We start from the raw sequence: 252,003 nt of genomic DNA, 5'->3' as shown, positions 1-252,003 counted from the left end.
GAAACCAGTTGAACAATGACAGGTTTTAAAACCGTGACATTGAAAATGCATGCAACCAGCGGACACTAGCAACACGAACCATTGGTGGTGTGTTGTAGGACCGGTATTGCACATGTGATAACAAGGGGTGCCGTTATCAGCTCCACCCCTATGAACACAATCAACTGAGTCCATGAGAGATACATGTACCATACAGCGGGTTACGCCCACGGCTATGAGCAAGTTTGAGTGTGCACCATGGTTAACTAAAGGTTGACCATTTTTTACTTGAACCCAGGCTGGTCACCCATTGGTTGACTACTGTGGTATATAGCCTGTTCCATGCTAACATGTGTAAAGTGCAGAGGGCAACCAGTGACAGAAACTATAGCGAAAACACAGAAGGTAATGGAAGTGTTGATTACCGATGGTTCTAGTGAGTTTGTCACTGCGCATTTACATTGCTGGTCAGTAGTCCTAAACGTGTGCACTCGAACTTGCTCTATGAGTCATACAGGTCAACTGTCTGCCTCCGTTGGGCCTACTTTAACACCTGATTTGAACATCAGGACCCATCCTACGCAGGCAGTATTTCTTTTTGTTTTTAAGCTAACTCCGAACAATGCACAATAGACTGTGCAAGTCTGTCAAATATTCAAACATTGTAGGGAATATTACTGTTGGGTTTTATGAGAACAGTTCCTAAAGTGCGAACACTCGCAAGACTCAGCACAGTCTATAAACCCTTCTCAGATGTTGTCATTATTTTATCGCTTGCCGTTGTGGAGTACATGCATGCGGAATTCGCGAACGCATGTTACAGTGCAAACATGTGCTTAAGAACGCAAACTGGACAGCACTACGCATATCCTACATGTGCATAGTACTCTAGAATGGCAGATCTTCCGCATTGCGTTAGTAACATGAGAAGGGTCAATGGAAAATCAACTAACAACTATTAAAGTGGCAGAACAATTTCAATGCAACCAGTTATCAACTCTCAATTTCAGCAATATCTCCCAAAAAAAGATTGGTTAATGGAGAAAATAACCATGAACTAATGAATCTCCACAATACACCTTTAAAATGTGAGCTATTATTTTGTACCCACCGCATGACGAGAAATTTCTATTTATTGATTAAAGGATTTGCTTTCATAGTTTTTTGAGTTTCTAGGAAGCTATCTCGTGGTGCTTCCCGATATTAATTATAATATAAGACAGTGTAAAACTAGGAGTCTTTAAGTTTGTAAGTTCTTTCCTTTTGGCTCGTTTTATGCCTATATTTATGTGTGAGTTAATGCAATTCAATTTGAATACCCGAAAGAAAATGCAACTTTTCAAAAAACAGTTGTTGCTACAACGAGAATAAAAGGGGATTTCTTCTGAATAAAAAAATGAACTTCTAAAATCCTTCTAAAATCAAATTCTGAAAAGAATGTGCTGCCAATCAAGTTCAAATCGACTTATTTTGAAGGAGGGGGGCGGCATTAAGGATTTTATTTAAACAGACATTGAAAGATATAAAATCAGTGTGACAACTACCTTTCAAATCTCTTAATATGAGATGTGGGACTTGATGAACTTTTCTGATGTGATGTTAAAGATGCAAATCAAAATGAAACCATTGTCATAAATGTTGTCCCCCACTCTCTCTCTCTATTTCTTGATTTCTCTACCATGAAATAGAAGAAATGGTCCCTCCTACACACTGCTCTGATTTTACGTAAATTCCAATTTTATGTTATGAATTGGTTTGATCTTTTTTTGAGAGTCAGGGTTTTTACATTCACCTACCATTGCCATCATGGCTTAAAGAAAACAGAATTGAGTGTTAATGTATTCGTAAAATTTCTATGACATTATTGTTTGTTACTTGTATATGAAATTCTAATCCGAGATTGCGTCTTAGTTAATTTTTACCCATAATGACCAAAGAGTATATTCTGTTTCCATCCTGATTTCATAAAACTGCTAAGCAGAAGCAGGAAACATCGCTAAGCGAAGGGGAACCAGTGGCAGGTTATGTTATGTAACATGCGGGGTGATAACGTACTTTCTGCTAAGCGAGATTTTTTTCCTGAACTTAGCAATGGCTTGTGCTGTATACATGATGATGGAATTGGGTTGTCTGCTGAACTTGTCGGTCTTAAACAACAGCACTGCTTTCCACTGAGAAAATGCAAAGAGATTTAGACAATGCAAAAGCTTTTTAGTCAACACTTCTCGTTCAACACCCGCAGTTATGTTGTCTAGATACACTTTGCTTCTTGTACAGTTCAGTATGTTTAAAACCTTTTACGAAGTTACGTCTTTTATTTTCTTTCATTTTATGACCGGCTAACTGGTTGAGCCTTATTACATTTCTGATTATTTATTAACCATTTGTTACTATCATAATAACCATTAAAAATCATGTATATGATTAGCTTTTCTGTAAATATTATCTACTTAGCTTTGTAACTGTATTCCTTCATCATACTTGTTTTTAAATAATCACCGAATCGCAACTTTTAAACCCGATCATGAAATTTTAACTCTTGTTTTGAAAAGGATGATGACATTTTTCCTGAAGTCATCCTTGGAGACATTTGTTTTTAATCCAATTTTTATTTAAATAACTCCCTATCTCACTGGAAATTTGGTTTTAAGTGAATAGGTTTTAAGGGCCACGAATAGCCACCATTTTTAGGGCGTATTGATTATGCATAGTATTATTTTGATAAGAACTGCCCAAATTTGCAAATGAAATAAAGGTCTTTTATGCCAGTGAATCAAATCAAATGTTTTTTATGATAAAAACAATTCAAAATGTTGTATTGACGCAACGTTACAGGGGGAAACAAAAACTGTAAATCGACAATGTTTTTTCTATGTGATAATCTGTGATTTTAACTTTAGTAATAAAAACAGTGTATACGAAAGAATGAAATCATTTGAGTCTTCTGATTTCTTTAATTATTGTATGCCTTAAAATGTCTGGATACAATATTTGATATCCAGAGTTGATTTGGTATTATTATTGGAAGTTTCACATGCTTGGATAATTGTCAATCTCTCCTAAAAATGTTAAGAATGATTTAAGCTTAATTTTGTTTTGGTTAGCTACTTTGTGTGCTGAAGCAGCTCTATGAAATTGAGCCCAGCTTAAGGCCTGTAAGCACATAAACTTGCTAAGCACTGAAAAGTATTGCTTTACAGAAACCGGTTACCAGCTAAAATTACATTTCGTTTACATTGTTGTTCCTGGTGCCCCACTCAATTTTTACTAAGCAAATACATTTGTCAAGCAGGTTTGTTCTATTAGCAGCTTCAATTGGACCCTGGAAGGGGAGGGGTGTCCCACCAATTTGTATATTCCAAAGTTCAAGTAAAATGTTCTTAAAACTTTCCACAAAATAATGTTTTTTTCTAGACAACTTATGCGGAAAAAAAACTGTGCAAAAGTTAGCACTTTTTGGTCTTGGGCAGTTTGTAAAAAACGACGATAACACAAAAGGCATATGCAAAACAGACAACAAATTAATACGAAAGACATGCAAAACAGACGATGAACTTTGACCTTCGACAGGTACATGCAAAACAGACGATGAAATACTAGAGGCATATGCAAAATAGATGACCTTTGCAAAACATGTACAATAAATATTTAACATAAAATCTCAATAACATCAGTTATTTTAATGTATGGCACATTGCGCGGTTCTGATTGGCGCCTTCGAAATTAAAGATTCAAACACGTGTGGAGAAAAGAAAATGGCGACGCGTATTTTGCGACAGGTAAGAACTCTCAGGAAATACTTATTTTTCTTAAAGAAACAACTCATGAAAAAGTAAAAAAACATATTTAAGTTATCCTTTGGTGTATATAGGGGATAGTTTTGCGGGAAACAATACATAACTGTGCCTTATTTAATGTGATATTTCGAGGAAGAAAAATCAGTTGTGAATTTTGTTTTCGTGTTGCAAGTCTGATGCCGGGCGCCATGTTGTTTGTACACGAGGCTAGGCCTACCGCGCATACACGACATGAGTCACATTTAAAGAACTGGCGAGCTATATTTCTGCTCGACACATTGTCCCAACTTCCGAGTATCTATAAATAGTACAAATTGTGCATTCTGACCAATGTATTCCCCAAAGTCACAGTGAGATTTGGAAATGGGGTAAGGTTTCTCAATTTTAATTGTAAAAGGGAAATTTAACATATTAAATTGAGGGCAGTTTTCTTGTAAATGTGGAAACCAAAGTCAGGGGAGAAAACTTTGCATCTAATTATTCATTATTTGTCTTGTGAATCAGTACACATTGAAAAGGAGGGAGTGGGGTAACCCAGGGCCCAATTTCATAGAGCTGCTAAGCACACAAAAATTGCTTAGCTAGCATGACAGTTCTTCCTTGATACAAACGAGATTACCTACCAAATTTCCATTTTTTGCATATTGCTTATTACTGTTACTCGGCTGTTTGCTTATCCTGAAAATCATTTGGAATTTTGGTTGGTGAAATCTTGCAAAAATTTCATGGGAAGTAAATTTTTGTGCTTAGCAGCTCTATGAAATTGGGCCCAGGTTGGACTTCTTCACTGCATACGGAGACTGACGTCCTACTATAAGGGATGGGGTGGGGTTGGGGGGGGGGCATGCTGTGTCCAACTGCTACTTTTCTTCCTTGTCGAGTTGAATTTAAATTGAATTAATTCAACTCAAAAATTATATCTTTACTTGCCAGGTACCAATCATAAAGCTGTTAAGCAGAAAATGCTGCTTGAGATTTTTTTTTCTAAGTAAAAATTTAGTTGGGCACCAGTCACAACAATGTAGTTCATTAGGAATTTTATTGAAAGATATGTGACAAAGGTATGCAATAAAATCCAAGTCATTGCAAATAAATTTGCAGATGTATGCGCACATAATTTGCGAATTGTTTCACGATATCGCTTATGTGTGTGCACATATTCGCAATAAACTTCATGATATCACACATGTGTGCACACATATTTTGCCCCATTGCACACATGTGCAATGCGAGTTGTTTAATGACATGTCATTGCATACGTGTGCATGTGCACACATTCAGGATAATTTTTGCGACATCGCATACGTGTGTTCACATAATTGCAAATTGTTTCATGACATCGCTTACATAGCACACAAAATCGCAATAAATTTTGCGATATTACATACATACTAGGCGCACCAGCTGCGAGATGCGATGTCCCTTCAGGGCCACTGTGCTTAGCAAGTTTTGTGCTTACAGACTTCATGAAATAGGCCCCAGGAAGGCTAACAGCCTATACAGAGGAACAGGGAATTTACGAAGTGTTGAACTTAGTGAAAATTAAACCTTTTTCGGGCCTCAAATGGTCTAAGGTATGTGTGCGCGTGAGATTTACGGCTGCAAGATAAATGTCCACTTGAAAATCTCCTTTACAATCGTTTTAGCTTCCAATGCCTTAAAGGCAGTGGACACGATTGGTAATTACTCAAAATTCTTATCATCATAAAACCTTTCTTAATTACGAGTAATGGGGAGAGGTTGATGGTATAAAACATTGTGAGAAACGGCTCCCTCTGAAGTGCCATAGTTTTCAAGAAAGAAGTACTTTTCCACGAATTTGATTTTGAGACCTCAGGTTTAGAACTCGAGGTCTCGAAATCAACCATTTAAACGCACACAACTTCGTGTGACAAGGGTGTTTTTTATTTCATTCATATCTCGCAACTTCGACGACCAATTGAGCTCAAATTTTCACAGGTTTGTTATTTTATGCATATGTTTAGATACACCAAGTCAGAAGACTGGTCTTTGACAATTACCAATAGTGTCCAGGGCCTTTAAAGGCACTGGACATTATTGGTAATTACTCAAAACAATTATTGGCATAAAACCTCTCTTGGTTACGAGTAATGGAGAGAGGTTGAAAGTATAAAACAGAGAAACAGCTCCCTCTGAAGTACTGTATTTTTTTAGAAAGAAGCAATTTCTCACTAAAATATTTGAAATTGGTTCTGAGACCCACAAAATTAGATTTTGAGGTCTCAAAATTAAGCATCTGAAAGCATACAACTTTTGCAACAAGGGCGTTTTTTCTTCCATTATTCTCTTGCAACTTCCGACAACCAATTGAGCTCAAATTTTCACAGGTTTGTTATTATATGCATATATTGAGATACACCAAGTGAGAAGACTGTTCTTTAACAATTACCAATAGTGTTCAGTGTCTTTAAGAGGAATATTTTTTTTTTAAAGAGAAATAAAGTCCAACATCCATTAAAAAGTCGAAGGCAGATATGGTTCGATGGCAGGTTGGGGGGTGGGGTAGGTGTGCAGGGTTGCAGGGGCAGGTTTATGGTTCTAGCATCATTAAATCCTCAACCATTTTTCTTGTGCTAAGAATATACTGTAGGGGATAACTAAGGCAAGCATTGTGCTTACAAGTTGTGTATTTTTTATCACCTAGGAGCGGGGATGTTCTGATAAATGGATGACCAACGCACTGCAGAATCAAAGATGGTTTGACATCATAAACATTGTTTGACAATCTTAAAGGAGCAGTGGTGTTCTGATATTAATTGGATGACTGACTCACTGCAGAATCTATGATCGATGGTTGTCATCATAACATTGTTTGACTATCTTCAAGGAGCAGTGATATTCGAATAAGGATGACCAACCCACTGCAGAATCAAAGATGGTTTGACCATCTTAAAGGAGCAGTGCTATTCTGATAATTGGATGACAAACCCACTGTAGAATCACAGATGGTTTTTCATGAGAGGAATTGTTTGACTATCTTCAAGGAGCAGTGATATTCGGATAAGGATGACTTATCCACTACAGAATCAAAGATGCTTTGACCATCTTAAAGGAGCAGTGCTGTTCTGATAATTGGATTACAAACCCAATGTAGAATCACAGATGGTTTTTCATGAGAGGAATTGTTTGGCTATCTTCAAGGAGCAGTGATATTCGGATAAGGATGACTTACCCACTACAGAATCAAAGATGAGGAGCAGTGCTGTTCTGAAATTGAAAAGGATGACCAACTGACTCTTTCGGGAACTGCAGAATCAAAGATGGTTGTCATAATTTTTTGACCTCAATCATGGAAGCAGGTTAGTTTTTCAAGCTATTTCTTTTTCAAGTGCATCATTCTAATGTATCAGACTACAATTTTCTGGCTCAATTACACAAAGCTATTGAGCAGAAAATGTTCCTATACAATAATATTTTAATAATGACATAATAACCCGTTTTTATATAGCGCTTTTCACACCCGGAGGGCGTCCCAAAGCGCTTCACATTATTACCCCTGGTCACTGGGCCTTAAATCACTCCTTAAACCATCTCAGCTCCCTGATGGGGAGTATGCAGCCTGTGCAACATTAATATGCGCTACTCGGCTAAATCAATCACAAGAACCATCTCTGCCCTCACAGGTACCCATTTACCCCTGGGTAGAGAGAAGCAATTATAGTTAAGTGTCTTGCTCAGGGACACAAGTGTCACGACCGGGATTCGAACCCACACTCTGCTGAACAGAAGCACCAGAGCTTGAGTTCGGTGCTCTTATCCGCTTGGCCACGACACCCTCTGCTAAGCAAAAATGAGCAGGATACCAATCACAGGTAAAACTGTTATGCAGAAATATTTGAGTGCTAAGCAAGTTTTTCTGCTTACATACTTTACGAAATTGGGCCATGGTATTTTGGGCTGGTAACCATATCCTGGCTAATGTGGTTAGCTCTTTTTGTGCTGAATCAGCTCTATTAATTGGGCATGGCCAGCTTATAGTCATCAGAGTTTGGGTTCGAATCCTGGCTGTGACACTTGTGTCTTTGAGCAAGGCACATCACTAAAATTGCTCTTTGGCGTTTCCTCCTTGCATAACTGAGGAAAACCTAGAAGTAGGCATTTCAGTGGCATTTCAAAATTTTTCGGACAACTTGCGCTGAACACTCTTCTTGTCCATCTTTGTCTTTGGAGGGGAGATACATGTACCTCCATGCCTATTTTTGCCTATAGACAATGTGACCTGTGACATCACATGCAGCCCTGATACTTCGGCTTTTAAGGGGCACGGCAGTTTTGCCTTGACTTTTTGTAAAAATTTAGGGCACCAAGGCAATTTTCAAAAATTTGGAAGGGCATCATGGCAATCATAAAAAGTTGCGAAGGGCACGACGGCAGTTTGAAAAAAAACCTCCGAGTTGACTATAAAAAATAGTTCTTCAAATTTTTCCATTTTCTAACTGTTACCCAATGAAAAAAGAAAGCATTCATCTAATTCAACAAAATAAAGAACAACTACTTACAATACACAATTCCTAAATAATTTTTGTTCATACATAATCCTACTATTGGTCATGCACGTTGTGTAGTTTTTCGTAGAGACGCTAAAATTCCCACGTAACTGCTCCATTTTGACACGATGTTGACAGAATAAATGCATGCGGTGCGCGACGACTATGCTGTACATGATGGTACATCACATGTACCAAGCATGGGGAAAACCACTATCCCAGCATGCAAAGGCACGTCGAGTCTTTTTCTCAAGGCGTTTAGCGTTGGTTCGCGTAATTTTACCACTAGAGGGCGTTTACTCTCACGCTATCGCTCTGTTCCGAAACGCCCTCTAGCGTTCGATGTTTCGAGTATTTTTTTGTCGCACGCAAAGAACAACGACTAACGGGCCTGAAATCTGCTGTTGTGCCTTACGTGCGTGAAATTGGGGTATATTTCGTTGCGTGAAATTTACACAGACATCGGGACTTTTTGGCTTATTTTCGAACTTTGACAACGTTGAATATAATTTTTTTTCGGGAGGAAGGGCACGGCGGCAATGATGAGAAAAGGGCACGGCAATCATTGCCGTGAAAAATTGGTTTTTTGAAGGGCATTGCGGCAATCGGTAGGGGCAACGACGGCAATTGCCGTCGTGAAGTATCAGGGGCTGCACACACAGAGCCTGGACTTCCTGCAGGCATGATTCGTACACAGCTCAATGGAAGAAAACATAAAATCTTATATTTCATGGAGATTGCACTGCCTTAGGCCAAAAAAAAAATATGTTGGATGGCCCTTTCACCCGATTCTTTGCTTGGGTCGGTTGGTCGGAATATTTTTTTTTATTTTATTTTTTTTTAGATGTCAATTAATGCCCAAAACTGCATAAACATTTCATGCAAGATCTGGTAGTCAAACTAGCAAGGTATTTCATCTTATACATCTTGCTTCAAGTGCTCTTTTTGCGTCTTTATTTTGGCAAAATCTTTCAAAAACTAGTTCCCGAGAGTCATTTCATTCATTATGTTTTCCGTCCATTCAATAAACGAGCGATACCATATAAGGGCATTATTGGCAACAGCGCCCTCTGTTGTTCAATGGATTGTTAGACTGGTTCCTAATCTTGACGTTGGATAAACGGGCGTGCGATTTGATATGTGTGAGGGGGAAATCGATCTTCGTTGCGCTTTTGGGTGAACGTTGTTGCACCATGGTTGCACTGGATAATTGTTGTCAACCAGAAGTAGTCAGCCAAAAACAAATATTTGTGTCAAATCTATCATTTTGTGAGCATAAAATATTCATGAAATCAAATTCTGAAGTAAAAAAAAAAAGGGAAACCCCCCCCCCCCCCCAAAAAAAAAAAAAAAAAAAAACGCGACCAAGATTTTCCTCATTTTACGGTCGGTCACGATAGGGCAATCCAACATATCTTTTTTTAGGCCTTTTATTCTTATCAAGAGGGCACATCTCAAAACTTGTCCAGCTTTTACTTTCATAACTCTTAGTTGTAGGTGGAAATTATGACACAAAATGTCAACTTTCCCTTAGGACCAGTGTAGTATCTTGCCTGCCAGAATACTCAAAGAATGTACAAGGTCACACTTATTGTAATAAAGGTTCACATGGTCTATAGTTTCTCATGTTATTATTTCATGATAACTATAATTTGTATTTACTCTTTCATTTTGGTTGCAGGATTGAGTCTTCTGAGTGTTTGAGAGAGGAACTTCACACCCTTCTGAGATGCCACCATGGCCTGGCTATTTTGCAAAACCCATTTTAAGTTGAGAGCGAACCATGATGGAAGGTCAATCTTCAATACGAATCTAACGGGTGAGTTCACAATCTAATGAGTATTTGGCTTTATAGCGATAACAATCATTAAACGTGTTCAAATGAAAACACTGTCCAAGACAAAACGCAAACCGACCTGGTCATTAAGGTACAGCATTGACTAGTGGTCTGACAAGTTCAGGTCATGCAGAGATGATGACAATTTTTTGTCTGAATGAAGACTTTTTGAAGTAAACCTAAAATGTTGTATTCCACCTTCTCAAATTGAAACAGGTCAATCTATTTCTCTAGTATTGAGGATACTATTCATCAAATCTACTTGAAATCTACTCCAGGGGTTTCAAATGTGAAAATCCCACCGTTTTAAGATCCAGGTCCCAGTTTAAGAATTTCTTTTCATCAATGATTCTCATCCCTGCATGCATATGGTTGGGGTATTTTAATGAAGTGAAGAGTTACTATCAATACCCCAAAGACAAAGAAACTTACTTGAGAAAGTTCTAGAAAATGACACCAGAAGGTATAACCTTAATCACCATTCTCAGACATCCTGGGAACAAAAGAACAGTCAACATTTGTGTGGTTAGCAATCATGTTTATTGCAATTTTCAAAACCTTCAACGCAGTTTGTGTGTGTCCCCCCCCCCCCAAATGCATATTTCAGGGGGTGGGGGAAGCAGAAAGGGTTTTCACCGCAACATTCAAGCAACGTATACTGGATGAAGAACCGGCATACAATGTGTGTGCTGATTCGTTTGCATGAACGAGTCATTGAAAAGTCTTTGTTCAATTTTATTTGTTTGTGCTGTTGTGCATTGTTGTCAAATAACCTGTTTATGTATTGCAGCCAATTTTTCTACCATGTACATGTAATGGGTGAGTTTTTGAAGGGCTAGTTGAAAATTATAGTATTTGGTTTATTAATTATTGATGAACTTGTGCTTGGCTCAGTCCAAGGTAAACTATTGATCTACTCCTATAGAAATACAAGTTGACAGTACTAACTTATAAAGGTTTTTATTCATAAAATAGGCCTTATTTGATATTTTGTGTCCATAAGTAGCAATCTAATAGTTTTGAAAAACCTTATGAGCTTAGAGGAATACACCATGAACTAAAGTTATCATAGAATCATTGATCTAAGTTGAGGCAAGCTTTGTATTTGAATTGACTATTTCAGCCATAGGAATGGTGAAAGCAATTATATCTTACAACTGGCTCTATTGTGATTTTCACAGTCCAATTTTTGAAACAAAGGAGTCATATCAAGAGTCAGCTATTTTAAAATGGCGTACATGACTTGAACTTATATTAGGCAAGTGTCCTAGGGTTTCGAGTAGCTTTATAGGGAACAAGTTTGTTAGGGTACTGGTAAAGTTGAGGATGGATTCATTTTGGCATTTTGACCTATATTGACTTGTCAAGTTATTCATTCATTTGTGATCTGTTCTTTGAAAACAAATTTCCCCCTGGTGACTAAGGGTCACATAACAGGAAAATAATATACAAAGAATACAAGATTCAACAAAAAGATCAAATTACACAATTACAAAATAGAGACATCAAAATTGATTGGTTAGGTCTTGTCCCCCAATAAGAGACAACACTGTCTCAACTGTTGCTCCTACTTTACAAACAGAGTCAAGACAAACAAAATCCTCCTTGGTCTGAACATCTTTCTCAACCTCTTTTGGAATACTCTTATAAAAAATGTCATTTCTAAGACAATGTAAGTGAGTTGTTAGGGGAGGGGGAGCTTGGTTTGGCTTGCTTTGTCTTCCTTGATGAAAATCCAGTCCCCCTTTTTATAAAGTGATTGGACTCAGCATTATAGTTATTTTGTTCGGTTCGCAAAACATTCTTTTTGTTTTCTTTTTAGTTTCTTGGCCATTAAAGGCAGCATAAAATGAAACGGTCGAATTACAAGAAAATTGTCTCGTTTGAAATGCACCCATTTCAAACAAATTAGCAACCGGCAATATTCAAGCAAGGCATGATGGCTCACTCGGTTAAAGGACTATTCGTGGCACTTCATGAGAGTTTACAAAAATTACGCACAAAAAAAAAAAGCCGGTTTTCTATTGTAATACGTTGAGGAGATGCATATAGACACTCTATAGAAATGTGCAACATAGCAACAACTTGTATGCATTTTCCAGAATTTTCTTTTAACATTGAAGTTTATTTTAATGAGGCGGAGGGTGAGGGGTGCAGTGAGCACTGTCTACTGGTATACACACAACTAAGTAATAACAGTGGCTTCGTATAGAGCGCTCATATCTGTCTTTCAATAACACTGTTAAGGTGCGTCAACATTCAGTATTTTCCTGCAAGTTAAAAATGTTTACCATTGAATCTTTTCTTTATGACGGGAAGGGGGGGGTGGTTGTGCATGCTGTGAGCAATGTCTAGTGGTATACACACAACTAAATAACAATAGTGGCTTCTTAGAAAGTGTTCATGTCCGTCACTCAGTGATGCTCACGGTGCTTCACCATTCAGTATTTTCCTGCAAGGTATTGAAATTAAACATTTGAAATTCTCCATAAAAAGTTTTACCATTGTAACTATTCTTTATTGAGGGAAGAGGATTGGATGCTGTGAGTAATTTCTACTGGTATACACACAACTAAATAATAATAGTGGCTTCTTAGAAAGCGCTCATGTCCGTCACTCAGTGATGCTCAAAGTCCTTCAACATTCAATACTTTCCTGCAACGTATTGAAATTAAACATTTGAAATTCTCCATAAAATTTTTACCATTGAATCTGTTCTTTGTGGCGGGAAGAGGATGGGGTGTTTTGAGTAATGTCTACTGGTATACACACAACTAAAAAATAATAATCATAATAATAATGAACCATTTTTGTAGAGCGCATATCACAATCACAGAGAAGTCCCTATGTGCTTTGAGATGAAAACAAAAGAGAAGTAAAAGTTAATAGAGATGTGAAGTAAATACAAAAACAAAATTTAGTTGATACAGAAAGAAGTACTGAAGGCTATTGCAAAACTAAATGCGTTTTTAACTTTTTAAATAATAGTGGATTCTTAAATAGCGCTCATATCTGTCATTCAATAATGCTCAAGGCATTTCAACCATTCAGTATTTTCCTGCAAGATTTGGGTGCTGTGAGCAATGTCTACTGGTATACACACAAGTAAATAACAATAGTGGCTTCTTAGAAAGCGCTCATGTCCGTCACTCAGTGATGCTCAAGGTGCTTCAACATTCAATACTTTCCTGCAATGTATTGAAATTAAACATTTGAAATTCTCCATAAAAAGTTTTACCATTGTAACTATTCTTTATTGCGAGAAGAGGGTTGGTGCTTTGAGCAATGTCTGGTGATGACTGATACACACAACTTAAGATTAATAAAAGTGGCTTCTTAGAAAGTGCTCATATCCGCCACTCAGTGATGCTCAAGGTGCTTCCAACATTCAGTAGTTTCTTGCAAGGTATTTAAATTGAAATTCTCCATAAAATGTTTTACCATTGAATCTTTCGTTTATGATGCGAAAGGGGTTTGGGGTTGGGTGCAGTGAGCAGTGTCTACTGGTATACACAAAACTTAATAATAAATACATATGAATTTTACGTGCACAAAAATGTATTACTCAAATTTCCCACACAAAATGAATGCTCCACGTACAAAGTATGCTCTCACACAGCGCGCGCGGCCAATACTCAGTTCAGAGCACAGTCACAAACAAGGTCAATACGAAACTTGTGTGTGATCAATAGGCAGGCGCACGCGGTTGTACGTTTCTAAAATAAGTTTTGATTGGCCAAGAAAAAGTCATCGTCAAAGTGCCGGTGGTTAATGTTGACCAATCGCAATGAGTTTTGGAAAAGTATTAGGCAAGGCTTGGGAATTTTGTATACTGCGCGAACGGAACATTTCGTCGCAATGGTTGCTGAGTTATGAGAGAACACGCAGTATGATTGTGTCACTTTCCAGACACATTTTTTAACTTTGCGCGCAGGAGTATGGGCCAGGGAAAACGGTTTTTCTTTTATACTTTTGCGAAATGCCGGGGACAAATACATTTTAAAAAACAAACAATTTATATGAGAGAATAGTATACAAATCAAACTGTCTGAAGGAGAACGAACGAAAATGATAGCATAAGTGGTTGATCTGTTATGATAAGATCATTTTTTTTAATGGCCTTTATTTCCCTTTTTTGTCGTTTTGCGCTCGCGCGCTGTGTGTGTGGTCGAGCATTTCGTTAAGTTCCTCACGGGAATTCATATGCAATAGCGGCTTCTTATATACCAATCGTATCCGTCACTCAGCGACGCTCAAGGCGCTTCCAACATTCAGTATTTTTCTGCAATGAATTGAAATTCTCCATAAAAAAGTTTTACCATTGAATCTGTTCTTTATAACTGGAAGGGGGTGGGGTGCTGTGAGTAATGTCTACTGGTATACACACAATTAAAAAGTTATAGTGGCTTTTTAGAAAGCGCCCATGTCTGTCACTTAAAAACACTATATAGGCACTTCAACATTCAGTATTTTCCTGCAAGTTTTTAAACTGGAATTCTCCATAAAAAGTTTTGACCATTGAATCTTTTCTTTATGATGAGGGGGGGGGGGTTGCTATGAGCAGTGTCTATTGGTATACACACAACTTAGGTAATGTAATGTCCGCATGTCTTTTTTTACTGAAGATGTTGCCAGGCAGTAACAGTGCTTTTCCTTTCTTCTTTTAGAAGCATTACACGTCATTCATTTCCCATCAAATCCAGTGTGGAATGAGGCCGGTCCTCTGTAAAGTACAAGCTTTGCCTAAAGCCATGCTCCCTAGAGAGAAATGCCCACAGAAAATCAATGTGCTCTCTCTTGCTCAGAGTTTAAATGGACAAGAGGGTGAGCCTAAAGGTCGCAACCCCAAACTTGTTATAGTAAATATGCAAATCAAAAAGTTTGATTAGACAGTTGAACACTGAGGGCACACTTGGGTTTCCTACACCAGTGCTTCTATGTTTTCTATACTTCCTCCTAGATCTATTAAAATGTTTGGACATTGTGCGTTTAACCATTACATGTCAGTACTCGAACATACCTATCCAATTTGACTCATATTTCAACGGGCATCTTTTCTCTATCCATCTCAACTTCTGTCTTTCTTGCCCACAACATAGCTGGGATGGAAGGGGGGGTCGTTGGGGGGCGTTGAGCAAAGTCTACTAGTATCAGACAACTTAAGTACTACCTAATGTCCACAGATCACTCGCGACTCTGTATTTTTTGAGTGAAGATGTTACATTGGTAGTGAGAGTGCTTCTTCTTTCTTCTGTTAGGATTTTGAAGCACTACACTCCTATTGACCCATTTCACCTGACGTCATCATCAGAAAAATCTTGAGTGCGCCATACTGGTGGGCAATTTCACTGTGCGTTTTATATATAACTCAATGCTGCGCGTTATGCAGTGAAATGTGAAATTTTAGGCAACGCGGCGTTAATACACGTAAACCTAACTGCCCACCAACATGGTGAGCGTGGCATCAGTCGCCGCGTGTGATGCGCGTGCAAGGGGTCAATACTTCTTTCTTGATTTGTTAGAATGTTTGGGCACTGCTGTTATATCTGTATTAAACCCATCCAAGTTTGATTCATAGTTCAACAAACAACTTTTCTCTTTCCATCTTATCTTCTGTCTTCCTTGCCACACAACACACTCTCTTATCAACCTGTGTGATCTATACAAAATATCCAAGGACTAAGAACTTAAATATATTCTACAGCTCTGATATTTCATTCAACCTGTTTTATGCTCAAGAAGTTTTGTCAGCATTATGTTGAATTTCAAACCGTTACAACTAGTTAAGTTTCACTAACACTGCGAACATCACACCTCTCTTTGAGTTGTGACATTGTGACAATGTGTGCGTTTTCCTCTACCTTTTTTCTCTCTTATTTGGCCTAGGTCAGAAACTTATCTAAATCTAGTGGCGTAATGAAAACCTGGGTCATACTAGACTTAATGTCAATTGCCAGCTTCAGCTGATCACACATAATTATTACAACTACCTTCCAGCATATGAAATAGTTGCAATTAGGCCAACATGGGGGCCCCCTCAACTAGATTAAATCTATTGAAAGATTTTATACCTGTTCAATGTGGGTACACTAGCTGTACCCTTTCACCAATACAAAAATAAATATACATGTTGAGTTTTTCCCCCAGTTTCTCTCTCCCCTGGTGAAGATTTACGATTTCCTGTTTGCAAAGGTTTGTGGATTGGTAGCATTTAGCATTTAATTAGGGTTTCTGTCACGAAAAGACTTTGAACTTTTGCTCTCAATTCTGCACCAGAGATGATGTAGTTGATTGCCAGAGAGGCAAACAACTGAAGTTTACTTTTTTTATCTCACACTTTTATGGTAAAAATAGTTTGTTGAGTCAAATGATTATTCAGTCTAACTGTGTTCATTGCCCGATTGTTTTCAAATCTACAAGGTTAAAGACTTGGTAAAGTGAGGATAAAGTGAGGAAGGAAAGAGAAGTGGGCATGAATTACATGCAAAGAATAGTACAAAAAAATTGAATCAAAAGTGCTCTTTTTAAATTTGGGGTTGGTTTTTTTTATTTTTTTTTTTTTTGGGGGGGGGCAAAAACTCTTATTTCAGTGACCTTTGCAGGCTATAGTTGATGATTTATATCCTGGGAACTAGAGGATTGGAATAAATGCAATCCAGTGATTTACCAGCTCTTTAATTTTGTCGGAATCAATTACATAAATTTACCGCATAAATCAGAAGTCAGATGCTTTTTAAGGAGATAATTATCAGACAATCAATGCAGATACTGGACTTGGGTTCTTGTGGTGCGGGTCATCGGAATAATGAGTTCAAATTTCGCATACAGTTTATAGTACTTTTCGTACTAACCTTAGAATTTTATAGTAAAATCTCCTTTAATTGCTTCTTTATTGACTGGAAGGTCTCGGGCACATTGACATTAATGTGAATTGTTCTGAAAGTTGGAGTTGGAGTCAACTTTAATGTTTAGGACAATCAGAAGGGGCAACCTTTCCTTGTAATTGCCGAATGCATCAATCTTTGTCTCAGTAGTTAATAGTCATAGAAACTTAAGTGAAGACACCAATATGCTTGTTGCATTGCTATTTTGTGGACTCAGGCACGTTGACATGTATACATTTTATCATTTCATCCTTGCAATCGAGTGAATTAGTCTGAAAGTTGGAGTTGGAGTCAACTTCAATGTTTAGGATAAACAGCAGGGGCAAACTTTCCCTGTGATTGCAAAATGAATCAATCTTGGTCTCAGTATTTGGTCATAGAATCTTAAGTGCTTGGTCCATTGCTTCTTTTATTGACTGAAAGGTCACATACACATTGACGATGTAACCTCTGAAAACCACTCAAAAACCATAACATGATTTGCGCGCATATCGCTGGGCAAAACCTTTGTGTTTTGGCAGCCAGCTAGAAAGTACAGGCAATCTTACCATGACTACGCATCTTTTTGCCCGGCGATACATGACGTGTACGGTGTTTTGTCAACAGAGGGCGGTTTGAATGTAAACATAGGTCACATTGTCTATATATCTCATTGCAATCATGTGAATTATTCTAAAAGTTGGGGTTGTAGTCAACTTCAATGTTTGGGATAAACATACAATCCATAAAACCTGCACTATGACAAGCTTGTTGTCATGAGCCGACGGTACAATACTTTAAGGTTTCTAGCTTAAGGCTTCTGTTGTGGCATTTACAGTACTGTCAAGATGAATTGTTTTGTACATGGGGATTTAGCGTGATTGTTAAATCTTGTAGTGAATTAGTACAAGTTTGATATCGGGGCTTGTAGATGCATTGATCTTAAAACGACTTCCGTATCTGTGTAAAGAGCCAGAAAAACCATAATTGAGTAAACTTACTTGTGGATATCCTCTAGTCCTACACCTACAAAACATCCGGACCATGCAATTGGGAGACATGCTCTCTTTATCATTAGTGAACTATTAGTTGAGGAATTGATGCATCAACACTCACAAGCTGTATGGTATTTATAGACAAAAGTACACTTGAATTCATGTGGTGATGATCTTCGGAGTAACAAGTTCATATTCGACTTCAAATACTCTCTGTTACAGTGGAGATAATAAGAGATGGTCAACAACTGGACGGTCTTGAGATTAGTCTTTGTTCAAGAATTCTCCTGACTTAAAAACAGTCATCATCATGCAGGACTGACATCAGATTTAAGAAGTTGGCCAGTAACTGGACATAGATTCTTGTGATGAAGATCTTGATAGTAGTTGGTTTGAAATGCAACTGAGATAATAAGCATCTTACAGGATTAAAAGGAGAGGAGTGGTCAGGAAAACTGGACTTTAATTCTTGAGGCGATGGTCTTGAGTGTTGTGGTCCGACCCTTGATTGCAAGTACTCAATATCATAAAGGAGACATTGGGGCAGTCAATAACTGGACTTGGACTCTTTTGGCGAGGGTCTTAAGAGTAGTAAGTTCGAATCCTGACTTCAGACAGTTCACTTGAAAAGGAGATCATTATAATCAACAGCAAAAGTTGTTTGCGTGTAAGACACCTGGGTGCAGTAACATTTTGTCAATGTGCATCATCTCAAATTTCTATCAAGTCTCACAAATGTATGGATTAAAATTATTCTAAGTCTCTTCTGATAACTGAATTGCATAATTTTTAAAGTGTCTCTCTCAAAAATGGATCATTGCTCATGCACAACTTTAAAAGTAGGTTGACACTTACAGAGAGTTGTTTTGTTAAAGAAGATGGACTTGGGTGTAGCACACAGGAACAAAATAATATGTACACCCGTTTTGTTTCCTTGTTTCATTAATGGGGTGTAGGGGTGTTTCGTACCTAATATAAATGTTTGACTGTACTGCACATGCCATAACATGCCATCAAATATTGTTGAGATTTATTTATAAAATGTAATGTATTGCAGAAGTTGATCTCTAAAGCAAGTAAGCCCAGTGTTCCTCAAACTGGTTCCTGAATTCTCATTGCAATGTGTCCAACTAAAGTCTCCAAAGGAAAATAGTCACAGTTTATCACAAACTTTTTCCCGATTGGCCTAAATACTTTCTAACTACAAATGATGCTCTTAATTTTTAATTTTCCGGAAATGAAATCTCTTTCATGCTGTGTGGTTAACGTTCTACATGTCCAAGCCAAATTCGAAAGAGACAGAAAATGAACAAATTTATCTACAATTTTAGCCCTTATTTAGAGCATATAATTCAAAAGTAAAGCCAGTTGGAATGTAGTAGTTAACCCGCAGCTTGTTGATAATTGATATATTTTGAGTGCTATCCTGGTCACATGCTGCTTTAGGGACTTTGTAAGGGTAGCGGGTAGCAGGAGCTACTTCAGGATTGACACTCCTGCCCACGCAATGTTACAGGTCCACTTTCCCTCGGTGGTTCCACCTGGTTTGGGCCCTATACCCGGGGTTAAGGGTTGTTTGCGGTAACTAAGAACGGAACAGTGAAAACGTCTGGCTTTTTCGAATAAGGAGATGACAAATTATTGTTGAAATGGCAGATTGGATTTACAACAGTCAATGTAGAGTAATGCCGAGACATGAAGAACTAGAATATAAACAAACTGCCATCTGCCTCAACTGCCGCAAAGTTACACCTTGAAATGAGACGGCTAACATTGCCTCCGGAATAAGTAAGCTTGTCGAACCCAGACAAGTCTTGCCAACATCGTTACAATATGGAGGACATGTGTGCAGCAGTTGCAATGGAAAACACGTAAACCAATGGAGGATGTTTGATTGATAACATCCAGATCCTTACAACCTATCAGACCTGCCCTGACTGCAATGCACTGACTTAAAGAAAAGTTAGTCAGAAAAATACTTCAACGGAATGTGATCACCTCCAACGAAATCAACTGAACTGGTATTAAAAACCACTGTAGATCCTTCAAATTGAATGACTGCAAGTAGATTCTGTTTAAGGAATGGAATCACATTCAAAATAACTGTTATCACTTATCACTGGAGATCATTCAAACTGTGAGACTACAATAAGATTCTACTTAAGGAGTTGTCACTATACGAAAATGCTTACTTCAATGGAGGATGTATGTATCCATTGATAACAGCAGATTGATGGCATTAGAGCATTTTGCCATTCCTTCCCTCCCTCAATGCAGACTAATGTGATAGGAGATCCTTCAAAATGTGAAACTGCAAGTGTATACGGTTCAAGGAATGGAATCGCATTCAACATTGACAACTGTTATCACAAACTACAGGAGACCTTCGAGAACGGAAGACTGCAATTTGATGTCAAGGAATGAAGGAATTATTCTAAACAACAACAGTTCTATGACAACAGCAGACCCTTCACAATGAGTCTGTGATGTGATGCTAGCATGGAATGGAGTCACATTTTAAAAACATTGGCAGAGCTGATGGTGTCCAGATTCTTAAAAACGTTTTGCCAGAATTGTTATCAATAGTGAATGGAGATGAAGGAATGCTCAACATCACACCCAAGACAGCGTTGCATTCCATCCATCCATTCCAATTAAATATTGTAACATGCATGTGACTGGGATAGCTGTTAATTTTTATGTAAAGACATACTTTAATTTATTAAATACATTTAATGGGAAAGTAAAACACAAAGGAAACCACTAGACTGATTTGTGTAGTCACAGCATCATAAGAATTGTGTTTTTTTTTCGCAGTGCTCCTCATTTATAATTTTAATACAATTTTTAAAAATTTCCCTAAAAATTAACACAACTGAAGATGATATTCAGGATCACATGTGGGTTTGTACACCCAGATTAGTTTTACTTTCCCATTAAATGACATTTTTCATAACTAGGAACCTTCAGGCTCTTATTAAGATTCACAGGTGGACTGAATAATATGGTATTAGACAAATTATATACATTTTTCCCCAGTTTGTTTTGGAGTTGTTGTTTTGGTGGGGCTTTTTTTCAATGACTATTTAATTGCTCAAAATTTTGTATTTTTTTAAATTCATAAACATATATATTTCTTTTTTGAAGCATTTTTTTTTAATAGCTTCAATCCTACTCAATGTTCATTGTCCTTTTAATGATAGAACTATTTTTTTAAATTTCTAAAGTGGATTCATGCGAAACCTTATAAATGGTTCTCCTTGAGTAAACTTACAGCGATTAAATCCAAAATAGATGATCGGTTAGAACCATTTCACCCATAAATTATTACTTTCAAACTCTTATTTGTTTTGCCTTTCATGTCTCAATGACCCAGGTTGGAAATCCACATGGTTTTATGATAATCCATTTTGATAGTCTACTTTCATAATCTACTAACCCCTTTCCGAAGATCTTGATTTCCCCTCTAAATCTTCCTTCCACTGCAACTTAATTTGTTTCTTTTACAAGCGCCTTTTCCAGAGCACCTTTCTCTTCCAACACATATCAAAACTCAAAATCAAATGTAGAGACATGGGAAGGAGGCTGGTCCAGTGGTTAGACTGCAGGACCTGCAATCACAAGGTTGTTGGTTCGAATCCCCCAGCTTACCGCTGATTTCACAATGACAAGAATAAGTATTGTCATCGAATTACTGAATCACAATTTTTTGGTTTGTGCAATTCATAACCAAATACTTTTTTTGAGAAAGATTGGCTGTTGCCAGCTTGGCGTTTATATCTCTGTGTGGAAGTTTGCCGAGTTCCTTTGACAGGAAAATCATCTAAACAAACAAACAAACAAACAAACAAACAACAATCTACTTTTGACAATCTACTCTGATTTAATTTCAAATCACTTTCCAAAGATCTTAATTTTCCTCTTAATCTTTCTTCCTCTTCAACGCTAGAATGTGTGCAACACAAATCAAAACTTAAAATTAAATGTAGAGACCTGGGAAGGAGGCTGGTCCTCCTTAAAAGGGACGAGGATAAGCAAAATCAACATCTAAAATATTAGTAGATCTCCCGCACTTGAACTGGTTTTATTCCTTCAATCAAATAGTACACCTTTACTGCTCATCAATCTTAGACCGCTCTCTTGCCCAACCACCAATTAACCTACAAAATACCGTCCTTGGTCGGAGTGGATTCGCATACCAAGATGGCCAAAACTAGAGAAATAAAGACCTTGTGTGTATACCAATCTTAGACCACTCTCTCTCACCCCACCACCAATTTACCTTCAAAATTCTGTCCTGCGTCAGAATGGAGTCGCATACCAAGATGGCCAAAACTAGAGAGATCAAGACCTTGTGTGTATACCAATCTTAGACCACTCTCTCACCCAACCACCAACATAGCTTCAAAATTCTGTCCTGGGTCGGAATGGAGTCGCATACCAAGATGGCCAAAGCTATAAGACATAAAGACCTTGTGTGTATACCCGTTAGGACATAATGGTTAGAAAGTAACAAGTCATAATGAAAATGATTTATTTTATTATTGCAAGGGAAATTTGAAATTAAGACACTGTTTGTGAAAATAGCCTATAGTCTTGCCTGTCAAGTCCAAATTTTTCTTGTCCTTTCAATTAAAGACCTTGTGTGTATACCAGTTTGGATGTTTAAGTTAGAAAGTAAAGTCCTTATATGAAAATTAAGTCATTTGATTATTGGGAAGGAGCTTTAAATTTAAAACACTGTTTTGAATCACAAAATGAAGACAAATTAAAATCTTCCTTAAATTGCAATTTTGCTAGCCCTTTTAAATAAGACATTGTGTGTATACCAGTTGGGACAGAAACAATTAAGAAAGTAAAGTCCTCATGAAAATGAAGTTATTTGATTATCACAAGGGAGCTTTCAATTTACGATTCTGTTTGAGTCCCATATTTAAGAACAATGAAATTATTAGCCAAAGCTGAGCACAATGACTATCTCTGACTGTGTCATTTGATTATCACAAGGGAGCTTTGAAAACTGTGTGGTTGTGGTCTTAATTTTTAATTTTACAACTATTTCTCTGAAGGGATTAAAACCAGTCACAATAGTTAAAGCCATTGGACCCTTTCGGTACAGAAAAAAAAGTAAAAGTTCACAGATTTACAAATAACTTACAGGGTTTACAGAAGGTGGTGGTGAAAGACTTCTCTTGAAATATTAGTCCATGAAATGCTTTACTTTTGAGAAAACAGTAAAACAATATCAATTCTCGATATCGAGAATTATGGATTTATTTTAAACACATGTCATGACACGGCGATCGTGCAGAAATAAGGGTGGGTTTTCCCGTTATTTTCTCCCGACTACGATGACCGATTGAGCCTAAATTTTCACAGGTTTGTTATTTTATATAGAGGTTGTGATACACAAAGTGTGGGCCTTGGACAATACTGTTTACCGAAAAGTTCCAATGGCTTTAAGACACTGAAATGATCACAAAATTAAAATGAACCAAAAATGAACACATTCACTATGAAGGGAGTGCCATCCATCCTCAATGCCTGTACACTTTCTTTTGGTACTTCATAAATAGTTTTCTAGAAGATTCTAACCGTAACAAACTGCCTCAACTTGGTCAATGATAGACTAGTATTAGACAATGTATGCTTGATATGATTTTAGAATTTTTCAGAATCTTTTAAACAAACTACCCTTTCCATCTGTCCTCAAATTCAGAACACTTTCTTTGGGTAGATCAGATTGAGTTTTCAAGAAGATCACAACTATACAATAAACTGCCTCAACTTGGTCAATGATTACAGTAGTTTATATAATATGAATGCTTTAAGATGTGGTTTTAGAATTTGAAATTCTGCAACAAATCTCCATTAAACTGCCCTGAGTTAATTATTAGATTAGGCCTAGTAGGATAAAAGATGTATGTTTGATTTGATTTTAGAACTTGAACTTCTTCAAATATTCTTCAATTAACTGAACTTAGTTAGTGATTAGAGTAGTGTACAGACAATGCATGCTTGATGTGATTCTAGAATTTGAACTTCTTCTGGAAATGGTTTCATATTTTGTAAACGTTTGCGATCGTATCGGATTTGAATTGGCCAAGGCAGGGTACAGGATATGATATTCAAACTGAACCAAGATTATGTCAATCTGAACATGAATTAAAAGTAGAGTTCAATTTGGTTGGACTGTTGAGAGAACAATCTGATATCAATGATTATATAATGTCAAAGACAAATCATTTTGATCTAAAGGCAAAGTGAAAACCTTTTCAAATTTAAAATGCAAAAATGATTGTTTCCAAACAACAAGAATCTGGGAAATTTCCTCCCAATTCCTCAGTACTAACAACAGCTACTGTACAACTTGCTGCAAGAAATAGTATGGGCCTATGCTCATTATGTGGTTACAAACTGATTTTAGAAAAATTTGAAAACTGGATATTCAAAAACAAGAATTAAACAATCGCGACTTCATCCTGTACCCTGTCTTTCAAAACTTCATCAACTTGAAATCTAACATGTTCATCTAATTTTGTTTGCAGTATAGCTTTTGATGCAAGGAGATAAATCAGCTGTGGATGGAACAATTATTGATGTCTTGTCGCCTCACCTGTCTGGATCTTCAGTGAGATTTGCAAGACAGCCTCCTCTAGAGTCTACACTAAACATCAAGGCGGAAGGAGCTTGATGCAGAATGGTAAAGAAATAGCAAATCCATGTCAATAGGAGGAGACTTTATGCCCTTCTTTGCACAAATTGAAATACTGTCATATTAAACTCAGTGCAATGGAATTTCCTTGTACCAAGCAATCATATGTTCACAGTCACACTTATAGACAGTAACGCTTGAACCACAGTTTGCCAGCAAGGAATGTTATTGTCTACGGGTCTCAATGTCTCTCGTGTACTCTCATTGACGTGGATTTGCTTAGTTAGTTTCGATTCACCGTAACCTTCTTTAGAAAGATGGGGGTTGGAACATGTTACATTCATAATGCCAGGCACATGACAGAAAAGGCCTTTGGGTAAAGTAGAATAGTTTGCCAAAGCTCAGATACACTATTGTAAACATTAGCGGAATTCCAAAGAACTTTATGAGAAGACAATCTTCTTCGAGACATTTACTAAGTGTTGGATGTTATCATCTTGTAAACAAGGTGCAACAGCCTCTAGTGACAAATGCTAAAATCTTGTAATTTCTGTTCTGGCCAAACAGAAGTTATATAGAAAAATGTTTTCCTTAGTGGAATTGTAATAAGTGTATAGCAGAGCAAAGGGCATCTGTCTGAACAACCCCATTTCTGAGTTGGTAATTAAATGTGAACTTGGTGAAAAAAGGCTTCGATATTTTTCTCCATGTGCCTGGTTATAAAGCCAAAGCGCAGCATTCAGTTCTTTATTTCTCGCAAAGAAAAACTTGTAAGTTTTGTCAAAAATCTAATTGGTGACTATCCTTAGAAAACACTCAGCAGTGTAAAGACTGTGAATTTCAAATGGTATAAACCTGACTGAATAATGACACACAATCGTACATCCATGCTGTTTGACTTTTCCACAATGTTTGGTAACTTGTCCTTGCACACAATCAGCTTGCTCTAAACTGTTTCAACTTCAAGGGTAGAAATAACCCTTCGACAACTGCAGACCAGACTGAATGGTGATTTAAATGATACAATCTTTTGCTGGTATTATTCCAATAAAATATTTGGAATAAAGGTGTCCTCTCATCAAAGCATGTTTGAATTTCAAAGGGTAGGAGTAACCCTTTAACAACTGCAAACCAAACTGAATGATGGAACAAAACCATATATCCATTGCTGTCTGATTACTCCAACAAAATGTTTGGAAACTTGTCCTCGCATACATGCAGTTTGCTCGAAACTGTTTCAATGCAGTCCAACAAAACATGCTCAGAAATGTAGACATGAATTTAGAATATCTGACTCTGTCAGTTGTCCAACTCGGTACCGGTACAATTTAGTGCGAAAGGTAATCTTTTTCAAAGTAAGGCTGCTGTGCTTTGGCTTTATATGAAAAACAAATTAATAAAATTGTGTAGGGATTGTTAAGATTTATGCTTAATCAAAAAATAAATGATAGTTTGCTTGATTTAGGCTAATATTAAATATTATGTTAGCAATGTTATTGTTTGATATGAAAATGTACACTGGCACATCATATTTACTTTGTACGTTCTAATTATAACGTTTCTGGTTAAGTGTGGAGTTGTAGGCCCCCTAAAGATGCAGTCTGGTATAGCAACAACTTAATGGGTTTTCAGACACCCTGGATCACAATAATTTCAAAGCACACTGCAGTTGGGCATGAATTCCAAGTACTGTGCATTTATAGTGCCAACAGAGCATGAACTCGCAAGAGCAACTAACAGCTCAAGTTATGTAACCAAAGTTGAACCAATTGTCCCTAAATTACAAGCAAGGAATAACAGTTGGTGCGCCCATTGGATGTAGAGCACCACATCAGTCTAAAACTCAAGTCCGAAGCACTTCAACAAAAAGTAATGCGCTCTGATAAAACACACTAGAGCTGTGCAAAGTGTATGACCCAAGGTCATAGTGCATCACAGGACTGGACCACTCTGAGCCAAAAACAAGCCTCAATCAGGACTTGTGCTTAGCTAATTGCTTACATTACAAGCAGCCATCATAAAGCTATCGAACTCTCCTTTCTAAGGAGTAAATGCATTCTTCAAAAGATGCATATCTTTGATTGAAGAATTATAAAGATGTTACAAGACAACACAGATGTTGCAATTTTACTGCAATAGCTCCATTGACTGCAATATTTTTCCTCCCTGTCATTGAGCAAAGTCAATGATGACACTGACGATATCCTAAATAAATTAGTTTTATAAATTGAAGGTACACACACTTCTAATTACCTACACAGCTTTGGTAAATGCTACAAATTTACTTGCACTTAAAAAAAACAGTGCATATAAAAAGAGTCTGGTGCCAAGACTTCAAAACATGCAGAGTATCTCGTTTAGTAGTTAATAGTTAACTTACTAGTTCATCAATCATTGCAGAAACGATGGTAGTGTGTGTACCTTTAGTTACAAATGAGGAATATGATGTGCCAGTGTACATAGTGTTCATGAAATAATAAAAAAAATGAGTCTGTTGTTGTGTTTATTTTGTTGTCTGTTATGTGTTAGGAAGCATCTGCTTTCTATTTCAATCTTGTTGCAGCACTGACCTTTATCACGCAAACGCCATCTTGTTTTTTAGTATTGCTTTTTTTTCTTTCAACAAACCAAGGCGCAGCTAGAACAGAGTCTAACCATTCACATAACTTGATCTGTCATGAAGGAACATGGAATGATATATGGTAGCATTGAAATATTGCTTGTCCTGTTACAGCGATATTGCTATCAAAACTTACATCTGTGGCCAATCAAAATTATTAGCCATTTCTAATCACAAATGTGATTGGCAGAGCAGCATTGCCAGTGGCATGTACAGACTGCTCTTGATGTTGATTAAGTCAACCTTTCTGAGGCCAAGTTGTTGTTTCAAATTCAAGGCACATTTGAACTGTGCAATCTGTTTGTACACAGATGATGAAACATTGCCACATCAGATCACCTGAGCATTGAACAAAAAGTTCAATATCAAACCAACATAAATAATAAGGTTATTTTCTTTAGGGCAAAGCAACGTCCATAAAGATAAGTAAGTTTTATTCAGAAGGCATCATTGAAGTGTTCAATCTTTGTTTACACAGACATGCAATGAAACAATGCCAAGTCAAGTCATCAGAGCAATGACCTGAAAGTTCAACATCAGATCATTAATGAAGCAACTTCAATCAGACAGTTGTTTCAATTACGAGGCACAACCAGTGTCCTTACAATGGACACAGCAAACTGTCTGACATGTTCAGTCGACTGGTTCCATCGGAACCACTCCATACTCAAAAGATAGATTTTCGCCACTTGGTGATCTCACAACTATCCTTACTTTATTTAGTGTCATCTGTTTGTATTCAGATGATGCCAAATCTAGTCGCCTGAGCAAGAAACAAACGCAAAGTTTTAGTGTCACTTAGTAGTACGCAATAACAAACTTTTTTACCAAAACAAGTTGCTTTGCCCAACAAGATGGCGTGATAAAGGTCTGAAATACTTCTGGTAATGTGGTGAGTACAAGGGAAGGTACAATGTAAACAAACTACGACCCAAAAAGGTCACAAGGTTCAGTAACCTTAATTGAAGGAAACAATTCTCTGCTAAAACTACAAAGAGTTGTTGGACAACATCTTTTTGTAACACATGAAAATCAGCATGTGTGTACTCTAACTCTGAAAAATATGTCCAACAGTTTGTTAGCATTTAAACGCAAGAAAAACTTGCATTTTTCATCTATAACAGTTGTCTAACAGTTTCAAATAATTGAGCACTTTAATGCAAGAAAAACTTGCGTTTTCATCTCTTAAAGATGGCCGACAATTTAAACCAAATTTGTTGTGCTATTTGAGCAAGAAAAACTTACATTTTTTCCATCTCTAAAAGAGTTGCACATTTAAAAAAAAAGAAGAGCATTTGAACGCTAAAAAAACTTGCGTTTTTCATATCCGAAAGATGGCTGCCAATTTCACACTGGTGGCGCATTTTAACGCTAACAAAACTTGCGTTTTTATCTCCGAAAGATGGCTGCCAATTTCACACTGGTGACGCATTTTAACGCTAACAAAACTTGCGTTTTTATCTCCGAAAGATGGCTGCCAATTTCACACTGTTGGCGCATTTTAACGTAAATAAAACTTACGTTTTTTAGCTCTAAAGAGATGTTTAAAAAGGTCACAAGAAACTGTTACAATTTCTATGAAACTTGTTTGACAACTTAAACTCATTGAAATAGTACCTTCCCTTTAAATCCACATACCAAATAGTGCTGCAACTTGTATTGAAATAGAAAGCAGATGCTTATGGGGGGGCCTAGGGACTTTACATATGGGGAGGGAGGGTAAGGACATAGAGGGCAGTACCACTTAGAGGGCAACAGAGTCTGAAATAAAGACTAAGTATACACCAGAGTTCATGACTCTTGTATTTATTCACATGTGTTCATGAATATTCATATTAAAATTTAAATTTGACCTTTGAACTTTGACCTTTTAAAAAAAAAATAAAAAAGGGGAGTAGCACCCCAGTGAATGCAAGCCCCCCCTGATGCTCACACAAGTGTTCCCCGCCCACAGGTGTCGGCAGACTTAGTCAGTGAGTGCCCTCTATCAACACCAACCAGTGAGTTGCTTACAGTAATATGTTCAGCAAGTCCCAAGACTAAGTCTGTGTGGCCAAGGCCCTTCTGTTGACCATAACAGGGAAGGATCTAATGAACTCTAATAATCAGTTAACTTAACCATAGAGTCGGATGTAGTCTATCTGCGACTCCCGACATTGCCCATGGAGAGAACGCCATCAACGCCCTACTCTGAAATCATCCACTGTAACATTAAAGGAGTTGCGTCATGGGTTAAGATCAAATCATGTAAAATATAAACAAATGGGCATCATTTTTGCGAGTTTTCTCTAAGCATCTTGCGATTTTTAGAACACTATCCTACAACAATACCAATCATGTTCTAAATGTCTCTAATTAAATTCTCTGCTTGCTCTTTGATACTAGACTCTTGGGGGGGGGGGGGGGCGTTAAATGTAAAATAAAGCTACCATTTTACGTTGTGAGAGTACACGATACCTAATTTAAAATTGTTAACGACCAAAAGTTCTAATTTCACAGTAGTTTTAAAGCCGTGCACTTTAAACCGATCCTGGTTTCTGTGCATGTAAAAGCGTACAAGTATTTCTTATGCATCATAAACAATTCTGTTTTTTAAGTTGATGAGCACAAACATCTACTATTAAGTGTGTAAAATTATTTTATCTAATTAATCTTGAGATTTGTCCACAAATTATTCGCAACTGTGAAAAAATCGAAGGAGAAATGGTTCTTTAAATTAAAGAGTGTTTGGTATTTTTCAATGAGGCATATTAAACTCCTTCAAAAGTACGCTTACTTTTGTAGGGAGTTGAGGTAATTTTAGTTAGCTACAGTTCCAAAATAGGTTATTTAACTATGTCTTAATAGTCTTTGGTATTTGTCTACGTGGCATACACTCCTCCAAAAGTATGCTTACTTTTGAAGGGAGTCAACGAATGTATAGTATTTTAGTTTTGTGATGAACTCCACTAGAAACTTTAAGGTAATTGTGGTTAGCTACAGTTAAAGAATAGGCCTTTGCCATGCATTGGATTTAATTTCATTAGATACTGGTTTGTTTTCAATCTAGAAAGATGTTTTGTTGAGTCAAATTGTTACCATTAAGATCAAAACATTTACAAAATTTCAAGTTTCAAAATTGTGTATATCCTATTCCGAGGCAATTATTTAGATTGTTGACGGGATAGTGTTAGAGATTTGGCATTTAAAAACTGTGCTAAATTTAAGTCTTTTCACTTTATATTTGAACTGATAATGTGTGTGTGTGTGTGTGTAAAACGCAAGAGTTAAATACCTGTACTGATTTAACTTGTAGCTAGATTGGGGTCCCACATATTATCAAGAGTTTGGGGCGATGCCAAACTCTTCTGCTACTCGAAAACAATGTACGGCACTCAAATCTATTTGTGTTCAATGTGTTTACTGCAAACACACAAACGTCCAAAGTGTTTATCGCAAAATATGCAAACCTTAGCTGAAGGTTTGGTAGTATTTTGTTACAGTTTTCTGCATCAGTTTATGAATCTTCATAGTTGAAAGGTAGACCAAGAAGCTATTTTACGCTAACTTTTTCAACATTTTTGTGTATGTTATATACCAACATGCATGTTACACTGCTATGTAACGCATGTTGAGAATGTTGATCAACAGACCAAGATCAAGTCTTGATGTTTAGTAAATGACTAACTCAAATTCTACAACAGATCACAATTTACGCTTTGATTTATGCCTTATCACAAATTTTCTCCATTTGGACGTCACTTGATCGAGTTTCCTTTTCATTTGCATGCCCTTACATGATTTTGAGTAGCACATCTGTAATATTTTCCTGGTGTGCCAGTATTTGGCACCATACTCTATTTGTGGCTGTATTGATTGGCGACATGGTGGCAATCTTATGGCGGATCCAATGGAGATTCAACACCTCAGTTGAATCTCCCACATTCAATGTCCGGGGCACTACATGCCGGAAAGTCCTGCCTCTTTCAAATAGGCCTATACCTATTTTTTATAAGTATGGGGGGGGGGTTACAATATTTTCCCATCAATCTCACAATTTTTCCCGTTCAGATTTGTTTGCTAGTTCACTAGGAACAAGAACAACTGATTCCAAATGCTTGTTTCGTTTTGCAACTACTCATACAAGTTTTCTCTCTTGATATTTGCAGTTCTAGTTTTATGGTCACAATCTGTACTGTGTATTGGAATACATCATACAGATTAACCAAGATGACAAGCTGGTGTCTTGCACAAACTTGTCCAAACACTGCACATTAACCACTGTTAATTAAAGTTATAGTTTTGTTTACTACTATAATATCGTCACATCAGTGCAAAAACATTGTATCTCCTAACAAATACCCAGCATTAACAATCATGCAAGTTTGAACGCTTCAAAGCGTTGTAACTCACTTAAAATAACCCAGATGTACCCACAAAACCAATAGGTGCCAAGATACAACAACATTTTTCATAGAGTGTTATTGAGCGAGATATGAATTTGCATAATGGAGATATGACGTTGTTGCACTGACAAGGATGTTCTACTACTTTGCAAATTTCTGTAAAACTCTGTGAACAGAATCACTTTTTAATTGGTTTGTATTTGGTGATCTTTTTGCACTACATGATCATTTGTTGAGTTTAACTATTTGTGTTTATATTATACAACATGCATCAGTAGTTGCATCACTAATTCCCTTTTTCAGATCTGCTAAACATCTCCCCCCCCCCCCTTCTTTTTTCTGACAGGACCTCCGGCAAAAATAACCCCCTCTATTTTCCAGATCCTGGATCCGCCCCTTTTTAGTCTGCCCCTCGGTAGTCAGGGATACTAATGGTGCCTTTGATCGATACAGGGTTTGCCAGTCCTGCCTCTTTTCGTCCATGGTAAGATTAATTGATGTTTTATGAATTCATGCACTGTACACATTACTATACATCCTCATGTGTATCGGAGTATGCTGTATGCATAACCACTATACACTAAGCTCACATGCAAACCTATTAAGCAGGCCCTGGGGAAAAGCTACACTACAACAAAGTTTCTACACTATTTGTTGATCTATGTTCAACAAAAAGACCTATTATCCTATATTAGAAATAAAAGCTTCTTCTTTGATTTGTTTTTCCCTGAGGTGCTTAATTCATAATTAATGTAAATGGGTACACATTACATACAAGTTGGGGCCAATGGTCGTACAACAGGTATGATGATTGCCCCTCTGGTGGAGAGGTTACTGTTTTCAGCAAAATGGCTGACCTAAATGGTATAGACTTTTCATGCTACTTTGTACAAACTTTGCTGATTATTCCAAGGCCAAGAAATTCGAAATCAGATTAAAGTGGAATGAATATCATGTCTGTACAATTTCTTTTGAGAGCCATTTTCCATATGAATTATGTAAACTACTCCTCAGTCACAGGATCAATGTAACATTATTAAATACAACTTCTACCTTTCCATTCATCTGGCTAAATAAGTGATTCCTGCCTAAAAATAATTGTAGAATTCCCCAGGACCTGCTCAAGTTCCAATGGTACGCTATCTCTACATATACTTGGTTTCAATCTACAGCAAAGCAACTAAAACTGCATCTCGCTAACCATAGACTTTGACTGCTTCCTACATGCTCATTACAAAGGATGGTCTGCCTATCCTAAACTACTCATGTAAACTGCAGTCTTTTGGGATGACTGTGTTTACGATCATTGTGTCTCACTGTGTTTACGAGAAGATTATTAACTACTTCTACTCTTTAATACTCTTCTACTTTTGTGTCCCAGGCACACTTGAAATACATTGACCCTTATTGTGTTGTGACGTTTGCCTACCTAGAACGACGATAGAATAACTGACACTTTGAAATATCTTGGTATGGCGAGGATAGTATGCTTCATTATTTTCTTTTTTGAAAAAGAACTACTAATGTTTATTGGTGACTGTAGTCAGGGAAAATTTTTCCTGATCTGTGCTTTAAATTATGCAACATTTTGGAAGTACTCTGAACATGTACAATATCTAAACCTCTAATGCATCAAACTTGGAATTGTTTGTTGGTTTGTTTTTTTGTTTGTTTAGATGATCTTTCCAGCAAGGGAACTCAGCAAAGTTCCCATAAAGGGATATAAGTGCCAATCAGCTGGCAACAGCCAATCTCTCTCATACAAACATTGGCTTAATGTCTATGATTATGAGTTGATCCATTTTGGTTCAGTTGGTACATGTATAGACAACACTCTACTTATTCTAGTCATTGTGAACTCGGAGGTTAGCTGGTAGGATTCGAACCTACAACCGGATTGCAAGTCCACCAGTCAAACTTACTGACTGTGGTGACCTAATGTTTTCAGTAACTAACAAGTATCAAGTTGTAAATCCTCAGAATTGGACCCAACCTGATGAATGTCTCCAAGTGAGCTATACTTCTACATCTCATCTACCCTGTTAACTTCAAACTACCATCCACAACCTGCTTGATGACAACTTCTGCCAAAATGTGCAGAACTAACAGAGAGTCAGAGGCTACATGTTACTGAAGGTGAGTCCTACACAGAAAGTATTAAGTACCATCATCTACCATGTTTAACTGGCTGTTACTTTCCTATGTTCAGCATTGAATCTAATTGTTACTGACCTGATTACTAACGAATAGCACTGTCTGTCCTATTACTGAATACGACAAGAGGCTAGTTATGGATATCACTGTATGTTTAAAGGCTGTATACACCATTGGTATTTGATTCACCATCAACATCTCATAATCCCTCGTTGTTTATTTTGATTTTTATAGGATTTTTATATTTGTGCGCAACATTGCTCAGTATCCAATTTATTTCTGTGTTTGAAATGTTGCAACTCCAACAACAAGGACATATTTTCCCAGTTGAGTTTGAGAAACTACTATAAGAAACCCAACATTTTCAAGATTGTTTTCCAGTATTACACACCAGTTATACTGAAGCTTTTGCAGGCTGCCTTTCTAATGATTTTTTTAATTATTTCTATTTGATCGAGCAATTATGCTATGGCATCAAATACTTCACCATTTAAAACCTATTTATGATGATTCTTTTTTCATTTTGCAGGCTGCCTTTTAATGCGTGCTTCGACTATTTCTATTTGATACAAACATTTAACATGTACTATTTTATCAGTAATCTTTCTCTCTTAAAAACTGTTGTGGCGTTACTGGCAAAGACTGATTTTGCAAAGACCAATGGTGTATACAGCCCTAAAATGCATGGAGCTTAGTTGATAGTCTTCAATCAAAGGATATTGACCTATCGCCATTTATCTATGCGTCTTCATTATGACCAACCTGATCTAAGACAGAGGGACATTCCCAAGTCTAGACCATGTGACTCAAGTTTACATTTCATAGGCCCTCTATTACAACTCTTGTTATAGACCTTATGCACAAGACGTCATATGAGTATGGCACCCTCGGCCCATTCTGTGTGCCGCACCTACAGAGATGTGCGTTTTCCATTGTTTTACCTCTAAGATGTGATGTCGTTAATGCATATAAGGTCGTTGGTGAGCAAGAGTTGTTTTCTTACAAAGAAGTTGCACAGTTTGAGCTTTTCAATTTGTGTGTCAGTTATAAACACTTTAATTCGACTGTGAAACAGTTTGAAGCAAACATCTCACATGGTGCGTTCCGGTAAACTCACATTTGTTGATGACCCGGCCATCTTTTGTGAACATGTGGTGTAGAAGATCATGTCATCTATGATCTATGCTTTTGCTTAGACATGTTAATTCATGTAGCAAATACACTCATGGATCACTGTGTACTCCCTAAACTCCCATGTAGTTAAGTGGGCATATGTACATGTTTAAATGCTCAATATTGTGCAAGCTACTTCAGACAACTCAGATCTGTTGACGGACATCAACATACGTCACCATTGAATCTGTGTGCAACATAAGACGCACATTGTTTCCCTAGGAATATGGTCAAGACGCAAATGCCGATAGGTCAATACCAACCTTGTTCCAGTTGAAATCCTCCTTACTTTATAAACATGGGACACTTGAAAATGTGGTTTGCAAGTTCATTTTGTCAGATTTTACCTCAAATATGCATACATGGGATTTTTGGAATGCCTGTATGATATTCCACGATGGTAGACCAAGTAACCTGTTGATATATTGACTAGCGTTGGGAAGTAAACCAACTGTATTTGCAATCTCTTCTCTAGAGTTCTTCACCCAAACAATAATGGGCTAAATTTGTGAGTTATGATCTTATGCGCAGTGCACATACACAGTCCCAATCTACACTTGCACCAGTAGTGTGGTGGCATAAGAAAGTAGATTGACTCACACACACATAGAGGAAATCCAAATCTTTCTGTGCAAACCACTCTAGTTAAGATGGGCTGTTACAGGGAACAAGGTTGGAACAATACCAAGCAGGGTTTTTATGATGTCCTGAAAGTCCTTCACCTCTAAAGGCTTTGTTGGGAGAGTTAACCCTAGCTGTGTCCCCGTCATAATAAGATTGACCCAATGTTTTAACTGAGTATTGGCTTGGCCAATCAAACCAGCCCTTTTAATAAATAAATGTTATTGGTCACAACAAAATTACCTCCGCTAAAGTTCATTCTGTGAAACATTTGTGAAGTCAACTTTGAAGTCAAGCGTGCCTTGACTGAAGACATTGTTTTTAGAATTTTGATTTGGTATTTCAAAACAAGTGGTAACTTCAGCTTAAAATGCATGGTATTCCAAATGTTTGATACAGACCACTGCTAGGGTTGTACATATAAATATGCGTACAATTAAGCAGGAGAATTTTTTTTGATGCTCAATGTTGTCACAATCATGGCAATATCACTATTTCTACAGCACAATGATATTACTTTGGGTGAAAGTGAAATCTAATGTAAATTAAAATCTTAGCCATGAATGTCGTACTCAAATACGTCACTTCATCAGCCTTTTGTTTTGTCATTCCAGGTTGAAATTTAAGTTAGTGGCTACTGAGTAACTGCAACTTCAGGGGGAGTATGAGCAGCTTGGACAGATATGAGAATTCATGGAGATTCAAGAATTGATGTTGCTGCAATGACCAGGGGGTAAGGCACTTACAGCATCATATCATAATTGAGATAACGTTTCAGTCTTGAAACCTACAGAGTGACAATCTATCTGTATATCCATGTCTTGATTATCTCTATACTGGTAATGGAAAAACATATTTTGAGTTTCTAAAAAAAAACTAAAAGGGAAGTTTGTTTTCACGTCAACTGTAAAAACAAATGGTGAAGGACTTCCAGGACATCTTTATAAAAATGACTGTGTCATTTTTTAGGTCCAACATTTTTCCATTTTGGAAAACATGAGGCCTTGCCTTAGCTATAAATCTAAACCAAATTTATCCTCCTGGATAGTGTTTTGGTCATTAATTTTTATCATTTCTAAAGACCAACAAATTTAATTGAACACTCAACCAGCCCTCGTCAGAAATTCAAGGCATGGCAGGATAGGATTGATTGTACATGTAGTTGGGTACATGCACTTCAGTTTCCCTGAGAGTGAACGATGTATCTGTTCATGGTTTGACTTCACTGGCAAGCTACAGGGATTTTGTTTGCATAATTTTGAGCTTGAATTAGTTTTGAACACTTAAGAAAAGGTGCATTCTATTCACCCGGTGTGATTTAAGAAGGGATGTGCCTGCTGCAGCCCATGATTTCTTGTTGGGACTGACATCTCCCTCTAATAATAACAAACCAGCATCTGCCATGATGGTTTTTATTTCATCATTGTTTCTTTATGCAAGCATACTTTCATTTCACAGAACTATCAGCTGCAGTAACCAACTTTGGAACTCTTAAAGGTAGCCGTTTCCTACGGCAGCCATTTTGACTTCTCCAAAACACAATTACATGTGATACAAAAGGAGGATTTTGTCCGATGCCCTAAAAGATTTGATTCATAACCTAACGATATGTTCATGCCTTGATTCCATCTTAGAGGTTATTACATTCTGGCTGTAACAACCCTCTGGTCTTTTTATACAATCTCATTATCCTAAGACCCTTAATGCTTGGTATTGCCTCTGATTGAAGACTATCTGTTATGCATACTACTCCTAGATACACATTATTGAGGATGTATAGTTACAGTACATGAATTCAAACTTCAATTAAAATTACCATGGACCTATCTAACAGGACTGGGCTCCCTGTATCGGACACCACAGTTTCCATGGCTACGGGGGGACAGACCTCCACCACATCGCCCCATTTACAGCCCTAGTTATAGTATGGTGCTCTCAATCTGCACACCAGGTCGTTTTTTGTTACAGATGTTCGAAGAGTTTGGCATCCTATTTTATCCCCTATGTGGGACCCTGTGTTGCAGTCTAGCCGGAAAGGTCAATATTCAAATCCAGCACTGGTAATTTATTACTTTTTAATTTAAGTAATATCGCTGTTTAAATTATTGTTTTATGACTGCAACACTCTATTGAACAATTTTTTGTTATAGCTACAAGTTAAATACAGTGGCCACTGAAAAAAAATCTCTTTTTAAAGATTAGTTTTTACTCTTGGTTTTCTAACACACAACTTCATGACAACTATAAACGAGACTGATGTCTAACATAGACTGGTGCCTCATAAACTAGTGTTCTCTACACTGGTCAATTGTGAGTCTGGGTGTCAGACAATTTTGACCTTTTCAAACTCTGTTCAGTGGAACAGTGTAAGAAACCTTCATCAGGTATTTTACATAAGCTAATGCTTTTGGCAGAAGCTTTTTGAGTGAAAAGATTTAGCACAAGATAGTCGGTTTTAAATTCACCAACTTGTTTTGGTTTACTCTCCTGTGAACGTTCATCTTCACAATTGTGGGGGAATATGCACATTTTGACTTGAATATTTTTTTATATCCCGTATTATTTGTGAACTATTTGAACATCATCAAGATATTCAAAATCTAACTGGTATGTGTATAATTGCCTCCTATTAGGATTTGTTTTTGAAGTTCGATTTCAATATTTTAGATATTTTTTCTGCAACATCTTTTGTGCCGAGTTGATCAAATGGCAACAATTTTGACTTATTTAGAGGTGGATTAGCACTCTAGAACTCCAGAGGCGTTTGTATTGTTGTTTTACGTTGCAACTTTGTGCATCATAGTTTCATTTTTTATATGTAAAAGTTAACATTATTTTCAGTTTGATATTTTGCTGGGTGGCTGGCAAGTGCCTATTCCTTTCAATTATCATTACATGATCAAAAGTGATTCTTATCTTTTGTTTCCCAAAAGTAATTTGATTGTCTGATTTGATTTTATGTACTAGCTAAGCCTTAAATTTCCTATTTATATTTCAGAATTTAATCTAGATAATATTTTTGAATGTAGTTTGTTACTATTTGTTCTCATGAAGTAAAATTTTGTTCTGTATTTGAATCGTTTTTTTCTCTAGAGGAACATTTTCTGAATAGTTTAATTAATTCACGCACTTGTTTAGATTTTCAGAACTACATAGGGTAAAAACTTGGATCTCATTTTCTGAGATCAAAATTGACTTTGGAGTTGAATTTATAATGCAGAGCAGAGAGTACAAGATGGAGACATTATCTACATGATTGGCAAGCTGAGGTAGTGACTGTTATCACACAGATGTCAGATGAACTCTAAATGTGCACCATAGGTTCATATTTCACAGTCATGGATCGGAGACTCATGAGACAACTCCGAGTCCAGAAATCACAGTGATAATTTCAGAGTAGGTGTTGAAGGTGTTCTGTCCATGTACAATGCCTGGAGTTGAAGATAGAAGACATCGTCCGCTATGGAAAGAACTGGTTATTAAAGTTCAAAAGACCCTACCATGTTGTAGCCAACTTTGGGTCCTTGATTCATCCAGACTACAGGATCGGGAAAGATGACACATCACAAACAGCCAAACGCCAGTTAAATGGAGATAGAGGGCAACTCACCGACCAGCCTGCCGACACCTGCGGGCGGGGAACACTCGTGCGAGCACCAGGATGGCTTGCATGCACCGGGGTGCCAAAAGGGGAGGGGATACATTCATGAGCTGTTGGTAGAACACATTTAAATGTTTCATTAGTAACACTGCATTGGATTTTACTGAAAAATTCTAAAAAGTTGAATGTAGCATCAGAAAATTGAAGAGTAAAAGGAAGATCCAGAAAAAAAAACAGTTTTGGCAATCATTTTGGAGAGTTAAAGGAAGATCCAGAATGAAAAAAAAAGTTTTGGCAATCATTTTGGAGAGTAAAAGGAAGATCCAGAATTAAAAAAAAAGATTTGGCAATCATTTTGGAGAGTAAAAGGAAGATCCAGAATAAAAAAAAAAGTTTTGGCAATCATTTTGAAATGCAGCAAATATGAAACACTATTAGGGTACAAGACTGGTTAACACAAGAACTGCCACGATAGGAACACTTTTGATAACAAACTTGGTTATCTTCAACCAAGTGTCTGCCCTGCTTAGTCAAAGGTGAGGAGGCCCTCCTTGCTAGTACTAGTCTTTTAACAATATCCCAACCTCATTGCAAAGATTGGCCATATTGGAAATACAAATCAATAAAAGTGTGTGTCAGTTATGGGTTTTTCCCTTGACCAGCAAGTAGCAGTTTGGATGTGTGTATTGAAAAGACATGCAAGTGTGTGAGTGCTGCATTCTTGTCAAGTGACAACCATTGTTTTTTTTCCCAACTGGAATCAGCATAAATTATGGTACCGAAGTAAGTGATTCAAGGTTTTAGGTTTTTCTCACAATCTTACAAATTTGTTTAAAAAAACTAAGGGAAAAACTGCAAGTTGATTTCTTGTACTTTTCATGCTGACCTGTCATCTGACAAAGTCAGCAGAGTAGTTGAAGAATATTACTGCATTGTTTAGAATCATACTGGAACACTGTCACATCAGCAGATATAACTAGTGTGCCTGAATTGAAAATACTCTGTGGTTTTAGAAATGTGGAACGGAGTTCATGTATCGCCAATCTTGTACCCAGCTACCAACATGCGTTCTGTGTGTTTCCCCTATGGGTTATTATTTTAAACACATAAACCATTAACTACAGGTACAGCATTGGTTACGATACTAATACTAATATTGGAATTCAAGAAAATTAAACAATTGGTTTTCATGGAATAAGTACTTTTAAAAGACGTTTCCTGAAAATCGCACAGAGAGATCGGCCAACCCTTGTGTTGAAGGGAATGGTGTTCAAAATTGTTGAGCATGAAATTTAAAAAGATCTAATGTTGTCTGGTTAAAGTGTCAGTTTTAAAGATATTGGTTTTAAAAAGGTAGCCTAAACTTTGTAAATTGGTAATAAGGAAATCAGTTATAAGTTTGTTTATATTTTTTGGGTAATTTTTCCCAAAGTGTTACTATGCCTGTTGATTGGTATCGGGTTTGGGTAACTTTTCCAAAAGTATTCTGCCTTCAAATATCAAACTCACAAACATTTGTTAGTTTTCATTTTGGAGAACATCCTCATCAATTACAGACTGAACTTTGTATTATTTGTAGTAACATTTTTAAGAAATCCTAACTAACCAAAGTAACCAATGCTGTACCTTTAATCTTACAGACCACATGTTTACGAAAAGAATAATTCTGAGCATTGCAAGGCATTTCCCGGCAGGCAAGACATTGCAAGTGTTACATTTCATTCAAAAGCAAGAATTCTATGAAAGACCACAGCTGAAGAAAATTGTTAGTTGCTCCCCCTTTTCCCCAAATGAAAATGTTACACAAATTGTACACCATCATAATTACAAGATTTTGTGGTTTTCCCCCTATTCAGCTGTGTATTCATTTTGTGCCTGCTATGGATCCCATTTGTAAACAGGTGGTCTCAATAATATAGTTAAAGACCTGGACACTATTGGTCATTGTCAAAGACCAATCTTCTCACTCGGTGTATCTCAACATATGCATAAAATAACAAACTTGTGAAAATTTGAGCTCAATCGGCCGTCGAAGTTGCGAGATAATAATGAAAGAAAAAAACACCCATGTCACACGAAGTTGTGTGCTTTCAGATGCTTGATTTCGAGACCTCAAATTCTAAATCTGAGGTCTCGAAATCAAATTCGTGGAAAATTACTTCTTTCTCGAATCTCAAAATGTTGTATACTATCAGTAGCTCCCCATTACTCGTTACCAAGTACGGTTTTATGCTTATAATTATTTTGAGTAATTACCAATAGTGTCCAGTGCCTTTAAAAGCCCCTCACAAGAATTGCTTGTATAAATTGACTATTTTTTTTTTTTCAATCATCTTACTAATGTACCACTTTTGGGATATGTGGAATTGTTTTTAAGTGTTTGGCTCAGAAAACTTCAGTACAAATTGACTTTTTGTCAATCATTTTATTTTTGTGCTACCTTTTTAAAAGTAGAATTGTATAAGTAAAGATTTTGCTTGTTCTTATCACTTCGGTATATTGTTTTGACCTTTTGTCAACTTTCACATACTGTGCTACATTTAAAAAAAGTAGTATTGTTTGAGCACATGTATTGCTAAGTTTGCATATTTCAGAAATGTATATTATTTCTGACTGGTTTATAAGGTTGTGGTTGATCAACAATTTAAATTCATTTTGAACTTGCTGGAAATTGGTTGATTTTTTAAAGGAGATTGCAGTTAAACTGCCATACTTCCCAATGAAAATGTATATCATTTGATTGACTATTCATAATTCAGGATATTTTTTCCTGCATGCCATCTCCTTTACAAATTTAACCAGTATTTTTTTGTGAGGGGCTGTTTAAGTCAATAAGAAGTAATTAATTCAAATTGATCCTGTTTGATTCCTCCAGATGAATGTCCATTTTCCACTTCACTATGACCCCAGGTGACCTCATGTCACACTGGGGTTGAAAGGTTATCGATGAATGTTCTCCATCTCCCCACAAAGAGCAAAGTTTATTATATCTTGTCATCATGGTGTCACTTAAGTGTTCCATTAATTGATGATATTATACTTGGCTTATACTTGGCTTCAAGAAAGCCAAGAAGTCAATTACTGATTGTTAATATAGAAATGTTCTATACTTTTAGCACTGTTTGATGCAAAATGATGAACACTGGCTGGATTTCCAAGAGTCTTAGCAGAAACCACCTCCTCTGTCAAATGCCATCTCAGTTTGATGACCAAAATTCTCAATTCAGTGTTTGTCTGCAGTGTCAAGAAATGTTTCAGCATGAAGTGATTTAGATGCAGGTCTAAAACCGATCGACAGTTTGTCTTGAACAGCATTGTGTCTCAAAATCTTGTATCAATGGCTTGATAGAAGTCTTTGCAGTCTCTGTAGAAATGGTGTCTCTGTAGAAGTGGTGTCTCTGTAGAAATGGTGTCTCTGTAGCATTGCATCTCAGTTCTTTGTTGTCATGATGGGTGGGTAGGTCACTCATGCCTCATGAAGTCATGACACCTTGTCACCCATTTCCCGAGTTGTTACATGCACTAGTTCATGGTGAGTTTTAACAACGATGGGCAAAAGATCATCGAAGAGCATCGGTTGGTTGTCCTGTAGTCGCCTTTTTCCACTGAGTTGTAATATGCAGCAGTTCAGTGTCAGTTTCAATGTCATCGTAGAGCTCCAGCTAAGGTTGTGTTGGAATCTTCATGCTAAACACAAGAAAGACGATATGGTTAACCTTTTACGTGATGTTCATGTAAGGACACTTGGTATAACTTGACATTAGTTGGGCTCAAACGTGCTGAGACTCAACGGCAAAAATGTAGATCCTATTATGCTTACAGTGAAAATAATTGTTTTGTTAAAATGTTAAGGATCTGACATCTGTTAACTAAAGCCCAGTTCATACCTCATGCGATTGTGATATGAATTTCGCAGTGAATGTTTTGCAGGAGTTGAGCACAAGTCAACAGTTGCAAATTATTTCTTGTAAATTTGTGACGTCAAATTTTGTATCGCTTCGCATTCGCATTCGCATTCGCAGAAAGTATGAACCGGGCTTTAGTGTAACCTGAAGACAAGCTTTATAAATACTTACATGTACATGATGTACTTAATGATTTCTTTTCGCCACCAGAGCATTAGATCCAGCATTCGTTCAGGAAGGACGATGGACTGTTGATGGAGTCTGAAAGGTACACAAGGGAGAACAAAATTAAGCAGATTGACTTGGTGGCGACTTTCTTGGTACCAAGTTCTTTAGGTGGGCAGCTTGCTACCCGGCGAGTTTGCTAGTGGTGGGTTTCTAAGTGGTTTTTACTGTAGTTATATGCCACGTATTGTTTTGTTGCTGTGTGCAGGTTCTGATATTGTACAAGGAAAATGGTGTAATGTTTCATTATATGCTGATTTTTTGTATAAGTTGGTTGTCCTTTTATTTGGATGCTAGAATTTTTTTTAAAGGTTTTCAGGTAGATTGTTTTTTAATTTTACGAGTAAACAAGACATACATGAGTAATTTGGTAATTTGTTTGGACATAATAGGCACACGGTCTATTGAAATCAACTTGAAATCTTTAAAGTTCTTGTGCAGTTGGGGGGGGGGGGGGTAAAACAATTTCTGAAATAATATATGTAAGTTAACAAACCTGACATTTCCAACATCAGATATGCCAGAAAATTCGAAAAATTATTGGTAACAAAACATAATGACCAGTTCGTAAATTGTCATAAGGGGAAGTATTGACGACGCAAAACTATCACATAGCCTATCTCCATGCATAGGGCCTACCACGAAAATTATGGATAGGTCACTGCACTACGCGCCAGTCGAATTGGTCACAAATCTTGTCCGGAAACTGGAAACCAACAAATAGTCTCGTTTTTACAGAAAAATAAGTATTTACGAAGTTAAAATAACGTCAAATTTGTCTTTAACTGATAAAGAACCCACTCCGTTGTTTGAAAAACCTCAATTAATTATAATACATGGACAAAATAATGAGTTAAAACTTACCGACTGAAAAGAGCCTCGTGTTGAAATTAACGTTTTTACTTAGACTGGTGCCTTTCAAGGCGCTTAAATAAATCGTGTAGTTTTATAATAAAAATTTGTTTAAGTAATCAGGGTTCCATACTTAAAAAATAAAATGAAGAAAAAAAGAATAGCACGAGGAGTAACACTCATAGGATTCGAACTGGGGACCCTTGACTTACGTATAGGAAATCTTTCCGCCACGCCACCTGAACCGTGATTGAGAGAGAGAAGATTTTGTTGCACTAGGCCTATATTGTTTTATAAATTTAAAACAATTTACGAATTCGACTTGGAATTGTAAAGTTTACAAAAAATTACCTTTAAATAGGTCGCAATTTAGTTGGGAACCTAAAATTTCTATTAAGATCGAGAGAAAAAAAAAGAGAAAAAAATTAAACCAGATAAAAATCTGCTCCTGAACTTAGGTCTATTGACTTGGAGTTCATAATTCATCCTCCACGCCATTTTGTTTGGGTTGGAAACTGTAAAATTTTTAGATTAATGATATAAGAAAACCCCCAACAATAAGAAGAAGAAAAAGTAAGACAGGAACGGCCTTTAAAGGCTTCGAACCAGGGTCACTTAGACTCCAGCATGAAATCGTGGCACCATGCCACAGAGCCGTGCTTGAAGGCAACAACTTTTTTTTGCCGTTTTATCATACCACACATTTACAAAATTTAAAGAATCGACCCTTTATCAACTTATTTCACATGAAACTTCAGTTTCTGGAAGATATTTAACAGAAATATAAATGATTAAACTATATTTAGGAAGAGGAAAAATAAAATCCAAAAATAAATATTAACTAGCCTACTCCAGAACCCAGGGTGCTTGGCCTCGAGTTCCTAGCTCTTCCACTGTGCCATTTTCCCAGTTGCATAAAAATCCCAAAATTCAGGTAGATAAACGAAAGTATCAGTTATACATCACAAAAGTAAAAATTTGTAATAGGTGGAAATTTGCATTTGGGATAACAAATTATAAAGTTTACAAAAAATGAGCTTTAAATAGGTCGCAATTTAGTTGGGAACCTAAAATTTCTATTAAGATCGAGAAAAAAGAAAAGAAAAAAAATAAACCAGATAAAATCTGCTCCTGAAATTAGGTCTATTGGCTTGGAGTTCATAATTCATCCTCCACGCCATTTTGTTTGGGTTGAAAACTGTAAAAATTTTAGATTGATGATATAAGAAAACCCCCAACAATAAGAAGAAGAAAAAGTAAGACAGGAACGGCCTTTAAAGGCTTCGAACTAGGGTCACTTAGACTCCAGCATGAAATCGTGGCACCATGCCACAGAGCCGTGCTTGAAGGCAAACACTTCTTTTTGGCGTTTTATCATACCACACATTTACAAAATTTAAAGAATCGACCCTTTATCAACTTATTTCACATGAAACTTCAGTTTCTGGAAGATATTTAACAGAAATATAAATGATTAAACTATATCTAGGAAGAGGAAAAATAAAATCAAAAAATAAATATTAACTAGCCTACTCCAGAACCCAGGGTGCTTGGCCTCGAGTCCCTAGCTCTTCCACTGTGCCATTTTCCCAGTTGCATAACAATCCCAAAATTCAGGTAGATAAACGAAAGTATCAGTTATACATCACAAAAGTAAAAATTTGTAATAGGTGGAAATTTGCATTTGGGATAACAAATTATAAAGTTTACAAAAAATGAGCTTTAAATAGGTCGCAATTTAGTTGGGAACCTAAAATTTCTATTAAGATCGAGAAAAAAGAAAAGAAAAAAAATAAACCAGATAAAATCTGCTCCTGAACTTAGGTCTATTGGCTTGGAGTTCATAATTCATCCTCCACGCCATTTTGTTTGGGTTGAAAACTGTAAAAATTTTAGATTGATGATATAAGAAAACCCCCAACAATAAGAAGAAGAAAAAGTAAGACAGGAACGGCCTTTAAAGGCTTCGAACTAGGGTCACTTAGACTCCAGCATGAAATCGTGGCACCATGCCACAGAGCCGTGCTTGAAGGCAAACACTTCTTTTTGGCGTTTTATCATACCACACATTTACAAAATTTAAAGAATCGACCCTTTATCAATTTATTTCACATGAAACTTCAGTTTCTGGAAGATATTTAACAGAAATATAAATGATTAAACTATATTTAGGAAGAGGAAAAATAAAATCCAAAAATAAATATTAACTAGCCTACTCCAGAACCCAGGGTGCTTGGCCTTGAGTCCCTAGCTCTTCCACTGTGCCATTTTCCCAGTTGCGTAAAAATCCCAAAATTCATATAGATAAACGAAAGAATCAGTTATACATCACAAAAGTAAAAATTTGTAGTAGATGGAAATTTGCATTTGGGATAACAAATTATAAAGTTTACAAAAAATGAGCTTTAAATAGGTCGCAATTTAGTTGGGAACCTAAAATTTCTATTAAGATCGAGAAAAAAAAAAGAGAAAAAAATTAAACCAGATAAAAATCTGCTCCTGCACTTAGGTCTATTGGCTTGGTGTTCATAATTCATCCTCCACGCCATTTTGTTTGGGTTGAAAACTGTAAAAATTTTAGATTGATGATATAAGAAAACCCCCAACAATAAGAAGAAGAAAAAGTAAGACAGGAACGGCCTTTAAAGGCTTCGAACTAGGGTCACTTAGACTCCAGCATGAAATCGTGGCACCATGCCACAGAGCCGTGCTTGAAGGCAACAACTTTTTTTTGGCGTTTTATCATACCACACATTTACAAAATTTAAAGAATCGACCCTTTATCAACTTATTTCACATGAAACTTCAGTTTCTGGAAGATATTTAACAGAACTATAAATGATTAAACTATATTTAGGAAGAGGAAAAATAAAATCCAAAAATAAATATTAACTAGCCTACTCCAGAACCCAGGGTGCTTGGCCTCGAGTTCCTAGCTCTTCCACTGTGCTATTTTCCCAGTTGCATAAAAATCCCAAAATTCAGATATATAAACGAAAGTATCAGTTATACATCACAAAAGTAAAATTTGTAATAGATGGAAATTTGCATTTGGGATAACAAATACAAAATTGATTCTTACCCGTATACACACCATATTTTAGTAGTTCAGCACAAAAATTAGTAGTTTAAACTAGATTTCTGATTCAAAAGAAGAATTTTGAATAAATTTTCAAATTAAAGAAAAATTATATGGGTAAGGGTTAGGGTTAACGGTTGGAACTGGGGGTCCTACCTGCCAACCTCAAAATTATCAATATTAATATAATAATATTTTTGAGGTTGGCAGGTAGGACCCCCAGTTCCAACCGTTAATCCTAACCCTTACCATGAAATTTTTCTTTAATTTCAAAATTTATTCCAAACGGTTATAGCCAAATTCCACATTGCCTCAGTCTCAGCATAACCTTTTTATTGGAGAAATTACAGAAACCAAAACCACATCGGAAAAAAAAATTGAAATACACATACGTTTTAATAGTCAAAGTTTTTATTTTATTTGACCATAGTTCATGGTGCTTTTAACCATTCACACTTTGTTAAAATGTTAATTTTGAATTTTTACCCAAATACACCATGTTTTAGTACTTCAGCCCAAAAATAACTAGTTTAAAACTAGATTTCTGATTAAAATAAAGCATTTTGTGGTTGGCAGGTAGGATCTTCAGTTTAAAGCATTAACCCTAACCCTTATCCAGAAAAAGAAAAACAAATAGTTTCAAAATTTAATTCAAACGGTTCCAGCCCAACTCCATATTGCCACAGTCTACATAACCTTTTTATTAGAGCAATATTACAGAAACCAAACACCACATAGAAATAAATAGAAATACACAATCGTTTTAATAAGTAAAGGTTTTTATCTTATTTGACCATAGTTCATGGTGCTTTAAACCAGAATTCCCACTTTGTTAAAATGTAAATTTTTGATTTTATCCAAATACACCATGTTTTAGTAGCTCAGCCCAAAACTAAAAAGTTTAATTTAGGTTTCTAATTAAAAATCAAGCATTTTGTAGTTGATAATAACATTGATAATTTTGAGGTTGGCAGGTAGTATCCTCAGTTCCAAACGTTAACCCTAACTAACCCTTACCCAGATAAAAAACATAATCTTTTTATTAGAGCAATATTACAGAAACAAAACCACATAGAAATAAATAGAAATACACAATCGTTTTAATAAGTAAAGGTTTTTGTTTTATTTGACCATGGTCCTATAAGCCCTATTCTCACTTAGTTTGCTTGAAGATTATGTTTAGTTAATTAAACAGTTACACCCATATGTTCCGACACCCCAATGTATTTTTCTAACCCTAACCCCTTAAACGCTAACCCTAAACATCTTGGGTTTTCGGAACCTAGCAGTCACCAATTCGCTAACCACATAATCATTAACATAATCGAAATTATACAAAGTTTTTGTACTGACCAACCAGAGCCTCAAATTGATCAAATTAGTTCTTTATTTGTCCTAAGAATTAAGCACAAAAAACTGTGTTTAAACAAATAAGAACTGTATTAATCATCGGGGTTAGAACCTAAAATAAATGTTTAAATTCAACAGTCTTAGGATGGGGCCATCAAATTATATTCCAGTCACCTAAAAATAACGAAACAGAAAATAATAGAAAACAGCATATGTTAAACGGTTACACCTCTACTTATATAGGCACCCGTTTGTTTCTCCACATCTATGTTCCGACACACCAAAACCCTCACCCCAACTAAAACCCTAACCCCAAAGCCCTAGAGTTAAGGGGGGGGGGGGGGGTTCCGATGAAGGGTTGTTTAAACAGGTTCAAATTGGTTTAAAACAGCCGTATTTTGTTATTGCTTCAAGAAATAGTTGTACCTTATTCAATGTGTATTTAATCAATTATTTATTATAGACCATACCAAGACCAGGCCCAAGAGAAATAAGTCCACCTAAGATCAAGTCCCGTAAATACAGCTTTTTAAAAGTAGCCCCTGCCTACCCCCCCCCCCCCCCGCCCCAACCCATGCGCACTGTTGCAATTTCAATATTTGTCAGGATAACATGTTAGAACCAATGACGACTTGAAAATAAAACCGAAAAGAAATATTTTGTTTTGTCAAATACAAATTTAACCATTACATCAGAGGTTCTTAAAACCTGTCCAAGACGATGGGAATGAAGATAATATGCAATCTCCACTAACTTGGTATCACCTAAGTATTAATTAAAGTGTGTATTAATCATAAGTACGTTTTCTTAAACCTAAACCCGAGAGATTGGCTACAACGCGTAATTGCACCAAACCGAAAAGACATTCAACATACAGACCTATAGAGGCAAGCATGAGAAACAATTGGGAGGGGGGGGGTGCCCTTTCGCACGAAAACTTAACTCTGGATTTTTGTGCTAGTGCTACCCACAGAGGATTTCTTCAGAAAAGGGAATAACTGAACAAAAGAAGTTTTAAGCCGTAACTGCCCGCAAGGGTATGTATTTTTGGTGTTGCGGGGGGGGGGGGGGGGGCATTAACCTTGGGTCTAAAAAGTCCCAAGTCCTTCCAAAAGCATTTTCTCGTGACTTTGTTTTGTGCATGTGCCGTTTAGCAATAAATGTTAGCTCACATAAACGGTGTACATAGAGCCGCTTAGACCAATCTTTATATGCCACCCAAATATTTGTATAAAAGAAAGAGAGTCGAACCAAAGATCATATTTGATTATTAGATACTCTAATCGATTCTCCAGCCTTGAATGAAAACGATCATTTCCCTCAGACTTGACTGAAAAGTTGTATGCATCAAATTCTAAAATCTCACTCGCTCCTAACTGCAGCTGAATAAATAATAGTCTTCAAAGGTACATCTTTTCCCCACAAATGTTCACCCTCCAAGCAACTTTGGCTGCAACAGTTTTATCAAATATAGGTCCGTGGAAATAACTTGATGTATCAACTTGAAAGAATCCTTAAATAACAGCAATTGCATGAAATTAAAGAAAGAAACACCTAACATAATGAAATCCTTTAGATGGGGGGGGGGGGGGTCTTGCAAAGAGTGGCAGCCCCTCCCACCACTCGGGACATTTCAGATCAATTATTGAAAGCAACATTTACTTTTCTTTTGGAACATAGACTCTGTTTCTGCACTTGGAAGCCTTCATTCCACTAATTTCAATATTAAACACATAGAAACTGTAAGAGGTTGGTTTAAGTGGCTCAGGTATTTGTCCCGAGTGGTGGGAGGGGCTGTCACTCTTTGCAAGACCCCCCCCCCCACCCTCCTCCCCCCTAGTCTAAAGGATTTCAGTTCATTATTTTTTTTCCCTTTAAGTTTCATGCAATTGCTGAAGCCTTCATTCCACTAAACACATAGAAACTTTAAGATGTTGGTTTTAGCATGGAGGAAAGTTTTAGTGGCTCAGGTGTTTGCAGATAATTAATGTTTTCTATTTAATCAATTGATTGTAGACCCTAATAACTGGTAAAATATGGTTTAATTGAATTTCCTTTCTAGAACTCGAAGAATTGAAGAGTGAAAAGAATTGAAGAGTGAAGTAATAACAGTCTGAAGTTTGGGCTAGGTTTCATAGAGCTGCTCAAGCACAAAAGGTAGCTTAGCACAACAAAATTATGCTTACCAGAATAAGGTTACCAGCCAAACTGTAATGTCACATGTACAATTGTAACTGCCTACTCATTTCTGCTTAGCAGAAAATTGTAAGAATTCTTGTTTCTTAAACAACTCTATGAAATTTGGCCATGGTGCGTATATAAGACATTCTAGGCCTATACAAATTGGCTGCAACAGCCCCGGCTACGGCTGTTGCTATGGACACCCTGTACTTCTCAATGCATGGTGCGTGCAAATCTAGCCATAGCCGAAGCTGTAGCCACCATTCGGATACAGCCTTAAGCCCGGTTCATACTTCCTGCGAATGCGAAGCGAGTTTGACGTCACAACCCTCCTTTCGCACCGATATTCGCAAGTGAGTTGAGCAGAGTTGAACTGCTGCGAATTTTTCGATGCGAATTTGTGACGTCAACATTCGTATCGCATTCGCAATCGCAGGAAGTATGAACCGAGCTTAAAATCAAAACAACAACAACTAATTAAGGTAACGGACCATACACAATGTGTTCTTGAAAGAAATTTTTTAATGCTCTACCGTGCTAGCAAACACTTTGCTAATTAAATTTGAAAATAAGTGCAGCAATATCTAAATAAATAGTACTAACTTAACAGTTTTAATATGAATGCAGAGTCATAATTTAACTTGATGGAGCCAACAGTAAACGACTTCAACAGATATATAATGCTTTGGCAATTCCAATCTGCCCCTCCTATCCCTTCAAAAGGGCTGTAGAAGGACAACTAATACAAATAAAACTAATGAGTAAAATAATAAAATTTAACAAAATATAATTAAAAATAAACAATACAGACAAGCCCCCCTCCCCCCCTCCAAAAAAAAAGGATGATGTGCAAACCCTTAAAGTGTAAACCAACAGCAATGTATATAGATAGTCTGACAATTCTTCAAAAGCTTTTAAATACAATTGAAAGAAAAAGAAGAGTTTTAGATTTAGATTTTGTTTCTCCACACTACAATCAAAATTATTACTGAACCTCAGATTAATGCTAAGACAATATTTCACAATCCAAGATATTTAAAATGAAGTAACACTTCAAAAAAAATACTAATAGACTCCTTGCAAATGACGTCACACTCTTTAAAAAAAAGTGCCCTCACCGAGGCCAAAGGAGGCATATCAGTAGACATGCGCAAACTTCAGCTTAAGCATCTCGTATTATGTACAGGGCCTATGCAGTACCCTTAAAATGCCATATGAACACCCTCCCCCAGTATTGTGAAATGTCGTTATTGTTTTGGCATTGAACCCCTTGCCTATCCATTGAAGGATCAACCAATATAATTTTTATTTTGGTTAAAGTGGATAGTGTAAGAATCAGATTTGCAGTGTTTTCTAATAACCAATACTACATGAAGCATGCAAGTAATAAGACAAATTAAATACATTTATATTTCATAATTAGACAGATCTTACTTTAAAATCTAACACATCTAATTTAAACCAAATCTCAAGCCCTATTTACACTATATATCTTATTCCCCATGGCATACAGCCCTGGCGAAACCCGTGTTTTTTTACCCTCTGGTTGCTCTCCTGTGCACTTTTACACTGTCCCCGCCTAGGTCCCTATTGCACAGGGTTTAGGTTGCATGCTTTAAAGGCACTGTACCATTTGGTAATTGTCAAAGACCAGTCTTCCCACTCGGTGTATCCCAACATAGGTATACAATAACAAGCCTGTGAAAATTTGAGCTCAATTGGTCGTCGAAGTTGGGAGAAAATGATGAAAGAAAAAACACCCTTGTTGGACGAATTTGTGTGTTTTCAGATAGGAAAGTGAGAAATTACCTCTTTCTCAAAATCTATGCTACTTCAGAGGGAGCTGTTTCTCACAATGTTTTATACTATCAACAGCTCTCCAATGCTCGTTACCAAGTCAGTTTTTAAGTTCATAATTGTTTTGAGTAATTACCAAACATGTACCTTCCCTGTAAGATTAACCCAGGGTTTAACCACTCCTGGGCAGGGAGTATGCCCTTTTGGCAGGATTAAAGCAACCAAAGTGTAAATGGGCGGGCCGTTGTTGCCCGGGAATAGAGTAGTGTGAAAAGGGCAATTGAGTGTTAACTCGCTTTATTATAAAGCAACTAAACTTATTAATTTATACTCTTCTAAATTAACCTTGACAATCATTTGTCAAACAATTTATGGTAATCATAAAAGCTTCAATTGCACATAAATAAATAACTAAATTTAATAATTTCAATAGCTTGGCACTAGTCATTTGCTTCAGCTAATATACATTCTTCATTATTTGTTTAATTATGAAGCGTGGACTTTCACATACAAATTGAGAACATTGTGTATTTACAGATTTCAGTAGTCATGGTGATAACAACCTTGTTCTCACAGTCTTCTAGACCTTAACCCCGAAGTGAATATAACTTGACAATCCCTTATCGCTAAAAACAATGGAGTAAGTTAACCCTAAACTCACTGTCCATGTCTGTGAGATTCATAAATTATTATTAAATCGTTTCAAATTAATCTATCCCAGATCAAGAGTAATGATAATTTCACTGTATTTTCGGCACAACGACAACAACTTTTCAAGGACCCTTCAATAAATACTGTTTTTTTTGGCAAAAAGAGCAGGACAAAATAAACCCTATTGGCTACAAACATCTTCAACAGTTTGACTTGCATTTTCAAGTCTTTTGGATGGAATTTATAGTATGGCTTCTGACTGCCAAACAAGATATTGACAAAATGGGGAGACCGTACATGTAAGGCTAGAAAGCTCAATTGGTAGAATGCCATCACATTAAACCCAAGGTGGGTGGTTCAAACAACGGGAAGTTAACTGAGCTTTCTAATTGGCTGCAAGATGTTTGTCATTGCCATTTCCTACACTTTTCCTTATTACAGATTAAATGTTCGCTTTGGTGACAAATAAATTCTGTTTGAAAAAACCCAAAGTGATACTGAATAAAAAATAAAGTATAGGAATGAACCGCTTATGTGAGTCTCAAACAGAATGCACGCATTTACAGATCAAATTCCCTTTATGGTCACTATCAACTACAGATTTTGATAACCTATGATAAACTTTCTTACTTTACAAATACCCTGAATTTAAGTGAAGAACTAGTAATAGAAGAAAAGACAGGCTTTGTAAATCCTGATGATGATTTGAATTCCATATATTTAAACTAGTGATTTCACTTTAAAAGGAAGGTACACGTTTGGTAATTGTCAAAGACCAGTCTTCTCACTTGGTGTATGCCATCATATGCATAAAATGACAAACCTGTGAAAATTTAGGCTCAATCGGTCATCGAAGTTGCGAGAAAATGATGAAAGAAAAAACACCCCTGTTGGACGAATTTGTGAGCTTTCAGATAGGAATAAAAGACTTCTAGCTAGCAGTCTTTTATTATTTTAGTGAGAAATAACCTCTTTCTCAAAAACTACATTACTTCAGAGGGAGTCGTTTCCCACAATGTTTTACACTATCAACAGCTCTCCAATGCTCGTTACCAAGTCAGTTTTTAAGTTAATTTGTTTTGAGTAATTACCAAACGTGTACCTTCACATTAAAAGCAGTAAAATATTAAGTATAATTTTTCAAAGTGTGCCACACAGAATAAATCCAACCACCCAAACCGTGGTGGGTTTGAAAACAATGTGCTTTTGATTTAAGAGTGCCAATGTTGTCAGTGTGCCCATGTGTGAATTGAGTGACCTTACAACACGTAAACAGTGTGAGGCCTCAGTCCCATTTAACAGCTGTGGCTTTATTGCCACTTTAAGAGACCTATTGCATCACCCTTAGCAACAGCCATAGCCACAAACTCAGACCATGGCTTCTGCTTTGGATTGGGCTCAGGTTAGCATGGCCTCGCCGTTGTTTTGACAATTGCGCATACTTAGCATATGCACTCAGGGTTTTAGACGAGAGGGCAGAGCCTGAAGACGAATCCAAAGCCTAAGCCGTAGTTTGAAAAGGGCCTATGTCTGAAAGGCTTAGATCTCGACTCAGAGAATTTCATAGAGATGAGCCACTCTATCCATGAACTCTACCACCGCCTGCCTTACCCTGTCATCCAGGACATGCCTGATGAGCTGGTTGATACCAGGAAACACGGCAGGCAGAAGGGCTTGGAAGTGGGAGTCTGGAAGCAGCTGCAGCAGCTGAAGCATGGTGTGCACCATGTCGCTCCACGTATTGATCTCTGCCTCGCTGTCTCGCGTGATCGAAGATCTCTGCTCATCCTTGATCTGCTGGTGCCGCTGCCGCTCCTCATGAGACGATCCGGTGGAAGCAGCAGCATCCCGTCTCTCAAGCATCTGAGTGTATTTCAGCTCTTTGTAAGTCGGCTTCTTGACGAAGACAGATCTGGAATGCTGCGTCTTCCTCTTCTTGTACTCCTGCATCAAGCTCTTGATTGTCTTCCGCGACGCAACGGTGTAGACACTCTCACCCTTCTTCTTTGAATCTCCTGACTTCTTGTTCAAGTGTTCCTCCATGACGTCGACAACGCTCTCCTCTTCATGGGAATCAGATTTGATCTTGGGAGTCCAGTGAGAAGCAAACTTTGGGCTTGTATCCTTAGGGGTTGGGGATTTCCCTTCATTCTCGCTGTCCTTATCCTCATTTTCACTTTCCTCCTCATCGTCGCCTTCATCGAAGCCGAAGAACTCGCTCGGCTTAGAGGGTACCTCAGGAGATTTTGGAGCGACAAGGAAGAACAGTGGCTGCTCATTGATCCGCGATATGTCCACCATGTTTCCTTGCTGATCAAGGTACATTTGAATGTAGGAGGCACAGATGTCATTACAGATGCCATGAAGGCGGCGAACAATCCAGTCAGGATTGGGGTTTTGAATAGAAGGGTAGAATGTTAAGTCGCACAGTAGCTGAAGGCTTCCCTCACTGCCCCTGCTAGAGATGCTATTGTCAGTATCGGACCGCTCTCTCTTGACGCCATCCCCGACGTGCTCATACTCAGATAGAGGGTTCTCAAAGCTCACCCTCTTATTGACCGGTTTGGGAGAATACGGCCGACAATCTTCCCCGACACGCTGTCTCACTAGAGTCTTGATGTGATCAAGTGTTAGTTTCTCCCCACTGGCATGGTGGCAAAGCTCCAGCAAAGTGTGCAGGTAAAACGTGAAACTTACCCCAGCCTGCCAGTACAAGTTGACGGCCACCTCAAACTTAGCCACTTTCTGTAGAAGAAACTTAAGCCCAGGACGGCTGTTGAAGTCGCAAGCTGTCTGGTACGACTGGACGAAACACTCCAACAGAAGCCCCAGATTCTTTGGTGAGAGGTACGCTAGAAGGCCAGGCAGAGAGTTGTCCGTGAGGTCCGGGTCTGGTTCCTGACCGAGCGTTGTACCATGCTGTGGAACACTGCTTGGTGTAGCAATCATATTTTGCTCCCTGCTGGTTTGGTTCTCGGCTCCGTAGAGGAAGATTGTCCCTAGGGTCTGGATGAGGAGCTGATGGGCAAGCAGACCCAGGACAACACCTCTGAAGGACACCCTAGATTCAAAAAATAAAGATACAAAACAAGGCAAGTCTTAGCTATGCAAGCATTGAGGCATTGCATGGAGAGGTGTCAATAATGTATATTTGGTTTGCGGTAACACCATGTGCATATACTTGCTGGGTAGATTATGTTCTTTTCTTGTCAACAAACGCAGAGTAGATTTTTTGGAATTCGTGAGACTTCTCTACTACCGCAGAGTAGAGTTTAAGAATGTCAATCATAGGTTATAAGTTAAATTTCACACCTATAAAACAGGGTGTACCAAATTTTGCGTCACTAAAATTGCATCTGCGTTCACAGAAAGTATGAACTGGGCTTTTAACAAGTTAATTTACTGACTTTAAACTGAAAATTTCAAACTTTTTTTCAACAAATCACTCTGCTTTTTATATAAATGCCTCACCTGCTCTTGATCTGGTCTATGCTTGTATTCAGGTCTATGTCGGGCGGATAGATGATAAAAATGAAGGACCGGTTGGAATCATTGTCAACATCAACAGTTCCAGTGCGTTGAGACTCCAACAGAAATACCTACAAGACAATTAGTAGGAGTTAAAACTTTGTATGGTGGGAGTATAATCAGTTGAGGTTTGCGGTAGCACCATGTGTAAATCTCGCTTGAGTAGTGTTGGTACCGCAAATATTTAATAGATGTTGAATTTGCATTGGGATTTAAAGGGTGTATGTACTTTTTGTAGGACAAAAAACACAATGTCCACAGTTTACACTAAACTTACAGCTTGAAGATACTGATAGTAGAAAGCTTCCCTGAAAATATTACGTGCTGAGGTGCTGTAATTTTTGGGTAATGAGTAAAACAATGTCATGAAAATAATTTTGGTCTCATGAGACCAAAATTATTTTAAGCATTTACAAGCGTATTTTCATTACATTGTTTTAGTCATTTCTCAAAAAATTCAGCATCTCAGTAAGTACTATTTGAAGGGAAGCTTTCCACTATCATTATCTTCAAACCCTGTAAGTTAAATGTAAATCTATGGACATTTTGAAAAAGTACCCAAATCCTTTAAATAAGAATAGCTATTTGGTTTCACCCTTCCACCGATGAATAGCACTGTATACTCAGTAATATCTAAATTCTGTAAAAAAAAAACCAGAAATATTACTCATTATGGGATTTTGAACCCTCGACCTTTGTAGTTCTAGAGCCGTTACAAACCAACCAGACCACCGAGATTGCCCGGTAGATATAGAGGCAGTTTGAATCCATATTTTAGCAGCGGGTATTCTATCAGCTGAGTATACCGTGCTTACAGATATTGGTGTTAGGGTAAAAACCAAAAATATATTTTATTCACACATTCACACAGGTCTTTCCATAAGCCTTTTTGAGGTATGGCGGACGTGATACGCGCGCGTCACACGCCGCGACTGATGCCATGCTCACCATGTTGGTGGTCATTAGGTTTACGTGTAAACGCCACGTCGCCTAAAATGCGCACTTCACTGAATAACATACGTTCTATTTCTATGGTCAATACGCACAAATTTACCACAACTTTACAGTGTTGTAGCATTGTGTCCGCCATACCTCAAAAAGGCTAGGCCAGTTGCTCTTCTTGAGGTGATAAGTATTCAAGGTACACAAGAAACCACACCCACCTGTTGAGCCAACTGCTGCAGCCTTAAGTACTCCAGCTCACTCACGTCCCTCCTGGCAGCAACCTTCACCTGGCAGATATCACCCATGAAGTCATCGGACCACGGCTGGAAACACGACATCAGGAGCTTCAGGTTGCGTAGACTCATGGCTATGGCACGCTGCATCGCTAAGCATGCCACCGTCCACATGTCGTGGGTGAATGAAGGACCTGCACTCAGTAGTAAGTGTCTGGGGAGGAGAGAATAACTAGTTATTAGATGGCACATTTTACAATAACCGTTTCAATGCACTTTACATAAGTGCCCTGCAGTCGATTTCACGAAACACTAGGATTAACCCTATCTCGAGTTCGGACTAATTTTAAGGTCTGCATGCTACAGTGCAAGGCTGGGACTCGTCCTAAGTCCTAAGATTAATCCTAAGTTAGGAAGAGGTTGGTGAAATCGACGGCTGGTCATTGGGACAATAACATCCATAAATCTTTCTCAGCTCCCTGGGAAGTACATGAACACAGCCCTGAGCAGCCGTGTGGCGCTAGTGGTTTTTTCATACATTATATCAACCTCTACCCTGGCAGGTACCCATTTATACCCCTGGGTGAAGGGGAACATGAGAAGTAGAGTTAGTTCAAACAATTTGACCTTCATATGGAGGAAGTATTGCCATATTTGAATTGGGGGTCTATGATTACAGCTACGATTGTTGGGGTGTTTGGATGTACAACACTTCAATGCATGACGACGATGTCGAAATCTAGCCGTACCTGTAGCCGCCAATTCGCCATAGCCCAAGTGGCTGCAGTCAGGTCAAACAATTTAACCTTCATATGGAGACAGTACAACCGCAAAAAAATTGGGGGCTATGGTTATGGCTATGAATGTTGCTAAGGGTGTTGCTTAAGGACGTACTATACTTCAATGCACGATGACAATGAAATCTAGCCATAGCCATGCTGTTTGTAAATGGTTGTCAGAGAAATATTAAGTGTTCAAAGACAGCATATGTTTCCATAATACCTGATACAGGAGCAGCCTAGTCTGGACACGGACTCATTAGGTTGCCCAACACACTCGATCAGCACATCCAGCATCTGGCGTAGCATGGAGTACAGTCCTGTCATGGGCATGTCCATTTTCACAAAGTGCACAACGTATTCCACCACAAGGTCTGTGGACAGACCGCACGCATGCTTGAAGTTGGCTGCAGTAGCTTCCCAGACGGAGGCAAACTGTCGACTACGCTGAACCCAGGAGTGTAACATTGGTAGAAGGAGCTCCGAGACGGCAAATACAGCAAATTGCGGACCTGAAAATGAGACGAAAGTACATTTTACAATAACTAAGACCCAGGCCTGTATGCTTTGTTTTTGAAAGGGCAAGGACACAAAGGCTTTTTCTCCTTGGTAAAGGGCACCCCTGTAAGGAAATGTTTAACTTCTACTGGAGCATTTTTACGGCACCAAGGCAATGACCAGGGGGCACGGAGGCAACTGCCTTCATTGCCTAGGCCTGAAGACCATAGGCGTAAGACTGCCCGCCCAAATTCAGGCAAAACAGTGGGCACAATTTGGGCACAACACGTAGATTAAAAAAGGACAGAGAAAGTCAATAACACTTTTACCTGGTATTGGAAACAAGTGCTTTTTTGTGTGTAATCTTCTGGGAAAATCGAACCCAAATGCCCATAACTTTGTTGAGAGTACAACAATAAATCACATATATCATTTCATAAAACATTAACACTATTGACAACTTATAAGAAATTAAAAATTTTCACCTGGAACAGACAGAACTGATCGCAGCAGCTCAAAAAGCAGCTCTAGTGTCTGAGGTTGGTGCTGCCGTGGACATGTCGACACGGCTCCTGCCAGACCCTCCAGCAGAAGGAACCAGACCCTACTGATCCCTGTTGCATCATCCACCTGCTCTGCCATCACCGGCTCAAAGAGATCCTCATCCTTACTGCTAGCCCGGCGAAACGCCTGTCCTCCCGATTGGAACGTCGGGGTCAAGGGATCATCAGGGACAACTTCCTGCGCCCCTAACTTGATGGACTGCGCCCCACGGAAGATCGGGCAAGCTGGCATAGTGTAGATGGAGGCGAGGATCTTGTGGCAGCGATGAAGGTAGTTGAGAGCTGGGAAGCACAGGTCGAGGGTCTTTGCATGACTTTCAGGCGAGGGAGGGTCAGAGGAACTTGGTGACAAGTTATCTGATGTATTGGTACATCCTGAAAAGAAAACAAATGTTAAACTCATGGGTCTCATTTATACGTAATACGTATCAAACAAGGAAGGTACTAGAAGACTATCACAGTACATTAAAAACACTACATAAGCTTTTAGAGCAACAGTTACTTCATCAAACGCAATAAAGGGGAAAAGCCAGGTACATGTGATGTATCTACATATATTTTATTATTCTGTATCAATAACACATTGGCGAGGAAGATTTTTTTTTAATGTGTGGTACAACTACTTGTTTGGTCACAAATGAACACTAAAATTGGATTTCCAAGACTAAAGACAGTTCTGCTACATCACATGGTTCGGGGAAAGATTTTGTACGGCAACCGTACCAGGAGATAGGCACATCCTGGAACTATTGTGCCATACAAATTCAAACAAAATTGTGTATGGGTGTTCACCACTGTTAGGTATTCTAGCATAAACTTACCCATGATTGGAATTTAATTTTAAGAGGTCTGCTGTGACATCACTGTACCAGACATTATTTAAATCTTACTTGAGAATGGCTTTTTGAAAGTCTTTATCATCCATGAAAATGTACACAATTTTTCACAATTAAATCTTTAATTCACATTCTGAAAACATTTAAATCACACTTAGGGATTGTTTTGAAGAAAAAAAACACAAGCAAATATACTTGAAGCCATTGGACACTTTCGGTAAACAGTATTGTCCAAAGGCCCACACTTCGTGTATCACAACTTATATATAAAATAACAAACCTGTGAAAAATTTAGGCTCAATCAGTCATCGGAGTTGGTAGAAAATAACGGGAAAACCCACCTATGTTTCCGCACGTTTCGCCGTGTCATGACATGTGTTTACTATAATCCGCAATTCTCGTTGTCGAGAATTGATAATTGTTTTAATGTTTTCTCAAAAAGTAAAGCATTTCATGGAATAATATTTCAAGAGAAGTCTTTCACCATTACCTTCTGTTAAACCTGTAAGTTATTTGTAAATCTGTGAACTTTTTTTTTTTTTTCTGTTCCGAAAGTGTATAATGGCTTTAAAATGGAATGGAATAAAAGAGTTTTTACAAAAATAAACGCTTCAACCCTCCGAAGTCTTAAGAAAATGTAAGTTTGAAAAAAGTCTTACCAGAACCCCTGAGAAATTTCAAAAGGCACAGTATGCAGTCAACAGCGGCGTTGGCGAACACTGCAACGTTGTCTGTATTCAAAAAGGCTTCAAACACATTGAACAACGGGGCTAGAGGGTGCTCGGTACGATCTGTGGTCTCCTCGTCCATGTTATCGGTCAACTGGTGCTTGTAGACTCGCACGGCACGGAGGGCCCCAAACAGTGGCCGCCAGCCGGACTTGATGTTGGCGAAGGAGGCTTCTACAGTCTCGCATATGGAAGACACAACCTGAAGAGTTTCAATAGAATGAAGATGTACATGTTAAAGCTTTGCATGGTGAGGCTTGCTGTAAGCACCTTCAGACTTTCTGAGTAAAGCCCGGTTCATACTTCACAAAATTTCTTGCGCCACAAATGGAAAAATGGCGCATACAGATTGTTGCATAACTGAAATTCGCTTACACGTGAACCAAGCTTTGATCTTAATCAGTTTGGTATTTGTTGCCTAGCTTTGTACAAGCTGAACAAACTGCAGTTTTCTATAGTCTCTTAAAAAAAAAAATTAAAGAAAATACTTCTTTTCCGCCATGACACAACCTTGCCTTGTTTGGACAAATGAGCAAAGCGTCCAATAGTCATCGATATTGGACTCTGATTATTCCTACCTGGTCTTGAACGTCCTCATCACACAGCTCAAGACACAGAAGGCTCTCAAAAGGCTTGAGGAGGGCCTCATGGAAGTTGAAGTAAGGATGCTCCATCTTGACTGACAGGAGCTCCGTCAAGACATCATGGATGGATATAATGGCCTGCTTGGAGACATGACGGTCCCTGTGGCAGGCAGCCTGCAGGAAATATAAAGAGGAACAATTCATGAGGTTAGAGCAGGAGAATCTGTTGCTGTAGCCTAATCAGACCCGTCTTTTAAATCTATCGACATAAATTGCTTATTAACATGCCCACTGCTCAAAATGTTTTGAAAATAATTACTGTGGGTGATAATGGGTGCGTTCGTTTAGCTTCCCTAGGTCAACCCTGGTCTGCCCCCGGTACGTTTGAATAGCTTTGACTTCATTCCAGGGGCTCACCCGGGTCAGCCCCCAGTGCCCTACTTGTGGAGTGGGTGACTTGGGGGTGACCCGAGGTGCATGACGTCACTACGAGAGCGGTGAGAGATCGTTCGTTTAGCTCTTATCGGGGGCTCCCCCGAGTGAGCACCGCGATGGAAAAACCCAGGGAAGCTAATCGAACACACCCAATGGAATGTTTCAAACAAATGAAAATCTATTAGTAAGTAGTTGGGAACATACCTCAATAAAGTGTGGTGCCACTACACTCCAGGCCTGCATGAGGTGCAGCAGTGGACGGCTAGGATGACGAGCACACTTGAGAATGACATCACCCATGCGGAATAGAAGAAGAGAGGTGCTGGCCTGCCCAGAGGTATTAAGAGACTTCCTGGGGGAGGTTGGTGCTATGGTACTCTGACCCTAAAGTAGAGCCAGACCAACAAAGACTTATTTAATTTGAGTTGAGAAAAATGACAATTAAACCCAAACTATTTTCTGAGAGAAGAGTTCACAGATGTGTCAAGTGTTTAAAAATCAAAAACATATATTGATGGTTTCATATTATTATTATTATTTATTTATTTATTTTTTTTTTTTGGGGGGGGGGGTAAGAAAACAATTCTGCAACAGCACCATGAAAAAAGTGTCATACAAGCATAACAAACATTGGACCTCATCTCGCAAAAAAAGGTTTGATAGAAGTTCAAGTAATAAACCATCAGGGCCCAATTTCATAGAGATGCTAAGCACAAAAATTTGCTTAGCATGAAATTTCTTCCTTGATAAAAACAGGATTATTGTACCAACCAAATTTCCACATGATTTTCAGGATAAGCAAACAACAGCTGAATACCAGTAACAAGCAATATGCAACAAATGGAAATTCGGTTGGTAATCCTGTTTTTATCAAGTAAGAAATTTCATGCTAAGCAAATTTTTGTGCTTAGCATCTCTATGAAATTGGGCCCAGGGAAACTGTATGGATAAATTTAAACAATTTTGGGTAGCAACTTAATGTTATTTTGGCCGGTATGCTATTTCTGCTAACCAATTTTTGTAAAACAAGGCCCTTCTGGCAATCCTTGGAGTTTCTGGTCATAAAGTGGCGGTGGCTTTCAGCACAATTACGTCACACAAGCAAGAATGTTTTGACACTTTTAAGCAGTAGTTTACCTGTTTTGTTGTGTTCTGGTAGAGCTGATGTCTGGACGAAGCTCTCAGCTCCCGAAGAAAGGCAATCAGGGAACTCAGATTCAAGTTATTTGCCGCTTCATCAAAATACCTGCAAACAAATAACGGTAAAAGAAACTTGAGAAACCAGTCTTCCATAATCGTTTTTCTCTAAACTTGTTAAGTATATACATGATATAGAGTTGGAACAAATAATGGGTTCCAACTACCAAAAGTATACAATCCCTGGCACAACGATTTTTTTAGAGGAAAAAAAAATCAATTTCTGGTGCTAACCTGTCCACCTCTGAAGACAGCCCACATACAACCTTTGCTGCTGTCGTTGCACTCAGCATTCCTCCCCTCGCCGACCCGACCTCAAACCCAGTATCTTTTCCAATCTCACTGTTGATGACTTCTGACACGTCAAAGGTCGGGGCAACAGGCACGGCTGACGGGATGGGGACATAGGAGGGCATCATGAGCTCTAAGTCGTCCCCATTTGGAGTGTTCGGAGGGGCGTCGGTAACCTTGGGCAGGGCTATCGATGGCTGGTTGTTGCTGCTGAAGTGACAGTGTTCGAGCTGGGAGACATAGGCACAGCACCTGGGAAATTTTTTTAGAGGTTATCTCAAAATAAGCATAATCTATTTGTTCATAGTTAAACATTTTCAAACATTTTGAAATGATATGTTCGGATGAAGTCATCAAAAACATATGAATTAGGAATTATAATAACTAGTTCTTATACACTGTATAGCACATTTTACATTAACATATCAATGCGCTTTGCATTAGTGCACTGGTCATTGGTTCAACAGCATTCCTTTAATCTTTCTCAGCTCCCTGGGGAGTATACACCCTAGGCTGCCATGGCGCTCCAAGGGCTTTTTTCATACACGATATCAAACTCTACCCTCACAGGTACCCATGTATTCCCCTGGGTGAAGAGAAGCAATTATAGTAAAGCGTCTTGCTCACGGACACAAGTGTCTGTGGATTTGGATATAAAATTTAACACTCTTATTAGAGCCAAATGAGAAGAGAGAAGACAATGAAAACAATTCAGTTTTAGATGTGGGAGGAAAACCCCAGAAAATTATTCCATGGAAAACCCACGCAGTCAAATAGAGGCTGAAAACCCAATCCACATAGTGCCCCGGTGGGATTCGATATGGGGTCCCAGAGGTGGAAGGCGAGGTGAGACAAAACTACACCAACCTGACCACCCTTTGAACCTCTATACTCACTTGAATATATGCTGCCAACATTCTCCAGCGTGGCTCCCCATCTCCAGCCCCATGGACAATATTGCATCCAGACTCAGTACATGTGCTGCATGAAGTCGTATTCCCTGACTTTTTGAAGAGCGCCCTCGCAGGGACATCTTCCCACCGACGGACGACGTATCGCCTCCTGCCCCTGAGGTCTGCTGAGGGCGGAGGGCGGGGTCTTCGCTCATGCAGGAGGTATTGGCAATCTGAGAGAAGAGGTCTGCACAGCGAGCCTGTAGACCTACAGTCATTGTCACAGAAATAAGATGTTACATTTTGTTTGCATTGGGGATAATAAATCAAGTAAAAAAACATCATCTAGTAAATCGTTGTTAGACCTGCTGCTGAGGATTTTAACTGCCTGTAGCCAACGATTGTCGATTGTCTAGCTCGATTGTCTAGTGGTAAGACGTCTGCTCTAGCAATGCAAAGGTCGTGGGTTTAAATCACACTCAAGTTATTTGTCTGTGGATGTTTTTTACAGAACTCGCGAAAGAACTGGGTATACAGTGCCTAAAACACATCATTGTCAAGGTAAAACAGAAAACATTATATAAACTGCTCACAAAAAGTAAGGAAACTTTTTTCAATCCAGTATATTTGTTATTATTTAATACTCTTTTTGTATATGGTATATATCAGTGCAAAGCTGAACTGTTTCTCTTTATTTGCAATGATTACATGTTGCTGAACTTGGCTAAACAAATAAAAATGAGGCAAAGTCACAAATCAAATGTGCCAAAAATACCGTTATTTGTGCTAAATGGTCAATAGGTAATGATCAATAATCAAACTGGTCAAGCTTTTCAGAACCCTTAATGGTTTACACAAAGATTTGCACCGGTGAGCTCACAAGACACAAAACCATAACCTTTTGAAAAACAAGCACCTTGTTTGATGGGTATTTGCAAGACGATATTCTACAGCCGATTGCAGTCCCATACTTGCAGACTCTTGGACCAAATGCCATCTTTCAAGAGGACAATGCTCGCCCCCATCGAGCCTGACTGGTGACTGACTACCTGAACAATGTTGGGGTGCACCTGATGGATTGGCCCGCTAACAGTCCAGACCTGAATCCCATGGAACATCTGTGGGACCAGCTTGGCCGCACTGTCCGCGCCAGAACCACCAACACATCAACTGTGGCTGACCTAACCAGGTTCCATAACGAAGAATGGAACACCATCCCTCAGCAGCGCATCACAAGACTTGCATGCGGCATGAGAAGAAGGTGCCAGGCTGTCATCAATGCCTTCGGATCATCCGTTCGTTACTGAACTTCTTGTATCAATAAAGTGTATTCAGATCAGTAAGTTGTCTTGCTCTATACCAAACTTCTTGTCTCAATAAAGTGGATTAAGATCAGCAAAAGTTGTTTTGCTTGTTTGAAATACAGTGTCAATTTGATTGTTCACACAGAAACACAAAATTGCTAATTTTGGCACATTTGATTTGTGACTTTGTCTCATTCTCATTAACATGGTCAAGCCCAGCAACATGTAAACGTTGCAAATGTGGAATCATTTTAAAGAGGAACAGTTCAGCTTTGCATTGATATATACCATATACAAAGAGAGTATTAAATAATAACAAATATACTGGATTTAAAAAAGTTTCCTTACTTTTTGTGAGCAGTTTAGTTGTAAAAAGAACTGTATGTATTGATTGCATTACAGGTTAGTCGTGCCGCCTTAAAAGCTTTCATGCCAACAAACAGTTACTGATTATTAAAACTATGTTCCTTCTGTAAATACAAATTGTGCGTCCAAGTGTAATAAAACACCCAAGTTGCAGAAGCTAAAGAGAACTAGTGTTAAATTTGTGTTCCTGCCGAGTTTAATGATCCCTTGTGTGGGGCAGCAATGGCGCCAAACCATACATAACACTACTGCAAACTTTACTAGAAAAAGAAAAGAATCTCCATTTCTTACCGAGAGTGCAACTGAGTGCAGCTGCTTTCCGCAACGCCTCAAGACTGAGGCAGATTGCGTCTCTATCTCGTATATTCTGTTCTTTAGCGCCCTCGGTGCCCAACATGAGCGCAATGCTGCCAATACCGGACAGGTTACGCATGGAGAGTGGGACGGCGAGGACTGCCAAGAGCTGCTTCCAGAGGGTCAGCAGAATATCCTGGGTGAATGCCATCCCTGTATTTAGCGATAAGAATTACGTTGGTTATAAGGGCGTGTCCGAATTGGTGACTACACCTAGATCGTCACGTCACCATGTATTGAAGCATAAGACATCCTAAGAAACACCCTTAGCAACATTCGTAGCCGTGGCTGTAGCCACAAATTTAGAGCCTAAGCTTAAATGTTACAATAATAATAATAATAATAATAATAATAATAATAATAATAATAATAAAGACTTGTAATGCGCACATACCAACCCTGGTGTGTGTTCAAGGCGAAGTAAAACCAAAAACAAAACTAACAAAACAGATACAACAAAATTAGTCCTCGAAAACCCGTAACACAAGATAAGTTTTGTTACAGTGAGCAACTGATAGCAAATCGATGCCGATGATCTGCCTTTTTGGGAGTCAAAATGCAGGTGAAGATAACTGCCACTGAATTTACTTTTGAAATTGAATTTCCAAATGGCTTTGTGGGTTAGTACAGCATAATAATTGCCTAATAATGAGATTTGTGCACTACATGAACTAAGTGACAACAAAAGAGGCCAAAGTCAACATATTTAACCTATACAATGACAAAGACAGAAGGACCTGCTTCACTGGCTTTTGTTGTACTCTTTGTGATAATGTTGAGTAGTTTCTGGTTATGCAACGCTGCATCATGAAGCATCTGACCACCCAGCTCTTGACTGTGCAACCCATCAATATCTGTCAACATTAAAACAACCACATCAACATATTACAACAAATAGAAGGAACTTCTCTTTCGTTCCAGTGGCAACCAGACTTCTGAGTGGTTGACGCTTTGCACTTGTTTTCAACTGTTTTCATGTGCGGGATGTCAACTGATTGGAGGTCTGGTTCGCCACTGTCTACCTGTTAATGTCTTATTTGTTTTGTGGTTCTTAATAGTGAACGTTCAACCTATAAAGTGTGGTGTTTTTTTAAAAATAGTATTCACTTGTATATAATTGCTGTGGTTTCAACCATTTGCACATAATCTGCATTGTCATTTTGTCAAGTAATCTTTATATTTTTGAATTATTGTGTATTGTATATTTCTCTTAAAGGAACACGTTGCCTTGGATCGGTCGAGTTGCCGTTTGTTATAAAATGCATATTGGTAGAAAGATGTTGTAAAAGTATAATATAATGATCCACACAAACATGCCTCAAAATTGCACGGTTTTCCTTTTACCTCATCGACTAACACGCCTCGAAGGAAAGCCGCACAATTTCGAGGCATGTTTGTGTGGATCATTATATTCTACTTTTAAAACATCTTTCCAACCATATATGCATTTTATAAAGAAACGGTTACAAACGCTTTTCACAGACCAACTCGTCCGATCCAAGGCAACGTGTTCCTTTAATATTTTTATATGGAGCTGGTCTGCTATTGTAATTGCCTGCAAAGGATGATTAAAGACTTTGAATTGAATTGAATTGAATTGATATATCAGTGTATGTTAAAGGAACAAAAGAGTGGCAACGAGTTCTTAAAAATGCCGTTTAAAACCTGGAAAACAGGAAATATTGGAAAACGTCAATTCGTGACGTGAATTTTACTGTGACCACATGTAATCTAAAACTTCCTTGTTTGTCTGCTTTTCATTGGGAACTTGACTAGTGATTAAGTTAACTTTTCTGAGAGTTCTTCGCTTCACAACCAGAATAAATTAATGGAAATAAAAAAGCAACAACAACACAAGAACTCCTTCATATTTAAGGGAAGGTACACGTTTGGTAATTACTCAAAACAAATATTAACTTAAAAACTGACTTGGTAACAAGCATTGGAGAGCTGTTGATAATATAAAACATTGTGGGAAACGACTCCCTCTGAAGTAACATAGTTTTTTTTAGAAAGAGGTAATTTCTCACTAAAATAATAAGACTTATAACTAGAAGTCTTTTATTCTTATCTGAAAGCATCGAATTCGTCCAACAAGGGTGTTGTTTCTTTCATCATTTTCTCGCAACTTCGATGACCAATTGAGCCCAAATTTTCACAGGCTTGTTATTTTATTATTATGATGGGATACACCAAGTGTGAAGACCGGTCTTTGACAACTACCAAACGTGTACCCTCCCTTTAAACCAAGCCCGTTTCATAGCCACTTACCAGTAAGCAGAGATATGAGGGCCTTATTACAGTGGAAGGACCTGGTCTTGTACCCAGCCTCCCCTAGTAGATCCCTTGAGATTAGAATCTGATACAGCTCCCCTAGCCAGGCTGATGACAGGTAAACCAGCACTCCGCTGTTATGAACACTCTCAATGAACTGATTCTACAAAGAAAACCAAAGATTCTTTAAAACTAATGACATATCCTATGGGGGTAGGTTGGTAAGTCTATCACAAGAATTCTTGGGATTAATAGTCAAAGTGTTAATACAATTTTGTTAATATTTATGTTCAATTTGCATTGATACTGGCTGCTAAAATATAGGTTTTAGAACTATTTCGTGTTCTGTAAACCCAAACATTTGTTTGCAAAAACCTTATGGCACTCCATAGGTTTTTGGCATTTGGGATCTGTCCACTCCAATTTGAAGTGATTGAATAATAACAACCCTATTTTTTGTTATCGTCATTAGAAAGATCCAGTCTTTCTCTTTCCAATGCTGGTAAGCTTGGGTTTGGAGGGTAAACATGGACAAACCTACAAGCTTTTTAACACTGCTCTGTGTGGCTTGTGTGCTTTTTTGTGTCCGTTATAATGGGCGACAAAAGTCACCATTGAGGCTCAAGCAGACTATAGGGCACAGTCAACTAAATTCGCTATAGACCGTATCGAATAACGTGTCTGTTGCCATGAAAGTGGCCAAATTGTAGGGCAGGCCGTATGCGCATCTAAATGCGTACATCATTTAATCAAGCAGCACGCAGCGTTCCCGGATTGACTTTTATGGCACGCGTACACGCACACAGACGAAATGTTGTGGGCAGGTATTTGAATGATAACGTCATATTGAAAATGGTTTATTTGGGCTGAAAGAGTTAAGATTAAATCTAATTCCTCTATACTTACTTTGGTCAGTGGAAGCTGACCAGGGCTCTCATAGTGTCCGCTGCGAATCAACTTGAGATTGAGCAGAAGACCAAAGTAGACGGCTACATAAATACCATCTGCATTGATGACCGGTGCCATGTTCAGACCCAGTGGACCATCGTCCATGCCATGTTTTCGGAAAGAGTGTCCTGAGTAATTGAAAATTAAAACCACGTTATTTTGCGAAAGAAATGTCATAGAGGTGTCAAGTGTTTAAAAATAAAATAATAAAAAAAAAAAAAAAAAAAAAAAAAATGTTGATTTCATTCTTTGTGGGACAGGTACAAAAATCAGCTTCATGAAATATCTCACACAAGATGTAAAATAAGTAATAATGGTTTGATATTGGTTGAAGTTCAAGTAATTAACCACAAGGGAAACTGACGGGACAATCTCTGGATTACAGCGCCAACGCTCTACCAACTAGTTATCTAGCCCTACTGTTGGCAGTCTCCCTGTTTTGTCCGTATTTCTACTGCTGCTTCACAGAGTGTATGAATTCTGACCAGCACCCCAAACAAAGACATGGACAAAATAGGGAGACCCTCAATCTATAGATAGCTCAGTTGGTAGAGAGACGTCAATTTAATCCGGAGATGGCAAATCCTGCTCTAGTAAATATTTCCTTGTTCAACCCAAAATTATTGTTCTGAAAGGTTGATACAGTGGGAGGTCTGGTTTAGGGTATAAAGAATTTGAAAGGGTTGCATGGTCTGAAGAAAAAGAGCCTCACCTGCAACAAAGTGTGATGCGAATTTCTGGAGTGCCTCATCGACATCAACAGTGTCCGTCATTGGTATAATCGCAGGCAACAGCGCCACCAATGCCTCAGTGAAATCCCTCGCTCCCTGCTTTTCCTTCTCGAGATTCTGTCGGGAAAGACGCTCAATCTCCTCCCGTTTCTGCTCCTGCTGCTCGGCGAGAAGTCGCTCCGCCGAAATCTTCTCCGGTGACATAAGCGGCGTCGAGGATGACGAGGTGGAGGAGGGAGCTGATGCGGAGGACTGATCGTCGGCATCATCCTCCTGGTCCAGGTGATACGGCATCACATGGGTGTCGCCCGTTGCTAGGTCAGCCATCTTAGAGTCCACATCTTGGACGATCTTTGCGAATTTCTTGGTTTCAGGTGGAGTGGATTCCGCAGCATCCTCAGGTGTCGCCCCCTCGGTTGATTCTTGCTCCACATCTTTTGAGAGTTCTGCCTCATCTACATCCTCACTTGCCTCCTCTTTTTTATCATCTCCTAGCGACCCATCTTTGCTCATCTGACCCTCCACCTCCTTCTCCTCACTTTTCTCTGTAACACGGCAGCCCAGATCTGCAATATCAATCTCCTCTTCTTCAGGCTCACCTCCTCTTAATTCCTCAGCTGTCACTTCTCCATTTTCTACTTCAAACTCTGCATCTTCTCCGTCTTCCGCAGTTGCTTCCTCTGTCTTCTCATCTTTGTCAACCTCTCCTGTTTCCTCGTCGCTCCTTTCTATTTGAACTTCCTTGGCTTCTCCTTCAATGTCAGGGCAAACAGAGGCTTCTTCTCCATCTGATGTTGATTTATCCTTGACTCCCAAAATGACGAGTTCGGGCTTTGGCAAATCATCATCTCTATCATACTTCTGGGCCTGTAAAACATCCAGATTATCTGCACATGGAAAACAATCAAATAATTTTCAAAATAAGGTACTTATATATTTTTCTATCAATCTTTTAAAAATTGTTTTAATAGATGTTAAATTTGCTCCGGGGATAAAGAATATTAATTTTGGTTTTTACCCATACACCGATGTGTGTTAGCACTGTATACTCAGTACTTTCCCGAGTCCTGTGAAAAAATATTACAGGCATATTACTCGGGTGGGATTCGAACCCACGACCCTTGCGATTCTAGAGCAGTGTCTTACCAACTAGACTACCGAGTATGCCTGGTAGCTAGAGGCAGTTTGAATCATATGTTTTTGGCAGCGAGTACCGCAACGATATAATAGATGTTAAATTTGCATCGGGGATAAAGAATATTAATTTCGGTTTTTACCCATACACAATTGTTTTGTTACTTTTAAGTAACAAAACAACTTTAATTTTCTTATGAATTTGTTTTCATAGAACTCAGGAATCTACTGAGTATACAGTGCCTAATAAGCATCAGTGTAGGAATAAAAGCAAATTATATGAATGTTTCTTGACACATAAAAGTTAAAAAGATATTTATCTTCCTAACTACGTTTGAAATAATGGTTGGGACGGTGTCAGGATGTAAGAATGAATCGTCCAAACTCGTCCTTACCATTTTCTTTCTGTTGTTCTTGCGCCCGGCTCAGAATCAGTTCCACCTGCTTCTCATTCAGACCCTTGCCCTGACTTATCTCATCCAGCGAGGACAAGAGCGCCCCCACACAGGCGACGCTGGACAGGCACACGGCACTATCACGGGATTGCGTGGCACCGGCTATACCATCCATCAATCTGTGATTTAAAAAAATGACATTGTGGAATTACGGTATAAACTTGTCTGCCCAGAACTATAAGGCCGTCAGTGCAATTTGTATGAGATTCGTTTAATGCTTTTGCAGAATTTGGTTAAAATGGGGGACTGATCAAAATAATATCGAAGTCTTATACAGCACACGTATCTACCAAACAAGGTACTCAAGGCGCCGAGTATATACAAACTTTCAGAAAGATAGGTTATTGCAGTGATGAAAGTGGTCTTCGGTAAATTGTTTGGCAAAAAGAAACATGCGTTTTCTTAATTAAACATTCATTTGTTGATTTTGGTCGATGTTTTCAAGAATAAAGAATGATATTTTACAAAAGGATGATAGGGTAAAACGCAAATACAACTCATTTTTTATGATTTTATTATTCCACATTTTAAAAAATCTTGTTGACTTTCTTACAATTTTAACAGGTCCATATCAGTGCTTCTTGTCTTGTTCCCTGCCTTCCCTATGGTAGTCTTCTCAGGGTCTTGATCAGTTAGAGGAGGACCAGCCAGATCCAATATACGCTCAGGCGTTGAAAGCATCTGCTCAAAACACATGGAGGAAAACAGAAATCAGAAACCCAGCAATAATAACGTTTCCAGAAAATTAATAGAAACGAACAACAAATGAATTGACCCTTTGTAACTGAGGTCATGAGCTCAAACGGCGCTCTTACTGAGATCAGAGAAAGTCCTCTAACCCTGTGTTGCGGCATCGCAATGTTTTGTACACTAAGACATGGAAATCTTCGTCAAGTCAACTTTTTATGCTTTCCTCAATGGTTTCCACACTTTCCCCGACAGAAAAGCTTGACAAAATTAAGTAGAATTTACTTACTAAGTAATAACAGTGAAAAGACAATGATTTTTCCATGTCTTTGTGTACAAACATTGCACTGCCAGCAACCAAGAAATGACAGCGCAGCCATGGCGAGGTGAAGCACAATGGGAGACTTTTGGGGCGCTTGGTGGCAGCAGACTTACCAGGTAAAATCCATTGTTCTCGGTCATGTGCGCACGCTCAGAACTACGTAAACAATGGGTGCGTTCGTTAAGCTTCCCTGGGTCGACCCCGGTGTGTGGCGTTTTCTTTTTCCAGGACGAACGTGCGCAGATAATTACCCACTTTTGACCTGGAAAACAAAACCGCCACACACCGGGGTCGACCCAGGGAAGCTAAAAAAAACACACCCAATGGAAATTTACCTGGTAAGTCTGCTGCCCCCTAGCGTCACAAAATCTCCCATTGACGCTTGGATTAGTCTATATAAGAAGGCCTTTGTCAATCCCACAAATGTTCACTAACCTCTTTTAAGACTTTCAGAGCCTCATTTCTGTGCACTGGAGGAGGATAGAGTAGCATCCTATGGAACAGAGATCCAAGAACAGGCCTCATAGACTCCAGACCTCCTACAAGACGCACCAACTCCGTGGCGATGCTGTACACGATCCTCGCAGACGAGTTACCCGTGGCTGGTGCGGTCGCAGAACCCCCAGAGCCACGCCCTTGATCTTGGAGGCCCGAGTGACGGGCGTGGCTGGTCTCGTGATTTGGTGAGGCGGCGGGCGTGGCTGGGTGGTGGGAAGAGACGATGGACTTCTCGTCTCGTGGGATGCCGAGAATGGCAATGAGGCTCGGACAAAGCTGTTGCCTGTGAAGACAAGTTTTTAAAATGTATAAAAGTTCAGAAAAAAGCAGGGAGGGGGGAAAAAAGCACAATAATAATAAAAAGCTGTTGAAACTTTCTCACTAGCCAAAATCACCTGTGGTATAAATGCAAAGTCTTTCTCAATAAATGCATGATAGTTTGTCCATATAAGAAAGTAGAAGAAAAAAATTTTTGAGAACAAGGGCTGCCCTACTATGGTATATGCTTTTCAGGCTATTTAATAACAGTTTATTTGATTTTTTCCAAAGGGCAAAAACATATTTGAAAATCAATTTCCAGGGCCCGATTTCTTAGCGCTGCTTAAGCAGGAAATATTGCTTAACAATTTTCTGCTTAGCACAAATGAGCAGGATACCAGTCACAAATGGTACATTTAACATAGTATTTCGGCCGGTAAATATATTCTGGTAAGCATATTTATTTTGTGCTAAGCTACTTTTTGTGCTTAAGCAGCTCTTTGAAGTTGGGCCCTGATGGTACAACCCTAGCAGAGTCTTTCTTAAAATAAAAAGTGAAGATACGAATTTTGTTTTAATAGATGGAAACTTGCATCGGGGATAAAGAATATTAATTTAGGTTTTACCCATCACCGACGTGTGTTAGCACTGCTTTCGCGAGCTCTGTGAACAAAATCACAGGCGTATTACTTGGGTGGGATTCAAACCCATGACCTTTGCAATTCTAGAGCAGTGTCTTACCAACTAGACCACCACGATTGCCCGATTTTGAAAACAATTACTGGGAGAAACTTTAGGTTATCTTCTTACCAGATGGCCTTGACAAGTATGGGACTCTCCCTCAGCTCAGGGCCAGCGTTACTCAACATCGCTAAGACCGCCTCCAGCTGAAGAGTAAGAAGAGGCTGACCATGGTTGCCATGGTGACCTTGTGAAGCTCTAGTAAACAAACAAAAAGTGTGGTATAGTTGAAGCTTTTCATGGGTGTTGATGATAAGGTAACTATAAATAGTAAACTTGCGGGTAGGGTGTCATGGCCAAGTGGTTTAGAGCATTGAATTCAAGTTCTGGTGGTTAAGTTATCAGAGTGTGGGCTCGAATACCGGTCATGACAGTTGTGTCCTTGAGCAAGATATTTGCTATAATTGCTTCTCTCCACCCAGGTGTATAAATGGGCATCTGCTAGGGTAGAAGCCTTTGGGGCATTAAGGCGCTATGGTTGCCCAGGTTTTATACTCCCCAGGGAGCTGAGAAAGATTAAAGGAATGTTGTTGGCCAAATGACCTGCAGCCGATTTCACGAAACTCTAGGATTAATCCTAACTCGAGTTAGGACGAGTAACCCGTCCTAACTTAGGATGGGTTCAATGTTTCCTACGTATTTGGATACGGAACTCAACCCGTCCCAAGTGTAAAGATTAATCCTAAGTTAGGAAGAGTTTGGTGAAATCGACGGCAGGGCACTCATGTCAAGCGCATTAAGACGGTTATTAAGAATTTGTTATTATTATTATTAAAACCATGCATAAAATCTCTTTTGGGAGAAGTGTTGGTTCTAATTTGGTCTCACAACAATTTTTCTCAGAACCAACACTTATTTTAGCCATGGTTATACCCATAAGTTACTATTTATAGTTACCTTAAAAATGAAAGTTTTGCTGAAAGTGACAGCTGTACCTATTATTACTATTATTACATATCATTATAGAGAATCACACTGGATTCACCAACTCAAGACAGTCAAACCCTTTGGACTTAACATAAACACTGGTGTTAAATAACTTCTCATTACCCTCCACTTCACTTCTGCCTAAGAACTTATATGTTGTATATATTCTGTACATAAAGTATAAATTAACCTAGTTTAAAGTTGTTTTTATAAATTCATCACTGTAACTATCTGATGTAAGTAACCCCCCCCCCTTTTTTTCCACAGGTCCCTCATAACTTTTTTTAAAATCATCATACCTTTGATCTTGCTATTCTTATTAATTGACCATTGTTAGTTGCATCATGATGCAACTTGCTCTCTAATCCTACCCTTTCATGTCTCCCTGCATTGTTGTCGAACAATACTTTTACCACTTTTATGGTCCAGTAACCCTTCCTTTCATTCTAAACATCCTTTGTCCTCGCCACTCCACTCCTATTGGTTCATAGCCACCAATATTGTTTCTGAAATAGGAACTTTGATTGGCTGTTATTTTCCCGCTTCTTTCTGGATCCTTTCCTTAATCCCTTTCCCCCTCTCTTTTTCTATAAATGGATATGTATTTGTTTGTACTTGTTTTATGCCTCTGAAGAAGGTCCGGATTGGATCGAAAGCTAAGGCCATCTACCCTATTCATTATATCAAATGTACTATTATATATATTAACGGTTTGCGGTAACACCACGTAATGATCTCTAAACGAGTTCACGTGGTTCTGGAAAGAACGGTTGGCTTCAAATCAACGTTTCGATCAGTAGCTCCAATACTGTCTGCAAGTGTGGTTTAAAAAAAAAAATGACATAACCTGTACTCATTGTGCAAGTGTGTACACACGTGCACTTTTACATTGTTTTAAATCAAACATGGTGATCAATGACGTCATGTGTAATCCATCTATAGTTTTGTTTTGACCCTTACCGATATGTATAAAGCACTGTATACTCAATACTTTCCCCCCGAGTCCCGTGAAAGACATCCACAGGCAAATCACAAGGGTTAAAATATCGTTATAAAAAACATTCAACAACATATTATTTGGTCACACTCTTCACCCTGTACCTTTGTGAGTCATTGAGCTTGGAGCAGAAGTACTGCAGGACTTGCACAAAAGCCTCATGTGGATCTAGCGTCGAACCAGGAACATGCAGATTGTTGTTGACTGTGAAAAAAAAAAAAAAAAAAAATGCAAAGTCTTACATGAAATTTGCGTATTGTTTGTTTGTTTGTGTGTTTGTTTACTAATTGAAATTCAAGTAAACAACAAGCTAATTGAAATTCAAGTAAACAACAAGTCATAAAAGCCTGGCTTTGAAGCAAATAATACATAGTGAGCGGAGAGCCATCTAGAAACCCATAGGGCTTGTACCGATGACCTTATGTAGTTGCCAATGGGAAAGTGGGTGTTTTCATGCGAAACTAGGAATGAATGGATTTTGTTTATTTATTTTTTCCAAATGCTTTTCAAAAGAAAGCACAAGAAAAAAAGAAAATAGTATATTGGATGAACATGAAGAGCACTGGGCCCCCACTCAACCATTAACTAACGACCTAAAAACAAAATTTGAACTGGTAGTAGGCAAAACAAGTGAAATGCCTGAAGTTTTGGACCCTAGTTTCTTTCTCCTGGCTAAATGACAACACAACCCTTAAGCCCTCAAGAAGGACTCTCCTCGAGTCGAAACGGCCGGCCATGATCTATTGTTTATTTGGTTGGTTAGCAGTTAGCAAAAGCTAATTCTACTTTCTCAAGATGTAGCCTACACCTGTTTCAATGACTGTGAATGAGGCATGTTCACATTAACCAACTTTTTCAAACAACCACAGTGGAAATTAAATCTAGATGAACGGGAGTAATTATTTTTACTCCAATTGTTTGTGGCAGCTGTCTGTAACAGCTGGTTAACTCGTTCATGTACAGATACCGTTTATTATTTCCCAGTCAGTTTCCCTTGTGGTTTATATTGATACCATTTACTTTAGTGATTAATTGATGATACAGAAACATCAAACGTTTTTATTTTATTTTAATGAAAGCACCCTTAAGATTCCTCTTTCCCATTCTGAAAACTGTGTGACTGTGCGATCTTTTTTCTTCTTCTCATTTTACAACTGTTTTTCTGAAGGGATTCAAACCAGTCGCTAGTACATGAAAGAGTTAACCATTCCATTTTGAGCCATGGCAGTCTAAACCAGAGGGGCAAGATAATGCTGACAAATGACACATCAATTTTAAAAGCTTCAAACTGTGTAAATAATTCAAAACATGTGTGACTTAATTATTAAAGAAGGAATGTGAAAATTAAAACAACACTTACTGATAACAAAAATCCAAATTAGCATCATGCAATGCAAAGAAAAATAACATCAAATAAAAAAATATCACAACTATATATGAAAGTGTTTAATTTAATTAAGAAGGTAGAAAATTTGGTTAATTCCAGCTAAGTGCTTGTAAAAATGCATTATCATCCATAAAACAGTTTAGCACATTCTTTAAAGGAACACCTTGCCTTGGATCGGTCGAGTTGGTCTTTGAAAAGCGTTTGTAACCGTTTGTTATAAAATGCATATGATTAGAGAGGTATTTTAAAAGTAGAATATAATGATCCACACAAGTATCACTCGAAATTACGTGGTTTTCTTTTTACCTCGTAGACTAACACGTTTGGCCATTTATGGGAGTCAATGTTTTGACTCCCATAAATGGCCGACCGTGTTAGTTCGCAAAGTAAAAGGAAAACCATGCAATTTAGAGGCACATTTGTGTGGATCATTGTATTCTACTTTTAAAATATCTGTTTTTTATTTGTTTTTATCTAGGAAGAAATTTCATGCTTAGCAAATTTTTGTGCTTAGCAGCTCTATGAAATTGGGCCCAGATGTGCTTGAAATTTGAGTGTCTGGAGTGATTTGGTAGGCTCTATAGAGATCATAATAAACTAACCAACTAGGGCACAGTTTCATAGAGCTGCTTAAAGGCAGTGGACACTATTGGTAATTCTCAAAATACTTTTTAAAAATAAAACATTGGTAACGAGTAATGGGGAGCTGTTGATAGTATAAAACAGTATGAGAAACGGCTCTCTCTGAAGTAACGTAGTTTTCGAGAAAGAAGTTTTTTCCACGACTTTGATTTAGAACTTGAGGTCTCGAAATCAAGCATCTGAAAGCACACAACTTCGTGTGACAAGGGTGTTTTTTCTTCATAATTATCTCACAACTTCGATGACCGATTGAGCTCAAATTTTCACAGGTTTGTTATTTTATGCATATGTTGAGATACCCCAAGGGAGAAGACTGGTCTTTGACAAATACCAATACTGTCCAGATCTTTAAGCAGAAAATATTGCTCGGCAAATTTCTGCTAAGCACAAATGAGCAGGACACCAGTCACAAATTGTACATGTGACATGGTAGTTTGGGCGGTAACCCTATTCTGGTAAGTATAATTTTGTTGTGCTTGTCTTATTTTTGACTGGTCCTCATGTGTTTAAACTGGTGTTTAGCCAGGAGGAGAACACAGGTGCTGTTGCAAAACCGCAAATGCAAATAGACAAACTCTCAAACCTTTACTATTTGTGGATCACCAATCAACTCTTCATTGGAAATCAATTCAAAATCTGTTGACGTTCATTCAACAGATGGTCAAAGTAAACAGGTATTTTTTCAAGCACAACAAAAAACATTGGATTTTTTTTTCAGCGTACAAGCTTTATACTAGAAGTATACTAAAAACATAATGGACCACAAAAGTCGATTTGGGATTTCTATCTTCTGAACTGCCTATAATTTTATTGGGTTGCCGACATAAAAGTCTGTGGATCTTTGATGTACAGAAACAGTGAGTTGAAAAGAAAAATGACTTGTGAGATGGACACAGGGTCTTTAAGAAATCACAGCTTTGGATGAATCTGGCTTAAGCATGGTCTACTCTTGCAAAAAAAAGGAAATCATGGGTGCCTTCAATTAATAGACCGATCCATTAAGCTCCGCCCCATTGCGTATTGACGAATCACAACGCAACGAAGGTCCGACACTAAGGTCCCACATGCGTGCGCATTCCTTGGCCCGCGCGGCAGAGTTGTGCAGAAAGGCATTGGAGAGCCTCACGTGTTCCTGCTCAGGTGGGTGGAGCCTACTGGATCGGTCTTTTGTGCGTGCTTTGAGTCTGTGCTCAGAGCTTCAGACACGAGTTCGGAGCCTAAAGCCAAATCCAAAGCCGAAGCCATGGATTTGAAAAGGGCCCAAGAAAGGATTAAAGATGGCAGACACAAAGTTTAAGCCAGAGACCAACACAAGACCATGTTTTTATAAAGCAAAACCACTACACATTATACACATAACAAACCTGCACTCGTTGTCACTGCATCCTGCTGCCATACCAAGTGTTAGCAACGCAAAACAAGAAACAAAAAACTTGCAGTTAAAAGTTAAGTTTCTAAAAGCCGAGTTGGCACACTAAGGTCTACCATTAAGGGTTTATCTACATCTATCATTATTTTTTACAGACAAAATATTTTGTGCAGCTGGCAGTCGACCTTATGCATTGATGTCATCAATCAGCCAATTTAGAGGTAAAACAACGGTATAAAATGGAAAATGAAATCGGTTCGTTTTTGTTTTAATTGTCTTGCTACTATAGGTTCCCTAATAAATTTGTATCCAGCGCAAATTAACTTTTTGTTTTATGTACTTCAAAAGTGTTTGGTATTATTTATTAAAAAGACGTCTTTTCTCTCACATATCTTGAATAACTTTATTGTCATCATTTTCTTCAAGTACTCCTTGGGACATGAAACGAAACACATTTTCCCTTTTTGCCATTTTGAATCTGAAATCTAAGCATTTTTTCTTTACCGTTGGTTCTTGATCATTTTGTGCGATATCCTGAGGCATTCTGTTAGTGACGCTGAACGATCCAAGGGTCTGTTTTACGGCCAGGGTCGAGATGGCACGAACGCCTGCATGAGGACTCTGTTGGAAACACTCCATGCACAGCTGATTTCATGCAAACATAAACAACAATAACAACAAAACTCATCACAAGAAGTGGACACAATCAAGGGTTTGATGTTACACCATGGAATATCTCTTCACGTTTTGGATGGTCGGGCAAGAACCTGTTTTAGTAATCTTTTCTGTCTTTTTGATATTTTACAATTATTAAGAACTTACAAATATTTTTTTCCTGTGAGACTGTGCAAGCACTGTGTACACATGCAGGCCTTGAGTTTCATCTATGAGAGGGAAAGGCCATTTTTATTTTGCAAATGGCACTTCCATTGGGAAATCTTTAAGTCTACGGGAAACTTCTCAAGGAGCATCAGATCAAGGCCAAGACTAGGGCAACAGAGGGGATGGCCTCCAGGCCTACACATACACTGTGCTTATCAAACAATAGCAGGGATCTCCCCATACACAAGCTAGTGCATCGGGCAGATATGTGCAAATTACAGACTGGTATTGTTTTTAATGATAAATAATGTATGCCAGCCTGCAATATGATAAAATGTAGTGAACATATTCGGAACACCAACACACTCCAGACATTCAAGAGTAAATTAAAAACACATCTATTCTCATAATCGTCTTTTCCGTAGCACTCTTCCAACGCATTGAATTTTGTAAAATGCGCTTTATAAGTCTCGTTTATTATTATTATTATTAACATATGCATGTGTACACCATGCACCACAATTAGTCCTGAGCACCGTTGTACTACCATTCCACCATTCAAAACCCATGCAGTTAGTTGAATGGTTTCAAACCATTGGTCAACTCAATGGAAACTTGTTTTTACCAGTATAAGGTTTATCAGCTAAGAGATATTTTCATGGTGCAACTGCAAACCTTCTCAGTGTCTTACATCATGCAACTTTCATATTATAACTAATGCAAAGTATATGCAGTTCATCTAACAACAGAGTTTAAACATTGAGACATGACAGCAGTCAATAGCCACTGAAGTGCTTCACAGGAAAATGCCACTTTAGAAAGTTTTAAAAAAAAGTCAAACAGGTAAACTCTGCCACTTCACAAGCAAGTATTTCTGCATAATAAATGTACTTTACCTTCTCTCGACACCAACCTAAAACTTTTATACTAAAAGAAATACACTTCCTGGTTCCGAAAACTGTGTACAGCTGAAGTGTACACCTTTTTATGACACTTAGCCAAATAAAAGGCTATAAAGTTGCACGCCTGATGTTTTTTTTTTAAAGTAAACAAAATTCCTAACTTTGTCACTTTAATCTGATAAAAATGTTTTATTATATTTATCCACTTGATCACTACTAAAGAGAGATAAGTAGAATGAGATGGATATGGGTAACAAATTCATGAATGGTTAGGCAGATATTAGTTTAGTGTATCTAATCTACGTCACATGATACAAACTGAACCAATGAAGTGCATTTTTAGTTAAACACAACACAGTTTTGCTTATCAGATTATAAAAAAATGTGCACAGTTTGTGACCAGTTACCATTAATCTGCTACGCATGAGTAGCTTAACTTCACACAAGTGAGTGGCTTATTTTCACCCAAGTGATAGCTTTAACTTCACACAAGTTAATAGCTTAACTTCAAACCAAGTGAGCAGCTTAACTTCAAACCAAGTGGGTAGCTTATTTTCACACCAGTGAGTAGCCTAACTGCAAACAAGTGAGTAGCTTAACTTCACACAAGTAAATACCATAACTTCACACAAGTGAGCGGCTGAACTCACACTTGAGTGAGCAGCTTAATTTCACACAAGTGGGTAGCTTATTTTTACACAAGTGAGTAGCTTAACTGCAAACAAGCTAATAGCTTAACTTCACACAAGTGAGTACCCTATTTTCACACAAGTGAGTAGTGCGTAGCTCAACTTCACACAAGTGAGTAGCTTAAACTTATACAAGTGAGTGGCTGAACTCACACTTGAGTGAGCAGCTTAATTTCACATAAGTGGGTAGCTTATTTTTACACAAGTGAGTAGCTTAACTGCAAACAAGCTAATAGCTTAACTTCACACAAGTGAGTAGCCTATTTTCACACAAGTGAGTAGTGAGTAGCTCAACTTCACACAAGTGAGTAGCTTAAACTTATACAAGTGAGTATCCAAACTTCAAAACTGAGTAGAAATGTGTGCCTCCGATTAGTGAGTGTGCATCTTTGAGTTATTTAGGCATTGTGCAAGTGCTTCATTTGTGCAATGGATTTTACCTGGATTAATGACTTGGGCATATTCTACAGCATCATGCAAAAATAATCAGACAAGAACTGAACATTTTGAAAAGCTAATACAGAAAGTTACATGTTCATGTAAGTATGAACTATGAAACTGTCCACATGCATTTTTTTTCCCCATCCCATCAAGACAAGATATTACACAAAGTAACACAATTACGCTACTGCATCTATAATAAAAAAAAACACCCCAAAAACAAAATAAGTAACCACCCAAAATTTTTAGCTGAGTTGGTTAAATATGTTTTCTGTTTAGCGTGAACTTTTTTTTTCTTTTTTTTTTTGCTTGTTTTTTTTTAACAATTTCCTGTAATCTAGGCCTAATACTTGGACAACACACTTCATAGTGTGGCCAGTAGATGGGTATAGAGCCTTATTTATGCCCTTTTCCTGTGCACTCAACGCTATAACCACTCGACTGTGCAATGGCTGGGTCATAGACCATGAATGATATCCAGTTTATAGAAATTAAAGATTGAGTAAGGTTAATATGGAGTAACCAGCTGCCTCCTTACATGCATGACATCAGCATGTGTGCTAGCACTGTATACTCAGTACTTTCCCGAGTCCTGTGAAAAAATATCACAGGCATGTTACTCGGGTGGGATTCGAACCCACGACCCTTGCAATTCTAGAGCAGTGTCTTACCAACTAGACTACCGAGGTTGCCCGGCAGCTAGAGGCAGTTCGAATCCTATGTTTTGGCAGCGGGTACCGCAACGATATTAATATTCTTTATCCCCGATGCAAATTTAACCTCTATTAAAGCTTCACTTGGTTACTAACTTAATGTACATGTGTCGCTCGTCCGCAGAAATTAATGGCAAGCAGACCACTGTAGTCTGTTAAGGGAGAATGCTGAGTTTTTCTAAATCTGTGTGTGGGGTTTGTGTCGAGTGTCAATGCCGGTATAAATCTGTATTAAACAGCGGCTACAGAATGCTCAGAAATATACAGTTGTTACATTTTTGTAATAGATGCAGTCCATAGGAAACAGGAAAAAACATATAACGAGTCTCTTACCTCACGTTAAAACATGGTAAAAATGGTTTTTCTCTGAAACACTCCAAGCTAAAATTCTGAAAAACGTGAGGTCAAACAAACCCGCGTGACAAAGGAATCGTGATGTCATCGGCGCTATTTGATGTGGAAAATTGTGCCCTCAGTTGGTCAAAGCTAGAGAACTGTGTACACACTCAATTGGGGAAAATCGCTACTGACGTCAAGGGGTCATTGCATATCATTATAATAGAAAAGCCGTTTTTGACTCTCGGCTGAAAAAGCCGCAGGGAGAGGTGCATTTTTTACTTGAATTATTTATTACCAAATGCAAATTTTAAGTGTAAATTGGTTATAAATCGATATCTACGATGTCTGTTTGGCCAAAAAAAGGTTTTAGTTAAAATATTGAGATTATCCTGTAGCCGCTGATTAAACAAGTTTGAACTAGTTTACATATTGTCTTTTGGAAGCAATGAACTTGCTAGTCGGACCATTGTGACTGATTTTTGACTGGTCCTTAGAAATTATTTGCCAGCAGACCACTGCTAAAGGGTGGATGCTGAGTTTTTAACAAAATCTTTCTGTGAAATTTTCTGCCCAGTTTATATTGTTTATCTGATGTTTAGATGTCTAGTTGGTACTGTCTAGTCCTTGGTTGTCCTTTTGTTGTCCCTTTTTGTTTGTCTTCTGTCCGTGGTTTTCTTGTTTACTGCCCTTTAGGCATTTTTGTTTAATTCTGTCGGTTCTTTTTCTGTGATTTATTGTAATTGTATGTTTTTTGTTGCTTATGGAAAAAGAAAAAAAAGAAAAAAAAAAGAAAAAAATCTTTCTGTAGGGTCTGAGTCATTTGTCAATATCTGTGAAAACCTTTATTGAACAAGATTTATGATGAGAGATTTGTGATGCAAAATGAAATGTTAACAAAACACAAATGAAAGGTGACAACATGTACACTGTACAACATGAATGCGCCATGCGATTACATGACATCAGTTAACCATGCATCACCATGATATCAACGGACAGATGTGTCTGTCCCACTGATTTAGTGCCGACGATAAGATCTACCAGTTAACTCTTTCATGCACCGAACAGTCGCTAGTGACCGTACAAAATTTATGTGTAGGGTCTGTGTCATTTGAAAATCTGTATAGATGGATTGCAATACGCCTCATCGACCGCCATCTTTGATGTATTAACAAGGGACAAGAGCACCGTGTACGCGCTGTGCATGTACTTGTTAAATACATCAAAAGTATTGCAACCCAACTATCGAACAAGACTCATCGAAAAACATTTATAATCCAAAATGAAATGTTAACAAAACACAAATGAAATGTGACAACATGTACACTGTACAACATGAATGCATTATGCGATTACATGACATCAGTTGACCATGCACCACCATGATATCGACGGACAGATGCGTTACCTGCTTCATGAGTTGCGTGGCATTCTGCGCAAGTATACTGAGGATCTGTAGCAGCGTGATCTGACACGCTCTGTGCACGTCATGCTTACTCAAGTTGTGTGACGTTAAACAAAACTGTTGAGAGGCAAGTTGGGCATTCAGGTTGGCTTTTTTATTTAGTGGTTTCATCGGAGCCTTTCAACCTCTGTGGACCCCGCTTTGAGTCCCAACTCCCAGACGAGAGCTTCCCATGCGATTTGGGGTTCTGGTCCCTTTCTATGCCCCATTGCTTGTGACCCAGAGGAGCGAAACAGCGGGTAATATTTGGGCACAGCCAAAAGAACCCCAAGTTTTACCCTCCCAAAGTCGGGCAAAATAGTAAAATAAACTTGGGCAAAGTAAAAAGAACAAAAACCTGGGTAAAATTTCAGGCAAATCAACCCCTCAGCCCCACTTAACCAAAGAGTCCCCATGTTCCTCCCTTATCGAAGGCCGAGATTTCTTCAAGTTCAACATCTTCTCTTCATCAGATTCCTCACGCCAATGGGTTGCAGTGCAAAGCATTTTTGAATGAGTTCATCAGATTCATTACCACAATGATAAAATAATAAGTCACAACTAGGAATAGTGTACCATCAGGTTTACAGTGACTTGAAGAAGCAATACATCAATATGGAAAGGTTTGCGGTAACACCATGTAATGACTATCTCTAAATGAGTTGGGGTGGTTCTGAAAAGAAATGTTGGTTTCAACTCGACGTTTCAATCAGTATGCTTCAAGGACTGCTTGGAGTTCAGGGAGAACAAGTTGCACCAACTTGAAGGGAAGGTTTGATAATTACTCCAAAAAGGATTGACAATTTAAAGGCAGTGGACACTATTGGTATTAAACTACTCAAAAAAATTATCATCATAAAACCGTTCTTGATTACAAGTAATGGGGAGAGGTTGATAGTATAAAACATTGTGAGAAACAGCTCCCTCTGAAGTGACGTAGTTTTCAGGAAAGAAATAATTTTCCATGAATTTGATTTTGAGACCTAAAGTTTAGAATTTGAGGTCTGGAACTCAAGCATCAGAAAGCACACAACTTCGTGTGACAAGGGTATTTTTTCTTTCATTATTATCTCGCAACTTCGACGACCAATTGAGCTCAAATTTTCACAGGTTTGTTATTTTTTGCATATGTTGAGATACACCAACTGTGAAGACTAATATTTGACAATTACCAATAGTGTCCAGTGTCTTTAAACATATTTGGTAAGATGCCCTGCAGCTGTTGATAATGTATTTAACATTTTGAGAGAAAGAATTGCTAACAAAGAAATGCGGTTTAAGAGAGAGGAATTCAAAAACACTCTAAAAAAAATTTCTGCAGAAACATATCTCATATTGTGCGCTCAAACTACAGATTATTCTTCCAGCATGGACATGACCGCTCCATATTTTCGACGATATTTCAAAAATGCTACACCACCTTTTAAAATGAAGCATACATGTATAGATCTCCTTAGACTTTTAAAGGGCCCTGAGGAATGTAGTTATGGACAAACTATGGAAAGTATGCCAAATATATGGAGTTATGATTTTAAAACATTGGGAGAATGAATCACATGATATGGCACTTTGTACAAAAAATGAACTGCACAGATCACCATCATGCTGAATTTGTAAAAAAAAATGTCACTTGTTGTGTGTGTGATATATGAGATGTACTCCCGACAACGCTGTTACTATCCTCCATTGAATGAGATGATCAGGGTTAGGTTTAATCTAGTTTTAGGTTTTCAACAAGTGCAATAAATGAGGGAAATATAAACATTATGAGTAAACAAATAACTAACAAGGCAAAAAAGATAAGTGGGGCTTTGAAAAACGGGGAGGGGCTACAGTATGCAAAATATCCCTGAAATAACCAATCAAAAGCAAGAAAGAACTAAGTACTGACCTCTGACACCTTGATGACTGACAGGGCACTAACTGAGCAGGAGGCGGAGCAAGTCACTGTCAGGAGAATCTATTGGTGTAGATTAAAACATGAATATTCAACTAGCAAACCTCAAAATCTAAGACTTACTATAAAACTGTAGGAGTTATAAAAAAGGCACACACCCCTTTGCTCACGAAGATATAAGTAATGTTTATTAATCTAAAAAATAGTTAACGGACTGAAACTCTAGCAGAGTCTTTCTCGAATGTTTTTATTAGCCTTCCAGAAGTTAACAATTTTTTGCAATAATACCATTATCTTTTTGGTTGGTATACAGTTTTGAACAGCTAATAATTTTATATTGTCTCATTTTTAATCTAGTAAGTTATGCGGTAACACCATCTCTGTCTTTGATACAAACTTTGGTAAGACACTGCTCTAGAATTGCAAAGTTCGTGGGTTCGAACCCCACCTGGGTAATAATGCCTGTGATTTTTGTTTCACAGAGCTAGGGAAAGTACTGAATATACAGTGCTAACACACATTGGTGTATATGGGTAAAACCAAAATTAATATTTTCCCCCAATGCAAGTTTTCATAGAAAATTAAACTGTTAAAATATAGGATTCAAATTGCCTCTAGCAATCTCGGTGGTCTAGCTGGTCAGACCCTGCTCTAAAATTGCAAAGGTTGTGGGTTCAAAATCATATTTGTACTCCCATACATACCTTTAGGATTTCTACCTGGATATCTTCAGCAAGCTGTGGGGATGAGGCGACACATTGAAGCACCTGAAGGGGTAGTCTGTGCTCCTCATCATCTTGGGATGGATCTGACTTGAAGCGAGGATCGGAAATCAGCTTCTGAGAAATAATCAATCAATCAATCAATCAGTTTTATTTCATTTATTAGTTTTAGTCAGGCCTAAACTTTTAGCTTGTTAGAGGGCAAGGCCACTTTTATTTTCCAAAGGGCACCATGGATTGTAAAATCTTAAAATCTCTGGGAAGCTTTTGACAGAGCTACCAATTCTGACTCTGCAAAAAGTTCCCTGAAATCAACCAATCTTTCCAATCTTTCAATTCTGTTGAGCATCGGATTCGCATGACAAATGAGATACATTTGTAGATCTTCTCTTAGTGCTCGTTCACCTCATTTTGAATCTGGTCCTGTAAAATAAATGTTGGACCAGTACAAATAATGAGCTAGAAAGCATTGCTGTTTAGTGGATTTCCCCAATTTTTTTTTAGCCCTTCAAATAACTACCTGAAGGCCAGAAACAGCATGAGCAGCAAGCTTGTTGTTCTTTGATTCCAAGACTAGCCGTAACGGCAAGAGGCAGATCTCTCTTAGATCACTTGGACCTAGAGAGGTTGGCGATTCTTTGCACTGTAATGTATCTGTAAGATTCAAACAAAAAGTCATTTATTTTACATACAACAATAATGTGTTCATGGATTGAATCTTGAAAATGAATCTTACTCAAAACATTATTAGTATAAGTCTGCAAGTCCATTCACATGTTGTAAATTTAAAGGTTGGTTTTACACTGTAGGTACCCTTTTTTTACAGGCAATTGAACAAGTGAGTGTTAGGACTGCAAAGTGGTATTGTGTTTCAAATCTCATAATGTTGACAAATGTATGGCCCTATTTGCTATTTTTCATTGCTCAAAATACTTTGCTTTTAAAACGCTCAACGCTCACATCCATAGATTAGGCAATTTTATAGCAGTCTTTTTTTAGATTCTATAATTTAAACAGAATCTCTCCTTCTACTTCGTGGTTTTGCAAAAACAAGTTGTAAATAACTGGGTTCTTTTTAGAATGCAGAATTGAAAAAATAATGGTATCTCAGTCGCTTCTGAGGACAACATTAAAACTGTGTGTTTTCAATTATATTTATTTTCCAGTACGCGCTAATCCACTAATCAGATGCTCGAACTGGAGGGTGGTATAAAAACCTACTTATAACCTATATACTACTTATACATATAATATTATATACTACTATACGGACAGTGCAAAAAATACATTCTAAACTTTGTGCACGTGCATGCTGTTCGTCGCGAAATAACGTTTATGAAATTTTAAACTTTGTGCATTGCACGTGAGACTGGAAGATAAATTTGTTACAACAAGCGCGCTTGTGGAATACAAAAAAAATATAGCGCGTCTGCATCCCATATTCAACGAGGCCTTATGGGACACAGAAGCGCTGTTTTTTTTCTGTATTCCACTGGCGCTTGTGTGATATATATCAACATAGCGAGACAGCGATTCCTTTTGCACTGTGAGATAATTAAAAAACAATTACCAGCACAAATAAGACTTCCACTTAAGTTTATCCTGACAATTTTTTTAAATGACAAATTAATTATAAGCCTTACCTTGATGAACAAAATGAAAAATTAATAATAATCTTTCAAAAAGTTAAATATAAGCTTCTGAGTATCAGCCGTTGTTGAGGGTAAGTCACAACGTAACTCTATTTCAATGCCAAATAATAAGATTTTTTTTAATGAACCATGTGATTGGTGTGTTGAAATTAATACTTCAAAAATTTACAAAAACACATCATTTCTGCAGGTACTCTTTGGAGGCACTTGACTTTAGGTTATTACTCGAAATAATGCTTAGCATAAAAACCTACTTGGTAATGAGAAACGGAGAGCTGTTGATACATTGTAGTATTTAAAGGCAGTGGTCACTATTGGTAATTACTCAAAATAATTATTAGCATTAAACCTTTCTTGGTGATGAGAAAGTGGGAGAGGTTGATGGCATAAAACATTGTGAGAAACGGCTCCCTCTGAAGTGCCATAGTTTTCGAGAAAGAAGTAATTTTCCACCAATTTAATTTCGAGACCGCAGATTTAGAACTTGAGGTCTCAAAATCAACCATCTAAACGCACACAACTTCGTGTGGCAAGGGTGTTTTTTTCTTTCATTATCTCGCAAGTTCGATGACCGATTGAGCTCAAATTTTCACAGGTTTGTTATTTTATGCATATGTTGAGATATACTAACTGTGAAGGCTAGTCTTTGACAATTACCAATAGTGTCCACTGCCTTTAACATTGTAAGAAAACAGCTCCCTTGAAAGTAATGTAGTTTTTGAGAAAGAGATATCATTTAGGCTTGAAGCCCTTTACTGGGCATCTGAAAGCACACAAAGTTGTGCAACAAGGGGTGTTTATTCTTTCATTATTCTTATTGCAACTTCCATGACCAAGGGATTGAGCCCAGATTTTCACAGGTTTTTATTTTATGCATATTTTGGGATGCACGAAGTGAAAATACTGGTCTGTGACAATTACCAATAGTGTTCAGTGCCTTTAAGCAGCTCGATAAAATTTGGCCCAGATGAGAAGAAGTTGAATATAAGACTCGATTTCCTCTTGAAACAGGATTCTTACCAAAGTGATGTTTGAAGCGGATAAGAATGAGAACAATAGTAAACTTGAGGGGTAAAACAATGTAATAGGCCTAATTCTCTTTTGAGGGAGCGTTGGCTAGCCTAAATAGAGGTTTGGTCTCGACGCTTCAAACAGCTGTACTCTTCAGGAGGAAAGCTTTCAGAGTCAACACTCCCTCAAAAGAGAATTACTGATTGTACCTGAAAAATTACTTATCTTAGGATTCTTACCGATGGCTTGTGAGCAAGTCTCCCTGATAGCCTTATGCTTGTTGGCACTCGCCTCCTTAATAATGGTTCCCAAGACCTCTTCCATATCGGTAAAGATTTCCTCTTAGTCTTAATTCAGCTGAGTGTAGTAAAAAGCCTCAGCGAGGTACAGAGTACATCTCTCTGGATTGGATCCACTACGGCAACAGAGACAGTAAGAAAGTTCTGACGGTAACAAAGAGGAAGTAAGGTCAGGAAATTTACTTACTTACTTCAGGGATGTGATTTAGGAAGTCTAAACTATGAGCGTAAAGTGTGAAAGCTTGCGAGCGATAATGTGAAAGCTTGCGAGCGTAAAAGCTTCCGTACATTCATCTTTGGTTTTGAAAGCTCTACTCTCCAAACTGGGATGTTTTCACATCCCTGCTACTCGCTTACATTGCTTTAGTTAGTCAGTACCGTAGCTCATTTTGTGGAGAGCACATTTTAACAAACTGAGTGCGCACATTTTTTGGGTTAAAGTGCTCTCCGCATATGGGCTAGGGTAAGTGACAACTTGGGGGGGGGGGGGGGTGGGGGGAATCTACTAAACGGCTAGGCATAAAATTATTTCACCTTGTGGCGAGACTATATAGTCCTAGAACTATGAGGTTTGTTACGCTATCCCCACAACATTTGTGGAGATGATATTGGAACGAACGACATAGAGTAGAGACTATATAAAGGGCCAAGGAGCAGAGGGGATCCAAAGTATAAGCACTACTTATGGGGCTACATATTGATCTGCTACATTAGTTAGTACTCCATGCCTACATCATAAGGAAGGGAATTTATGGGGCTACATATTGATCTGCTACATTAGTTAGTACTCGTACTCCATGCCTACATCATAAGATAGGGAATTTGTTTACTGACTTGAATTTGTTGTATTGCCTCAAAAAAATAATTTCGTTTTTACCATGTTTACACTAAACATGGTCAGATGGTAGGAACAAAATCCTTTTTTTGGAGGCAATACAACAAATTCAAGTCAGTAAACAAATTACAGGGGAAAAAAGTATGACTTTTGTATGATTCAAGTGCAGCAGTATTGAATGAAGATTAAAAACATACAAAATGATGAATTGATGACGGGTCAACACGAAAGTCGAAACTACATATCGCAAACGTAGTGTTTTAACGACTGCTTTAGTAATACAATACAAAAATTCGCCAGGGAACCTATCAATGGTAGCAGAACAATATTTTATCGCTAAATATCTATCAAAATTGTGCGAAAAACGGATATAATTACCTCAAAATACAGTGCATATTCCACAGACAACTAAACGAAACAGATGGTCGGTTTCCAGCGCAATGGTCCGATCAAGACGCTTGAGGGCGCTCGACTTTGTTATGGTTGTGGTTTGGATTGTTGTTAAATCCCGGTGTCCCGGATTTCCCTGAACAATGATGTCTGGGTTTAGTACAAAGCACCATTATGGGGCGGATTAGACCGTCGCACATGTTGTATTCATTACGTCACCTTAAAGTCTGTTAACCCTCCTGGCTGGAGATTCTCTTCGAACTCTAACAACTGTCAAGTTTGAAGTATTTCCTTATTCACTATTCACAAGTGCCCGGCCCCCTTTTCAATTACTTTGGGTACTGTACATATGGAAATGCACACACAAATATTTGGTACACATACAACATAAAATGACATTGTATTCTTTACATCATTTTAAAATGGTGTATTTTGTGCGTTTGGTTTCAAAATACATCAATAATAAACATAGTTAGGGGCCATTCAGAATGGGGTTAAAAAATATAGATTATTTTTTGGAAATCGTTTTGATCAACCATGGCGGGTTCCTCCATGGACCGACCAACCCACCCCCAAATTTGATTTTTAAATATTGCATGGCTTCACAATAAGACTATATGCACTGAAGAACAAAGTAATGCCCCAAATAAATCTCTTTTTGCTGACCTGAGCCATGGCAGCAAAAGCAGGCTTGGAATTTCATCTTTGATCATAGGCATAGCCATTTTCTTTTTGCAACTTCCATTAGAAAATCTTATAGTCATTGGGAAATGTTTTGAAGGGCACCAAGGCCATGACCAGGGGCAACAGACGCCTTGGCCTCAATGGATTGCATGTAATTCCAGGCCTGCCAATGCAAGGGGCACAAAACAAAACACAGACAAAATAAACAACAAGATAAGTTGTAGATGGAAACTTTTAATCATAATTATTTCCAATAATTTTTGACAAAATTCTTACTCAGACCACCTCTATGAGCGGACTTTGTCCTGAACAAGGATGTCACCCCTACACGTACATAATGGAGTTGCAGCATTGTATCGAATTTTAAATAAGACCAAGAAAAGAAAACAACTTTTGGGGAAATAAAAAAAAAAAAAAAAAAAAAAAAAATATCAGTGATAAATAAATTATTATGAAGACCAAAGATTTCAATCTCTCCTCTATAAAAGCATTTTTTTTATCTACATAAAGGTTATGAACAAAAATGAGAAATTAAAACGATGGTTCTAATACGGCAAATCAATAAAAAAAAGTAACTATTTTACAGTGATTTTCATTTTAATCTAAAATTGAGAGTGACGACACTGAAACTCAAAATCCAGATATTTTCCAAACTTATTAACAAATTTGTATAAAATTTCTGTTAGTGATACAAAGAAAACAGTTGAAGATTTCACCTCTTTATGTTAAACTACTGTATCTAATGACCACCTAGCAGGGTTTGCCCTTCACTTTCTCACTGACTAGCCAACAGGACTTTAACTTCATAAAGCATGTAAGCATAAACAGCACAGACAAATCTTGCTTAACAGAAACTGGTTACCAACCAAACTTCAATGAAGTTTACATTGTTGCAACTGGTGGCCCCACTAATTTTTTTTGTCAAGCAAATAAATCTACCAAGCAGTATTTTCTATATATGTTTGAGTTGCGGAAACACCAGAACTGTCTTGCTATAAATTTTACTAGCCGCAGAGTAGATTTTTTGGATTTTCTGGAGACTTCTCAATTCTGAAAAGATCTGTCCCTGCTTTTACACTACTACCTGGGCAAGAGGTAGGAAATTAGCTGGGACTACTTCTTTAGCTTATAAACTTGTTTTTAAATGCACTACCACGGGAGTGAGTTCATAATTGGTCTCAGTGTTTCGACATAGCTTGCTCTAGTCATCGTCCGTATTTTCTGCTTAACAGCGTTATGAAATTCGGCCCTGTTAGCTTGTCGTTTCTGTTATTCAGCTTTTTCACTAGTCTTTTACTCATTGCATAAGGATGCTTTTCAACACTTAACTAAGAGGGAATTTTGACTGGTCTTCAGGTACTTTTAACTAGCCTTAAGCCCGGTTCATACTTCCATGTGAATGCGAATGCAAATGCGAAGCGAATGTTGACGTCACAAATTCGCAACAACTAATTTGCAGCAGTTCAACTCTGCTTAACTCACTTGCGAATATTGCTGCGAAAGGAAAGTTGTGACGTCAAATTCACGTAAAATTCGCTTTGCATTCGCATGAAGTATGAACTGGGCTTTAAGCCAGCTGACCACTGTTAAGAGAGATCGCTGCTGAGTAACTCTGTCTAAAAAAACAAATGTGCAGTGAATCAATCGAAGCAAATAACAAAACTACCATCATCAAATACCATGACATCCACACAGTGTTTGCTTCCAGTGTCGAAGAACATGATTTTCCTAAGTGTGTATAGACCGAAGAAATGTCCACAGAGTGTATAAAACACGCTGGGCATTTTCCTAAAAATGTGCCCCAACAGGTTGGTGGTATAGGCACAGTTTCATAGAGCTGCTTTAAGCAGAGAATTATGCTTAACAATATTCTGCTTCGCAAAAATAAGCAGGATACCAGCCACAGATAGTACTTGTGGTATTTTAGCTGGTAACCTTATTCTAGTAAGCATGACTTTGTTGTGCTTAGTATACATACGTGAATGTTTAGCAGGTACCCTGTTTCTGTTAAACTTTTTTCCCCCAATGCCCAGAAAAAATGTATGCTTAGGCCATGTCCGAATAGACCCTTCCCATGAATCATGTAAATTGCACGTAGTGCGTGCGCACTAACGTTTTGGTTGGCAAAATGAGGGAACATTGCGCTGTTTTGTACACGGCTAACGGGTGCGTGATGCAGATGCGACTGCGCGTCTGCTTAGTACACAACTCTATGGCATTTGCCAACCAACTGGGTCTCAACGCATGCGTGAATGTAATTAGCATATTTCATGGGAAGGGTCCATTGGCAGCTACAGCTAGATTTTCGCACCATCCTGTGTTGAGATATAGGACTCTTAGCAACACCCTTAGCAACAGCCGTAGCCGTAGCTGTAGTGACGAATTCGGACTTGGCAGTAGCAACTCAGATGCAAAAGTGGCACTCGGCTAAGAGTATAAATGGAATCATAATTTTTTTCTTCTTTCCCCCCTCCATCAACTTGTCCTGCACTGCACAGGTCCATCTGAGCTTTCATCGTCGGATCCATCGGACATTCCTGTGATGTGGTAGCCCATATTCATCAACATGACCTCCAGGGGGTCAGCGTTCATGCGACGCTGGTTGGCCGTGGCTGCTGTGTCTGGTTCACGGATACATCGCTCTTCAGCTTTGCCATCCTGGAAAGACCACACACACAAAAAATCAATCAATCAATGAGTCGTAACATTTACATACGGCGCCATATTTGGAAGTGGCTTGGCTGAGCGGTCAAGAGCACCGAATTCAAACTCTGGTGTTTCTGATCAGCAAAGTGTGGGTTTGAGCCCCAGTCGTGACACTTGTGTCCTTAAGGACACTTAACCATTGCTTCGTCCTTTGGATGGGACGTAAAACCGTTGGTCCTGTGTGTTGTGTAACGCACGTAAAAGAACCCAGTGCACTTATTGAAATGAAAAGGGGTTCACACCAAAAAAAATGAAAATCTTGTGCATCATGAGAGAGTTTCCAACCTGAGGTTTGGGTCCCCATAGCCTGACTACGGGGTCGATCCCGCTGGTTGCCAGCAGGCAGGAGCTGGGATGTGGCTGTAGACAGTTCACAATCGACTCGTCCCCCCTCAGGACTCTTACGATGTTGGTAGTCTTCCGCTCCCAAACAAAGAACGAGCCGTCGTCCGACCCTGCTACTATGAACTGACCATTGCTGGGAAGATAAGGAAAAGAGCAAATTGACTACAAATATAGAAGGGGTATAACTCTGTAATTGAGTCTATTTGTTTTTCTTCAATTTTCTTTGATTAACCCTAACCCTAACAATGGACACTATTGGTAACTGTCAAAGACCAGTCTTCTCACTTAGTGTATCTCAACATATGCATAAAATAACAAACCTGTGGAAATTTTAGCTCAATTGGTCGTCGAAGTTGCGAGATAATAATGAAAGAAAAAACACCCTTGTCACACAAAGTTGTGTGCTTTCAGATGCTTGATTTCGAGACCTCAAGTTCTAATTCGTTGAAAATTACTTCTTTCTCGAAAACTATGTCACTTCAGAGGGAGCTGTTTCTCACAATGTTTTATACCATCAACATATCCCCATTACAAGTAAGGTTTTATGCTAATAATTATTTTGGGTAATTACCAATAGTGTCCACTGCCTTTAAGATACAATATATTTTACAGACCAAAAATACAGGACAAAACTCAATAGACAATACTAATAGCCATTTGTGTTTATCTTATTTGCCGACAGATATTGCCCCAAATCAATGATAAGTTGGGTTCTTCCAATTAAATGTGAACCAACATCACGGTGGCAAATTATCATTGAGACAAGGAATTTGTCCCTGTGTTTCAGGCAATGATGACTAAAAATTGCACCGTATCCCTTTTGTAAACCTTTGCAAGGTGCTATATAAATGGGTCTCACATCTCAAACTTAGCGCTGCATAGATGTCCCAAAAGAGTACAATATGGCCTAAATAAAAATAAAGAATGCTCTCTATAGGCCTTCATCATGCTGCCTCCATCTTGGTCTCGTTCCTCGTATCGAATAACGAAAATGCATGCTAATAATCATCGAGAACCAGACTATGTTGTTCTCCCAGCCTCGTTTTGGTAACATTGATATCAATGGGAGAAATTCAAGATGGCTGCACTGGTGGTCTATAGGGAGCACAAGATAGCTCAATCATGACACTCCGAACCCCGGTAAAGGGAGCACAAGATAGCTCAATCATGACACTCCGAACCCCGGTAAAGGGAGCACAAGATAGCTCAATCATGACACTCCGAACCCCGGTAAAGGGAGCACAAGATAGCTCAATCATGACACTCCGAACCCCGTTAAAAATTTGTCAGATGGACTTCTGTGTTTACCTTCCGAAGAAGTTGGCTTCTTTGATGTCTGTGGTAGTATTGCAATGTCCACAGAACCTCTCAGCGTAGTCGAACGCCTCGCCCCTAAGCAACTTCTCCTCATCTGATACATGATCTTGATGACTCCATCGTCTTCTTGGAGACGTCTCCACTTTATCTTTGTCGCTAGAGCTACTGTCTTCTGTAAGGATGAAGAGAACAAATTTCCCACTTGAAGGTAGTTTGTACTGACATCTTAAACTCTGACAATTTTGATACGGGCACAAAATAGAATTAGCTGTTGCAAACTGCTTACCAACCAAAATGACCTACGGTGCAAACAATTGTTAATGGCCTGATGTTTTAATACTAGTAAAGTCTACGCAAAGATTATAGTTCGAGTAAATTAACCGGAACTCTGTCTAGTCGAAGATGGTTGGACTACGCTAGGCCTTTTGGAACCAGCCTACCGGGCATGGTCGCATCACTGGTTATCAATAACCACCTTCATAGCACAGTGCAGAGAGGACCATTTATCAGCAAATGATAATGTACATGAGCCGTCGGTCGCGTTGACATGACATGACTAGAGTCGTGCACACTTCATCATTAGTATGCTTGCCCTACCTATGTCACTAAACAAACACTAGTTAACCATAGGTCCTTGTGCGAACTTGCTCAGTGATTCATCAAACTTGGAATTTGTGGAGGGAAAAAACAAAATAGATCTTACCACTATCACACATGGAGAAGACAGCGGCCGTGATATCCCGATCCAATGCTTCACAGTCCCGATGCCTGCCGTGATCCGGGAACTTAAACTTGTACTGCTTGAGGCAATCCTGCGCCTCCCGCGCCCATGTCAGCTCCAAGAGGCACTGAGCGAGACGGAAATGGGCCTTCTGGTGTGAAGGATCCAGGGACAAGGCACTGTGACAGTCTCGTAACGCTGCATAGAGGTCACCATCCCTGTGTGCACAAAAATGCATTTGATTTTTTTAGTTTTTTTGTTGTCCTCTGTTTGAGATTGAAAGCAGCCGTCAATTTCACCAAACTCTTCCTAACTTAGGATTAATCTTAGGACTTAGGACGAGTTCAGTTCCGCATCAGAAGACGTAAGGACGCATTGAACCCGTCCTAAGTTAGGACGGGTTACTCGTCCTAACTCGAGTTTCGTGAAATCGGCTGCAGGTGGCCAACATTGGCAATTGTCAATTACTAGTATCTGGATGGTGTGTGACCCAACATATACATCAGTCATGATATTTGGTTCTTGGAAAAAAGTTGGGAATTTTTTTTTTTGAGCAACAGATTTCTGTGAACAAATCCACAGGCAAATCACGCTGGTGTGATTTGAACCCCTCGACCTTTACATTGCTAGAGCAGATGTCTTACCACCTAGACCACCGAGCTAGCCCGATGGCTAAAGGCAGTTAGAATTCTATGTGTTAGCACTGGGTACTGCAATGATTTGAATAGATATTATCTACTTTGCTATGTAGATTTGTTCTTTGAGAACTTGTCTTGCTATTTGTTCTCCTGCCGCAGAGTAATTGAATCACAGGAGGCTACCTAGTTCTGCAAAGGACTGTCCCACAAGTGCTACCTGGGAGGTAGGAAATCTGCAGGGACTACTACTTTCGCTTAGTGGATTGGGGGGACTTCTCAACTTCATAGCCGCTGAGTGAGTTATTTATTGGTTTTAACGTTTTGACAAGCCTGCTCTAGTCACCGTCAGGAGACGCTGATGAAAGCTTACCATTTGCGTCTCATGAATGCGGCAGCCCTGTTGCCATACAGTACGGTGCTGTTTGGAGCTATGCTGAGTGCTTGGTTGAATAACCTTATGGCTGATGTGTAATCTTTGAGGTCACAGAAGAATCGGTTGCCTTCCTGTTTGAGGGCTGCTGCTCTCGGGGGAAGCTCCCTGCTGTTTCAAAAATCAGACACATAATTTTTACGACATTTGCAACAAAAAATTGGAGGTGTCCGAAATTGGCAGCGATGACTACCCCTACAGCTGAGCGCAAGTTCGAGTGCAAACATTTAGTCGACCAATGATTGACCACTGACCAGCACTGTACATGCGCAGTGAAGCACTCGCTCGAACGACTCATTTAATAGTCTAGTCAACCATCGAGAGAACTCCATTGCCTTCTGAGTAACTGGTCCTAATTTAGGATGGTCCTAAGAATAATCCTTAGTTAGGAAGAGTTCGGTGAAACCAACGGCAGTATCATGATCATCAAGTTGGTCAGGCAAGGTGTTCAGCGTAAAGCTCAATAAAATTTGGAATAACTTTAAAAAAACAAAAAACAGGTACCTTCTGGCAATGTGAGCTGAGCTCTCTTGGAGTTTGTAGCTGCTAGCATGGGAGATATGCTTGGCCACTCCGTTTGTTGAGCCTATTGATGTGCCGTTAGCAGACAGGGCCTCAGCAACTTGACTTGGAACTTCTGATAAAAAAAAATGAAAAAAAGAAACCTTTAATTAATTGATTCATCACAATATTGTATAGCTTTGTGCTGTGGCCGAGCTGTCTAGTGCATCAGACTAGATGACAAGCCATTGGAATGTGGGTTTGAATCCCTATTCATAAATACCTCAGACAGTTTGGCTATTCCTATTTGTGGAGAGCGCGTCACGTGGGTGTGTATAAACCTTTGTGTATGACCGGTAAAAAGTTTCAATTCATGGGCGTGACACGCGACCTTGCACCTGGTCTTATAAGACAGTTTCTTCATTCCAATTGGTCGAGAGCAACGGCCGAAGGCTTTACCATTTCAAAGCTGGAGGGGTGTTGTGTTGAAAGAAATCATTTAACAATTATAATTTTTGTATTTATTTTACTTTTTGACCAAAAAGTGGTGATGTTTTTGACCGAAAAGGCAATTATGAATGGGAATCAAAGTGTGTTGAATCGGTTTTCAACTAGTGGTTTAAACCCGCCAAGGCCTGGTTCTTGATAATTTACCTTGACTTCGTCTCGGTAACATTATCAAGAACCAGGCCTCGTTTGGGATTAAACCACTCTTCACCCCACATTGACTCCCTTATTAAAATAATACTGGATTCTCATATAGCCCTTTATATAGCCCTTTAGTTGAGGTGACCCCGGTTCGATTCCCGGCCAAGGCCATATGTTAGTTGAGTTGTACATTGGTTCTCTGCTGTGCCACGAGGGTTTTCCAGACCATCCGGTTTTCCTCCCTCGGGAAAAATCAAACACTTTCGATCTTGGCTGTGCTCCGTGGTCATAATGGGTTGATGTGGCTGGCAGCCAAAGGCGCCCTTGCATGCCTGCTCCTCGAGCACGTTGTAGACGCGTCCTTCGCAATTTAGCTCTTAGCTGCGAGTAAGGATGATTAGCCCCCCCCAACTTATTATTATTATAGCACCCCTAGGATTGTGTCAAAGTGCTCAGTATTCTTTCCTGCAGTACAGTATATGTGGAGCTACATTTTTTGAAGTTTGAAACCAATTCTTTGATAACAACATGTAATGGTTTATAAGGTGCTGTAGCACAATATGCTGCCGATCAAACCAAGAACACCAGGGCGAACCCCTTCTCTTTATGATAAGTGCTTTTGGTTCTTTTTAATATCACACAACACATGGTGAGGAGTGTTTAAACATGCGCCCATCACACAATTCAAGGAACCGGTAGAAGGGGCGGCGGCAAGCCACATTCATCAACACTCTGCAGTGGGATGTTGGCCTCAGTGACACAAGGGAGATGAGGACCCTAATACTGGAAAGGGAAGAGTGGAGGGCTGTGACCAAGTGACGAGTTGGTGTAGGAAAGACTACGCCCTCGCATTGCATCGCATCATTTAAACATGGCCTAAGAAAGTTTAAGCCCCTTGTTGAATACACCCCTAAATGTTTTGTCCTCACCTTTGCAGACGCCATTGCTGTTCTCCGGTAGTCGGTAGTCACCCACGGAGAAAGCTTTGGGCTTCTTGAGGTTGTGTAGGTCAAAGAGATAAACCTGCTCTCCACCAAGGTTCACAAGGAGTTCCTGTCCCGTTGGACTGAAGGTAAGGTACGTGGAGACCAAGGAACGGTATTTACGATTCCGGTTGTTGTCTTTAAGGGGCAGATGACCTGCGGGAGGAAGGGAGAGGGGTGAGAGGGTTTGGAGCATTAGTAATAATCAGATAAAAACCCTTAAAGACACTGGACACTATTGGTTATTGTCAAAGACCAGTCTTATCACTTGGTGTATCTCAACATAATATACATAAAATAACAAACCTGTGAAAATTTGAGCTCCATTGGTTGTCGAAGTTGCGAGATAATAATGAAAGAAAAAACACCATTGTCACACGAACTTGTGTGCTTTTAGATGCTTGATTTTGAGACCTCAAATTCTAAATCTGAGGTCTCGAAATCAAATTCGTGGAAAATTACTTCTTTCTTGAAAATTACATTACTTCAGAGGGAGCTGTTTCTCATAATGATTATACTATCAACCTCTCCCCATTACTCGTTACCAAGTAAGGTTTTATGCTCATAATTATTTTGAATAATTACCAATAGTGTCCACTGCCTTTAAATCATCACCCTCTCTTTCTGTCTTTGTTATAAACTTAAGAGCTCAGTTCCTTGACTCGTATTCATAAACTTATGCGTAATTTGTAAGCTATTTGCATTGTCTAACACTTGTATTGTCTGCGTTATTTGTTCTGCGTCCATGTTACCATACCTTGATTGTACTAAATGTTTGTCTGTCCATAGGTTAGGGAACAAAAGCATCTCGCTTAACCTTATATCCAAATGTTGTCATTAATTTGCTGCATATTATTGAATCATTGTGAACTAAATATCATACCACTTGACATAATTGTGCATTATTGTATTGACTGACAGCATTGACATAAACGTTACTGAATGAATGAACAAAAAGAAGGAGAATTTGACAAAGGCCTTTTGTCACGGTTATTGGCTCTGGAACAAATTTGCTCTGGTAAACCAATTTCTTACTTCGAGCATGATTAAAAAACAAAACAAGGGACCACACGGTTATTAACAGTTGAATGGCCTCTGACTGGCGCCCCCCCCCCCAAAAAAAAACCCCCAATAATATTGACAAAATGGGTAGACCCCCAACATAGCTCATAGCTAGATAGCTCAGCTTAATTCATAGAGGGCCGGCATACTAATCCGGAGGTCCTTGGTTCAACTCCCAAACTTGTTCTTTCTTTGTTTTCCCTAAGTAAGCTCAGAAATAATAATAGTAATCAGTTTTTATATCACGCTTTTCACACCCGAAGGGCTCTCCAAAGCGCTTCCACCTTGTTACACCTGGTCACTGGGCCTTAAATCATTCCTTAAAGACAGTGGACACTATTGGTAATTGTCAAAGACCACTCTTCTCACTTGGTGTATCTCAACATATGCATAAAATAACAAACCTGTGAAAATTTGAGCTCAATTGGTCGTAGAAGTTGTGAGAAAACTGTGAAAGAATAAAACACCCCTGTCACACGAAGTTGTGTGCTTTCAGATGCTTGATTTCGAGACCTCAAATTCTAAACTTGAGGTCTCAAAATCAAATTCGTGGAAAATTACTTCTTTCTCAAAAACTACATCAATTCAGAGGGAGCTGTTTCTCACAACGTTTTATACTATCAACCTCTCCCTATTACTCGTAATCAAGAAAAGTTTTATGATAATAATTATTTTGAGTAATTACCAATAGTGTCCACTGCCAATACAACCATCTCAGCTCCCTGGTGATTATACAGCCTTTGCAGCGAATATGCGCTACTCAAATAAATCAATCACAAGAACAATCTCTGCCCTCACAGGTACCCATTAACCCCTACATTGTAGGTAAGCTAAGAGATCACCCCAATGTCAAACAAATTTACGTACCTGCCACAAAATATTGCACACATTTACTGGGTAGAGGTCCGCTCTCATCAGGGTCTGGGGCCGGGGTTCTCCAGGAGGCACCCTGCCTCTCCTCCCTGGAGAAATGTACGGCGTGCGGAGACAACATCCGTGTGTCGTAGATACGCACGTATGGATCACTAGCACCAACTGAAGACACAAGGGAATAATAAAGGAGCTTGTGATTAGGTGAGGTTTGCAGGAGCACCTAGTTTAAATCTCTTTTGAGTTGTGTTGGTTCTGAAAAGAATCGGTGGTTGACAACCTTATGTTTCGATCAGTATGCTCCGATCGTCTTCAGGAGAATGCTCTGATTGACTTTCTCCTGTGTGCGTACTCCATGTATTTAGGCATTCATCGCTTACACAGCTAGTGCAGAAATTCAGCGCTTGCCCTGCAACCTGAGAATGGTGATCGTAGGCCAAGAATTTGACAGTAAGCAGAGCCATGAAATTGGGCCGAGATACAATGCCAGGCTTAAACATTTATAAAGTAAACAATGCCTGAGTTCAAAATGTATGAAAAGCAGCACTACAAATATAGGAAATGAAGAGTTAGTTTCTTACCAGCCAGTAGTTCTGGCCTATGAGGATTTATGGCAAGGCACTTGCATTCTGCATGTTTCCCAATGTAGCAATTCAAATTGATCACAACATTGCCACAGCTCTCACTGCACGTATGCGGCTCTCGAAGGTCAAATTGCCTGCAGAACAGAAATAAAAATAACAGAGACATGCTTACCACAAAAAGGTTACCTCCTAAATTACCATTTTTAAAATGTAGCATTTGTGATTGGTGTCCTACTTATTGTTGCTTAGCAGAAGTTGTTTAAGAACTATTTAAATGAGGATTCCCAAGTTCCTCTAGCCACAAGGACCCAATTTCACATCGATGCTTCAGCAAAAAAAATACTTAACATTAGCCTGCTAAGCAGAAATGAGCAGGATACCAGTCACAAATTGTACATGTCACATGGTAGTTTGGCTGGTAACCTTATTCTGGTAAGCATATCTTTGTTGTACTAAGCTATTTTTTATTCATAAGAAGCTCTATCATAAAGCCTGTAAGCACAAAACATTGCTAAGCACAGAAAAGTATTGTTTAACAGAAACTTAACTTACCAGCAAAAATTACACTAAGTTTACATTAATGTGACTGGTGCCCTGCTAAGTTTTTGCTTAGCAAAAAAATTTGTCAAGCAGTATTATCTGTTTAACAACTTTAGGCCTAGCAGCGGATTTCACAAAACGCTAGGATTAATCCTATCTTGAGTTAGAACGAGTAACCCGTCTTAACTTGGGATGATTTCCCAACGTCTTCGCATACGGATATTAACTCGTTATAAAGACACTGGACACTACTGGTAATTGTCAAAGACTAGCCTTCACAGTTGGTGTATCTCAACATATGCACAAAATAACAAACCTGTGAAAATTTGAGCTCAATCGGTCGTCGAAGTTACGAGATGATAATGAAAGAAAAAACCACCCTTGTCACATGAAGTTGTGTGCTTTCAGATGCTTGATTTCGAGACCTCAAATTTTAAACATGAGGACAATTACTTCTTTCTCGAAAACAATGTCACTTCAGAGGGAGCCGTTTCTCACAATGTTTTACACTATCAACTTTACTCGTTACCTATAAAGAATTTGTGCTAATAACTATTTTGAGTAATTACCAATAGTGTCCACTGCCTTTAAGTCCTAAGATTAATCCTAAGTTAGGAAGAGTTTGTAAAATTCGCCAGCTGGTCTTTGACAGTACATATCATCAGTGCTAGTGAGCTTCCATACCTGACTGTTCCATCCTCCCCGGCACTCCAGAACATGTAGGGTACATTGGGAGCGGTGGCAAGCCTCTTGACCCTGCCGGCGTGGCAGCTGAAGGCATGAGTGGTTTCCTGATTGGCTAGACTATGGACCCTCACCTTGCAGTCGGCTGCTCCGGTCACCAAGGTGGCGTCGTTTGCATTCGGTAAAAACTGAAACAATACAACAAAAGCGTACAGAGGATCAGACAAGAGCCTTGCATAATGATTGGGTTTTGTCAGTCTTAAAAAAATTAGTCTACCTTATTGCTTTGGTTTTCCTACCAAATCTAAAACTGAACATTGCTTCTTGTTTCCTATTCATCCTGTTCTTGTCACTGTTAGAGATGTAATCAAATACATACACAACTTAACTTGTTCATTTAATTTTTTACCGGTAGTGAAGCAAAGCACTCTCAGTAAAAGCCAATTTAAAGGCAGTGGACACTATTGGTAATTACTCAAAATAATTATTATTATAAAATCTTTCTTGATTACAAGTAATGGGGAGATGTTGATAGTATAAAACATTGTGAGAAATGGCTCCCTCTGAAGTTACATAGTTTTTAAAAAAGGAAGTAATTTTCCACGAATTTGATTTAGAGAACTCAGATTTAGAATTTGAGGTCTCGAAATCAACCATCTAAAAGCACACACCTTCGTGTGACAAGGGTGTTTTTTCTTTCATTGTTATCTCGCAAATTCGACGACCAATTGAGCTCAAATTTTCACAGGTTTGTTATTTTATGCATATGTTGAGATACACCAAGTGAGAAGACTGGTCTTTGACATTTACCAAGAGTGTCCAGTGTCTTTAATCATTGTACAAATCAAGAAGCAGTGCCCAGTGGCATGGTTTTGCCTTCTCTGGAATTATGTGCATATTGTCCATAGGTTCATACGCTTTACAGGCACTGTAGGCACATAATTCTTGGGTAAGTACATTATCCATGAATTAGGGCCCTTGGCTCTGATGTAACATGCAGTAAAAGTATGAGGACTGTTCCTTGATGCACACCCACAACAAGCTCCTTAAAGAGAAGGTACACTATTGGTAATTGTCAAAGACAAGTGTTCTCACTTGGTGTATCTCATCAACATATGCACAAAATAACAAACCTGTGAACATTTGAGCCCAATTGGTCATCGGAGTTGGGAGAAAATGATGAAAGAAAAAACACCCTTGTTGGACGAATTTGTGCGCTTTCAGATAGGAATAAAAGACTTCTAGCTAGAAGTCTTTTATTGTTTAAGTGAGAATTTACCTCTATTTCAAAATCTATGCTACTTCAGAGGGAGCCGTTTCTCACAATGTTTTATACTATCATCAACAGCTCTCCAATGCTCGTTACCAAGTCAGTTGTTAAGCTAATATTTGTTTTGAGTAATTACCAAACGTGTACCTTCCCTTTAAAATTGCATCTACTAAATAAAATTGTACTACCTTCAGAGAAAATATGTTGCCATGGTGCCCAGTTCTGAGAGTGCAGAGTTTTCTCTTCCGGTGAGGGTCCCATACAATTGCATTCAGATCGTCAGAACCACTGGCTAGCAACCTGAGGGAAGAATCAAAGGTTGGTATATCAGGCCTGGAATTTCATCTTCAAAAGGGCAAGGCCATTTTCATTTTGCAATAGGGCACTTCCATTGGAAAATCTTAAAGGGAAGCTTTTGAAGAAGCACCATCGCCAAAACCAGGGGCAACGGAGGAAATGGGCTTCGTGACCGTAATGTGATTCAATGCCTGGTATATAAGACAAACTGCCTCTGGCTACTGGGCTTGGTGGTCTAGTGGTGATCAATTTTTCAATTTACCCAATCAGTTCCCCTTGTGGTTTATTACTTGATATTTTAAATAAAATGTCACATCCCTTAAGGTGATCCCATGACTGCTGCTTCCCAAGTTGTATTGTAAACTTAAAAGAAATATGAATACACTTTGTAGAAACTTACTGGCCACTGTGGTTCCATTCAAGGCAGTTCACACACCCATTGTGGCCCTGAAAACAAAACAGACAAGGTTGTATAATAAGAAAGGGTATTGGTTTGGTGAGCAATGGGATAGAGGTCATTCAGACACAGTACTAAAGTCAGTTTAACTCATAATAATAATAATAATAATAATAATAATAATAACTAATGGTTGAACCCGATCGAGTTCAGTTTTTTTTTGGTTAGACACTTAGACAAAGCCCTTACCTCTAATTCATGCAGTAGGCCTAGTCGGTTTATCAAGCTCTCATCAACGTGATGTTGTCGCTGGAAACGAAGCTGGAATTTATCCTGCAGGGGAATACAAAATTGCAAATAATTAAGACACGACTTAAAGATGCTACTGTCAGATTTTTTGCTGATTTGACCCCAAAATTTTGATTTAAAATTCAATAGGTATTTTGATGGGGGTCGAGAAAGTTACAAGCTTTCATTTGAGCCATTGCTTGAAAAAGTCCGCCAATTATTAGTAGGATCAGCGAAATAAAGTGCTCAATTCTTATGTGTTTTATAAGAAACGTTTTAAATTTTTGTCATGGTTCCTGACCATTAAAAGTAAAGGTTAAACTTTTTTTCGTTAGAGCGGGTGATACTCTTTGAAATACCATTCACTCAAAAAAATATATTTTTTAATGTTTGGGGCCAAAAATCTGACATAGCATCTTTAATTCAAGCACACAGAAATATAACAGCTTTCGCTTCTAAATGAGGCTTATATACAGATTAGTGTGTCATTTGGCAGTTTAGTGCAATTGACCCAAGTTCTGGTGGCCAAGTCATCAGGGTGTGGGTTCGATTCCTGGTCATGACACTTGCATCCTTGAGACAGAAATCACAAACTTATAGTTCGTTACTTCTCTTCACCCGGGGTAAATGGTTACCTGTGAGGGCAGAGAAGGTTCTTGTGATTGATTTAGATTAGTGCACTACAAAGGGCATCACTCCAGTGTTGTAGCCACGGTGGGCGGTGCCAGGCGGGCCTGCCCAGAACTAACAAATTTCGCCCAGCACTCTGAGCAATATATCCTGTGCTGCCCAGCACAGATTTCACACAGATTGCACTTCAGCAATGATGGCCCCATATCTAAATATAAATAATTTTGTTCAACCGCTCGCCCTTAGTGGACTAAATTGGATTTAGAGCCCACCACTAAAATTGGTGCCGCTACAACAATGGGCTCTTCCATTGGAAAGTCTTAAAGACACTGGACCCTATTGGTAATTGTCAAAGACTAGTCTTCACAGTTGGTGTATCTCAAACAATGCATAAAATAACAAACCTGTGAAAATTTGAGCTCAATCGGTCTTCAAAGTTGCGAGATAATAATGAAAGAAAAAACACCCTTGTCACACGAGTTGTGTGCTTTCAGATGGTTGATTTCGAGACCTGAAATTCTAAATCTGAGGTCTCTAAATCAAATTTGTGGAAAATTACTAAAACTACGTTACTTCAGAGGGAGCTGTTTCTCACAATGTTTTATACTATCAACCTCTCCCCATTACTCGTTACCAAGTAAATTGTTATGCTAATAATTAAGTTGAGTAATTACCAATAGTGTCCACTGCACTGTACACTATTGGTAATTACTCAAAATACTTATCATCATAAAACCTTTCTTGATTACAAGTTGATTGGTGGCAGTTGATGTGGGTTGATAGCCCAAATAAATTAAAGGCAGTGGACACTATTGGTAATTACTCAAAATATTTATTAGCACAAAACCTTACTTGATAACGAGTAATGGGGAGAGGTTGATAGTATAAAACATTGTGAGAAACAGCTCCCTCTGAAGTGACGTAGTTTTCGAGAAAGAAGTAATTTTTCACGAATTTGATTTCGAGACCTCAAGTTTAGAAGTTCGTGTGACAACGATGTTTTTTCTTTCATTATTATCTCGCAAACTCGACGACCGATTGAGCTCAAACTTTCACAGGTCTGTTATTTTATGCATTTATGTTGAGATACACCAAGTAAGAAGACTGGTCTGTGACAATTACCAATAGTGTCCACTGCTTTTAAGTGTAATATCTGTAATTGATTGTGACTTTTGTCAGGGCACCAAGATCAATACTAGAGGCAACAGTAGATGTCTGGTGGTGGTTTTGCAATAAAAATAGCTTCACTTACTTGAATTTGGCGATTAAAAAGATGGTGGACGGTGTTAGACTTTCTCTGCTCCATCTCAAAACATAGTTACTACCTCATAGACACTGTTGAATAACAATAACATGTCATAAAATAATAAACCATAAGGGAAAGTGACTGGGTAAATCTGTAAACAAAGTTTGCAGTGTCGTGGCCGGCGGAAAAGAGCACCGAACTAAAGCTCTGGTGTTTCTGCGCAGCAGAGTGTGGGTTCGACTCCCGGTCAGAGGGGTAATTAAAAGTGTACCTTTGAAGGCAGAGATGGTTAGTTGTGATTGATTTAGCTTAGAAAATAGAATTAGCTGTTGCAAACAACTTACCAACCAAATGGACCGATGGTATAAATGCAAAAAATAGTTAATGGCCTGACGTTTTGACCCTAGCAGAGTCTTTCTCGAAGGCTAAATGATTTAGCTTTAGTGCGCTACATATTTGGCAGCACAGGCTTAAATGGCCCAGTGGAAGAAGCGCTTTGAGGTGTTCTTCGGGTGCATACAAACAAATTATAATTATGACTGTTTATTATTGTTTTTATTGAATAGAAGTATTGACTCGAGCGGCACTTGAACATGCAACCTCTGCCATAAGGTTTAACGCGATTCAGAAACGCAATGCATTGTGGGAAAGAATATGGGGCAGTTTCTATGCAGTTTCTACGACTCGCGCACGCAACGCCTATACCTTTGAGTGGGTTCAACAGCGCCCTCTCTTGATATTTTGCTATTTGCAATAAACCTTATGCCTATATTGTAGGAGGTCCTGTTTTCGAGGTGTCCCTAAAATCGTGGCAAATCTTTTACCTCTCTGTGCGCGATGTAAACAGTCCCTAGATAAAAATTGTGTGGTTTTATTTGCCAAGCAAAGAGTCTCCTCTCCCTTGACCAAAACTTGGAAACACGTAAGGCTCCACTAGTCATTTGCACTTGTAAATGCAAAAGGTTTGGTATTTTAGGCATTTCTACAAGGTACAAAAATATGTCATAATGTTGAGGCCATATAAAAATATTTGCCCACCGAAAAAGTTTCATGAAACACTATTTCAATTCACAATTCATGATGATCAAAATCATGTGACTGAATGTTTTGCTGAGCATTATTGAAAAAAAAATACCGAGGCTTAAAGAAGCCATGTGCCTTATATCATTTTCTAATATTTTTGGATATTTTTATTTTGTAACCCTGGTATCAATACTATTATTAATATTAAAATTTAAACATCAGCTCGTTGATTCAATTATCACTGCTTATTTATACGCTTTATTATAAATATTAAGAAAAAAAACATATAAAAAAATATAATAAAAATCAGATTTGGAAGCCAGTAATTATTCACACTTTTTACATATTTTTTAATTGTTTTAATTTTTTGCAAGTTACCATGGTAATTTAAAAAATTTAATAAAAAAATATTTTGAATAAAAAGAAGGCAACTGCTGGCTATACAGTCATACATAGAGTCTCAAAGAACACTTGTAGTCACTGCAGATGTTTCTTCCATGTATGGCTTCACCGGGAAACCATACTTTCTCGTTTGCCGTGAAAACAGGAAAAACTCAAAACAAATGGGGCCAGTTGAAGTCATTGAAGATCGGTGTGTGGTGTGAACATTTCAATGTCCATCAAGTTTTAACACATGTTTACATACTTCATATTAACAAATGAAGATAATTAGGGCATCGGTTGATATATGGCATCATTATTTTTTTCCCAATTCAAAGAAAAAGGCATAATAGCGTGAAAACTGGTAAGCAGAGGATATACTCCTACAGTCCTAAAATACACAGTCACACCACAGTCTAGTATAATTGGCATTTCATTTTGGGTTTGCCAAACCGTTTGGTGGTTTATTGGATGTTTTTATTAACATCATCAACGGAAATTTGTAAATGATTATTAGTTTAGGCTTAATCTAGAACTGGTCAATGATCCGGAACTAAACGACTGTACCACACAACTGTGGCTGTGCACAACACAACGTTTACAACAATACAACTGGAATACATTCATTACATGAAGAAATAAGACTAAGACTAAGAGTCGGTCATCAGTAGACAGAAAGTTCTTCAACAAAACTATTATAATTATAAAGACAACACCCAGATAATTTGAGCTAAATTTATGATAAAAGTTGTTTCAAAACTATAGACACAGAAGAAACAAACAAAATACGTTACCATTCACCAAAACATCAATTTTTTCTAGAGTTTTTTGTCCGTTTTTGCCTCGAAAGCTGTTCCGCTTCACACAAAAATCGCACTCAGTTTGTGTACCGTCTGAGAATGGTATACTTTTAGTGTAGACATGTTATGATGTGGTTATTCCCAGGGTGCGGATGGATAGTCTAGTCGTTGTAATAATCTGCAGAGGGATCAAATGTAAACACGGGGACGAAGTTGTAGGGTTTAAAGGGAATGTTGCGTCGTGAATGCTCTGAGAGGTATGGGTGGGCGGGGGTGCGGTCAGGTATATGGGGGGGGGGGGGGGGGGGTTCAGTTTTGAGCTTTAAATTTCACCATCCTGTACCTGCAGGGGGTAGTTGTGATAACGTAACCCTCCTCCGCCCTCGGGAGGAGGGTTAGGTTATAGTAACTACTGCAGGGGCATCTTGATTGTACTGCAATATCATTTTTCTCTCCGCCACCATACTGCAAATACCGGTCACCAGAAGGAATCTACACTTTAGTCCACACTTGAAAAACAAATTTGATAAAAGTGGATACAACCATGGAGTATAACCAACACAATATAAAAAGGCGGGGGATTTAATACGATACATTAGCCGACACTATATAGCGTACCAGCATTTCTTATTGTTTTTGCGATGGTCATAAAATACAGCAGATATCAGATTATAACCTGGTATTGTGGATTTGTTTATTAATTTATTCAATTATTTTTTACCATTATCATGAGTTGAGACGGGAATTGTGCAAAAAAAAAAAGTTGAATCCCTTTTAATTTATGAACAAATCTAAGGTTAAACGAGTTTCAAACCTTATCAGTTAAATTTTCTGGGCTGTAAGTTACTTAAAGTCAGTTGCCAAATAAAATAGTTTGAGCATAAAATAATAACTCAGGGAAAAACTTTGTGACCATTAATTGGTTATAAAATCACACCTTTAAGAATAATACATGGAAAGTTTTGAACTGTTGGTGGCGCCCTTCAATTTACTGGACCGTGCAAAAAGCACAACATGATCAAAAACCCAATGGCTGCTATGAATCGTCTTATAAATGTTCCCAAATATCTTTGGGTAAGTTTCAATTTCTAAGGTTACAGTGAGTTAAAAGAATGATATGTGATCTTAAAGTGCCATTGGTTTAAAGTAGATCACCCATAAATTATTTGAAGTTTTGCTGGTGTTTTGCTGGTGTTCCCTTTCTTAACTTCTTCAGTCACTACCAAAATACTGTATTTTACTCCTAGTACTAGTAGTAGAACTAACGGGACTAACTATGTATGAGCATCTTCCGCTATCGTGGAGACGATAGTGGAACGAAACTCATAGTTCTAGGCCAACAATTAACCATGACTTTACTTTCTATTATATTTACGCTTTTGTTAGGGCCAGTGATCGATCAGGTTAGGGCTAATTTATTAAATTTATTACCCATATTAAATTGTTGAAAATTGTAATATAAAAGTAATATAATAGTCCTAACTTCTAAGACTAAGTAGTAACAAAACAATGAATGGTTCTAAAAAGTTGTTACTCATTTTATTTTAATAAAATTTGAGAAAGGATTTCCATATAATTAATGTTTATCCTGCAACCTTTTCACTAATTTTTACCCAAAATGAGTATGTCATTTGAATTTGATTGAGTAAATTTAGTTTCATTAATATTTCATTTACAGAAATTTATCCAAATTTGCCTTGAATTGAAGTATATATTTTCTCCATGCTCGGATGAAGAAACATAATGCACATCAGAACTAGTTGCGATAACATAACCCTTAAAATCACAAATACATCAGAGCCAGAAATCATTACTAAATTTGAAATTGATCCACTCGACAAACAAGCGAGACAATTTTAAAAAGTTGGTGCAAGTTCTCATTTGAATGATTTAGTTTGAATAGGTCGCAGTGGGACTTTCTGACGCTGACCCTTGTGGCAGTGGGAAAGACTTTCAAAGCTTTAAAACAACATGCTCAAATGTACATATATTCAATTGTAGTTGTGTTAATCCCGTTGAATGAATGAAAGGTTGAGTGAGTTTTAAACTTTATCAAGTTAACTTTTTCAGGTTTTACCCTGTTTTATTTATTATCTTTTGCTTAGCTTCCTGGGGGCCAATCCTTACGGAGGACTCTGGCTACTGCATCTGCACTTAATGTAAGTAGAATAGAAAAGTGGAACTCACTACCAATGTGACACACAACACCTACCCTTAGAACTATGAGATTCGTTCTGCTATCAATAGTGGAATGAAACTCATATTATCACAACAAGCATGTCTAGGAGTACACAACATCGCAATGAGCTGCAATTATCATATTCACAGTACATTAATACACGATAGTTATAAATTAACAGTCAGTTGGACAACAATTAGGTTTAGGTTAAGCCGTGGCTTGTGTGCTGTAACCTATTGACAGAGAAACAACAGAAAATACTACAGAAAACGATAAACGTGTACAATGCGACAGACTAGACAAACCGAATCCCACCTGAGTATGCCTGTGATGTTTTTCACAGAACTCGGGAAAGTACTGAGTATACAGGGCTAACACACATCGGTGTAAAACCAAAATGAATATTTTATCCCCGCTGCAAATTTCACCTCAAGATTTTTTTCTTGGATCAAGCAGTCTTGACAATTTCAATAAATCAGTAGTGATGTCAATTGCTTCTCCAGGATGTTGTGATTGTGAGTGCAGTAAGGACCCCCATTGGATCGTTCAGGGGCACCTTGGCTAGTGTCCCAGCAACCAGACTTGGTGCCATAGCAATCCAAGAAGCCATCCACAAAGCAGGTACGGTATTTTAAAACAAAATAATAATATTAAATTCAAAATAATATTTTATAATAACAATATCGAAGTCTTATATACCACACATATCTACCAAACAAGGTACTCAAGGCGCTGAATTCAAAGTATATACAAACTTTCAGAAAGATAGGTAATTGCAGTGATAAATTTTGAGACACAATTATTTAGCAACTTACAAGATGCTACGGCGCAGACAGCAGCCACAGCCAGGAACACCGGGGCGAACCCTTTCTCTTTTCGAAAAGTGCACTGGGTTCTTTTACATGCGTTACCCAACACATGGGACCAACGGCTTTACCTCCCAACCGAAGGACGAAGCAATGGTTAAGTGTCTTGCTTAAGGACACAAGTTTCACGGCTGGGGATTCTAACCCACACTCATCTGATCAGAAACACCAGAGTTTGAATTCGGTGCTCTTAACCGCATAGTATAATCATAAAATCTCATAGTATAATAATAATACTGCGTTCTTATACAGCGCTTTACGGGCCTGGAATTGCATGCAGGCCACAGACGCAATTGCCTCTGTTGACCTGGTCTTAATTAATCAAACGCAACCCTTCAACAACTTTCAATCACGGACACAAACACTGAAATAAAGGTAGATTTTTTAGTCTGTGACTACTTTTCTTCCTGCAGGAATCCCTACTGAAGAAGTCAAGGAGGTGTACATGGGGAATGTGATCCAGGCAGGAGAAGGCCAAGCACCAGCGAGACAGGCTGCCCTAGGAGCTGGTACGAACAATACTGTCCTCTAGTGACCAGTGTTTCTGAGTGAACCTTGGAATGTTTTACAAAGTTACCAAATAGACAGTACTGTCTCAATCATTTAAGCACTGTAGCCTCAAACAAACAAGAAGCACATGCAATGCCAATGCAATTTATACCCTTCAAGTGGAATTTTATTATCAAAATCCACATAGGTTTAAGGACATCACTTTTCCAAAAATCATTTTTTTTGTACAGAGAATTTTCAGTTCATTCCTGAATTTAGATGATATTCAATCAAAATGAAATTGATCTTTTGACTTTTTGCTTGAATAATGATTGTGTTCATTTGTACGATGGTTGGTTTTTGGGTGTTATCTTTTCACTTTTACAGTATGCTTTTTGATGTACTTGTATTTGTTGAGGTCAAATAATAATAATAATTATTTGTTGATTGGTTTTCAGGTCTTCCTCTCAGCACACCTTGTACCACCATCAACAAAGTCTGTGCCTCCGGAATGAAAGCAGTCATGATGGCAGCTCAGAGTCTCATGTGTGGTCACCAGGTAAATATCGTGCTTGACCTTTACCCTAACTAGGTAAAGTTCTCACTTAGCAGAATCACGGCACCAGCCAAAAAATGCCATGTTAATTGATACTTTTGCGATGAATTCCCTGTCTAGGTATTGCTTATTGGATAGCTGTACGCTGCGGAAATTCTCCACTTTCGAGCAGAGTTTTTGATGAAGGGCTTTATTAGTTGCAGCTTTATATTGACTGCAGATAGTGACCAGGCCCTTGCTCATGTCTATTTTCCAGATCAGTGCATTCCTTCTTCTCGCTCCCAATCTTGAACTTGTGGATAAAGTTGTCAGTTTCGGGACACTGTAGTCTCAGTACATTTTGACCATGGTTGCATTTTGACCAGAATCTTTAATCTTTTTTCCCCCAGGATGTGATGGTTGCTGGTGGTATGGAAAGTATGTCCAACGTTCCATTCCTCATGCCAAGATCCGAACCCGCCTATGGAGGTCACCGCCTTGAGGTCAGTCATTATGTCAACGGTCACATGAGTATTCATATTCCACATGATTTTGAATGATCCATTGCGAAATGACTTTGCTTTTATCTTCTTTATTAAGTGCAGAGTTGTGCAGGTTTGAATACTGTTCAGTTGTTTGTGTTTGTTTAAACTGTTGTTTAAAGGTGTCGTCAATCATGCTTAAAGTTAATTGTATACAGTTCAGATGCATTAAAGTAACTCTCCTACAAGAGATAGAAAATTAAGTGATATTTGCGCCATGGCTTTGACCTAGACCAGCAGCCGATTTCACGAAACTTTACGCAACTGCGTAAGTCCACTTGCTCAACGCCTATGGCGCAACTTACGCCATAAACGTTGCGCAAGTGGACTTACGCAGTTGCGTAAAGTTTTGTGAAATCGGCTACAGGTTTGGAACTTTGCTCTTGAAGGGGAACAGCAAATTCCCTCTGGTAAGGGCACCTCTATGAGGAAAATGTAAACCTGTATTTGAACCTTTGCAAAGGGCACCACAGCAAAAGCACAGGGCACCATGGCAGTTGCTGTGGGGGGAAATGGGTTATCTTGAGGCCTGAAAGGCTTAAAAGGTGTTTTTCTTTTTGTTTGTTTTTAAAACAAGGATGCAATTGTCAAGGATGGCTTAAGTGACGTGTACAACAAGATCCACATGGGAAACTGCGGGGAAGACACGGCTAAGAAACTGGATATCTCCCGGGCCCAGCAAGATGAATTCGCTCTGGGATCTTACAAGAAAAGCCAAGCAGCTGGAGCAGTAAGTTTAAAACAGTCTGAAGTTCTCTGCTTCTGTTGTGTTGGGCAATTTTTGATAATAATAGTAATAATACTAGTTAAAAAAAAAAAGATTTATCACAACCCAAAGGGTCGTATCAAAGCGCTCAGTATTTCTTTTCCTGCAAGGTATGTGAAAGTAAGTTTTGAAGTATGAAACCTATTGCTGTATTTATCACAATGTCTTTCTCTTGTTTAGGCTGGCGTCTTCCAAAAGGAGATTGTCCCCGTCAATGTACCACAAAGGAGAGGTGAGAGGATTTCTAAATAACAATTAGAATTTTAGTAATCTTGGTAGTCTAGTTGGTAAGACACTGCTCTAGGATTGCATCGATCGTGGGTTTGAATCCCACCCGAGTAATATGCCTGTGATATTTTTTTACAGGACTCGGGGGAAAGTACTGAGTATTCAGTGCTAACACACATCAGTGTATGAGTAAAAACCCAAATTAATATAATTAGAATGTTGTCAAATGTTTTTTTTTATTCAAGTCATTCACACAAGGCCTGAATAATTGTGGGCTATCACCTCGCAAGGTGTGGGCTACAAACAAATAAATAAAGAATACTAATACTTAATTGATACAAATTTGAGGGAGAACCTTTCTTTGACAACTGCTGGACCCACCTACCCCGGTACAACAAGACCAAACAACTAAACTTGACGATTAAAATCAAAATATGATTTTGTGGTTTATAATTATGTAACAAATTACTTTTTTTTGTCTGAGCAGGGAAGCCGGACATTGTAGTGGCAGAGGACGAGGAGTACCATAGAGTCAACTTTGACAAGATTACGTCACTCAAGACTGTCTTTGAAAAAGATGGTAAGTGAGTCATAAGAAAGAGTCTTGAGACTTTAACTTTTTAACGTTTATAACAAAAGGCATTTATGAATGGGAATAAAAGAATAGTGACTCGTTCTTAAACGTCCATTTAAAACTTTGCAGGGTCGTTGGCGTGCGCTAAAGGCCCTTGCCTTCAGCTCGGGCCTTCGCCTTCAGCTCGGGCCTTTATCACACGGCAATTCGACCCTGCCGGCTTTAAACGGCCCTGTAAGAACTCATCGCTACCCTTTTATTCCCTTAGTATTTTCCTGCAAGGTATGTGGGACTACGTTTGAATTATGAGACCTATCATATAGCATAATGTAATGGTTTACAAGGTGCTTTGGCGCAACATGCTGCCAATCAAACCAGGAACACCGGGGCGAACCCCTTCTCTTTTTGAGAGTGACTACGACTTTCCTCTTTTTCCACTCCAGGCACAATAACAGCTGGGAATGCAAGTACCTTGAATGACGGAGCAGCAGCTATGCTTCTAATGACATCACAGGCTGCTGACAGACTAGGAGTCAAACCACTCGCAAGAATTCTAGGTATGAACTCTTTCAGTGGCCGCTGTTTTTGTGAGGTTTAGTTAGTGAGACACTTCTCTAGAATGGACCCTTCCCATGAAATATGCTAATCACATTCACGCATGCGTACAGACCCTGTTGGTTGGCAAACGCCATAGAGTTGTGCACTAAGCAGACGCGCAATCGCGTCTGCGTCACGCACCCATTAGCCGTGTACAAAACAGCGCGATGTTCCCTCATTTTGCCAACCAAAACGTTAGTGCGCACGCGATGCGCAATTTACATATTTCATGGGAAGGGTCTATTGCAAAGGTCGTGAGTAACAAGCCTTTTTTTTTTTTTTTTTCAAAGAACTTGGGAAAGTACTGAGTATGCAGTGCTAATACACATCGGTGTGAGGGTAAAACCAAACTTAATATACCTAATATTCACTAAATTTTGAAGGGAATTACCTCAAATATTCATCTTTTTTTTTCCTGCAGGTTTTGCCGATGCAGCCGTAGCCCCCATTGAGTTTCCTATTGCACCGGCATATGCCATGCCAAAGGTACATGTAAAAAAATCCCATTATTTCCTGCTGCAAACTATTCATATTTACAATAATAATAACAGTGGCTTCTTATACAGCGCACATACCCGTCACTCAGTGACGCTCAAGGCGCTATAACATTATGGGCCCCGAGTATTAAAGGCAGTGGACACTATTGGTAATTACTCAAAATAATTATTAGCATAAAACCTTTCTTGGTGACGAGTAATGGGGAGAGGTTGATGGTATAAAACATTGTGAGAAATGGCTCCCTCTGAAAAGCCATAGTTTTCGAGAAAAAAGTTATTTTCCACCATTTTGATTTCGAGACCTGATTTTGGGGTCTCAAAATCAAGCATCTGAAAGCACACAACTTAGTGTGACAAGGGTGTTTTTTCTTTCATTGTTATCTCTCAACATCAACGACCAATTGAGCCCAAATTTTCACAGGTTTGTTATTTTGTGCGTATGTTGAGATACACCAAGTGAGAAGACTGGTCTTTGACATTCACCAATAGTGTCCACTGCCTTTAAAAATATCAATCTTCTTTTGATGGACAGGTCTTAGAGCAAACGGGAGTGAAGCTTGAGGACATATCAATGTTCGAAGTGAATGAAGCATTCAGCGTTGTGGTATTGGCCAACATTAAGCTCCTTGGGCTCGATCCAAGTAAAGTCAACGTCAACGGTGGAGCAGTCAGCATTGGACATCCCATAGGGTGAGTCCGAAGTTTAATTTATGCAGATTTATTCAAAGTAGGGTCAAGGGGTATGTGCAGTGAATGAATAATATTTCTGATTTATCAATTATACTGTTTGGAATTATGTGCATAGAAATTGACAAAATAGGAAGAGGGCTGGAACATTAATCTGGAGATCGATGGTTCAAATCTCGCTTTAGTAAGTTTTTCCAAAACTGAAATAAGGTGACCCCTGGCTGCCGCTTCCTAGGTTGTATCAGACACTTTGATGTGATCCCTGGCTACACGGCAGTTAACAGTTGTATAATGGCTTCTGACTCACACCCTGAGCAAACAAAGTGGAGCTAGATAGCTTAGTTGGAAGAGCGCCGGCACATTAATCTGGAGGTTGTTGGTTCAAATCCCGCTCTTGTCAATTTTGTTTGTTTGTTCAACCACGAATCATTCTTCATTCAATACTACTTTTGATTGACAACATTCCAGGCATGTACAGGTTGTAAGCTTTGTTTACAAAACGGAAAGGGCACCCTATGAGGAAATTGTAAATTTCTACTGGAGCATTTCAAGGGCACCAAGGCAATGACCAGGGGCAAAGGAGGCAATCGCCTTCGTTGCCTCTGTGAAGTATCAGGCCCAACATTCAACAAAACAAACTGTACCGACGGTGCACATATTCTTCAAAGAAGACATAATTTGTTATTATTTATTTCCCGCAGAATGTCAGGGGCAAGAATCACAGGACACATGGTACATAATCTGCAATCTGGCGAGAAGGGTCTGGCGGGAATCTGTAATGGCGGCGGTGGGGCCTCGGCAATTCTTATCGAGAAACTCTAAACTCTTCAGTAACTTAGAGAAGGCTCACTTTTCCTTTGTTTTTTTCACACCGAACTTATCAACAAATATTTATTGACATATTTTATGGAGATATTGTTTTATATTATTTTACCCATATGCACAGATGTGTGTGAGCATTCTATACTCAGTTCTGTGAAAATAAATAAATAAATAAATATCTTTATCGCCGATGCAAATTTAACATCTATTGTCTTATATTGTATTCAAGAGGGTTTTAAAAATGGTTCTAGGCATTGTTAAGTGTTCTTTCGAGTCCACTTTGTAAAACATGTTGGCTCTGAGAATTGACTGACAGGAGACTGAATGAAGATGAGAGTAGTATTCTGCCTTTAAGGCACGGGACACTATTGGTAGTTACTCAAACTAAGTAAGCCCGGTTCATACTTCCTGCGAATGCGAATGCGAAGCGAATGTTGACGTCACAAAAATCGCATATTCGCAGCAGTTCGGCTCCGGGCAACTCACTTGCGAATATCGCTGCGAAAGGATAGTTGTGACGTCAAATTCGCTTCGCATTCGCATGAAGTATGAACCGGGCTGTATTAGCAAAAAACCTACTTGGTAACGAGAAATGGGGAGAGGTTGATAAGTATAAAACATTGTGATAAACGGCTCCCTTTGAAGTAAAATAATTTTTGAAAAAGAGGTTATTTGGACATCCCTAAATCAGTTGATTTCACGAGTATTTGATATGATGCAAAGATGATTTATTCTCAATAAAACACATCCCAGTCTAAAAAGTGGAAAGCACATGATTTTAGTTTTCAAACTTTATCAAAATATCATTTTTTCAAAAAATATTTTTTGATACATTATTAGTTGAAGTCTTTTAAAGGCACTATGCATGTCAATATCTCTTAGTAAACTACTTCTGTACACAGTAAATATGGATTAATTTGCATATTAAATATGCATAATATCATTGAAAGACTCAATAAGATCTGATTTATGAATACATGTATAAATTATGATCTAGGGTCTAAAACATGAAAAGACTTGGACGTATATAAAACTTTTCAAATAAATATCGGGGTTTAAAAGATAGATTGTACACAACATTTATGTAATAGATAAAATAAAAATAAAGGTTACTTAAAAGATGAAATAAAGATAACTTCCCTCAAAATTAAAAAAGGATGTTGATTCTGTTTTTGTAATTTTTATCTCTACACCTTAAATGTAGGGTTATAGATTTGGTTTTTGTAAACCATTCAAATGCACATGTTGTGTTTTGTCGGCGCAACTCTGCATAAATCTAACTGCAAAATATAGTTACTGGTCAGATGTTCCGATCTGATTTAGCCCTCGAGAAAGACTCTGCTAGGGTCAAAATGTCAGGCCAATAACTATTTTTTGCATTTATACAATAGGTCCTTTTGGTTGGTAAGCAGATTGCAGCAGCTAATTTGATTTTCCCATGTATCTAACTGTGTACAATGAGTGCTCTGCGTATATGCATTCACCACAAAATTTAGTATGGATGCCTAGCATAGATTATCTATAATTCTAAACCAATGTGGAAGATAATGAATGGTCATACAGTAGGAGGGTTGACCATGTACATACTGTGTAGATGCATTTACCATATATGATATAATATTGGCATAGTTTATCAATCATTCAAGACCAAAGTGTATGACAATGAATGGTAAGACAGTAGGAGGGTTGACCATGTACTGTGTAGATGCATTTACCATATATGATATAATATTGGCATAGTTTATCAATCATTCAAGATCAAAGTGTATAAGGAATGGTAAGACAGTAGGAGGGTTGACCATGTACTGTGTAGATGCATTCATATGATATAACATTGGCATAGTTTATCAATCATTCAAGACCAAAGTGTATGATAAGGAATGGTAAGACAGTAGGAGGGTTGACCATGGACTGTGTAGATGCATTCATATGATATAACATTGGCATAGTTTATCAATCATTCAAGACCGAAGTGTATGATAAGGAATGGTAAGACAGTAGGAGGGTTGACCATGGACTGTGTAGATGCATTCATATGATATAACATTGGCATAGTTTATCAATCATTCAAGACCAAAGTGTATGATAAGGAATGGTAAGACAGTAGGAGGGTTGACCATGGACTGTGTAGATGCATTCATATGATATAACATTGGCATAGTTTATCAATCATTCAAGACCAAAGTGTATGATAAGGAATGGTAAGACAGTAGGAGGGTTGACCATGGACTGTGTAGATGCATTCATATGATATAACATTGGCATAGTTTATCAATCATTCAAGACCAAAGTGTATGATAATGAATGGTAAGACAGTAGGAGGGTTGACTATGTACTGTGTAGATGCATTCACAATACCACAAAAAGGTTTATCCATCATTACAAACCACGGTAGGTGTTATTAAACTGTCAGACAGTGGGAGGGTTAAGCACTAAACCCACTTGCCTAGACGTGTATTTCTCGGAAACATGGTCTCTATCTCTGAATTATTCCATAAGCCAAACACAACAGAAAATGTTATCATCAATAGGAGACTTTCCAACGCTAGGTGGCAGCAGACATACCGGGTAAATTTCCATTGTTTACGTAGTTCTGAACATGCGCATAATTCTGAGAACAATAGATTTACCCGGTAAGTCTGCTGCCCTCTATCGTCCCAGAAAGTCTCCCATTGGCCATGTTTTGAACCAGAAAATTCTGTGCCATCCGGACCTAAAGTCACCACAATTTTGAAACCAAACCGATGAAGGGCAAAATAAAACGAACTCTTTAAAATAATTAAATTAAAATGATATAGTAAGGTTTGCCGTAACACCATGTAATGATAACCTCTGATTGAGTTGAGGTGGTTCTGAAAAGAACTGTAGTTGAACTGTAGTCGACGTTGCGATTAGTTTGCTCTGATCGTCTTTTGATCGACTTCTGGATCAGAGCATACTTATCGAAACGTCGCGTTGAAATCAACAGTTCTTTTCAGAACCACCCCAACTCATTTCGAGATTATCATTACATGGTGTTACCGCAAACTTTACTATATTTTGTATTTCCCCCATGCAAAGTTTCAAATCCTACTTAATTTAAAGGGAAGGTACACGTTTGGTAATTGTCAAAGACCAGTGTTCTCACCTGGTGTATCCCATCTTATGCATAAAATAACAAGCCTGTGAAAATTTGGGCTCAATTGGTCATCGAAGTTGTGAGAAAATGAAGAAAGAAAAGATACCCTTGTTGGACGGATTTGCGTGCTTTCAGATAGGAATAAAATACTTCTAGCTAGAAAATCTTTTATTATTTTAGTGAGAAATTACCTCTTTCTCAAAAACTACGTTACTTCAGAGGGAGTTGTTTCCCACAATGTTTTATACTATCAACAGCTCTCCAATGCTCATTACCAATTCAGTTTTTAAGTTAATGTTTGTTTGAGTAATTACCAAACGTGTACCTTCCCTTTAAAATGCAAAACCAAAATACAATGTACAAATTTACAATTACTACATTGTTTTCAACTTCATCAGAAAACAGGAAAAATGCTCAAAGCAAATATATAATTTATGTGACATTTACAAATAAAACATTGAGCTGGAAAAATAAAATCTGAGCTGGAAAAATAAAATCGCGCAGTAGCTTCAAACACTGACAAGTCATATACATGTATACATAGAGAAGTTTTTATAATTTCCATTGGGTCAAAATGTAGACCCTACATTACTATTTTGAAAACACTCAAGCGCCCAAGTATTGTACAAAAAAGGTTCTTATAAAATGAATAAAGTTTGTTGTCCTCTTTTGAGAAAAACGGGAACGTCTTCACCATGAAAACCTTGGCTGTATGCCATGGCTGATTATCAGCCTTGGTATGCTGGGTATCTTGCATTTGCCTCCCATTATGCTGAACACAATGATGAACAACAGATGGAACAACAGTAATTCTGGAATGGGGGATTACACAATAACCCACAGAAAAAGGGAGATTTGGAGCACGAATTACAGTACCATGTGTCCCTCATTGTACATGTACATGGGAAATAAGGCATAGCTAGGTGAGTGCATTCCTGTGCAAGCTCCACAATGGAATGTCTGGGCGTAATCACACATATTTACCTGTAGAAGTCTCAGCTTCATTAGGCGTTAAGTTTTTGAGGAAAAAAAAAGTGAAAATCACAGAGCAATGTTTTCAAGTGAGTCGCGTAATACGTTGGTTTATATAATACGTAATTTTTGTGACATTGTTTTGCTTATTTCTCAAAAACTACAGCATCTCAGCAAGTTCTATACTAAGGGAAGCTTTTTGCAATCATTTTCTTCAAACCGTGCAAGTTTAATGTAAATCTGTGGACGTTGTGTTTTGTGTCATACAAAAAGCACCCAAACTCTTCAAAGCCAAGACTAAACAAGTGAGATTTTAAGATATTATTCACAACCAAGTGGTTAACGTAGATTGAAACAAGAATTTTGTTTAAACGATTCAAGATTCTTTATAAACTGGAAGTAAAAATGTACTCAGCTGAAGTCTTTGGTATCGTCTTAAGACTAATACCACCATTACCCTGCAGCACAAGTTATCTGCACTCTCAATTTAATAGTGAATTATTATTTCGCCCAAACATACTGTATAATTAGCACACCAATTTTTGTAACTGATTGGGCCAGGGCTTTCTAACAGTCTGAAAAAACGACGTTTCACAGAAATTAACAACTTTTCCCTGCATTTGTTGCGTGTTTTCTTTTGCAGCAATTAACTTGTTTATATTTATTTCTGAGTCAGACAATTATATTGTCTGTATATTGTCTGTTGTACAGACAGATTTTAAAAATCATTATAGAATTATGAGCTTTCCTGTCCTATATTGGGACTGTGTATTGAAAGCACTACTAGTTTGTTAGCTTTATTTTTATTTCCTTTGAGTGACTGATAAAAAGGAAGGAAAAAAAACCCAACTCTGTGTAAAAAAGGATACTTCAATCAATTCTAGCAAAAGATGTCATTTTTATTTACACTGTGTGTTGGGGGTCCATGGGTGTTGTGCACCCACATAGGGGGAAAATGGCACACTCAACTTTGCCTCAGATGCTATTTGCCCCCCTCGGGTGTACAAAACACCATGGACCCCATCACGACATCCAATAACTGTACTATGTTTAGACATGGGTGTAATAGACCTTTATCATGGTGCAGCCATCTTGAATTTTTCCCATTGACATCAATGTAACCAAACCGAGGCTGGAAGAACAAAATAGTCTGGTTCCTATTTTCAAAATGATGATTAGCATTCATTATTGTTATTCGATACAAGGAACATGACCAAGATGGAGACAGCATGATAAGAGTTGGAGATTAGCTCATATCTGAAGTTCATGTGTTTTCCTCGATGATGTCTTCTGCATACCGCCTGATGGCCCCATTTCCATCCGTGTAAAATTCTTAACATAGACAGATTGTTGAGCAACCACCGGGTATCCTACCCTAGGCTGCTCTTGAGAGATACTCTGTTTGTCATTATTGTTCTCCCTCTCCATGGCTAGAGCTCTGATCAGGACATCGTCGATTGGATTTCTCCGCGATCGCCGGGAGGAGGTGGTCGCCGCGTCCCCGGAGGAGACTCCCGACGACGAGTTAGATACGCAGGACTGTTGCGGCGAGTATTTGGAAGAGTACTGGGAGACTATGTCCGGGGAGGTTTGGTCGCAAGACGTCAGAGGTAGAGACTTTGTGGAAGCATCTGATGGGAGGTTGTACATCTCCTGCGTTAATGAGCTGTGTGTAAGCTGTGCGTAGGTTCCGCTATGAACGTCTTCGGGCTGTTGCCATGATGCGTCGTACTCGTGCATTGTTTCATGAGATTTGTGGAGACTCTCGTACTGCGCTTTCTGCTCAAGCGCAATTTTTGAGAGGCGCTGGAACGGACGATCAGACGTGGACATAGCTTTTTCTTCGGAATATGTACTCCCCAAGCCTTGGGGCTGCTTCTCTGGGTGGTTTGAGATGATCTGAGGGCGGGACTGAAGTTGGGAACGGACTGTGCTATCACTGGACGAATCGTCCTCGCTTGATTCCGTCTCGAAATTAAAGCTAGCGGCAATAGCCTTGCTCTCTGGTTCCCTCGGCTGGGAAGACTGTGGCAGATCTGGATGGGCGATAGGTGGGATGTAGGTAGCCGAAACGAGCTCCTTATGTGAGCTGTCATACGCCCTCAATTCAGGGCTTGAGGATGCGTTACGATGCAAAGCTCGTGTAAAACTACCCGTTCTTCTACCCCTCTGAGTGGGGTTACGACTTTCCGCCCGTGACCGCCCCCAGTTATCAACGGCAGGTCCTTGTGGTTGATAGTCTCTCCCTGGGTATACTTGTGGATTAACCGGTCCATTAACCCTCAGGTTATTCGGTGGGATTAGATTCCTGTCCACACTGACTGCAGTACTGTTTCTACTTGGACTCGGTGACTGCTTCCTCCTCGGAATTAATCTCCCACTATGTCCAGACATGCCCGACTTGGACCTGTTTCGTGGGTCCTTATCCGAGCCTGAAGAATCCTCCGTTCCTTCCGAGATCCTATCAAAACCAGAAGGGTTACCATGCAAAGGTTTTCTCTCATTCGGTGGGTAATACACCGACAGCTGCTCCTGAACTGTCTTTAACCTGACCTCGAAGTAACGCCGGAGTTCATCGCGCACATAGCTCAGCCTTCGCTCGTACTCCTCAGACCACAGCGCCCTCTCTTGAAGCATACGGCGATCGATCCGATGCAGGCATTCTGTCCGTTCGGCGGCCACGCGCTCCTTACTGAGCTGGTCCAGGCAAGTTCCCTGATGGGTGAGCTTCTTGTCCAACGTACTGAGTTTGTGCTCAAACTGGGCCCTGGTGGTATCTATTTCAGACAGCATCTTCTCTTTGCTGGCCTCCAATTGGTTCTGTAGTTTGTGGATGTAAATTGAACAGGTGCAAGTCTCCTTCATTGTTCCCTATCATCAACAAAAACAGACAACAAAATTAACAAGAGTTTATTCATGAGACTAGGCAGGGTTCTCTCTGTGCACAAGCTAGTATGGAACTTGACATACTCTGCAACGAAATACCATGTGAGAACATGCTTTGCATTTAAGTTAACCCTGTGGAGCATGATTGGTAAAACATGATCCAGACAACAGTACAAAAACTTTGTGTATCTTTTTTTCCAGAATCTGAACATGTTGGTAAATTTTAGAGGTGTTAAATTTGCATCGGGGATACAGAATAATAATTTTCGTTTACCCATACACCGATGTGTGTTAAAATGTACACTCAGTACTTTACCGAGTTCTGTGAAAAAAAATACTCAGGTGGGATTCTGACATTGCTCTAGAGTTGCAAATGCAGTGGGTTCGAATCCCACCCGAGTAATGTGCCTGTGATTGTTTTTCACAAAACTCAGGAGTATAGTACACAGTACCAACACACATCGGTGTATGGGTAAATCAAATTGAATATGTTGGTAAATGTTTACCTGGGTCACTTGACCTCCGTCATCTCTGTACAGACACTTCTGATGATGTTTGTGTTTGTGATGACGACCCTTGTCTGGCACCCTGTGTATCTGGTGGTGGAGTTGCTGTTCCCATAATAGTCTGTTCCTCAACTCATCCTTAACAAATGTAACTTGTTTCTGAGTGGTGGGTTGATGTGTTTTTTGAGCGGTGGGTTCATGTGTTCTGTGCATACTGGATACAGGCTGCAGAGAGGAACAACCATTTTGACTCATTAATGCTGAACGGTTCGAAATCCTCCGACTTCCTTTTTCAGAAAGTTGTTTGATTTCTTAGGATATGATTCTGAACGCCCCAATACGTTTGTTTATCATTAGATCCAGCAAATGTAAGTACGATTTCTAGACTGGTCAAACTTACAGGGCATCTGAAAGCACACATATTTGTTCAACAAAAGTTTTTTTTTTTTTTTCAATATTCTCTTGCCACTTCGATGATCAATTGAGTCCAAATGTTCACAGATTTGTTATTTTATACTTAATGGTTGGATACACCAAGTGAGAATACTGGTCTTTGACAATTATCAAAGGCGTCCAGTGTTTTAAGTTTACCTTCTTAGCATGTGCAGAATGTTTGGTGGTATGCTTCTTGACTTCCCCTTTATTTGCGTGTTCTGGATCTTCTTCTTTCGTCTCTTCATTTCGAAGTTCTCTCCTGCCTCTCACACGAGACGCTGAAGGCTCCCCGCCATCCACTTTGTCAGTGTGCTGTTTTTTTTGTATGAAAATGAATTATCAAATTCTTTAGGATACAAAATATTTGGTCAGCGCCCAGTTTCATAGAGCTGCTTAAGTAGAAAATTTTGCCAACTAAAGGCTCCCCTCCCTCCAAATTGCCAGCGTGCCGTTTAATTATGAATATAAGTATATCCTTTAGATTACAAAATACTGAGCCAGGGCCAAATTTCATAAAGTTGCTTAAACAGACAACATTGCATAACAATCTTGTTCTGCACGACAACTCCTTGCAGAATACCAGCTGTTAAAGGCACATGTCACATGGTATTTGTTTACTTGAAATTTTATTTAGACAAAGACGTCGTTCAAACACAGTACTAAAGTCGGTTTAACTCATAGTTCAACCCTATCAAGTTCAACTCTGTGTGTCTGAACGGAACTAAAGTTAGTCCGAATCAAGTTCAACCCAAAAAAGATAGACCGACCAGCCAGGGGGGGTTTATCTTTAGACCCCTATGGGTTTATCTTTTAACACTGTGGACAGAATAAAAAAAAGACCACATCCGGTAACTCACAACAGACGACCCATTGACCTCTGTAATCATTACATAAACACATGGTGACCAATGAACAGGACAATAAAACTGGCTGTTACAGTAACGGTGTCGCGTTTGCTTTGACCTCTTAAAACCAAAGATAAACCGTATTGGGTTTAACTCAGTGCTGTCTGAACGCATGGGGAACAACTTTTTACAACCACCTCGAAAGTTAAACCGGTCCGGGTCTAACCAAGTACGCTGTCTGAACATACCTAGAGTAGCCTATCAGTTATACAACTGCTATCCCTAAGGGCCTTATAAACAATCAATACAAAGTAACATGGTAAAATACAGAGCAATTAAGAAAAGACATGGATCAAAAACAGGAAACTAAGAGGAAAAACAAAAACAGAAATCTAAGATGGGTTAAGGAGAAAGGTTACAAAAACATAAACAAAATCACTAAAGCACGGTACATAAAAAGATCAATATTAACTACAACAAACAAAACTATATGTACACACACGTACATGCACATGTAATTGCCTCAGTGACTCCCTAGTCATTGCCTTGGTGCCCCCATGACATATTCCCACAGAAATCTTCCATTTTCTCATAGCCCTTTACCAATAAGTAAATGCCACAGGGCCCTTGCCCTTTCAAAATGGAAGCATCAGACTGGAATATATGAATACATGGAATTGTGTGCGCTGCTTTTCGTGTTTTCATTATCACGCATTTAGCACAATGCATTACGCAAAACACATAGATTTGGGATCGAAAGTAAACAAGCTGAGCCACTCTTTGTATCACATATGAATTGCCCTTTTCTCAACAAGCAATAACTTTGCAACTCCGAATAATAAGGAAACAGATAATATTACCTTATCGTGTTTACGATGATGAGCTGTCTCTGGCTTTGATGTCTCTCTGTCATGGTGAGTGGTGAGGGGTTTATGTGGTGATTTGCTCCGATGATGATGGTGGTGGTGATGCTGCCGTGACGACTGGCTTTTCTGTAACTTGAGGGAGAATAAACGATTTAAAGCCAGTGCAAGTGGTTAATAACATTTAAAATTGATTTTTGTATAGCACTTTTCACACTGGAAGGGCGTCTCAAAGCACTTCCAACATTAATACCCCTGGTCACTGGGCCATTTAATTTATTCCTTGAACCATCTCTGGGGAGTATACAGCCTCGTGCAACAAATGCGCTACTCGGCTAAATCAATCACAAGAACCATCTCTGCCCTCACAGGTACCCATTAACGCCTGGGTGGAGAGAAGCAATTAAGTGTCTTGCTCAGGGACACAATTGTCACGACCGGGACTCGAACCCATACTCTGCTGAACAGAAACACCAGAGCTTGAGTTTGGTGCTCTTATCCGCTCGGCCACCACACCCAACACAGGGGTAAATGACTCCAGCTCAGGTGTTTCTGGTCAGCACAGCATGGGTTCAGTCCTGGTGGTGGCACTTGTGTTCTTGAGCAAGACACTTCACCATAATTGGTTGGTGGACGGCCGCTGTTAATGGACCTCGTTTTCTGCTCCGTCCATTAACAGCGGCCAGCCACCAACCCTATCATAACCACGCAGCTGAGACCAGGTCCTCACAATGTTGATCACTGATTCAAATACGTCTGAGACTTGCACTCTAAAAATATATTTTCTTGGTTCATGTAAATGTCAATGGGATACCTTCATAGCTGCTAGCAGCAACATGACAACGTCTGCGTGGTTGTTCTTCCTCGCAACCTCCAATGCAGTATCTCCATTCTGAAAAGAAGAAGAAGAAAACCGAAACAAATAATAATAATAATGATAATAATAATAACAAGTGAAAATTACTTTGTGTTAAAGATGCTATGTCAGATTTTTTGCCGATTTGACCCAAAATTTTTGATTTAAAATTCAATAGGTATTTTGATGGGGGTCGAGAAAGTTACAAGCTTTCATTTGAGCCATTGCTCAAAAAAACCTGCCAATTATTAGTAGGCTCAGCGAAATTAAGTGCTCAAAATTAGTTTTTGTCGGGATCCTGACAATATATCACGTGACCAACTCTTATGTGTTTGTTAAGAAACGCTTTAAATTGTTGTCATGGTTCCTGACCATTAAAAGAAAAAGTTGAACTTTTTTCGTTAGAGCGGGTGATACTCTTTGAAATACCATTCACTCAAAAAGAATTTTTTTTTAATGTTTGGGGCCAAAAATCTGACATAGCATCTTTAAACATTTGATGCAGTATGATGGCTTACATTGTTTTTGATGTTGATATCAGTAGAGGCTTCTATCAATATCTTGGATATCTTCTTCTTTCCAAGACCAGAGACAACATGAAGAGGTGTGTTCCCCTCCTGAATCAAAAATACAACAAAGAATCTTATTTTGTCTCTGAATCAGCTGGATCATTGTGTAATCATGCATTGAGATACGTATTTGCAAAAGCAAGAAACCATGTGTTTGAACTACTATCGTTGCCTGTGGGTTTGAAAGTTTTAATTGTTAAAGGCAGTGGACACTATTGGTTATTACTCAAAATAATTATTAGCATAACACCTTACTTGGTAACGAGTAATGGGGAGAGGTTGGTAGTATAAAACATTCTGAGAAACGGCTCTTTCTGAAGTGGAGTATTTTTCCACGAATTTGATTTCGAGACCTAAGATTTAGAACTTGAGGTCTCAAAATCAAGCATCTGAAAGCACACAACTTTGTATGACAAGGGTGTTTTTTCTTTCATAGTTATCTCGCAACTCCGAAGACCAATCGAGCTCAAATTTTCACAGGTTTGTTATTTTATGCATATGTTGAGATACAGCAAGTGAGAAGACTGGTCTTTGACAATTACCAATAGTGTCCAGTGTCTTTAAGCCAAGATGTACAAACAAAACAAGTACATTGTGTAGGCCTATGCACCATTTTTGGAGGAAGCATTTTCCGTGCAAGATACAATGTTTTTGCAAAAAGATTCAACATTCTTGCACTGATTTGTGTTGATATTATTCATGAGTGATGACCTACCGCATTGGTGGTGTTGACGTTGCTAGATGCACTGATGAGTATCCTACAGCAGGTGATGTGACCAAACAGAGCAGCTGTGTGTAATGGACTCTCACCATTCTACAGTGGAAAAAAAAACAATCAAAAGCACTGTTAAAAAAACGTTGAGCTTGAAGAGATAATAAATCTAAATGGAATCACTTTCAAAATTAATGGCAATGAAAACTAAGTTGGTTAGAAGCTGACAGCACGTTTCGATAGTATAAAGCATTTTGAGAATCATTTCACTTTGAAGTAATGTGGTTGTGAAAAAAGAGATCAGTTTTTTATGGCCCAAAACTTGAATCTGAGGAGTGGAATGTTTTCTCAGATTGTGTATTCCAATCAGGATTGGACAGGATTATTCCTCCTGCATGGACACAAACGCTTCAGATTTCAAGCGATATCTCAAAAAGAGTGTTAAGAGGACGAGTTTGTATTTTGTACAAACAAATTTCAAACGAAACTTAGGATAATAATAATAAAAAGACAATTGTAAAGCGCCTAATGCAAAATACCTCTAAGTGCATGACGAGAACAATAAAATAAAAAATGAGAGAAAGATACAAGATACAAATAAGCAAATTACAACAAAGCAATATTGTACCTGTATAAGGTTATAGAAAACAAATATTGAATGCATTTCATTCACACAATTGTTGCAGAATAATTTCACCTGGTGAAATCTGTACTATTCCGTTTCACTCAGCTGCGCCTTAACAAACTTGAATAGCCCAGACGTCACAGAGTGTTTGTAGTCTGCGACAATGCAGGCAAAATAAATCCAATGTTTGTATAGTAATGTCAACATGTTCTATTGTGTGATCAAGGGTCCCCATTTTGTGGGCCTGGGTGCCTGTTCGGAGTTTCCCTTTTGCTTCACGATGTATTTTGATGTTTGTGCAATAAAGGTAATAAACTTAACTACATGTACATGGAAAGTTGTAGTTATTCACCGATGTTTACTCAAAAACTATTCATGCACGACTGATAGAATGAGGGGTCAAGCGGTTTGGATAAAAAGGCAACATGTACTTTTACTCTTTCAAATTCTCAAAAAGCCAAATGGACAAGAGTCATTGCTGTCAAAAAGGTTTGTGAGACTTGGGGTAAAATGTTAGGAGGTACATGTATGTTGAAATAATGGCATTTCCTCCTTTAACCCTTTGGTGCACAGATTACTTTTATTTCAAACGTATTTTTCTGATTTATTTTTCAACAGCACCCCCCTGTTGAACATCACACCAAACGAAAGCTCAACACTTGCTCTAAACTATCGAATGAGGACGGTATATATGGGGGTTGTAGTTTTTAAGTTACGACTGTTTATAAAAGTCTAATTTGACTAGTTTTTGGTGGTCGCTAGTGACCGCCTTTTGCACCAAAGGGTTAAGCTAATCTGTTTTACTGGACTAGAAGTTTTTTTTACAAGATTAAACTCAAAATGAGTTGAACAAACACTAAGAGAATAATCTATCTCATTTGTCTTATGTGTATGCATACTTAGACACTCAAAATCAAAATGGAAAGATATTCATCAGATTAAGTGCCAACATGTTATGCACAAAGATATAACACATTAAGGTGTTATTATTTAATTGATAAAAACAAGATTGCGGAACTTGTCCAGTCGACTCTAAAATCACTGACCTCAGTCCAGTGTTAATTTTGAGCCCTGCCAATTACAATCTTTATAATAATAATAAGATATTTGTAAAGCGCCTAATGCAAAAGCCTCTAAGCGCATTAAAGAAACAATAAAATAAACAATTAGAGAAAGATACAAATAGGCAAATTACAAAAAAGAAGCTTTAAACAAATGAGTTTTCAACAAGGACTTAAAACATTGTAAAGTATTAGCTTGGCGAATATGCACAGGAAGACTATTCCAAAGAAACGGTGCGGCGTAAGAAAAAGATCTGTGGCCATAAAAAATGGAAGAAGCTCTAGTAGCAGAAAGCAATGACTGTTGAGATGATCGTAAAGTCCGAGTAGGGGAATAATGATGAACAAGTTCAGATAAATAAGCAGGAGATTAGGAGCAGGCCTGTGTGCTTCGTTTTTGAAAGGGCAAGGGCACCAAGGCATTTTCTCCTGGGTAAAGGGCAATTAATGAGGAAATTGTACATTTCAACTGGACCATTTCAAGGGCACCGAGTCAATAAGCTTTTTGGAGATATATGGGGGACACAATGCTACAACACTACAAGGCTTGGGTAGATTTGTGCGTATACACCCAAACCACACAGTACACCCCTACCACATCCCTCATACCAAAAAAAGGCTTACATGTATGACCAGGGGGCATGGATGCAATGGGAGACTTTCTGGGACGATAGAGGGCAGCAGACTTACCGGGTAAATCCATTGTTCTCAGAATTATGCGCATGTTCAGAACTACGTAAACAATGGAAATTTACCCGGTATGTCTGCTGCCGCCTAGCGTTGGAAAGTCTCCTATTGCCTTCAGTGCCTCTGTTAAGTATCAGGCCTGGAGGAGGCTTTCGGATATAAAGTACCCAATTTCTTCTCGGTGTATTAGTCAGAGGTTACTTACGTTATTCTTGATGCTTGGATGGGATCCACCTCGTAGGAGTATCCGTGTGGTTTCACTGTGACCGTTCTGACATGATTGGTGAAGGGGTCGGTTACCATGCTGTAGAAATCAGAAGAAGGGAACATTTTCATCACAATGTTGAAATACAATGTATGAAGTTTGAGGCGTTGCATGACGAGGTATCAATATATATTTGATTTGTGGTAACACCGTGTGTGTATCTACTTGCTGGGTCGATTATGTTCATGTCTTGCTGATCAATATTCTACTACAGCAGAGTAGATTTTCGGAATTTGGGAGACTGCTTATTTCTGAAAAGAACTGTCCTGCTTGTTAACTACTACCTAGGCGAAAGGTAAAAAATCAGCTTGGACTACTACTCTTGCTTTAGTGGATAGAAGGGACTTCTTGTTATTAGCTTCAATGCTGCGGAGTGAGTTCTTAATAGACAGATCCACTAAGCTCCCCCCCATTGCGTATTGACCAATCACAACGCAACGAAGGTCCCACAAATAAGGTCCGACATGCGTGCGCGTATCTTCGCGCGCGCGGCAGAGTTGTGCAGAAAGGCATTGGAGAGCCCCACGTGTTCTTGCTCACACGTGCGTCGTGGGCGGAGCCTACTGGATTGGTCTAATAGTCTCAATGTTTTAAATAGCCTGCTCTAGTCATCATCTGGAAACTGACAATATTAATATATTAAAAATCATTTGCATGTACCTTATTTCCTGCATGTAAATTTGCTTTCCCCTGCTTGACCAATAGGTGTACTATTTCATCATATCCAGTCCATGCTGCTTCATGTAGTGCTGTATTCCCATTCTAATTCACAATGACAAAAATCGTTACATTTTATTTAATTTCATTTCACTGGCTGAAGAGAAGCAATGGGAGACTTTGGAACGCTAGGTGGCAGCAGACTTACCAGGTAAACTTCCATTGTTTATAGAGTTCTGAGCATGTGTACATTACCAAGAACAATGGATTTAACCTGGTAAGTCTGCTGCCACCAAGCGTCCCACAAGTCTCCCATTATAGCGAAGTGTCTTGCTGAAGCACACAAGTGTCATGACCGGGATTCAAACCCACACCCCGATGACTTAACCCACCAGGGCCCAATTTCATAAAGCTGTTTAGCAGAAAATGTTGTTTGGCAAAATCCTTTGCTAAGCAAGCAATGAGTGGGGTATCAATCACACCAATGGTAAATGTACGGTCATTTGGCTGGTAACCTATTTTTGCTCAGAAAGTTTTTGTGCTTACAAGCTTTATGAAATTGGGTTCTTAACTTGAATTTGATGCTCTACATCGCTCAGCCATGACACCCTTTGCCTATTGAACTATGATTTGTATCGCTAGTTGTCCTGAATTCAAAGAGGTTTTCAACAAGCCAGTCAGTCAGTGAACCCGGCAGGAAGGGGGCTTCAAAAGTTCAGATATTCAACACCATGAGATTCAAACAAAACCTGTGGTTGGATTTCTATGGATTTTCATTTCTGTCACTTTGGATGACGGTTCAAGAAAGGGACAGAGCTTCGCGGCGACATGCCTCCCTCTACCAATAATTACCGTCTGCCATTTTTGACAGAGTGTGAGCTCAAATTTTCCATCATTTACTGTACCTCATCTTGTCTGTCTACTGCACACCCCTCCAGCAATAATGCTTTGATCGCATCCTGGTGGTTATCAATCACTGCTCGGTGTAAAGGGGTGCATCCATACTAAAGAAAAGGGGGAAAAAGGATGTGAGTTTAAGGATACAATTGAACCAGTTGACAAGAATCTACAATGTACAGGTGGTAGGAGCATCCATCATTCCGATAAAAAACAACCATTTGAAGAATTTTATTTTCTGACGAAAAATAAATTGCATTTTGGAAACCCAATCAATTAAAATGTGTGACATGAATTTGATGGAAAATTTGAATTTGATTTCGAGACCTCAAGTTTAGAATTTGAGGTCCCGAAATCAAGCATCTGAAAGCACACAACTTTGTGTGACAAGGGTGTTTTTTTCTTTCATAGTTAACTCGCAACTCCGACGACGACCAATCGAGCTCAAATTTTCACAGGTTTGTTATTTTATGCATATGTTGAGATAAAGCAAGTGAGAAGACTGGTCTTTGACATTTACCAATAGTGTCCACTGGCTTTAAGCATAGCCTAACCTTGAAGTGACAGTCTGTAGCACTAACACTGTATTGTGTTGCAAGTTAAACTCAATGAGCAAGCTGTTACAGCTGGCTAGTTTACCAAGTTACCACTGCAACATTTATATAAAACATATTTTATTACAACCCCTAGTAAATCAATTCAAACAGTACAAGTACACAGGATTCATTACTTAAAATATTTTTGACAACAGCTTGCATTTTTTTGAACTGATGATGAGGTTGCTGTTGGATTAATAATGTATTGTGAACACCAGTGAATGATTTCCCCTGTATCGCAGAGAAGAATGCTACACAAAATGACTCAGCTGCTACTCAAAATTCATGATTTGCTACTCAATGTGGGCATTCAGTGTGAGCAAAAAAGTGTTTTGCTATGCAAAATTGCTGGACAAAATTGTCCCAGCACACACGTTTCTTTTCATTTATTGGTGATTTGTAACAGTTTCCATTTTAAGACTTAGTTGTAAATGCCCTGTCATGGCTGAGCAGTAGAGTGCACTGGACTCTCAAGCTCTGGTGTTTCTGATCAGCAGATACAGGTTTGTGTTCGGGTCTTGACGCTTGTGTCCTTAAGCAAGACACTTAACCATTACTTCTTCATCCTTGGGATAGGATAAAGATGCTGGTCCTGTGTGTTGTGTAATGCATGTTAAGGAACACAGTTGGACTTATTACTTATGAGAAGGGGTTTGCACTGTGTCTCGGGCAGTGGCTTCTGAATGCACCACAGCAACTTGTAAACCCTTACCGCAGCACTTTGTAAACCCTTAAGGTGTTACGTGAATGGGTATAAAAATACACTGTATAGAAATAAATAATGACAAGCGATTTGAGACACCCATAGATAAAATGCTATATAAAAACAAGTTATTATAATTATTAATATTTACCACATCTTGAGTGTCCAGCTCACAGCCGAGATGTACGCAGAGCTTGATAGCCTCAATCTGACCATAGTTGGCTGCATAGTGGACGGCTGTCCGTCCATACTGTGTGAGAGAGAACAAAAAACAGAGTCAGGATACAAAACTTAACCGGTTACAAAGCTGACCCAGAGGCACTGTAGTATAAAATCGCAAAGCAGAGAAAAAACAGTGTTCTTCTCCGAGCGATACATTGTAACTGGGTTCTTGTACGTGCTTAACACAACATGGGGAACCAATGCCTTTACATCCCACCGAAAAATGATGACAGGTGTCTTGCTTTTAAAAGGACACAACTGTCAAGACCAGGGCTCTGACCCACAATCTGCTGATCACAACTGTACAGTAATCTTCTCAGAAATCAGGAAAAATCCTGAGAAAACAGTTTTTGTTTAAAAAGTCCAGTAAACAAACCAGGGATGGAATTAAATGGAGGCCAAATAGGTAATGGTCTGTTTCTGCTGTCTCTTCAATATCACAAACTTGCACAATCAGGAAGTGGTCTTTGCAAGACGAAACTGGCCTTGCCCTTTCAAAGGTAACTTTCCGGAGGGGATTGTACGTACCTTGTCCGGTGTGAATTCAGCCCCGGCCTTGACAAGCTCTCGTATGTAACCCACTTGTCCCTTGCTGGCAGCCAATCGTAGTTTCTCTGACGATTGCGCCATGGGCTCAGCCATAGCCTAGGCCATTCTTAGTTGTAACGTCTCAAGTGGCTGAAGTCTTCTTGTCCTCATCGGACAGGGCTTAGGGCTGGACTATCAAGACCTTCAAATTTCCTAAAGAAAAGAGAGAACAAAATCAAGAAAGTAACTAGATATGTACGACAAACTAGCAAAGAGCCGAACTCTCCTACACACATTTCAATGATTGAAAACTACAAAAATAAATTAATCTACACGTTTAGATTGAACCCATGCAATCCAACGACCTGTGCCCAATTTCATGGCTCTGCTTACCGCCGAATACTGCGCTTACGATCATGATTCCCTGCTTACGTGCAAGCGCTGAATTTCTGCGCTAGCCTTGTAAGCGTAGAATGCCTAGTAACGTGGAGTACGCACGCGCAGAAGCCCAAATTCGCCGCTAACCCGTGAAATACGCTTGCCATAAGCACAGAATTCCCTGCTTCCGTAAGCGCCGATTCCGTGCCTACGGTAAGCAGAGCCATGAAATTGGGCCCTGATGATGATGGCGGCTTGTTAACTCTTTCATTCAGTGTCTAGTTTCTTTTGCAATGTAAATCGTTTACCCAAAATGCCCAGATTTTTTAGGGGTTTTCGAAATTCTGAGAAAAAGATTAATAAACAAGCCTTTCTCACCAAACAAAAGGCTTTCTGAAACAAAGTGGTGTTTCTTGAGTGAATGCCCTCTCTGATAACATGGTTACATTTACCTACGGTTGATGACACTTTTTGACACTTTTTGAGAACATAAAACAGCTCCATGTACATGTAAATCTGTGGCACCAGTTAATAATGAACATTTAGCTCCACCTTGCAGAACACCTCTCTGGGAAATAGTCAACTTTTGTCAGGCACTTCCTTTTCCGAACCTTATTTGACGAAAAACAATTCCCCTAACTGACAAACACCCCTACTGTCCCACTCACATTGGATGATTGTGAAGTACATTTCAATAAATCAGGGTGAATTTTGATTGCAAGCCTTGCAGTCCAACGACCTGACCATGCCCCCAGTTTGTGAACTTTTAACTCTACCTTGAACAGAACCCAATATCCATGTATAAAAGTAAACTTTTGCCAAGCACTGACATTATTTGAAAGAACAAAAAAGTAAAACCGACATTGTTTGAAGGGAAATGTTTATCAAAGTTTCGCTGATTAGATTTCATCGAAAACTTTTATGCAGGATTTGAATGGGTATAACCACCACTCAGTCATGATGCAATTTGTTCTCTTTAACAATAATGTCTCCCAAGGCAGCCCCTCAGGCAGTTAAAAAGAAATCATCCAGTCAAAAAAATGTGTGTAGACCGATGCGGTACAGTCAGCTAGCACCTAAGGCCTAATAAATATTTAAAAATAATGTTGAGCGTCCTGCCTGCTTCCTTTTAAGAGGGCGCCTCCTTTTTAAATGTTTCTTTTATTTTTCTTTAAACAAAGAAAAAAGGATACATGTGAACACTCTCAGACGAAAAAACAAATCCAATTTGAAAAAATACCTAGATGAATTTCTATATGCGTCGGGCGGCCCTTTTGATAAATAAAGAATTGGGCCCTCCTCCTTCCTTTTTTCAAAAAGGCAGGACGCTAAACAAGTTTTAAAAAATTTGGCCCAACCCAGCTTGTCTGATGTCTAGAGCGTGTGTCGATGCAGACATTGTTCAATATTGACTTTATATCATTCCCTCCAAACCCCCCCACAATTTTAATATTGTCCTACAAAACCCCCGGCCTCCCCCGTATAAAAAATGCATTATCAATCAATGGCCCAGCAAGACCCATTTTAAAACCCCCAAATCCTATGTCAGTCCGCAACTGGGCTATTGTGGGCGACAATGTGTGGAATACCTGGGCTAAATATACCCGCAATGAAGGTATTGTGTGGTGCCAATCATTGTGGCATAGAGACGTACATTAATCAATCAGCTTATTTACCTGTAGTATGTACAACAGTGAACATTCCGCTATAGCAGTATAGTATAGGACACTCAAACCCACTTGATGTGGTTCGGGCCCCGTATTTGCCAAGTGCCTAGGGACAATTAAGTTTTATAATTAAAGCTACAGTTGCTACAGTTTTGCAACCACCTACATACATGACATCATGATTTATAAATACATGTAATTTCAAAAAGGCCTATAAGAATATTTAGTCCATGTACAGGCCTGGAATTTCATCTTTGAGAGGGCAGGGCAATTTTTTCATTTTAAAAAGGGCACTTCCATTGGAAAATCTTTAAGTCTACAATTTTTTTTTAGAGGGGCACCAAGGCCAAGACCAGGGCAATGAAATTCATACATTTAAACATGAAGGGTTCTCTTCACGCAGAATATAGCATCTGGGCCCCATTTCATAGAGCTGCTTAAGCAAAAAATTATGCTTTTAAAAGCAAAAACAAAATCATGCTTAGTAAAATCAGCTTACCGGCCAGGACTCCACTCAATTGTTATGCTAAGTAAACAACAGCTAACTACCAGTCACAAGCAATGTATATGTCATGAAATTTTGGCCAGTAACATGTGTAAAATAAGCAAGCTATTTTCGTGCTTAAGCAAATTTTTTGCTTAAGCAGCTATATGAAATTGGCCCCTGGATTGCCCCAGGGCTCTCGTTCATACACTGGCCCGCCGGCCTGCGGACAGTGATTTCAGCCCTGAGGCCAGTAAACTCAATGGACAGCCTTCTTTTCACCTCTAGCAAGGACGCCAAACTCAAATGATGCCATGTGGATTATAGGTCTGTAGACAGAGCTTTTTACAAACTTTCTGAGACCTATAAATATTTAAATGGGATGTTTTTCAGTACTGAGATAGCCAGCAGGGCCCAATTTCATAAAGCCTGTAAGCACAAAAATTTGCTTAGCATGAAATTTCTTCCTTGATAAAAACAAGATTACCAACCAAATTTTAATTTGTTGCAATTGCATGTTACTGGCATTCAGCTGTTGTTTGCTTATACTGAAAATCAGGTGGAAATTTGGTTGGTAATCCTGTATTTTTTGCTTACAGGCTTTATGAGATTGGGCCCTGGACCACTTACATGTAAGGAAAGTTCTGACTGGTCCTCAGATTTAACTGGTTTATGGCCAACGGACCAGGCCTACATGTGTCTTAACTGAAAAAAAAATGGGAAAAAATGCACTACAAATACAATGTGTGTACATGTGCAAAATGAATGTTCATTTGATGCTGACACCACTACATACAGCAGAGCATTTTGTAGAGAAAGACTGGGCCCAACTTCATAAAGCTGTTTAGCAGAAAATACTGCTTGAAAAATTTCTCTGCTAAGCAAAGATTAAGTGGGGCACCAGTCACAATGCAAACTTAATGTAATTTTGGCTAGTAAAGAAACACTGCTGTGTAAGTTTTTCTCCTAGTTGTTTGTCATCTAAGCACTTCAACCCTAGCCCTTTCCTTCCTCCAAGCATGGAGCAACAGGTCATGGTGACGTTACCAAGAGGGGACTATAAAAATAATATAGGGCCACCTTCAAGGGTCATCCCCAGCTATTCACACTGCCTGCTGACACTGACAGTCAATCATTAAAGGGTTGGGTACTTTTTGTACGACACAAAACACAAACGTTCACAGATTTACATTAAACTTACGCGGTTTTTAAGATAATGATGGCAAAAAGCTTCCCTAAAAATATTATCTGCTAAGGTGCTGCTGTCTTTGAGAAATGAGTAAAACAACTTCACAAAAACAGTTTTCGTCTCAGTGAGACGAAAATTATTTAAGCATTATACATTGGGTTTACGTGACTCTCCTAAAAACATTGCTTTGTAATTTTAACTTTTTTTCTTCTCAAAAACTTCCTTAGGTAAATTTTATTACATGTATAATCTGTACAACAACTTCATTCACAGTGAGTAGGGATTCATGTCACGACCAAAAACTTGATACTACAAAAGGTATCAAAGCCCTTTAAAGGCAGTGGCCACTATTGGTAATTACTCAAAATAATTATTGGCATAAAACCTTTCTTGATTACCAGTAATGGTGAGAGGTTGATAGTATAAAACATTGTGAGAAACAGCTCCCTCTGAAGTGACGTAGTTTTCAAAAAGAAATCATTTTCCACGAATTTGATTTTGAGACCTCAGATTTAGAATTTGAGGTCTTGAAATCAAGCATCTGAAAGCACACAACTTCGTGTGACAAGGGTGTTTTTTTTTCTTTCATTAATATCTCGCAACTTCGATGACCAATTGAGCTCAAATTTTCACAGGTTTGTTATTTTATGCATATGTTGAGATACACCAACTGTGAAGACTAGTCTTTGACAATTACCAATAGTGTCCAATGTCTTAAAAGCTAAACCTAAATTAATGGCAATAAAAAATAACTTGGTTAGAACATGGAGGAAGAAGTACAACAGCTTTCGATAGTGTACTGGAAAGCATTTTGAAAAATCATTTCACTTTGAAGAAATGTGATTATGGAACAAAATATGTCAGTTTATATCTCCATATACTTGATATTGAATCTGGGTTCAGATTGTGTAATATTCCAATTATGGATTATTCTTCCTGCATGGACATTTAAACAAGCTCTATAGATTTTTGCCGATATCTCAAAAAGCGCTACCACCACCTTTTGAAATGAAATTTGCACAGTTTAGTTTTGATATTAAAGCAAACCAACAGTTACAAAAAAACAACGGCAATACGCTCCCTTTAAAACCCTCTAAAACAGTCCCTGCCTAAACCCCATGGGATAGCAGGAGGACTGCAAAGGTGTTCCTCAAGAATGTCTAGCACTAACACCTCCTCCTGCAAAATGATCCAGTTGTGAGCTGGGGGTCAAATGGATTAATGGTTTAGTTTTTTACAACTTGAGTGGCAGTTTTTGCTTCTCAACCTCTGTTCCTTTATGGGGCCATAAATGGATTTGATGTTGAAGAAAAACCCAAGTGCTCTGTGACATCTCGTTCACAGTAGGAGAAAATCACAACAGTCCACTGTCTATGCTTTTATGGTGAAGTATGATTTTTAAAAAGGAAAAAGGGAAGCTCAAAACAAGGTTAAAAAACACTCTTCATAAGGGGCTACAAGAAGACCACAAAGATAGAAAATCGCTTAAGGGGAGCCAAAGTTAGGAATTGATATTCATCTTAAAACAGTCTAGAATGTAGGATGGGGGAGACATGCACCACCAGGCAGGAAGTTCCAAAGAGTTGCAGTACATGGAACACAGCTATTGGAGTGGCTCTTTGTTCTACATCTAAGCAAAGCTAAAGTGTATGGGTGAGCTCAGGACAAGCAGAACGCCTGATTTCATGCTCAAACAAGTCAAACACTCCAACCATGCCAACAGGAGGAACCAGGTCAGACACACTGGTGGCACATAATGCTAAAGTCCTCAAATTTATTTCACTCTCTCGGGGAAAGCACTAACCCTTGGTTATTTTATGGCCAAGAATAGCGCAAATGCTCAATAACTTACAGGTGCAATATTTTATGTGTGCAATAATTCTTCCAACTTCTTAATTTTACAACTCTACACTTATGAATGAAGTCCCTCTGTGGCTACACTAGATCCCAGAATTATATGGAGGCCACAGACTAAGCCCCTTTATAATATTAAGAGAATAAATGTGTAGCGACTAGTTCTCACACGGCCATTTAAAACAGGCAGGGTCGAATTGCCGTGTGATAAAGGCATGAGCCCACAGCGCGGCGAACTCGCCGCCAGCGCCTGCATCGCCTGTAACAAGAAACGTCTTGCATCAAGACTAGCGCGGAGTATCCGCTCACAACCGGATATAAACACTGGTCATTATCAAAGGTTTAAATACCCCACGTGACGTGCTCTCAACCAATATGAATAGCGAAACTGTCCGAGGTATTTATGAATGTACTTTTTAGGTTTTTGAACTTGTGTCCTGTCCTATGCCACTGTTGCCCTGGTGTTGGCTCTGGTGCTCCCTTAAAAACAAGGAGATGTTTAGAATTACAATCAAAAAATGTATTCCCGTTTCAGTTTGTTCAATATTTTCTTAGGGCTGGTGAGTTACAATTTACATAAAAGAACATCTCCTGAGCTGAAAAAGTGTTCCTTGTGCGTGCAGTGCAGTTGGTTGCCTCAAAGATGCCCAATGTGCGATGACCTTTAGAACTGAACAAAAATGTACGGAAATCACAAATTTAAGAATAGCTCAGCTCACCCACACATCAAATCACATGTCATTGAGACCAGTGATGTACTCACCTATAAAGTACAATGCATTATGGTCTTATGCTAAGTAGTAACTCAATCCAGGCCACCTGAGACAAACGCACAAACATTCCCCACCACCCAAAATTTGTTTCTGGTTTTGGCTATTGATGGTTGAATCTTCAATTACCTGTGACTTGAACCTGATACGGGTGAGGAACAAACCCACAAGTAGACCAAAGTCACATGAGTGAGGGAGTGTCAAGACGCTGGGTTCTTGGCCACCACATACCAAGTGAGTTTGAGTCCGATGGGACGAGATATCATATTTCTATGAATCATGAATCATACATTTCAAGGAATTTGAAGGGATATTCTTTAAGAATGTTTTCTTACAATGACTGTAGGATACATTGGTACAGGAGTGACAAGCCAGGAATTTCATCTTTGATGGGGCGAGGCCATTTTCAGTTTGCAAAGGGCACTCACATTGACAAATATTGGATTCTAGGGGGACACTTTTGAGGGGGTACCAAGGCCAAGACCAGGGCAACAGAGGACACAGACCCCCTAGCCCGTCCCAGGGCTCAAAATCCACAAGACCAAGGGATGTGTAGCACAAAATGTTTACTGGACCAAAAATGTTTGTACAAGACTGGAATCAAAATGAGAAATAACTTCCTAATAGGGGACTTTCGGGACGCTTGGTGGCAGCAGACTTACCAGGTAAATTCCATTGTTCTCGGTTGTGTGCGCGTGCTCAGAACTACCTAAACAATGGACATTTACCTGTTTTGTCTGCTGCCACCAAGCGTTCCAAAGTCTCTTATTCCTGACAACATGCTGCTGATGCATTTAAATTTCGTTAAGTGAACAATAATAGCACTACGAGTCATTTAAGAGACACGTAAGAAAAGAAGGGTTTCATTTGTCTCTTAGGGTATTAAACCAACAGTGTTGAAAGGTATACTCAAAAAGTCAATCTTTGAACAGTTTGTTTCTCTTCGAACTATTACACAGCGAGGTACATGTTATTCATTTTGGTTGTTTACCCAAACACCCATGTGTGTAAGCACTGTATACTCGGTACTTCTGAGTCCTGTGAAAAAATATCACAGCCATAATACTCGGGTGGGATTTGAATCCATGACCCTTGCAATTCTAGAGTGTCTTACCAACTAGACTACCCAGATTGCCCGGTAGCTAGAGACAGTTTGAATCAAAATGTTTATTCAAGTCAAATCCAAGCCCTGGTCTGTGTAAATCAAGGCCTTGGCTGGGCCCAGAGCGACAAATTGCTAGTTTCCTTGGGGTAGGTACATGTAGGTGGATTGGTAACCTCTAATCCAACTATGCCGTTATGTAACTTGGTGTTAAGATAATATTGCTGATAAACATTATTAAGAGAAATGATAAGTTTATTTTGATTTGTTTCCAGACATCAAATAATAAACCACAAGGGACACCGACAGGGTAAACATGAAATGATTTGGATTGAACAAAGAATAATTTACTTGAGTGATAATTGAGCGAACATCCTTTGGATTAACGTGCCGGCGCTCTACCAACTGTATACAGTTTGCTATCATATCCTTCTATTTGGCAATCTCCTTATGGTTCGTCAGATATCTTTGTGTGAGACCGCCAACATGTGGCTAGATACATGTAGCTCAGTTGGAAGAGAGCGCTGGCACATTAAACCGGAGGTCGTTGGTTCAAATCCCGCTCTAGTAAATTTTTCTTTGTTCAACCCCCATCCAACAGCACAATTAGTGCCAATGAACAATAGCAATAGGAAACAAGAAGAAATGATCAATCTTTGTTAATAATGGGGGAACCAAATGGGGGAAAATCCATGCAAGGTTAGGGCATGGCTTGAATTTAGGGTGAAAACCCACAAGACCGTAGTAGGGCTTGTTGCTCAAAAAGTTCACTGGACCTAATTTTTTTTACAAAACCAGAATTGAAACAAGAAGGCAAAAACATTTGAACTGTTTTAATTTGAACAAGCATTAGGAAAATAAATCCCATTACATTAAAGAGTTGGAAGAGCAGACTGACAAAAACACAGGAGTTGGTAGTCAATGAGTTTACTGGACTGATGCTAAATCACTGGGCAGGCTTGTAAGCTTCGTTTTTGAAAGGGCAAAAACACCAAGGCATTTTCTCCTTGGGGAAAGGGCACCGAGGCGATGACCAGGGGCATGGAGGCAATCGCCTTCCTTGCCTCCGTGGTGTATCAGGCCTGACTTGGTCTACGGTCCAGTTTGAATTTCTACATAAAAATCTAGCTCTAAATACCCAGAATGATTCCTTTTTTCATCTTTTCTGGGAAATCCCCCTTTTCAGCGCCTTTTCTTTCATCATGGCTATCAGAAGCTGAGCTTTCTTTCCTAGTTTAATCTAAACAGATCAAGGGGGGTACTATGGGAAGTAATCCTTGAAACAGATCTCTACATAAGCTGTGAGATGATGTCTGCAAAGTGCAAGTTTGTTTGGTTGCTTGCTTGTACTCAACACCTGACATATTGTACGTGTTCACTGCCTGTCCCTGGTACATGTAAATGTACCATGTAACCTCTACAAGGTGCTCATGTGCAAAATGGCCAGCTGAACATGGCCACCTGTATTGTTTTTTGAAATCTAAAAACTACATAATTAACTTTATCGAGCCTATCATAACCTACGCTACGACGCCCAAAGCAGTTGTCTGGTGCCCTGTGCTTTTTGCTGTGGTGCCCTTTGCAAAGTTTCAACACAAGTTTACATTGTTCTCATAGAAGTTAGTGCCTCTTATCAAACGAAAATTGTTGTGCCCCTTCAAGAACGTAATTATGCAGTATTGTTTATGAAGCACCCTTGAAAATCTCATTCAAAAAACTTTTGCGAACAAGATAAATTTGATCGATGTTAATTTTCCCTCAAGGATAAAGAATATTATTCAAGTTTTGGCCAGGTTAAACCGATGTGACTGTGTATAAAAGCACTGTAAATCAGTACTTGGAATATAAACAGACCCATTTGATTTTAATGTCCGATGAAGCCACGTTTAAAATTTTGTTTTGGAAGAGTATCAAATAACACTTGACAGTAACACCATTTTAACATACGGTCAGAGAACGTTTTTTCTTCATTTTCATGTGGACTGTATCAATTGGAAAATGAGTGCACCACAAAACTCAATGTCACCATGGTGCCTCTCTTAGATATTGAAAATAATTCCTTTAAAAATCACAATATCAAAGTTAATGTTTGATTCGAGGCAAGGTTTCAGCCAGGATTTGGTAAAAGGGTCTCAAACATTTTTTCGGAAAACTTGATGTCCAAATTGTTTGCATACAAAAAATAAAGTGTAAACTTATGCCAGTTAAAATACGTATAGGGAAATAGGGTGTCCAACAGACACCAAGACGCCCCTCTGGCTAACACTTAAAGCCTTGTCACACGAGGCAACTTTTACAGGCAACTTTGAGGCAACCAACTGCAGTGCATGCTACAGGACCACTTTGGTAGCACATGGGTCAGTTTTGCAACATTGTCTCACGATCCACAAGAGCAATTTAGGCAAACAATCAAATGTGAATGCTTTTTCTTCTTGGAGATTGCCTGGAACTGGTTGCCTGTAAATTGCCTCGTGTGACATGGCCCTAAGATTCAACTCAAAGTGGCCATTTTTTCTAGGGATACTATTCACTCGTAATGATTAGTTTGCTTCAAACTCAAAGGGGGAACACCTGGAACTGCATCTTAATCAAAAGATCAAAGAACCCTGTTTTTTAAGAATCCGGTACCTGCTGGACCATGAAGTCATTTGGGCACGGTAATTTAGTCTTCCAATAGACCACACAGGTTACATGGTTATCCAGAATATCATAATTGCGAGATGTTTATCACCCATGAAATTCATTTCAGACCACATCCTTTCGGATCTGGCGAAACGCTGTGTGAAGAGATTTGTGCCGCTCGCCACAAACAAACATTAGTCCCAGATCAGTGGGTAAACTCAACAGAGATTGCTTTCTTAGACTAACACTTGACTCAATGAAATGGATTAATGCCCTGTAGGTCATTTACACAGTAAAAGTTATGATGTCTTACAAAGGGTTCCATTTTAGTCCTGCGGCTAAAATTAGTCATTGAAAAACTTTACCCCCCCTCCGCGAAGCTAAAGGATGTTTGCCTCTTTTTTCCCTCCACATAGCTAGACAAATTATGAACAGAGTTCTGCACAGCTGCTCAATGAGTTCTGAGATTTATTTTTTCCTCCAGTTTTCACCATAAATCCAATTCAGGTTGCTGCACCCCTCTTTTGCAGTTTGTTAATTACCAGAGGACTGTCCCCTTTTTGCTCATAATGCTGTAAACAATTATTTCTCTGTATAATATGTCTTTTGCCTTTTTTGCCAACTATACATCACAATCTCATTTGTGTTTGTTTTGAAAGCACTTTAAACTTAGTACTTTCCCCGCGTCCTGTGAAAAAAAAAAACACACTTCTAATAGGCATATTACTCAGGTGGGATTCGAACCCAGGTGTCTTACAGCTACACCAGTTTGAATCCTTTTTTTAACAGTGGGTACTTTGTTCTTAATATAGATTCTTTAAATCCCTGATGCCAATTTAATATGAGAAGCTATCTTTTCTCACTTTTCTTGAACAACTCACATCAACCTCTAACTGTTGATAATTGTCAAACTATGATAGCTTAAAATATTGACGACAAAGCTGGCAAGACGAAGAGCCTGAGATGGAACCTTTAAGATGGGTCAGTCGAATCTTGGGAATCATGCACAAGGCAGGATTAACATTGGAAGAGCCCCTAGAAACACTTCCCATTAATCACATTGTTTTGTTTAGATTTCAGAGCTTTGTCAACTTGAACTTTGGTAGTGCATTAGTAACATGATATTTGTGTTTGACCCATACACCAAAGTGAAGGAACCCTCAAAATTTCCTTTTAAGTCCGGTACGAAAAAATTCACAGGGTCGTTATAATGTTACTTGGGTGGGATTTTAATGTACCACCTTTGCCAACTGTAGAGTACTCTCTTAAAGGGTCTACAGTATGTAACTTTTGTAGGACAAAAAACACAATGTCCACAGATGTACACTAAACTTACACAGTTTGAAGATAATGATAGTAGAAAGCTTCCCTGAAAATATTACGTGCTGAGGTGCTGTAGTTTTGGGGAAACGAGTAAAACAATGTCATGAAAGTAATTTTCGTCTCATGAGACAAAAATTATTTTAATCATTTACAAACGTATTTTCATGACATTATTTTACTCATTTATTAAAAACTACAGCACCTCAGTAAGTAATATTTGAAGGTAAGCTTTCCACTATCATTATCTTCAAACCCTGTAAGTTTAATGTAAATATATGGACATTCTGAAAAAGTACCCAAATCCTTTTAAATGCAAATGAGTGAAAAATCACTCTTTGAAGAGCCATATGAGAGACAACTCCTTTTCGAGTGGTCTTCCACTCTTTCAGATTGAAGTTTGCATCTTTTTGAGTGATTTTTCACTCTGTCCTGGAGTGAAACCCCTATAAAAGATTGAAATAACCACCACTCTTTTTAAAGAGCCATATGAGGGAAAACTTGAAATGTAAAGAGTGGTGTTTTTCACTCTTTTACATATTAGAAAGTACAGTTAGGCCAATTTCACAGTGCTGCTTAACAGAAACAAGTTTTTGTGCTAACTCATACAGCAAAACAGTTTGATCTTATCATAAGCCTATTCAACAAGTTGGCAAGACAATTAGACGACCAGCTGCTCGTTTACCATGGAGTTGCATCTTTACATCATTCATTTTCATACAGTAAGCACAGGAAGGTTAGCATGGACCTTTTTGTGTGCTAACGCTAGCAGCGCTATGAAATGGAAACTTGTACAGTAAGCACAAAATTGGCTGATATTGTTAAGCAGTTTTGTTTATGAAATTGGACCAAGATGGCTGGAAACACAATGTTGGTTATGATGATAGAATAGAAGATAAAACAAATTCAAACTGCATAAATGTACCAAATAAGCTTGGGCGATATCACAATATTATCGAATATCGCGATATTAATTTGGAAACGATTTCGATATCGGATGGATTTGGTTTTAATCGAAATATCGATATATCGCGATATATCGCAATAATCGCGATAATCGCAATAATTGCACCCCATAGGTTTGGAGTAAAACCAGAAGAATAGGTCATTAGAACACCTCTCTTATGCTATGACTGTCTCTTCTACAACTTTCACTTGGAGTTTGAAGACTGATGATGTCAAATTTAATTAATCGCAATTATATCGAATATCGCGATATATTGTCGGCGATATATCGTGAATAAAATAAATCGATAGCGCCCAACAATTGGTACTACCAAACAAAAAATACCATCGTGTTTGTTATTGTCAATATGTACACACGACTCTACAATAACTCAAAAATGTACAATACTAAATTAACTTCCCAAACATATTATGTTTGGGAAATTAATTTAGTCACAAAAAAAATATTCCCAAATGTTGGATTTCATTTATGGATTATTGGCTTTAAACCAACAGTGAATTGCCATTAAGAGCAATAGTTTACAACACAAGGTCATGTACACTATACAATTGTACAAATAAAACCTACATCACAATTGAACAAAGTCCACCACAGTTCTTGTTATATCTGTGTTAGGTTTGTATTTAAATACCAATCGTCTTCAAACATAGAGTATAAATGCAAACAACATGGCCAATGTTTTACAAGGAATAGATTTCTGCTTTCAGTTTGGTGACTTGTTGAAGGAGGCTGTTTTTGCTGTAATGTCGCTTAAGTCTAAAACTTTGTAAATCTCAAAACATAATACTTTGTGACACAATATTTTACAGTTGTTGAATTCTGAAGAAAAGTCCACACTCAGGGTTTGCCTTTAGTTGGATTAAGTAAGGAGAGAAATGGTTTGAATGAGGGTAATTTCTAAATTTGCTCATTATTTGGGATAGCATGGTATGGCCAGAGTTGGGGGTTGGAGATTTTAGGTTTAAGCAAGTTAAGCAAGCATTGGTGTGAGAGGTTTCTGCCACACCAATAAATACAAACCTCACAGTAAACTATATCAACACAGTCATACATGTACTCATGGTATCAAGATGGGATGGTTACAATGCCATAGCCACACTACATGGGTAAGTATGGCGAGTAACTATTTGCAGGTTTTTTGTTTGATCAAACAATTCTCCTTCAACTATAAAGGCCATTTTCACCACAACGAAACTCCCTGTGTTGGACACGGACCTGACCTATTTAAAGTTTGACAAACCTTTTCACACTATAATATTATTTCAATCCAGAGTAGTTTTTCGTGCAAATCAACTGATAGGCCACGTAATGGAACTTTGAGCGGACATTTAACACACAAAGTTGTTTATACCATCAGTCATGCATCGTTCTGGTCTTTGGACAAAAAATCTTATTGAGTAGGACCATAGGACCTACCAGGGCTCTGCTGACCTATGTACGGTGGTGGTTTCATTGACCTTTTTAGCCTAGTAAAATGTGGCTGTTGGACAGAATTTTTCAATTTGGGACTACAGATGAGTAAACACATCACATAGGCCTACTTCAAGGCCTAAAGTATTCACAATTTGCATTTCATTTTCCTTGCTCTATGGTACAATTTACTTGAAGGTTTTCATTTCTTTGACGGTAACATTGCAGAAATGTGGCATTCTGATTGCCAAGCCTCAGGCAAATTCCACAGCAATGCAATGACCACTGATTTTGTTCCTTGGCAACCACGAAGAATGGACTAACTTGCTGATGGTGCAACCGACTTGTTCAGCTGTTGCTACTTAGTTTTATAACTACTAACTCAAAATTATGACCAAAAATATAAAGACATTTTCTATGAATAATGTCTAGTAGTATAGTATCTCGTCCTGGTTATTAGGAAATGCTGTGAAATGTTCAGCCGTTGCTACTTTAGTACTTAGTTTTAAAGTCACCTGGAAGTGGTATTTTTTCAAAATAAAGCTTTAGTCACTAATATGTGTTTTGATGAGTGGAATGTGAATAAACAGTTAACTAAGGTTTAAAAAAAATCAGTTATTATGTTATTTACAAATTTAAGAGTAGACCCCGACCCGAGAGGGCGCTGTTCGTGACGTCAATCGAGGCAGACTTTGCCTGTAATGCGTAGAGTAAACACAATTGCAAAGTACATGTACAGACCAAGTCGTGAGTTTATACGTTTCCGACCAGGTGTATTGCTGCTGAATGCAGAAAAACACTTTTTGAAATGTACCAACTCACGACTTGGACGTACATGTACTTTGCACGTGTGTTTACGATACGCATTGCAGGCAAAATCTGCCTCGATTGACGTCACAAAAGGGGTAGGCGGAGTCAGCCCCCAAAACAACTTTATATATTTTTTAAACATATAAATCGTGACAAACAATTACTAAAAAAATTGTTTTATTGTTCGTAAGCATATACTCTTATGTTTGAAAGAAAAAAAATTCTATTTCCAGGTGACTTTAAAACTCTTAACTCAAAAATATGACAAGAAATATAAAGACATTTCCTATGAATATGATGTCTAGTCTAGTAGTAGTGTAGTATCTTGGCCTGGTTAGGAAATGCTGTGGAATGTAAGGTCACTCTTTTTGTTAACAAAGGTTGGCCCACATAAAGAGCAAGTTTAATCATTACTACTCTGACCCTTACTCTATGCTCTGACTCTGAGCCAGAGCATCTCTGACTGTAGTTGTGATAACGTAATTCTCCTGCATCGGCAGGAGGGTTACGTTATCGCAACTACTCTGACTGGCATAGGGCCTACCGCAACCATTTTTTGATTCCCAAAACTATTGAGAAAGAAGATAAACTATCCGATTTGGCATCTTTTCCCCAACAAACTGATGCTAGTTCGCAACTGCTTTTATTCATGCAACTCGCTCAAATCAAACTTTTTAAAAAGAATTCCAGAAAACCTTCTGCTGTATTCTCACTCATATTCCTGCCAGTGCACCACTTTTTCACAACAAATATTTACTAAAAAAACGAATTCCGGCAAAAACTTATGTACCCCTATAATAATCCTGCCCGCATTTTTGGTATGTAGTGCACCACTTTTTGTTACTTGGTACTTGGTAGGTTTCCCCCTGAAACTTCCGCTGGGGAACTTAACAAGGAGGTCAGGAGAGCGTCGTCTATAATTCGTCTTGTTCACTCATTTTTCTTTTTACCAAGTCTCAAGAGGACTGTATGTATCTCATTTGTTGAGTAAAAGTACAATAGATATTTTATTTCAGAACGGACAACTTCCCAGAATTCCTTCCACCATCGACCATTTCAACTTATAATAATGGAAAGGATGGGATGGGATGAACGCATGACGGATCACAGACACTACTAACACCACGCCGTGCTCACTGATGTTTGCCCGGCGGCATGGATTACCGTCGGTCCGCTAAATGCAGTTTTAGTACGGAAGATGGCACACACAACCAGCAACAGCAAAGTCAAACGATGTTTAAAACAGTTTGTACAACAGAAAACTCACCCAAAACTTGTGTATCTCAACGAATGGTTTCAAGACGGTCAGTTGACGTAATTACTAACTCTTTGTTCATATCTCCATGATGATTTACCAAGAAATTGCGAGTAAATTTAATTACTCAATCGTCAGAGTTGACGACGCTCTACGCACTCTCTCACGGCATAGGCGACTGGTACCCTGTCTGAACAGTAGCTAAACAAACGCGTGTCTGCTAGACACCTACGCGTGAAATGTAAACTCCCCAAGTAAACAACATTGTGCAAGTGTTGCTCCCTAGCCGACAACAAAAAAAGACTTTCGCTTAGCGTGGCTTTTGTTGTTCACACTGCGGCATGGCACTGCATCCCCTGCTATTGTTAGAGATTTCTTTTGTTGCTTCCAGTCACTTCGTAACCAGGGTCAAGGAGGTGTCGTTTACTCTCAAGTGTCGTGTGACTGCGGGTGACGAAATGTATGATATGATTTTTTTGTGAAGTAGTGATGTGGTTTTTGTGGTTATTGTGGTATTTACAATAATAATAAAAACGTGTTATTTACACACAATAATAATTCATAAAGTGGTTCCATCCTTGATGGATAATCTTCACATGTAGGCCTTCCCGTTCACACCATGGAGGTCTACCTCCATGTTCACATGGAGACAAAACTTGAGGGGGGAATTTGCGTATTCCTCCATGGTGTCACGAATTGGAGAAAATAATGTTCAATTTATCTTATTGCCACAGTGCCCCATCCGGCATTTTTTGAATGCCAACCCCAACAAAATTCCTGATTTTGTTAAAGGACTCTCTTTTTTAATCGGTTTAAGACAAATTTTCCCCAAATGAAAAGCACTACGACAGTGACAATTTTGATGTAGGCCTACAAACAAATTTTTAAGATTACCCTTACACACAAGGTTGCGTTTAAGGCCTGCAGGTGTATTGGGGGGGGGGGGGGGGGGGTCGGTAAAAAAATAGTTTTGTATAGTTTTCTCTGTCTCTCAAGTGTGAGAATGTAGATGATGAAATTAACTTGAATGGATACTTTGAAGGGTGGCTGGGGCCGGGCTGGCGCCGGGTGTGACGGTATAAACTGAAGATACAAACTGATTTGTTTGTATACACTGCAAGGATTGTGGCCAGCCATCACAAGTTATACATTTCAACAAATCTTCACTTTTAGTGAACAAAGTGGGTGACGTCATTGTCCACAAAATTAAAATACTAATAGAATAGAAGACACGATGCCGCGGTCACTATACTTTTTACAAGCAGGATGCATCAAAAATGTGGGCCTTTATAAAACAAAATTCTTTAAAAGGAATATAGGAATGCTGATATGATTTTTTTGGGTGATAGTTGTATCTAGTTTCAGTAGAGAATTAATCAATATTATTGGACAGCTCGGTAAACAATCGTTGATCATGAGAGTAATTAATCACTCCAGATTCCAACGATACCAGACATAGAGAAACCACAGACATAAAGAACCCCAGAAAAACCGAAGTAGGCTAGACTGAATAGCGCCCTCTCTGTCTGAAAACAGTCATACAAAAATGGTTTCGTTAGGAGGGTTTCAAACTAAATCGAGGGCCCAATTTCATAGAGCTGAAAATGCTGCTTTTCTTCAGTGAAAATGAGCAGAGTCAGCAGTCCGCACCAGTGGAGTAACTTTTATAAAACAGGACCGCAAAGAGAAAATTACATTTTCGGGATGCTAGTGCCCTTGTGGCAAGAGAATCTGCCCCTCCCCCCTTCCTCGGAGATTCTGTCCTCCCATGTGGCGAACTGTGTACAAACTTCTTCTCTCAGCGCCCTATTTTAAAATCACCCTACCTCAACCCACGTTAATTTCCCACATCGGGAACTAAAACTCCAGTGGACAGATTTACCTGGGACACCCTCTTCAAAAGCTTCAGTGCTAAAAATGAAATGTCGCCCTCTCGTGGAAAAACTGTTTAGGCAAAATGAAACATAGGGGGCCAGGCCCCCGGCTGTCTTTTCATCAATTAAAAAAAAAATACTGTTTCTAAAGGAATGTGCCTATTAAAGTTAACATTCTGCATAAATTCATGTCAATTGTTTAGATGGAAAAATAGAATACCTTTATCCATAATTTCCTATTAAAAATGTTCCTGTTTTGATGTTTTATCATAACCTAAGCTGCTTTTATAATTGACAAAAGTTATTGGCGCATTACTATTACCATAGGGCAAGCTAGCCATGGCATTAAGATATTTACCATTGGACATCACAGCTGTTCACTACCGAAAGCAGTGTATCCACGTGTGTCTGGAAGGTCAATATAGTGTCCATGGTGCATTCACTCAACTTATACAAAGGTTTTTTTACACAGGTGTTGAACCTAGAGGAAGTTTCCTTCCTCTGCAGCCGAACCCTGAACCCCGTGAGTCCCTATAAATATTCCCAAGGAAGTAAATTAACACCAGTTTGATATAAACACTATTAAGTATTATTCCAGTGACGTTTCATTGAAAACCCGAGAGCTGTTGTCCCTTTAAAGGGTCGAGGTGCTTATTGTAGGTCACAAAAACACTGTGTCCACAGATTTACACGGTTTGAAGATAATGGTTGTAGAAATATTTCCCTAAAATTTGACTTGCTGAGGTGCTATAGTTTTTGAGAAATAATCAGTAAAGCAATGCCACGTAAATAATTTTCGTCTCGGGAGACGAAACTTATTTTTTACTAATTTCTTAAAAACTACAGCACCTCAGAGAGTATTGAAGGGAAGCTTCATATCACCATTATCTTCAAACCGTGTAAGTTTATAAAATCTGTGGACATTTTGTTTTGTGTCCTACAAAAAGAACCCATCACATCAAACCCTTTAATCGGCAGGTTCAAGAAAAAAAGTACACCTCGCCAGAGACCACAGATCGTCCTACCATAAATCCGTCATAATTAGATTATGTTGGTTTCGTGAGGACATTCTTGGCTGTAAAGAGTGTCGATGAAACAAGTCTCCGCATATCAATTTCCTCATCGATACTGGTTAGCTTTTTCACATGGCAACATTTCATACAGCTGCTTAAAGCACAAAAAGCAGCTAAGCAACAAAATTACAATTACCAAAACAGGGTTACCGGCCAAAATACCATGTCACATGTACAATTTGTTTTACTGGTATTCTGTTAATTTCTGCTAAGCAGAACATTGCAATATTTGTTGCTTTAAGTAGCTCTACGAAACTGGGCCATGTATTGATACTGATAATCGATATAGTACTTTTACATCGCTCACTTTTAAAATAATATGAAAAAAGGTTGCAGCGGTCATGAACCGACACTGCAATGTAATTAAGCGATAAATCATATCCAGAATTCTAAAGGATTATGCGAATGGTACAAAACATGTGTTACTTGTAACTTTACTGTATCAGCATCAACCATAACTTAAGAAATAAATCTTGGTCAGAATCTGCATGCAATTTAACAAAATGGTAACACGAAAAGGTTAGACATTTTTGTACAGGATGATGGAGCGATATCCCATGCGTGCCATGGTCAGTCCATCTTCTTGGATGGGTTATGGGGCTAACTGTTACCAGCAATAATTATGTGGATATTAATTTATTGTCTGCAGTGTTTGGTGTGAGTAGAGTTACAGAATATTAACTTGGGTTTTACCCTTTCCCCGATGTGTGTTAGCACTGTTTACACTCACACTACTTTCCCGAGTTCTGTGTGGGAAAAGATCACATGAATTACTACTCGGCTGGTTCGAACACACGACCTTTGCAATTCCAGAACAGTGTTTCATCAATTAGAGCAAACAAAACAAGGCATGACATTTAGTATTCCTTTAAATTAATTAATATATCAATCTGTAAATGAAGCGTAACTAATTGGCCGGGCTTTGGATCTTTATCATGGTGCAGCAATTTTGTTGTTTCATTCAAATTAAACTTTAACCAAATCGAGGCTGAGGGTGAGTAGGTCTGGTTCCTTGATTAATGATTCTCAGAAGTTAAAACTATGTCAAATAATGTGATGAAGATGTTTACAGACCAATGCGTTTGGTTTAACTGGTTGCAAAAAGCAAAACATGCAGTTTGGTATTTTCCCAAAAATAACACATTATTCTTTATAACCTGGGTGCATTAAAAATGATGGAACAAACATCCTAATAATGATGACATTGTTCCAGAACGGAAGGAGTCCAGGGAGTTGGTTATGAGGATGACGACGTAATTGAGCAAAACCAATAAACGTGGTGATGACATGCATCCACTGATGAAGAAGCGTTGATCAACCGCGACACAGATAGCTCATTAAAGGGACGGTTAACGGGGTGGTTTCAAATTCTAGAGGTCCTTCATTATAAGAAACTTGTATCAATTTGCATTTTGATGTTTAGGGGTGCATTGTTTGGCTTGGGTGTACAGAGAAATAGTTTGTTAACCCAAACTCATTAGTGTCCACAGAACAGCCCTGGTCCACAATGTCTCAAAATGGCTTAATATGGAACGTCGGCTGGGGAAAATGTGGGGTTTCACTCGATTTGTACACTGTGTTTGTTTTAGATGAAAGATATCATTCCTCCCTTAGTAGTTTGATTTTCCTCCTCCATTATTCAACGTATTATGCCTAAATTGTTAATTTGAACTTTAAAAAGGAAGTCACCCTTTTCCTTAAAAACAGTTGCTCTGGGCGATTGGTATCATCCTGTCTCTTTCATCCATGGAATCATCTCTATATTGTATGATTGTGCCAATTCCCAAGACTGTTGTTTCATTAAAAACTGTAGGCCCTGGAATGGAGGGTGATGTTTAGCCCCTGAGGCCCTTTTGCTGTTACACGGGACAACAGAGCTGGTCCATGCTCAATAAAGCAATGAGTCATCATAGAGCAAAATACTCTTTCATCAGCATCTTTAAGATTCAGGGAACGATTTCATCCAGCACTTTTGAATAGCGAAATATTTCGACTGAACAGATTTTGAGCAAACTGAATGGCAATAATTGAGTAGCAAATGATGTTTTTTTTTAATAGCAACTATAATACATTTTGCATCACATTTTGCTCTGCTGTATGCAAAGAGAATCGTTCACTGAGATTGCGTGGTGGTTGTCTCTGTGTGAACATTGATTTAATTATTTTCCATTTTTTTCTTGAATTAAACATTGCTTTCTAGATCTAAAAAATGTAGGGTTCTCAGTAAGTGAAGCTTTCAATGTATTTTAGGTAGTTTGCTTTTATATCAGTCCGACATGATTACACTTCAAAACTGCATGGAACTCAACTTACAAAATACTGAACTGTATGACAATGAACCAAAACCTGTCCACTTGATAAAAACAAAACAAATCAGGGTCGTCTGAGAATAGCAGGGCGCTTATAGAGAAACATTAAAGAACCCTTTTTTCTCAGCTAATCACCTGGTCACCAAAACTTGGAAGGATAAAGGGAAAGACAACTATCTTCCTTTACAGATGTAGTTGGCAGAGACATCGGGGTGCTTCCAACTGACCTCCCCCACTTATAGGAGATAAACAAGAAAGTGCAAATCTCGCCATAATTCTGAACTCAGTCGACTTAGAAGTTGGAGAGAGATTGTGAACGGCCTGCAAAGAAAGTCCGGACCAGAGTGAGTCACCCTCAACCGTGTATGTATTACAACAGCTCTGAAAATGTTTTAAAGGAACATCTTGCCCATGGATCGGACGAGTTGGTCTATAAAAAGCGTTTGTAACCGTTATTTTAAATAAAATGTATATGGTTGGAAAGATGTTTTAAAAGTAGAATACAATGATCCACACAAGTTCGCCTCGAAATTGCGTGGTTTTCCTTTTGCTGTGTGAACTAACACGGTCGGCCATTTATGGGAGTCAATATAAATGGCCGACCGTGTTAGTCGACGAGGTAAAACGAAAACCACGCAATTTCGAGGCATGTTTGTGTTCTACTTTTACAACATCTTTCTGCCCACATGCGTTTTAGAAAAACGGTTACAAACGCTTTTCAAAGACCAACTCGACCGATCCATGTGCAACGTGTTCCTTTAGGATTTTGGTATTGATTATTACGACTCTTTCTGGTGTGTGTTTAATTTCAACTTTTACTTGACAGGTCCAATATTGAAAGTGACAAGCCTCCTCTGATAATGGACGGTCATCAGCATAAATTGTGCTTCAGGCACTGTCTTTTACTGTCCCTCTTTATCAGATCATCGAAAAAAGAACTTCCTTTATCATCGAAAGCCCCACTTTCCCATTTCCTCCCTTTACAGTGTCTTATATTCGTCCCTCTTACGAACTGTTTCAGTCAAGCATCTTAACACTTTCTTCAATTACCCCCTAGTTTATTTCCCTTTCCAACTGAACTCCTCCCTTCCGTCCCACCTCTTTTGTCTCTCACTCGTTCTCGATTCAGCACTTTTCTTCAATTATTACCCCCCCCCCATTCTCCCTTCCTCTATTCCTTACCCCCCCCCCCTCACCCTCCCACCTCTTTTGTTCATCATGTTCTCTCAATATTCTGTGATGGTTGTCTCTCCCCATCTAAGCCTAACTCCTCCTCTCGCATCCTGTCTTTCCTCTCCCCCACAGTCTCCGTGCTTGGTCTGCAGTGTCGCCAGCTCTCCGATTCCCCAGCCATTACTCCCAATTTCCCCCGATCTCATCTGCCCTCGATGATGTCCAGGGAGAAAACTCGGGTGATATAAAAAAGTCCGCCTTTGCACGATCGGTTGTAATTGCCGCGCTATGGCGGCCTACTTATTCCAATTACCCTGCCGGCAACTACGATTGAGTTACTCACACACATTGCCCTGATACGCTGCGACCAGTTCTCTCCGGGGTAGGCCTACCCCTTCATTGTCATACGTTTATCGGTCGCATTTTATTCCCTTTATGGATTTGTGTAATTTTCTTAAAATGAATCCAATTTCTTTATTGAATTTTGCAATTATTTTTTGTTCGTACGCTATGATTTTTTAGAAAGTGTGTTGCATTTTGTGTTATGTCGCTTGCACAGTTCCCCTTCTAAAGTGAAATCAGTTTAGGCTCAATTTGTCAACCCACTTACACTTGTTATCATGGCTGTTTATATAGGCATCACGAATGACCTATTTCATCAAAAGTTAACTATAATTCAATGAAACTTTTGTTATGCGTGTCAAAAACTCTAGTCAATTTGAGCCATTGGTTCTTGTATGACAGACATGTAGAGGATGCTTTCTTTACTCTATGCTTGCATTATATAGCAAACAAAATGCATAACACTTTCAATTTGCAACCCAAGTATAAAAGAAGGCCTACACGGCCATCTTTTCCACAGCCCATACCCACTATAACTGCAATGTAGCAGGAAAACAGTCACAAATGCGTATACATGTACGGTATTTTGGTTCGTATCCTTACTTTGGTAAATCAACATTTTGATTTGCTGACCTGATGGGCCCAACAGAGAGCTGTTTATAAGCACATAAAAAATTGCTAAGCACAACAAAATTACTTACCAGAATAAGGTTACCAGCCAAACTACCATGTCACATGTACCGTCTGTGATTGGTATCCTGCTCATTTCTGCCTAGCAGAGAGTTGTTAAGCAATTTGTTTCTGCTTAAGCAGCTCTGTGAAATTGGGCCAGAGCTACTTTTTGTGTTAAACAGCTCGGACCCTGATTTGCATCTCCCTATAACAGGGCTAGGGACCCAGTAGAAATGGCCGCAATAATAAACGATCATAATGTTACACCTCTCCTTTAATATAATTTCCTAAGGGGTTAACGACCTATTATAGAGGAGATCTCTCATCTGAAACAGTCTTCATCGAAGCATGCACCACATACTTCGGCTGTATAGAAATAGAAGGTCAAGCCAAGTTTAATTTAAACTCGACATGTTATGTGACAAGCCTATCCATGTAAACAACCCCGCATGTAATGTTTGTCAATTGATCTGGGATGGATCTGATATGGGACCCGTGCTGCGGACATTTTCTACATCAAAGCAAAGACCAAAGGGGAGATACCATCCAATAAAACTGACTTCATGTGCTGATGTGTCTTTTAAGTGCAAACATGCAAGATGGAAGTGTACACATGTTTAAGTTCTCTGCTGAAGACGAGTGTGCCCTTACCGCCGTTTGGCGACAATCACCCCTCCCTCTTTAAGGATACTTTGTTCAGCGAGACAGACTTTTGTCTACGTTTATCTCCATTTTTCTGAATGGTTTATTATAACCCCATTGTTCCGATACTTACCTTCCTGAGCCTAAAGTACGACCACCGTTCCCAAAGCACGGTCGCATACTATTAATTAAAGCCACGCCCGCCGCCAAAAGCTTGCTCCTTTTAACCGATTGGGTTAGAGTTTTACCGTAGACAGCACTTGTCTCTTTAGTAAAATGGCTTTTTCGTCTGAATAAAACAATCATTCAGTCTGTAAAGACTTGAACAGTTGTATCAAATAAATTGATTTTTAATTTTGTGTGGGTTTTATTTCGTTAGAAATAAATCCAACTGTGCAAATAAATTGAGGTAATGTATAGAATAGTGAATAAGTTAAAGGGTCATTAGTGTCTATGGTAAGTTAAACCATTTCAAAGATGGCTGCCGTGCTGAGATTCTGGAGATTCGTCTGGTAAGGTCTTTTTTTGACAAAACTGTATTATATTGAGATGACTTGCTACGCCCTGCGTACTCAAGATGGACAAATCAAAACCAAGACAAAGTAGACTTACAAGGTAAGGTTTAAAGAAAGGGTTTGAGCGTAGCTGCCAACCAAACATAAAACAGCTCCCGCCCAAAACACTGGGCAACAAAAAACATCGTCTGCTCGCCAGCGCCTGGGGAACGACCCGTTATGAACGACGTGACATTGTGCATGTATACTGAACGTAGCTCAGCCAACCCACAATGATTTTTCGGTAAGCTACAAGACATGGGTTGGCTGGTATTTAAAAGCACTTTTATACAACTATATATAATTTCAATAAAATAAATTCCCAATAAACTGCCCACATAGTGAGTGTAAAATGTTGTAAGACTGTGGGTTTGAAATGGGTGTAGTGGTGGAGATAACATATTTGCCAAGATGGGGAGTGTGGAGTGAACAAAAATCAACTAAGCAGGAAGCATTGTATGGTCAGAATAATAATAATAATGGGTAAGTTCGTTTAGCTTCCCTGGGTCATCCACGGTCTGCCCCGGTGCGTTCGAATAGCTTTTGACGTCATTCCAGGGGCTCACCCAGGTCAGCCCCCAGTGCCCTGCTTGTGGAGTGGGTCACTTGGGGACTGGCCCCAGGTAAGTGACGTCACTACTAGAGCGGTGAGTGGTCGTTCGTTTAGCTCTTGTCAGGGGCTCACCTGAGAGTGAGCACCGCGGGGTAGACCCAGAGAAGCTAAACAAACGCATCCAATAATAATTGAAATTTATTAGCGCCTATCCATGTAAACATGCTCCTGAGCGCTGAACAATTAAAAGAAAAACAGATGAAAATTCAGAATTCAGATGAAAATGTGGGGCGGATAGGGATATAGGTTTGGTGGGGGATTCGGGAGGATTAAAACGCCTACTACCTCCATAAGTGTTGGTATCCTTGCTTGTTGACAACTAAAAAGGAAGGCTCTGCACTTTTAACTATATCTGCTATTATGTCTTAGCAGGCCTGATATTTTGTTGTAAGGGCAAAGGCAGTTTTTATGCAGTCAAGGGCACGTCTATCAATAGGCCTACAATGTAAATTTGCATTGGAGCATTTCAAATGGCACCAAGGCAATGACCAGGGGCATGGAGGCAAGAACCATAAAAATGGTACTCAAGTAGTACTCAAGTACGGGTACCAAGTATCAGTACTACGACACTGCTGCAGTCCTTGGCATTGCCATGAAAACAACCAGTGATGAATTATGTACAAAGACATTTATGTTTGACATCCAATTTTTTGTGGAAATTAATTATCAGTATCACCTTAAATGATATGTTTTATGTTTTTAAGGAAAAAAAGCTGTACACCTAAGACAACAGACAACATGTGGAAAAGAGGAGCCAGAAAGCTTCATCCTACATGTAAGTAAAATAAAACTTTGTTGAGGGTAAGGTACGTCAGTGTTGGTGAAGGTAAATTATTGAGCCCGACCTAACATGTGGCGCAACCAAGTTAAGAGATCTCTGCTACAAAGTGGCAGCTTGATATGAAATTGCTTATTTATTAAGCAGGCTGTCCAAATTAAACAGAGTGTGTCCAAAAGAGATATGTTCAGAAAGCCCTCTGACTGAGTCACAACCATGGAGGACCAAGATGATAATAACGATTCACTTCATGGGTCTGCATTGCCATTACAGTATGACCAATTACACTGATATTAATTTTTGTTTTTACCCATACACCGATGTGTGTTAGCACTGTATACTTGGTACTTTCCCGAGTCCTGTGAGTCACATCGGTGTATGGGTAAAAACCAAAATTAATATTCTTTATCCCCGATGCAAATTTAACTTCTATTATTAAATTACGCTGATATCATGAAGAAACGCATATGATGCTCCAGACTGCTTTCACTGTACTCTTGAGCCCTGTTCACACTACAGAGCAAATTCCCTGGAAATAAACCCCAGGACATTTTTGTGCAATTTTCCTGGTGAAAATGCACACACTCAACCCAAGGGTTATATCTCCCTTAACATACTCCAAAGCACGGAGAGCTTTCTCCCAGAAAATTGCCTTTTCCCGGGAGTTTGCGAGGGCTGGCAACTAAAGGTAAAATAGGTCAAATAGGTTTCCCCCAGGAATTTCCCAGGAAGTTTGTGTCAAGTGAAAGGGGCTTTAGTTATTTTACATATTAAAGGCAGTGGACACTATTGGTAATTACTCAAAATAATTATCAGCATAAAACCTTACTTGGTAACGAGTAATGGGGAGAGTTTGATAGTATAAAACATTGTGAGAAACAGCTGAAGTGTGGTAGTTTTCGAGAAAGATGTAGTTTTCCACGAATTTGATTTTGAGACCTCAAGTTTAGAACTTGAGGTCTCGAAATCAACCATCTATTAACGCACACAATTTCGTGTGACAAAGGGTGTTTTTTCTTTCATTATTATCTCGCAACTTCGACAACCAATGGAGCTCAAATTTTCACAGGTTTGTTATTGCATGCATATGTTGAGATACACCAAGTGAGGAGACTGGTCTTTGACAATTACCAATAGTGTCCACTGTCTTTAAGGGGGGGGGGGGGCATTTGGGTTTATTTGGGGCACTCTCTTCAGCCTCTAAACAGCTGGTATTCTCAGGCCTGTGCAGCAGACTCAACTTGACAGCAATGAAATGGGTTGGAATAATTGGATGGATATGCCATCGGCCATGCAAGAGGTGACCTAAATAAACTACCCAGAAAGACTTTAGTGAGAAGGAGCTCAAAACTGAAACTAGTGTACTTAAGTTACCCTGAAAAATTGCAAGTGACTAGCTGTCAGAGGTCTCCATGTTGTAACTTCTCATTCAGAATTGGTGTAACACTTCTCGGTAACTTTGAAACAACCTTTCTCACCCTAGTCTAAAAACTCAGAATTAGTGACCCAGTTTCTGGGTCAAAGGCTTAAGTGAGAAGGAGCTCACAACTGAAACTAGTGTACTTTAATTTCCTTTAAAAATTGCAAGTGACTAGCTGTCAGAGGTCGACCCATGTTGTAACTTCTCATTCAGGCTTTTTTTGTAACACTTCTTGATACATTTTAAACAATCTTTCTCACCCTAGAAACTCAGCATTGACCCAGATTATGGGTCACAGGGGGCATGATCCTTTCCTGGCTCAGGCTGACCAGGAATCTGGTTAGAAAATGGAGATTTCAATCGGATTCTGCATCAGCTTGATGTACTAATATTCCAGGTAAGTTTGACACAGATTCCGGGTTAGGCCCCATGCGACCTGGAATTCAGGTCCAGAGTGTGGGTTCACATCTTGGTCATGGTACTTTATCACAGCAAGATACTTTACCACATAAGCTTTGTCCTGCGGATGGGACATTAAGCCATAGGCCTCATGTACTAGGGTTGGTAGTGAATGTAAAAGAACCCAGGACACTTATCGCGAACCCCAGTGTTCCTAGTTCACATAGCAAGCACCTTTGTTTGCGGGTTTCCTCGTAATAGTGGTTATAAGTTCACATATAAGGCATCCTTGGTTTCATTACCAGAAACTATTTGGTTTTACCCTAAGCGCTGTATACTCGGTACTTTCCCGAGTTCTGTGAAAAGAAATTCAAAGGCATATTACTTGGGTCGGATTCAAACCCACAACCTTTGCTATAGTAGAACAGATGTCTTACCAGCTAGACAAAAGAGATTGTCCTGTAGCCAGAGGCAGCTCAAATTTATCATATATTACAGAAGTAATCATATATGTAATCATGATGAGAAGTTGCCTCTGAAGAAGGTCCGGTTTGGATCGAAAGCTAAGGCCATCTACCCTATTTATTATATATTACAGAAGTTATTATATTCATTAGTGATAATAAGTTGTATACCACCTTGAAAATAAAAACCAGATCAACTCCCTGTATCAAGGTACATGAAGTGCAGTTTGTACTACTTAAGAGTGATGTACATCACACCCATTTCAGACAGGTGCTCCAGAGTCGGGCCAAACCAAACTCTGAATTAAGTCCATGAAAAGTTCAGCACCTGAACAGTTAGCGAAGCGACTGGACATGCTAAAGTCGAAAGATCGACTGTTGCAGTCGTTCCGAATGACTCTGCAGCACCTTGATTTCAGACGTCGCTCCTAATCTATTTGGTTCGGTGCGCGCCTGTCTGAGATGGGTGTATAAAGGTGTCTTAATCAGAGCATGTATCGATATTGCTCCATGCTCAGTGCAACCTGTACTTTCAAAAGATGGTTTGTCGATTATAATTACAGGGTAGAGTGTACGTATTCATTCCAATGTGGACAGTAATGAGAGAGTAAGATGAGAGAGTATTGCACTACTAGCCAAGATATTTCCTATGATAATTGGTGCTTGCTCAAAACAGGCTGATAATATAAAGCATAGCATTATACACACACGACTTTGTTGATTCTTAAATCAGACATTTTCTCTGGGTATCCTAACTGCATAAGTGAACACAGACAAATTACTATAATTTGAACATCTGATTAATTGACTACTCAAATTACTTTTACAGGGGCTACTAACTGATGAGTGGGACTACCAGTATCCGGTTTGTGATGATTGAGTCTAAATCCCTCCCAAATGGTGAGTCAATCTCAACTCCAAAAACAATTTTTACTTCTCAAGTGTTAATTTTTTACATGGGTCTACATAAAATTATCCAGGTCACATTTCTGAGAGCTGCTTATAAGCAGAAAATATTACTTACCAATTTGCTCCTAAGCAAGATACCATTACCAGTCACAGGTTGTACTTGTAATATTCATAGACAAAACTAAGGGTCATAAGGTGGGGGAACATGCCCCCTTAATGCCCCCCAATTGATGACCCCACCCCCCCCCCTGCACGCCCATTTAGAAATCTGGACTTTTGAAATTAAAAATGGTCAGATTTTATATTTTACAATAATTTCAATGTTTTCCAAACCATTTCTTCATTTACTTATTTGTTAATTTTTACACTCAAAAGTCAGATTATCTTATAAAACTAATTAGACACATCAAGGGTGTTGAAAAGGGGATTGTAAGAAAAGAAAAAAAACTAAACTTGGCCAGAAGGGCTGACCTAGAAAAAATGATGCAAGTGTGCCATTTAAACTTTGACTCTAGTTTTGTGTTGGTGACATTGTATTTTGGCTAGTACGAGTAGTTAACAGCTACTATTGTGCTTAAAAGCAGCAATGTGGCCTGGTTATTAATTACAAGATTTGTGTATGTATTCATGACAAATCTGTATGCCCAATAATAAATTTGTCACTATGTACTATGTTTATTGTTTTACCTTCACTTTATCTCCCTGTCAAACAATGAAACCTTGACCATGTCACTTGGTGGGTCAGCCCAAAAGCCCACAGCACACATTATTACAAGAAAACCACTCCTGGACATCACATTTTTATTTTTGGTTGCTGACCTCATAAATATCTCAGTGATAAATACTATTAGCTTAAGTCATGATCAGTGTTTGTGTTTAGATAGACATGGGTGAAGGCCGCCATGAAATGTGTACATGTACGCCTACATGCATGGTGTGACCATTGAGCAAGGATCATGCTCAATGGTGTGATTACTCACACTACTAGGAAAAGAGTTAAGGACTGTGTCAACCTTCTTTATCTGTTTTTGATAAAGACATCATGATACCTTGTACTGTACATTTTAGTGGGTGTTTCCTGCATGTTTTAAGCAGTAACTTTAGCAAACATTAATTTTGAATACAATGGCATACAATACCCCCCCCCCTCCCGAACACAAACAAAAACAAAACACAACAACAACATGGCTGGGTGCATGTGTATCGAGAAAGACAATAAAAAAAGTTATGGCGGAGACAATTAAAAGTTCTGGCAGTGGACGTTTCCTTTGAGTCATGGATCCATGATCAAACAAATTTTGTATTAGGGCCCAATTGCATAAGGATTTGTTGCAGAAATAAATGCTCATAAAGAATGTGTGGAGCACCAGTTCCACAAAATTTAAAATTATATGAAATGGTGGCTGGTGACCCTTTTCAGTAAGCAAAATTGTATGTGCTGATGGTGAGCAAGTTATTGCAGTTCGTTGAACTGCATGCCATTACATTTCACTTTCTGTATGTTCAGTACTGCACACAAACTCCACTATCGGGATATCAATGGTATAGGCGCGTGGTGGCTAGTAGTACGTAGTGGATTACTAGTGGGCCTACCGAATAAAGGTTGACATATTATAATGCATGTCATTTCTGTATCTGTTTAGTACTGCACACAAACTCCACTATAATTTAATGAAATTCAATATGCCTAATTTAATGAAATTCAATATGCCTACTCCGTTGTGTTTTAGAGTAAAAAATTGCACGAATCAGTTGTCTTATCTCTAAACTTGAAAAAAGATAAACGATCAAAAGTTCCTGTCTGTTCCTTTTATGAATAGTTGGCGTTATCTCAATAGAGGGCGATGTTTGAATCGGTGCGCCGAGCCTCATTAATTTGTGTAATGTCAGATTGGAGGGTCAGTACTCTTAGGGATTGCTTAAAACAAGGTCAAATATTATTTTTCATGGCAGTTGACAGTGATTCTAAGGAATTTGGGGGGGGGGAGCTAGGTCCAGCGTTGGGCCTCTTTCCCACAGATGACCGTTTTTCTATTTGGAAATAAAAACACCCATGTAGCCGTTGTTTCTGACAGGCGTTGAGCTCAGGAAAAGTAGCGGAGTACCTTAAAGGCTGTGGACACTATTGGTAATTGTCAAAGACCAGTCTACTCACTTGGTGTAACTCAACATATGCATAAAATAACAACCCTGTGAAAATTTGAGCTCGATTGGTCATCGAAGTTGCGAGATAATAATGAAAGAAAAATAACACTTGTTACACGAATTTGTGCGTTTAGATGGTTGATTTCGAGACCTCAAGTTTTAAATCTTAGGTCTCGAAATCAAATTCGTGGAAAATTACTTCTTTCTCGAAAAATATGGCACTTCAGAGGGAGCCGTTTCTCACAATGTTTTGTACCATCAACCTCTCCCCGTTACTCGTCACCAAGAAAGCTTTTAAGCCAATAATTGTTTTGAGTAATTACCAATAGTGTCCACTGCCTTTAAAAAAACTATCTGTTTTTTTAACAAATACCATCATCAATCGCTGGTTGCGACAGGACTTCTATTTAAGGGAAGTGCATCCCTGGAAATTATAATAATGAAATCTCTCAATTAAAACCGTGAAATGAAACGTATAGGTATATATAGGAAGACATTCGTAGAAAGACAGATGTGAAGTTTTAGGAAGACGAAGTGCCAATTAAAAACAAAATAACAAGCAAGCATGCCGGTAAAACAGTACACCATGAAAGCATGCCGATAAAACAATACATTGACCAACAGCAGAATGTATATGATATCAAATCCTAATCACCCGGTAGCATGCAATAACATAAAGCATGCATGAAGTAAGAGAAGAAAAAAAACGTTATATAGGTTCTATTCAAAGTATTGGGCAGCATCTGATCGTCGTAGGCGTGCATTAAAAGCTGACTTGCTCCATCAAAAGCCAATCTTCTATCGTTGAAAGTAAAGATAATGGTATAAACATCGCAATGCAAGGACGAATGATGCAGTTCATACTCGTGTGTGTCGAGAGCCACAAAGTATAGGTCGACCCTGACAAACTTAGCAGTTAATCAAAAATTAAAGTCTACATGTGTTAAATTTATGGGCTCCGTTAAACGTGGTGAAACCTGCAAAAGAATGTTTACCATGGAGGTGCTCGAAGGACAGGCTAAACAGGCATTTTTATTAGTACCGCTGTTTGCCTGGGTCGGTGAGACCACCTGTTTGGGTACAAATCTCAGCAAATTGGAACCACAGTTTCGTTTGTGATATGTCTCGGTATACATTCTGATCACTGGGTTAGTAGAACATGGAGTTAGAAGTGCTTGATGTTTTCTTGTTCACCAACTTAAAGTTTCTCCATGTTCCCGCCACATTATCAATATCATGTCATGCCTTTTATAGCTCAAATCACACGATCCGAAGGCAAAGTGTCAATTTAAAGGCAGTGGACACTATTGGTAATTGTCAAAGACTAGCCTTCATAGTTGGTGTATCACAACATATGCATAAAATAACTAACCTGTGAAAATTTGAGCTCAATCGGTCATCAAGTTGCGAGATAATAATGAAAGAGGGAAACACCCTTGTCACACAAAGTTGTGTGCGTTTAGATGGTTGATTTCGAGACCTCAAGTTCTAAATGTGAGGTCTCGAAATCAAGTTCGTGGAAAATTACTTCTTTCTCAAAAACTATGTCACTCCAGAGGGAACCGTTTCTCACAATGTTTTATACTATCAACCTCTCCCCATTACTCGTTACCAAGTGAGGTTTAATGCTAATAATTATTTTGAGTTATTACCAATAGTGGCCACTGCCTTTAACGCTTAGGTCACAACAAGCCCAAGTACTTGCCTTGTGCTCTCGTAGCTCATTTCCACATTTCTTAAAAAACAACACCATTCAAAACGATATGCCTATGAAATCGAACACACAATCCATTTTCATAAAACGTGATCACCTGATTTGGTTGGTTGTTGTGTTATGACAAAAAAACTAGAGAGAATTTGAAATGTGCACTTCATACCCCCACCAAATGATTACGGTATGGTCACGCCTAATTTTGAAAATTTGTAAATCCCTGCAAGATATAAGACTCTCGGATCAAATTTGCCGATTGGGGAGCGAACTCAATCTATCCAGCAATATACGAAGGCCTAATAATATCTTGTTCGTTTATAGTAACACAATAATGTGGAAACAGATGTGGAACAATTATTCATTGGATTGAATTGATCCATGAATAAATAAATAAATATGAAGTTGTTTTTCAGACACACACGTTGTTCGTATAATAAGGACACAGGAAAGGGAAATCGAAAAGGATTTTGGTGCTGTCCGTCTCAGGAGTTGTCAAATTGAAATCAAACACAACGGTCATTTTTTATTTGCCTATTCCGTATTTTAATACTGTATTTGTATTATTTATACCGAACGAAATCTTACTCGAAACAATACGAAAATGTCAGTGAGTGTGCCTTCATGCCCCCTGGTCATTACTTTGGTTTGGTGGCCCTAAAGGGACATCGCACATCGCAAAACATCTTTGCAAATATTTGTGATAAAATGCATGTCCTGTCCCCTTCAACACGAAGCAAACAGGCCTGGTAGTCACTACATGAAAGTACCAAAAAGAGAATCAAAATTAACACCATATGGTGTTAAATTAACACTAATGTATAACTGATACGGTGGATGTCACTCGTCCACACAGTTTTTCAGGGTTGAAGAATAGAATAAAGGAGTATCCACAGACTCGGTGACTGCAACGCAGCATTTAGTGTTATTTTAACACCATGATGTACACAACACAATACACAGCACCCATGGGGTCAATTTTAACAACCCACTTTTTCGGTGTAATTCAAAAAGCAGTTTGATAATCTTTCTTCTGTCTAAGAATTTTGTATAAAGTAATAATTATAAAATCCTGCCATGGGTTAGGTCTTAATTTCGACCACACATGGTTTATGGAGCGTATCGCCTGCATGTTATATCAATATCAGTCCATTAACATTGTATTAAAGACAGTGGACACTATTGGTAATTGTCAAATACCAGTCTTCTCACTTGGTGTATCTCAACATATGCATAAATAAACAAACCTGTGAAAATTTGAGCCCAATTGGTCGTCGAAGTTGCGAGATATGAATGAAAGAAAAAACACCCTTGTCAAACGAAGTTGTTTGCTTTTAGATGCTTGATTTCGAGACCTCAAATTCTAAACTTGAGGTCTCGAAAATCAAATTTGTGGAAAACTACTTCTTTCTCAAAAACTACGTCACTTCAGAGGGAGCTGTTTCTCACAATGTTTTATACCATCAACCTCTCCCCATTACTCGTAATCAAGTAAGGTTTAATGATGATAATTATTTTGAGTAATTACCAATAGTGTCCACTGCCTTTAACATTGTATTAATGTGGCCTTGACATTAAGAGTATTATTCTCATAATGGCCTCAGCAAATGATAATATTAGTCCTCTATATTATTATTATTATACTCTGTAAGATTAGAAATGAGATGAGATGCGGTGCTGGGCGGCACAGCTGGTTTTCAGATTCCGGACCTCGGGTGTTGTTAACGGATGATTCATCGGCCTCGTATATTTTATAAAAACAGACAAAATGTTTCATTAATGAAGCGTTTTCGTACTTTATTTAACCAATCAAGGCATCAATTTCATTCCTTTTGATGATAGGACTTAATGGCGGAAGGGTGCGTGGGGAACGGTGTTTTTTTTATGAGAGCTGAATTATTTATTTTGTCTAACTTTATTTTCTTGTTTTTTTGTTTCACCTCAAAGCGCATTATAGAGAATGGTTAATTATATTCACTGGTTAGGTTATGGCTACATTCATGTAGGCGATTGTAATGATTCTGTGGAAAACAAAATTGAGAAGTAACAGAACCCCACCTTCTCGTTGGTGGGTTGGGGGGGGGGGGTGTTGTCGTCACCCGTTTGTAGGGCTATAGGCCTACACTGTTCGTGCCATTTGTATTTTTACCCCTTTCAAGTTTTGTCTGCCATTTTCCCCAAATCATAGTGGCAAACCTTAACGCGAAATATCTTGGTAAGGGGTATAACAATTTTCTGTCTGACGGGAAGAATTTGTTCTGAAAGCAAAGTTATTTTGTATAACCATAGTTATTTTACATGAGGTCAAACCCCTTTGCAGAGGTCCGAGCTGGAGATCTCTAGATCCCAATAAACCCAAGTTATTTTCGACTGAGTGTGGCATCACTTTGAACATCCCTCTGTTATTGTCTTTACATGGCTGCTTGATCTATCCTATGCCTGGTTATGCAGTTTCTATGCCTGGTTATGCAGTTTTGCATCCGCTGCAAGGATTTTAATCTGTTTTCCAAGGATGGATGGATGCGTATACGAAAACAAAAATCATAAAAGGCTGTTATAAGAATTCATAGATGACATTTAAAACTTATAACGCTGTGGCGGCGGTTGTTTTTGCAAGTGGAATTTTCAAATATTCTATTTGCAAGTGGAATTTTCAAATATTCTATTGATTTACGGGAGAAATCTGTATGCCGTTGACTATTTAAGGCACTGGACACTATTGGTAATTTCATTTCGTGTGACAAGGGTGTTTTTTCTTCCGTTATTATCTCGCAACTTCGACTACCAATTGAATTTAAATTTTCATAGGTTCGTTATTGTGTGCATATGTTGAGATACACCAAGTGAGAAGACTGGTCTTTGACAATTACCAAAGCTGTCCAGTGTCTTTAGGGAGCAATAAAACGGCGCTCCAAACCATTTTATGAATTGCAATTATGTTGATTGTCTTCTTTCAACGTAGGTCTGAGCAGAAGGCATAAAATTGTAAAGTGTGGTGAAGATATTGTTTATGAGTCGATCTTTATAATTATTCGTAGAAAGGCGACCGTTTACCCAAACTATGAGTTAACATCGTGGAAAAAGCCCAAAGTCATGTAATTACACAATAGAAAAAGAAAGGGACAGCTTTTGCAAACTGAAAAGACCTTTTATAAATTCTAAAATTGTTATCACACAAAACAAAGCTAAAACAGCTTATTTTCATTTTGGTTCTCAAATATAAAAAATATAAAAATACAGAGAGTATAAAAGATATAGAGTAAATAAAATAAACTGGATTGCACTCAAAAAAAGACATAGGTTAAAAACTCGCCACTCGAAGAAAAAGAGGTGTCTTATGCGGCATTCTCAAACAGCATAATTGAATCTTCTTTTCTGAAATCTTGACATGGCACTGGATGACTCTTTTATAACATCCGAATTCCAGTGTATTTAGTAAAATAAACCTATTGTGCTAGAGTTCTTTGTATGTTAAAGTGTAGACGTCACCGATAGCGTAGAATCAAGGATACCCGATGTCAAATAGATCAGTGTGACCTCACGAGAGGAGATGCTTCTCTCAAAGAAACTGTTTCTAAAGTTATAAAGTGATTTTTCTATTTCTTTGAAAGACCTTGAGCAACCACCCATTCGTTTAAAGGACATGCAGGCTTTTATCAAATTAAACAGACAAGTTTTTCTCGTATTTACAAGTCCCATTTTCTTCTATGCTAAATTGCTAAGTTTGTATTATTAGGGGAACAATACTCAATAAAATAATTATTTTTTCCCAAGGACCAAAAATATCATGCCCGATATTGAAAAAAGTTGAACGTGTTTTTCCTTTAAATTAAAGACGTCTCTGAAGATGTCGCCTCATTTAGCTGATTGAACCCTTTCAGTTGAAGAATTCCGAGCCCCTGTCCGGCACAGAGGCTGAGCGGGGTGACGAGCCGAAGACGGACGGGGGCTCCTTGTCCGTCCGCTGGCCGCCCGCTGGACTGGACATAATCTCGTCTGAAGGACTGGGGGAGATGGAATAATACAGTGTCCTTTCCGGCTGTCGAAGCCAGTGAAATCAATTTTTGGGGCGATGGTTTTGGACAGTTGTGTTTTACACTCTTGTGAGTGAACTGTCTTGACAAGTGTCTTAGAAAGCTGTTGGGATCGGCTCTTGTGTGGGGCTCCCTTGATAAGCCACGCCTTCATGTGGCCTTATAACAGGTGAATTTAAAGTGAGTGTTATTGAGTATACGGACCCCGACTGTGATGCTACTACAGAACAACGAGGTGAAAATGGAATTAAAATGGTGGACGGCTAATTTTGTTAATTGTTTGGCCTGCAATCAGGGAAATTTATGGTTGAAACCAAACAAGTTAGTCAACTTTTGATCGTTCACCCAAAATTGTATTTATGCTCAATGCATTCGCCCAGAAAGGATCAACAAAATCCTGCTGTGCTTTTGGGGTTCAACATTCCCTTTCGGAAAAATTCGGATTGAATTTTTGTCCCATCTAATTTGTTCAACTTGTCCTTGTTTGAATACTCGCAATTGTGGAGTCTAGCCCATATTGTCAACAATGATCACTCAAAACACAACTAAATGTAAGTTAAGATTTATTCTTCATGCGCACCAATACTGGATTTGAATTGATAAAAAGGCCTAATGAATAACCCCACTAATAATAGGCGAGATCCATATGTATTTTAACACAATAGCTTGAACATGCCGATTAGTGTACCTTCAATCCCAATATTGATTTTGCTTTCGAGAACAAATTTTGCTCACAGTCACAGTTCATGATTTGTACTTCATTTAAACGTAAGGCCAGAGAAACGAGGGCCTCTCACTGCTTTATACAGCCACCAATGTTGAAGTACCCTTTAAAATGGCACACTCGTTGCCAGTTGAATGAGCATTTTTCAGGGAATAATACAGATCAGGGAATTGTCATGATGAATTACTTTCCAACTCATAAAATGGAGCAAAGACCTTGTCGGTTCAGAGGTTCGCGAGATTTGTAGTTATGCGACACTAGGACTGTGTTTTGTCGTCTAATTTAGTAGAAGACTGTACTTAACCAAAATGTTACTCCCAAGCCAGAGCAGGTGCAACGAATGTCAACTTATGAAACTTCCTTATGGTGATCCTTATGGGATCCCCGCACCGTCCTAATTTACTCGCTGGCACGTTTCTCCCCTTTGAATTCTGGTCAGGATAAAGCCAGGATCACGTAGTAGTCCCTCCATTGTGGGATTCCTGTCCCCTTCTATTTCTATGGTGTTATTCCAGTCTGACTTTTGAACCAAATTAAATCGATACAGTAGTGAAGTCTCAAGCGGTGCTAGGCCCGTGGGACTCTGTCACTTTGGAGTCAGCAGGATGGCAAACCTATCATATGCAAACTTTGTTTGTAATAAGTTGTTACCATTCTCCCCCTACTTGCTTGTCAGGGCAAGCGATATATTTTTTTTTCTTCCCGGTGCCCTTTTTCCCCCCATGTGAAAACAAAACCCAACTTGCAGTAACACCACTGAGGTTTATGCGAGTCGTTTCTTGTTGTAATTGACTTTATTCATGAATTCACAGGCGGCCAAAGCAGTTTGATTCAGCCCAGGAACCATTGAATTGGACGGGGAACTGTCGGCGTTCCATGGTGTTTTAGATCCCCCGCTGCCGGGGTTGCTGAATAGGTGCAGAAACTCACAATAAAAAAACGACTACTTTTCCCCTTAACTTCTAGGGCTTTTGTCATGCTAAGAGTAGGTATCGCTTTAACCAGCTCAATGGCTCAGAAACTATCAACATCTCTACCTTTTGTGTGCAGTGACTGGTCGTAGGCTACAGTCTCCACCACTGGAGCCGCTACGGTTATTTGATGTGGTTACGTTGTTTGTAATTAACCCATAGAGGATGGCTCTAAAGCTTGCCTTTGGATCAGGCCCTGGACTAGGTATTAATGGCTAATGCAGGAGCTGCTTGGAATAACGCCTTTTGTGGCATGGATACACTCTTCATCAGGCTCTGTTGTTGTGTAAAATGACTAAAGTTCAATACGGAGATTAGTATAGTATGGACTCAGATCACAGGGGAATGATGAGACGCCCTTAGATTTGTGGTCATACCTTAACAAAACAGGTATCCTACAAGTTTTCAGTAAACACAGTACTGTACCATCCGATCAGCCTGTTCAAGTTTCAACTTTCATCCAACTTTTTTTTAAATTTACCCAGTCAGGTGGATTATGACTTAAAGTTTCTTCCAGTTATCGGTCCCCTTTTTACTATCAAAACCCCAAATAATTATGCTATGTCTTGGATTTATGTAGTATTTAAATGCCATTTTCTCATTTGGACAAAATTGCAGACGCACAACATTTCTCTCCAGGACGGTTCTACGTATAAAAATAACAATTTAATTTTCACTGAGATCGCAACTATTTGTTTTACGTTGTCTGTACTACTCTTACTGCATTTTAAAACGAGATTTCAACAATGAAGTCGACTACGGGTGAACTGGATTTGTACATGTTTTAAAACAAAGCAAACAGATAAACCATGAAGGAAGAAATGGTAAAACACATGCATGTACTTTACTCTCTGTTCAGTATATCTTGTCCATCTAATTGGAATCGCACTCACAGCGATTACCCACTAGACAAATACAGCCAGTGTTAATGTTTGAACCATGACACCACGGGGAGCAATACAAGCCCAATGCCGATATACATTATAATCTGAATTTATATTAGTACCTTGGAATTCGGCGCTCAGCCATTTGATCAACAATACATAGGCAAAGCATAATCCTCCTAAATACCACAGGAGAGATAGTGTACCAAGATAAGACAAGCCAAGCCATATCTCACTTTACTTTTCAAGGAGATTGCAGTGAGTGAACAACTCCACTAACACCACACACAAACACACAGCCAGCTAGTCTGGGAGAGTGGGCGGGGCCTAATTCCGAGCCCCGCAGCAGGTTGAAATTAGTTTTTATTAGCCCGCCCGATTTTTTTCCCTTCTCTTCTTTTCGATACTGTGTGGTGACTCGCTGCGGATCTGGGAATAACATTAGGCAAAGTTCAATTTGATACCGTGCTCAGGGACACTTTATCGGCCTTGCGAGCCGAGCGGCGGGGGTATTTGTGACACTGTTTACGCAGGAAGGATCGCGTTCCAGTGGTTTATGCGATACATGTCTGGCAGGGAACTCAACTAGCAGTAGCAATTTCTGGACACCCTCAACTTTTTTATAAGAGAGAACAGAGATGTGCTCGCAACAACATCGCTGCTAAAGTTCACTGTGTGTTTGGAACACCATATCGTTCATCTATTGGTGGAAGGAGAAATCAATGTTCAGTACACACAGAGAGTACGTATACACGGGACGCGATAATTTTCATGTGTGAGGGATTACCATTATTAATGCGCTAGCTCGTTAACTGTAGCCGTGCCAGTCGGCAGTGTACAAAGCCTCACGAGTGGCCGTGATACCCTCAAGCGGTCGGTAAAGCACTGTTGAGGAGACTTGGCACGCGGAGGGGCTTTTCAATTGCTGTGTTATGATCGGCGACGGAAGAGAGGGAGAGAGAGCAGGCACACACACGGACAGTTTCCCAGGCGAGTTGCTTTTTTGGAATTCAAGCTAATAGCCATGAATAGATCGACTGTTGTGATGTGGATGAGAAGGGTATAATATAACCTCAATGACCGCCCGTCTCGATGTCAGGATATAATAGTTCATAAACAGAAAACTTTACACTTTTTGGGACAACAACATGGCAGGAGTCGGACTGTTACAGATTGTGTGTTTCGTCAGCCTAGCTGCTAGTGGTGTGTATACATTGGAACAGCGTCAGAATCAATGTCAGCGGATTACCATCCCCATGTGTGTGGATATCGGTTATAACATGACGAGAATGCCCAACTACTTCGGGCACGATACACAGAAGGAGGCTGCTCCTCGCATTCATGAATTCTCACCTCTTGTCACCTACGGATGTGCCGAGCATCTCAGGTTCTTCTTGTGTTCTCTCTACGCTCCCATGTGCTCTCCACAGGTTGACATACCCATCCCTGCTTGCCGTCCTATGTGCGAGGAGGTGAGGGACAAGTGTGCCCCTGTCATGGAGAGTTTTGGAATATCGTGGCCGGTAGCTTTGGATTGTGCCTCCTTACCACGTGGAAAGGAGAGGGATGACTTATGCATGGTGGCGCCCAACATGTCCGGCACCGAAGGAGGGGAGGGCACCGCATACCCAGAAGGAGAGTACAATCCACCCGGAGGAGGACGATACCCTCAGCCTACACCCCCGGCCAAGCCGCCAAATAACACCCACAATCGGCGGTGCCAGAATCACGAGAGATTCGTCTACCTGCCCCAAACCAAGTCGTGCGTGCCTCGCTGCGATCGGGACGTATACTTCCAGCAGTCCGACAAGACATTCGCCGAGTTGTGGATGGGAATATGGTCCATCCTTTGCTTCGTCGGGACGGCTGTGACAGTCCTCACATTTCTAATTGATAGGGGGAGATTTAGGTATCCCGAGAGACCCATTATATTCTTATCCATGTGCTATAATATGTATTCCATCTCGTACATCATTCGGTTGATAGCGGGACCACGAGCTATAGCATGTGGCCATACTACAGGGGATGAATACTATCTAATCCAAGAGGGTTTAGAGAGCACTGGATGTACAGTGGTCTTCCTCATCCAGTATTATTTCTACATGGCCAGCTCCATTTGGTGGGTGATCCTCACCCTGACGTGGTTCCTCGCTGCTGGGATGAAGTGGGGCTACGAGGCAATTGCAGCTTACAGCAGCTACTATCACCTTGCTGCTTGGGCCATCCCAGCCCTCAAGACTATCATTGTGTTGACGCTACGCCGCATGGACGGTGACGAACTAACTGGGATGTGCTTCGTGGGCAACCAAGACTCAAAGGCACTAGCCGGCTTCGTCATAGCTCCTCTGTTCGTCTACTTTGCAGTTGGGACCCTCTTCATCCTCGCTGGATTCTTCTACATGTTCCGGATCCGGAAGGTGATGAAGAGCGGTGGTACCAACATTGACAAGTTAGAGAAACTCATGGTGCGGATTGGGGTCTTCTCCGTCCTCTACACCGTTCCAGCAACGTCAGTGATAGCTTGTTACTTCTATCAGAGAGCCAACTTGGAACTGTGGGAACTAGCAGCCACTCACGCCAACCCCTGCCAGCCAAACGGTGATTGTGCCATGGGGTTCTCCATACCGTCAGTACCCGTCCTCCTGGTGAAAACATTCATGCTTCTCGTTGTCGGAATCACCAGCGGTATGTGGATATGGAGCACTAAAACTGTCCAGTCTTGGGAGGCCTTCCTCGGGCGGATTTTCGGTACCGATGGCCACAGAAAACAATCCAGTACTGTACCGACCTACCCGCCTGCCATTGCCGGACAAGTCAACCCTACCCCAGGAATAGGGGTGAAGTATGGCAGAACTCCTAATCCAGCTAATAAAGCACATAGTATTGCGTACACAAACCTGGAAGGTGGTGGACAAGCCATTGTTTAGTTTGTTGAGAAAACTTTGTACAAACCAATAACTCACTTGCACAAGGGAAACTACGCAGATTTTGTATATAATTATTTTAATATGTTGTATGTTTGGCGAGGCTGTTTCACTTCATTTGTCAGGCAATTGTACAAATTTTTGCATTTTATAAGGTTATTCGGCGAAATAAACACAACAATCGGGGATGTGTAGCCCAAAATTTAAAAAAAGTCAATGCGGTGGAAGCTTTAAAAACAAATGTATTCGTCGAAAAAGAAAAGAAAGGACGAAACAATTTTTTTCTTTTTGTGTTGATGTGTAAAACGATAAGTTGACAGATGCTTTATGTGGCATGTGTTTGTTGGGCATTGAAATTGTATCATGCCACACCAATTGAATTTATTTGTTTTACTGTGGCTGAATTTAAAGTTTCCAAACATCATTCTTTGTGGTACCAGTTGTGTTTCAGTGTGGCAGTATTTTCAGTGCACCGACATCTACAATGCAATTTTGTGTATTATCGGACGTGCACACTTGTGCCGGAATCTGGCCACTCATGTTTGTGTTTATTAATGGAAGAATTTGATATCGCAACCCTATCATGTTGCCGTTTTTGTGTAAACTATCTGTCTGATATCTACCCATATACAACCCCGATTATTTTTAATTGAATGTAAACATCATGTACATCTGTTCCATTTTAGACGTAAACAGTTGTAAACTACATAAATACTCCCAGGACATAACTTATGCTTTGCTGTATCGTATGATTCTATACACTTCTTTGTTTGCCTCTGATCAATGTTGAAAAGGTCTGTCCCAATTTCAGAAAGATTAATTATATTAGCCATTCCAAAGTTCGATTCTGAAGATAATTCAGAGATATATGGAGAGAAAAAAAAGTGTGTTTCATCAAAACACTTACAGGTTCATTGGAATGGACGATCATTTTACTGGTGAGCTGTGGCTATTCGATTTAATAAATATTGCAGGCATGAAACTTCACGGAGGCAACGAAGGCGATTGCGTTGATGCCCCCGGATCAATTACTGGTGCCCTTGAAATACAACAGTAGAAATTTACAATTTCATCATAGGGTGCCCTTTAACCAAGGAGAAAATGCCTTGGTGCCATTGCTCTTTCAAACGAAGCTTCCAGGCCTGATATTATCACGCTCAGTTTGGGCAAAACATCCCCAAAAACAAACTTCATAAAGTTTAATGTGTTGAATTGAAACTGCTTGTGATAATGCGTTATTTCAGTGTTGGCTCACACTGCGATATCACCCAACAAATTGTTTGCGAAAGATCTTTTGGGGCGTAGTTGTCATGAATGCATAATATGCAAAGCTAATATCTTAGCCTTAAGTTAAATAAAGGTACCACATTGGTCTGGCTAATCCGATTGCAACATTACCAGATTATATTCTGTAAAGCTCGAAAGGTGTGAAGTCCTACAAGTTGTATACAAGTATCAAACAAAACTCAAAAGTGTTCGCTTTGAAACATTCTTGTTTGTTTAATTTAACGAAAAACAAGATGTATAACGTGTATCAGCTTGAAAACTGCTGGGTTCAAAAGGACACGCCTGTCAGTTATGCAGTGGTCCCCTGCAGTTGCCAGTCCCTTTCACACTGGAGCAACTTAGCAAGGGATCCTTGATAATTTGTAGCATGGTTGTACCATGGTACTTCTACACATCACCATTAGTTTGAAAATATGGACAAGTTGAAAAAACTGACCAGTGAATCGATGGCCTCCTAGCTTGCAGACTGTTGTAACTGAAAAAGGTTAACGCAAACCCTGTTATGTACAAATGGTGTGAATCGGTACCTTCTGGAGTCACTGTTGTTTTTATCATCAAGACAAAGATGGGTGACTGATAATTGCACTAATAATTATGAGGGGTCCTTCACTATAGTAGTTCATTATGTAAATGCCCAGTTAACTTCACAAGTTCTATTCTGCACCAACACATAGGCAAGGATCACCAAAGGCTGGGGTGTTTATTGTAAATTTTGACGAACGATTTTGTTTTCTCACGTCCAGTTGTTACCATCCCGAATGAGATGAAAAATGGGGTAGACACAGCCTCAAAAATAGTTCACGTCATTATCGACTTCCACTACCCCCAGTATCCATTTCAATTTGGTGGGGGCTCTTTTGATCTCATAATTACCGCATCCTCCTCCTGGGCAGGACAATCACTTTGGGGAGGACAAAAGAAGAAGATGGACCCATGTTAAGAGGGTGTTATTGCACGGTCCTGATAAATTGATCGCAGGGGTGATCCCCGGCAGTCATTTGTCATTTTTAGGTGAAGGGGGCGCTTTGTCCAGTTCCGTTACGGCGCTGATTATGGGCCTAATAACTCGGCTGGATAATGTCTCCCTTTAATTAGGAAAAAAGCTCTGGTCCGTCTTGGTGGGGTGGGTATCGACTTTGGTAAATGTATAAAGCTTACGATTTGAGATAAGTCAGTGTTCAATAATTAACTGCCGAGTGGCGATTGTGAACCTGATTAGTCTACGAGGCCTTGACATACATCCATCTAACAAGTTTTTATTTTTATTTTTATTTTTTACTGTTAGCCAGGAGTTTGTGAAAAAGGGTGTCTAAGTTTGCTGGATATTTTGAAAAATTTGTGTGCAAATTGTATACATTTACATGTACATGTAATTGACAGATAACTAAAACAGTGTGTTTAAACGTAAAACATGGTGTCCAAACAGACACCCAGACACCCCTCTGGCCAATGCCTTTTAACGTATTCATGATGGTTGCATCATTCCCCTAGTTATCTTGTCCTGAAAGGAACCCGTTGTAAAGTGTGTTCCAAGAGCTGCCAACTCCTCTGCTTCTGCAGAATGTTCCCTGAAAACAAACCAGTCTCTTTCCATGTTCTGATGAGCAGATTTGAACACCCCCTGATTATGATGGAAACTCTCCCTGGTTGTTGAACACTTTTCCCTGTTGTGTTAAAGGCAGTGGACACTATTGGTAACTGTCAAAGACTAGCCTTCACCGTCGGTGTATCTCAACATATGCATAAAATAACAAACCTCTGGAAAATTACTTCTTTATCGAAAACTATAGCACTTCAGAGGGAGCCGTTTCCCACAATGTTTTATACCATCAACCTCTCCCCATTACTCGTCACAAAGAAAGGTTTTATGCTAATAATTATTTTGAGTAATTACCAATAGTATCCACTGCCTTTAATTGTCATTCTCCCTGATTGCAAGATGCATAATTGGGCAGCCCTGCTATACTTCTGGGGTATCCATACGCAATTGTTACTGGAGACGCCATGTCAAACGATATAGAAACCATGTTCAAACTCGTGTAATTGTAAAGCACTTTAACCACTGGAAATGTCTGGAAGAATACTATTTTGGGATTGAGTCCTATAAACCGCCGAATAAAATGCAACATCTGTCAAATATTGTATGTAATTTAATTTATACCGCAGTCATACAGCTATAGAGGCATAATAATAACATTGTAATCAATATACTTGTACATTATCAACTTGATATTGATAAACTATAGATTATTGTAATAAAGTATTAATACACTTCAGATGGGAAAGGTTGCAGCTTTGAGGAAATGATTCAAATCAAAACTACTTAATCGAATTGGAATGAGTATAAATTGTGTAGACCGATTCCGAAACAGTAGTAATGGTGTAGTTATTGCCGTCACGTTTGCATTACGAGAACACTAGTTAATTAAACCTTTTTGCCAACACAAACAATTAGTTCAGTATTTTACAAATAGTATTCTGACAAAAAGCATTACTCATAATTTGAACGGTTGGTACTATGGTAGCGTACATTCTTTGTTCGTCAAACTTTAAAGCTCAGCACGTTATATGAAAAACAAAAATCACGAATTATATTTGCTGGAGCGATGTTTTTTTGGTATGCATGCGTGCTTGACTTGATTAAATCTAAACAAGAGACTGGTTGTGTGGCTTGGTGCATTGCCATTCTGGGTGTAACCTCGAAGTGTAAACTAAACAGATCATGTCGCAGGCACCCATTCAATTTCTGTTTTAAAACTTTATCTGAGATAGACTTATAGTGCTTTTGTTTCCCATTCATGATGTACAGAATGAGGGACTATCTCGCCCCATTTTCAATGCGGTGGCCAGTGATTAAAGCTTAAACAATGTATCAGACCTGCACTAAAAACAAATCAAAAGTTGTCCAATAAAAACTTTTGCGATAGTCCCTTAGCCAATTTAAAGCAAACCGGACTACCCAAGTGCTCCGGAATTCGCATTGATAAGCTTGACCAGAAAATGCGCCCAGGGGCATGAAATATACACCGCTTATTTTACGGCGTGGTGGAGGTTGGGGACACCGATAGCTGGATCGGCACTCCAGCAACGCTAAAAGAACAGCGGGATGCATGCTAGAGTCATGACTTAAAGAGTTTTTTTCTTTTCTTCTCTGTTCGAACAAGTTGGTGTTTAGATGTGATCACACTTGTTACAAGTTGATAAGATTACCCCCTTTTGGCCAGTTTCATATCGATGGGCATTGAGTAACGTGGCAGATCTACGGTCGAATATTCATCGAAACAAGTTTGATTTCAATATTACATCCTTTGTTTGACGTTTCCCCATTCTTGTACTTTAAAAAAGGTATTACATGTATACAGGATTGGTAAGGATAGGAAACATCAATGATTATTTTAGTCTGAAGAGCTTACAACAGATGTTCATACTAAAATAATTTATCCTGATAAAAAAAATCCCTCTGAAATGAATTCATATTTGAGAAAACAACAACCCCAAAACGCACTGGCTAACTTTGGTTTTTAAGGATAGTGTGTTGGGGTCATGGGGCCTGTGCTGAAAATTATGCTTGGTTTTTCACTATACTTTCTCCAGTGACTCACACACAGTGTCACAACAGATTAAGCCCAAACTTTCACAGGTTTGTTATTTCATGTGTCCACAAAACATGAATACTAGCAGCGACTATTTTGTCAGCTCTACCAATCATGTATAATACCTGTAACAATAACTAACAGTGAGTGTTTTTATATGTATGGGGGCATTGGTATATCACTATGATATCATGGAGACACTGTATTATGACAGTATGCATATAGTGCTATGAAGTTAGATGGTGGCACATCAGATAATGTAGTGGGCCGGATTTCTTAAAGCCTGTAAGCACAAAGCCGAAAAAAGTATTGCTTAACAGAGCCATGTCACCAGCCAAAGTAACCGTAAGTTTACACTACTGTGACTGGTCTCGAGTCAATTTGTGCTTAGCAACGAAATAATAATAATAATAAATAAAAATAAGACTTGTAATGCGCACATATCCACCCTGCTGGGTGTCCAAATGTGTCAAGCAGGGTTTTTTCTGCTTAACAGCTTCTTGAAATTGGGCCGTTGTGGGTTACTGCAGATTTGAACATTAAAAGTGAAAACATTTGCAGGTACCTATTATCCAATATGTGTTCGGACTGAGGAAGTATTCAAGGTGTGTAAAATAACAAACTATTGGGATTCGATTTAATAAAAAAAAATGCATGGCTTGATTTTGATACTCTGTAGTTTATCAGTCAAATAAGAATCGGTAATATTGTGTACAGTGTACTTCAAAATGACTGTTAAAGGCAGTGGACACTATTGGTAATTACTCAAAATAATTATCAGCATAAAACCTTACTTGGTGATGAAAAATGGGGAGAGGTTGATAGTATAAAACATTGTGAGAAACGGCTCCCTCTGAAGTGACGTAGTTTTCGAGAAAGTATAATTTTCCACGAATTTGATTTCGAGACCTCAAGTTTAGAATTTGAGGTCTCGAAATCAAGCATCTGAAAGCACACAACTTCGTGTAACAAGGGTGTTTTTTCTTTCATAGTTATCTCGCAACTCCGACGACCAATCGAGCTCAAATTTTTACAGGTTTGTTATTTTATGCATATGTTGAGATACACCAAGTGAGAAGACTGGTGTTTGACAATTACCAATAGTGTCCAGTGTCTTTAAGTATGATTTCAAGAGAGTCTACCTGTATGGTAATACGAATAAATGTTGTGACTGTAACTTGTCAGTTCATGCAGTCGGTATTACACCATAACAATTAAAATTGGTTCACTTCTCCTCATTTGTATTTAATTTGTTTTACTAAGGGAGCTGATTATACAACCTCGCTTAACCCGTAGACCAGTCGTTAAAATACACCCGGACGTTGCTATTTTGTTGAGTTTTTGACACATTTGCTCTTGTATTGTAAAAGTGTCTGAAAAAAATGAGAAACAAAAATTATATTTGGTTTCAGAAGCATTTAGATAGTGAGTGTTAACATGGAAAACACTTGAAAATGTCAATTCAGCATATGACTTTAACGTTGACCTTTGTTGAGTGAAAACATATCACTTGGGGCACGTTTTGCGGCCGCTACGGGCACTTTAATACAAGCCGTTTCCGGTCGCTTTGTCTAATTAATAGGCCTAAATACTGAATCCTCATGTATCGTGTAAACAGGAGATGGTGAAAGAAAACATTTCAGCAACCACATTAGCAGAATGTACATAATGATAGACGCCATACAAATCAAATTAAAAAGATTTTCCAATATTTCTTGGATATTAACTTTAATCTCAGAGTCAGGCTTAAATGTTCACTGTTTTTTCCGAAGTGGCGATGAAGTAGATGTGATCTTGTAATCACAAAACAATCAGTTTTTGTCTTGTTTCAAGTCGTTCTTGTGTTCAATGTAGGTTTCAATTTCATTACAGTTCTGCTCAGTTAACGCTTGAACTTAACCATTTGACACCTGCCTTAAGAAAGATAATAAGAAATCCAGTACATTGAGCGAGTATTGAAAACCTCTCTCAACAGAGGATTACAGTTCAACGCTACCGGTTCAACTATAAAAGAAAATTTAAAAAAAAGTAGGTCTTTTTTATTTGAAATTAAGCATGGACCAAAAATATTGGTCCATGTGTTTTCAATTTGCCGGTGCAAGTAATAAACCCGACATTCTATTGCAACAAGTTACCGGTTTACTCCTTCATGTATAATCATGATAGAAACCCTCGCATAAAAATGTAGACTTGGGTGTTTTCACAGATGGCCTATCCAATAACTCGCCCCGTATCAATAGCCCTAGACCAACACCACCCGGGGAATTGAGACGCACCGAAGCACAAGACCCGATTAGGGATTCATCAGCGACCGGTCGGAATGTTTGAACGCCGGGATTAGCGGGTTATATACGGCGAAGAAGAAGACAACCAAAAAGGGGGTGAAGGAAAAAGAATAGAAATCCCAGGCACAACACGTCCTGGGTTATGAAAACATGCAGAAGAATTGGAAGTGATTGTTTGGCAGTTTATAGAGGCGCTTAAATTGTTTGCTTCTTGTACACATTATAATATCTCAGGTACATTTTGTTGAAAAGGAACACTCTCTCCGTGTTGCAGACGACGGGGTGAATGTTCTCTGGCTGATAGTGGAAAGACGTATTCAGCTGCGTTCTTTTTTGTGAGAAATCAAACAGGCACTGAATTATTCAGATTTTGAAATTTTTGTATATGTTTGTATATTTACGCTTAAGTACACTTGATCTGCCCTAGTGAATTGAAGCTTTTCGTAGCATATGGACAGTGTTTGTAGAATTTAGAACGAATGGTAAATGATATCGTGTCATTGACTTTAATAAATTAATATCCAAATGATGAATGGGCTGGATATTATCTGAAATGGAAGGTACACGTTTGGTTCACTCTTAAAATTAGTGCCAATAGAAACTGACCTGGTTAGAACATAGAGAAATGACACATAGTTAACTATGTCTATCAGCTAAAGTGCATCAGCTAAAGTACATCAGCTATCGATTAGTCTAAAGAATTTTGAGTCAGTACATTTCGAATCAATGTGGTTGTGGAGAAAAATATCACTTTTACCCCCCCCCCCCCCCCCAAAAAAAAAAAAAAAAAAATGGGGAAACGTTACTATGGATACGTTTTCGGATTGTGTATTGTATTCCAATTACGGATTATTCTTCCTGTTGTTTTTTTGTGCGTATTTTTTAACCGCTCCAGATTTTCGGCGAAATCTCTAAAACGCTACCACATTTTTATTTGAAATTGTCTCGTGTTAGTTATAAAGGATTTAAATATTCAAACGGTTCCCAAAACAAAAGGTATATATTTTGCCATTTACAATGGAAATGCAAGAAAGTGAACCATCATTTAGAAAACCGAGTACATGTATCATCAACAGACAATATCAACCACCTCGCACAGCAGTGTGAAGTTACACAAACATAATTATAACGAATAAGAGCACATGTGAATCGCCATGTTGACCGGTAACTTTTAAAACAACCCTCTCGCCGAGTTGTTTGTGTAGCCAAACAAAGAAGAAAATGTAGCTGTTTCATGTCGATATTTTGAAGGATAAAACGAGTAGCCGAAAAAAGAAAAGGCCAACAGCCTGGCGGTGGTGGTAGGCGACCTTGACTACCAACCACTGGGGAGTCCCTATCGCATTCGGTGTTGAAACGCCCCATTGCGCCCAACATCTGTGCGGTTTGCACCCCGCTACGGCCCAGTGGAGCTGACTGTTGATTATTGTTTGGTTTACTCACAAAAGTAGTAACTTGTAATTTTTGGAGTTGAAAGGGCCGCTAAATTATTTAGATGAATTTTTATTTAGAACAACTTTTACGAGTGGGATATTTTTTTTGTATAGAGAAAAGTGCAAGCAACCTCAGCGGATGTGTAAATTTTGAACAATTGCCTTATTTTTACTGCTTCCTCAGTTCAATTCAACAGGCGTTGACAATACTTGGCTTTCATTTTTCAATTTCGGGGCCGTTCAGGAAAAAGGTTAATGGAATAGGCCTTTTTAAACTTGAAAAAATTGTGATATTTCCCCCCTCGAAATTGTGGGTTGGTGCGTGAGTCAGCTGAAAATCACGATTCAGTTTTCAATTTAAATAATTCAATGGTTGTACGCCAAAACCCCTTGTCGTGATTTTGTGGATAATATGTAATAAAGTAAGCGGCATTATCAAAGTACTGTAACCAGGGTGATTGATACGCAATGTCAAAATTACGCAAAAGGTTGGACAGTTTCCTGCCTCCAGACTCTATGATGCAATGCATGATGCATATTCTTTGTTCACCAGTTTACAGATAGCCTGAGGTAGAAATTCAATCCAGTCTCAATAACAGCTAAGGAGAAAAAAACACAAATGAAAAAAAAAACCAACATCAGATTCCACCAAGGCCTAATTTCATAAAGCTGTTGTTAGTTAAGCAGAAAACACATTTCTTCGCTAAGCAACAATTTTGAGTCGGGAACCAGCCACAACAATTCAAACTTGGTAAGTTGGGCTGGTAACCTGTTTCTGCTGAGCAATACTATTACAATGTATATGGTAAGCATGTTTTGTGCCTACAGGCTCGAATGGCACGTAGGTATGTTGTGTCAGTTCTTTTCCATCGTTATCGGTCAACCTCGTTACCATTAGTAAACCTTTTCGCCCGATGACGAGTTGGAGTGAATTTCCTCGTTGGACTAAGTACAAAGTTGCATCCTGCAAGCCAGGAAAAGCCACTGCAAACCATAAAGCTATATATATAGCTCTATGCTGCAAACTCATTGATCTTGTAAAGCATTTAACTAAAAAACATAGGATTCGAACTGCCTCTAGCTACCGGGCAACCTCGGTAGTCTAGTTGGTAAGACACTGCTCTAGAATTGCAAGGGTCGTGGGTTCGAATCCCACCCGAGTAACATGCCTGATATATTTTTCCGAGTCAAAGGACTCGGGAAAGTACTGAGTATACAGTGCTAACACACGTCGGTGTATGGGTAAAAAAACAAAAATTAATGTAAAAAACATCTGCTTTATTTGGGGCATTAACTTTGTTCTTCAATGTACATGTATAGCATACAATGTCTCCTATATATCATATCATACATGTATATCAATCTTTCAATTATTATTTTAACATCGAAATTAGGGGGGGGGGGGGGAGAGGTGGGCGATTCGACAAGAAATTCGAGAGAATAAAAACCCGATTATTCGAACTACATTGCCCCTTACAAGAAATTGAGCGAGTACTTCCGCAGTAACGTTTCGTCGAATTGCAATATCTTTTTGTACATTTATCACTCTAAAATTCAAACACCGGGTCAGCCGTTCGTCGGGTCTCAGGACACGGAATGACAGTAGACTGACGCAAAAACCGATGAAATATGGAGGGGCGCCCGGGAGGGGTGATTTTACACATTTTCGGGTCAATATTGATTATTGAAACCCCTGTGACCCGCAATTTAGGTCAATTCTGATCCGGGAGGTTTCAGAGACATGCCAAGATGGCGTTGGCGTTAAATTGTCTATAAGTATGCATTATTGTGTGTGTGTTAACAACAACAGGATATATATACTCCGTCGGTTTATTATACGACTGTCCGCATCTGTGTAACTCATCATGCGATTATAAACCCTTACGTATGACTCGACTGCACTTTTTTGAAATCATGTAATTACGTCTACGTATACTGTACAATTTATTTTTCCTGATTAGAACTGCATGGTTATATTCAGAACCATTACTTTCCACAACTCGAATCTCAAACCCCCAACATATCTCCTCATTACGGTGCCACCGCAACCCTTCTCATTAAATGATAACATAGTGACAATTAGAACAGCAGTATCACTACGCCACAAGTTCAAATCGAACATTGCATGCAGGTCTGTATGCTGTGTTTTGAAAGAGCAGGGGCACCAACTCTGGTAAATGGGCACCCTATGAGGAAATTGTAAGTTTCTACTGTAGCATTTCAAGGGCACCAATGCAAGACCAGGGGGCTTGGAGGCAATCGCCTTCACTACCTCCGTGAAGTACCAGGCCTGTGCATGGCTGCGCTTGTGTCGAACCGAACTAAACCCAAGTCCCAAGTACAACTCAACAAACCGTCTGCTTGGTTTTGCGATTTCAGCTCCTACTATCACCGACCCTCGACCCAAAACGATCTTGATCACTTTTGCAAACATGTTCGTAGCTGGATACATCTCTTTGTAAACATCAGCTCTATTGCCTATCCTTTGTTAGCACTTGAACCCTGACCCAGCCGTTAACAACGGGCTCTCCATAAATATACCAGAAAGACGTGTAATGGTCATACAGTTGGCGCTCACACTCCAAAATAACAAGTTTGTTTGTGTACACTTTTCATGTACACTAGGCACTTGTTAAAGGTGTTGTGCGTGCTTGGCAATATTCTGGATAAAATATTAACCAGTTTGAATTTGAATTTTTCCTTCACAAACTCGATTCTCATACCATAGGCCTATTAATAATTTGCCCTAAAGACGAAGTTGTAATTTTAATATTCAAACTTGGTTTTTATGAACGTGCTAATTGGCATCGGAAATTCAGAGATAGATCACGTGACCATTTCATTTTGGTTGACTGGAGTTTTTATCTGTTTTGGATATCAAAATGGTCCAAATTGGGAACGGAGATTTATTTTGAAATTTAAAGGCAGTGGACACTATTGGTAAATACTCAAAATAATTTTTAGCATAAAACCTTAATTGGTAACGAGTATTTTGGGGAGAGGTTGATAGTATACAAATATTGACTGCTTCGAGTGCTATGGTTAAAACTACGACTCCCGAGGTGATCCCCGGAGCGTTCAATTTTCCCGAGGCGCATCCGAGGGGGAAATGGAACGGTCCGGGGATCACCGAGGGAGTAGGAGTTTCAACCATAGCACGAGTTAAAGCAGTCAGTATTTGTTTTATAACACTCCAACAGACTATTTATCTTCTTCGGACACGTAACGTTCGTACGCGCGTTTCAGATACACAGGTGCACAACTGATGGGTTCGAGGTGGGTAAAAAGACGTCTGGGTACTGCACGCCGTGTGATAGTCGTCGGACTATCACACGCCAAACGATGCACTATCACACGGCCACATTTGATTTCGAGACCTCAGATTTAGAATTTGAGGGCTCGAAATCAAGCATCTGAAAGCATGCACACAACTTCGTGTGACAAGGATGTTTTTTTTTATTTTCATAGTTATCTCGCAACTTCGACGACCAATTGAGCTCAAATTTTTCACAGGTTTGTTATTTTATCCATAATATGTTGAGATACATCAAGTGAGGAGACCGGTCTTTGACAGTTACCAATAGTGTCCAGTGTCTTTAAGACAAAGTATAGAACTGATTGTCGAAAGTTTTGTGATTAGTTCCAGTTGAAAGCTCCCTGATGAACTTCGAGAATAATTCCGTCTGGAACGACGTCTAAGTTTGAGGAAATAGCAATGGAAACCACTTTATTAGTACAATTTGTTTTGCTTTTTTAAAAATGCCATCGCAGTCGAAATTAGCCTGTATCGTGGCGCAAAATCTCTATACCAAAAACGTGATGAGATTTTCGTTGTTATCACCAAAACGTCTAGCTGAGTTGATGAAAATTTCCATTGGTTGTTGTGTGTACTCTCTTATAGCACTCTTTGAAGAGCCATTTTATGAGGGACAACTCCTTTTCGAGGTGTCTTTCACTTTTAGATTGAAGTTTGCATCTTTTGAGTGATTTTTCACTCTGTCCTGGAGTGATGAACCCCCCCCCCCCCCCTAAAAGATTTAAATAGCCACCACTCTTTTTAAAGAGCCATTAATTTGAGGGACTACTCGAAATGTAAAGAGTGGTGTTTTTCACTCTTTTACATTTAGAGAGTAGGATTTATTTTTATAGAAAATTATATACCAGGTGGGATTCAAAGTACCATAATTCAAAAAATCAGTCATGTTTGTTCGGTTGGTTGGTTTGTTTCCCAACTTGAAAATATAATAAGGTTTTACTTCCAAAGGTTTTCAGACAGCCTGACCCAAAGCATCCTCCAGATAATACATTTAAAGGCCCCAGACACTATTGGTAATTGTCAAAGACCAGTCTTGTCACTTGGTGTGTCTCAACATATGCATAAAATAACAAACCTGTGAAAATTTGAGCTCAATTGGTCGTCGAAGTTGCGAGATATTTATGATAGAAACAAAAAAACATAATCGCACGAAGTTGTGTGCTTTCAGATGCTTGATTTCGAGACCTCAAGTTCTAAATCTGATGTCTCGAAATCCAAATTCGCGGAAAAATACATCTCTCTCGAAAACTACGTCACTTCAGAGGGAGCCGTTTCTCACAATGTTTTATATTATCAACTTCTCCCCATTACTCGTTACCAATTCATGTTTTATGATAATAATTATTTTGAGTTATTACCAATAGTGTCCACTGCCTTTAAACCTGTACTTTTGATGATTTAACAAGTTGTGTTTTTATCATTTCTGCGACTTCAATTTGACCTCAGTGTCCTGTTTTATAAAGTTTAATGGTTGGTGTTTAAATAGATGATCACACTGGCTCCAGTGGTATGGTACAATGTACAGTAGATCTAGGGGTATTATTTTTTACAAAAACTTAAGTCCCACTATATACGAAGGTTAAGATATTAAAGGAACACGTTGCCTTGGATCGGTCGAGTTGGTCTTTGAAAAGCGTTTGTAACTGTTTGTTACAAAATGCATACGGTTAGAAAGATGATTTAAAAGTAGAATACAATGATCCACACAAATTTGCCTCGAAATTGCGCGGTTTTCCTTTTACTTTGCAACTAACGGTCGGTCATTTGACTTCCATAAATGGCCGACCGTGTAAGTCGACGAGGTAAAAGGAAAACCGCGCAATTTCGAGTGATACTTGTGTGGATCATTATATTCTACTTTTAAAACATCTTTCCAATCATATGCATTTTATAACAAACGGTTACAAACGTTTTTCAAAGACCAACTCGTCCGATCCAAGGCAACGTGTTCCTTTAAACAGGAAGGAAATCGGCTTATTAAAGCCATGAGACATGCAGGCCTATTGGAAATACATGTACTTTAGTTTCTGCAAACTCAAAATATTATTTGTGTGTTTTCGTTTGTTTTACTATCGTGCATGACGATGTCTCTCTCAACATTGACTTATATTTTTTAACATAAAAAATACTTCTTGTTTTATGCAAGAAGTACCTTGGCACTTTGTGGTTCAAATCACAAATTACACCCACCCCCATGCAGCCTTTCGACCCAGCTGTCATAAAAGAGGAGGATATGTAGTACCAACCCTTTAAAACCGGTGAAGATGACGATTTCCCCCCTCACGCTCTGAAACGCGTGAATATTTCCAGAAGCAAGTTTGATAACGCGATACGGTCTTTAAAGAGAACACTCACGGGTAAGGGGCGTGTTAGTATTTTCTTTCCCAGGTCTTTTTAACGAGAAGTACCTTTAGGCTGTAATGAAACAACTGACCTGTGAAAGATTGAAGTGAGAGAAGAAAAAAAACGTATATTAAAAATATGGGTATTAGATTGGCGAAAAGACGAATGCTCTGTGTCGTATGACTCCGCAGGCTAGTTGATGGGGATTTTGATTTGATGTCAGATTTATTACTTGGGAAATAAAATAGGGCTAAAGTGAACGGGAATACACACTTTTGATTGTGAAAAGTAAACGCCTAATATTTCTGATATATTAATATATTTCATTGCTCTTTCAGGGCTCAGATAGCTCAGTTGGTAGAGCATTAATATGGAGCGTTAATCTGAAGGACGTTAATGCAGAGGTATTTGGTTCGAGTCCCACTCTAGTAATTTGTGCTTTGTTCAACCCCAAATAAAAAAAAGTACAACCGTGACATTGACACCTCATTTAATAAGGGAATCAATGTGTGGTGAAGAGGTTTTCAACGCGTTTGTACGCGTCGCGCGTATCGCGTGATGTGGCACAACTGTTCCGGCCGTTGCTCTCGACCAATAGGAATGAAGAAACTGTCTTATAATATAAGCACAGGTGCAAGCTTGCGTGTCACGCCCATGTTTCAACACTTTTCACTGGTGTAATATAATCCGTTCAAACACCCCCACGTGCTGCCCTCTCGACCAATCAGAATGGATAAACTGTCTTAGGTATTAATGAATGAGAGTTGAACAACCTACAGATTGACGGATTGCCCACTTTGAAAAACCTTCTGTCGAGGAGGCCCTGATATCTTAGCCTTCGTGTAAGACTCTGCTATTGTCGAAACGTCAAACCAGTAGCTATTTTGTTGATTTATGCCATTCGTTCTTTTGTGGTTAGTAAAGCAGTTCGCAAAGGCTAATTCTATTTTCTCAACAAAAATTAAGCTCAAACTGAATTAAGATAATATTGAAAACTGATTGAAATATTCCCCCTTTGAGACACGGTTCCGTCTCTAATGAAATAAGACATGCGTTTTTCATCAGTGTCCGTATTCGCGTTTTGTCTTGCCTTGTCTTTCGTTTATTATAGGGGAAGTGTACATCGGCTCAGTTCACGTGCGTTGATGCCGCGAGGTTAATATGAAAAATTCATTGTTGATTCGAACCGAGCCATGGTACATTACCTTTACTTCCTCAAAGAATCGCGGAAAAAGCCGCACGATTTTTATACTGTCCGCGGATTTCCTAGGCGACGTTGACGACTGTTTAATGCTTGAATTATCCATAGGAAGGTTGTCACGTGACTATTTGGACAGCTTTTTATGGATGCATGGGAAAATATCAGTACAATTTCAAATGTTCCCACTATGATCAAAACAAGCGGAGCCTGTTAAAAATCTGAGGTTCAGTAAGACCAGAATTGTCCCTCATTTTGGTCTGTTTAAAAAACACTAGCATGGCAGCAAACTTATTGTGTACGTACAAGTTAAGTCAAAATTTATTGTGTACGTACACCACGACATATTATTCGAAAGTATCGTTTAACATACACGATAAATGATTGTTCGAAAATTAAATTTAAGCTTATCATGTGCGTAACACGATGAGTCAATCGTTACAAACAACATAACTGATCGGGTACGTACACAATAAGTCCAAATTATTTACGTACAAGAGAACTGATCGTCCAAATTTAAATTCAAACATCAGGTACGTGTACGTACATGATAAGTCAAAGTTAGTTTTCGTTTACTTATCATGTACGTACACGATAAGTCAAAGTTATTGTATGCGTACACGATAGCTTATAATTTACGTACACGGTCACTTATCGTTTCGTACACGATAACTGATCGTCAAACTTTTTTTGTACGTACATGATATGTTTGGAAGTTTGGAATCATAGTGTACGTACATGATAAGATACCCTTTTAAATCAATAACGCTTCCTTTTATGTTGATGGAGAAATGGTGTTCTGTGCACAGATCCGGTACGTTGGAAACTTGGCAACGGCAGCGGGAACGCCCCACTTTTTAGGTCTCTTCGATCTTATACTTGCTTGTTACCATCTCTCTAAATGTAAAAGAGTGAAAACACCACTCTTTACATTTCGAATTGTCCCTCATATGGCTCTTTAAAAAGATTGGTGGTTATTTCACTCTTCTAGAGGGGTTTCACTACAGGACGCAAAAAGATGCAAAGTTCAATCTAAAACTTCAATCTAAAACTTCAATCTAAACTTCAATCTAAAACTTTTTCGAGTAGTCTTCCACTCTTTTAGTAAAAGAGTGGAAGACTACTCGAAAAAGAGTTGTCCCGCATTATCTTCAAAGACTGTTTGTCACCCTTTTGCATTTAGTGAGTGGGGCGGGACCCACTCTGGAATGACTTACAACTTCAAATTCGTAATGTTTCTGTGTGTATAGATACTTTAAAGATTAGTTTGAAAACCAAACTGTGGCTTATCTATTAGACCTTATGCACATGACGTCATTTCAGTAGGGCGCCCTCACCTAGAGGTCAAGAGGAGGTTGTTCATTGGCCAATACTGTGCGCCGCGCGTACAAATCTGCGCGTCTCGATTATTTCGTCACCGTTTTCCCTCTAAGATTGCGGCTGGATGACGTCAATGCATAAGGTCTAATAGATAAGCCATATTTGTCTGATTTCCCTCTTTCTTTACTGTGTGAGGAACTGAGGATTCCCTCTCGTGCGCCTTGATTACCTTAATAATTTGGCGGATTTTGTTATTATATGTATTCTTTTATCCGTTTCATGCCATAGTCGCGTGTAAGAGGTAAATCAAACTGCAATGGGTATAGCATATTCATACCGTTTCGATTGGTCAGCATTTGTGACTGACTAAATTAATCAGGTGGATGGGTGGATCAGACGTAAAGATCGTGGAGGTAGAAATATTAAGGTCATTCAACTACCAGGGTGCCCTTACATTATTAGAAGAACGATACAAAAGACACCGGTAGCGCCTGAGGTGTAATCTAAGCGGTTTGTTATCTGAAAATCTTTTGGATTCTGCCATAGAAATTAATCTATAACCATATTCTTTAATTAATATTATAGGTCCTTCCATTTATTTTTTGATAATTTCAAACCAATGTTTGGGCGTTTCCTAAGTTTAGAATAGAGGTGAAATTGCAATAACCTCTGGACAAATTTGACAATGCGTGCCTGACACCTCACGGAGGCAACAAAGGCGATTGCCTCCATGCCCCCTGGTCATTTCCTTGGTGCCCTTGAAACGCTCCATCAGTAAACATTTCCATTTTCTCATAGGGTGCCCTTTATATGGACAAAGTACCTTGGTGCCCTCTGCCCTCTCAAAAACGAAGCATACATGCCTGGCAATGTGCTCATTGCCTCTTTGGCACGATAAGAAAGGCTGTACCGCTCCTTTACCGATAATAATCCAGGTTAAAAACATGCCCTTTCTAAATTGTACAACAAGCTCCGCAGGCCATTGATTTATGTGATATGGGGAGTCGGCAACAAACCCCCGTGAGCCAATTTCTGGCCGTCATTACCAGGCAAGCAGCCTCGTCGATGGGGCCTTTGTCGGCGAGATTATACGGCCAAGGCGGCCCTCACGATTCGCCTGGCAACAACGACATGAGAGCCGCGGCGATCGCTGTATGTTGTTGAACTTGTCACCTGGAAATATTAGTCCTGTGAAGCTCATTAGTAATGGACACGGCAGACGCAATTTTGCAACTTAATTATTGTTTTCGTCCCGAGCACGAGCTCTCTTACAATCAGATAGAGAGAGAAACCAGCTGATCTTGTTTTGTGCAAAATGCCACAACCAGTGTATTGTGGCCATTAGGAGTTTTCCTTTAAAGGGTATGGGTACTTTTTGTAGGACAAAAAACACAACGTCCACAGCACAGATTTCCATTAAACTTAAACAGTTTGAAGATAATGATAGTAGAAAGCTTCCCTGAAAATATTACTTGATTATTTAATATTGCTGAGGTGCTATAGTTTTTTTTAGAAATGAGTAAAATAATGTCATGAAAATAATTTTCGTCTCAGTGATCATGAGACGAAAATTATTTTAGCATGTAAAAGCGTTTTACTCATTTCTCAAAAACTAAAGCACCTCGGCAACTAATATTTTAAAGTACGCTTTCTGCTATCAATATCTTCAAACTTTAATGTAAATCTGTGGACGTTGTGTTTTGTGTTACAAAAAGTACCCAAACCCTTTAAAGGCACTGCAGCCGATTTCACGAAATGCTATTTCGAGTTGGGACGAGTAACTCGTCCTAACTTAGGATGGGTTCAATGCGTCCTAATAACGTCTATGGTAACTGAACTTAACTCGTCCTAAAGTCCTAATAAGATTAATTCTAAGTAAGGAAGAGTTTGGTGAAATCGACGGCTGGACACGTTTGGTAACTGTCAAATACCAGTATTCCCACTTGGTGTATCCCAACATATGTAAAATGTATAAAATAACAACCCTGTGAAAAATTGGGCTCGATTGGTCATCGACGTTGCAAGAGAATAATGAACGAAAAAACACCCTTGTTCCACAATTAATGTGTGTGCGTTCATTGGCATAATAAAAAAAGGCTTCAGCTGAAGTATTTTGCTAATGTGTGAGAAATTACCTCTTTCTCAAAATCTATGTTATACTGCAGAGAGAGAGCCGTTTCTCACAATGTTTTATACTACCAATAGCTCTCCATTGCTCGTTACCATGTAAGTTTTTATGCTGACAATTATTTTGAGTAATTACCAATAGTGTCCATTGCCGGTACCATGGGGTTTCTGATACTGCTACCGGCACGAAACAGTGATGCTCATGGCTATGGGCCCGCTATAAACCCCAGAAGCTACGGATGACTTTATGATTACAATTTTGTTTTGTTTTGTATACAATGACTATTTTTGGATGGATTATGAGTATTGCTGAGAGCAAAGTCATAACTATAAGAATCTCTGGGCCCGGTCGAGGACCCCAGAAGCTTTGGCGATGGAGATTAACATTTTCTCAACGGCTTTTTCAAGTTGTAATAATATCTCGGCGGAATTCAAGCCCAGATTTGGGGTCCGGCGAGCGCGTCCGGCGACACTGACACTGGTCACCGTTCTGAGAGACTTTCCTGTCATTCTTCGGACAACTAAGATATTTACCAATTTTTTCTTAAAACCTTCCTGGTCTTTTCTAATTCTCTTTATCCTGTTTTAAAATTATTGGTTAGCTGTTTCAAGGACTTTTGTCTATAATTTAAGTTATAATGCTTTATGTAATTCATCCAAATGTTTGTAAAGGCATCTTCAATCAGGGATTTTGAGCAATGTAGACGCACTTGCACAGGCTAATTATCCCTGCTTAAAGACACTATAGAAGCTTTCTTTTGATGAGCTATGTTCAATGATTTGTTAACATATGAACGATTTCGGGTATAGTTTTGTTTTCGACTATCCACTTCACTTGAAATTGACAACATCACCAGTCGATTCCAGCCGAAGAAAACACGCCACTTTCCAAATCCCACCGACCCTTTTTGACAAACACATAAAACATCCGTCGCATACATCACAATTGGGGGTCCACCCAAAAAATAAAAAACCCTCAGTGCATTGGCATAGGATCATGACTCAGCCGCCGCCGAGTCGGTATGGTTCGCCCGATGCCGCAACTAATAAACCAGGCAGCGAGGTCGTAAAGTATGCCCCGGGGCACGGCACGTTGTTTGCCCGGCTCCCTAACCACCGTAATCCTGTCGGCGGTGTCGCTACATTCTCGGTCAAGTGCAGGTTTTTTTTAAACCATTTTTTTATTTTATCAATAGACCAAACTTCCTTTACATTGTTGTGTTATTGATAATAAACGTTACTCTTTTAAAGGCAGTAGACACTATTGGTAATTACTCAAAATAATGATTAGCATAAAACCTTTCTTGGTTACGAGTATTGGGAAGAGGTTGGTAGTATAAAATATTGTGAGAAACGGCTCCCTCTGAAGTGACGTAGTTTTCGAGACAGAAGTAATTTTCCACGAATTTGATTTCGAGTCCTCAGATTTAGAACTTGAGGTCTCGAAATCAACCATCTAAACGCACGCAACTTCGTGTGACAAGGGTATTTTTTTCTTTCATTATTATCTCGCAAGTTCGATGACCGATTGAGCTCAAATTTTCACAGGTTTGTTATTTTATGCATATGTTGAGATACATCAACTGTGAGGGCTAGTCTTTGACAATAACCGATAGTGTCCACTGCCTTTAAAAAATGGTATAATTTTTCACGAAAAACAGTTCAGACTTGAGGCACGGGACACATTTGGCAGTAGGGGTGGTATCTTAACATTTGCATAAAATATCAAATCTGTAAAAATTTGGGCTCAATATTGGTCATCGAAGTTGCGAGAAAATTATGAGAGAAAAAATACCCTTGCGCACAAACAAATTAATATAATGTGCTTTAAGATGTCAAATATTAATAGTAGGCTTTCAGATGCCAAATATTAAATAAATGACGTCAGGCCTGAAGTATGTTAACATTGAGTGAGAAGTAGTGTTTTTCGAAAAAAACTACGTTGTTTCATCAGAGGGAGCCGTCTATCATAATGGTTATACTATATCCAGCATAATGCATTATACTATATCCATTGCTCGTTACCAATTTATGCTAAAAAATATTTTGAGTAATTACCAATAGTGTCCTTTGCGTTTAATGTGATATTATATCTTTGCATATGTTTTTTGAATAATCCATACTGACCAGTCATTTAACACGCTACCTGTATTGATGTCTGTTTCACCTTGAACCAGTTTCAATCTGTCACGGAACGAGACATACTAGGATTACTATTGGGTGTCGGTTACATCAGTGGTGCACTCTAAAAACTCCCGGGTCAGCATTGACCCGGATTTGGGTCACAGGGGGCCAGACCCATTTCTGGGTCAGTTTGACCAGGTGTGGCGGTTTCAACTTTCCGCCGTGTTCAGTTTTCCGAATGACCAAATACGGTAACATCACGTCATGCGATGCCTGCGCACAGCAAGCGAAAGTAGTCCATTTTTAGTGCCGTATTGAGTCATCCGTGTTACACTCCCCGGTAGCTGTCATGGCGGCGTCCACGAGTACAGCGAGCGGCGAAATCGTGGATTGTATAAGAGAATTTGGTGTGAAGACCAAGCAAATTATCCTGTATTTAATCAGTGACACAAGCAGTGTTGTACACACGAATACGTGTTAAGATTGGGCAAGAAAACATGTGACTAAACAGAAAAGAATCGTAGTAGAAACAATTTGGGGTCACTGAGAGAACTACACTACACTAGTCTACAGTACTCGCCAGGGTACTCGCGGCGGTATATTTGTCTGACTACGTCACCCGGAAAACTGAACACGCCGGAAAGCTAAAACCGTTCGAACAACGTGCTGAAATGTCCGGCTACGTCACCCGGAAAACTGAACACGGCGGAAGACTGAAACCGCAACACCGGAATCCGTGTCATGTGACCCGGAATCCGAGTCAAAATCCCCGCTTTTAACCAAATTTCTGATCACAATGACACGGATTCCGGGTCAATTCTGTCCCTGGAGTTTTTAGAGTGTGTATGGCTTCTATAACACTGTACACTGCACACATTCAAATCACTGAATAGTTGTCAACAAATTGAAAGCTCCTCAAAACAGTTGAAATTAAAATTAATGATTTAAGAAAGATATAAACATTCAATTTAAACAGTTCCCACACCCAGCATTCAAAAGCGCAGCAGCTTTTCTCAGCCATAGTTGTGCCAAGGCTAATTGCCAATTTCGTCGCATTAATATAAGTTTACCATGCGTCCCTGAGTATAATATTGTATACATTCGCATGTCTCAAAGTGATATTGGATGACGGTTTCTACCGAAGAGGCAAAGTCACTTTAATGTGAATTCAATGATTAAAGGCATTGGACACCTTTGGCAAGTGTCAAAGACCAGTATTCTCACTTGGTGTATCCATTGCATAAATTTACAACTCTGTGAAATTTGGGACTCATTGGTCATCGAAGTTTCACTGATTTGTATGCATTATGTTTGGATACACTTAGTGAAAATACCGGTCTTTGACAACTTACTAACAAACGTGTCCAGTGCTTCTAAATTAAAGTGAATGGGCTCCTTTTTGCAGAAAATACCCCTGGACAAAAACTAAAAATTATTAAATATTATGTAGGGTCTTCTCATAGCCGTAATTCAAATATCATAAAACCTACTGTAACAGCTGTTCCAGTGAACAAAACGCCTCCAAGGAGTCTCGCGATTGAAGATTTTTATGTTCCCAACTAATAAACCGACAGCGAGAGGGTGAAATCGGCAGACTCCATTTGGAAATCTCCTGTCTCGTGGGTCGTGCTTAGAACCGCCCCTCAAGGAATTCACAGCGTGACCTGAAGACAGTAACAATATTTCCTTCTGTGGCATAAGTCAGGGACTGTCTCAAAACAAATCCTAGTGGTGCTGAGATTATAGTTTTAATGAACTTCTTGAACGAGACTTGATGTTTATACCGGCAGTTCACTTTTAGTTTTAAAGTCACCTGGAAATAATTTTTTTTTTCTTTCAAACATAAGAGTATATGCTTACGAACAATAAAACAATTTTTTAGTAATTGTTTGTCACGATTTATATGTTTAAAAAATATATAAAGTTGTTTGGGGGTCTGGTTCGCCCGATGCCGCTACTAAACCAGGCAGCGAGGTCGTAAAGTATGCCCCGGGGCACGGCACGTTGTTTGCCCGGTTCCCTAACCACCGTAATCACGATTTATATGTTTAAAAAATATATAAAGTTGTTTGGGGGCTGACTCCGCCTACCCCTTTTGTGACGTCAATCGAGGCAGGCTTTGCCTGCAATGCGTATAGTAAACACACGTGCAAAGTACATGTACGTCCAAGTCGTGAGTTGGTACATTTCAAAAAGTGTTTTTCTGCATTCAGCAGCAATACACCTGGTCGGCATTGCCGGAACAAACATATATTTTTTTTTTTTGAAACGTACAAACTCACGACTTGGTCCGTACATGTACTTTGCAATTGTGTTTACTCTACGCGGTTACACCATGCTTGGGCCTAATCTATACTTGCTGGGTAGATTGTGTTCTTTTGAGAAATTGTCTTGCTATAATTCTACAACCGCGGAGTGGATTTTTGGAATTCGGGGGAATTTAATCTTTACCAATCATGTATGATACCTTTAAAGGCAGTGGACACTATTGGTAATTACTCAAAATAATTATTAGCATAAAACCTTTCTTGGTGACGAGTAATGGGGAGAGGTTGATGGTTTAAAACATTGTGAGAAACGGCTTCCTCTGAAGTGATGTAGTTTTCGAGAAAGAAGTAATTTTCAACAAATTTGATTTCGAGACCTCAGATTTAGAACTTGAGGTCTCGAAATCAACCATCTAAACGCACACAACTTCTTGTGACAAGGGTTATTTTTCTTTCATTATTATCTCGCAACTTCGATGACCGATTGAGCTCAAATTTTCACAGGTTTGTTATTTTATGCATATGTTGAGATACACCAACTGTGAAGGCTAGTCTTTGACAATTACCAATAGTGTCCACTGCCTTTAAATGTGATTCCGTGCTGTTCGCTTGAATTGGCGACCCTGAAACTTGCCTATAAGAGCATCAATTAATCAGAGCATGCAAGGGACTCAATTATTAAGCCAATTAATAGTTCAACCTTGTATGAGTTCCATCACTCTGGAAAACCAGGAGAGTTGAAGAGTATTAAATTAAAGCACGAGGAAATTGATGAGACAAAGGCGCCCCATATGAATTAAGACGATTGAGTCATCCTGGTGGGTTTTGGCAACTGTCTTAATTAAAGGCACTGAAAATAATTACTCAAAGTAATTGTTAGCATAAAAACTTACTTGGTAACGAGCAATGGAGAGCTGCTGATAGTATATATAAAACATTGTGAGAAGCAACAGGCAAATACGAACTATTATTCGTGTGAATAAAGAATTCACTGTATACTGTCTCAATGATTATTTGATGGACTTGCCTTGACTTGGAAGTTATAAAATTAGTTAATATAAAATTAGCTATAAAATTAGTTATCCAATTAGTTACAAAACTAGTTAATTATCATAACTAAGTTATACAATTAGTTATACTTTGTTTCGTATCAGGCATTACAATCTAGGCTGCTATAAACATCGTGTGAATAAAGAATCAACTGTACTGTCTGTCTCGTTGTTCGAATTCGATGGACTTGCCTTGACATGGAAGTTATAAAATTAGTTATAAAATTACATATAAAATTAGTTATCCAATTAGTTATAAAGTTAGTTATACAATTAGTTATACAATTAGTTATACGTTCGTATCATATCAGGCATTACAAACTGCCCCTATAAACTTCGTGTGAATAAAGAATCCACTGTACTGTCTGTCTCGTTGTTCGAATTCGATGGACTTGCCTTGACATGGAAGTTGTATACCCTCCGTCTGCTGCGTGTACAAAAATTAGTCCTCAGCATCTCCAGATTTACGATATCGTAACTCATCAAATACGTAACTCCAAATATTTCATTAATTTGCAGCTGTGTTAGTGCGAGTCCGGACTCCGCATTTTAAGAAATTATCCCGCTCCATAAATTTTAATGGAGCCCACGGTGGCACCGAGAGAGAAGAAAGTCTCTTCCGCTAAGCTGGGGGAATGCACGAAGTGATTATGTATGGTGGGGGATGAGATGCGATGGGAAATACAAGGGCAGTGATAGTTATTTTGGGGATTAGAGTAAAAGGATGCGACGACAAGATAGGAGCTCAAATAGATTCATCATGCAAGCCGTGGACGTGGATTCAACCGAATTTGCACTTTTTAATAATTTAGTTTTTAAAAAAGCGTCCATATTTGGAAGCAAGACGTCACGCGAGATTTTGTCTTCTTCTTTGAAGTTTGCCTGTCAGAAAGCGGCACGCGATTTGGGCACTTAGTGCCATAAAAAGCGTTCGTTATTATGAAATTAATATGGTTAAAAAGATATAACTGAATGATTTCAAAAGCATTACTTCAGTAACACTGCTCATATTCAATTCAAAATATTTAACCCACATTAATTCGAAGTGAAATGGCTTTCAAAATTCTTAGGCTGCCGGTGGTGGAGGCTGGAGGCTGTTAACACAAAGTTTGTTTTGCCATAAAATTAAACAAAAGAGAGATTACCAAACACAATCATACCCTCCCTTTAAAGTTCTTGTTTCTACAAGTGCAAACGGCGGCAGTCACCGAGGGAAAAATAATATTAAAAATGTTTAATCTGGTTCCGGGGCAATGAACCATCAACATGCACAGCGTGATAATTAAATGCATACGCACCAAACGAAATGAATATGTATTGACAGCCAACCGCTGCATTCATTGGCGAGCTTTTTCTTTGCAATACAAATCGTCAGCAGCGAACCGTACGGGGTAATTCGTAGCCTTGTCCCAAGGCTCTTTCACGCATGCACCCCGTTTTGAATCCATAAGGTAGCCCGGTTTATACTTCCTGCGAATGCGAATGCGAATGCGAAGCGAATTTGACGTGACTCTAGGACGTCACAACCTCCTTACGCAGCGATATTCGCAAGTGAGTTGTTCAAAGTTGAACTGCTGCGAATAATTCGTTGCGAAATTGTGACGTCAACATTCGTATCGCATTCGCATTCGCAGGAAGTATGAACCGGGCTTAAAGCTCCCCTCATACTTCCTGCGAATGTGAATGCGATACGAATTTTAACGTCACAAAATTCGCAACGAATAATTCGCATCGGTTGAAATGTGCTCTCCTCCTGCGAAACACTCGCTGCGAAAACAGGGCTGTGACGTCAAAATTCGTGTGAACCGCTGAACGAGGTGGAAAAACATTGCTTCGACCCCGCCCATGCAGTACCGTGCAGTTCGTCGTCTAACGTCACAGTGTTAGTCATACTACCTTGTGAATTCAAACAAAGCGGGGTGCTTAGAGCCTTGTGACAAGGCTACGAAGTTCCGTGACCACAATCGCCTGAAAAATTAAACCTTTTAAGTGATATTATTTCCGGTTCCGTGGCTGCATTCGATTGCAGGGCAAGTTGTATACCCTTGGTTTAGTAGTCATTAAATAAAAACCTGTTTATTTATATCAATAGATCTATCAATAGGTCTCAGTTCATCTATTATCGCGAATTTTGTATGTGCCTTTACCCGTACTACCGGTCGTAAACGGGGGGGGGGGGGGGGGGGGTACCTCCCGTCTTTGGAAAAAAATAACAAAAATTCATAATGATTATTGCGAAAATTAATGTAAGGTATTATTATACAAGATTGGTAGAGCTAAAGGCCTACATGAAATTTGGGCTTTATTCGTTGTGATGTGAAACGGGAGAAACTAGTGGAAACCAAAGCCAATTTCCTGCATATTGTTCTTAATTTTTGTGGGAACGACCGAAATCAGTGTTGCGCTTTTAGGTTTTTTTCATATACAAATTTCTCGAAGATGACTTCATGGGGAAGCATTTCACAGTCACAGTGTTCTAGTATATTTCTAGTATATCAGTAAGCTTTATGACTAAACTTGGACAATGATGTTTTGTATCCCTAATCTTCTATATACTTTTAATACCCCCCCCCTATTGTGTGCTACACTCAAGTGAAAGCAATTGTCGGTCGGTCATGGTCAACGGGCAAGATTCCGATGCTCGATTTCTGATGCTTGATTTCGAGACCTCAAATTCTAAACTTGAGGTGTTGAAATCAAATTCGTGGAAATGACTTCTTTCTCGAAAACTACGTCACTTCAGAGGGAGCTGTTTCTCCCAATGTTTTATACTATCATCTCTCCCCAATACTTGTAATCAAGAAAGGTTTTATGATGATAATTATTTTGAGTAATAACCAATAGTGTGCACTGCCTTTAAACATCTGGTTCCGTGTTCACCGGCTTTGGTTTATAGCCTATAATCGACAATTATTTGAAAGTGAAATGGAGAGCCAAAGGCCCTACTCCCGATATGTCGACAGACCCCATCAGAGAATTTAACGTTCGAAACAAGTAATCAATCATTCTAACAAATAATTCTTTCTTTGAACTTCTGCCATTGTTGAGTAAGTTTTGTTTGGATCAATTGGAAGAAGTTTAGCAGTTTCTTTGAAAAGTCTGCACCCGTTTCACTAAAGTCTGACAGGTTTTAAAAAATATGTTGAATGTATGGATGACCTATACTCTCCTTCATAAACCAATGATGAATGTAAACCATTACTCTCTAAATGTAAAGAGTGAAAAGGCACTATTTGAAGAGCCATATGAAGGACAACTCTTTTTCGAGTGGTCTCTTTTTTTGCATCTTTTTGAGTGATTTTTCACTCTGTCCTGGATTGAAACCATCTTTTTAAATAGCCATTTGAGGGACAACTCGAAATGCAAAGAGTGGTGTGTTTTTTTTTTGCTCGTTTACATTTATAATACTAATATACGTCTATTATAATGTGCCTGTGTGTTAAAGGCAGTGGACACTATTGGTAATTACTCAAAATAATTATCAGCATAAAACCTTACTTGGTAACGAGTAATGGGGAGAGTTTGATAGTATAAAACATTGTGAGAAACGGCTCCCTCTGAAGTGACGTAGTTTTCGAGAAAGAAGCAATTTTCCACGAATTTGATTTCGAGACCTCAAGTTTAGAATTTGAGGTCTCGAAATCAAGCATATGAAAGCACACAACTTCGTGTGACAAGAGTGTTTTGGTCTTTCATAGTTATCTCGCAACTCCGACGACCAATCAAGCTCAAATTTTCACAGGTTTGTTATTTTACGCAGATGTTGAGATACACCAAGTGAGAAGACTGGTCTTTGACAATTACCAAAAGTGTCCATTGTCTTTAAATCTGCACTGGGGTGCCCGATCAATGATCACTGGTGTTATTAATGGGTTCCTCTCTTCAACCATGGAGGAAGAAAGAACGCTGCTTTCTATGGTGTGTGGGTATAGAAACCGCGTACAAACCAAGGAGCCATAAAAACACCAATCCATGAATGGCCCGGTGAATAATTACTTGGAAAACAGAAAACAATCCGTCTTTACACCGCTGCAGCAAGCGTTAACGACCAATAAAACTTCACAGGCAGGGGATATTAATGGCTGCCATTATCTTTCATGGCCGTCAAAATCCCGGGTCAAAGGTCACTGTAAATAGGTGTTCATCCTCATCAAGAGGGTCATAAAGAAACAGAATGGGTGTTTGGATTTCAAATGGAGATTCTTATTGTGGGTCTTGTTTACAACATGGAGGTGTCATCGTATAGAGAATAGAGCAAGGAGGTATAAAGGTCACATAACACAATCCCAGCTTCTTTAACTCAAAGCTCAAAGTTTAAGCTGGGCCTTAGTTTCTCCTCATAGGCCTATACTTTTATATTAAAGTTTCCTCACAGTGCATTTTTATTATTTTCATGGTGTCAGTATACAAATTCTCGTTAATCATTCCCAAAATCTTGATTATGAAAAACTTTTTTTTTTCCAGAACCTGCAAGACAAAAACAGAAGTTTGTCAGAACATGGATGAGATTCCTCACCGTACTTCTGGGTCAGAACTGACCCGGGGTCCCGTGGAGCCTGACCCACATTGATCAGAATGGCCCGGAATATGTGTCTAAATGAACCAGAAACAGGTAGGATTTCAAACTTTGCATTATATGGAAGATAGACATCGTGTGAATATCTCTTTTGCAGTACTTACTGTGAAACGTAGGAATCGAACTGCCTCTAGCTACAGCGGGCAATCTTGGTGATCTATAGTTGTCATGACACTGCTCTAGAATTGCAAAGGTCGTGGGTTCGAATCCCAACCGAGTAATATGCCTGTGATTTTTTTTCCACAGAACTTTGGAAAGTACTGAGTATGGTATGGTAATGGGCAATGAAGTTACAATAATATGACGAAGGTCCAAAAGTGCAAACTCATGAACCCAGTTTAAACTTCTGTTTTATAGGATATATATATTGCGGACCCCAAACAAGACTATGATTGATTGATTGAATTTAAAAACACAGCAAGAACACGCATGCCACAAAATACATAGGCCTACACAACAACAGGAGAAAATACAATGAAATAAGATAACTCAAAATAGAACAGAAGATAGAAATACTGCACAAAATTATCAAAGAATAACCCCAAAAGCCAATAACTTAGGGTGCGTGAATTCGATTAGCTTCCCTGGGTCGACCCCGCGGTGCTCACTCGGGTGAGCCCCTGACAAGAGCTAATCGAACGACCACACTCGCCCTCTTGTGGTGACGGCATGCGCCTCAGGTCACCCCCAAGTGACCTACTCCACAAGCAGGGCACTGGGGGCTGACCCGGGTGAGCCCCGTCAAGGCTGTTCGAACGTACCGGGGCAGACCGGGGTCGACCCAGGGAAGCTAAACGAACGCACCCATTGACTTATTTTCATGGGGGTTCGTATCACTATATCCTGCAGTGACATTTGGGGCAACCCCGGCCATCAACTGAATATTTACGACGTTCCATTCAAATTCACGACAACCCAACGAATAGGGCTGCATTACTTTTATTGCCTCAAAAAAAATGTGGTTCTTATGACATAAGGATTAGTGTGGTTTACAGCACTGTCAAAAATATACCGTTGTTATAAACTGGCTGTGCTTTATGGCTGTGTTCGCTGAGTCAGAAATCCGGACATAAATCATTTTGTAATATTTGAGATTTTGTTATTGCAATGTAACATAGACGTGGACTTTGCAGACTTTTTTATCAATGAGTGGTATACCGATGAAATATTACGAAACTAAAGGAATATTATTTGAAATTTCGTAAGGGAACAAAGACGTGGACTTTGCAGATATTATGATGAGTGGTATACCGATGAAGTATTATGAAACTAGAAAAGTATAATTTGAAATTTCGTAATGTTGAGTGGTATACCGATGAAGTATTATGCAACTAGAAAAGTATAATTTGAAATTTCGTAATGTTGAGTGGTATACCGAAATAACCAATTTCATAATATTACGAAACTTTATAGAGGAATATTATTTGAGATTTTGTAATGTAACAAAGACGCGGACTTATATATTTCATCCTTGAGCCATGGTATATCTGATATAGCTAACTTCATTATGAAATATTACGTGGACTCAAATATTTTATCCTTCAGCTATGGTATAATATACCGATACAACTTCATAACGAAATATTACGAAATTAGAGGAATATTATTTGAGATTTTCGTTGTAGGGCCTACGTGGAGTTTACTTAATGTTTTATCCTTGAGTGGTTTACCGATGAAGCCAAAATGTTCACAGGATCGTTTAATGGTTGATCACAACATGAACACTGGAGTGTAAAAGTGACTGACATTTCAGCTCTACAATCATGTAATACCTTGACGGTGTTGATTCATGGTGTTCAGCAAAACACTGCAGAGAGTTGGCCCAAAGATGTGTCGTTAAAACAATGGTATTATGGCTTGGTCGTTAAAGGATAGTGTGGTATACCATCTCTTTTAACAGTTCTGTTTTGTTACTGGTATAAACACGTAGACTACCCTCAGCTTGCTAATCACAAGACAAACTTTCTTTCAAAGTTAGATTTCAAAAGGATAGGAAAATAAATAATTGTTTATCCAAAAGTCCCGTTCCTTTAAAATGATTTCGTCTGAAGTGTCCCCGTTGATTAGAATTCAATTAAAAGTTTACATTTTGAGTTGTTTGGTAGGGCTTAAACAGTTTGCAACAGAAAATTATGATATTTTAAAATCAAAATATTGCTAAGTTTCAGGCAACTTTTGGAGATACAAATTTCCTTGGTGTCCGTCTCAGTGAATGCTACGAGCGGTCAGACATGCGGCTGGCACCCGCTGTCACATCGCTGATCGACGTTCGATGAAAACACCGTTAGAGTTTTTCGCTGTTTTCTCAACAAGAAGCAATGTATTGCTGAACTTTTCCACATGTGACTTTTATTGTATGTTTATTGATGACTAGGACTATAAATCAGCATCACGTTGATTCAAAGCAATCTATGACTCACCTTTAAGGAGTGTTTCAATTTTCAAGAGTAGCTTTTATGGCATAATATTTATTAACAAAGAGTACGCTTATTATTCTGGAATAATATAGGCCTAAATACACGCCTCCAAGCTGTTTTGTAGCGCCCCCTTGTTATTGATAATGAGTGTACAACACTGTCAGTCAAAGTTGTTTTGGGGCATGACCCATTATGAAGCAACATAATAATCACATACGGAAACCTATAGAACCACCACTAGCGGGATTTTCCGTCAGTCGAAAACCCCTCTCTCATCATTCCTGCACTGATCGATGACTCGCATTCAAAAGAACCTTAACACGAGCCCAGCTTGAGTCTTGAGCTGAGTATCATTGAAATAGTTATTTAAATGATGGCGATTTTAAAGGGTCGTTTGGTTTTTGGAACCCTTCGAATGTTACAATCCTATATAAAAATGTAGATATACAATAAAACCAGCCCATGAACATTTCATTTCATAAGTGGTCCCGTTTTTTACAAAAATGACCGAAAATCCGGAGTAAATAATGTCCACCCGTGAAGAATAATGCCTTAAAGAAGTACACAATTTTGTAATTTTACTGCCATTAGGGAATCTAATACTCTATCTGCTTTTCGTAAAGTCCTTAAGACTCACCTTTTTCCAAGTTAATTTCTTTCTAGTGCGCTATGATCTTGATGGAATAGCGCATTATAAATTTTAATTGTTATGTTATGTTATGTTATAATTACCAAAGGGTACACAGATCATTTAAAGACCTATCATTTTGCAGCTACCATTCATAAAAAAAACCCAGGGAGAACACATTTATTTGTTACATCAGAATGCAAATAAAATGCTACAGCAATTTACACTAGAGGCGAAGTTTACAAAAGTTTACTTCCCCCTTCAAGAACGAAGTAGCAGGCCTGCAACAAACGCACGGAAAACGATATTATAAAACGATATTTTCAGCACCATCACCCCTTCAACCGGAAAGTTGGTAATGAGATTTTCTGCGATTGTATCCAGCGTGATTTGATCTGACATTTTGGGGGTAAAAAACCGAAACCCATTTCAAATCCCCTTTGTGGCAGGATAATCCCCCACTAAATCGATTCTAACCTGGCATTCACTGCTAGTTAAAAATGGTTATGTAGTCTTTGTAACCTCAATTGTTGACGGGAGAGTGGTAATGGACTCTACATTCATCAGCCCGGCCCAATTATGAAACATTGGAAACTGGGCAGAAAATGGAGTTTGAACATAGCCTTGGCCTCGTTGATTTCAATTTCTCGGAGTTTCATTTCTCACGGGAATTTGTTTTGTTATATATGGAACAAGTTAGTCTTTTGAGTTCGAGTAAGGTCGGATAACCTTTGGAAACTCCGATGTATGGTTGTAAACAAGGCGAAGTTAACTTGACATCAAAAGGTTTGACTGCATGCACATTACAAAAAGTTTGTTAGTAATTATTTGAACTTAACGATACCTCACTGATTTCCAGCAAGGCGGCAAGCACAGTGGCCGAAACTATGAGGGGGGGGGGGGTGCAAAAGTTTTGTCTATGGGGTCACTTTTGCAACCAGCAGACTTACCAGGTATTTTTTCCACAGTATTTTTTTATATTTAGCATTTAGCAATGGTTACTATGGGAGTTTAACCACATACATAAAGAACCTTTATGCAGACATAAAGAACCTTTATGTCTGTGAGTTTAACCTGGTGCGAAACACTAGATAACAAGTGCTTTTTGGTTAGATTAAACCAGTCTGATCCAAGTCAAATCATTACTATACTTGACACAAGAGAAGGGGCTACGAAATGGAGAAAACATTTTTATGCCAGCCACTATCTTCCCTTTTCTATGTATAGTGTTGATCCCTTGAAACATAGGACGGGCCAGTCAGCAGCGGGCAGAGATCTAATGAAAAAAGCTTTATTTGCAAAAGGCAAAACGAAAGAAACATCACGCTATAAAAGTATAAGTTTCCAGCCTTTCCTTTTTTGATAGCTGCACCAGATTCCACCGCGGACAATGTGTCGTACCGCCCTCACTTGTTTGGAATTGTTCAATGCAAGATGGCGCTGCCCTGTCGTCTGTCTGAAATTCTAGTGTGTAGTGTCAAGAACAGAAGTTAAAACCTTTACCCTTAGTTAGGCCTTAGAAAGTTTGATTGTAGTTTAAGAAGAAATCAAAGGACAAGTGAGCTCGTTAGAGACCTTTCGACTGAAGCAGTGTTTGGGTCTTTTGTTGAACTTCTGTCTGATGTTGCGCAACTGAACATGCTGAAAAACTAGCCACTGCTGCACTGATCTGAATCTGATGACGATCGAGCGCCTGCATTCGCTCGCGGTCGCCTGTTCATTGAACAATCATATCAGCAAACGAACTAGCTAGACGAAGAAAAATGATGTTTCTAGGCAGAGGGAAGTCGCGACGAGCGAATGTCAACCATTTACAAAATGGTACGCATACTTTCTGTGTTTTGTGTTGTTATTTAATTGTTGATTTGTGAATGTGATCATCTAATTTTAATAATTTAAAGGCAGTGGACACTATTGGTAATTGTCAAAGACTAGCCTTCACAGTTGGTATACATGTACCTCAACATATGCATATTAAAATAACAAACCTGTGAAAATTTGAGCTCAATCGGTCATCAAAGTTGCGAGATAATAGTGAAAGAAGAAAACACCCTTGTCACACGAAGTTGTGTGCGTTTAGATGGTTGATTTCGAGACCTCAACTTCTAAACTTGAGCTATTTTTGAGGTCTTGAAATCAAATTCGTGGACAATTACTTCTTTCTCCAAAACTATGGCACTTCAGAGGGAGCAGTTTCTCACAATGTTTTATACCACCAACCTCTCCCCATTACTTGTCACCAAGAAAGGTTTTATGCTAATATTTATTTTGAGTAATTACAAATAGTGTCCACTGCCTTTAAAAAACTCCTCGTGTAGTTGTAGCGTAAAGTTAGTTGAGCCACTGTACTGTTGTTTCCAATATACTATTGTTCAACGTGAAGGCACATAATGAAACCATCCTAGAACTTGTATTATGTAGGTGAATAAGTCATAACATCACAATAAGCATGATAAGCATAAAAAGGGGGTGTAGCCCAGGTTGGACTCCTCTGTTCTACCAGGGCTAAAGGGGGTGCTGGCCACCTGTTCCTCCTTGATACTCACTGGCACTGCACTGGTTTGGAAATTTATAAAATTTTGACAATTTGTATCACAGTTTTATTTTCTCATTCATAATCATACATAAAAACATAGTTATATTTTGTGGATTGTATCTTCTAAAAATCTAACTGACTTGTGTTGTAGTTGTTTTGCTAGCCCCGTGTCAAGTGGGATTATAAATAAAAAATGAATTAAAGTAACAATGAATTTGCCAGCTGGGCATTTGGAAAGAGTTTTGACTGGTGTTCGATTCTTGTTTTCAAAGAGAAATTGCTGCAGCAGTTGACTTACACAATAGACAACCACAACCAAGTTATTTTGGATAACTTTCCGTATGGCGCCACCACTTTTTCACCTTTTTTTACAAAAAGGGATATCTCATTGAGGTAAATTAGATGCTATATTATTTCATATCGAATGAAAAAGTGGTGGCGCCATACAGAAACTTTTCCATTCGTTTAATCTTGTTTAAACTCTACAACAATATTGTTTTGTTTCTCACTGCAGCCTTTCATCCAGTTCACGGTTTAGTCTGGTCCGATGGTGAACATGTAAACCTGTCTAGTATCTCTGTGAATCAAGATGAAATCACAGCATGCCCACCTACTACCCTCGGGCAATTCAAGTGAGTATTATCTGAGAGGTTTTTGTGGACATTGTGATCACTTGGTTGCAGTTGTTTCAAAGAACACAAACATAAAAGCAAGAATAACCAAGAGAGCACGCCGAAATGAAGACATATCACCCATCTTATCCTCACTCCACTGGTTATCTATTGATAGACGCATTCAGTTCAAAATACTTCTGCTCGTCTTCAAGGCGCTTCGCGGCGCTGCTCCCATGTACATATCAGATCTCATACACAACAACACTCCTACCCGAGCTGAGAAAGAATGAATGTTATTGGCCCAGTAAGTCAGGAAGAGTTTGGTGAAATCTACTGCAGGGCACTAATGTAAAGCGCATGGATATGGTTATTGGTAAAATGCGCTTTATATTCAATTCAATGCAATTAAGTTTATTGGTGCTACCGTAGAGGGAATTTGTCTTGCATACATGTATGCAAATTGCAATACACAAGAAGAACTAGTTATAGTTCTTATAATAAAGAACAAGTTGTAATTATTATACCCCTGTCAAAGCTATGCATCCCAACAATTTCTTATTCTGTTTTCGTAGCTCAGTGGAGCAGGTGGCATGGAGTGGAGACTCAACTCAATGCTTTTTGAGTGTGCAACACACAAGGTCTATCACTTTATGGAAAGTGCAACTTGAGTAAGTATAACTAGGAGTGGAAACTTTGCATGGTGGAGATGCAATCTAGTAATGTTCCCGAGAACAAAGGGATCACCCGACTGGGTAATTAATTTGGAATTATTTGTGAATATTTATACATTTGGAATTTGAGTGAATGCAACTTTATATTGTCCAAGTATTTGTCTGAAAATCCATTTCTTATTTTTTTGACAATTGTTGACATCCATGGTAGCTTGTATGACCAGTTTGATTAAAAACATGTTTAATAAAATTCTAAAAAGAGATACTCATTTTACTTTCCAGCAAATCCCAGAAATTGAAACTCAGCAGAGTGAAAGAAATTCATGAAGAAGCAATTCCCCAAGGTATGTGCAAATAAGAGCTTCAACCATTTTTTTGGAGGGCCTGAAAAACACTGCTCCAATTAGTCATGATATCCTCCCTACGAAAGTCTAGTTTCTGTGCAAAACTAAAAACATTGTGTTGAAATTTTTATTAAAATGTTTATGCGTACACCATGTGTATCTAATAATATTGAAGTCTTGTATAGCGCACGTATCTACCAAACAAGGTACTCAAGGCGCTGAGTATATACAAACTTTCAGAAAGGTTATTGCAGCGATGAATTATGAGACCCAATTATTTAGCACCTTATAAGGGTTTACAAGGTGCTACGGCGCATTAAGCAGCCACAACCAGGAACACCGGGGCAGACCCCTTCTCTTTTCGATAAGTGCACTGGGTTCTTTTGCATGCGTTACACAACACATGGGACCAACGGCTTTACGTCCCATCCGAAGGACGAAGTAATGGTTAAGTGTCTTGCTCAGGGACACAGTGTCACGGCTGGGGATTCGAGTCGGCCCCTGTACTCAATACAATATTACTACTTTATTTCCTAGAGCCAAAATACCATATCTATTCAATGTAATCAGTAAATTCAACAAGTAATGTAAATGCAATCATGTTGTTTCACTCTTTCACTTGACGGGGTTGAATACATTCAGGGTAATTTACAGGGTTTGAACTTTACGCTGGATCAGAGGCCTGAGGCCAGTGGTTGTAGTGTCGGGCCAGTAAACTTATGAACGGACAAGTCTGGCGTTCTTGGGTTTTTTTTCAGTTTAATAACAATACCTCAACATTTAATATTTGAAAAATAAACAAATTGTGTACATATCTTGATTTTGAGTTTTGATTCTGTTCTACAACAATTTTTGGTGCAGTAACCTTTTTGAGTTAGGAGCCTGTATTCTTTCAGGGCCCAATTTCATAGAGCTGCTAAGCACCAGAATTTGCTTACCATGAAATGTCTTCCTTTATAAAAACAGGATTATCAACTAAATTTCCATTTGTTGCATATTGCTTGTTACTGGTATTCAGCTGTTGTTTGCTTATCCTGAAAATCACGTGGAAATTTGGCTGGTTATCCTGTTTTTATCAAGGAAGAAATTTCATGCTTAGCAAATTTTTGTGCTTAGCAGCTCTATGAAATTTTCGGAATGTTCTGATTATAGACCTGGCCTCCCAAAGTTTTCTTTAGACTGCAAAACTTTCATTGGAAGTACCCTTTGCAAAATAAAAAAATGGCCTTGCCCCTGCCTTGCCCTCTCAAAGATGAAGTTTCATTAACTCCCAAAAATGTGTTTTTCTTCCAATTTCACACCCAGGTTGTATGTGGCATCCCACCACAGCACTTCTTCTTATCCTAAGCAGGGACCAGCTTCTATTAGTCGACCCAGAGAAAGATTCAGTCAAGACTCTACCTTTAAACACACATCAAAGAATCACAGCAGGAGTATGGTCCCTGGATGGGTCAAAGGTCATTGTTGCTCTTGGATCAAAACTTATTGTGAGTGAATTATTATCATGATCATATGAAGTCAGCTTTAAAAGGTCACAGATTCATTTCAATTAGACAATTTTATTGATTGTATTCTAATGATAATACTCACGTCTCATCCTTAGGGGTATATTAAAGCACTCATCATTTCTGTATATTAACAGGATAAGCAGAGCATAACAATTAAATAATGTAAATTAAGTTCCATCACTTGAAAATAAAATGAAGGGTGAATATTTTAAGAAACACAACCTTTCAAGAGATGTACCTACATCATAAACTTTTTCTCGCTACTGACCCGTTTTCGCGTAGCTCTCGGAAATGGTGTCAGCCAGTGAACTTTACACGTCGAAAACTTGTTTCTGGTCATGGTCGCCAAAAAACACCCCAAATGTATTGTTGGGATGAAGTGTTTAGGATCAATAACTGCAATTGCACAATATGTATTTTAATTGATGTTTTTCTGTTTTTCTCAAACTATAGGTGTGTGAGTTAGATGGCAACAATCAGTTGGTGGTAGATAAAACAATACAGAAGTGAGTAATAAATCGATTTGTCCGACTACTGACTGGCACCCCCAAACAAAGATATTGACAAAACATGGAGAGCAGCCATACTAGAGCTGGACAGCTCAGTTGGTTGAGCGCCTGTACTTTAATTCGGAGATCTTGGGTTCAAGTCCCACTCTCGGCAGTTTGTTTTTGTTCAACCCAAAACTGTTGTAAGTTTTTTTTTTTTCATCTTTCTGGCAATGAACACATAGTGCTCTCATATAAAGTGTTGAATTCTCGATGTAGGTGGTAAACTTCAAATGGGAGCAAAACCCAAATCCTCATTTCATTTTGTAATCTGAGAATCCAAATTCCGTTTGGATTAACATTTAGGGCTATTCTGAAAGATACTACAATTAAATGTATGGCTTACAATTGATTTTGAATAGAATTCCTCTTAAAACATTTATTTCAAATTTCTTTAACTTACAGTTTCTCCGGACCAATCAGGAAAATAGTGTCAGTGACACCTGACATTGTAGCAGTGACCCTTGACCTGCCATTGGCGCGTTTGTTGAACCAATCCAAAGAGGACATGTTCGAAGCAACGCCGTTTGCAGAGTTCATGATTAAAAGCACTACAGAGGATTGTCATCAATCAAATGTCTTGCTTGAAAGCAGGTCAGAGGCGAACAGGTCAGAGGAAAACAGGTCGGAGTTGAAAGGTCAAAGTGAGCTGAAGTGCGTGGATACTATCAGTGGTGTAGATAGTGCACTCACGAAAGAGATTCTGAAACGATCTGGCCCCATTGATGTCACTGCTTTGTTCCGCAGAAGAGGAGGCGGAAACCAGACATCTGATAAGAAGTCAGACTCAGACTGCCTGCGGACTCAAGAAGAGTCATCCAAGTCAGGCGGAGATTCTCACAAGGAGCAAGAATCAGACTTGAGATCTGCTGGAGACAAAGCGACAAGTAGGAATGGTGATTTGAGATTGGCTGATGGGAGGTCCGGTGAGGTGGACCTCGCCAATCAGCCTGAAGCAGCAGAGACTATAGATCTAACAAGTCTAAGAGTGAATCCAGTGGCACTTGGAGCCAGGCCGGAGTTGAAATTAAAACAAAAGCAACAGGTAACTGCAATAGAAGTTTCCCTTGTGGTTTATTTTTTGTTCCAGCCCTGAGATAGTTTAAAGACACTGGACACTATTGGTAATTGTCAAAGACTACTTGTGTCTTCTCACTTGGTGTAACGGTATTTACGATTCCGGTTGTTGTCTTTGAGGGGCAGATGACCTGCGGGAGGAAGGGAGAGGGGTGAGAGGGTTTGGAGCATTAGTAATAATCAGATAAAAACCCTTAAAGACACTGGACACTATTGGTTATTGTCAAAGACCAGTCTTCTCACTTGGTGTATCTCAACATATGCATAAAAAAACAAACCTGTGAAAATTTGAGCTCAATCGATCGTCGAAGTTGCGAGATAATAATGAAAGAAACAAATGCCTTTGTCGCACGAAAAATGCTTCGGATGCTTGATTTTGAGACCTCAAATTCTAAATCTGAGGGCTCGAAATCAAATTCGTGAAAAATTACTTCTTTTTCGAAAACTACGTTACTTCAGAGGGAGCTGTTTCTCACAATGTTTTATACTATCAACCTCTCCCCATTACTCGTAATCAAGAAAGGTTTTATGATAATAATTATTTTGAGTAATTACCAATAGTGTCCACTGCCTTTAAACATTTTGGTGTTTGTTTTTGTCCATTCCAGGAGCCCATATCAGAATCCTCTCAACTTGTATTAGTCCATCTCGGAAGAAACAGAAATTTAATCTCTGAAGACGCTGAAGAAAGCATCATCTCTTCCTTGAGTCTGCCTTGTATTCTTAATCCTGACCTTCTAGTTTATCAGGTAAGAAATTAAATCGGTATAAGTGTTATTAGAAAGGATTGGTCGAGCAAAGAAATTGCAACAATTATTTCTCAGATAATAAGAATGAGTTTTGTTTTAAGAAATTACCTTTTTGCACTGTGAAAAATGGTTTTAACAACGACAAGGGCCTCTCTTGTTGTACAACCTTTCAGATTAATTTTTTGTGAGAGATAGTCTAACATCACAAGGCCCTACGACCACTTCAAGGTGAGGGCTACACTTACTGGCTGTCAAATCAACTGCCACCACATTGCCACCTGGGCCCAATTTCATAGAGCTGCTATGCACAAAAATTTGCTTAGCATGAAATTTCTTCCTTGATAAAAACAGGATTACCAACCAACTTACCACGTGATTTTCAGGTTAAGCAAACAACAGCTGAATACCAGTAACAAGAAATATGCAACAAATGGAAATTTTGTTGGTAATCCTGTTTTTATCCAGGCAGAAATTTCATGCTGAGCAAATTTGTGTGCTTAGCAGCTCTATGAAATTGGGCCCTGCTCATGAGGCTGAATTGGTTACCCTTTTCACAGTCTGTAATGATGATACATATATAGGCATGGGTATCATCCACTAGGAGCCTGGTTGGTAGAGCAGAATGCCCTACCTTTCCAACTTTTTACTTATGGGCACAAGGGTCATGACCGGGTATTAAAACCACACCCTGCTGCTGACAACACCAGAGCTTGGGTCTGGTGAACTAGACCACTCAGCCACGTCACACCGCCCTTTTTGCATTGATGTGACAACTACTGTTTTCTCTTTTTTATCTGATAGAGATTGAGTGGTGTTCTAGTTGTTGGTAGTAACACTCAGACAAAATCATATCAAGCATCAGTGGATCAGGGGAAACAACTAAGAGGAAGACAAACACTTGTAAGTATTATCTGTTGACACAATTTAAATATTGGTCGTGATAGTTTCCCTTAGTGTTGCTGTGCAGTGCACAGTTTAAGCGATGCATGTGCAGTTAGACGCAAACCATCTTTAAATGAAATGCATTTTGATTCCCAAAAAGGCTGACCACGGGCAGACAATGTATCATAATAACTTTTCACTTTGAAGAAATGTGGTTACGGAAAAAGATCACTTTTTCAACCCCATGGTCTGAACATTCAAGAAGGAAACGACTAATAAAACTTTTGTTTTGCCGTCTCCTTTTTCCCCAAAGCCTTTTAGCCTGAGCCTCATTCACTAATAAATTACTTTTTACCCAACCTCACCACCCTTTGTGTTTCCATCTTCTTGCTTGTGGTCAAGCCAGTCCCTTCCCTTCACCCCCCCCCCCTTTTTGTCCCCCTATTCATTGTTTACCCCCTGCTTTTTTATGTATGCTTTCTAACCCCATTCATGTATTTCAACTTCCCTGCTTATGTTTCACTTAGTTACTTGTTCATATTTGTTGTGTTGTCATTTAGCCTTCGAGAAAGACTCTGCTAGGGTCGAAACGTCAGGCCATTAACTATTTTTGCACTTTTTATTCCATAAAATTTTAATCCGAGAAGCTTCACGGACAGTAACGCTTCTCAGCTTGTGTATTCCAATTCAGGAATATTCTTCCGTCATGGATATAACCACTCTGGATAATCGGCGAAAACTCAAAAACGCAACCATCTTTTGAAATGAAGTTTTCCCAGGTTAGTTTTATGGTATCTGAGACTACATAGGATCAAAACAAACAGTGGGTTCCAATTATCAAATGCATACAATCCCTCAAGACAAAAACATTACTTTCCTCAGATAAAGATGTGCGATTCTTTTATTATTTTTTCTCTTCAGGATTTTAATTTATCGAACCACGAGAGACCCCTCGGTCTATGCACAGTATCAAACTCCAAGGATCTTCTTCTGTTAACCGGTGAACAATCCAGAGCTGCGGACATCACATTTCTTCCTTCGTCTAGGTCGTCCGAGTACCAGCTGAAGCTGCGGAAGGTCAAGTTGAAGTATGGTGAGTCCAGGGCCCAATTTCATAAAGCTATTCAAAGATAATGGGGTACTTTTTGTAACACAAAACACAATGTCTGCAGATATACATAAAACTTACACCGTTTGAAGATAATGATAGTAGAAAGCGTACCTTAAATTATTAGTTGCTAAGGTGGTGTAGTTTTTGAGAAATGAGTAAAACAATGTCACGAAAAGAAATTTACTTGCTAAAATAATTGTTGTGACTTGTTTTACTCATTTCTTAAAAAAACTACAGCCCTTCAGTACTAATTTTCCTTCTCCTGAAGACGAGCAGAGTTTACTGTTCGAAACGTCGAGACCAAACCGGCTCTTCAGTATACTGTTCGAAACATCGAGACCAAACCGGCTCTTCTCAGAGCTAACACTCACACAAAAGAGATTTACAAATGATTGTACCCGCAAGTTTACTATTTATTTATAGATTCTTCCTAGTATCCTGCTTGTTTCTGCTTAGCAGATGATTGTTAAGCAATATATTCTGCTTAAAGACACTGGACACCTTTGGTTATTGTCTAAGAACAGTCTTTTCACTTGGTGTATCTCAAAATATGCACAAAAAAACAACCTGTGAAAATTTGCACTCAATTGGTCGTCGAAGTTGAGAGATAATAATGGAAGAAAAAACACCATAGTCACACAAAGTTGTGTGCTTTCAGATGCTTGATTTCAGGACTTCAAAATCTAATTCTGAGGTCTCAAAACCAAATTCAAATATTTTAGTGAAAAAGTACTTCTTTCTCAAAAACTAAAGTACTTCAGAGGGAGCTGTTTCTCACAATGTTTTATAGGCCTACTATCAACAGCTCTCCATTGCTTGTGACAAGGTAAGTTTTTATGCTAACAATTATTTTGAGTAATTACCAATTGTGTCCAGTGCCTTTAAGCATCTCTATGAATTTGGGCCCCGATTGGATGCGTTGAAAAGAAATGTATGTTTATTGTTACATGACCTGAGCATTTTGGCCGGGATTGTAGGTTGGATAGTTGTAGCATTTATGTATCCTAAAGCCATTATTTCCTTGTGTGCTTACAGCTGCAGCGGCTACAGAACTTGACCAGTGTAGGACTTCAACACCAGAGGAGAATAACTCCGGAGTAAATGACCTTTCAACTTTGACCCTGCCAAACGGAGGGCTGCTGTCAGGGATAGACTCAACGCTACGGTGAGTGATCAGTTCAGTTCAATTCAATGTTCCTCAATTTGCACAACGAAAAATGGCTACCCCCCCCCAAAAAAAAGACCACAAAAGTATGGTTCAGTCTTTAGGGAGGCTGTAATAATTATCACAATAAAACTTTATTGCTCTGCATGTATAGATTTCATTGAAACATCCAATACTGATTTGGGGGTGGAGGTGGGCAAAGGTGGGAATTCCCCCCTCCCCCCACCACAATAAAAAAAGAAATTAAAAAAAATCCCCAATTAATGTTCTCTGCCCCCCCCCCCTCCTCATCCCTAACATACAGACACACAAACATGCAGATTTCACAGTGACTAGAATGAGTATTGTCGTCTAGTTACTGAATCACAGTTTCTTTATTTTTGCAATTCATGGCTGTTCCCAACTTGGTGTTCATCTCCCCTTGAGGGAGTTTGCAGAGTTCCATACATCCAGTAAATATGACATTATTGGTCCTTCAGCGCATAGGGACATCACGGTGATATGCGCTATATAAGAATGGTTTTATTATATTATTATTATTCCATTTTTGTTTGAGTATAACCTTGGTCATCTATCAAAAGACTTGGATTGAAAGGGACTGTTCTAAGCCAGTTAGTTAGAGTAGGTCATAGGTGGAAACAAAGTGCCAAAAACAAAATGATCAAAACATCCCCACTTCTGCTTTTCATTTTTGTAGCTCAGCATGGAAAGTCGAAGAAGTCAAAGACAAACCAGAACACAGAACACCCATTGCAGCATCTCCTGCCATTTGAGCCGGCCTCAGATCGACCTTGCGTCAACAAAAAACAGTCGGCGACTGACTTTTCAGGATCACACTGTTCCTGAGCTAAAACCATCAGGAACTTTTGAGTTGGCAATTATTTACGAGCGTAACTGCGATGATTTTAAGACAATTTGAAACAGTCGCCGCTTGAAATATTTAATAGTCGCAAGAGTAGAACAATTTCAACCTGTACAACGTGATCCCGACGGTCGGGAACCAATCGCAGGCGCACGATTTTTCAGTTGTTGTGACCTGAGCATAATTTGTCTGCGTGTTGCCGACGGTTTGTTGTGGGCGCAAGAAAATCGTAGGTTGACCTGAGGCTGGCTTTAGTCAAACACAAGCAACATCAGTGTTGGTCGGTTTGATCATGATATTTTGATAGTGTATTTTTATGTTGCAGTCAGTTTGAATTTTAAATTGAAGGCACTGGACACCTTTATCACTACCCAAGACTTGTATCATGAAAAAAGACCTGGATTAAAGTCACTGGACTTTATTGGTAATTGTCAAAGATCAGTATCCTCACTTGGTGTTTCCCCACATAAAAATAACATATGCTTTTAGGCTAATTGGTCATCAAATTTGCAAAAGAATAATGAAAGAAAAAACACCCTTGTGTGCTTTCAGATGCATAATAAAAGGCTTCAGCTGAAATTACCTTTTTCTCAAAAACTACATAACTTCAGAGTGAGCCGTTTTGCACATTGTTTTATACTATCAACAGCTCTCCATTGCTCTCACCAAGTTTTTATGCTCACAGATATTTTGAGTAATTACCAATGATGTCCAGTGCCTTTAAGGAGGGTGTAACTTTTGGAGAAGTACCCATAGTGAATTATTATAGCGTATTTTATGGAAATATTGTGTCAGGCACCACTGGACTAAGAATCCGCGGCAATTCTGACCCTAGGAGTTTTTTAAAAAGTGCACTATGTAGAGAATATTATGAGAGTATATTTAGAGAATATTATGGTCTTCAATGAATGCCTACTATTAAATGAGCCACTTCTATTTGGTTTTATCCTTACACCATTGTGTATTGAGCACTGTATACTCCAGAGTACTTTCCAGAGTTATGTGATCAAAAATCTCATGCATATTACTTGGGTGGGATGGGAACCCACGCCTTTGCAATTCTAGAGCAGCATCTTACCCACCATTGAGATTGCCTGGTAGCTAGAGGTAGTTTTATAGCAGCGGTTATACTGCAATGGTTTAATGAATTGGCATAAAGAATTATCTGAGAATGCAGAGTGTAACCACACGTTGGTGTATGGGTAAAACTATGCTGTTATATTGAAATATATACCTGATGCAAATTTAACTTCTTTTACAGACACGTCTAGATTTTTAGTATTTAAAGACACTGGGTACCTTTGGTAAATATTAAAGACCAGTCTTCTCACTTCGTGTATCCCAACATATGCATAAAATAACAAACTTGTGAAAATTTGAACTCAATTGGTCGTTGAAGTTGCGAGGGAATAATGGAAGAACAAAAGCACCCGTGTCGCACAAGTTGTGTGCTTTCAGATGCTTGATTTCGAGACCTCGGCTGAGGTCTCGAAATCAATTCAAATATTTTAGTGAGAAATTACTTCTTTCTCAAAAACTACGTTACTTCAGAGGGAGCCGTTTCTCACAAAGTTAATACTATCAACAGCTCTCCATTGCTCGTTACCAAGTAATTTTTTTATGCTAGCAATTATTTTGTGTAACTACCAATAGTGCCCGATGCCTTTTAACTATGAATTGAAATGCTCTCAGAAGCAATTGAGTGAAGCGTTTGTACTGTCCAGTTGTATTCGTAGTACTGTACAGTTGTATGAGCTGGGTGGATTTTACAAAGAGTTAAGACTAGTCTCATCTCGAGTTAGGACGAGTTACTAGTCCTAGCCTTTAGTGTGTAATACCTTCTAGAACTAGTCCTAACCTAACTCTTTGTCTCTAACCTAATCGACCCATGGTATACAAATAGTTATTTAGTGATTTCTTCTATTTAAACAAATATTTCGTAAAGAAATGTACAGCCCAAGAAAGGTTTGTTTGTCAACAAGACGTACATGTATATATCACAATGTTATACTTGTGAAATAAATTAGATATGTTTTTAAAATAAATTACAAATGAGTCTAGTCTGTTGCAAAGTGTTTGTCTTTGAAAGCATAGAGCTACTTTTTATAGCTCCATGTTCAAAGTAAGCCATTCTAGAAAGTATTAGCATCAAACTCAACAATAATATATGTAAATAAATGAATTGAATGAGATGCATTTTACTAAAAGTAATGGGCTCTCTTGTTGAGGAAAATAATACACAAAAGTTTAAAAGTGTGTAATACTCAACACAGTTTTTATTCGATAATTTTAGAGATAGTTGTTTCTCTTGGTAACACCAAAGACGGTGTGGGCTTCTACAAATTTCAATGCTTCAGCTGTCTGCTTTATCCGTAGCTCAGAAACGGTTAGCTTCAAAACGTGTGGTCCTTGTTTGTTTTTTTCTCTACGTAATCCTGATTTATAAGGAAATTTATCAAGAAAAATCCAATAAAAGTTGCATGTGTAAGTTTCAGCTGAACATAGCGTCTACTTGTTGAGAAAACAACCGAAAACTGTCCCGGTATTTTAACACGAACGTCGAATCCATCCACGTTTAGCGAGGTGGCAGGAGATACCAACTGCATCTCTGGCCGCAGCGGAAAGGGTGGGAACGATTCATGTATGAACCAGTTTTTTTTTCTTCAGATTTATTGTTTCTGGAGTAAAAAATATATCCAGCGACCACATTATTTTGAAGAGAATTCTGTCTCAAAAAAGTTTATAGTATCAACAGCTGCAGTGCTTTTCCAAGTAATTTTGTTATAATTTTTGTTATAGTCACTCATGTTATGGAGTAGGCCTACTCGCCAACCTATGACCATACCTTTAAGTTGAACATGTATCAACATAATTTCAGGGAGTGTTCAACTAAGCTGAAGTGGGTATTGCAGTTTTATTATCGGTGAGGTCGGTACTGGTATCGTTGAAGCATCTTGCAGATATAAGGTAACTTATAATGACAAGGGTAATCATTCCAACCCATATTAGCCCCCATGTGGACACAATCCTCGTTACCAGCTGCGTTATCAGGTTGGTTAGGATACCACCAGTCTTGGGGCCCGGTGGGTTGACCGTCCTGCCACACCCAGTTCCCTTCTATGGCGATGTCCGTAAACCCGATCCAGGCACTACCGTGCTGAATGTACCCAGCGAGGAACGCAGCTTCGTCCGTGTCCAGTACCGAGGTGACATGGGACTCTCGGCCGCCTTGCGCCCGGGCGTTGCAGTTGCTCTCGGCGGTGTTGAAAGTCTCTTGTTGTTCCACGTACAGATAGCAATGCCGTCTGTAAGCATCCCATCCCAGCGGGCAGAGACAGCCTGCATGCCCGTAGTGCACGATACCTGCTAGTAGAAGTAACAACTTGAAGTCGAAGAGGAAATGCATTCTTCTATCTCTAGTAGTCTTTGGTTTCTGTAATCAAAAAGAACAAAGTCAAGAGAGGGAGATGATGCCAGTTCAAAATGTTTATTAATATTTAGGGATCATTATTGTGCGTGTTTATTATATATAGTTGTGTGTTGTGTGTATATATATAAAATAAAAAAAAATGATTGGTAGCTTTGTGGGAAAGTTTTTAGTTATCTTTGTTTAGTTGAAATTGACGCAATATCTTGAATAATTAATCCTGCCCTTCATTTGATGGTTCCTAATTGACTGAAATGTCAACAGTGACAACCCTAGAGTAAATCATTCATAATTCATAATATTGAACTGGTTGGGAAGTGAGTGACTGTTCAAATAGGCGTGTAATCCATAGTATGCCAACATTGACTGCATCGGGTGCTAGCCATGCTTTAAACAACGACATCCGAAGTGATACTTGGCTGGTTTTATGGGGTGTCGTGCGCCGAGCGGATAAGATCACCCACAGCTCTAGGCCCAGATTCATAGATCTGCTTTAGCACAAAAAGCAGCTAAGCACAGCAAAAACATGCTTACCAGATTAAGGTTACCAGCCAAACTACTATGTCACATGTACAAAATGTGCCTGATATGTTTTGTTTAAAGGAACATGTTGCCTTGGATCGGACGAGTTGGTCGATGAAAAGCGTTATAACCGTTTGTTATAAAATGCATACTGGTAGAAAGATGTTTTAAAAGTAGAATACAATGATCAACACAAGTTTGCCTCGAAATTGCGTGGTTTTCCTTTTACTTTACGAACTAACACGGTCAGCCATGGACTCCCATAAATGGCCGACTTTGTTAGTCGACGAGGTAAAAGGGAAACCACGCAATTTCGAGTGATACTTGTGCGGATCATTATATTCTACTTTTAAAATATCTTTCTAATCACAGGCATTTTAAAACAAACGGTTACAAACGCTTTTCAAAGACCAACTCGTCCGACCCAAGGCACCGTGTTCCTTTAAGCAGCCCTATGACATTGTACCCTGGTGTTTCTGTTCAGTATAGTGTGGGTTCAAATCCCTGTCGTGAAAGTTGTGTCCCTGAGCGAGACATTTCAACAGAATTGCTTCTCTACACCCAGGGGTAAAATGGGTACCTGTGAGGACAGAGATAAGTCTCGCGATTGATTTAGCTTTAGTAGCACATTATTTGTTGCACATGCTACAGCATGCTGAGATGGTGTGACCAGGGGCCAATTTCATAAAGCCGTTTAGCTGAAAATTCTGCCAAGCAAGTTCCTTTGTTAATAAAGAAAAAAAATAGCAAGAAATGGGTCTGAACATACCCCAACTCCCCACATAAACCCCCTCAAACAAACAAAACCACAAACCCACCAAAAAACACACAAAACAAAACAAACCACAACATTACAATGTCACTTGTGTGTAAAGGCGTAGGTTGAAATCCCGCTCTGCTGGTAAACATTTCTCTCTATTTCTACCTCCATGGTTCAACCACAAATCATTTAAAATTTACTCAGTCAGTTTTGCCTTTGGTATTTTATTCAATGCTATAAATAACAATACTAACGACATGGTCACTCGGCTGTTTCTTCACTTGTGTCCTCGACTCTTTGGGACTTTTAATACTAACAATACGAAGCAATATCAATCAGTGATTTACATGTACAGCAGTGGAGCTCCATAAACTGACCAGCTGGACAGAATTTTAGATTGTCCTTCAATGGTTAAAATGAAAGTATTACGTTTGGTATTATAATCACTCTCAAAATGAATGGCAATAAAACCATTTGGTTAGAAAGCCTTTACAGCAGCTTTCGATAGTTTGGAACATTTTGTGAAATATACTTCGAAGTAAGTCCGTTATGTAAAAATACATGCCCCATAATTTGAATTTGAGAAGCGTTATTGTCAGTAATTATTATTCTTCATGCGTTGATTGTCATAAATGAGACCACATTAATAAGGTAGATGAGACCACATTTAATAAGGTTCGTCTGACGGTATACACCTCATTGGATTAAAACAATTGAACGGTTAAAAAAACAGTGGTTTACTTTGCTATATACCTCTGGAAAGTGAAAACACTGGCGAATTGGATCGTGGTTAAAATTCGGAAGATGTTAAATGTAAAAGTGGTTCAATAACTTTGTTGTACACAAAGTGTTCATTCAAAGTTTCTTTCAAGACATGTGCTTGCTTTTCAAAGCCAGTGAATTCATTGGATAAAAGTGCAGTGACGTAAACTTTCTATCTGCGTTTTGACTGGTCCGAGGTGACGTTTGCAGCTGCACGAAAGGTGATTATGGACGGGGACTGACCTACGCTAGAGGTCACTCTCTGGCGTTATTCACGAGCCTTGAAGTGTGACGTCAGAATGTTCAGGCTAGGTGTGGCGGGACTGGGCTTCTAGTGGGTGCGTTCGTTTAGCTTCCCCGGGTCGACCCCGGTGTGTGGCGTTTTCTTTTTCCAGGACGAACGTGTGCAGATAATTACCTACGTTCGTCCTGGTGAAAAAAAACCGCTACACACGGGGGTCGACCCAGGGAAGCTAAACGAACGCACCCAATGTTTCAAGAACAACTGTCACATTTTGCTGGCGTTTTTGTTGGCGTTTAGGAGTATCTTTCCCCAAACATTGTTATCTGTATCTGTCGATTACTGCAACAAACTCCCCAAAGGACATGTAAGTTGTGTGGTGTGGTGTGGCAAGTAGACAAAATTGAGTGGTAACATTTGTATTAGTTCTTATTGGTTGAAGGTTGAAGGGTGGGTGAACGAGATTGATGATGATATCCTAGTGAGAGTTTGACTTCCCTGCGTGGTTGGAGCATCTTTCTCTATATGGTTGGAGTTAATATATTGGTCAGTGTCGATAGCAGTTTTATGATGGATAGATTCACACTCCGAGTGTTAACTTGGAGATTGCTCTACGGTCCTCCTTCTACTTCTACCCCAATTGTTCCTTCAAAGGTTTCCATTGTTAGTCACTCGGTCGGTGTTGGTATCGCTGTAACATCTTGCACACGTACGGATACTTAGTGTTTGAACACAAATAATTAGACCACTTTCGATTAGGAACAGTTGGGTACATGAGAATACAGTTCTCATCAGATGGATATAAACTGGATGGGTAGCTTACACCCCAATTGGTGAACAAGTATGGTTCTCCGTCGGTCCATTGCCACGAGGAGTAGCTATAGTAGCCTTTAAGACCTATCCAGAAATATGTCCTCTCGGCTAACTCCGCGATGAAATCCGATTCCCCATCATCTAGTACCGAAGCGAGGTGGGATTCGCGACCGTTGAGGCTCTTGCTAAGACAGATTGTTTCGGCATTGTAGAAGAATTCCGGTCGTGACACGTAAAGATAGCAGTGCCTGGCGTAGACGGACCAACCTTTGGGACAAACACACTTTGCATGCCCTGATGACGGCAACATCAACATCATCAAAATCATGTAGAACTTCATGGTGGTGATGAAGTGCAGAAAACAATTTTTTGTCAAGTGATTGTTATAAATGGCTCTCAAAGTAACCTTTTTAAAGTTATAGGGACCACCACAGCCGACGACGAGTATTAGGTTTTAGTGCTAGAGCATTACCCTGTTTTCTTCTTTTATACCCTGTTTTCTTCTTTTATATCGAAGGAAACAGTGATTGATAACCTGAATTGGCCTACAGTGAGTTAAACATTAGTAACTATATTAACTGAAACCTATCGCTGGACCGTGCTCGATTTCCGCAAAAATATATCAATCAAAAATCAAAATTTGGATCTTTGAGGAAAACCATCGACTTTCTTGGTCGATACGAGCAAAGGCTTTTAAAGTGCAAAAACCATTGAGAGTCGATACTTGTGTACATCGGTTGGCCTATACACAACATGTATCTGGCCCTTGGCTCAGTGGTGTACAATAACTATGGACCAAAGGCAGTGGACACTATTGGTAATTGTCAAAGACTAGCCTTCACAGTTGGGGTATCTCAACATATGCATAAAACAAACCTGTGAAAATTTGAGCTCAATCGGTCTTCGAACTTGCGAGATAATAATGAAAGAAAAATCACCCATGTCACACGAAGTTCTGTGCATTTAGATGGTTGAATTCGAGACCTCAAGTTCTAAATCTGAGGTCTCGAAATCAAATTCGTGGAAAATTACTTTCTACTCGAAAACTATGGCACTTCAGAGGGAACCGTTTCTCACAGTATTTTATACCATCAACCTCTCCCCATTATACTCGTCACCAAGAAAGGTTTTATGCTAAAAATTATTTTGAGTAATTACCAGTAGTGTCCACTGCCTTTAAGATGCTGCCACCATCTTGGTCTTATTCCTTGTAACCAACAACAGAAATGAATGCTAGGCATTCATTGTATAAATAGGAACCAGACTATTTCTCCCTCCAGCCTTGGCTTATTATTTTTGTTGTGTATATATTTTTTAATCGGAGATTGCCTAACATTATAGGCCACGGCCATTCCAAGGTGAGGGCTACTCTTTACTGATTTGGGCGATCGACCCAAATTAGGGCCATCGACCCAAATCAACTGTCACCAGGGGCCTGTTGCCACTTAAAACTGGGGCAAGAACATATATGTTATCCACTTTATAGTCCGTAAGGATGTAGGCATGGGTATCATTCACTAGTTAGGAGCCCGATGGGTGGTCGAGCAGAATGCACTACCTTAATGGCATGCACAAATTAAGTACAACTTGTGGTATCATTAAACATTGGTCAGGCAAAATATTAAGCGTAAAGCGCAATAAGTTTTAGGATCTTTGGGGGCTGAAACAGGGTTACCTCCAACATAGATCGTAAGGCATGGATCATCCACTAAAGGAGCCTGGCTGGCCGGCAGAATGCACTTTCTTCCAAACTTAACATTGGTTTATGGGAGAAAGTCAAGATGGCCGCACCATGATAATGGTATAAAGTGCGAGAGATCGAGACTCGGATACATACACGCGGCGTGTAACCCCAAACAAACACAATTTATTGAACTATTTGAATATTTTGATGGTTTTTTTTTATCAGGGGACTGTGGAAATGTCTGTGTTTACGCACTCCCACACACATACCCTCGATCAATGAGAGGCACATGTTACTTTCCCATTCGAGGTGAAGAACTGGGATTTTTTTATGCACTGGACAACTACTTCGGTAGTTGTCAAAGACCTCTGATAATGCGTAAAATAACAAATTTTGAAAATTCATAATTTGTTTTACTCATTGGATGCAATGTCATGGATGAACATGCGGTGGACGTTCCTTTACAATCTGTATTTTAATTGGTCCGGGTGATGCAGCTGACAAACATCACCTCGGACCAATCAAACACACACCTTAATTTCGTAACGCACCTTAATTTTGGTCTTCTATGCAGATGCATGCAGTGTCCATAATGCTGTATTCATAAATACCTCAGACAGTTTCGCTATTCCTATTGGTGGAGAGCGCGTCACGTAGGCGTGTATAAACCTTGTTTATAACCAGTAACACGGCTGAAACAGTTGTGCCACAGTCACGCGCGACGCGCACAGCATTCCCTTATAAAGAGTTGTTTACCCGAGGGCAGCAGAGGGCTCTACCATTTCATAGCTGGAGGGGTGTTGTGTTGAGATATAATTGAACAATTATAATTTTTGCATTTATTTTACTTTTTTTACCAAAAAGTGTTGATGTTTTTGACCAAAAAGGTATTTATGAATGGGAATCAAGTGTGTTGAATCGGTTTTCAACTAGTGGTTTAAACCCGCCGAGGCCTGGTTCTTGATAATTTACCTCGACTTCGTCTCGGTAAAACTATCAAGAACCAGGCCTCGTTGGGATTCAACCACTCGTTGAAAACCTCTTCACCACGTACATATTAATTCCCTTGTTTATGTACAGTTCATCATACTTTGGTATGTAGGGCCGTGTCCGAATGTTTCGACTTTGGCTGCGGCTACGGCTAGATCAGCGCGTCTGTCAGTGTTGAAGAATAGCAGACGCGCGCGCCCTAGCCGTAGCTGTAGCCGAAGTCGCCAATTCGGACACGGCCTAAGATCTGGCGTCATTCACGAGCCTCGAAGTGTGACGTCAGATTGTTATTCTTGTGTAAAGTATTACGAATTTCAAAAGAGGGCGCTATTAGTTGCATCTTATTTTGTGTGTGTGGTCCCTGTGCTCCTTGATAGAAGTAGTACTGACATTGTGTATACCATGTGTACCACTCTATGTGTGTCAGTGTGACATCTTAGACTATAATGCAATGGACGAGGCAGAAGGTAATGATCACATTGATGAAGTACAACTCTCAGTATTTGGTAAGTTAGTGGTAAAGTGGGACCTTTTAAAACTTTTACTTCCAAGTACCATACCATGCACGTAAATGCAGCACCATGCCGCTGCGGTTCGTACCGTCTGACTGACAGTCGTGTTGACAGTTGGTAGATCACATCTTCCTTATAAATCTGTGAGAACGTTGAGGCACTGCTCTTCATTCAACCTCCAACAGCTCCTTTGTTTCTAGACTTTCTTCCTTATATATCTTTTAGAATGTTGAGGCACTACTCTTCATTCAACCTCCATCCTGAGCTCCTTTGTTTCTATGCTTTCTTTCTTATAAATCTATTAGAATGATGAGGCGCTACTCTTCATTCAGCCTCCAACAGCTCCTTTGTTTCTATGCTTTCTTCCTTAAAAATCTGGTAGAATGTTGAGGCACTACTGTGCATTGAAACTCTACCACTAACTGGACGTCTCTCTGCTCAACAAAATATGCTTCAGAGTCCAATATAAGTCTCCCATAAACTACAATGTACTTTACTATATTGACTTTTTCCCTGATCCCACTCAACCTATGAAATCTTTCCAAACTGTATCAAGCTTTAAACTGCATGGTTTGTACATCTCTGATATATTGCATCCCATTCCTTTAGATGTAGTGTAACTAGCAATGTGTTTAAAGGTAGTGGGCACTATTGGTAATTACTCAAAATAATTATGAGTAATGGGGAGAGGTTGATAGTGTAAAACACTGTGAGAAACAGCTCGGACAGCTCCCTCTGAATCTGAAGTAACAAAGTTTTTGAGAAAGAAGTAATTTTCCACAAATTTGATTTTGAGACCTCAGAATTTGATTTTGAGGTCTCGAAGTCAAACATTGGGTGTTTTTTCTTTCATTATTATCTTGCAACTTCGACTTCCAATTGAGTTCAAATTTTCACGGGTTTGTTATTTTATACATATGTTGAGATACACCAAGTGAGAAGATTGGTCTTTGACAATTACCAATAGTGTCCAGTGTCTTTAATTTTAAATTCATAATTATCCATGCTATGATATGGCATTGCTGGTACTTGCTCCTTGATGTCATTAAAGACTTTCAGTGTTAAGTGTTGAACGAAGAATGGGATTTGAACCAAAGACCTCCGGATATATACGTGCACAGCTGTATGTATGGCTTTTGACTTGCACTCCAAAACAAAGATATTGGCAAAATAGGGAGACCGCAAACAAAGGGCTAGACAGCTCAGTTGGTAGAGCACAGACACAATAATCTGTAGGTCGTTCGTTCAACTATTGCTCTAGTAAATTTTACTTTGTTCAACCCCAGATGATACGTAGGCCTACATGTAATGTACTTTGCTGAATGTCAACACAAATCAGCTACTGTGGTACTAGACTAAAATATAATAGTCTTGACATCAGAAGTAGCGTTTTGTAAATTTTGTACTTTTTACACAATTATGTGATTGTTGCTATTTTTAAGATGTACTTTGACCTTTTCAGCTTATGCTGCTGGTCATTTTGGTGTATATTATATACCAATAAAACAAAATTAAAAATAAAAAAACTCAAGAATGAAGCATCGATCCTGCACCTGGGAATCAAAGCTTTCATTAAACTGTGCAATTAAAGCACCAATAAGTTTATGTGATGATATTCTGAGCGTTAGCTGAATGAAAGCTACACTTTTGGTCAAACTTAAGTCTTCACATTCTCAAATACATTCATAAAGGACACCTTAGGTAGAAGTGTCTGGGTTGATACAGTATGCTCATGTCAGTGGATCTTTATTGACCTACATGTAATGGTCAAAGAAATGTACAAATATACACATCTGGCCCAATTTTCTTGCTCTGCTTACCTGATGCAAAGATTTTGCGCTTACATAAGCAGGGAGTTCTGCGCTTATATCAAGTATGTTTCACAGGTTAGCTGTGAATTTTTACTTGTGCGCATGCAAAACATGTGCTTACCCAGTAAGTGGAGAATGATGATTGTAAGCGCAGAATTCAGCGGTGAGCAGAGCAAGAAAATTGGGCTTGGATCATTGCAATCATGTGAATTATTCTGAAAGTTAGAGTTGGAATCACCTTCAATGTTTGGGATGAACAGATTAATGAACCTCTCAATCATGATCTTAGTAATTAGTTATAGTATTGCCGGCTTAATATAGGGTGATTAATTGCACATCAGATCTTGAAGTGAATTCTTCTAAAAGTTGGGAGTTGGAATAAACTTCAATGTTCAGGATAAACAGAATAGCTGACTTTTTGTACATGATTGCAAACTGCATCAATATTTATCTTAATAAGTAGTTATAGTGTTGCCGGCTATATAGGGTCACTAATTGCACATCAGATTTAGAAGTGAATTATTCTAAAAGTTGGAGTTAGAGTCAACTTCAATGTTTAGGATAAACAGAATGGTGAACTTTCTATGTGATTGCAAAATGAATTTTAATACATTTTTTGTGGTGACATTCTTAATGTTAGCTAAATGAAAACTACACTTTTGTTAAAGTTGATTCATAAATTTTCTGAACACTTTGTATAAGGACACCATATGTATGAGTGTCCATGTTGAGGAAACGTGTTCCTGTCATGTGCTCCTTCATTGACCTAATGGTCATAATAATTGCATCTGGGCCCAATTTCATGGCTCTGCTTACTGTAAGCAAAGAATCAGTGCTTATACACAAGCAGGATTTCAGCGCTTACTTCCAGCGTTGTTAGCAGGTAATTTGTGTTTGTGCGCGTACATACTCTAGGCGTTCTTCACTTACACAGCTACATGTAGCAAAAAATGGTGCTTGCCCAGTAAGTGGAGAATGGTAATTGTAGGTGCAGAATTCATCGGCAAGCAGGGGGGGAGCCATGAAATAGGGCCTGGATCATTGCAATAATGTGAATTATTCTGAAAGTTGGAGTTGGAATCAACTTCAATGTTTGGGATGAACAGATTGGTGAACCTCCATGATTGCTATGCATCACTCATGATCTTAGTAATTAGTCATAGTGTTCCGGCTATATAGGGTCACTAATTGCACATCAGATCTTGAAGTGAATTATTCTAAAAGTTGGAGTTGGAGTCAATTTCAATGTTTAGGATAAACAGAATGGTAAACTTTCTCCATGATTGCTAAAGGCATCAATCTTGATCTTAATAGTTAATCATAGTATACTGTCGGCTATATAGGGTCATTAGTTGCACATCAGATCTTGAAGTGAATTATTCTAAAAGTTAGAGTTTGAATCAACTTTAATGTTTAGGATAAGAGAGGAATGTTAAACTTAATTCTGATTTGCCAAATACATCAATCTTGATATCAGTCATGTTCTATTACAATTTGATATTATAAGTAGTATTATCATTATCAATTATGATACAGTATGCTCCTGTCGGTGCTTCTTTATTGACCCAGTGGTCATAAGCATGTTCAAACAAACCTCAGATCATTGCAATCATGTGAATTATTCTTAAAGTTGTGGTTGCAGTCAACTTCAATATTTAGGATAAACAGAAAGGCAAACTTTCCTCGTGATTGCAAAATGCATCAATCTTGATTTTAGTAATAAGTCATAGTATTGCCGGCAATATCACTAATTGCACATCAGATTTTGAAGTGAATTATTCTGAAAGTTAGAGTTGGAGTCAACTTCAATGTTTGGGATGAACAGATTGGTGAACCTCTCAATCATGATCTCGGTCGTGTTCTATAGCAGTGTGAGTCAAAAAGAAGTTGGCCAGGATTGGTGATTTTTTTTTTCAATACAAACAAATGACACTCACAAGTTTAGTAAAACATATTTCAACGTGCAATCTCTTGCCCATTAGAAAAAAATACTGAAAGAAATGGATCATTCCTATGAGGAGTTATGTCTGTTTTAATAAAGGTACTCATTTTGCAAGCTGTCCATGGAATACTTGACAAAACGAATGAATGACTTTTCTATGATGTTTAGATTCAGTGTAGCACTACAACCATAGACAGCTACAAACATAAGTGCTTTCAGTAAAACCGGCAAAACTTCTCTAAGAAATAATACATTTGTTTCATTCTTTTTTTCAGATAAGCAGGAAAGAATGGTTTTTTTAATATTTGGGGTTTTGAGTGTCAGTTGTTGCTTTGCTATTAAATCATCAACCTTGGTCAACTTCTTTTTGACTCACCCTGTATTACAATTTGATATTATACATAAGTGCAAGTCAGTGAATTATTCTAAAAGTTGGGGTTGCAGTCAACTTCAATGTTAAGGATAAACAGAATGGTAAACTTTCCTTAGGATTGCTAAATACATCAATATTGATCTCAGTCAGTTTCCATTGCACTTTGACATTTGAATCAAAAGTTAAGTTTTCTGCACATGGTTTCTTTGTAGCATGTCGGTGTTGTGGAAAAACAAATAATATATAATGGAGAATGGGATGAAGTTTTAGTGTCAGTGCATCGGCTTTCGACGGCTTGTATTTGTTTTATTACATGCGATTGTGATCAAGTAATATTTTAATGGGAAGCTTTCTGCCATCATTATCTTTTAAAGTCAGTGGACACTATTGGTAATAACAAACCTGTGAAAATTTGAGCTCAATTAGTCGTCGAAGTTGCGAGATAGCTATGAAAAGAAAAAAAAAAACTGTCAGACGGTGTTGTGTGCTTTCAGATGCTTGATTTCGAGACCTCAAGATCTAAATCTGACGTCTCAAAATCAAATTCGTGGAAAATTACTTCTTAAATCTTTCTCGAAAACTACGTCACTTCAGAGGGAGCCGTTTCTCACAATGTTTTTTACTACCAACCTCTCCCCATTACTCGTTACCAAGTAAGGTTTCATGCTAATAACTATTTTGAGTAATTACCAATAGTGTCCACTGCCTTTCAGTTTAAAATGTAAATCGGTGGACAGTGTGTTTTGTGTCGTACAAAAAGTACCCAAACACTTAAGATGTTTTCAACTTGTTTAGATCGGAGAATTAATGGTATCATGCAACTGGATGATGATTGGATAGTGTAATCAACATTATCAATATACCATTCTCGCTTCTTCATGAATATTCCTTTTGCCAAATTAAGTTTTTGCACACCAAGTTGTGGAATGGCCTCCCTGCGCTGTGGTACTATGCCGCCTGCGAACCCAGGGTTGGCCGGGTTCCAGAACCCTTAAACTGCTGACTCGACGGTGGGGTACGCACAGTGATTTGGTCAGACCACGAATTGATGTGTGGGTCCTAAATTTGGGGGAATTTTTTTTTTATGAAATAGTTTTTAAACAGAAATTCAACAAAAACATAGGCCTATATAGGCCTATAAATGGTAAACTTATAATATTAGATAAATTACATTTTTTGTAATGCTGAAGTCAGAATCATGCCTTTAATCCTCTGAGATACACACTTTCCATTGACAGCACAAGGTGGAATGTAACACTGTTCACAAAGTGCTTCTCTTCCCATATGTTTTATATATTATTAGTACAATTGTTTAGTAGAAGTAAGCTTGAAAGGCTTGGTGTTGTCGACACACACTGTAATGGTTTCAAATTTAAGGGAAAATATATATAAATAATTTGTATAATTACATTAATTTGTCATGTATGTAAAACTTTGTGGTACCAAATGGGGTTATAACAGTGCAATTTAATCATTGAATAGTTTGTGTTGTTTAGTTCAGAGTTTGTTCAAAGACTTGTTGGAATTGGGAGAGGGAGGGGACAGGGCAGTTTGGAAAAGAGAGGGAACTATTGACCCAATTCACCTGGCGTCATCAGAATAATCTTGTATGCGCCAATTTGGTGGTCAATGTCAACGTGTGTTATTCAGAGAAGTGCGCATTTTAGGCGATGCGGCGTTTACACGCAAGTATATTGACCACCAACATAGTGAGCATAGCATCAGACACCGCGTGTGACGCGCGTGCAAGGGGTCAATAGCCCACCTCTTGATCTACCACTCTAAGAAAAAGAAATACATGGCTTCATTTTAAAAATTGTACATGTTCATTTTATAGCCCTTTTCACAATACTCTATTCAATGGGGCAACCCCGCGGAACAACGGCCAGCTCTTTCACACTTTGCTCACTTTATCCCACATCTACCTGGCAAATGGGCATACCCCAGACAATAGACCTTTATCATGGTGCAGCCATCTTGAATTTCTCCCATTGATATCAATGTAACCAAACCGAGGCTGGAAGAACAAAACAGTCTGGTTCCCTTTTGAAAAATGATTATTAACATTCATTTTAAGTTATTCGGTACGAGGAACATGCCAAAAATGGAGGCAGCATGACAAAGGTCTATAGCCACCCTGTTTTGGAGAAGGGGTTAGTGGTAATACATCAGAGTATTCTTGATTATGTGCAACCAGAACCCTGTGGAATGGACCTATACATGTTGGCGGGGACAGTGTGAGAGTGCGCGAGGTAACAGTGGGGTCTAAAATCTCCTGAGGCTTCACTGGGGCTGTGTTCAATGGGGATAAGAGATACAGTGTGAAGGGGGCTAATGTTGACATCTGCAACATTGGACAAACTTAAATAGGTCCGATACAGTTCCTGCTTTGGACCCTCTTGTTTGAGTTGGAAGCATGTCAATCCAGCGACCAGTACTTTTCTCTTTCCAGCAGGATAGATGGAGGGCATAAGAAAAGCATGTCATACTTATTGTGGTCTTCAGCTCTAAGATGTATTGCAAAAGTTTCATTAAATATTGGCTATGGGCGGGGTGATGGGGTTGGGGTTGGGATGCAATGATAGTATTTAACAAACAAAACTTAATGTATCATCAAAGGAATACCTCTTTAAGAAAATAAGTGATGGTCGATACAACATTAATAGCTCTTCATTTGGGTAAAGTCAACACATATTAAATCAGAGCCTCATCTCTGCTACCAAGTAAAATTATTGTTGTGGACAATTCTGCCTGATGTTCTCATCATGTTAATACTTCATGCAACTGTTTTAAAGGGAAGGTACACGTTTGGTAATTACTCAAAACAAATATTAACTTAAAAACTTACTTGGTAACGAGCATTGGAGAGCTGTTGATAGTATAAAACATTGTGAGAAACAGCTCCCTCTAAAGTAGCATAGATTTTGAGAAAAGAGGTAAATTCTCACTAAAACATTAAAAGACATCTAGCTAGAAGTCTTTTATTCCTATCTGAATGCACACAAATTCGTCCAACAAGGGTGTTTTTTTCTCTAATCACTTTCTCGCAACTTTGATGACCAATTTAGCTCAATTTTCACAGGCTTGTTACTTTATGGCTATGTTGGGATACACCAAGTGAGGAGACTGGTCTTTGACAACTACCAAACGTGTACCTTCCCTTTAAGATCTGTAACCAGGAATAACAGGGAGGCAAAACAGGTCTGACATTTGCAGTGGATGTATACTTGGATTTCATAGCCAACCAGTTTATGGCATCGAATTCAAGTTCTGGTGGTTAAGTCCTCTGAATGTGGGTTCGAATCCCTGTCATGACACAGTCTTGTGTCCTTGAGATGCTTTACTGTAATTGCTTCTCTTCACCTAGGGGTGTATAAATGGGTACCTGTGAGGGTAGAGGTTGATATTGTGAATGAAAATTAATGGTGAAATAAACAGGGCACTAATGTAAAGTAAAATGCATTGTGTGGTTTAGTGTGCAATTAGTAAAAATAAAGTATTTGAAAACACGAAGTGTATAGACGATGTGACCTATGTTTACATTCAAACCGCCCTCTGTTGACAGAACACTGTACACGTCATGTTTCGCCGGGCAAAAAGTCGCGTAGTTATATGGTAAGATTGCGTGTACTTTCTATTTGGCTGCCAAAACACGAAGGTTTTGCCCGGCGGTATGCGCGCGAATCATGTTATGGTTTTCGAGTGGCGTCAGAGGTCACATCGGCTATACACAGGCCATTCATGACCTTCAATCCTCCATTGAAATCTCAAACATCTACTTAGGTTTTATGAATGGGAAAATACAACTTACAAAGTGATAAGGTAAAAACCTTTATTTTTCAAATCCATTTAAAACAAATTGAGTCTTCTTAAAGAGTTTAATTTACAAGATGTATATATATACCATCTATTTATCTCATTATTTAAAGGTACTGGACTCTATTGGTAATTAATCAAAAATAGTTGTTATCATCAAAACTTATTTGGTTACGAGCAATGGAGAGCTGTTAATAGACCTTATCGCAAATACCAATGCGCAAGCGCAGACTGTTGAATGAGGTGCATTGTGGGATAGATATTGATCAAATTTGGATACCAGCTAGACCACAATGCACCTAATTCCAAGCTTAACGCGCGCGCCCCAGTATTTGCGAAAAGGTCTATAGTATAAAGCATTGTGAGAAACAGCTCCCTCTGAAGTAATGTAGTTCAGAAAAAAAGAAAATTTCTGTAGCCTTTTACTATGCATCTCAAAAGCACACAAAGTAATGCAACAATTTTTTTTTTTCTTTCATTATGCTCTAGCAAATTTGATGACCATTTGAGCCAAATTTTCACAAGTGAGAATTCTGGTCCTTGGCAATTACTTTAAGACCTTGACTCACAACTTCATCTTTGTTTAAGTCATGCATAATGTTTACACTCAATGTTCATAACATTGAGGACTAAACTTCTTCTGGAGTTAAAATTTTCAAAGACTTTGAATCTGGAACTTCTCTTACTTTTCAACTCTATGTACCAAGGCTTGGACACCGTGTGAAGAAACCATGGGCCCAGTCTTTTCCTCTATTCTCCTTATTCACCAAATTTATCTTCCATCTGTTTATCTCATTATTCAAGAAATTGACTGACACTTCATCTTATCTTTTTGAAGATATTTTTCTTATAGTTTTCTTGTAGACCCGTGTCTCCCTCCACTTCATCTAATTTCAGGCATGCAACTTCTCAGCTGATCAGCTGATTTCAACTGTTTCTTTTTTACTGCATCTTATTCAAGGAATTTCTTCTGCACCTTCTAACCTTATAAAAGTTCTTAATCTTACTCTTTATTTCTCTCACTCTTCCTGCTCTTCAGTTTTCAAGACCCTTGTCTCCCACCAGTCACTGCATCTTATTCAATGCATTCCTTTATCTTCTTCTCATATTTTTACTTATTTGACAATGGTTTATTTGTCCAAATAAGCCATTCAGGCCATTTATTTACAAAAATTTAGTCAAGCTCGTCCGTCTACTCATTATTTTTCTCCAAACCTTATTCTTATGCCCCCAAAGTCCACCGCGGGCAGATTTCTTTGAGCATCAGCAGGGAATGACAAAGGTGACTTTCTTTGCCTTTGGCTTGGTGACCTGTGGCTTTTTCAGGTTGATCTTGTCCGTAGCCTTGAGGCATTTAGCCTCAGCCTCCATTGACTCTTGAAATTAACCCCCCATCAAGTCTATCACCGCTAGAGGGAGCACGTCAAGACACCTTTAAAGGAACACGTTGCCTTGGATCGTTCGAGTTGGTCTTTGAAAAGCGGTTAAAACCGTTTGTTATAAAATGCATATGGTTGAAAAGATGTTTTAAAAGTAGATGCAATGATCCACACAAATTTGCCTCGAAATTGCGTGGTTTTCCTTTTACTTTGCGAACTAACACTGTCGGCCATTTATGGGAGTCAAAATTTTGACTCCCATAAATGGCAGACCGTGTTTGTCGACGAGGTAAAAGGAAAACCACGCAATTTCGAGTGATACTTGGGTGGATCATTATATTCTACATTTAAAATATCTTTCAAATCATATGCATTTTATAACAAACGGTTACAAACGCTTTTCAAAGACCAACTCGACCGATCCAAGTCAATGTGTTCCTTTAAATATCGAATACATGGGAAAACGATCTGAAAGTAATACCTTTTGTTTTTCGTCCCAGTCAATTGTAGATACAGAGGATACGATCAGCTATAGGGGAGTGTACAACTTGGCTTTGGTGTTCTGCTGGTTCTTCAACATCCTTCAAACAGTGAGCAACAAAACAGGAACCTCCAAAGACTACTCATTCATCAATAATAACCTCGGTTTCAGTTTAACCAAGCAATCAGATTCCTTTATGCAGATGACTTATTCCATCAACTAGAATTATCTGATAGATCATTACTTTTAAGGGACCTACTGCCCCCGTTCTCACAAAGTGCTGAGACAGGTCCCAAACACAAGATATGACCGGTTACACGTTTTTAGTTTTTGTGCATATATAAACAATTTCATCAATTAAGTTACAATGGGTCAAATAAGTTGCAAATTCCTTGACAACGTGAAAGAACATGTCATCCTCATCCAAAAGGTTTTTTAATTGAGATTGAAAATAGTTTTGAGTTACGACTCGTCACGCTTACGAACGATATAGTGTATGGTGAAACGGATTGTAGAACTCTAAAACCAGATTGTGTATATGAATATCAGGTGATCTCACTAAAAACTTTAAAACACAAACAAATTTCTGTTCCTCTCATCACACTAAATGAACGTCAAGTTAAAAAGATATCTACAGTTTACCTTTGAGAAAATATATCAAAGTGCTTACCAGCCCAAAGAACCTATATAAACTTGCCTTCGAGAAAGACTCTGCTCTGGTTCAAAAGCGCGCCATAAACCACCTTGTGTTTTATTTTGGTGAAAATACATTCCTTGAAATGGAAAACACCTTTTAGATATCATTTTCTAATTCTATCATTGTCCCTTTGTTTCCAAAACGTGTGGACAAATGTATAATGAGTTCTTTGTGTTTGTTTAATTTTTAGCCTGGAGTAAACTGATCTGGAAGTGACTGCAAGCTGAATGGACGGATCAACCTGATAATTGGCGTTTCAGTTCACACCAAGAAAGCAATATTCAAGATATTGGTCAAATTACTCAGAAAGCTCTGTCCCTCATTCAACTCGGTGCGACACAATAGAGACTGGGACAGAAAATATAAGTCTGATTCTATTTTGGTACGAAGAGATTCAATGTTGGTTACTTCTATTGCACATAGGGAACGTGACAAAGAAGATAGCATTCAGTTAAAGGCAGTGGACACTTGGAAGTCATTGAAAATAATTATTAGCATAAAACATTACTTGGTAACAAGTTATGGGGAGCTGTTGATAGTATAAAACATTGTGAGAAACATCTCCCTCTCTGAAGTAACATAGTTTTTTTTGAGAGAAGTAATTTACCACGAATTTGATTTCGAGACCTCAGAATTAGAATTTGTGGTCTACAAATCAAGCATCTGAAATCACACAACTTCGTGTGACAAGAGTGTTTTTTCTTTCATTATTATCCCGCAACTTCGACGACCACTTGAGTTCAAATTTGCACAGGTTTGTTATTTTGTGCATATGTTGAGATACACCAAGTGAGAAGACTGGTCTTTGACGATTACCAATAGTGTCAAGTGCCAGTCCAAAGTCAGAAGAGGATATGGGCAAACAAAGACCTCCATTTCAAATCTCAAAATCTGGTTATAAAAGTTGGGAACAAATCGTGTACGTTTAGTGCACATATATATGATCTCTTTGTTCACCTATGTGCAATAAAAATAACAACTATTTTACTCTGGGTTTGAGTTGATTTTGTAAAACAAAATGTTTAGAATAGGAATTTAGAATTTGAAATGAATTTGAGATCTTAGTGTCAAAAGATTTCAGTTGTTCTTTTTTGGTTGTTCAACAAGTTAGATATTTGAGTACACTGACATATTAATAGATCTTGCTTCAAATTATCATCTGATGTCTCCAGCATCAGGGAAAAAAATAAAATTTTGCTGAAATTGAAGTCTCTCTTGCTGGAAAGTAATTTATTAGATAACCACAACAGTTATAGGGTTGTACCTTTGCATCATGGAGGGTCCAACCAAATTGTTACAAACAGTTTGATGAGGTTTAATAGTTACAGCATATGGGGTTTCTGTACCTGTATTATTTTATATTCCTTTCAACTTGTGCCTGATAATAAATTGTTTCATTGTGTCTTTTGTATTGCAATAAAAGAAAAGAAAGTTGTGTCCTGTTTTTGTTTATACTGTAAATAAAAGACGAAACAATGTGTCTTTGTGGGTTTTTTTCTGTAGGCAAGATTTAATACTTTCTATAAAAAAAGTTTGGGACAAAGACCTTTATCACAAAGCAGCCATCTTGTATTTTCAAAGGTATGTGACCTGAAGCAAAGTGTACCGCACAGTTTGTGTCAAAGCAAAAAAGTCAATGATTTATTCAAACTTTTATGTCGAAAACAGTGTCTTCACTAAGCGCAGCTGTTGAAAATTGAACAGTTAAAGTGAGTCAATGAGGAAATTGATGACAGTAAACAAAATATTGTGTTGACTGAACAAGTATACATTGAGACTAATGGTTGAATTGAGATGAAGGTTTGGGAATAAAACAAAGGGAAAGTACTAATATTGAATTCAATGCGCATTAGATTATGTTACATTTCTATGTACTGTTTATTAATTCTCACAATTGTTCTTTTTCTTTCACAAGAGTATGGAATAAACGTATTATTGAAAGCCTTGTTAAAAACAATTAAATCAAATTAGCTCATCAAAGTTTGTGAATAATGGTATAATGTTACACCGAAACGTGCTTAAAGAGCAGTTATCTTATTTTTCAACAAATATTCTATTTTGTGGATGTTATTTATAAAGGTCAAGTTCACACAGATTGATAAAATTATCCACAAACAAAATTACTGAATCAATGAGTGTACCTTCCCTTTAGTTTAACTGTGCTGAACTTTGCAGCAAAATAGAGAAGCAACTATTGGTGTTTTTTTTTTTGGGGGGGGGGGTAAGTGTGTGAAGTAGTTATTGTATATAATTATGTCTAAATAATGCACCTTTGCTTTGTTTGTTGGTTAAATTTTATTCTTGTTTGACCTTAAAGTAGCCCATCACACGCAAGCATATAGCCAGGATTGACCAAAGGAGAAATGCGGGGAATCTCCTTCAACTCTCGGAGGCTGTGATCTACGCAAGCGCCAACAACCAAGTAAGTCTGTCTGGCGCCCTCTTGTGACCGCAGCCATCTTAGTGTAGTACCATTTTCTATGAAAGTGAGGCTGGAGGCGAAGTGCTATGAGGGTGTATACATATTTGAAGTATGTCCACATAAGTGTACACAAGTTTGGTGCAGTTGCCGGCACAAATTTTGGCGGGGGGGCGGGGGGACTCGGGTAGACTGGGATAAAGACAGGTATTTGATTGTGTACCCATGATGTACGTCAGATTTAACAGCGAATCTCCAGACCGGTCGTGGTAAAAAAAATTATGCGAGGTCTAGGGTGATTATAGATGTGTGTGGGTCAGATGTTCAAGCGCCGGAGGGTGACCTTGAGCGTTGCGTAAATACTCTGATGGTACGGGTGTAGGCATCTATACCATACACATATGAATGTACTGTAATACAATCATTTACGTTGTATCCAATGATATCGCTGCCCTCATCATTGTAGATAAGGACAGGGCCGGATCAGTGTATTTTTTTACACCCAAGCAAGGGCGCTTGTATACTGCCTATTCCCGTCTTGAGATGAGACTACGTTACAATTAAGGACCTCGCCATTGGAGGATTATTTCAAAAAGCGTTACAACATAGTCTCCAATCAAGACAGGTGTCGCAGTACACAACCCCTCGCGGCTGTGTAAAGCAAAAATAGGGTTGATGGGTATCTCACAAGAGGGCACTGTTATAGTTGCGTAGTTTTCAAGACGGGCATCACAAAACTGTGTTGGAGAAAAATAGAAATAACGGGTAGCCTACGAGAGGGCGCTATTTTATACGTAGTCTCTTATAAAGACGGGAATAGGCAGTGTCGGTCCAAAACCCCTCGCTGTGTTTGAGAAAATTAATAGGATTAATGAGAAACCCACGAGAGGGCGCTATTTATCATGCAGTACCGATTTTGTCACAGTAAAAAAAACGGGTACTGTTTAAAACCAAATAAGATAAATGGGTAACCAACGAGAGGGCTCTATGTTATCATGCCCCTCCCCGGCCACGGTTTTTAACATACATTCAGTGATATTTCACTAAACTTATTGTTTGAAGACTAATCTCTAATAGGAATGCTCAGAAGCGTTACGGCGGTAACGCTCTCCTTATTTACACAAATTTTGTGGGATAAAAAAAAATATCTTTATAAATAACTGCAGTTCTTTTAAGAGATTTTTTTGGTTAAACTTGTTATACCATCGAAAACTCCTGGTACTGTACTTGCCACGTATATTTTAGTTGCCATTAAATTTTCAAAGTCATTACCAACTTACAAAACGTCTTTATCAGAAGTTTTGACCAAACTCAACATGTCAATTAAATTAAAAATATCTCCCATGATTGGTTGATCTTACCAAAACAATGAACACTACTATTTTTGAAATTGTAGCTTTCCAGCCTCGGTTGGTCAAAGTGGATCAGTGACTGTGCGAAAAGTAAAGTATTTCTTTATATAGAGGGCGGTATTACACAGTCAAGTGCCGAAGTGAATTAACGACATATACTTATTCATTCGCTTGTCAACAGTTTCAACATCTTAATCATTTTTTGCATCTGTCTTTAGCTTCTTTAGGGGGCCACTTTGTGCTTCGTAGCTCCCGGGCTGGATATTTTAGAAACATCCCATCATAGCGTTGTGCCTGTATTGACTTCATTGTTAATTGATTGTCTTGTACCTAAATTTGGCAAGTGGTGATTTGGGGTAGTAGTTGAAGTCATGGTGCCAAAGTAGTTTGTAGAAATCGGACGTGAAGTAAGCGTTTTAAATTAATTATTCACTTTATGCAAATCTTTTTGTGAATAATTAATTTAAAACGTTTACTTCACGTCCGATTTCTGTAAACTACTTTGGCACCATGACTTCAACTACTACCCCAAATCACCACTTGCCAAATTTAAGTACAAGACAATCAATTAACAATAAAGTCAATGCTTTAACCAGGCACAACGCTATGATGGGATGTTACTGAAATATCCAGCCCGGGAGCCACGAAGCACAAAGTGGCCCCCTAAAGAAGCTAAAGACAGATGCAAAAAATGATTAAGATGTTGAAACTTTTAACAAGCGAATGAATAAGTATATGTCGTTAATTCACTTCGGCACTTGACTGTGTGATACCGCCCTCTATATAGAGAAATACTTTACTTTTCACACAGTCACTGATCCACTTTGACCAACCGAGGCTGGAAAGCTACAATTGCAAAACAAAAATAAATAGCCACCCAGTACGTCACAACTATTCAAATAGTAGTGTTCATTGTTTTGGTAATATCAACCAATCATGGGAGATATGTTTACTGTTCGTTTTGTTGAATGTTAGGTTTACCCTAGGTTTCTCAAAAGTTGTCAGTGTCTATGTTTTTATTTATTTTGTACAAAGTTTCTGTAAATTACTGCATAAAATGTATGTATCATGGCCGTATGGTTTTATTCGGACGAATAAACCATTTTAAAAACTGCAAATAACTCATGGAGAAAACTCATGGAGAAAGTAACATGCAGGGCGTGAACCTACCTCCTTTCATTTCATTTCATTTTCATTTATTAATTTCACAGGCAAAAATTCAAGCACAGAGACAAATAAGAACAGTTAAAAAACATGAACATACAATACAATAACAAAAAAAGCAGCACTCCTGAAGGATTTTAAACATGCAGGGCGTGAACCTACCTCCTTTCATTTCGTTTCATTTTCATTTATTAATTTCACAGGCAAAAAATTTAATTCAAGCACAGACAATTAGAACAGTTAGAAAACAAAAACATGAACATACAATACAATAACAAAAAAAGCAGCACCCCTGAAGGATTTTAAACATGCAGGGCGTGAACCTACCTCCTTTCATTTCATTTCATTTTCATTTATTAATTTCACAGGCAAAAATTCAAGCACAGACAATAAGTACAGTTGGAAAACAAAAACATGAACATACAATATAATAACAAAAAAAGCAGCACCCCTGAAGGATTTTAAAAAAGTAAACTAAATTACTATCGAGTTAATCTCCTGATGCCACAATTTACGAAGAGACAAAGCCACAATTTACGAAGAGACAAAAAGAGACATTACAGATGGACATTATTAAAACATGGCATACAGTATAAAAATAATATAGAACTATACAAGCAGTTAAAACTATAAAAGCACTAATGGGCATTAAAAATACAAAATCGTTAAAAGAGAGATTCTAGTTAATTATGCAAAAGGCACTTCCTGGAGGACGGCAAAGTAATAGGACGCCCGAAGGAACAAGCCCAAAACGTTAGTAACAGCCTACTGTGAAACATGACAACTGTTTCCATGGCAACTTTTGGGTTACATGTTGGTCCTGTCTTTCTATCAAAACTTCAACTCGTTTCTATCGCCCCCCCCCCCCACCCAACAGTAAGTGTTGTAGCTTTATGTTTAGTCATCTGTTCGCTTATTGTTCAAAATGTTGTCTGCCGCTTTTGTGGAGAACTTCTGAAATTTTAATCTCTGGCAATTAAACCGCAGAGTTTACTTTTACCTAGAGCCACGGGGATAGGAACGGGAAGTAATTTTCTTTAGTATTAATATTTTTTTCAACAGTTGTTGGTCCACTAATAGTATACCGCCCTCTGGCAAAATAATTACTTGTTCCCCAGGTTACTTTGGTGTAGCGTTTACCGAAATGAACACATCATGTGTAGTAAAAATAGTACAAAGATAAACTTTATATCGAAGAATACCTTTGTATACAAATATTCTGCCAGTTCTTGATTGCAACGTTTAAAACAAAATAACCCCAATTATTTCAATATTTATTGATTGATAAGTTTGGCTGGGTAGTGGTGTGTGTTGCTCTGAAAACGAAGACCGTCACGGTTGGGTATTATTTTGGGGGTATAATAGGCTCACCAGTTCAAGTGGGTTTTGTGGATGGGCTGACAGACACATATTATAGTTTCTTTCTCTTTTCAATGCAGTTTCACTTATCCCAAATTAACTTATTATTAGGAATTGAGTATAAAGATATAGCATGTTTAGATGAGGACTGTTGATTTTTAAAAATATTTTTAAAAACATTGGAAACTATTTGTCTAACTACCTCCATGGTCTAAGACCAGTCTTCTCACTTGGTGTATCTCAACATATGCATAAAATAAACCTGTGAAAATTTGAGCTCAATCGGTCGTCGAATTCACAAGATAAAGAAGAAGAAAAAACCTTGTCACACGATCTGTATGCTTTCAGATGCTTGATTTCGAGACCTCAAACATTCTTAGTCTGAGATCTTAAATCAAATTCGTGGAGAATTACTTCTTTCTCGAAGACTACATAACTTCAGAGGGAGCCGTTTCTCACAATGTTTTATACTACCAACCTCTCCCCATTACTTGTTACAATTAAGGTTTTATGCTAATAATTATTTTGAGTAGTTACCAATATTGTCCGCTGCCTATTGCCTGAATCTTACAGTGAGATTCAGATTCTTACAGCCCCTGTGGACATAGTACTGGTAATCGATGCATACTTGAAATTGGTGGGGTTTTGTGGAGGCCCTGGGCTTACGGGACAATTTGTGTGTGTCGATGTTATTCTCATCATTTCAAATTAGTAATATTGATAATACAAACTATCTGTTTTTAATGGAATGTAAGGTTCATTATATTATTCAAATCACGTTGCTCCTAAAGTAATACTGGCCGATTTTGGATGACTAGACAGGATTTTGTTGAGGTGCTTACGGGGGTTAGCTATTTATAGCACTCTATCACAATTCACTGAAATTAAGAATTCAATAACACTTAGGTTTT

General features: G+C 38.8%; 7 protein-coding genes, 2 long non-coding RNA genes and 1 other non-coding gene across 15 annotated transcripts; 5 read left to right on the top strand and 5 right to left on the bottom strand.

Annotated features, from left to right (window-relative positions):
- Positions 1–54,263: 54,263 nt before the first annotated feature.
- Positions 54,264–92,337, bottom strand: LOC117296556 (brefeldin A-inhibited guanine nucleotide-exchange protein 3-like). Of its 5 annotated transcripts, none has more exons than XM_033779537.1 (29): positions 92,277–92,337; positions 91,004–91,207; positions 88,622–88,755; positions 88,084–88,218; positions 87,374–87,442; positions 85,447–85,560; positions 80,637–80,777; positions 80,128–80,152; positions 76,839–76,938; positions 74,880–75,008; positions 73,749–74,094; positions 72,858–72,985; positions 72,245–72,423; positions 70,697–71,602; positions 69,943–70,112; positions 69,034–69,199; positions 67,500–67,616; positions 66,700–66,915; positions 64,742–65,006; positions 63,789–64,097; positions 63,495–63,603; positions 62,562–62,741; positions 61,917–62,096; positions 61,270–61,540; positions 59,697–60,149; positions 58,937–59,225; positions 57,920–58,148; positions 56,700–56,827; positions 54,264–56,289 (listed from the first exon to the last, which is right to left on the bottom strand). In XM_033779537.1, the coding sequence occupies exons 2-29, from the start codon at positions 91,086–91,088 to the stop codon at positions 54,780–54,782; spliced, it is 7,083 nt and encodes a 2,360-aa protein (XP_033635428.1). In that variant the 5' UTR covers positions 91,089–91,207; positions 92,277–92,337; the 3' UTR covers positions 54,264–54,779. The 5 variants fall into 5 exon arrangements, with proteins under 5 accessions (XP_033635428.1, XP_033635429.1, XP_033635432.1 ...); XM_033779538.1 differs by having other exon boundaries at positions 88,084–88,215; XM_033779541.1 differs by lacking the exon at positions 80,637–80,777.
- Positions 71,807–71,879, bottom strand: Trnas-aga. The gene has a single exon. It is a non-coding gene; the product is annotated as a tRNA-Ser (tRNA).
- Positions 92,338–94,945: 2,608 nt separating the features above from the next.
- Positions 94,946–111,425, bottom strand: LOC117297071 (WD and tetratricopeptide repeats protein 1-like). The gene is made up of 15 exons (XM_033780199.1): positions 111,328–111,425; positions 109,136–109,218; positions 107,215–107,298; positions 106,969–107,015; positions 106,460–106,571; positions 105,002–105,189; positions 103,775–103,911; positions 103,191–103,358; positions 101,208–101,417; positions 99,634–99,766; positions 99,070–99,240; positions 98,044–98,279; positions 97,332–97,512; positions 95,964–96,156; positions 94,946–95,630 (listed from the first exon to the last, which is right to left on the bottom strand). Exons 2-15 carry the CDS (start codon positions 109,187–109,189, stop codon positions 95,448–95,450), a joined length of 2,097 nt encoding a protein of 698 aa, XP_033636090.1. The 5' UTR covers positions 109,190–109,218; positions 111,328–111,425; the 3' UTR covers positions 94,946–95,447.
- A 905-nt stretch (positions 111,426–112,330) lies between these two features.
- LOC117296785 (acetyl-CoA acetyltransferase, mitochondrial-like) lies at positions 112,331–120,669 on the top strand. Its single transcript, XM_033779834.1, has 13 exons — positions 112,331–112,407; positions 113,439–113,492; positions 114,016–114,133; positions 114,792–114,887; positions 115,326–115,426; positions 115,813–115,905; positions 116,522–116,674; positions 116,891–116,942; positions 117,426–117,518; positions 117,956–118,069; positions 118,531–118,595; positions 119,139–119,296; positions 119,995–120,669. Exons 1-13 carry the CDS (start codon positions 112,348–112,350, stop codon positions 120,113–120,115), a joined length of 1,278 nt encoding a protein of 425 aa, XP_033635725.1. The 5' UTR covers positions 112,331–112,347; the 3' UTR covers positions 120,116–120,669.
- Positions 120,670–125,378: 4,709 nt separating this feature from the next.
- LOC117297113 (ankyrin repeat domain-containing protein 6-like) lies at positions 125,379–154,097 on the bottom strand. Of its 2 annotated transcripts, none has more exons than XM_033780251.1 (13): positions 153,959–154,097; positions 138,119–138,331; positions 137,520–137,618; positions 136,078–136,176; positions 135,176–135,277; positions 134,456–134,554; positions 131,881–131,979; positions 131,115–131,213; positions 130,555–130,632; positions 129,738–129,875; positions 128,189–128,344; positions 127,598–127,822; positions 125,379–127,076 (listed from the first exon to the last, which is right to left on the bottom strand). In XM_033780251.1, the coding sequence occupies exons 2-13, from the start codon at positions 138,230–138,232 to the stop codon at positions 125,457–125,459; spliced, it is 2,928 nt and encodes a 975-aa protein (XP_033636142.1). In that variant the 5' UTR covers positions 138,233–138,331; positions 153,959–154,097; the 3' UTR covers positions 125,379–125,456. The 2 variants fall into 2 exon arrangements, with proteins under 2 accessions (XP_033636142.1, XP_033636143.1); XM_033780252.1 differs by having other exon boundaries at positions 129,738–129,869.
- Positions 154,098–162,526: 8,429 nt separating this feature from the next.
- LOC117296428 lies at positions 162,527–165,682 on the top strand. Its single transcript, XR_004519759.1, has 3 exons — positions 162,527–162,646; positions 163,903–163,973; positions 165,662–165,682. It is a non-coding gene; the product is annotated as an uncharacterized LOC117296428 (long non-coding RNA).
- Positions 165,683–178,061: 12,379 nt separating this feature from the next.
- Positions 178,062–180,764, top strand: LOC117296915 (frizzled-9-like). Its single transcript, XM_033780022.1, has one exon. The coding sequence runs from the start codon at positions 178,783–178,785 to the stop codon at positions 180,559–180,561; it is 1,779 nt and encodes a 592-aa protein (XP_033635913.1). The 5' UTR covers positions 178,062–178,782; the 3' UTR covers positions 180,562–180,764.
- A 33,219-nt stretch (positions 180,765–213,983) lies between these two features.
- LOC117296664 (WD repeat and coiled-coil-containing protein-like) lies at positions 213,984–222,995 on the top strand. The gene is made up of 11 exons (XM_033779693.1): positions 213,984–214,342; positions 215,572–215,689; positions 216,244–216,339; positions 216,625–216,686; positions 217,992–218,173; positions 218,648–218,700; positions 219,148–219,787; positions 220,428–220,568; positions 221,370–221,468; positions 222,372–222,543; positions 222,985–222,995. The coding sequence occupies exons 1-11, from the start codon at positions 214,285–214,287 to the stop codon at positions 222,993–222,995; spliced, it is 1,632 nt and encodes a 543-aa protein (XP_033635584.1). The 5' UTR covers positions 213,984–214,284.
- Positions 222,996–227,505: 4,510 nt separating this feature from the next.
- On the bottom strand, positions 227,506–231,453 carry LOC117296663 (C-type lectin lectoxin-Thr1-like). The gene is made up of 2 exons (XM_033779691.1): positions 231,124–231,453; positions 227,506–228,021 (listed from the first exon to the last, which is right to left on the bottom strand). Exons 1-2 carry the CDS (start codon positions 231,451–231,453, stop codon positions 227,506–227,508), a joined length of 846 nt encoding a protein of 281 aa, XP_033635582.1.
- A 2,753-nt stretch (positions 231,454–234,206) lies between these two features.
- Positions 234,207–245,317, top strand: LOC117297056. The gene is made up of 3 exons (XR_004519851.1): positions 234,207–234,293; positions 244,121–244,210; positions 244,989–245,317. It is a non-coding gene; the product is annotated as an uncharacterized LOC117297056 (long non-coding RNA).
- The last annotated feature ends 6,686 nt before the right edge of the window (positions 245,318–252,003 follow it).

Source organism: Asterias rubens, chromosome 11 (genome assembly GCF_902459465.1).
Source record: "Asterias rubens chromosome 11, eAstRub1.3, whole genome shotgun sequence".
In the NCBI taxonomy this organism is placed as follows: domain Eukaryota; kingdom Metazoa; phylum Echinodermata; class Asteroidea; order Forcipulatida; family Asteriidae; genus Asterias; species Asterias rubens.
The sequence above is the reverse complement of the archived record's forward strand: the minus strand, read 5'-3'. Positions and strand labels throughout refer to the sequence as shown.

Bases quoted from the DNA above. Each gene is read 5' to 3' on its own strand.
- LOC117296556 (XM_033779537.1), bottom strand. From the start codon at position 91,088: ATGGAAGAGGTCTTGGGAACCATTATTAAGGAGGCGAGTGCCAACAAG. The intron at 60,150-61,269 runs GTAAGACTTTTT...TTTTCTTTTCAG, and splicing joins GAAATTTCTCAGGGGTTCTG to GATGTACCAATACATCAGAT. The intron at 56,828-57,919 runs GTGGGTGTGGTT...ATTGTCTTGTAG, and splicing joins TGCAGCAGTTGGCTCAACAG to GTATTTCTGTTGGAGTCTCA.
- LOC117297071 (XM_033780199.1), bottom strand. From the start codon at position 109,189: ATGGAGCAGAGAAAGTCTAACACCGTCCACCATCTTTTTAATCGCCAA. The intron at 101,418-103,190 runs GTACGTAAATTT...TTCCTCCCGCAG, and splicing joins TGTGCAATATTTTGTGGCAG to GTCATCTGCCCCTTAAAGAC. The intron at 95,631-95,963 runs GTTGGAAACTCT...TGGTCTTTCCAG, and splicing joins TATGGGGACCCAAACCTCAG to GATGGCAAAGCTGAAGAGCG.
- LOC117296785 (XM_033779834.1), top strand. From the start codon at position 112,348: ATGATCAAAAACCCAATGGCTGCTATGAATCGTCTTATAAATGTTCCC. The intron at 112,408-113,438 runs GTAAGTTTCAAT...TCTTTTGCTTAG, and splicing joins ATGTTCCCAAATATCTTTGG to CTTCCTGGGGGCCAATCCTT. The intron at 115,906-116,521 runs GTCAGTCATTAT...TTTTAAAACAAG, and splicing joins ATGGAGGTCACCGCCTTGAG to GATGCAATTGTCAAGGATGG.
- LOC117297113 (XM_033780251.1), bottom strand. From the start codon at position 138,232: ATGGCTGAGCCCATGGCGCAATCGTCAGAGAAACTACGATTGGCTGCC. The intron at 130,633-131,114 runs GTAAGCCATCAT...TCTTCTTTTCAG, and splicing joins ATATCAACATCAAAAACAAT to AATGGAGATACTGCATTGGA. The intron at 128,345-129,737 runs GTAATATTATCT...CAAAAAAAACAG, and splicing joins ATCATCGTAAACACGATAAG to CACACTGACAAAGTGGATGG.
- LOC117296915 (XM_033780022.1), top strand. From the start codon at position 178,783: ATGGCAGGAGTCGGACTGTTACAGATTGTGTGTTTCGTCAGCCTAGCT.
- LOC117296664 (XM_033779693.1), top strand. From the start codon at position 214,285: ATGATGTTTCTAGGCAGAGGGAAGTCGCGACGAGCGAATGTCAACCAT. The intron at 216,687-217,991 runs GTATGTGCAAAT...TTTCACACCCAG, and splicing joins TGAAGAAGCAATTCCCCAAG to GTTGTATGTGGCATCCCACC. The intron at 219,788-220,427 runs GTAACTGCAATA...TGTCCATTCCAG, and splicing joins AATTAAAACAAAAGCAACAG to GAGCCCATATCAGAATCCTC.
- LOC117296663 (XM_033779691.1), bottom strand. From the start codon at position 231,453: ATGAAGTTCTACATGATTTTGATGATGTTGATGTTGCCGTCATCAGGG. The intron at 228,022-231,123 runs GTAAGCTACCCA...TTTTGATTACAG, and splicing joins ACTTGTTCACCAATTGGGGT to AAACCAAAGACTACTAGAGA.